The following is a 288,358-nucleotide window of genomic DNA, read 5'->3' as shown; positions in this document are numbered from 1 at the left end:
CCATAATTTTTATATATTTTAGTTAGTTTTGTGAGCACACAATACAGTTTCAGTTAGTTATTGTTGTTTTTTTCTTTTAATTATAGTTTTTATTTATTTCAGTTAACGAAAATGTTTTTTCAATTCTAGCTTTTGTCATTTCATTAGTTTTCGTTAACGATAATAACTTTGGCTCTCCGAGTGCTTTTCTAGTTATATCAATAGCTTCAACTGTTTCCAGTTATAGCACTTTGAAATTTTTCCCATTATAAACCAATGTGGATTTTTAATATTTCAAAAATTCATTAAAAATTCAAAAATCAATATTTCTCAATTCTTTAAACAAGCTTGGTAGACCTTGTCCTGATGATGTTCTACAACATATATCAAGTCATTGTAACAAACAGTTTCAGAAAACAAGATTCTTGACAAAATGGTTGACGGACGGACGACAACTGACACCAACAGTCCATCAGACCTTTTGGGCCATTGGACTAAAAACAATATAAACAGTCTGATATACTACACATTTCGATTTATTAAGACAGGTTTCATTTGTAGCATTAAAAAAAACTGCAATCCATGATTTGAATCAAGGTTTTATTCTATACCCAAAGCCCAAAATGACTTGATAGCTTTTTTTTTTTTTTTTTTTTTTTTTTTTTTACATGATTAGACCGTCGTATGATTCTGTTTAAGTGGAAGGATCCTCTGCCACCCACCTTTGTGTAACGGATGCATGATTTACTTTTCTTTTTAAAGTTGGAAAAGATTAAGTTTTCTGCTCGTGGACAAATTAATCCTTTTTTCTTTACTGTTAACAAGAGTCTCCTGCTGTCTCCTATGTCCTCTTGATGGAGAAATTTGTTATTAGTTTACATTATATTAACTCTTAATCAACCCTGAGCATTGTAAAGAGGAGTTGATAATATTATTTATTTTCTTGTTGTTGTTGTTGTGTTTTGTTGTTATTGTGTTTTGTTTGTTTTTTTTCTCTTTTTTGGTGTTTAATAGGTCTGTATGTTGTATAATTTTTTTTTTTGTATTGTGTCTGTGTGGTTCCTTATGTCTAAGTACATGTTTATGTAAATGTATAATTTTTAAAAAATTAATTAATTAATTTAAAAAAAAAAAAAAAAAAAAGGTTTTATGCTATACAGTCAAATTCCATCCAAACTATCCCCCGTTCCTGGAGGTTTAGTGTGTGTGTTTAGTGTTTGTGTTGCTGTAGTTCTGCATCCTTTTGTGTGTGTATGTGAAGTAAACACTAGTCCACATGTTCCAGACTGTACTCCATCTGTGACGCTGCACTGTTTCATAAATTCCATCGACTGTGACCTCATTCCAACAGAGTTTTAGAGTGAATCCAAATGTTTGAGTTTGTAGCATTAATGTCACTCGTCTAACATGTTTATTCCACTTGGTATAGTGTGATTTGTTATCATCTTTCTGCTCTAAAGTGTTGGTTTTAATATTTTTAACCTGCAGAGTTTGTGTAACATGTTGTTTTTGAGAATGTTCATCCATCCAAAACCTTAGGTTTGTTCTTTCGGTGATCATCCTTGTATATCGCAACATGAGCCTCCTGGATTTACATCTGAAACACTTATTTTTTCCTTCATCAGTCAGTGTACCTTTTGGTCATTGGATTTTCTTTTCAGACACAAAAGAAAAATTAAAGCCGCAAGCGGCATCTAAAGGCCCTCGCACAGGGCACGTCCAATGGAAGTATGCTCATCGTTCAGCAGGTGGCGCTGTAGCCCCAAATTTTGTGTCTTCTAATGAATGGGTTTAGGCCTGGGACATTGACAATTGATTTGAGACAAATCAGTGTTCGTATGTCCGAACTGAAAAAAATTTTGTATATATAAATCTGTAGGGGGCGCTATGAGCAAAAATTCAATTTGTTCCATTGAATGGGTATAGGCCTGTGAGATGTACCACTGAGTCAAATTTGAGCCAAATCGGTGTTCATATGTCTGAACTGATGCAATTTTCGTGAAGGTAAATTTGTAGGGGGCGCTACTGAGCGAAGTGGCAATTTCTTTTGATAAATGGGTGTAGGCCTGGGAGATTGACAACTGATTCAAATTTGAGCCAAATTGGTGTTCGCATGTCTAACGTGAAGTAATTTTCGTAAAGGTAACATTGTAGGGGGCGCTATGGCGCCGAATTTAAAATTTTTCTGATAAATGGGTGTAGGCCTGGGATATAGACGTCTGAGTCAAATTTGAGCCAAATTGGTGTTCGTATGTCCGAACTGAAGCAATTTTAATAAAAAATATTAAAAATTTTTGTAGGGGGCGCTGTAGTGCAAAATTTCAGTTTCTTTTGATAAATAGGTGTAGGCCTTTGAGACAGATGTCTGAGTCAAATTTGAGCCAAATCGGTGTTCGTATGTCCGAACTGATGTCATTTTTGTAAATGTACATTTGTAGGGGGCGCTATAGTGCGAAATTTCAATTTCTTTTAATAAATGGGTGTAGGCCTGGGAGATGGACGTCTGAGTCAAATTTCAGCGAAATCGCTGTTCGTATGTCTGAGCTGAAGCAATTTTTATGATGGTAAATTTTCGAAAAAACTTTGCACAATTTGCAACCTCGTCACACAAAAACGGTGATGCCGATTCAAAAAATTCGGCTAACTTTTGATGCCCCACTTCTCTAGATACTGTACTTCGATTTTGAGCTCATTCGGCCAAACGGCTTAGTAGGAGATAGTTAAAATACAACTTCAGCGAAAACGCTGACTCAGCATTTTGGAAAATTCAATCCAATATGGCCGACTAAGGGTTGGTTTAGGGGCGTGGCCATAATAATATTTTTTTTTTGTCTCCTCATGATGAATCTGTCTACCGATTTTCATGGCTCTACGACAAACTTTATGTTGGACGCGCTCCCATTGGCGCAATGCATTTGCACTTTTCAAGGGGGCGCTGCCGCAACATTTCTTTACCGACATCTACGAAACCTATATGTAAATTCAATTTCTCACACTTCTGAATTTTAGGCAAAATTTGGTGAGTTTTCGTAAATGTTCAGAGGGTCAAAATTGAGCTCAAAGCGCAGGAGAAAGAAAAATAAGACAAAAAAAATAAATAAAAATAAAAATAATAATAATCTGAGCAAGAACAATATAGCCGTTTCTATGGCAACCACGTATTTTCCCTTTTTTGAAAGTTCTCGAGGTCCCCCACATGTGTGTGGGGTCAGATGTCACCTGTCGTGCACTTACACACATGTGACTGACCCTGAGTGGGCGTGTCCCATTGACTCCCATTCATTCTGAGCAGGTGTAAATATGCGATTTGTGCAAATGTCATATACATCGTCGGAAAGGTCTCAGTGCCGTGAATGTGAATATGTGTGAGAGTGGCGACAGTGGCGAAAGGCGACCGCGTCACTGGCGATTTCGTCCCCATGTGCCCACTGCAGACTCAATAGGCCCTGCGCCGGCTTTACTCGGCTCGGGCCTAACTAGTGGTTAATTGATTTTTGTTTTAAAATAGAGGAATTAAAATTGAATTTCAAGGCATTTTTCTTTTTCAGTGTCAAAACAGATAAAGTAAATTTAAAAAACAGGTTGATTTTCATTTTCTCTTCCCAGTAGCAAAAAAAAGAAAGTTACTATCTGACAGAAATAGAAAAATGGACCAAAAATGCCTGTTTTTTTTATTTCCTGAGACTGGATGTTGTCGTTTTCAGTGCCTAAGTCACAAAGATTCTTACGAACAATGGGATTGTATGAATCTTCCAGTTTGTACGAAACCTGGAGTTCATAGACGTTCATGGAGGAAGGGTTAGTGTATCTTTTGGTAATTGGATTTTCTTTTCAGAAACAAAACAAAAAACTAGTGCTTAATTGATTTTTGCTTTGAAATAGAAGAATTAAAATTGAATTTCAAGGCATTTTTCTTTTTCAGTGTCAGAACAGAGAAACCAAATTTAAAAAATGGATGGATTTTCATTTTCTCTTTCTAATAAAAAAAAAAAAAAAGAAAGTTACTACCTGACAGAAATGGAAAAACGGACCAAAAACAGCTGTTTTTTATCATTATCTGACACTGGATGTTGTCATTTTTAAGGAAAGAGCACTAATGCATACATCACAAAAATTCTTATGAACGATGGGTTTGTACGAATCTTCCAGATCGTACGAAATCCAGAGTTCGTAGACATTCGTGGAGGGAGCATGTCTACGATGTCCAGATTCTCTTTCCTTGAAAATGACAACATCCAGTCTCAGATAATAATAACAAAAAACAAAAACAGGCATTTTTGGTCAGTTTTTCCATTTCTGTTCAGATAGTAACTTTCTTTTTTGTTATTAGAATGAAAAAACAAAAATCAATCAGTTTTTTAAATTTGGTTTATCTATTTTGACACTGAAAAAAAAAAAAAAAAAACGCCTTGAAATTCAATTTTAATTCTTCATTTTAAAACACAAATCAATTAAGCACTAGTTTTTGTTTTGTTTATGAAAAGAAAATCCAATTACCCAAAGATACACTGACCTTCATTGTTCCTTGACCAGAAAATAGGCTGAATGAGTGTGCTGAGTAAAAAAAAAAAGTTATATTTTCCACCAAATCACAGAGATGTGGATTCCACAGGTAATACTAGTCACAGGCTTTAAACATTTATATATAAATAAAAAGGTTTTCTCGTTGATTTATAAGCTCTTTCTGGTTAATGTACAAATTTCCCTCGAAGTCCTTTTGAAAACTATGTTGATGATGTTTCTGGAAAAGGACAAAGCTCAAAAACATTGTGATGACTCATTTTTCTCTTTCCCATGAAAAATCCTTTTTGGAGCTTTTATGTGCCTCGTCTTTGGAGTCATGAGCCATCTACTGGTTATGGGTTGGTACGGGTCACAGTCGGAGCAGAACGGGCTTTTTGGGGGGTGAGTAGTTTTCTGTTACTGCAGGGAACAGATTACTGTGGAAAAGGAAAGACAGTTCCATACTGCCCTTTAGTGAGAGTCATTTTCTGAAAGTTTGAAGCGAAGCTGTTACATCTTTTCGCTTCAAAGCCACCAGACAAAAATGTTTTCCCTCAAAGAACCTCTGCCTCAGTCAGCCGGTTACTTTGGATGATAATACAAGGAGTCCATAAAGTCTCTTTACAATTTAACCCTTAGGGGTCCACAGTAGGGCTGCGTATTGGCAAGAATCTGGCGATACGATACAAATCACAATACTAGGATCACAATACGATATATCGCGATATATCATGATACTGTTAAAAAGGCAGAATTTTGTTTGTTTCTTTTTTAAAAATGATTATTTCCTTGAAAAACTGAATTACACCAGAAATTTGCACAAATATTGAAAACATTTTTATTTGATCCCAACAGGATCTAATGTTATATCACAAAATGTTCCTATGCTCAATTAGGTTTTACAGACATTACAGTTTAAGATCCTGTTCAAATGTTCATATTTTATTACTTCATAACTAACATCATAACATTATTTTTGTGCAATCCCAACAAAGGAATTAACATTATTTAATAAAAGAGTGTTAAATAATAAAGAAAATATTTTTTAAAAAAGCAAAAAAAAAAAGAACCTTCACAAAATCTGCATCTGAATAAATACTTTAAAATATCGATACAATATTGTAAAATTAAATATCGCGATATATTGCAGAACCGATATTTTCTTACACCCCTAGTCCACAATCACGGCCCCCTGACTGAATCACAACATTTTCATCACGTCGTAGCATTCAGAAGTCGGTCACGTAGACCACTTGGGACACTTGCATTCAAAAGTGCAGAAGTGAAACACGCTCCGACTTTTTATTTGATGTTAGAAGGGCAAATACAGCCGCAGATATGACGGTTTGAACTCGGAGCAAACAAGCATGAATAAAAGTATGAAAATGAAGTGGGGGGGCGTTATATTTCTGACCATATCTTCATCATTTTTTGTCCTTTATCAAAACGGAAAAACACTGGCAGAATCTGCAGATTCTAATCCACAGACTGCATTAGTAGGGCTGTGTATTGGCAAGAATCTGACGACACCATACAAATCACAATACTAGGATCACGATACAATATATCGCGATATATCACGATACTGTTAAGAAGGCGATATTTTTTGTTTTATTTCTTTTTTTAAAAGATTGTTTCCTGGAAAAACGTACAGTGCAGCATTTGGATAAATAAAGTTTTAACATGTAGCTTTACTGGTACAAAAAACTCCAAAAATAAATAATGTTTTACAGACATTACAGTTTAAGATCCTGCTTAAATGTTCGTATTCTATTGAGGAATGAATCCACAGTGTTCAGTCCCTGATTCATCCAACATCAGAACATTATTTTTGTGCATTCCCAATAAAAAACTAACATTTGCCTCTTTCAGACAGTAAAAAGTGCTTTTAGGATGATTGAATTATCCATAATTAGTGTTATCAATTTCAAAAAACTACATTTATGACCTGCAGTATCACAATAGTACTCTTGTAGTAAACAAACAACAGAACAAAATACCCATGTGAATACAGAAAAAAAAGTCTGACAAACAAATAAGAAAAATGAACCTGCACCATATCTGCATTTCAATACATACCTAAAAATATCAATACAGTACTTTTAATATCAATGCAGTATCGTGAAGTGAAATATTGCGATATATTGGGATACCGATATTTTTTTACACCCCTATGCATTAGCGTTACAGGTAAGGGTGAAGATGACACCGACCTGAACCAGATGTGGAAACCAGGAGGACCAAAGGGGGTGAGAAAACATTTATGTAAAGATCTGCTTTTATGTCAAATATTTGAGTATAGTTTTACTTTATTACAATTTTAATTTTATATACCTAATATTTGAAACCAATATTCACTTTTTAAGTCTTTGAAAAGGTTTGTTGAGCATCTTTGTGCTATTTATGCAATAAATTATATCATTTTTTCAAATTGAATTTTATATTTTTGGTGTTTTTTGTCCTTTTGTGTCGATATAGTACGTTAAAGTGAAAAACTAATAGGCAGATGAGATAGATGAAGTTGTGCTGAAAAAAAAAAAAAGATACCAAACATGGGCATAGTAAACATTTCTTTATATAGTATATAAAGGCAAAACCAAAAGTATGTACTCAAATAGAATATGAACATTTGAGCAGGATCTTAAACTGTAATGTCTGTAAAACATTATTTAAGTTTTAACAGCGGAAAATGTTATGATATAGAATTAGATCCTGTTGTGATAAAAATAAAAATGTGTTTAGTATTTGTGCAGATTTCTGGTGTCATTAAATTCTTCCACGAAATAATCCTTTAAAAAAAAGAGACGAACAAAACATTGCGTTTTTAACAGTATCGTGATATATTGTGATATATCGTTTTACTATTAAGAGCCTTGGTTGTATTACCCTGGTGTTAACCTGGTGATTAGCCTGACAGGCAAAACCCAGGGCTACAATAAGACGTTAAGACCAACGTTAAATCCTTTTTTTTTTTTTTTTTTTTGTATATCCAGGTTTTATCCAGGTTAATGCATTATGTTTCGGAGGGGAATATTCAGGATGTTTCCACATAGAGTAGGGCGTCTCAAAAATCACTTTTCTCTTCAGATCACGGTGTTATCTATGTGTAAGCTATGTCGGAGCTATCTGTCGTTAACGATGCTGCAGAAAGAGGTGTTAAGGACATCCAAGATGATGCCAATGCAGCCATGGATGGAGACCATAGAGCACAGGTGTCAAACATGCGGCCCGGGGGCCAAAACCGGCTCGCCAAAGGGTCCAATCCGGCCCCGCAGGATGAATTTACTAAGTGCAAAATGCAAAAATTACCCTAAAGATGTTAACAGTCAAGGGCATCAAATCCAAAAATAACAGCATAATAACCTAGAAATAATGACTCCAAATTTTCTTCTTGGTTTAATAATATAAATAAAATAAAAATAATATGACATTATGCCTCTAAATAATGGCAACACCAATTTTTTCTCTTTGATTTACTGCAAAGAACATTAAATTCTGATATCTGTTAACAATAAAATGTCAATAACCTGAACAAATATGAACAACCTGAAATGTCTAAAGAAAAATAAGTGCAATTTTAACCATATTCTGCCTGTTTCGTGTCTTGGTAGATCTGATCTGTAATGCACATGTAGAAATCATAAGTTGAGGCATAATATTGATCAAATTGTACTTGTTTTACTTAAGAAATTTCAGTTTTTTCCAGTTATTCCCATTTTTTTTTGTTTTGGACAGAAATAGTTTCATCATCTAATGTTATTTTTTGCACTAAAAAATTTGGAGTTGTCATTATTTTTCGCCTACTATGCTATTATTTTACTGGTCCGGCCCACAGGAGACTAAATTGGGCTGAATATGGCCCCTGAAAGGAAATGAGTTTGACACCCCTGCCATAGAGGGTACATGGTTCCCACAGAATCAAGCAACCAGAGTTTCTCAAGAATGAAATGGAAGAGAATCTATAGAACGAGTAATATCTGAATAAATTGTGAAATGCACATGTATAAAAGTATGTCCAGATTATCAGAACCATGTCATCATTAAAGTCTTTGATTTATGCAACCTGAAATCTTGTATTTAGCCTTATTATTTACGTGTTCAGCTATATTTGTCTTTAACTAAAACCTGTATTTTGCTGAAAAGGGGGTTAAGAAAATAGACATTGTGTTCAACTAGATTTACCGTTCTGAACTTCTTTCTATTTCAAGTTTTTAGCCTATAATCGAGTTATTTTATCTTAAAATCACCTTATTTTCACTTATATATCACCTGATACAATAACCTATGCAGCTGATATTACAGGGATGCTGTAAAATACCAGAAAAAGCAATTTGTGGACACTTAAGACCTCATTATATGTGATTTTCTGGGTTAAAATGAGCGTTTTTGACGTTTTTTTGACAGGCCCTTCATACTTTATGGTGTGGTGGGGTCAAACATTGACGGATTTTGCTGAAATTTTTTTTGGAGGGGAGGGGGCTATTATCATGTTGGAGATTAACTGGTTTAAATACCATGATCTGAAGAGAAAAGTGATTTTTGAGACGCCCTAACATAGAGCTTTGCAATGTAGCCCAAATAATAAATATAGATTTTTGTCAAATGTTATGAACAATTTACAAGTTTAATCCATTGCTTTCCGGTTCCATAAACTGAAAACAAAACTTGATTAAAAAATACTTCTACTAAAACAAGATGATATAATACGACTTGGAAAAACACATTCACAAAATGTTACATAACCAAACAGGTCGCACTGGAATTATTTTTGCAGAAGGATAAACATGATTTTGCATTTTAGGCATTTTTGGAGTTAATTCCATATATTTCTCAGCCCTATAATCAGATTAGAAATTCTACAGAGTGAAAAAATAAGAACATAGAAGCAGATCCAGTCTATATTTGTAGCTGTGGTTGTGTATTTCTACAGCTGCATCTCACATCAGAAGTGTGTCACTGGCATAACAACATCTAATCCAGAGTGATGGGGGGTGCTGAGTAGAATCATCAGTGCTGCTTCTGTTGGGAACGATGCCAACGACAATTTATAGACCGATCAATTTTGTGCTGTTGGCTTGAGGAACGCAATTATTTGAAGGGTGGGAGGATGGACCTTAATTTTTCCTGTTGGAAAACCACATCACCAGTGTAGCTACTTATCTCTCTGTCGTCACCATGGCAACATCTTGGATAAAAATCAGGCCTAATCACTTCGACTGTGAATTTCCTGTCATTTCAGCTGATGGAGGTTAAATGTAAATGGCTTCATCTGTGACTTTATCAACTTATCACTTGTTTTATGTCTCTAGTAACAATAGGAGGACATGTTTTAGGGTTAGCTGAACACAAAACATGAACTAAATAAGTAAAAATACACCAATATCTGCTTCCAACAACCCCAACTGATCACTTTTATTCAGTATTTGCAACTATTACATGGATGCAATTCATTATTATTTCTCGCGAGAACTGTCTTTAACCCTTTAACCCCTGAGACATTATTTCAATGAAACAAAATGCTTAGAATTGTCGTCTGTTTCTGGTTCATAAAAGCTGCTGTGAGTACATGTTGGTATACATTTTCTTCAGTGGTTTTGTTTTACTGTGTGTTTTAGGCTAAAACAGGGTGGAATATTAGAAAAAGACAAAAAGAGGATTGAAGTTTGACAGGTTTTTACTAAATAAGGCACTCAGAATGTACATCAATAAGAGATTTAGGATGTTGATTGATTCTAGCTGACAGTTTTGGAGAAGAAGTTTCTGAAAATGTGGATACAGATGACCTTGGGTTTGACCTTTCAAGGTCACTCAAGATCACTCAAGGTCAAAGGTCATGGCACCAAATGAAACCCCATACATGACTTCCTATCTATTGCCAATAGTAATTATATTATCTTCAACTGTTTTGAAGTTATAGCACTTTCAAATTTGTCCCATTATGAACCAATGGGGATTTTTAACATTAAAAATTTGTTAAAAAATTCACAAATCAATATTTCTCAATTCTTTGGACAAACTCAGTAGACCTTACCCCAAGGAACCTATGCTATGAATTTCAATTGATTCAGGCTGACAGTTTTGGAGAAGAAGTTTCTGAAAATGTGGATATAGATGACGTTGGGTATGACCTTTCAAGGTCACTCAAGGTCAAAGGTCATGGCACTAAATGAAAACCCAAATATAATTTCCTAGTTATTGCCAGTAGTAATAATATCAATATATTCAACTGTTTTCAAACTTGCTAGACCCTACCCCAAAGATATTCCACAACAAATATCAAGTCATTCTGACAGACAGTTTCAGAGAAGAAGATTCTTGAAAAATTGTTTACAGACGAACGGACGATAACTGATACCAATATTCCATCGGACCCTTTGGGCTGTTGGACTAAAAACAAGGAAAATGGTGTTTTAAAAAAAAGTATATTTTTATAGCTAGTTGGTTTCACGCACTGCTCTGTGTTTTGCCCCCCCATTCCACAAGTGGCGGGGGGTGTACTGAGCATGCTCAGATATCTATAGAAAGACCAAAGTCTATTCTATCAGCACGTTTGGAAAATATCCCTATTGAACTAACGGTTGAATATTTATGAATATTTATCCCTTTCATGCATAATGGTCACTACACTGGAAAGCTATTCTACAGCTATTCTCTTATATATTCATGGATTTTGTTCTTTTAGTTCCATATCAGCCAACACAGTGGCCAGTTACACATCATCCCATACACTGCAAATCATAAACCTGATCTGCACTAACATATTTGAGTGAAAATTAATTAGACTAATGAACAGTTTCTTTTAAAACAAAAAGTAGTTGTTGTTTTTTGCATTTTATCTGAGTGAGTAACAGCTAGTATTACAGTATGTTAAAATGTGAGAAAACATCAGAATAGCGGCATTAAAAAACTATAAATTTATAGTTTTCTCACAGTATGACAGTGAATGCATGTTTCTTTGCTTCAAAAATTAAACGAATGGTGTCCAGCTGAGTGGACGTTTTTGTAACTCCATGAAAAATAGGTTCATAAAAACATTTCAATCACATTGTTTTTTTCATGCCTAAAAAAAAAGGAAAAAAAAAATCTTGATTAAGGTTCTCATAATTCATGCATGAAAGGGTTAAAGTAAATCATACATTCAGAACGCTCAGCACAGACACGTCAGGAGCTAAAGGGTTAAAAGGCTCTGACTCTGAAGGTGCCTGTGCACAATATTCAGGGAGGTTAAGTGTTGAGCTTGAGAGTCTGAAAGTAGGACTATCATGAGATCTGCAGCCCACAGCGAAGGATATATTTTATGTCGGTGTGTGGGTGACCAGCTTGTCCTGCCTCTGAAGCTGCGAGGTGTCCAGCAGTGTCTGCGCAAAAAGGCAAATATATCAAACCCTTTCACTCACCAGTACACTAAATTCCACACATCAGTAAGAGCAACTTTGAAGGCGGATATTTACTGTATGTAATTCTGGAGGGACTTCTGGCTGCTCTGCAAAACAGCAGCCACAGTCTGGCACCTGCGTGGTACAGTGTACTCAGAGGCAAAGAGCGAAAAATGAGATTTTTGAGGCGAAATAAGCATTTTACAGAGACTTTATCTCAAATGACTTTTTTTTTTTTTCCTTGAAAAACAAAGATATTCCACGTTCCACAGTGGATTTCTTTTATTACAGTTACATGACTTAAATTAAACTGAGCAACACAATGGCTTATTAGAACCACATAAGAAAATAAAAACACTTAACTATGAGAATAAAGTCGTAATATTTGGAGAATAAAGCCATAATATTACAAGAAGAAAGTCGTAGTTTTAAAAAAAACCTCATAATTTAACAAAAAATAATGTACTTTTATGTGATTAAAGTTGTCACATTTCGAGAATAAAGCCATAATATTACGAGAAAACAGGTGGGAAGAATATAATCAACAAGGCTTACAATTTATAAATTATGACGTTTTAATCGCACTGTTGGGAATTTATTTTCAAAATATTATGACTTTAATCTCATAAAAGCACAACATTACTTTAGTAAAATTATGAGGTTTTTTTTTAACTACGACTTTATTGTCATAATATTATGGATTTATTCTCAAAATATTACAACTTTATTCTCGTAAAATTATGACTCTTTTTGTATTTGACTTTCTTGTCATAAAATTATGGCTTTATTCTCAAAATATTACGATTTTAATCTCAGAAAAGCACAACATTATTTTTGTTAAATTATAAGTTTATTTTTAAAACTATGACTTTATTCTCATTACATTATGGATTTATTCTCAAAATATACGACTTTATTCTTGTAAATGTATATGATGTATCTCGATATTTTACAACCTGTAATCTACAAGTTGTAAAATATTGGGTTTATTTAGAGAATAAAGCCATAATATTGTAAGACAAAAGTCGTAGTTTTAAAAAAAAACCCTCATAATTTAACAAAAAATAATGTACTTTTATGTGATTAAAGTCATCACATTTTGAGAATAAAGCTATAATATTACGAGAATAACGTCATTAAAAAACAGGTGGGAAACATAATCAACAAGGCTTACAATTTCTATATTCTGATGTTTTAATCGCACTGTTGTGAATTTATTTTCAAAATATTATGACTTTAATCTCATAAAAGCACAACGTTACTTTAATAAAATTATGAGGTTTTTTTTTAACTACGACTTTATTGTCAAAATATTATGGATTTATTCTCAAAATATTACAACTTTATTCTCATAAAATTATGACTCTTTTTGTATTTGACTTTGTCATAAAATTAGGGCTTTTTTCTCAAAATATTACGATTTTAATCTCAGAAAAGCACAACATTATGTGCATTATGTGTTAAATTATAAGTTTATTTTTAAAACTATGAATTTATTCTCATAACATTATGGATTTATTCTCAAAATATTACAACTTTATTCTCATAAATTTATGTTTTAACTTGATATTTTACAACTTTATACTGGTAGTGACACGTGTTTTTATTTTCTTATGTGGCCCTAATGCGCTGTCATAGGTCTAAGTAATTTCAGGACACTTTTTTTTTGTCACAAGAGATTTTATGATTCAGTCTCATCATTTCTACCCCTGCAAGTGTGAGGCTCTATTGCTTTGCTTTTACGCTGTAAAATACTAACCATAATTACTATGAAATGCATATTTTGTGCAGCTGAAAAGTAGCTCAAATAATTTCCACAACAGTGATGTAAGTTCCCGAATATGCACATTTGTTAATGATGTAATCCCCGTTTCTCTCTCCTTGTGTTTTCATTGTTGATGTTTTGTTTCCGTTTTATTTTCACACAACAGGAAGTGTTAACGGTACAATATGGCTCATCTTACTTGAACACATTGCAAACTGAACACATGCTGTGTGAACTCAACACTCGTTCTTTGTTACAAATGTAAAAGAATGCAGCCCACGCTAGTATTGTAATTTCACAGAACATCAACACTTCTTTTTGGCCCGTGGCTCTACATGCATTTTTCCATTTTTGGATGTTCACAGGAAGGAATTCAGACTCTGGGATCTGTTCAGAACATCCATGCATCCTTTAAACATGTGATTAATCTTCAAAGACCCAAACAGGCGCTAGAGACCAAACACATCTACTGATAGAAAATGTAAATAAATTATGATCCACTCACTGTTTCTATCAAGCCATGTAAATTATTCAGGTAAAATGCAGTTTTTCGTCTTTTCATGGTCATCAGTTGTGACTCATTTGGACGTTCAGAGTTCACAGCAAATGTGGAAACAACATCAACAGTGATTCATCAATAAAACCCATGCAGTTTCACAAATAACAATAGTTGCAAATGCTTGTTTTTATGTTTAGATAATAACATATTGTGCTAATAACAGTCACTTTTTCTTCAATTTTCTCTGTTTTTACACAATAACCTTTGGTTTTACACTGATCTTTGACGAACATCTACATGACCAGTACAGTAAATACAGGAAAATACCAGATTTTCACTGAAAAATGCAAAATGCAGAGGATAACATAATAAATGGTGATACATCACTTAAAAAAGATAGAAATCATTGGCAGTTCTACTAAATAGCCTGATATACTTGTAAATAACAGATTTTTTCAGGGGTTTTTTGTGTGTTAATGTCTTGTCTAGGGATTGTAAATACTAGGGCTGAAAGATATATCATTATTGTATTGATATCTAGATATGAACATTCAAGGTATTAATATCGAAAAAGCAACGATATAAACGATATAGATTTCCCCCGCGCTCGCCCTGCATGTACAGCTCTGCAAGTCACAACGAATTTCATTTATTCATACTTTATCTTAATGTTGATGATAGGCAGTGAGTTCTTATAAATAAAGCTGCACTTTCCACATTCTTTTGTATTATGTTTGTATTTTTCTGAAAAATGCTTGATTTTCACCGAACCCGTAGTCATATCGTATTGTATTGACATCGAGATATCTGGCATGAATATCAAGATATGAAATTTTGTCCATATCGTTCAGCCCTAGTAAATACCTCTTGAAATAAATGATTTTAAAAGCATCATGGAGAACGCAGTGAAGGAGGAATGTCACTGTTTTTCTTGATATTATGGTTGAATAGTTGTTATTGTGTTTTATTGGTCATTGTGTATCATGTATGTGTTTTATGTTGTTTAGACTTTGTATGGCTGCTACCTTGGCCAGGTCTCCCTTGCAAAAGAGATTCCTAATTTCAATGGGATTTCCTGCTTAAATAAAGGTTAAAAAAAAAAAATTTAAAAAGTGGCCTCTGTGTGTGTGTGTGTGTGTCCAGGGATTCACACGAAATCCTGAAAGAGCTGACTGCTGCAGTTTGGCATACTTATTTATTTTTTGTCAAGAAACAGACTAGTGAAAACGGCAAGTTAATAGGACCAATATTTTGGGAGATATTAGTAATTTTAGAATACAATAGCCGTACAATCACGTTGCTATGGCCAGAATGCTTTGGCGGTGACTGCTGGACAAATGCGGTACAGCATGCACGAATAGACAACAGCATAAAAACAACCACATCTAGAACCCATGCATCCCTACGGGTCAACGCACTACTAACAATAAAAAAATAATAATAATAATAATAATAATAATAATAATAATAATAATAATAATAATAATAATAATAATAATAATAATAGGGCTGTCAAAATTAACGCAGATTAATCCATCATCATGATTAATCTGATTAAAAATTTTAATGCAGTTAACCCATCTGCAGCACAGGATGACTCTAAATATTTCTGCCAACACAATTGGTTCAGTTCATCCAAGTAGAGTTAGCGTCACGCATGAACAAATGGGCAGTTGATGCGGTAGTGACAGAAAACAGAACCAACCCATAAAGATGGAAGACAATAAACAGCACGTTGGCCCTCTGGATGGAAATATGAGGATAAAAAAAACAAGACGGAACAGGTGTTTCAAGTTATTTTGTTGAAACTGTTGAAGGTGTTTAATAAACACGTTAAGTGCATATATATATTCCCTTCTTTCTTGAGTCTGTTTGCTCATGGAAAATGAATTATATCGATCTGTGATTAATCAAAATTAATCCACAATAACCCTGTGATTAATCTGATTAAATATTTAAATTGTTTGACAGCACTAAATAATAATAACAATAATAATAAAAACTGACCAGCAACGAAGCGAGTAAACGAGAAGTGCTATAAACATAAGTTCTTATTTTGTATGAAAGAAAACATAAATCTCCACCCCAAATAAAAATACTCTTTATGTTGTTTGTGATTCATGGGTTAAAACACAAGCAGACAGATATAGAAGTTAAAAATACTCTTCTAGTGCGACTTATATCCCAGAGGGTGGTCTCCTCATCTGCTCTGGGGGAACCTTATGGATTACTTCGGTAGATTGTTCATTTAAAGGTTCGCGACGGACAAACATCATCTAAAAATGGAACAAGTGCCTCAGGCTACGGATGCTTGAGCTGCAACGTGCAAAGAAATCAAAGTCCAGCCGTCGTTCCAGGAGCTTAACATATAATTTGCGGCAGATTGTTTAGGAACATATAATTTCGGTTCCAGGCGTGCTCTGTTGATGTACAAACAAGGGAGAGGGTAAGGTAATCAACTGTCTTGTGAGTGAGATGAAGGTATGCGCTCTAATTTGGGAGCGGTCACGCAGTTAACGTGAACCTGAATCCGAGGGTCTTCAACAAAACCCGGCTCGTGAGGTCCAAAGATACTGGACCCATCCGGCTGCGTAAAAAAGACGATACAGATAAACCACAATATCAATGACGTAGGAAGCCAATGGCTGCTGAGTGAAGGTTGGAATACTCGAACGGGGCAGATTGTAGAAGCGAGGGATTAATGCTTGATTCCTTTTCGTGAGCTTTCACATCTCACTGGAAAAGGCTACAAAGGTCACACACTTGGTGGTGATCAAGATGTGGATTATAAAGAGAACAGGGCATGGCTAATGAACGCCATTACCTGCAAGGGAGGGGTTCCAAACAGCCCAAAAAAAAAGAGGCAAAACAATCCAACAATCCACTATACAGGGTTATTCAAAAAGAACGAACCGATTTCATGGCGCGTTGCTTCAGTTTTCAAGCATCGTCATGGAATGAGTGACCGTTTGAAAGAGGAGTTTTCTAAGTTTGAGCTTTTTTAAATGGAAAAATGTCCCAGCGATGGATTGGTCGGAAACTCTAAAAGAAACTCTCTGGAATGAGCTTCGGAGATCGTGGAATGACATTGGGGTAGAAACTCTCAGAAAATACATCAACACAATGCTAGAAAGATGCGCTAATGCAATCGTTGACGGGGGGGGGGGGGTACACTAAATATTAGAGTAAAATGTAAAAAAAAACAGGACTGGACTGATAAATTTGTAGGTGAAATATTCTCAGTACCTTTGCCTTTACCTTTCGCAATGGCAAAAAAGTGAAATTCAGGCTCTGGGAACAAATAAATCACCGGTCTCTTAAGATTTGACAAGTGTTCTATTATTTTTGCACACCACTGTAGGTGGAAGAAAACTGTCACAACCTGCCTGTTATTTCAATTGGTTGGTTGCCCCCCCTCCCACCTACCCGCGAGGATCAATCAATCAATCAAATTTTATTTATATAGCACCAAATCAAAACAAAAGTTATCTCATGACACTTTACATATTGACTTGATCGAAATCAGAGTCTAAGCCAGTGTTTTTCAACCTTGAGGTCGCCTGGAATTCAAATGGGGTCGCCTGAAATTTCTAGTTATTGATTTAAAAAAAAACAAAAAAAAACTTACTAATAAAAAATATATGGTGAGTTGAGAGAGACAATCCCAATCCATAAAAGACATGACAAACTGTGAAGCTGAAACTGAAGCACTGTGGTTCTGTTTATCTGTCAAATGTTCATTGTGGTCAGTTTCAGATGCTGCAGCTCTTTCATAATTCATAGTTTGAGTTCTTGTTTGTTCAGTATTAATTGTCAGCCTTGTAAATCCAAGCTGGACTGACTGTACATATCCTGACCAAGGAAAATCAAATTCTCACTTTGTGCAGTAATCTACACCTGCCTCCATCCATAATAATATACATTTTATAACCTAAATGTCATCTAAAATTAATGTTTATTTGCAGCATAGTACAACAAACTATTACATGATCAAAAACAAATTCATTTTAGCAACAAAAAAAAAAAAGTCTCCATTTTGAATTTCTGGGGTCGCCAGATATTTGTGATGTTAAAATGGGGACACGAGCCAAAAAAGGTTGGGAACCACTGCTCTAAGCCAATTTACAGAAGAGGATAAAATTCATTGAGCAAAGAAGTACACTGTAAAAAATGACTGAGAATTAACACCAAAAAGATGTAAAATTGCAACATAAAAAAAAAACTGTAAGTGACAATACCATGCAAAGCTGTTTATTTGAAAAGATTTTTGTGTGAAAGATTGAATCAAATACAGCTGTAGTTTTTACAGGAAGAGTATGTGAACAAAACCAGATTTGGATGTAGAAATGATGGATTTCTATTGTTTTTAGAAAATAAAACTGTAAATTTAAAAACAATGTGGTGCTGTTTAAATTGCAAAGACCATAATGTTGAAATAACGGCATATTTGCTTTTTAAATATATATATATATATATATATATATATATAGTTATAAAAAAAAGTAAACATTTAACAATGTAACATTTTAAATTTGTAAATTAATGGGTTGGTAGAGTTGGTAGAGTGGCTCGTCCGATAACCAAAGGGTTGGTGGTTCAAATCCTGGCTCAGACTGTCCATATGTTAAAGTGTCCATGGAAGACACTGAACCCTAAACTGGCCTGAAGGTGGAGAAAATGTGCTAAATAAGTGCAGTCCATTTACCATTTAAATCCTATGTTAAATCTACAATTTTAAAATGTTAAATCTACATGTTTAAAATGTTAAATCTACATAAATTTACATGTTTAAAATGTTAAATCTACATGTTTAAAATGTTAAATCTACATGTTTAAAATGTTAAATCTACATGTTTAAAATGTTAAATCTACATAAATTTACATGTTTAAAATGTTAAATCTACATGTTTAAAATGTTAAATCTACATGTTTAAAATGTTAAATCTACATGTTTAAAATGTTAAATCTACATAAATCTACATGTTTAAAATGTTAAATCTACATAAATTTACATGTTTAAAATGTTAAATTTACATGTTTAAAATGTTAAATCTACATGCTTAAAATGTTAAATTTACATGTTTAAAATGTTAAATCAACATGTTTAAAATGTTAAATCTACATGTTTAAAATGTTAAATCTACATGTTTAAAATGTTAAACCTACATGTTTAAAATGTTAAATCAACATGTTTAAAATGTTAAATCAACATGTTTAAAATGTTAAACCTACATGTTTAAAATGTTAAATTTACATGTTTAAAATGTTAAATCTACATGTTTAAAATGTTAAATCTACATGTTTAAAATGTTAAATTTACATGTTTAAAATGTTAAATCTACATGTTTAAAATGTTAAATTTACATGTTTAAAATGTTAAATCAACATGTTTAAAATGTTAAATCAACATGTTTAAAATGTTAAATCAACATGTTTAAAATGTTAAATCAACATGTTTAAAATGTTAAACCTACATGTTTAAAATGTTAAACCTACATGTTTAAAATGTTAAATCTACATGTTTAAAATGTTAAATTTACATGTTTAAAATGTTAAATCTACATGTTTAAAATGTTAAACCTACATGTTTAAAATGTTAAACCTACATGTTTAAAATGTTAAATCTACATGTTTAAAATGTTAAATTTACATGTTTAAAATGTTAAATCTACATGTTTAAAATGTTAAACCTACATGTTTAAAATGTTTAATTTACATGTTTAAAATGTTAAATCTACATGTTTAAAATGTTAAAACTACATGTTTAAAATGTTAAATTTACATGTTTAAAATGTTAAATCTACATGTTTAAAATGTTAAATTTACATGTTTAAAATGTTAAATCTACATGTTTAAAATGTTAAATTTACATGTTTAAAATGTTAAATCTACATGTTTAAAATGTTAAATCTACATGTTTAAAATGTTAAATCTACATGTTTAAAATGTTAAATCTACATGTTTAAAATGTTAAATTTACATGTTTAAAATGTTAAATCTACATGTTTAAAATGTTAAATCAACATGTTTAAAATGTTAAATTTACATGTTTAAAATGTTAAATTTACATGTTACTCCGCAAATATGTTTACAGTTGGATGTGTTTTTTTACAGTATTGTTGTGGTAACCGCAGCTGCCAGTTTTTTTCCGAAAAAACAACAGGATTTTTTTTACAGTGTAGGGATGTAAAAACCGGGGGGGGGGGGGGTTGATTGCCCCCATCCCCCTCACAAATCGCACCCTGGGTATTAGGACTTTTTCACTGTGTTTTTATTCTTGCATTTTACCTCCTCAACGATTAATGATCAAAATAACCATCATAGAATGTAATGACTAGTCGCTGCTCTTATGGGGATATCTGATTCCGTAAGATGAATAAGTGAATTAACAAAGGTAGCAGCGGTAATAAAATAAGTAGTATCGGTGGCAGAATGAAGCAGAAGTATCAGTATGAGAGCAGATGTGATTCTTCATGTTAATCCAGTTTTGTGTGTGTAGTATCTGCGTCTGTGTGTGTTTAAGCAGACACACCGTAGCTGCAGCGAGGATTAATTTGAGAGGAAATAAATCTAATTGTTGGCCGAGATGCCGTGCTTCCACTGATGGAGCTCTTCATTTAGTGGCTTTACCTCCCTGCCAGCTGGGTCCTGGAACACCAGAGGATACTGGAATACTGGACCGGGACCAGCTCTGTACAGTATCCCCACAAACATTTATGAATAGAACAATTTATGCATGTGTTTTCCAGCTCCAAAGGATGGAAAAAGCGCCCCCCCCCCCCCCCCCAAAAAAAAAAAAAAAACAAAAAAAAAAACACAAACTCAATGGAGGGCCAGACCAAGCGATGACACGGGGACACAATTCATGTTCAATAAGCTCTGCGTTGAAAACTAAATAATTTCTCTTTATGTTTAATACATGTATGAATAGGTCTCATTGAGTACTTTCACATGACACATAACATTTAGGGGTAAAAATACTGAAATAACTGAATGAATAGGGGTGTGTATCGGCAAGAATCTGGCGATATGATACAAATCACAATACGATACATCACAATACTGTTAAAAAGGCAATTTTTTGTTTGTTTCTTTTTTTTTTTTTCAATGATTATTTCCTTGAAGAATTGAATTACACCAGAAATCTGCACAAATGCTAAACACATTTTTATTTGCTCACAACAGGATCTAATGCTATATCATAACATTTTCCTGTGTTTAAACTGAAACTTAACATCATAACATTATTTATGTGCAATCCCAACAAAGGAACTAACATCATTTAATAAAAGAGTGTTAAATAATAATAAATAAAATATAAACAAAAAAGGAAAACAAAAATGAACCTCCACAATATCTGCATTTGAATAAATACCTGAAAATATCGATACAGTACTTTTTAATATCAATACAGTATTGTGAAATGAAATATTGAGATATACTGCAGAACCGATATTTTCTTACGCCCCTATGAATGAACTTTTTTTTTTCCACTTTACGCAAATGTACAAAGCATGCTGTTCTCATAAGAAATTGATCCTAAATGAAACATAGAGTTTTAGTTATGATGTTAAACTACAATGTGAACTTAGGTGATTTTGGATATTGTTAAAAAAAAAACATTTTTGTTGTCATCATTATGTTTGTCCAGATAAGTGAGCCTTTGTTTGTGCCAGGCATTGAAATGGACAAGAAACTGAGGAAAACAAGGGTGGTCTGATAATTATTTTCCATGACTGTAGATTGTTTCATATCCGTGTATCCTTTTTTTTCCCTCTTGTTTCTTTTTTTTTTTCTTTAATTTTTATTATTATTATTATTATTATTATTATTATTATTATTATTATTATTATTATTATTATTTGCGTGTATCCCCTTTTTTCCCCTTGTTTCTTTGTTGTTGTTTTTCTAATTTTGATTACTACTACTACTACTATTATTACTATTACTACTACTATTATTATTATTATTATTATTATTATTATTGTTATTATTATTACTACTATTATTGTTATTATTATTACTATTATTATTATTATTATTATTATTATTATTATTATTATTATTTGCGTGTATCCCCTTTTTTCCCCTTGTTTCTTTGTTGTTGTTTTTCTAATTTTGATTACTACTACTACTACTACTATTATTACTATTACTACTATTATTATTATTATTATTATTATTATTATTATTATTATTATTATTATTATTATTGTTATTATTATTACTACTATTATTGTTATTATTATTATTATTATTATTATTATTATTATTATTATTATTATTATTATTATTATTATTATTATATGTGTGTATCCCCCTTTTTCCCATGTTTCTTTGGGTTTTTTTTTCTTTTATTATTATTATTAGTAGTAGTGGTAGTGGTAGTAGTAGTATTAGTATCATCATCATCATCATCATTATTATCATTATTATTATTATTATTATTATTATTATTATTATTATTATTTGCGTGTATCCCCTTTTTTCCCCTTGTTTCTTTGTTGTTGTTTTTCTAATTTTGATTACTACTACTACTACTACTATTATTACTATTACTACTATTATTATTATTATTATTATTATTATTATTATTATTATTATTATTATTGTTATTATTATTACTACTATTATTGTTGTTATTATTATTATTATTATTATTATTATTATATGTGTGTATCCCCCTTTTTCCCATGTTTCTTTGGGGGTTTTTTTCTTTTATTATTATTAGTAGTAGTAGTGGTAGTGGTAGTAGTAGTATTAGTATCATCATCATCATCATCATCATCATTATTATCATCATTATTATTATTATTATTATTATTATTATTATTATTATTATTATTATTATTATATGTGTATATCCCCCTTTTTACCCTTGTTTCTTTTGTTTCTTTAATTTTGATTACTACTGCTATCATTATTATTATTATTATTATTATTATTATTATTATTAGTAGTAGTAGTAGTAGTAGTAGTAGTAGTAGTAGTAGTAGTAGTAGTAGTAGTAGTAGTAGTAGTAGTAGTAGTAGTATCACTTTTATTTATTGGATGTGTTTTGTATTTATGTGGGTACAACCTGGAAAAGGAGGGGGTGGGATTGGGGGATGACAGCCTGTGTAATTAATACATTTCTGTCCATTATAAAATATGCTTATAAAACAATAAAGTTGTTAAAAAAACAAACTACAACTGTGCTCAATATTGGATAAAATGTTTAAATGATAAGTTTTTATGAACACATGGGACAGCAGTTTGTCACTTTGTTCAGTATCAGAATAACAGACTTTGCTAGAACTAAAACACTCCAAATATGCTCATAAACTTTTATTTCACATACATATCACAACGGAAGTGATAAATACAGCTAATAACAGAGCATATTTGATCAATAATTGGATTGGACATAACATTTCTATATTTTTGAAATGCTGCATAATTAGTTCCTTAAAATATCACTTACACAAGCAAGAAAAAATATTATTATTACAGTTAATGGTGCATTTACATACTTTAAGCCTTTTTGGGTTTCATTTAATATTGATGTTATCTTTATTTTCTACAAGTGATACTGAAATTTTGTAAAAAGTTTCGTAAAATAGAGTTAAAAAATGAGAAACGGAAGGTGAAACTTGAATTTTTGACACCGATGTTCACTTTGACTTGATCCGACCCTGCAGCTAAAGGAGTCTGATCTCGCTCTTGTTGCCGACTGTTGCTAGGTAGCCTTCTCTCCTTTTAACCGACGGAAACTAAAATAGCGCTCTTCCGACTGCGGTTATCTGGCACTCGAGTTTCCATCACACATGTAACTCAATCACCCCGTCATCTGCGCTAATTCCCAACACATGAGCAACAGCGGTATAATCATAGCCATCACTCATCGCTCCACAACAATAGTTCATCCAGTGCACAGCTGTTCCCATCCAGCCGGAGTTACAGTCCAGAGCAGAGACGCTGAGGTTTGGCTCACTTGGATGTGAACAAAAAATTTTTAAAAAAGGAAAAAAAAAAATCTAAGTAAAAGTGCAGGATTTGTGTTGCATTCAAGTGCTGTCGGGACAATAATCCTTTCCACTTGTGAATTCGAAATTACCAGTGCATTGTGTTCAAGTGCTTTTGTCATACTAACGCAATGAAAAATGGTTGACACATAATTCCTCATGATCTGCTACTCGGATAAAACAGTTTTGGATGTGTTAATTCATCTACTGCACTGTAAAAATCCAAATCTTACCAAGTGTATTTTTCTTATTTCTAGTCAAAATATCTCATCACACTTAAAATAAGACACAATCACCTAAAGAGGAACTTTTCAGTGAGATTTAAAGAACGTATTTTTAGACAATAGATCTTGAAAGTCTTATTTCGAGAAATCTTGCCAAGATAATTTTCACGTGTTCCATTGGCAGATTTTTTTGCTTAATTCCGGATTTTTTTGCTTAATTCAAGATTTTTTTTTGCTTAATTCAAGATTTTTTTTTTTCTCAATTCCAGATTCTTTTTTTGCTTAATTCAAGATTTTTTTTGCTTAATTCAAGATTTTTTTCTTTGCTTTGCTTAATTCCAGATTCTTTTTTTTTTTTTTTGCTTAATTCAAGATTTTTTGCTTAATTCAAGATTTTTTTTCTTTGCTTTATTCAAGATTTTTTTTTTTGCTTAATTCCAGATTTTTTTGCTTAATTCAAGATTTTTTTTATTTTTTTTATTTATTTTTTGCTTAATTCAAGATTTTTTTTTTTTTTTTGCTTAATTCCAGATTCTTTTTTTGCTTAGGTCAAGGTTTTTTTTTTTGCTTTACTCAATTTGTTTTTTGCTTAATTCCAGATTTTTTATTTTTTATTTTTTTTTTTGCTTAATTTAAGATTTTTTTTTTTTTGCTTAATTCAATTTTTTTTTTTTTTTGGTTAATTCAAGATTTTTTTTGCTTAATTCAAGCAAAAAAAAAATCTGCCAATGGAACAAGTGGAAATTATCTTGGCAAGATTTCTCGAAATAAGATTTTCAAGATCTATTATCTAAAAATAAGTTTTTATATCTCATGTACAAGTTCTTCTTTAGGTGACTGTGTCTTATTTTAAGTGTGATGAGATATTTTGACTAGAAATGAGAAAAATACACTTGGTAAGATTTGGATTTTTGCAGTGTCGACACCACTGTGCTACAGCATACTTTTTGGTACCTTGTTTTTGCACATTGTGCATTTTATAAATGTGTAAAATCATCGCCTAACATCAGCAGATCATTAATAAATACATCGCTTATCATTTGCGATCAATCTCTTTTTGTTCTCTGCCATATTGAAAATTTTAAAGGTTATTGTCATCTCGGCAGCTCATGGATAAAAAATTTTTCCTCGGAAAATACAACGTGAGGGGGCGTTCATGTGCAATTTTCGAGTTTGTAACTAGTATCTATATTATAAAAGCCAAGTGGCCTCTGTGTGCTTGCATTCGTGTGTGTATATGTGTGCGTGTCCGGGGATTCACACAAAATCCAGTAAGAGCTGACTGCTGCAGTTTGGCACACTTGTGTATTTTTGGTCAAGGAACAGACTAGCAAAAACGGCAAGTTGATAGGACCAATATTCTGGGAGATATTAGTAATTTTGGAATACAATAGCCTTACAATCATGTTGCTATGGCCAGAATGCTTTGGTGGTGACTGCTGGACAAATGCGGTACAGCATGCATGAATACACAATAGCATAAAAACTACCTCATCTAGAACCCGGTACCATAATTCCCTTAGCACCTGAAGACATCGTTATTCCAGAGAAACATAAGTCACTTGCATTTGTTTTCTGTGTGTGTCCGGGGATTCACACAAAATCTGGAATGAGCTGACTGCTGCAGTTTGGCATACTTATGTATTTTTTGTCAAGGAACAGACTAGCAAAAACGGCAAGTTGATAGGACCAATATTTTGGGAGATATTAGTAATTTTGGAATACAATAGACTTACAATCACGTTGCTATGGCCAGAATGCTTTGGCGGTGACTGCTGGACAAATGCAGTACAGCATGCACGAATATACAATAGCATAAATATTACCACACCTAGAACCAATGGATCAAGACAACGCGCTACTTTACCATAATTCCCATAGCACCTGAAGGCATCATTATTCCAGAGAACCTGAAGTAACTTGCATTCGTTTTCCGTGTGTGTCCGAGGATTCACACAAAATCCAGAAAGAGCCAACTGCTGCAGTTTGGCACACTTATGTATTTTTTGTCAAGGAAGAGACTAGCGAAAATGGCAAGTTGATAGGACCAATATTTTGGAAGATATTATGGCTAAAATTTACTTAGGGGGTCAAATGAGTGGCCATTTTTGTAAAAAAAAAAAGTTGTAAGAAATGCATAGAACTGTGTTGAGATAATGCTAATACATTTGTGCACAGACTACTGATATTATTTGACAGTGGAAGCTCTATTTTCAGAAATATTGGATTTTGAATAGCACGTGTATGTGAAAACTTTTGCTGGTGGACGGACGTGACATTACCCATGATGCTCTGGTCAGTACCAGTACTTTATTAGTAATAAACTTATATACTTACTATTGCTAATTCTCCTCTTATTCATAAATGTTAGTATTGTGGATCTAAAACAATAACAGCTGACACAAAAACACAAAATGTGGCAGTGGACAAATGTGACATGGTTGTTACAGATCCCATCATACTGATGCTCAGCAGCCATGTCACCGTTTACACTAATGATCCCTGTGCAAAAACTAGGATCAGAATTATTTATTGTATAGTTTATCATCATACTAAAGAGGAAATAACAATATAGAATTGTTATTTCTTGATAAAAATGCTAATTATTAGAAAACTGTTGATTTAAAAAGTGACGTGTGACATTCTTAATGTATGTATTGGTGTAACATCAGCAGGATGGATCAGCACCATACTCCATATTACAACCTGTAAAAATAAAACGTGATATGTAGGATAGGATCTTGTAAGAAAAATTGGGGAATCTAAAAGAATAGAATATTTGTTTTTCAGGTAAATTCAGTTCAAATACTAGAAGCACTCGGAGAGCGCAGACCTCCGCCAAGGCTGATCAGTGGCGCCCCCCGTGGGCCCCCCCACCCCCGATCACCACCAAAATTTAATCATTTCTTCCTTATCCCATTTCCAACAAACCCTGAAAATTTCATCCAAATCTGTCCATAACTTTTTGAGTTATGTTGCACACTAACGGACAGACAAACAAACAAACCCTGGCAAAAACATAACCTCCTTGGCGGAGGTAATAACTTGGCCATTTGTGACATGAAAATATAGCATTAATTGTGATGAAATTGGACATTTTTGACCTGAAAACATAGTTCATATGACCATCAACATGTTGCAACAGAACTGAAATCCTGTCAATTTGCAGAACTTGCATTTACCAACACAAAGTTCCTTTGAGGATTCACTTATATTGATTTCTTATGCACAAAGACAGAAATAAGACCTCTAAGCAAATTGTAGCCAATTAGTAATTTTGGAATACAATAGCCTTTCAGTCATGTTGCTATGGCCAGAACACTTTGGCGATGACTGCTGGACAAATGTGGTACAGTATGCACAAATACACAACAGCATAAAAACTACCACATCTAGAACCCGGTACCATAATTCCCATAGCACCTGAAGGCATCATTATACCACAGAACTCTAAGTCGCTTGCATTTGTTTTCTGCGGAGCCTCATCAGAAAGTCTAGCGTTACCATGAGTCCGGATCCATCCAAAACACATCCGATTAATTTGAAACTTTCCTGTCTTATCTGTCATGTGCTTGGAATGCTATAAAATCTCATCCCTCCAGGCACATGGCATTGGCGTAGCACCAAACCAAACCAACATAATCTGTTAACTGGAGGTGATGTCATGCTTCACCTTCTGGGAATCATGTCTGCAGGTAAAGGCCTCGCTGTAGACGACAAACCTGCTGCAGAGCTTATCAGAAAAAAGAAAAAAAAAAAAAAGTATGGCACTGTTGGAACAGTGCAAGCAGGGGGTAGATTGTCCTGCATGTGCAACTATGATAAACTGACTTATGGGAACTGGTGATTTGGCTCAACTCAGCGATAAGAGCATGCTTTATCAGCTCCCAAATGGCTTTTCATTTAGTACCCCCCCACCCCCTGAGTTTTATCATTCAGACAATTTAAGCAGTGATTTGTCCTATGATAAATGAGTCATCTTTTACCAGAATATTAACCTTTACATTATGTTTGGAACAGGGACGCAATGATATGAAAATTTCATATCACGGTTATTGTGACCAAAATTATCACGGTTATTATTAATATTATTATCACGGTATTATTGAAATTGTGCTCAAAATGTTCAAAAAGTACTAATACACACGCATGGAAATAATTTAACCAAGTTGTATTTACAAAAAAAAAAACAAATAAAATAATTGCCACAATGTACCTTCTGTTGCAGAAACATTCATATATTAACCCTTAGTGGTCTGAGCCTATTTTGTCCGTTTTTCAGTCCTTTTGATTTTGCCTTTATATACTATATAAACAAATGTTTACTATACCCATGTTTGGGATCTGTTTTTCAGCACAACTTCATCTATATCATCTGTCTATTATTTTTTCACTTTAACCTACTATATCATCATAAAAGGCCAAAAACCACAAAAAATATATAAAATCTGATTTGAAAAATGTATATAATTTATTGCATAAATAACACAAAGATGCTTAACGAAACTTTTCAAAGACTTTAAAAGTGAATATTACTTCCAAATATTAGGTGTAGAAAATTAAAACTGTAATAAATTAAAACTATACTCAAGTATTTGACATAAAAGCAGATCTTTACACTGGGTTTTCTTCCCCTAAAAGTGCGGTAATCAAACACGGTTATCATGATAATTAGAATTTAAATGGTAATACTAACCGTTGGCAATTTTACCACGGTTTATCGTTATACCGGTAATCGTTACATCCCTAGTTTGGAATGACATCAAATGCACCATTAATACCGCTATTTCTGTATATGTATATATATATATATATATATATATATATGTATATATATATATATATATATATATATATATATATCTGTTGGAGTGCAGCGGGGGGGGGGGGCACGATCTACACATAACGTCACTTACGCTAGCATGAAAATTGAAACTGAAACTTAACATGCTTTGAAATTAAAAAAAATACAAATTTTAAAAAATTATAAATGATAAAAAAAATTCATTGAAAAATAATAAATACATAAATACATACATACATACATTAAAAAAAAGAAAAAAACATGCTTTGAACGTCCGATTCCCAACTTCTCCTGGATCTTACAGGACATTTTCACAACTTCAAGCCTGTATCTACTGGACCCCCTCCTCTGCTCTATGACCCCCCCACAAATGCTGGGGGGAAGGGGGGGGGGGGGGGTGATCCACACATAACGTCACTTGCGCTAGCGTGAAAACAAAACTGAAACTAAACATGCTTTGAAATAAAAAAAAATTTCAAAAAATTAGCAATAATAAAAAAATTATTAAAAAAATAATAAATACATAAATAAATAAATACAAAATAAATAAAGAAAAAAAAAAAAAAAAAGAAAAAAAAACATACTTTGAACGTCCGATTCCTGACTTCTCCCAGGACATTTTCACAACTTCTAGCCTGTATCCACTGGACCCCCTCTTCTGCTCTATGACCCCTCCACAAATGCTAGGCTCCATGAATTTGTCATGTTAGCCCCCCCCCCCCCTTATCGGTGCCCCAGCATATGAGCAAAAAAATTCAGATCAGTCCTTCTTTTGTCGTCAGTTTGATCGTCACTCCAGTGTCTTTCATTCTATTCTCTTCTTCAAACATACTTTTGAAGATAGAACCCTGGTGGTACTATAGACGTCAAGACATGCGGTCTCGTGCGTCCCGTGGGATCGTACCCGCATTTACGTCTCGAGCGCACTGCATTCCCGTCCTTATTCCTTTCAAACTCCGGCTTTTCATCAGACATGATCTCCTCTTTGTTTGTACACATCAAGCAGACACTTCAGACTAAATAATTTGCCTGCGAGCTGTCTGTCTGCGCACCTTCATATATATGCCCCCCCCACCGAAAACCGAAAACCCCTGCAAGCACAGACAGGTCTATGTTTATGTTGGCTTTGATGCGAGGAAATGTGTGGACTTTACTAGGAGATGTCTGACAGCAACATTTAAAGGGTCACTTTGCCCAGATTAAGCAAAACACATCGACTCATACGGAGCTTTTTTGAGGTTTTTTTGGGGCTTTGATATGTCACCTGCAGACTCTTCTGATGTCACATGAAAGAAACTTACACTCACGGCACTTAAACCGTAAAAGTAACATCAATAAAAAGCCAAAAGAACAAGACTTTTGATGTCAAATGTGAACAAATAATCAAAGAACCCTACTGATTCTGTATTTTACTGTGATGTTCTAAAACCTGACCCTAATATTTGGAATATTAATATTACATACAACACCATTAACCCTTTGAGTCCTGACGTATCAGTTCTGACACGTTCTGAATTATGATTTATTTTAGATATTCATAGAAATTCAACCGTTTGCTTAATAGGTAAAATTTCAAAACGTGTCAATAAAATACACTTTACGCCAATGGTTCCCAACCTTTTTTGGCTCGTGACCCCATTTTAACGTCACAAATTTCTGGTGACCCCTGACATTCAAACCGAAAACTTTTTTTTTTTTTTTTGCTAAAATCATTTGTTTTTGATCATGCTATACAACGTTGCAAATGAACATTAATTTTAGACGACATTTAGTCTATATAATGTATATTATTATGGATGGAGGCAGTAAATCCAGGTGTAGATTACTGCACAAAGTGAGAATTTGATTTTCCATGGTCAGGATATGTACAGTCAGTTCAGCTTGGATTTACAAGGCTGACAATTAATACTGAACAAACAAGAACTCAAACTATGAATTATGAAAGAGCTGCAGCATCTGAAACCGACCACAATGAACATTTGACAGATAAACAGAACCACAGTGCTGCAGTTTCAGATTCAGAGTTTGTCATGTCTTTTATATATTGGGATTGTCTCCCTCAACTCACCATATATTTTTTATTAGTAAGTTTTTTGTTTTGTTTTGTTTTGTTTTAAATCAATTACTAGAAATTTCAGGTGACCCCATTTGAATTCCAGGTGACTTCACGTGGGGTCCTGACCCCAAGGTTATTATCGTTAACAAAAACTAACGAAATGACAAAAACTAGAATTGAAAAAACATTTCCGTTAACTGAAATAAATAAAAACTATAATTAAAAGAAAAAAAACATAACTAACTGAAACTGTATTGTGTGCTTACAAAACTAACTAAAACAGATAAAAATGATGGTCCGTCCCTTGTCGTTTACAGTCGTCTTCTGGTCCCCACTCTACCTGGAAACATGGACTCTAAAGTTGATAGAAAGTAGCAGAGTCCTGTATGGGATTTATGTGAACACGACGGCGAGGAAGAGAAAAGTTATGAAAAAACTAACGCTAATAGTAGAACTAAACTAAAACTAATAAAGACTAGCAAATCTGCTCTAAAAACTAATTAAAAGTAACTGAATTAGAGAAAAACAAGTCAAAACTAAATAAAACTGAACTATAATGAAAAATCCAAAACTATTATAACCTTGGTCCCGACCCCAAGGTTGAAAAACACTTCCTTACGCTTTCCAGACATCTGAGCATGCTCAGTGTACCCCCCGTCACCTGTGTAATGAGGGGCAAAATACACAGCAAGGAATCATATTTTTGGACTGTGCAATATATTTAGATATTTATTCTTATTTATCTTTTTATTCAAAATTTGTTCCGTTTTTATTTTTAATGCGTATATTTTTCCTTCTGTATATAATACTGTCATTGTTCATGTTGTGCACTGAGCCACTGCATCAAAATTTCATTTTGAAGCAAATCTTAAAGACAAATAAAGTCTGTCTAAGTCTAAAGCTGAAACCGACTAAATCAGTGTTTTTCAACCTTGGGGTTGGGACCCCACATGGGGTCGCCTGAAATTTCTAGTAATTGATAAAAAGCAAAACTTACTAATGAAAATATATGGTGAGTTGACAGAGACAATCACAATCCATAAAAGACATGACAAACTGTGAAGCTGAAACTGCAGCACTGTGGTTCTGTTTATCTGTCAAATGTTCATTATGGTCGGTTTCAGATGCTGCAGCTCTTTCATAATTTATAGTTTGAGTTCTTGTTTGTTCAGTATTAATTGTCAGCCTTGTAAATCCCAGCTGGACTGACTGTACATATCCTGACCATGGAAAATAAAATTCTCACTTTGTGCAGTAATCTACACCTGGCTTTTCTGCCTCCATCCATAATAATATACATTATGGAGACTAAATGTTGTCTAAAATTTATGTTTATTTGCAACATAGTATAGCAAAAACAAATTAATTTTAGCAAAAAAAAAATTCTCTATTTTGAATGTCTGGGTTGCCAGAAATTTTTTATGTTAAAATGGGGTCATGAGCCAAAAAAGGTTGGAAACCACTGGAGTAAATATAAAGATAAATGAGCCTGATGCCACATGTCCAAGCTTCCATATCGAGCAACGGACCAGTGATCGGTAAGTACAGTATAACCATCAGCCATGTATTTAACCCCCCCATCTGTATCTGTGTGAAAACACTGCAACAAGGAGTCGATTTTGTACAACCCAAAAAACGGAATCCATAGGAGTTGGATGAATTCTGGCTTCCTCTCAGACCACTTGATTAATAAGTTCGGAATTTTTGCAGTTTTAACTCTAGTCGGAAATAAGTCATATTGAACTGTTGCTGAACTCTTCTTCTTTTCAAACGAACACACCGTAACACCTTAAAGTTAACGTTTAAAGTTGTCATATTTTGCTAAACCCACTTTAATTAGTCTTTGGTTCATTTATTTGTGTATTTGGACCCTAATAGTTCATAATGTTTGAATTTGAACCCTCCAGGTGCTGCAAAACTATCTTTATATTTTTTTGGCAAAAATCAAGTGGATTTCTACAACTCGTTTTAAGTCCTTCTTAATTTGTTACGTCTATAATTAGTTACGTCACGACATTTGCACATATAAGGTCAAGACTTGCAACGAATATTTCTCCGAGTACGACATAATTGTTTGTCAGCAGCAGTGGTTGTAGTAAAAACTGAAAATATGTCCAAACTTCAAGCCGATTACCTAAAATGTTCAGTTGTTGGTTGAACGGGACAGAAAGCACAGTCAACAACCTGGAGGGGGCGGGGTCATGTGCATTTAAAGGGCCAGCGCTCCAAACGACCTTTCTGGTGTCATTAATCATAAATAGGGTTGAAGATGGACCTGTGGAGTTGAATTAAAGATGAATTCAGACCCAAGCAGAGCATTAATAGTTTATGTAAACCACAGGGAAATGTTTGAAAATGCATAATTCCATTTAAAAAAGCAAAATATTCCTCCTTTAAATCTGCCCTCAGGTTCAAATGAAAGGAAAAGCCTGATGGGAGTGGTCTCTTCCAGCACAATGACCCCGACCGCAGGATACGAGGCCTCATTTAATGGTTTGATAGGAATGAAAATTATATGAATCACACCCTATTGTCTTTAGAGGCACCAGACCTTAACCTAAATGAACACTTAGGACAGAGTTTGAACCCATGTGTTACACAGACTCATCATTAAACCAAACAACTGAAGATTTTAGAGAAGAATGAAACACCTCATACAGACTGTAGAACCAAGGCTTGTCCCTCAGCTCAGAACATTATCTTTGCTTAAAATACAAAGAAAAATAAAGCAAATACAACAAATAACCTTTGAAAAGGAACTAAAAATATGTGTGATTCACTTGTTGTATTGTTGTGAATTTACCTGATGTAGAAGTAAATTTAAAAAAAACTTTAAAGCCTTTTTTTTTACTGAATATTCAGGCTTAAATTGTAGTTGCATTATGTACACTGCAAAAAAGGCATGTCCAAAAATAAGAAAATTAAACTTATTGTTGGATTAAAATGTCTAATTTCAAGTAAAATGATCTGCAAGTACAGTAAAAAAAAATGCACTTATCAAGTTTTCTTAAAATAAGAAAATATTTTTTAAGGATTATGGAATGCTAAAATTCTTATTTTAGGCAGAAAATACTTGTTTCTAGTCCTCATAGTAAGATTTTTTTTATCTATGGTAATATTTATATGTACGGTCTTATGAAGATGTATTGACTCAATAGATATATATTAGGGGTGGGAATCTTTCACTATCTCACGATTCAATTCTGATTTTTGGGCCTACGATTTGATTCAAGATCGATTTTCAATTCAAAACAATTTTCAATTCAAAACGACTTGATTCATTATGATTTCTGCTTCAATCTATAGGTGTGCAAAGGATCCTCATGATCTACTCCAGTCTGCTTTGCAAGACAGAATGACAAATGCAGACATTCAAATGTCTTTGTCACATTTATTAAGTTTTAAACATTTATCCATGCTTGGCAGGAAGTTTGGTAAGGCACAGCAGTGTGTGTTGGTTTGCTGCTGGTGGCTGACTGTGTCACCGTGTCCTTAAGCTCTGGGTGATGCAGCTGACAGACTGATCTCATGAGATCGCGTTGTATGTGACACCAGTTTATTGCATTTGGTGTGCCATATGAATGCATTTTCATCCTTTTGCTTATTACTTAACACCATTTGATGGCGTGTCAATGTGCTCGCTGCTCATCGCGCTAACCCTAACCGCTAATCACGCTAGCCGCTAATCGCTAACCCAACCTCCTCCATTAGTTTCCTTTGTTTTGGTGCTTCCCACGCATGCGTATGTTCCAGAACCGGCTGCATGATGACGTCAGGACGTCCCGTGTACAAAATGGAGGCTGACTGCCGGCGGATTTGTTTTATTTACTAAAATCGATTTTGGGACATTTTAAATCAATTCTGAATCATAGTAAATGAGAATCATGATTTTTATATGAATCGTTTTTTTGGCACACCCCTAATATATATATATATATATATATATATATATATATATATATATATATATACACATATATATATATATATATGGAAAACTGCATAAAACAAGTAACAATTTCTTGAGGGTAAACCGTTCCTGTGTCTGTCGTACTCATCCCCCCAACAACGTAGCTCCTTTTGTTATAAATGTTTACATTTAGGTGTAATATCTAAGTGGGGCAGCTCAAGATGAAAATTCTTGGAAAAAATCAAAAAATCTTATCTAAGTAAAATAAATGAGTAAATAAATCCAAAAAATGATCTTTCTAAATAAATATTCCAAATACAAGTCAGTTTATCTACATCAGATATTCCTTTTTTTTTACAGTGTATGTACATCATATCAATTTTATGGTCTGTATTTGAAGGAAATATCCTCAAATGGGATTCAACCCTTAAAACTAACCTACAATAATTTTTTGACAGCTTCACAAATTCTTATTTCTCAACATTTAACCTTTCCTGAGTCATTTATGTTCTTTCACTGCAATATCTTGTGTTTTTCAGTTTATTTTACTGATCCTGTAGAAGTAAATTCAATGGATATTATATCAGAACAGAGAAAACTGAGGAAAAGGTGACATTTTTTCAATGCAATATCTGATTAAATAAATATATGATGGTTGCTGTTAACTCTCTGAGGGTTAAACCTAGAGTATGACATCAATATGTAATTGCTAAGACACTTTCTTCTGGTTTTTCCTTGAGTTTGTCCCCCGTCTGTACGTGCTTTCAATGCTGCATTGTACTTTAAAGGCCTTCGCTCACACAAAGTGGCCTTTCAACAAACAATAGCATTGCACTGTCCTCACACCACTCACTATTATCACATGTGATGACCTTAAGTGATTCTGTGTCGTCTGCTAAAATGAGAGAAATACCAGCTCCTATTCACCTTCAACATGAATTCTTGTACTATTCTTGGAAAAAATGATGCTGGAACACAAGCCATAGACGGATAGACCGTAAAACGATGTACTGATTTTTTTCAATATCGGCCATCTGCCTTGATTTTTTTTTTTTTTGAAAGCTGATATTTGATCAGTAGTAAAAATGTTACGAGATATTTGATCAGGCACCTGTGTGGGCAGCACCTGAAGTTCAATAAATGTTAAAAGAAGTATTATGTCTATTAATAATTTCATTTACATTGCTGCATAAAAATCTTAATTACCTGAGTGTTTCAATTGTATTGTTAAAAAAAAAAAAAAAAAAAAAAAAAAATCGGCCTTAAAAATCAGCTGTAGATCTCCAGGGTTTCTGCAGGTATCAGCAAATCTAATTAAACGCTTTTTAATGCCACTTTAAACAAATTTAATGCCCATGTCCAACTGCATATACAGTTTTATACACTACAAACAAAAAGTTCAGGATGTTTCTTTTTTTCTTTTTTACTTTTTTTTTTTTGTCATTTTTGCCATTTGTAAATAAAACTGTCTGGTCATTAAAAAAATGTGTTTTAATTCAATTCACACAAAAAAAAGTAAAAAGCGCTGTGCAAGAATCCCAACTGAAAAAAACAGCCCAAAAATTAAAAATATCTTTAACTTTTTGTTTGTAGCGTATATAGTTTTATGACCGTTTACCGTTGACAGGCTTTAACCAGGTTCTGAATAGTTCCTTCCTCCAATCACTTCTGCTGATACTTGCATTTTCCCATTTTTCCGATATTTGCTAATATTTCCTATGCTTTTTCGCCACCCGCATGAGCCCGCTTACTAGGGGTGTGTATTGGCAAGAATCTGGCGATACGATACAAATCACAATACTAAGATCACGATACAATATATCACAATAGATCAAGACAATGTTAAAAGGCAATTTTTTTGTTTCTTTTTTTTAAATGATTATTTCCTGGAAGAATTGAATTACACCAGAAATATTCACAAATATGAAAGCCATTTTTATTTAATCCCAACAGTAATGCTAGATCACAAAATGTTCCTGTGTTAAAACTTCAGTTTTGTTTTACAGACATTACAGTTTAAGATCCTGTTTAAATGTTCATATTCTATTAGTTCAGAACTAACATCAGAACATTATTTTGTGCAATCCCAACAAAGGAACTAGCATTATTTAATAAAACAGTGTTAAATAATAATAAAAACAATAAAGAAACAACGAAAATGATCCTCCGCCATATCTGCATTTGAATAAATACCTAAAAATATTGATACAGTACTTTTTAATATCGATACAGTATTGTGAATTGAAATGTCGCGATATATTGCAGAACCAATATTCTCTAACACCACGTTGTATTCTAAGCATCCGGTGTTGTGACATCATGCATCGTCCATAAACAATAGCCAATTAAAGGGTTCCATCTGTCAATCATCACACGTCGGTCCAACATCACTCCAGTACTCGCATCCCTACATTGGCTACCAATAAAATTCCGCATCCACTTCAAAATACTCCTAATTACTTTTAAAGCCCTGCACAACCTCACCCCCAGTTCCATTTCTGACCTCCTAGTTCCCTACTCACCGCCACGACCACTCCATTCATCAAACATTAACCTCCTATCCATCCCCCGCTCCAACTTCTCAACAAAAGGCAACTGTGCTTTTGCAATTCTGGCCACAACCCTCTGGAATAGTCTTCCCCATTACATCAGATCATCAGATTCTATAGACACCTTCAAGCGACTCTTAAAAATTCACTTTTATAAACAAGCATTTCATTAAATCTCTTCTGTTTACGCCCCAGTGAATTCACGTTACTGACTTGACGTCTTCCCTGGAGTCTCTGTGCTTTATCACCTCACAGGTTTTCCCAGGATCTTCACAGGTTTTCCTAAGATCATCTCTGGACCTGCTGCTGTGGTCCTGCCTCTCTCCACCTTTATCGTCATCACTCACTTATCCATATAGTTACGATAGTATTTATTATACTGTTCTATACATGTTCTAGTTCAGTTATCTGTGCATGCGTCTCCCCCTACCTCCCCCCTCTCCCCCAGTATCTCTCTGTCTCTATCGCTCTCTCTTTTCTCCTCCTTTACTTTCTCGCTCTAACCCCAACTGGCCTAAGTGTTTGTTCCTGGAGGATTCTGTTGGGTTTCTGTAAATTGGCTTAAAATTTGATTTGATTTGATCTATCTCCCCTTTATGTGAAGCACTTTGTAACATGTTGTTTAAAAAAGTGCTATATAAATAAAGCTTTACCTACTTACTTACTTATTATACTTCCGATCAAAATTATTAAATATTTCTATAACTAAAATAAATCGTGAATAACAATGCCTTTTTTCCATCAAGTGTAGTTAATTTTTTAATTCCTCTGGACATCGAATTTAATGCTTTTTAATGCCATTTAAGGCCTTAATTTTCACAAAATCTATTTAATGACTTTTTTTTTTTAATTTAATGACTTTTAATGCTTTTTAATGACGTGCAGAAACCCTGATATCGGCCATCAGCTGAAAAATCAGTATCGGCCTTAGGAAAACCCACATCAGTCAATCTCTAATACCACTGGTCTACAGTTTTTTAGAAATGATTTGCTTCAGACATTAAATGTGCTAAATGTTACGTATTTTAATAAGATTCATTGGAAAATAAATGACAAAAGTGCCGGTTTGCTAATGTTTTCAAGGTATATGATTAAGTGTTATTACACATTTTCTAAATTTTTCTAAATTCTTATGTGATGAAATTTTATGATCTCTTTTATTATAAAATAATGCAAATTATGTTCAGAGCAAAATCAAAAATGCTCCCTGACCCAATACAGAGGTTCTTTTCAATTCAGGACATTCCATATAATCTCAGAGGTGTTTGCAAATTTACTGTACAAAAAGCTAAAAAAGGTATGAAAAGGAGATGTGTGTCCATTATTGGAGTTAGATTTTGGAATGATGCCAACATAAATTTAAAAGCATGTAATTCTTTTTTGGTTTTTAAGAAAATGGTTTGTAAAGCTATTTTTGAAGCTTATAAATGCGATTAATTATCTGTTGTTGTTATTGTTGTTTCTTTGGAGGTTGGTAGCCTAAAAAGTTGTAATATAGGATAGGCCTTGATAAGCAGTCTGCTTCTGCATATACCTTTTCAGTCACTATTCAACACATTATTCAACACATGTTTCTTGATTTTGTGATTCTGTGATTCTTTTTCTTTCTTTTGCGTGAAATGTTAATACTGTGTACAATATTTGGTGTTGTCATGACTGAATAAACTACTACTACTACTACTACCACATACAGGGTGGGGAAGCAAAATTTACAATGAACATTTAATTGTTTTTTCTCAACAGGCACTACGTCAATTGTTTTGAAACCAAACATACAGTATATTGATGTCATAATCATACCTAACACTATTATCCATACCTTTTCAGAAACTTTTGCCCATATGAGTAATCAGGAAAGCAAACGTCAAAGAGTGTGTGATTTGCTGAATGCACTCGTCACACCAAAGGAGATTTCAAAAATAGTTGGAGTGTCCATAAAGACTGTTTATAATGGAAAGAAGAGAATGACTATGAGCAAAACTATTACGAGAAAGTCTGGAAGTGGAGGAAGCAACAAAAAACGTACCAAAGCTTTTATTAAAGCTCTCAAATCCAAAATCCTAAAGGATCCAACCAAATCCATGAGAAAAATGGCAATTGAACTTGAGGTAGACAACAAGACCGTTAGAAATGCAGTAAAATATGATTTGAAGTTAAAATCTTACACAAGAACCAAAACACTTGTTGACAACAGCAACAAATCCAACTTTAGCAATTTTTGGGAATCATGTTTACGGCCGCCTTCTAGCCCAGATCTAAACCCTCTGGATTCTGTTATTTGGGGCGTTTAGAACATGCTACCAATAGAACATCACACAGCAATGTCGACTTTCTTAAAGATACTATTAAAGAAGAATGGGAGAAGTTGTCACCCGAATATTTGAGGAACACTTGCGCAAGTTTCAGGAAGCGTGTGAAGGCAGTTATTGAGAAAGAAGGAGGACACATAGAATAAAAACATTTTCTATTATGTACATTTTCTTGTGGCAAATAAATTCTCATGACTTTCAATAAACTAATTGATCATACACTGTCTTTCAATCCCTGCCTCAAAATATTGTAAATTTTGCTTCCCCACCCTGTATATATTGGTTTATGTACATTTATATAATAGTTTTATAAATCTTCCACTAAATAGAACCTATAAAGTGAATGTATTCTAATGTGCAGACAGTGTTTTGAAGTAGATCTTGTAGCTCTGAGACAAATATTCCTTTGGAGTCAAACCCATTCTCTCGTTAATTCTTGAGTTTCACATTTTGACCCAAGGCTGCATCTTGGAAAGTTCAGCCAACCAGCATTTTTGACTTGATTTTTCTTTGTCAGTGACTCTCATGTGGTAAAATTTCATTACTTTTATTCTGGAAGCGTTTTCCTTGTAGACCAGTGTACTCCATGACAGGTCTCCCTCCTTCAACATGTATAAAAAGCTGATCATTTTAACATACAGACAACGAAGAAATGCAGAGGTGCGCAAATGTTAATTCCAAACCAACATTTAGAGACGAATGTCAGCGTTATCACATGTAAACTTGTCAGAATATGTGACGACATTGAAGCAGCATTTGAGAAGTGCCGGGTCAGAAGGTTATCGCCTCCCCCACTCCACACGTGTTATTTCTGTTCCCACACTGAACTCGGAGAAGCCTTGGCTCGGTCAACGTGCCAATTCTAATGTCAACCGCGCATTTGAAAATTCACCCTCATTTGCTCGACTGCAAACACTCATTAGTGGCTCAGCTGGGCTCCCGGCGTATTATCACGTACGGCGAGGATGATAGCGTGTGGCGGCATTCAGGAGCTGATAACATTAATGATAACATTGCGGAGCTCTTCTCAGAATAGGGCTTTCATTACAGATTGATTTACTCTGACGGTCTTTACATCGAATGAGTAAAGAGACAATGTGAATACCAATCCTTCATGCAGACCTTTGAGAGGTTTAGAGTGCCTATATATGGACACTATTTGAGAAATGCCAGCCATGAATACCCTGTAACAGCTCCACAATGGTTGAATACTGATGGTACTTCAACACTACTACATTGTCTGATTAACCCTTTATTGGGCAAGTGACTATTTTTGGTAATTTCTGCAAAAATTACACCACCATCCTACTCTCTACTTTCTATTTATTGTTTGTTTAGATGTTTTTTTTTCTTAATTAAATAAGTCTACTTATTATTTTCGCTTTTGATACTGTTATGCAATGTTTAATATTTTAAGGTAGGTCTACTTATTTTTTCATACCCTTTATTGGGCAAGTGACTATTTTTGGTAATTTCTGCAAAATTACACCATCATCCTGCTCTCTACTTTTTGTTTTTTTGTTTGTTTAGGTGTTGTTTTTTATCTTAATTCATTCAGTCTACCTATTATTTTCGCTTTTGATACTGTTATGTAATGTTTAATATTTTAAAGGTAGGCACAGATTGGTCTACTTATTTTTTTATACACATATTATATTTTTATTTTTTTATTTATTCATTTGTTTATTGCCTCTTTCCAATTGTCTGTCGGCTCAGTTATTATTTCTGTATATCACATATTTGTTACCTTTTCTACTTATTTCATTGATTTTCTACTGCACAGAGACTTTGTTATAATGTTCTTTTTCCTGCTGTTGCCCCCTCTTGGAGGACCTTGAGGTTGGTTTGGGCATGGGGAAAAATAATACACAGTAAAAGGCAATGTATAATGTATGCGCTGTGATTCCACTGTTATGTATGTACTGTAGCATTACTCAAAAAATAATTAATAAAAAAAAATAACATGTTTTTTTTAAACACCATACGGTGATTCAGAGAGATTTTATAGACATTTTGAATCTGTAAATAGTGAATATGAGTGATTTTTTATCAGTTTATGACTGTATATCATTTGTTTTATTGCATGTGTTTACTTTTTAGCAAGTGCTGCTCAGGTATTTTATGGCAAGAGGATGGAGACTGTTGTCACGGCAACCAACAAGGAGGCAGATGACGATGTCCAATAACAGACTAAGGTTGAAAATTTGAATTTCAGAGTATTTCAATGAGTACTCTATAAAAAGGTTAACATCAAACCTGAACACATAACTCTTTATAGCGTACTCATAGAAAAAGTCTCAAATTTTCTACATTTTTTATTGTCATATAGAAAATCAAGTTCACTGAGTTACCATATTTGGTTCCTTGCCCATAAGTGGCAAAAAAAAAGTGATTCAGAGAGATTTTATAGACATTTTGAATCTGTAAATAGTGAATATGAGTGATTTTTATCAGTTTATGACCTTATAACAGTTGTTTTATTGCATGCGTTTACTTTTTAGCAAGTGCTGCTCAGGTATTTTATGGCAAGAGGATGGAGACTGTTGTCACGGCAACCAACAAGGAGGCAGATGACGATGTCCAATAACAGACTAAGGTTGAAAATTTGAATTTCAGAGTATTTCAATGAGTACTCTATAAAAAGGTTAACATCAAACCTGAACACATAACTCTTTAAAGCGTACTCATAGAAAAAGTCTCAAATTTTCTACATTTTTTATTGTCATATAGAAAATGAAGTTCATTTAAGTTACCATATTTGGTTCCTCGCCCATAAGTGGCAAAAAAAGTGATTCAGAGAGATTTCATAGACATTTTGAATCTGTAAATAGTGAATATGAGTGATTTTTTTATCAGTTTATGACCTTATAACAGCTGTTTTATTGCATGTGTTTACTTTTTAGCAAGTGCTGCTTGGGTATTTTATGGCAAGAGGACGGAGACTGTTGTCGCGGCAACCAACAAGGAGGTATACGACGATGTCCAATAACAGACTAAGGTTGAAATTTTGAATTTCAGAGTATTTCAATGAGTACCCTATAGAAAGGTTAACATCAAACCTTAACAATTAACCCTTTATAGTGCGCTCATAGAAAAAGTCTGAAGTTTTCTACATTTTTTATTGTCATATAGAAAATCAAGTCAGTCAGCACACATTGCAACAATAACGGCCAAACTTTCTTAGGCCATTCTAAAGTTTCTGCCGCATTCTCAAACAGGGTAAAGTAACTATCTACATCCTTATCATTAAATGGAGGGACCACACAGCTACATTTGCATAACACCATCAAAAAAATCATTCCTGATTGTATTCCTCAAAAATATCTTTCCAAACCAATGTTTTGAAAACCATTTATGAATCTTTAAATTTATATGTATGTAATATGTATGCTTAATTCAAGAGGTTTTTTTTGCTTAATTTAAGATTTTTTTTTTTGCTTAATTCAAACAAAAAAATTCTGCCAATGGAAAAAGTGAAAATTATCTTGGTAAGATTTCTTGAAAGTTCTTATATCTCACTGAAAAGTCAATCAAAATTGTAGTTTCGCAGAAGAAGACGATTGAAAGTTTTGTAATGGACGACAGATGACGACGACGGACGACGACGGACGACAACGATGACGCCGGACGCTGCATGACAACCATAGCTTACGGCCTGTCGGATGGTGAGCTAAAAAGAAAAAAAAAAAAGGAAAGTGTGAAGAGAAAAAAGTAATAAATAATAGAAATAGAATATAATTAATAATGCAAAAAAATTACAAAAAAAAAATACATTGATCCAGGTCTGAAAATCTTACTTCAAGAAATCTTACAAAGAAAATTTTCACTTGTTCCACTGGCAGATTTTGTTTTGCTTCATTCAAGATTCTTTTGCTTCATTCAAGCAAAAAAAAATCTGCCAATGGAACAAGTGAAAATTATCTTGGTAAGATTTCTTGAAATAAGATTTTCAAGATCTATTGTCTAAAAAATAAGTTCTTATATCTCACTGAAAAGTTACTCTTTAGGTGATTATGTCTTATTTTAAGTGTGATGAGATATTTTGACTAGAAATGAGAAAAAATACACTTGTTAAGATTTAGATTTTTGCAGTGCATATGTGTGTTGCCTAAAACAACAAACCTAATGGTGGATGATGACTTTTCAGTACTGTATACGTACAATGTGCACTAAATAATTTGGCTAAACATGCTAGCAGGTGTGGTTAGCCCTCCAAAACACTCAGGATGATAAAACTAAGAGCAAATCCTTCTGTGGTTGAGGGTGAACATGTTAGAGGTTTCACCCAAACAAAAGAAATGACATTCACAACTGAGAGTTATTTTAGGTCGCGGTGATGCTAACGTTGAATTCACACAAACGGTAAATGGAGTTGTCAGAACACCAAACAACAGACACTTTTATCCGTCCAATGAATAGACCTTCAGACGGCTGTAAAAAGTGGAAACATGTCACCGGTGTTGACAGCGACATTTAGCCTTTTGGAAACGTGTTGACAACCCAGCACTTGATTTATGCGGCTTTGAAATGTTGGAGGTGAAATATCATCACAATAGATTTTTGTCATGTTTTCTCACAACCAAACAAGAGGTTTTTTTGTTTTTGTTTTGCTTTCTGTTAATTGCTTCTCATCGCAACTCAGAGGCCATGTCGAAGTCTCAAAACAATTAGCAGTACTCGTGTTCTTCCATGTGTTGCATTGTTTTGTTTTGTTTTTTCAGTAAAACAGAGGCCGCTTTGACAAAAAGGGATGTTCACAGTAGTTTTTCTTTATCAGTAAAGACCCGGCGCTACTTTTGTGTTAGTTCACAAACTATTTTTTCTCTATATTTAACCTTGCTTGAGTACTTTTGATTTTGCATTTATATACGATAGAAAGAAATGTTTACTATATCCAAGTTTGGTATCTTTTTTTTTCAGCTCAACTTCATCTATCCCATCTGTCTATGATTTTTTCACTTGAACTTATTATATCAACACAAAAGGCCAAAAAAGACACAAAAAAAGATGAAAAAAATTTTATAATTTAATACATAAATAACTAAAAGATGCTTAACGAACCTTTTTCAAAGACTTTAAAAGTGAATATTGGTTCCAAATATTAGGTATATAGAATTAAAATAGTCATATATTAAAACTATATTCAAATATTTGACATAAAAGCATATCTTTAGATAGGTGTTTTCTCTGGTTTAGTAACAAGTGGTTTATTACAATATTATCCTCTCCATTTTGTATTTTTTTTCAGTGAAAATCAAATATTTTCCATTATTTATTTTTACTGATCATGTACTTTAACCAATAAGGACCCAGTGTGACTTTTATGGCAGTTCGCAAAACAATCTTTCTCTTTATTTAACCTCTCCTACATGATTTATAACAATTTATTATAATATTATCATTAGGGGTGTGAGAAAATATTGGTTCTGCAATATATCACAATATTTTATTTCACAATACTATATCAATATTAAAAAAGTACTGTATTGATATTTTTTGATATTTATTCAAATGCAGATATTGTGGAGGCTCATTTTTGTTTTTCTTTTTTTATATTTTATTTATTATTATTTAACACTCTGTTATTAAATAATGTTAGTTCCTTTGTTGGGATTGAACTAAAATAATGTTCTGATGTTAGTTCTGAACTAATAGAATATGAACATTTGAACAGGATCTTAAACTGTAATGTCTGTAAAACATAATTTAAGTTTGAACACAGGAAAATTTTGTGATATAGCATTAGATCCTGTTGTGATCAAATAAAAATGTGTTTAGTATTTCTGGATATTTCTGGTGTAATTCAATTTTTCAAGTAAATAATCATTAAAAAAAAAAACAAACAAACAAAAAATGCCTTTTTAACAGTATCATGATATATTGTGATATATCGTATCACGATCCTAGTATTGTGATTCGTATCATATCACCAGATTCTTGCCAATACACACCCCTAATTATCATCAGAATTTTGCATTTTTTTCAGAGAAAATCATGTATTTTCCTATGTTTAATTGACTGACCATGTAAATGTTCAAAAAAGCCCAGAGCAAAGTCAAAGGTTATTGTGTCAAAACAGAAAAAACTGAAGAAAAAGTGACTTTTTCAACAAAACGTATCATTAACTGAATATAAACCCAGTGTCTCCATTCACTGTCGTTGATCCAACTCCATGGGTTTTACTGATGAATCAATGTTGTAGAAGATGACGGTGTTTCCATGGTAACTACGGAGCCTCTGAACGTCCAAATGGGTCATATCTGATGACCATGAAAAGATGACAAACTGTATTTTACACCAATTATTTGCATGTATTGACAGGATTAATGGATCAACAATTTAGATCAGTAGATGCTTTTTGGGTCTTTATGGGTTAATCATCATGCCGAGATTATATTTGAAGGTTATCATTTTCTCTATATCTAACGTTTCTTAAGTGATTAATCACCATTTCTTTATAATAGTATTGTCTGTATTTTGTATTTTATCTGTAAAAATCGGGTATTTCCGTATATTTAATTCACTGATCATGAAGATGTTCATAAAAGCTCAGATTAAAGTTGATGGTTATTATATCAAAAACAGAGAAAACTGAAGAAAAAGTGACTTTTTCAGTCAAATATATCATTAACTGAATATAAACCCAGTGTCTCCGTCTACTGTTGCAGATCCAAATCCATGGGTTTTACTGGTGAATCAATGTTGTAGAAGATGACGGTGTTTCCATGTTCACATCGGAGCCTCTGAACGTCCAAATGGGTCACATCTGATGACCATGAAAACATGACAAACTGCATTTTACACCAATTATTTGCATGGATTGATAGAATTATTGGATCAACAGTTTAGCTCAGTTGATGCTTTTTGGGTCTTTATGGGTTAATCATCATGCCGAGATTATATTTGAAAGTTATCATTTTATCTATATTAGGGCTGCACAATTTTGGCCAAAAAAAATCCTAAAAAGAAGCCCTACTTTACATCTAACCTTTCTTAAGTGATTTATCGCCATTTATTTATAATAGTCTTTTTTGTCATTGCACAATCATACACATATAAAATGCAACGAAATTAGGGCTCAATACTTTTCGGTGCAGAGGAGAATAAAAAGACAAACAGAATCAAATATACACGGGGCAATTAAAAAGTGCAAAAATGTAAAAATATATTAAAATATGTTAAAAAGGTAATACAAAGAGCAAGAGCAATTCAGACTGTGCAAAATAATGCAAGTTATTGCACATTGTATTATCTGTATTTAGTATTTTATCAGTATAAATCTGGTATTTTGCTATATTTAATGTACTGATCATGTAGATGTTCATAAAAGCTCGGATTAAAGTTGAGATTTACTATATTAAAAACAGAGAAAACAGAAGAAAAAGTGACTTTTTCAGTCAAATCTATCATTAATTGAACATAAACCCAGTGTCTCCATCCACTGTCCTTGATCCAACTCTATGGGTTTTACTGGTGAATCAATGTTGTAGAAGATGACGGTGTTTCCACGGTAACTACGGAGCCTATAAACATCCAAATGGGTCATATCTGATGACCATGAAAAGATGACAAACTGCATTTTACACCAATTATTTACATGGATTGATAGAATTAGTAGATCTAAAGTTATTGAACATTTCAGATCAGTAGATGCTGTTTGTCACTGGTGTATGTTTGGGTCTTTATTGGTTAATAATCAATACGTAAAGAGCATATTTAGTGCATTTCAGGCTCATGAGTAGATTTAAAATGTAATTTTTATGATTCTTTTGCTGCTGAAGGCTGAAATCTGGGGTAACTCAAAGGACAACAACCTCTGCTCTGCACAAAAACAAATAAAAAACAGACAACAAACCTCTGACAACCACCTATTTACCTACACTGGAATGACTGTTTGAGTCAAAGCTAGCGTTTCACTGGAGAACTGCGTTATTATAGGCCTTATGAGACGCAATGAGTGGGAGTTTAGAGCACAAAGTATGTTAAGTGGCTATTTCTGAAGATAAAAGCATGGAGAACACAACACACTGATGCTGCACCAAAGACCAAAGAGGGAAAGGCATGTGTGTTCACATGTGTGTATCAACACTCTCGAAGCAAAACTAATGGTTGAATTCATACCAAATTTGGTTTATAGATTACCAGTGACCCAGAATAGATCTCATTACATTTTGGGAACAGTAGGTCAAAGTTCCAATTTTTAATGAATTTTTTTAAATCTTTTTTTTCCCATTTACTTATAATGGGAGAAATTTCAAATATCTGTAGCAGCAAAACTCTTGGTTGAATTCATACCAAATTGGGTTTATAGATTACCAGTGACCCAGAAAAGATGTGATTATATTTTGAGAAAAGTAAGTCAAAGTTCACATTTTTTAAAAAATTTTTAAATATTTTTTTTTCTCCCATTTACTTATAATGGGTGAAATTTCAAAAGTCTGTAGCAGCAAAATTATTGGTTGAATTCATACCATATTTGGTTTATAGATTACCAGTGACCCAGAAAAGATGTGATTATATTTTGAGAAAAGTAAGTCAAAGTTCACATTTTTAAAAAAATTTTTAAATATTTTTTTTTCTCCCATTTACTTATAATGGGTGAAATTTCAGATGTCTGTAGCAGCAAAATTATTGGTTGAATTCATACCAAATTGGGTTTATAAATTACCAGTGACCCAGAATAGATGTGATTACATTTTGAGAAATGTAGGTCAAAGTTACAAGTTTTTATGATTTTTTTTTATATCTTTTTTTCACCATTTACTTATAATGGGCAAAATTTGAAATGTCTATAAAAACGTCAATTTTATTCCAATTTACTTCAAACTTGGCACATATATAGAGGCAACAGATATAATGACATCAGCACACACATCGATGGATCAATGCCAAAATAAGATACAATACATGCAATACAAGGGGCGGGGTTTGTTGTGCCTGGCACCACTTGTTATAGAATATTTTTGACTAGAGATGTTTTAAAAACTATCATGCGGCTCGAACTGGAAATGAAATAGGTTTTTCTTTTCTGCGGTTAATAAACATCTTGACTTTCTTAAATGCACATATATAGAGGCTTTTCTAGCTTAACAATATTATGCTTGTTACCAAATGTTTGTTAAGCACATGTACAAATGATAAGTTGAGGCTTAATATTGTTGAAATTGTACCTATTTTTCGTACAAAATGTCAGGGTGTTTTTTAGGTTTTTCATGTGTTTTTTGTGGAAAGATAGTTTGTAAATGTAAATCAGCTAAAATTTATTTAGGGTGAGTGGCCATTTTTGTCAAAGAAAAAGTTGTAAGAAATGCATAGAAGTGTGTTGAAATAATGCTCATACATTTGTGCACAGACTACTGATATTATTTGACAGTGGAAGCTATATTTTCAGAAATATTGGATTTTGAATAGCACGTGTATGTGAAAATTTTTGCTGGTGGACGGACGTGACATTACCCATGATGCTCTGGTCAGTGCCAGTACTTTATTAGTAATAAACTTATATACTTACTATTGCTAATCATCCTCTTATCCATAAATGTTAGTATTGTGGATCTAAAACAATAACAGCTGACACAAAAGCACAAAATGTGGCAGTGGACGGATGTGACATGGTTGTTACAGATCCCATCATACTGATGCTCAGCAGCCATGTCACCGTTTACACTAATGATCCCTGTGCAAAAACTAGGATCAGAATTATTTATTGTATAGTTTATCATCATACTAAAGAGGAAATAACAATATAGAATTGTAAAAATAAAAATGCTTATTATTAGAAAACTGTTGATTTAAAAAGTGACGTGTGACATTCTTAATGTATGTATTGGCGTAACATAAGCAGGATGGATCAGCACCATACTCCATATTGCAACCTGTAAAAATAAAACATGTGATATGTAGGATAGAATCTTGGAAGAAAAACTGGGGAATCTGAAAGAATAGAATATTTGTTTTTCAGGTAAATTCAGTTCAAATATAACTTGGCCATTTGTGACATGAAAATACAGCATTAATTGTGATGAAATTGGACATTTTTGAGCTGAAAACATAGTTCATATGACCATCAACATGTTGAACAGAACTGAAGTCCTGTAAATTTGCATAACTTGCATTTACCAACACAAAGTTCCTTTGGGGATTCACTTCTATTGATTTCTTATGCACAAAGACAGAAATAAGACCTCTAAGCAAATGTTAGCCGCTCTACAATTGACCCAAATATCATCAACATCAGATTTTCCAAAACCTACTTAAATGATTTCTTTTAATATGTATTAAAATGTTGGAAGATCCTGTTCTGACACCATCATCTTCATCACATTTGTCTGCATTCACTGATCTACAGTGATGGAAAAGTCCCATTACTGAAAGAATGAACTCTGATATAAACCTGATTTAACCCATAAAGACCCAGTGCTACTTCTGTGTTAGTTCCCAAATAAAATTTTCTGTGTATTTAACTTTTCTTAAGCGATTTATCACCATTTGTCACAACATTATCCTCTCCATTTTGTGAAAATCAGGTATTTTCTATTATTTATTTTACTGATCATGTACTTTAATCATCAAGATGAAATTACATTTAACCCTTTCATGCATGAACTGTGAGAACCTTAGTCAAGATTTTTTTCTTCAGTGTTTTTATTCCTCCTTAGACATGAAAAAAACAATGTGATCGAGTTTTGGTTTTTTTTTTCTATGGAGTTACAAAAATATCCATGCATTTAATTTTTGAAGCAAAGAAACATGTTTAAAACCCAATATCAGAAAGTGATATGAAAACAATGAAATAAAAACATTTTTAATGCTGCTAATCTGATGTTTTCTCACATTTTAACATATTCTAATGCTAGTAATTGCTCACTTCATGGAGATAATATGCAAAAAAAAAACTTTTTGTCTAACAAATAACAATTGATTTACACTTAAACATGTTAATGCAGATCAGGTTTATCAAGAACAGCAAAGTTACAGTAATGGTCTGAATGTCAGTGTATAATGGGATGGTGCTTAAGTGTCCACTGTGTTGGTTGATATGGAACTAAAATAACAAAACCCACAAATATAGAAGAGAACAGCTGGAGAAGAACTGTCCACTGCAGTGGCCTATGCATGAAAGGGTTAAGGGTTACCATACCAAAAACTGAAAAAAACTTGGAAAAAAGTGACTTTTTCAGTAAAATATATCATTAATTGAACATAAACCAAGTGTCTCAAACCACTGTCATAAGTCGCTTTTCCTTTGGAAATTTGCGCAAAACTTCACCAATATTCCCTATATTTATTATTTTCACAATTTACTGGGGGTTGTTTTGTATTGCACTAAAACAAAGTGGAAAAGTTGACATCATTTACAGGTTATTGTGTTGTTATTTTGCTGGTTTGGCAGTTGAGATCAAATTGGGGTGAATGTGGAAGAAAATTAGTTGTCTTATGGGATGTACAGGGTGGGGAAGCAAAATTTACAATATTTTGAGGCAGGGATTGAAAGACAGTGTATGACCTGTTAGTTTATTGAAAGTCATGAGAATTTAATTTGCCACAAGAAAATGTACATAATAGAAAATGTTTTTATTCTATGTGTCCTCCTTCTTTCTCAATAACTGCCTTCACACGCTTCCTGAAACTTGCGCAAGTGTTCCTCAAATATTCGGGTGACAACTTCTCCCATTCTTCTTTAATAGTATCTTCCAGACTTTCTCGTAATAGTTTTGCTCATAGTCATTCTCTTCTTTCCATTATAAACAGTCTTTATGGACACTCCAACTATTTTTGAAATCTCCTTTGGTGTGACGAGTGCATTCAGCAAATCACACACTCTTTGACGTTTGCTTTCCTGATTACTCATATGGGCAAAAGTTTCTGAAAAGGTATGGATAATAGTGTTAGGTATGATGATGACATCAATATATGTTTGGTTTCAAAACAATTGACGTAGTGCCTGCTGAGAAAAAACAACTAAATGTTCATTGTAAATTTTGCTTCCCCACCCTGTGTGTGTTTATATGTGTATGTATGTGTGTATATGTGTGTGTGTCTTACCAGTCCATCACAGTTGCTGATGGCCACAGAAGCTTCGGGCATGTCGGTCACATCTCCAGTGAAAACACAGTCCCCGTGTATCCTCTCCTTTCTTTTTTCCTGGAAGTCTTCTTGCCATTCCACTTGAGCCCCCGGGGCCACCAGCCTCCTGTTGGCCCTGAGGCGGAGGTGCAGCTCTTTCCCAAACACAGTGACATTAAAAAACAAGTGCTGAGCAGAGGCAGAGGTGACCGAGGGCATCTGGGGGGCACCGCGGGCCACCCGTCTTCTGCTGCCAAAGGCTGAGGCAGTGGCATCAGCAGCAGCACCACCACCGCCGCCACCACCACCACCACCTTTACTTCCACTTCCAGTTCCAGCTGAGACCACGTGAGAAATGTACCGGCCCTGGGAGTCTGTGCTGAATGGCACGATAAGACCATATTCACTTAACTTTCCAGAGAGTTTTTCTGATGAGACAGATAGTGTCAAGTGAGAATCACATTCACAGATCTATGGAAAGACACTATAAAGCAAAAAATAAAGTGAAATAACTCAAATGATGGTGAGATTTAGGAGTAAAAATGGATTAAAAAAAAAAAAAAAGTGCAAATATGAGGAGAAACTTTATGTTATAGTTGAAATAAAGCATGTAAATATATAATATAATGTGGATTCTCTTAATAGAAAAATAGGTTTGTATATGCAATAGATAGATAGATAGATAGATAGATAGATAGATAGATAGATAGATAGATAGATAGATAGATAGATAGATAGATAGATAGATAGATAGATAGAAGCAGTTCAACACTATTGATTTGCAGTCACTCATTGAAAATAGGCCATCACTTTGATCAATATTCTCTGTTAAAGTCACATTTTCTCCGACATATAAATCAGTTAAATCCCTAAAGCAGCAGAAAGAGAAAAAAAAGTTTTTTTTGTTTTCATACTTACCATGCGTTTCTGCTGCGTAAATATGATCCAAAAACACTTGACAGAGTGAAAAGAACATGAATAAATACATACAATCCATAGCGAAAGACTTGGAAGTGTGAGAGCTGCCACTTCAGCGGTGAGTTTTCCTTTCTGTTGTAAACTTTGCAGAGTCCTTCCTCCTGGACAAAAAAAAAAAAAAAAAAAAAAAAAAAAAAAAAAAAGCGCAAATGCAAGAGAAAAAAGTCCTCAGAGTTGAACTCCAGCGAAACAGCCGGGCATTTCTACGCGTTTCTCCTCCTAAACGCACAAAAAACTGACGGATATTCACAAGTTGTTTCCAATCTTTTGGCCTGTGCTGAACTGCATAGACTAAGACTGGCCCATCCATTTAGGGAGCTGTGGGGGGGAGGAGGGGAGGAGGGGGGAGTGGGATGGGGTAGGGGTGGGGGGGGGGGGGGGGGATCTGGGGTGCTGATGACGACAACTCCCCGGTAAAAATCCGGGACGGTTTTAGAGAGGTAGCGCAACTTTTCTCTTCTCTTCTCTTCTCTTCTGCCCCCTCTCTCCTCCTCCTCCTTCCTCTTCTTCTTCTTCTCTTCCTCAGATAAGTTTGTAAAAAAAAAAAAAAAAAAAAAAAGTTAAAGAGGGGGAGAGGGAGGGGAGGTGGGGGGGCTTTTACGCACGCCTACGTTGGGAGAAAAGCCGCAGAAGTCGGAAGAGTTCAGATAAAGTGTGCAGAGACACAGTGTCCCCGTGGTGGAACATCTGCCGTCCAGTCCTGCACCATTACGCACCGATGGTTCGGACTGTGGACTGGGTTCCAGAGGAAGAGAACCCACTGCAGCCTGCACTGGGACACTTCTGCACCAGAACACCGCACATTCAGCTGTGGCACAAGTTTTAGGGTTTGTTTTTTCTCGACTCAAAAAAAAAAGAACTGTGAGACATTATATCATCACACCCCACCAAAAAAAAAAAAAAAAAAAAATCACTGGAACCTTTAATACATATTTTTTAACCCTTTCATGCATGACGTCCACATTTGTGGACACATAGTTTAACTCACTTTCCAAAGAGTTCTGAAGGTAATATTGTCCAAACCACATGGGGGCAGTCTGTGTAGACCCTAAACCAGGGCTGTCAAACTCATGTTAGTTCAGTTAAGCCCATTTTTTTTGTTTTGTTTTTTTAATTACAGATTTATTTTTGGCTTAATTCAAGATTTTTTTTACTTAATTGAAGAATTTTTTTTTTGGCTTAATTCACGATTTTTTGCTAAATTTGAGATTTTTTTTTTGCTTACCTGAAGATTCTTTTACTTAACTGAAGACTTTTTTTATTTTATTTTATTTTTTGGCTTAAATCAAGATTTTTTTGCTAAATTTGAGATTTTTATTTATTTATTTATTTTTTTGCTTAACTGAAGATTCTTTTACTTAACTGAAGATTTTTTTGTTTTGTTTTGGTTTTTTTTGGCTTAATTCAAGATTTTTTCCTTAATTCAAGCTGTATTTTTTTTTTACACAAATGTGTGCTCCAGTAGAATAGAATCCACTCCAGCCTGCACTGGGACACTTCTGCACCAGAACACCGCACATTCAGCTGTGGCACAAGTTTTAGGGTTTGTTTTTTCTCGACTCAAAAAAAAAAAAAAGAACTGTGAGACGTTATATCATCACACCCCACAAAAAAAAAAAAAAAAAAAAAAATCACTGGAACCTTTAATACATATTTTTTAACCCTTTCATGCATGGCGTCCACATTTGTGGACACACAGTTTAACTCACTTTCCAAAGAGTTCTGAAGGTAATATTGTCCAAACCACATGGGGGCAGTCTGTGTAGACCCTAAACCAGGGCTGTCAAACTCATGTTAGTTCAGTTAAGCCCATTTTTTTTGTTTTGTTTTTTTAATTACAGATTTATTTTTGGCTTAATTCAAGATTTTTTTTACTTAATTGAAGATTTTTTTTTTTGTCTTAATTCAAGATTTTTTGCTAAATTTGAGATTTTTTTTTTGCTTACCTGAAGATTCTTTTACTTAACTGAAGATTTTTTTTAATTTTATTTTATTTTTTGGCTTAAATCAAGATTTTTTTGCTAAATTTGAGATTTTTATTATTATTTTTTGCTTAACTGAAGATTCTTTTACTTAACTGAAGATTTATTTTATTTTTTATTTTTTTTTTGGCTTAATTCAAGATTTTTTCCTTAATTCAAGCTGTATTTTTTTTTACACAAATGTGTGCTCCAGTAGAATAGAATCCACTCCAGCCTGCACTGGGACACTTCTGCACCAGAACACCGCACATTCAGCTGTGGCACAAGTTTTAGGGTTTGTTTTTTCTCGACTCAAAAAAAAAAAAAAAGAACTGTGAGACGTTATATCATCACACCCCACAAAAAAAAAAAAAAAAAAAAAAAAAAAAAAAAAAAATCACTGGAACCTTTAATACATATTTTTTAACCCTTTCATGCATGACGTCCACATTTGTGGACACACAGTTTAACTCACTTTCCAAGAGTTCTGAAGGTAATATTGTCCAAACCACATGGGGGCAGTCTGTGTAGACCCTAAACCAGGGCTGTCAAACTCATGTTAGTTCAGTTAAGCCCATTTTTTTTGTTTTGTTTTTTTAATTACAGATTTATTTTTGGCTTAATTCAAGATTTTTTTTACTTAATTGAAGAATTTTTTTTTTGGCTTAATTCACGATTTTTTGCTAAATTTGAGATTTTTTTTTTTGCTTACCTGAAGATTCTTTTACTTAACTGAAGACTTTTTTTATTTTATTTTATTTTTTGGCTTAAATCAAGATTTTTTTGCTAAATTTGAGATTTTTATTTATTTATTTATTTTTTTGCTTAACTGAAGATTCTTTTACTTAACTGAAGATTTTTTTGTTTTGTTTTGGTTTTTTTTGGCTTAATTCAAGATTTTTTCCTTAATTCAAGCTGTATTTTTTTTTACACAAATGTGTGCTCCAGTAGAATAGAATCCACTCCAGCCTGCACTGGGACACTTCTGCACCAGAACACCGCACATTCAGCTGTGGCACAAGTTTTAGGGTTTGTTTTTTCTCGACTCAAAAAAAAAAAAAAGAACTGTGAGACGTTATATCATCACACCCCACAAAAAAAAAAAAAAAAAAAAAATCACTGGAACCTTTAATACATATTTTTTAACCCTTTCATGCATGGCGTCCACATTTGTGGACACACAGTTTAACTCACTTTCCAAAGAGTTCTGAAGGTAATATTGTCCAAACCACATGGGGGCAGTCTGTGTAGACCCTAAACCAGGGCTGTCAAACTCATGTTAGTTCAGTTAAGCCCATTTTTTTTGTTTTTTTTTTTTTTTAAATTACAGATTTATTTTTGGCTTAATTCAAGATTTTTGTTACTTAATTGAAGATTTTTTTTTTTCTTTTTTGGCTTAATTCAAGATTTTTTTTTAACTTAATTGAAGATTTTTTTTTTTTTTTGGCTTAATTCAAGATTTTTTGCTAAATTTGAGATTTTTTTGTTTTTTTTGCTTAACTGAAGATTCTTTTACTTAACTGAAGATTTTTTTATTTTATTTATTTATTTATTTTTTTGGCTTAATTCAAGATTTTTTCCTTAATTCAAGCTGTATTTTTTTTTTACACAAATGTGTGCTCCAGTAGAATAGAATCCACTCCAGCCTGCACTGGGACACTTCTGCACCAGAACACCGCACATTCAGCTGTGGGACAAGTTTTAGGGTTTGTTTTTTCTCGACTCAAAAAAAAAGAACTGTGAGACATTATATCATCACACCCCACAAAAAAAAAAAAAAAAAAAAAAATTCACTGGAACCTTTAATACATATTTTTTAACCCTTTCATGCATGGCGTCCACATTTGTGGACACATAGTTTAACTCACTTTCCAAAGAGTTCTGAAGGTAATATTGTCCAAACCACATGGGGGCAGTCTGTGTAGACCCTAAACCAGGGCTGTCAAACTCATGTTAGTTCAGTTAAGCCCATTTTTTTTGTTTGTTTGTTTGTTTTTTTTAAATTACAGATTTATTTTTGGCTTAATTCAAGATTTTTTTTTTACTTAATTGAAGATTTTTTTTTGGCTTAATTCAAGATTTTTTGCTAAATTTGACATTTTTTTTGCTTAACTGAAGAGTCTTTTACTTAATTGAAGATTTTTTTTATTTTTTAATTTTATTTTTTTTGGCTTAATTCAAGATTTTTTCCTTAATTCAAGCTGCATTTCTTTTTTTTTTCTTTTTTTTTACAAATGTGTGCTCCAGTAGAATAGAATCCACTCCAGCCAGCAGTGGGAGAGACTTCTGCACCAGAACACCGCACATTCAGCTGTGGGACAAGTTTGAGGGTTTGTTTTTTCTCTACTCAAAAAAAAAAAACAAAAAAAAAACTGTGAGACATTATATCATCACACATCACACCCCACAAAAAAAAAAAAAAAAAAAAAATCACTGGAACCTTTAATACATAGTTTAACCCTTTCATGCATGACGTCCACATTTGTGGACACACAGTTTAACTCACTTTCCAAAGAGTTCTGAAGGTAATATTGTCCAAACCACATGGGGGCAGTCTGTGTAGACCCTAAACCAGGGCTGTCAAACTCATGTTAGTTCAGGGGCCATATTAAGCCCAAATTGATCTTAAGTCGGCCGGACCAGTGAAACAATAGCATAATAACCTGTAAATAATGACATCTCCAAATTGTTCCTCTTTGTTTTAGTGCAATCAAAATTAAATTATAAAAATATGTACATTTGCAAACTATCCAAACAAAAATTATGTGAATAACCTGGGGAAAAAAATGAAATTTCTTGAGAAAAATAAGTGCAGTTTTAACAATATTACACCTCAACTTACCATTTATACATATGCATATTATGGATTGGATCTACAAAGGCACAAAATATTTAATAACAGGAAGTATAATGTTAAAATTTCACTTTCAAAATTTCAGGTTTTTCACATTTTATTGTTAAAAGATAGTTTGAAAAACTTAATATTTCCATCATTTAATGTAAGTTTTTAAACTAAAACAAAGGGAAAAATTTGGAGTTGTCATTACTTATTTATAGATATATTGTAATATTATGTTTTTCACATTAAACTAAGAAAATTTGGAGTCATTATTTATAGGTTATTATGCTATTATTTTAGTTGAGATCACATTGGTCTGTATGTGGAACCTGAACAAAAACGACTTTGACAACTTTCATTGTTAATATCTTCAGTGTAATTTTTGCACTTTGCAGATTGATCCCGCGGGCCGGATTGGACCCTCTGGTGGGCCGCATTTGGCCCCCGGGCCGCATGTTTGACACCCCTGGTATAGAGGTGTCAAACTCATGTTAGTTCAGGGGCCACATTCAGCCCAGTATGACCTGCAGTGGGCCGGTGATGATTAAAATAATAACACAATAATAAATAAATGATATTAATTCCAAAATTTGGATGTCTAATTTCTATGTTTTAGAGTGAAAAAAGTAAAATTACTGTATACTTTCAAAATTTTTACACCTACAACCTATCCTTTAAAAAAATGTGGAAAAACATGAACAAACCATGACCAAAATTAAATTTATTAAGGAAAAAAAGTGCAATTTTTAACAATTTATGCCATTATTTGGCCTCAGCTTCTCATTTTCACATGTTCATTACAGATCCCAGTGGATCTACAAATACACAAAACATTTAATAACAGACAGAATATTGGTACAATTACACTTAATTCTCTTAAGACATTTCAGATTGTTCATATTTGTTCAGGTTTTTCACATTTTTTGTAAAAGGCTGGTCTGTAAATGTTAACATTTATGTAATTTAACTTTTTTTTTTTTTTTTTTTTTTTTTTTTTTACATTAAAACAGAGAAAAATTTGTAGTTTTCATTATTTATAGTTTATTATGATAGTATTTTACTGGTCTGATCCACTTCAGATTGAATTGACCTAAAATGATTTTCACATCTTTGACTGGTAATATCTTCATTATAATTTCTGCATTTCACAAATTCATCCCAGGGGCCAGACTGGACCCTTTGGTGGGCCGGTTTTGGCCCCCGGGCCGCATGTTTGACACCTGTGGTATAGACCCTAAACAATACAATGAATAAAGGATCATCTTAGTTTTAAAGTTAACCTCCTCAGACCCAGCTATGTTTGTGGACAAGAGTTTCACAGATTAATAAAAAAACTGTCCATAAATTCCATAAAAACGTTTAAAATCTGCATCTGAAAAAACTGTTGCATTAAGATGTTTCCAATACAGGCAATTATTAAATTGAAAAAAGCCCTAACTTGTACTTTTCTGGGTCTCAGGAGATTAAATATCTGCTTAATAAAACTTTTTTTTTCACTTAAGTTTTTATTTATTTTTTTTTTATTTTATAAACACATAGTCGCCAAAAACAACAAAAAACAAACAAACAAACCTTGCTTGGGTTCACTACACCACACCACACTACATTCACATTATTCAGTCTTTCCATCATTCCGACTTCTGTAATCAGTCCATTTATTCCATTTTTTTGTCCATTTGTGCTTCTTGTAGTCGCAATTCAAATATTTTTTAAACTCTTTTTTATTGAAATTAGAACAATGACAATAAAAAGAAAGTGATTTATAGTATCCAATATATATGTGTCAGAACAAGAACACTACACCTGCACTCACATGTACAAACACACACACACACACACAAAAAAAAGGGGGGGGGGGTCTGTCTACTTACTTAATATTAATCGTTTCATGCATGAATTATCAGAACCTTAGTCAATATTTTTTTCTTGAGTGTATTTATTCCTCTATAGGCAAGAAAAAAACAATGCAATTGAATTTTTTTTTTTTTTCTATGAACCTATTTTTCGTGGGATTACAAAAATGTCCACTCAGCTGGACACCATGCATTTAAGTTTTGAAGCAAAGAAACATGTATTTAAAACTCATCATCAGAAAGTGATATACTGTGTGAAAACTATGAAATAAAAAAAATTTAATGCCACTAATTGCTAAATCACTACTGTTTTCTCACATTTTATCATACTCTAATATTAGTTATTACTCATTTCATGGAGATAATATCCTCCTGAGACCCAGGAAATTGACAGTTTTAGCTTTTTTACATTAAAAAATTGTCTTGATTGGAAACTGCATAATGCAACAGTTTTTTCAAGATACATTTTTAAAATATTTTTTATTTATTGATTGATTTTTTTAATGGAATGTCCTTTGTAATGCATAGTATTTTTAAGTAAAACTGTCAAACTTTTGTCCCGTATAGAGGACAAAATGCATTACTGGGTCTCAGGAGGATATGCAAAAGAAAAAAAAAAAAAACTTTTTGTTTCAGAAAACTGTTAATTACAGTCTAATAACAATTAGCAACTGATTTACACTAAAACTTGTTAGTGCAGATCAGGTTTATCAAGAGTAGCAACGTTACAGTAATTGTATGAATTGCATTGTTTGTGATGATGCATAAGCGTCTATTGTGTCGGCTGATATGGAACTAAAACAACAAACAATCTATGAATATACAAGAGAACAGCTGTGGAATAACTGTCCACTGTAGTGACCACTGTGCATGAAAGGGTTAAAGTAAACTATAAAGGGCTGCCAAATTGAATAAAATAACTTTACGTTATCTTTGAGAGAAAATTAGATTTTCTTAATTAAAACATATTAAAAAAAAAAAAAAAAAAAAAAAAAGAAAAAAAATGCTTTACAACTTTTACCTAATTTCGAGTAAAAAAAAATCTAGATACTTTTTTCCTAATTCATGCATGAAAGGGTTAAAACTAATTTAGATTATTACGCACACAGGCTCCGACCAATAAGGAGAAGCCATAAATAACTCCACCGCGTTTGCATTAGTCCACAAACACATGTCAGGGATTTCATGGTGATACATCAGGAAAAGGCTGGAGCGAAAGGTTACAGCCAGGAAGGAAAGTTCAACTTTAACCCTTTAATGCATGAATTATGAGAACCTTAATCAAGATTTTTTTACTGAGTGTTTTTTTTTTTTTTTCTTCTTAAATTTGACATTAATTGTACAGCTTTTTTATGTTTTTAATCTATTCTTGTATTTTATTCTTTTACTTAGGTTTTATCTATTCTTCTGTATTTTTATCTAACTATTTTTTTTTTAAATTTTTTTTACAGTTGTTCAATGTGTTTTAATCTATTCTTGTATTTTACTCTGTTATTTTGGTTTTTATTTATTTTTCTGTACAGTACTTTAATCCACTGTGCTTTACAAATAAAGTTGGATTGGATTGGATTAAAAAAAAAAAACAATGTGTTTGATTTTTTTTTTTTTTATGAATCTATTTTTCATGGAGTTGAAAAAAAGTCCACTCAGCTGGACACCATACGGTTAATTATTGAAGCAAAGAAACATGTATTTACCAATATGCTGAAAACTGAAATAAAAACATTTTCCATGCTGCTAATCTGATGTTTTGTCACATTTTAGCATACTCTAATACTAGTCATTACTCACTTCATGGAGATAATATGGGGAAAAAAAAAAAAAAAAAGCCTTTTTGGTGTTAATGACAGTCTAATAAAAAATAATGAGCAATTACTTTACGCTCAAACATGTTACTGCAGATCAGTTTTATCAAGAACAGCCAAGTTACAGGAATGGTATCAATTGCAGTGTATGGCATGATGCATGAGCGCCCAATGTGTTGGCTGATATGGAACTAAAACAACAAAATCCATGAATATACAAGAGAACAGCTGGAAAATAACTGTCCACTGTAGTGACCACTATGCATGAAAGGGTTGAAGCTGAACTTTTTCTTTTTTTGCAGTTACTTTTGCAGTCCTGGTCTGCAGACAAATAAATAAATAATTAAATTGAATTAAATTAAATTAAAAAAATCACAAATTCTGTATTGGCATATTGGGAAAAAAAAATACAAAAATATAAGATACAGCCTGACAGAGACTTATTGAATCTGGAATATGAGTAATAAAAACAACAGGATAAATTTTTTAAAAGTTGTTGTCGATAATAATAATAATAAAGTTTATTTATATAGCACTTACTACAGAAAGATCACAAAGTGCTTTACTGTAAACAGTCATAGAAAAAAAATTATTAGACCATCAAAAGTCATCAAAAACAACAGTTCTGCACTCAAGTATTAACGCCTGTGTGTATCATGTGACTAAAACAGACAGAAGAGAAAACATGGAATGTCTAAAAGCACTGTTTTTGTCAATACAATGCCATAGATATTGATGTAAAAACTGAAGTGATTTTGGTTATTATCAAAAAAAAACATGGAAAATGGATAGATATCAGCTCTGAAATTAAACTACTATGAGCTATTTTTGTTGTTATCATTATATTTGTCCACACAAATGTATCTTTAGTTGTACCAGGCATTAAAATGAACAAGAAACTGAAGAAAACAAGGGTGGTCTAATCATTTTTTTCCACAACTGTAAACTGGCAAAAAAAAAAAAAAAAAAAAAAATTGATGTAATAAGTGCACTTCTGTGTTTTATATTAGAAGATAATATGCAACTACAACAGTTATTAAAAATGCATTAATATTGAATCGACAGATCATTAGATTCCAGCTGATACTGGATTTTTAGACCGATGCTAATGCCGATATCATGGAAAGAATCAAATCTGATACAGATATAATGGCCGATATCTAAATATAGAGTTATTTTTGCGAATATCCCATCATGTGGCAAAAATATGTAATGAAAGCAAGATATTTTACAGTTTAATAATTAGTGATGTGACGTTCACGAACGAATCGAATCTTTTGAACAGCTCTTTGAAATGAACGATGGGAACCGAGTCTTTGTAAAAAGCCGTTCCTTTTTTTTTTTCTTTTTTTTTAAAAAGGAGGGAGTGTCCGATTGCCTGTCAATTTATGTTTATGTTTACGCATTTGGCAGACGCTTTTTTCCAAAGCGACTTACAGGGGAAAACCAATCAAATCACTCAATCAGTCAAATTTTATTTATATAGCACCAGATCACAACAAAAAAGTTATCTCATGACACTTTATATATAGAGTTGGTCAAAACCAGACTCCAAGCCAATTTACAGAAACCCATTAGAAATTTAGCGTCACTGGGGAGGCACTGTGCAGGAGGAGAATGTTCGAGCAGAAAAAAAAGAGTGCTTGAGTACTGCACATGTCTCATGGCAAGAAGTTAGCAAAAAAACTACGGTTTGAAGCGTGAGGTGAGCATACTCAAGGAGGCGGAGCTGGAAGACTGGTCAAAACCGGAGAAAAGTTTGAGAGTGAGTGAGTGACCACCAATAATGAGCCAAAGAAAAAGGAGGAGTATTTGGATGCACTTTTCAGAAAGAAAAGATGGGCATGCCACTTGAGAATTGCACTATAGTTCAGGTATTTCAGTAACTGCAGTGATTAATCATCACTGTTGTGTTTTGTGCAATTTTTCCCGTATGTTTACACACATTTATTGTTCTTGTTTTGAGGAGAATAAAATGTTATTTCATAAGAAAATATCATTTCTTCTTCATTTTTAGGCTACAGACTAGTCCACATAATGTACCATGATGTTTTTGGACAAATTCCAGCATTTGCCTAATGTCACCTCTCATGTCATGTATTTAGCCCACACATTTGAACTAAATACAGGGTGGGGAAGCAAAATTTACAATGAACATTTAGTTGTTTTTTCTCAGCAGGCACTACATCAATTGTTTTGAAACCAAACATATATTGATGTCATAATCATACCTAACACTATTATCCATACCTTTTCAGAAACTTTTGCCCATATGAGTAATCAGGAAAGTAAACGTCAAAGAGTGTGTGATTTGCTGAATGCACTCGTCACACCAAAGGAGATTTCAAAAATAGTTGGAGTGTCCATAAAGACTGTTTATAATGGAAAGGAGAGAATGACTATGAGCAAAACTATTACGAGAAAGTCTGGAAGATACTATTAAAGAAGAATGGGAGAAGTTGTCACCCGAATATTTGAGGAACACTTGCACAAGTTTCAGGAAGCGTGTGAAGACAGTTATTGAGAAAGAAGGAGGACACATAGAATAAAAACATTTTCTGTTATGTACATTTTCTTGTGGCAAATAAATTCTCATGGCTTTCAATAAACTAATTGGTCATACACTGTCTTTCAATCCCTGCCTCAAAATATTGTAAATTTTGCTTCCCCACCCTGTATTCTTTTTTTACAGTAAGATAATATTTACTGCCGCACCAATTAAACACCTTTAAAATGTAGTGTCAATCATCACATGTAGCCTATCTAGTCATTAAAACATTGGTGTTTCAAAATAATGCAAAAAACATTAAAGAGCCAGTGTTTTGAACGACTCTTTTCAGTGAACGGCTCCTGATTGAACGACTCCCTTCAAAGAGCCGAAAGTCCCGTCACTATTAATAATACAATACAATAATCTTTTGCCTCCTTCTGTCCTTTCTCAAACTGTGTTTTATGAGTTGATACAAATGTACATTTATGTTACATGTATTTTGTTACTTTTCTGTGATTAATGACCGTTGATGGGTGCATGTGTAATTGATTTCTTGCTTTTATTATTTTGTTGTTTTTTTACTTCAAAGTTTGAGACGAAGAAACTAAATGTATCATAAAAATGACTCATGTATTAATGCACTTCCCGTATCATAAATTAACTACAGAAAATGAAAGATGTAGCATCTTTTTTCTGCATTATATTCTATAAAAACAAAGGTTTTCATATCAATCGCAACAGGAAAACATATTATTACTGATATGTGTGAAATGTTCAAATAAAACTGCTTACAGAAGACGATATTTGTACATTTAACTGTAGAGCAAGTTGGAGGAAAAAAATGAAAATAAATGCGTATTAGCTGCATCACCGTTACGATGGATAGTGTCATCAGAAGGTGGTGCTGTTGGTTACATTATGTACGACTGGAACTAAAACAATAGAAGAGGTTGTGACTCGTGGCGTTTTTTTCATGACACTAAAGGATAAGTTCATCTACATCCGCCCACACGTACCTGTGACGACCAGCCATGTTTTCACACTTTATGGGAATTTCCTGGAAACAGATTCTTCTTCTTCTGCTTGTTCTTCCTCTCTAGAAGCAGAAACAGCTGATCAGTTATATATATTTGAAGCTGCGAATGACTTTCATCACCAATTTTTCATCAAATCTGTAAAACCTGAGTCATAGCCTAAGTATCGTGAATCCGTTAGTCTTTCCATAATTACGCACCTGAATCTCTTCCCTCACTGTGAATAATTTCGAAGTGTGCTCCACTATAAACATTATAATCATACAGTAAAAATAAACGTTTTTTCCCAAACAGAGCCAGTAGGCCACTCGGCCATTTTCGGAAATTCATCGCAACATGCATTGTGGTACGTGGAGCTCCACGCAACCACATTTTTGCCACAGCAGCAACCAGCCAATTGTTACTACAGCTGCGTGGAGCTCCACTTTCCACAATGCACGTTACGATGAATTTACAAAAATGCCCGCGAACAGTTCTCTTTATAGATTCATTACTCCCAGTTCCATACTAGTAGACCACATAGAATTTGGTATACCTTATTATTATTTTTTTTTAGTATTTTATTTTTCTTTTTATTTTCAGATTTTTATGTTTTTTGCCTGTTACTTTTGAGTGTGTTTAGTTAGTTTATTCCTTTGGGGGTGGGGGGTGGGAAGACTGCACAAAGGAGAAATGCAAAAAGTAAGACCCAGTATCACTATGTTTGTACTAAATCTGGATGATTTCCTTTTGTGAAATAAAAAGATATTAAAAAAAAAAAAAAAAGAAAAAAGAAAGAAATTGGTATACAGGCTGTTATTGATGAAGTAGATTAGGCAGACGGTGGTTATCTTATAAACAGACTTGGCTAAAGTCAACAAAACACAAACATGCTAATGCTCAAGCATATGTGAGTCTGTCATATCGATCCTTATGCGTGAGTCTTTTTCCAATAGAGGATAAAAACACACGACCATGAAACTGAAGAAGGTTTTAAACTTTTATCATTTCCCATAATCCTTTTCTGTTGTGATACTTAAAAATGCATATAAAAATATGTTGATAGAAACGTGGCTGAGCGCATAAACACACAGTTTGATTCCATGACCTCTTGCAGTTTGCATGTACTCAAAATTTTTAACTAGAAAAGCACTCGGAGAGCGCAGACTTCCGCCAAGGCAGATCAGTGCCCCCCCCCCTTCCCCCCCCCGGATCACCACCAAAATTTTATCATTTGTTCCTTGTGCCAGTATCAACATTTCCTGAAATTTTCATCCAAATCCTTCCATAACTTTTTTTAGTTATCTTGCACACAGACAGACAGAAAAAACAATGCCGGCAAAAACATAACCTCCTTGATGGAGGTAATAATCTGCGTTAATCCTGCAGATGTCTCTGAGCACATGTTCCCTTTGCAGAAATCAGCAGTTTTATGTCCCTTTAATTAATGAGATCAAGTGGGAACGTGTTGGTGATTTTTTTTCTGCAATACAGTGAGTGGCCACTAGGGGGAATTTTCCCCGGTTCTGTATTTACAGTTCTCTTTTTACATGTATTATTCGTTATTGTTGACGTAGATTATGGAGACAGTGGTTAGCTTAAAAATGGACTTGGCTAAAGTCAACAAAACACAAACATGCTAACGCTCAAGCATTTGTGAATCTTTCATATCGATCCTTATGCGTGAATCTTTTTCCAACAGGGGATAAAAACATGCAATCATGAAACTGAAGATTTTAAACTTTTATCATTTCCCATAATCCTTTTCTGATGCGATACTTCAATATGCACACATAAAAATATGTTATAGAAACATGACTGAGCACATAAACACACGGTTTGATTCCATGACCTCTTGCAGTTTGCGTGTATGCAAAGTTTTGTAATAATCTGCGTTAATCCTGCAGATGTCACTGTGAGCACATGTTCCCTTTGCAGAAATCAGCAGTTTTATGTCCCTTTAATTAATGAGATCAAGTGGGAACGTGTTGGTGATTTTTTTCTGCAATACAGTGAGTGGCCACTAGGGGGAATTTTCCCCGGTTCTGTATTTACAGTTCTCTTTTTACATGTATTATTCGTTATTGTTGACGTAGATTATGGAGACAGTGGTTAGCTTAAAAATGGACTTGGCTAAAGTCAAGAAAAAAAAAAAACATGCTAACGCTCAAGCATTTGTGAATCTTTCATATCGATCCTTATGCGTGAATCTTTTTCCAACAGGGGATAAAAACATGCAATCATGAAACTGAAGATTTTAAACTTTTATCATTTCCCATAATCCTTTTCTGATGCGATACTTCAATATGCACACATAAAAATATGTTATAGAAACATGACTGAGCACATAAACACACGGTTTGATTCCATGACCTCTTGCAGTTTGCGTGTATGCAAAGTTTTGTAATAATCTGCGTTAATCCTGCAGATGTCACTGTGAGCATATGTTCCCTTTGCAGAAATCAGCAGTTTTATGTCCCTATAATTAATGAGATCAAGTGGGAACGTGTTGCTGTTTTTTTTTTTCTGAAATACAGTGAGTGGCCACTCGGGGGAATTTTCCCCGGTTCTGTATTTACAGATCTCTTTTTACATTTATTATTCGTTATTGTTGACGTAGATTATGGAGACAGTGGTTACCTTATAAACAGATTTGGCTAAAGTCAACAAAACACAAACATGCTAACGCTCAAGGATTTGTGAATCCTTCATCCTTAAGCGTGAGTCTTTTTCCAATAGGAGATAAAAACACACAACCATGAAAGACGGTTTTAAACCTTTACCATTTCCCATAATCCTTTTCTGATGCGATACTTCAAAATGCACATAAAAATGGCTGAGCACATAAACACACAGTTTGATTCCATGACCTCTTGCAGTTTGCACGTACGCAAAGTTTTGTAATAATCTGCGTTAATCCTGCAGATGTCACTGTGAGCATATGTTCCCTTTGCAGAAATCAGCGCAGATCTTTAAAGGCTTAGAAGGTGTGAAAGCTGTACAGTAGATTTCATCAGTGGAATGACAGCCTGTTAAAACTTTGGATGACTGCTCAAGCAACCAGGGCTTTTGGCCCCGGCTCACCCCGCTGGAGTCCAGACCAAACTTAGTCAGACATGACCACGCAGAGACTGAACCAACAACTCTGGAATCTGTCTTGAGAGGAGGAGGAGGAAGAAGAGGAGGAGGAGGAGGAGGAGGAGGAAGGGGGGGGGGCGTGTTGCACATGGGGCTGAAAATGAGTTTTTACTTCAGGTAATTTTGCAGAAAAAGGTGTCTGGACCAAGGTTCTAATAGTTTTGGATTTTTCATTATACTTTAGTTTTGTTGAGTTTTGACTTTTTTTTCTCTAATTCAGTTTGTTTTCATTCGTTTTTAGAGCAGGTTTGCTAGTTTTTATAAGTTTTCATTGTTTTTCTAAATGCTTAGTTTTAGTTTCTTTATATCTTTTATCTTCATATTATTTTCTTTTCTTTATACTCTGACTCAACTACTTCTACTTGTATAGTATCTGTTCTAATGGACTTTACTTAACCTTGAGTTTAGTTTTTGACTTCAGATCAATGACTAAATGCATAGTTTGATTTCAGTTTTTCTCACATTCAGTATCAGTACAAAAGAAGTAAACATACTTCACCACTTGAGGTACTTGTACTTTACCTTAGTATCTTCTGTTTTATGCTACTTTCTACTTTTATATCCTAAGACATCCATATTTCTTAAATTAAATACATAGTTTGATTACAATTTCAGTTTCATGCATAGTTTGTTTTCAGTTTTTTTCACAATCTCTATTGCAAGGTTCTAATAGTTTTGGATATTTCATTATAGTTTAGTTTTATTTAGTTTTGACTGTTTTTCTCTAATTCAGTTCGTTTTAATTCGTTTTTAGAGCAGGTTTGCTAGTTTTTATTAGTTTTCGTTTTTTTTCGAAATGCTTAGTTTTAGTTTAGTTTTAGTTTCTTTAGATCTGTTATCTTCATATTCTTTTCTTTTCTTTATACTCTAACTCAACTACTTCTACTTGTATAGTATCTGTTCTAATGAACTTTACTTAACCTTGAGTTTAGTTTTTGACTTCAGATCAATGACTAAATGCATAGTTTGATTTCAGTTTTTCTCACATTCAGTATCAGTACAAAAGTAGTAAACATACTTCACTACTTGAGGTACTTGTACTTTACCTTAGTATCTTCTGTTTAATGCTACTTTCTACTTCTATATCCTAAGACATCTATATTTCTTAAATTAAATACATAGTTTGATTTCAGTTTTTTTCACAATCTCTATCGCAAGGTTCTAATAGTTTTGGATTTTTCATTATAGTTTAGTTTTATTTAGTTTTGACTTTTTTTTCTCTAATTCAGTTCGTTTTAATTCGTTTTTAGAGCAGGTTTGCTAGTTTTTTTTTTAGCTTTTTTTCTAAATGCTTAGTTTTTGTTTAGTTGTAATTTCTTTAGATCTTTTATCTTCGTATTCAAATAAATCCCAGACAGGACTCTGCTGCTTTCTCCCAGCTTTAGTCTCCATGTTTCCAGGTAGAGTGGGGACCAGAAGACGACTGGAAACCACAAGTGAACACAAGTGACGGACCCTTAAATATCATACGGTGCCAGCAGAGAAAATTGCTTGAGGGAAATAAATCGATTTCGTATTAATCCGACATCGACAAAGACGAAAACGAAGGGAATTTTATTCAGAATTTTTATCCGTTTTAGTTAGTTTTATAAGCACACAATACAATTTCAGTTAGTTATCCTTTTTTTTCTTTTAACTATAGTTTTTATTTCAGTTTACGAAAATGTTTTCACAATTCTAGTTTTCGTCATTTCATTAGTTTTTGTTAACGATAATAAAATTGATCTGGACGGGACATTCTTTTCTTGGCGTGTTCTCTCCAAACAGATCTGGGTTCTGGTGATCTGCTGGACCTCCCCCAGCGCTCAGTTTAATTACCTCTGTATTCCCAGGATGGTCCATGTGGAGCAGGTGTGGCTTTTATACATATACTGTTATACTGTATCCCCCCAGGGCGGCAATGAGAGGATTTGCTAGTGATCCAGAGTTCTGCATTAATAAGCGATGGAAACTAACCACAGCATTAAGAGATGGAAACCATTAACTGCCTTGTAAGAAGTTTTATGCTCTTTTTCCATCCATACTGTTTGGAGTTCTCCCTCTCTCTCTCTTTCTCGCTCGCTCTCTCTCTAGTGTATCCAAAAAAGCCAGGATGACATTCCACAATATAGCATAGTATTCAATTAGAAGCCTTATTTTTTCCTTCTGAAATGAATAGCTCCACTCACCGTCTGTGGTTTAAGTCCACACACCAGAACAATTTTCTACTACAGTGCTCCCATTAGAACACTCTGTCCTGCTCAACAGGAGTAAAACTTTAATGTACTCCCACAGCACACTGAGGAGAACTCTTTAGTACAGGCTGGTACACTGCATGAAGTATTCCAAAAATGTAAGCTGTAAGTACCAATACAGCACGTAAAAAAAAATAGCATAACAGCCAAATGTAGTAAAAACATTGATGTAGAAGTACGAATTAGTACTATCTTTAGTTCTTTATATCCGGTTTTATAAACAGGATCGTAAATCTGACGGTTCATCACATAAATAATGGAAACAAAAGAAGGAAAAGACAAAGTTTAGTTGCACAACATGTGTTGGACTTTGGCTTTTGGTGATATATTGGTTAGTTTAATGAAATGAAAATATGTGAGAGGTTTTAAAAGGAGAAAAATATAAATATCTGATGGAGCTAATAACTCATTACGCTGTTTTGTGTCAAGACTTCATAGGAAAACTAACAAATACAGAGTAAAAAAAAAAAAAACATGTTTCTCTTTAGGATATAGAAGCCTAAAGTAGCAAAAAATGGAAAATACTAGGGTAAAGTACAAGTACTTCAAGTTGTCAGGTGTGTTTACTTCTTTTGTATTGATACTGATTGTGAGAAAAACTGTCTATGACATGATTTTTATTCTGGGTATGTTTGGAACTGAAATCAAACTATGCATTTATTCACTTATTTGAATAATTTCTTTATATCCAGTTTTATAAACAGGATCGTAAATCTGACGGTTCATCACATAAATAATGGAAACAAAAGAAGGAAAAGACAAAGTTTAGTTGCACAACATGTGTTGGACTTTGGCTTTTGGTGATATATTGGTTAGTTTAATGAAATTAAAATATGTGAGATGTTTTAAAGGGAGAAAAAAATATCTATATGATGGAGCTAATAACTCATTACGCTGTTTTTTATATCATCCATTGTGTCAAGACTTTATAGGAAAACTAACAAATATAGAGTAAAAAAAAAAACATGTTTCTCTTTAGGATATAGAAGTCTAAAGTAGCAAAAAATGGAAAATATTAGGGTAAAGTACAAGTACTTCAAGTTGTCAGGTATGTCTACTTTTGTATTGATACTGATTGTGAGAAAAACTATGACATGATTTTTATTCTGTGAACGTTTGGAACTGAAATCAAACTATGCATTTATTCACTCATTTGAATAACTTCTTTATATCCAGTTTTATAAATAGGATCATAAATCTGACGGTTCATCACATGAATAATGGAAACAAAAGAAGGAAAAGACAAAGTTTAGTTGAACAACATGTGTTGGACTTTGGCTTTTGGTGATATATTGGTGAGTTTAACCCTTTCATGCATAGTGGTCACTCCAGTGGACATCTATTCTCCAGCTGTTCTCTTGTACATTCATGGATTTTGTTGTTTTAGTTCTATATCAGCCAACACAGTGGACACTTATGCACCATCCCATACACTGACATTCATACTGTTACTGTAACTTTGCTGTTTTTGATAAACCTGATCTGCACTAACATGTTTGAGTGTAAATCAGTTTCTTGTTATTGTTATTAGACTGTAATTAACAGTTTTGTTTTGTTTTTAAAGAAAAAGTTTTTTTAAAATTTTTTTTATATATTATCTCCATAAAGTGAGTAATGACTAGTATTAGAATATGTTAAAATGTGAGAAAACATCAGATTTGCTGCATTAAAATGTTTTATTTCATAGTTTTCATTCAATATATCAGTAAATACGTTTCTTTGCTTCAGAATTAAATACACAGTGTCCAGCTGAGTAGACATTTTTGCAACTCCATGAATAATAGGCACATAATAAAAAGTTCAGTCGCTTTGTGTTTTTAATGCCAAGAGGAATAAAAACACTCAGGAAAAATCAATCTTGATTAAGGCACTTATAATTCATGCATGAAAGGGTTAATGAAATGAAAATATGCGAGAGGTTTTAAAGGGAGAAAAATATAAATATATGATGGAGCTAATAACTCATGACGCTGTTTTTTGTTAGACGTCAGAAACCAAAAAGTTTGGAAATTTATTGTATTCTATTCATGGTTTATATCATCCATTGTGTCAAGACTTTATAGAAAAACTACTGAATATAGAAGAGTAAAAAAAACACATGTTCCTCTTCAGGATATAGAAGGCCAAAATAGCAAAAAAAATGGAAAATACTAGGGTAAAGTACAAGTACTTCAAGTTGTCAGGTATGTTTACGTCTTTTGTATTGATACTGATTGTGAGAAAAACTGACTATGACATGATTTTTATTCTGTGTATGTTTGGAACTGAAATCAAACTATGCATTTATTCACTTATTTAAATAACTTCTTTATATCCAGTTTTATAAATAGGGTCTAAAATCTGACGGTTCATCACATAAATAATGGAAACAAAAGAAGGAAAAGACAAAGTTTCGTTGCACAACATGTGTTGGACTGTGGCTTTTGGTGATATATTGGTTAGTTTAATGAAATGAAAATATGTGAGATGTTTTAAAGGGAGAAAAATATAAAGATATGATGGAGCTAATAACTCATTACAGTTTTTTGTTAGATGTCAGAAAGCAAAAAGTTGGGAAATACATTGTTTTCTACACATGGTTTAAATCATCCATTGTGTCGAGACTTTATAGGAAAACTAGCAAATATAGAGGAGTAAAAAAAACTGTTTCTCTTTAGGATATAGAAGTCTAAAGTAGCATCAAATGGAAAATACTGAGGTAAAGTACAAGTACTTCAAGTTGTCAGGTATGTTTACTTCTTTTATATTGATACTGATTGTGAGAAAAACTGTCTATGACATGATTTTTATTCTGTATATGATTGAAACTGAAATCAAACTATGCATTTCTTCACTGATTTGAAGTCAAAAACTATGCTCAAGTTTAAGTAAAGTCCATTGGAACAGATACTACACAAGTAAAAGTAGTTAAGTTAGAGTATAAAAGTACTTATAGAATAAAATACTTGAGTAACTTAGAAAAGAAAAGAAAACAAAAGAAACTACTACCTTTTCCTGTCACATCTTTTAACATGGATCGGTAAAATTAAAGTATAAAAGTACGCATTTATTAGGAATAAAATGCGAAAAACTAAACATTATTTGATAAATGTAGGTGAAATACTGTATTACAACAATTTACTCAAAAAAAGTGCAAAAAAAGTACATATTTAAGTACAGTAAATACTCTCATTACTACATCTACTTCAACTTTTTCCAGCACTGTTTACAAAAAAAGCCTCAGACAGATCAATCCCTCCATGAAAATAGGTTTGACTGAACTATAAACACATGTGGAACTATGGATGTGTGGGATATAAAAGTAGAAAGTAGCAGAAGATACTAAGGTGGAGTACAAGTACCTCAAGTGGTGAAGTATGTTTGCTTCTTTTGTACTGATACTGAATGTGAGAAAAACTGAAATCAAACTATGTATTTATTCATTGATTCTGAAGTCAAAAACTGAACTCAAATTCAAGTAAAGTCCATTGGAATGGATACTACACAAGTAAAAGTAGTTAAGTTACAGAATAAAGAAAAGAAAAGAAAAACTGGTAAAATTAACATTTAAACAGTACAGACGTGTAAACAGTATACGCAACGTACACACTGATTTGGAATAAAATGAGAATAAAATGAAAAAAGTGGTAAAAGTACATATTTGAGTACAGTAAATACTCTCATTACTACATTTACTTCAACTTTTTCCACTACTGTTTTAAAAAAGCCTCAGACAGATCAATCCCTCCATGAAAATAGGTTTGACTGAACTATAAACACATGTGGAACTATGGATGTGTGGGATATAAAAGTATAAAGTAGCAGAAAATGAAAAATACTGAGGTAAAGTACAAGTACCTTAAGTAATGAAGTATGTTTACTTCTTTTGTACTGATACGGTTTGTGAGAAAAACTGTCTATGACATGAATTCTGAAACTGAAATCAAACTATGCATTTAGTCATTGATTTGAGGTTGAAAACTATACTCAAGGTTAAGTAAAGTCCATTGGAATGGATACTAAAGAAGTAAAAGTAATTAAGTTTGAGTATGAAGAAAAGAAAAGAAAAGAAAAGATTGGTTAAATTAAGGTGGAATCGTACACATATATTTGGAATAAAATGAAAAAAGTGGGTAAAAGTACATATTTGAGTACAGTAAATACTCTCATTACTACAGCTACTTCAACTTTTTCCACTACTGTTTTAAAAAAAGCCTCAGACAGATCAATCCCTGCATGGAAATAGGTTTGACTGAACTATAAACACATGTGGAACTATGGATGTGTGGGATATAAAAGTATAAAGTAGCAGAAAATACTAAGGTAAAGTACAAATACCTTAAGTGGTGAAGTATGTTTACCTCTTTTGTACTGATACGGTTTGTGAGAAAAACTGAAATCAAACTGTGCATTTAGTCATTGATTTGAAGTCGAAAACTATACTCAAGGTTAAGTAAAGTCCATTGGAATGGATACTAAAGAAGTAAAAGTAATTAAGTTAGAGTACGAAGAAAAGAAAAGAAAAAAACAAAAGAAAAGAAAAAAACAAAAGAAAAGACTGGTAAAATTAAAAGTGTAATTGTAGATATATATTTGGAATAAAATGAAAAAAGTGGGTAAAAGTACATATTTGAGTACAGTAAATACTCTCATTAGTTCATCTACTTTTTCCACTACTGTTTGAAAAAAAGCCTCAGACAGATCAGTCCCTCAGACAGATCCATCCCTCAGACAGATCCATCCCTCAGACAGATCCATCCCTCAGACAGATCCATCCCTCAGACAGATCAGTCCCTCAGACAGATCCATCCCTCAGACAGATCCATCCCTCAGACAGATCCGTCCCTCAGACAGATCCGTCCCTCAGACAGATCCATCCCTCAGACAGATCCGTCCCTCAGACAGAACAATCCCTCAGACAGATCCATCCCTCAGACAGATCCGTCCCTCAGACAGATCCATCCCTCAGACAGATCAGTCCCTCAGACAGAACAATCCCTCAGACAGATCAGTCCCTCAGACAGAACAATCCCTCAGACAGATCCATCCCTCAGACAGATCCGTCCCTCAGACAGAACAATCCCTCAGACAGATCCATCCCTCAGACAGATCCGTCCCTCAGACAGAACAATCCCTCAGACAGATCCATCCCTCAGACAGATCCGTCCCTCAGACAGAACAATCCCTCAGACAGATCCATCCCTCAGACAGATCCATCCCTCAGACAGATCCATCCCTCAGACAGAACAATCCCTCAGACAGATCAGTCCCTCAGACAGATCAGTCCCTCAGACAGATCCATCCCTCAGACAGATCAGTCCCTCAGACAGAACAATCCCTCAGACAGATCAGTCCCTCAGACAGATCAGTCCCTCAGACAGATCCATCCCTCAGACAGATCAGTCCCTCAGACAGATCCATCCCTCAGACAGATCAGTCCCTCAGACAGATCCATCCCTCAGACAGATCCATCCCTCAGACAGATCCGTCCCTCAGACAGAACAATCCCTCAGACAGATCAATCCCTCAGACAGATCCATCCCTCAGACAGATCCATCCCTGCATGGAACCAGGTTAGAGTCTGAACACAGTTGAACTCTAGCTGTTGGTGCTCAGTGTTGCAGACTGTGCCTTGTGCTCAGCAGTAGTTGGATGTGTCTGTGCGGGTGGAGCTGCAGCAGAGGCCTCAGTCCGCCGGTGGAGTCCCAGCGCTGCAGAGGAGCTGCAGTGCGCTGGATGCCTCCATGTGGGCTGTAATGTGGTCTAGCCATGCCAGCCTGCTGAGAAAATATGTGACTTTTCATCTTGGAAATGCGAGGAGATGCAAAGCAGCTGCTCGTCTGCCCGGCAGCTTGAGGGAAAAAGAGGGGCTCCTTCTGCCAAGTTACAACCGAGGGAGTGGGAGACGCTGTTATTATGGTCTATCTGCCTCATGTCCACGGAAGGATTTGGGACAGAAAGGTTGAGAATGGGCTCAGAGTTACGACCCTGGTTAGACATGATGAGTTTCACTTGACCTTCCTTAAGAAAATGCGATTAGAGCCTAACGAAGCTGGGACTGGACTGTCTCTGTTCGACCACATACTGTAAATGTCTGGTTTTCTGCTGGAGAGTCGTCAATAAATGTAGTGAAACGTCATGGGGTCAAGGAGCACCATCACATGTTTCACCTTTAACCCTTTATTTTTAGTTATTTAACCTTTATTTAACCAGGCAAGCAATTAAGAACAGATTCTAATTTACAAATGTAGCCTGACCAAAGAGCAATGGCTCCATGAGGGGAATGGGGGGGGGGGGGGGGGGGGTAGAGGTAAAAACAAAGTTATACAATATACAGAAGCAAACAGCTAATAAATAAGTACATTACAACAATAACAGTAATAACAGTAGTCGCTTTTCCATTGGACATCTGCGCAAAAGTTTACCTCTGAACGCCTCTGAACGTCCAAATGGGTCATATCTGATGACCATGAAAAGAGGATAAACTGTATTTTACAACAATTATTTACATGTATGAATAGAATTAGAGGATGAAAAGTGAATGATCATTTTAAATCAGTTGATGCTTTTGGTCGTAAGTGGGTTTTTAAATGTTGAAAGTGATTTAACCCATAAAGACCTAAACCATCTACTGATCTAAACTGTTTAATACCTGCTGGTCCACTAATCCTATTAATACATGTAAATAATTGGTGTAAAATGAAGTTTGTCGTCTTTTCGTGGTCACCATTTGGATGTTCAGAGGCTCCGTAGTTACCATGGAAACACCATCATCTTCTACAACATTGATTCACCAGTAAAACCCATGGAGTTGGATCAATGACAGTGGATGGACACACTGGGTTTATGTTCAGTTAATCATATATTTTACTAAAAAAAGTCACTTTGTCTTCAGTTTTCTTTGTTTTTGTTATAACTGTCAACTTTAATTTGAGCTTTAATGAACATCTACACGATCAGTGAATATGGGAAAATACATGATTTACACTTACAAATGCAAAATACAGGGCATAAGCATAACCTTTCAGAAGTGATAAATGATAAAAATCTCTTAGTAAAGGTTAAAAATACAGAAAAAATTCATTTGGGAACTGCCACAAAAGTAACACAGGGTCTTTATGGGTTCATTTTTCTCTACATTCATTCTTTCCTAACTGATTCATTATATTATTCTCTGCATTTTTTTCTGCAAAATTATGCATTTAATATACCGATCATACAGATGTTGATAAAAAGCTGGGTGAATTTAATGGTTATTTGATAAAAAACAAAGCAAAAGAGGCTTTTTCAACAAAATATATCATGAACTGAACAGAAACACAAGCGTTTACATCCACTGTCACTGATCCAACTCCATGGGTTTTACTGGTGAATCAATGTTGTAGAAGATGACAGTGTTTCCATGGTAACTACAGAGCCTCTGAACGTCCAAATGGGTCATATCTGATGACCATGAAAAGAGGATAAACTGTATTTTACAACAATTATTTACATGTATGAATAGAATTAGAGGATGAAAAGTGAATGATCATTTTAAATCAGTTGATGCTTTTGGTCGTAAGTGGGTTTTTAAATGTTGAAAGTGATTTAACCCATAAAGACCTAAACCATCTACTGATCTAAACTGTTTAATACCTGCTGGTCCACTAATCCTATTAATACATGTAAATAATTGGTGTAAAATGAAGTTTGTCGTCTTTTCGTGGTCACCATTTGGACGTTCAGAGGCTCCGTAGTTACCATGGAAACACCATCATCTTCTACAACATTGATTCACCAGTAAAACCCATGGAGTTGGATCAATGACAGTGGATGGAGACACTGGGTTTATGTTCAGTTAATCATATATTTTACTGAAAAAGTCACTTTTTCTTCAATTTTCTTTTTGTTATAACTGTCAACTTTAATTTGAGCTTTAATGAACATCTACACGATCAGTGAATTAAATATTGGAAAATACGTGATTTTCACTGAAAAAACACAATATACAGAGGATAATGTTAGAGTAAATGGTGATGAATCACTTATGACAGGTTAAATAGAGAGGAAAAATCATTTGGGGTGTGCTATAAAAGCAGCACAGGGTCTTTATGGGTTAATGTGAAAACTGTAGTTGTAATAAAGAAAATAAATGCATTTGAACTTTTTAAAGGAGATGAAAAAAAAATTAAAAGCTTGTTATTTGTGTTTTATTTATTTATTTATTTTTTTGCTCAGATCATGACAATAACTAAAGTAGAATATTCTGAACTATTATAATAAAACAACAGCCTTTATTTTTCTATCTGACAATATAAACAGCATGAACCCTAAAGACATGAAAATACACAGCGGTAACAATAATTACCCAGCCATAGAATTATATCATCATAATCACAGCAGTTGAATGGGAAATTATTACAATTATACCACTTGACTCTAGTTTCATCAGCTCAATACGGCTTTAAAATAATAAGTTGTTTTGTGCAGTACGCCTGGAAATAGAGTTTACAGAAGGGTTTATGGAAAGCAAAGCCAAACCTGGTGATAGAACAAGAGAAAAGCAAACACTGAGGTTAAAGAAAAGTACGACAGGCCAAAGATACAACGAAGACAAAAAGGTATAAAAACGCAGAATGTTAAGAAGAGAACAGAAATGTAAAATAGAAGTTAATCCTCAAAGACCTTAAGCTTTTGAATATTTTTGTCTAAATCAGAAGTAGCCACTGTGCACGAGTGTTCTATGTCAGTTTTTGATGATTTTTGATTAATTTTACAGCTATATTTAACCCCAAAAAACCTAAACACCACCCCCAAAACCAAAAGCATCTACTGATAGAAAATGTTTAAGAACTGTTGAACCACAAATCAAAAAAAAAAATAAATCAACAAAAAAAAAGTCTTTTCATGACCCGTTTGGATGTTCAGAGGTTCTGTAGTTACCATGGAAACACCGTCATCTTCTACAACATTGATTCACCAGTAAAACCCATGGAATTTAATAAATGACAGTGGATGTAGATGGTTGTTTTTAAGTTCAGTTACTGATATATTTTGCTTAAAAAGTTTTTTTTTTTCCTATAATACCTTTGAATTCAATCTGAAGAGTAAATTAAATATAGGAAAATACAAGATGGTCACTGAAAATTGCAAAATGCAGAGCATAGTATTTCAACAAATTACTTAGAAAAGGTTAAATGTAGAGAAAATTCATCACACACATGGTTAATATACAGTTAAACATTACATTTTTCATCATTAGCCTTTCATTATCATCAGATATGACCCACTTAGATGTATTTCAAATTAAGTGTAGAATGATTTTCACAACTTTAAATCACCTTTAACATCTAAAAAGTCACCCACGATCAAAAGCATCTACTGATTAAGAATGATTAATAACTTTTCAACCACTAATCCTATTAATGCATATAAATAAATAAAGATATGACCCATTTGGACGTTCAGGGGCTCCGTAGTTACCGTGGTAACACCATCATCTTCTACAACATTGATTCATCAGTAAAACCCATAGAGTTGGATTAATGACAGTGGATGGAGACACTTGTTTTATGTTCAGTTATTGATATATTTCACTGAAAAAGTCAGTTTCCACTGTTTCTGATATAATAACCCTCAAATTTAATCTGAGCTTTTATGAACATCTACATGATCAGTGAATTAAATATAGAAAAATACCTGATTTTTACTGAAAAAATGCAAAATACTGAGAATAATATTCTAATAAATGGTGATTAATCATTATATATAGAGAAAAATTAATTAAAAAAAATAATGTTCCTAATAATGTTAAATTATGTTAACCCTCTTTAAAGGTTAATTGTATTGCTCCACAAGAAAAATTGTTTGGTGACAACAGCTGAGTTGCATACGGCAAAAATGGAAAAAAAAAAATGTGGAGAATGTGAAAGTGAGTGTGGAGAGATAAAAGCAATAAATAATATAAACAGAACACACTAATAACGCAGAAAAAAATTACAAAAAAAAAAAAAACATTGATCCAGGTCTGAAAATCTTATTTCAAGAAATCTTACCAAGATAATTTTCACTTGTTCCATTGGCAGATTTTTTTTTGCTTAATTAAAGAATTATTCAATTATTAATCAATTCAGAGGCTCTGTTGTTCCCACGGAAACACCGTCATCTTCTACAACATTGATTCACCAATAAAACCCACGGAGTTGGATCAATGACAGTGGATGGAGACACTGGGTTTATGTTCAGTTAATGATAAATTTTACTGAAAAAGTCACTTTTTCTCCAGTTTCCTCTGTTTTTAATATAATAACCCTCAGCTTTAATCTGAGCTTTGATGAACATCTACATGATCAGTGAATTAAATATAGAAAAATACCTGAATTTCACTGCAAAAATGCAAAATACTAAGAATAAAATTCTTATAAATGGTGATAAATCACTTAAGAAAGGTTAAATAGAGAGAAAAATTTGTAAAAAATAAATAAATAAATAAATAATAGTAAATTATGTTAACTCTCTTTAACCCTTTCATGCATACTGGTCACTACAGTGGACAGCTATTCTGCAGCTGTTCTCTTGTATATTCATGGATTTTGCTGTTCTTTTCGGGGGTTTTTTTTTTGGTTTATTTTTTTTTATACACATATCTATATAAAAGTTTTAAGACACTACATATCTTTTCTGACATGAATTGGTAACATTATGTAGATCTCTTCTGAGCATAAACCCCCAGAATCACAAGCCCTCCCCATAGTTTTCACACAATTTATCAGTAAATACATGTTTCTGTGCGTCAAAAATTAAACACATGGTGTCCAGTTGAGCGGACATTTTTGCAACTTCATGAAAAATAGGTTCATAAGATTTTTTTTTTTTTTTTTTTCCATTATTTTTTTTATGCACTTTTTTTATTATTATTATTTATTTATTTATTTATTTTTTCAGAAGAAAATTTTCAATCGCATTGTTTTTTTCATGCCTGAAGAGGAATAAAAACACTCAGGAAAAAATTTGGTTTAAGGTTCTCATAATTCGTGCATGAAAGGGTTAAATACATGTGTCTTTGCTTCAAACATTTAATGCATGGTGTCCAGTTGAGTGGACATTTTTGCAACTTCATGAAAAATAGGTTCATAAGAATTTTTTTTTTTTTCCATTATTGTTTTTTATGTTTTTTTTTTGTTGTTGTTTTTTTTAATTTACATTTTTTAAATTTATTTTTATTTATTTTTCAGAAGAAAATTTTCAATCGCATTGTTTTTTTCATGCCTAAAGAAGAATAAAAACACTCAGGAAAAAAAATGTGATTAAAGTTCTCATAATTCATGCATGAAAGGGTTAAAGGTTTACTTTATTGCTCCACAAGGGAAATTGTTTGGTCACAACAGCTCAGTTGTATATAGCAAAAAAGGAAAAAAAAAAAAAAAAAAGTAAGTGTGAAGAGATAAAAGCAATAAATAATATAAATAGAATACATTAATAACGCAGAAAATAAATTAAAAAACAAAATACACTGATCCAGGTCTGAAAATCTTATTTCAAGTAATCTTACCAAGATAACTGTCACTTGTTCCACAGGCAGATTTTTTTTTGTTTAATTCAAGATTTTTTTTGCTTCATTCAAGCAAAAAAAATCTGCCGATGGAACAAGTGACAATTATCTTGGTAAGATTTCTTATATAGTATAATAACTCTCAACTTTCATCTGAGCTTTTATGAACATCTACATGATCAGTGAATTAAATATGGAAAAATACCTGATTTTGACTGAAAAAATGCAAAATACTGAGAATAATATTCTAATAAATGGTGATTAATCACTATATAGAGAGAAAAATTAACAGAAAAAATAATAATAATGTTCCCAATAATAGTAAATTATGTTAACCCTCTTTAAAGGTTAACTTCATTGCTCCACAAGGGAAATTGTTTGGTGACAACAGCTCAGTTGCATACAGCAACTAGAAAAGCACTCTGAGAGCGCAGACCTCCGCCAAGGCAGATCAGTGCCCCCCCCCCCCCCCCCCCCCCGATCACCACCAAAATTTAATCATTTGTTCCTTGTGCCAGTATCAATATTTCCTGAAATTTTCATCCAAATCTGTCCATAACTTTTTGAAAGATCCGGATCAGTCTTTGCCATTTGATAGAACACCCCATTGTAAATCCCTGAGTCAAATTGCATGAGATTTGCACAATTCCCCCATATTGTGATTTCCACCATAAATATTAGTCCCATATTTATTTTACCTATATTTTAAGATTCCTTGACCATGAAAACATACCATTAGCAACTGGATTCATAATTATATCCTTATTAGTTCAGTAGTTATTCACAAAAATCACATTTCTCGTAATGGCGGTTTTCTTCTGGATTAGCTCCTTAAGTATTAAAGCTACATGAAATCCGGTGGCATACTCCCGATGCGGAACTGACTGAGCTACACGATGGCGCTTGTCAGAAATTTCTACCTTTAATATTAAAGGTACAGTAGGCCAAAAAGTAAGGGCACCCCCATTTTTATATAAATTGAGATAAAATCCGCCTTCTGGATCAGATCCTGATCAGCCTTTGAAATGTGATAGAGGACCCCATTGTCAATTCCTGAGTTAAATTTCAAGAGTTTTGGTCAATAATTAAGCGAGATATTGGGAAACGAAAATTTTGGCCCCATTTACCACAATGTTAACGAAAATTTCAAAGTGATCCAGAATCCAGGATTTCTTCCGGATCACCCCCAAAAGTTAATCATTTCTTCCTTATCCCATTTCCAACAAACCCTGAAAATTTCATCAAAATCTGTCCATAACTTTTTGAGTTATGTTGCACACTAACGGACAGACAAACAGACAAACAAACAAACCCTGGCAAAAACATAACCTCCTTGGCGGAGGTAAAAAAGGAAAAAAATAAAATAAAAAGGAAAGTAATATAATAATAATATAATATAATATAAATAAAATACACCAATAAAGCAGAAAAAATTACAAAAAAATACATTGATCCAGGTCTGAACTGTCTGGATGGCATATTTATGGTGAACTTTAGATGTGAACATCCCGTATAGAACAGACAGAAGTCCACCTGAGGATGGAAGGACACAAAGGAAAACTCTGAATCAAATCTGACTTTTCTCTCCATAGACTCAAAACAGACAGAACCACAGACAGACCATACAACAACCTCACAGCCATTACTCGCCTGGCATTCAGTTCACTTCAGTTCAGTCTTTATTCATACAGAATCCTTCAGACATCCACCTCCAAGGGCTTTAGAGACAGTTCAATACACTGTAGAAGACCCTCTGGCCTTAGACCCTCAGACAGAATGAAGAAAAACACAACAACAACAACAACAAAAACCTTTACAAAGATGATTCCATGGCTGTTGTGAGTGCATATATTGTGTATACAACCTCTGGAGGCTTCAGAAATGCACCAAACACAATAAAACAGCACACTGGGATAAAGATGGAAGTCCTACTTTGAGGTTCGGTCCTCAGAATGAAGTGGAAATCAATGGAAATGTTGAAAAAGTGGTCGTAATTTACACATTCTGTACATTCTGTTGTGGATTATGCAGTTTTTACAGCATCAAAACAGTTGTAGTCAGGTTCATGTGCGTCCACTTCACATGTTATCTCTGCAGAAGAGCACTGCATCTGAAAGAAAAACTACCCTCAAGTGTTCTTCGTGCACCACTACTCACCAAAACACACTGCATCCAGCCTTCAGGTGGAGGAATGCAAACCATTCTGAGGAAACGTTTGCAAAGTCACTTCTAGTTTTCCTGTGAAGTGTTTTTTTTTTTTTTTTTTTTTTTCATCCATGCTTCCTGGTTTCTTCTTCTCTGTCTTCATAGAAGCTGCTGTTGTGAGTGTTGTCGCCACCTGTAGATCTGTGGAAAAGTGTCACCTCCTGAACTGGACTGAACACTGACACTGACAGGCCCAGTGGGATGAACCCTGAAAGAGCCAAACACACACCGACCACCACAAGCAGCGACTGAGCTGAAATGTTTAACAACTACTGAGTCACCAGTTCAAACAGAGACAGACAGCAGCAAAGTGAACAGTGTTTGTAACAGACAAACTATCATTTACATAAAAATAAAGACTCATAAATGTGAATGAAAATGCATGCAGATGGTCAGTAAGAGTTAATGGGTTGGATGCAGGTGTTTTAAATCCAAACTGACTCAGGGCTGCGACTGCTGATTCCATTTAATGTATGAATTGTATTGTATGTGTTGTATTGTATTTTAATTGTATTCTGTACTGTGAAGCACTTTGTGACTCCCTGTGTGTGAAAAGCGCTCTATAAATAAAATATACTTACTTAACAAAAATTCACATTAAATTCCCTTAGTGAGAGCAGCTCAGCCAAAGTACATATATTTATTAGGCCTGTCAAAATTAACATATTAACACAAATTATTCCATCATCATGATTAATCTGCATCACTAATTTTAACGCAATTAACCCATCTGTAGTGCAGAATGACTGAATGTCTCTGCCAGCACATTTGGGTCAGTTTGTCCAAGTACAGTTAGTGTCACACATGAACAAATGTTCAGTTGATCCAGTGGTGACAGGCAGAAGAACCAACCCATAAAGATGGAAGACACTAAACAGTACGCTGGCCCTCTGGATGGAAATATGAGGAGAAAAAAAACAAGACGGAACAGTCGACCAATAAAGTATTGTACTGTATTGTACATATCATTATTATTACATAAGTATTGTACATACTCTACAGGAAGGAGTTTTCTTTTCACTGAAGCACTTCCAGTTTAAAATACCACATTTATATCAAACATACATTAGTCTGGGATTCTGCTAACACTTCAGCTAACTCATCACCCAGCTTGTGACAAACACGTTAAGTGCATATATATTCTCTTCTTTCTTGAGTCTGTTTGCTCATGCAAAATGAACCCTGATTAATGTAGATTAAAAATGAATGATATTTTATTGTGATTAATTGAAATTAATCCACAGCAACCCTGTGATTAATCTGATACAAATTTTTTATTGTTTGACAGCAATATATATATATATATATATAAATATATACACACACACACACACACATATATATGTATATATATATATATATATATATATATATATATATATATATATATATATATATCTCAGAAGCGATTTCTCATAGACTGCAAGGGAAGCTTGACTTCCCCTAAAATTACAAACATTTAATGGTTAAATATGTTCGGTTGTGTTGACATTTCATTGACTACAAATGCGTTAGAACATGTTCATCTCACAGACGAGTTTGTTCAGAATCGGTTTTATCACAAACCAACAGACTCCATGTTGTTCACTTCTCATCCATTCCCGTTGCGCTGTTTTCTCATTCGATCTCTGCTCAGTGCATTTGTCCGTAGACGCTCAGCGTCCATGCACTTCAGTGGGACTGAGTGGAACAGTTTTTTTCATTGCCTCAGAACTGGACGGTAATTGGATAAATGCCACGATGTTGTCCCGCCCCCGGACGCTTGGCGTCTCTGGAGGTGAATGGAGCTGTGGGCGGAGCTCGGCTGGGCTGGACGCCAGGGTTCCACATGCCGATTGGAGGATCAGTCGAAAGGCTGAATCCCGTTTGATTGACAGCTGTTTTCAGATCTACTCCTTCACTGACACAGTTCAGTTTAATACTGTCGCACATTCTGCTGTGAAATCAAGAGAGAAACCACTACGAAATTATTCGTTCATTTACTGCACTGTAAATAAAACACACTCATTGTACTTCCTTGTTCCTTGTTTAACATAATTTCAATGTTTTCTTGTTTACTTGGTACGATAAGGTCACTGACCATTTTCTTAAAAAGGAACGGAGGGACGAATTTATATTTAAATAAACTGACTTTTTTTTTTTAATGTAAGCCGACAATGAGCTCCCCCTCTCTGAAAGATTATCACTGATATATATATATATATGTTTTTTTATTTTTTTTATTTTTTTTTATAAGGATGCAGACTTTTCTTGACCAAAACTGTGATAATGTATATATAAAGTTTCATATTTTTCAAAGCAAATATCAAATGAATGTAATCTTAAGTGTGTTTTGGACTCATCATTAATATGTGACACAAAAAGCTCCATCACTATAGTCTTTCATTATAAACATTATCTGAGACACAAAAAAAGTCTGAATGGAATCAGGAGGTCTCCATCTCCATCTCCATCTTCCTTTGTCAGCTGAGCCTTTTCATTAGGCTGCTCAGTGGGCTGTGTAATACCACCAGGGCCTTGATTGTGTGATCTTCCATCAGGTAAATGAAGGAGAAGCAGAGCAGCATCAGCCCACGCACACTGGAGAACATCCACTGAAACATGGGTTTGGTGTTGATCAGATCCTCTCAGAAACTCCTCAGAGGGTGTGAGGTGTTTGGAACACCGCCTTCATCCACACAAGGACGATCAGGCCTTCGCTCTGACACCAGCCCTCCACCTCCTCCTCCTCCTCCTCCTCCTCTCATCTGCAGAGGGAAGCTTTTCACATGAAGTTCATTACATCCCCTCTCGCTGCTTACCTCTCAAAGCCGCTCTTTGTCCGTCCCTAATCTGGGGATCCTTCAGAACCGCTAGCTTGAGTTTCACATTGGGGAGTATCTCAATGAGTCTGGAAAGGATTTCAAAGGCGAGGGGCCGCTATATCATCCAAGCATGGTCCTCATGTCCTGGGCTTATCTTGACCCGGAGTCAAGTTGGCCACATGCTGCAACTGAAGAGGCCTTCTCCATAACTGTGTGTTGGTTTCACAGATTTGTCTGTGTTGGCCAAAGAAACGCTGTTCATATTTACATTAGTGTGACATAATACACAATACAGACCAAAAACAGCTTTACAACAGGAGTCTGAAATACAAAATAATACTGACACATGTCATAGTATAGGTTTAGACTGGGATAAATATAACTGAATTGCACTGGTTACTTTTTTTATTTTTTTATTTTAATCATTATCGTTGCTCCCAAAAGCCTCAGAGATGGTTTTACCAAATTGTTTTCAACATTGATTTTGTTTTTTGTTTTTTACATTAAACTTTTGGGAAATATTAATGTTTAGAGATGGTTTGTACTTAATTTTTCTCAACATTGATTTTGTTTTTTGTTTTTCTCATTAATCTCCCATTAAACTTTTGGGAAATATTAATGTTTAGAGATGGTTTGTACTTAATTTCTCTCAACGTTGATTTTGTTTTTTTGTTTTTCCCATTATACTTTTGGGAAATATTAATGTTTAGAAATGGTTTTTACTTCATTTTTTTCAACATTGATTTTGTTTTTTGTTTTTCCATTAATCTCCCATTAAACCTTTGGGAAATATTGATGTTTAGAGATGGTTTTTATATTGTGTATGTGTGTGTGTGTGTGTGTGTGTGTATATATATATATATATATATATATATATATATATATATATATATATATATATACGTACTTTGACATAACACCAGAAACCAAAACCATCTACTGATCTAAACTGTTCAATAACTTTTCAACCATTAATCCGATCAGTATGTGTAAATAATTCAGGTAAAACACATTTTATCATCTTTTCACGGTCATCAGATATGACCCATTTGGTTCAGAGGCTCCGTAGTGAACGTGCACATAAATGTTTAAAGCAAAATCTAAGTTCTCCAAGAAGTCAACTCTGTATGAACTCAGAAAAACAGGCATTTTCCAACGAATCCAAAGGGGGTTTTGAAGAGTTTATTTATTGTAAAAAGAAGAAAACTTTGAAACTCAACCCATAAAAGAACCACCTCATTTTTATGTTCTTCAGAAACCTTCAAACCAAGTATGTTTGGAACTAGAGTATGTGGTGTTCACTGGGGCAGAAGGACATGAAAAACTATAAATATGAACCATAAATAAAACTGTCAGACAAATAAAGTGGAAAAAACAGTCTGTTCGATGCAGCAGTAGAAGTAACAGTGGTAAAAGTACCTTAAATGTGCACATACCTGGTGTCATATCCAGGCTGCAGCTCCTCATGTGTTCAAATGTGACACTTTAATCGTATTAGCTAATATCTTTATATTAATACTTAAAGACTTACAACTATTTTAGTGGTGAATTTTCTCCACATTTAACCTTTTCTAAGTGATTTATTGCCATTTATTAGAAAATTATCCTCTGTATTTCGCAATTTCATACAAAATTTCATGAAAATCATACATTTTCCTATATTTAATTTACTGTTGAGAATGGATTCAAAGGTTGTTATAGAAAAAGTTACCATTTTTGCAAAAGATATGATTAAATGAACATAAAAATAAGCATCTATAACCACTGTCATTTGTCAAACTACACGGATACAAAAAAAAAAAGCTCTCGTGTTAAAATGTGACACTTTAGTCATATATAATGTGTACATATTTAATGTTTAGTTGTATATTAAATATGTGTGTGGTGAATTTTCTCTACATTTAATCTTTTCTAAGTGATTTATTGTCATTTATTCTAATATTATCATCTGTATTTTGCAATTCTTGGTGAAAATCATATATTTTTCTATATTAATTTACTGTTCAGAATGAATTCAAATGTTATTATAGGAAAAAAATTACTTTTTAAGCAAAATATATGATTAACTGAACATAAAAACAAGCATCTACAACCACTGTCATTTGTCAAACTACACGGATACAAAACAAACAAACAAAAAAAAAGTCTTGTGTTAAAATGTGACACTTTAATCATGTAAGAAAATGTGTTTATATTTAATATTTAGTTGTATGTTAAATGTATGTGGTGAATTTTCTCCACATTTAACCTTTTCTAAGTGATTTATTGCCATTTACAAAATATTATCCTCTGCATTTTGCAATTTTCAGTGAAAATCATGTATTTCCCTGTATTTATTTTACTGTTGAGAATGAATTCAAATGTTATTATAGGAAGAAAAAAAAAAGAATTTTTAAGCAAAATATTTCATTAACTGAACATAAAAACAAACATCTACAACCACTGTCATTTGTCAAACTACATGGATACAAAAAAAATAAATAAATAAAGTAAGATAATGTGTACATATTTAATGTTTAGCTGTATATTAAATATGTGTGTGGTGAATTTTCTCTACATTTAACCTTTTCTAAGTGATTTATTGCCATTTATTCTAATATTATCCTCTGTATTTTGCAATTTTTGGTGAAAATCATATATTTTCCTATATTTAATTTACTGTTCAGAATGAATTCAAATGTTATTATAGGAAAAAAAAAAAAAGACTTTTTAAGCAAAATACATGATTAACTGAACATAAAAACATGCATCTACAACCACTGTGATTTGTCAAACTACACGGATACATAAAAATAAATAAATAAAGTAAGATAATGTGTACATATTTAATGTTTAGCTGTATATTAAATATGTGTGTGGTGAATTTTCTCTACATTTAACCTTTTCTAAGTGATTTATTGCCATTTATTAAAATATTACCCTCTGTGTTTTACAATTTTCAGTGATAATCATATATTTTCCCATATTTGATTTACTGTTCAGAATGAATTTAAAGGTTATTATAGGAAAAAAAAAAGACTTTTTAACCAAAATATATCAGTAACTGGACTTAAAAACAACCATCTACAACCAAACTCCATGGGTTTTAATGGTGAATCAATGTTTCAGAAGATAACAGTGTTACCATGGTAACTACAGAGCCTCTGAACGTCCAAATGGGTCATATCTGATGACCATGAAAGGTTGAGAAACTGTATTTTACCTGAATTATTTACATGTATTGATAGGGCTAGTGGTTGAAAAGTTATTGAACACTTTAGATCAGTTAGTCGACTTTGATCACCGTCGGCTGTTGAAGGTTAAATCAGAATTTTGGAGCTTGAAATGAAACATACTTAAAATACGTCCCACTGAGCTGATGGAAATTGGGGATTTTAACCATTTTCTGGAAATTTATTGACAAAATAACCTGCAGATTTATAAATAATGCAACTATTCACCCTGTTTGAGGAAACCTGGTGTCTTTAGTCTTTTAACATTAACCCATAAAAACCCAAACAACCACCAAAGACCAAAACCATCTACTGATCTAAACTGTTTAATAACTTTGGATCCACTAATCCAACCAATCCATGTAAATAATTGGTGTAAAATACAGTTTGTCATCTTTTCGTGGTCATCAGATATGACCCATTTGGACGTTCAGAGGCTTCGTAGTTACCGTGGAAACACCGTCATCTTCTACAACACTGATTCACCAGTAAAACCCATGGAGTTGGATCAATGACAGTGGATGGAAACACTTGTTTTATGCTCAGTTAATGATAGATTTTGATGAAAATGTCCCATTTTCTCCAGTTTTCTCTGTTTCTGATATAATGACCCACAGCTTTAATCTGAGCTTTAATGAACATCTACATGAGCAGTGAATTAAATACAAGAAAATACCTGATTTTTACTGAAAAAAAAATGCAAAATACAGAGGATAATATTACAATATTACAATGGGCGACATGGTGGTGCAGTGGTTAGCACTCGTGCCTCACAGCAAGAAGGTCCTGGGTTCGATTCCAACACCAGTCGACGGGGGGTGGGACCTTTCTGTGTGGAGTTTGCATGTTCTCCCCGTGTCTGCGTGGGTTCTCTCCGGGTACTCCGGCTTCCTCCCACCATCCAAAGACATGCACTAATAGGTTAATTGGTTAATCTAAATTGCCCATAGGTGTGAATGTGTGAGTGATTGTTTGTCTCTATATGTTCAGCCCTGCGATGAACTGGTGACTTGTCCAGGGTGTACCCCGCCTTCGCCCCTATGTAGCTGGGATAGGCTCCAAGCGACCCCCGTGACCCTAGTGAGGATAAAGCGGGTTCAGAAAATGAATGAATGAGACACTGGGTTTATGTTCAGTTAATGATAGATTTGACTGAAGAAGTAACTTTTTCTTTGTTTTGATCTAATAACCTATGAATTTACTCTGAGTTTTCATGAACATCTACATTAACCCATAAAGACCCAGTGCTACTTCTGTGTGTAAATTTTCCTCTTTATTTAATCTTTCTTATCACCTTTTATTATAATATTATCCTCTGTATTTTGCATTTTTCAGTATAAATCATGTATTTTCCTGTATTTAATTCATTGATCATGTAGATGTTCATTAAAGCACAGAGTAAATTCAAAGCTTGTTAGATCAGAAACAGAAAAAAAAAAGAAAAAGTGACTTTTTCTACAAAATCATCAACAATTGAATATACAGAGGTTGGACAAAATAATAGAAACACCTTCTATGATGCCACAATGTTAGGTGTTTCCATTATTTTGTCCAATCCCTGTACAAAACAAGTATCTACCACTGCTGTCATTGATCCAACTCCATGGGTTTTACTGGTGAATCAATGCTGTAGAAGATGATGGTGTTTCCATGGTAACTACAGAGCCTCTGAACGTCCAAATAGGTCATATCTGATGACCGTGAAAAGATGACAAACTGTATTTTACACCAATTATCTGCATGTATTGATAGGATTATTGGAACAACAGGTATTAAACAGTTTAGATCAGTAGACGGTTTGGGTCTGAAGTGGATGTTTGGGTTTTTATGGGTTAAGTATAAGAAATACAAGCGGATGCAAGCGGTCTAAATGAGTTTCCTCCGTCAGGTGTCTGGGCACACCCTTAGGGATAGGGTGAGGAGCTCAGTCACCAGGGAGGAGCTCGGAGTAGAGCCGCTGCTCCTCCACATCCAGAGGGGCCAGCTGAGGTGGATCGAGCATCTGTTTCAGATGCCTCCTGGACGCCTCCCTGGGGAGGTGTTCTGGGCATGTCCCACCGGGACGAGACCTCGGGGAAGACCTAGGACAAGTTGAAGAGACTATGTCTCTCGGCTGGCCTGGGAACGCCTCGGGGTCCCCCCGGAAGAGCTGGAGGAGGAGTCTGGGGAGAGGGAAGTCTGGGCATCCCTACTTAGACTGTTGCCCCCGCGACCCAGCCCTGGAAAAAGCGGAAGATAATGGATGGATGGAAGTATAAGAAATTAAATATAGGAAAATACATGATTTATAGTGAAAAGTGAAAAATATATTGGATAATATTATAATAAATGGTGAAAATGGAGAAAAATTCGTTTGGGAACTGACACAAAACTATCACTGCACTGTAAAAAAAAAAAAAAAAAAACATAAACAAAACAGTGTTACTCCGGCAGCTGGGGTGCCAAAACAAAAATACTGTAAAATAACGGAAAATAACCATCTCATAAAAATATGATAATTTTCCATAATTAAAATACAGTTTTTTGCCCTAACTTTACATGAGATTTTGCATATTTTTTAACTTTTTAATAATAACAAAAAATATTTACATGTATTAAAACAATCAAATTGCCTATATATATATATATATATATATATATATATATATATATATATATATATATATATATATATATATATATATACATATATATATATATATATATATATATATATATATATATATATATATATATATAATTTTCAATGAGATTAAGTTGTACAATCCACTGATAAAAACTGTATTTGGACAGTTTATCAGTGCTTATACATGTTATACATTCACAAAAATACATTTATTCAACATTTTTGTTGTGAAATCTCCCATAATTACAAAAGATATTTGTCAATTAACAAAAAAGTGACTTTTTCTATAAAAATATCAACAATTAAATATACAAAACAAGTATCTACCACTGCTGTCATTGATCCAACTCCATGGGTTTTACTGGTGAATCAATGTTGTAGAAGATGATGGTGTTTCCATGGTAACTACGGAGCCTCTGAACGTCCAAATGGGTCATATCTGATGACCATGAAAAGATGAAAAACTGCATTTTAAATCAGTTATTTACATGTTTTAATAGGATTAATGGATCAACACGTATTAAACACTTTCAGTAGATGGTTTTGGTCACCAGTGGATGTTTGGTTTTTATGGGTTAAATATAGAAAATTAAATATAGGAAAATACATGATTCAGGGCAAAAAGTGAAAAATATATTGGATAATATTATAATAAATGGTGAAAATAGAGAAGAATTCATTTGAGAACTGACACAAAACTAACACTGGGTCTTTATAGGTTAAGCATAAAAGTCCACTTTCACTTCTAATTTTATTCACTTTTATTCTATTTTTGTGTGTGTGTGTGTTTTCTGTCCTTGCCAGGTCTAGTCATTTGTTTTTGATAGGGGTTATATAAATAAAGACGCGTCTATTATTACGTTATTCATTACTTTTGGCTCCGGGGGCCTGGTGATGGCATCCAAAAAAGGGATAAAGGACCTCATAAAATCCAATGATTTGCAGAGGAAACAGGACTAAACAAACTATAAAGGACCACTTGGTTTCCATTTACTATGATCCAGGATCGGCTGTGGTGTGATAAAATCCTAACAACTTCCGTACTCCTACAGATAAGCCTGCTATGCACTAACAAGACGGGAAGTGATCTGGGATATCAGCCTTTCAAAGCGGGCCAGCCAAGCCAAGTGAGCTTCACTGATGTGCCGGCCGCTGGCTTTTAATCCCCACACAGCCCTTCTTTCTTGAAACTTCTGACCAGATTTTTTTTTTTTTTTTTTTTTTTTAATTAAGACCTTACCTGTCCACATCAAAAAAGCAAACCCAGATTAGTCTTTTGATCTGCCTAAGCTCTTTATTACTGTATATGGAATATGTTAAGATTTCACTCTCAACAATGAATCATCTGTTTTGTGTAAATGTACGCCGCTCCATGTTCATAACCTGCTCCGCACCCCCAGGTTGGCATAGACACAAGATAAAGAGGCCGCCCGGATATACGAGTGGGCTCTTAGCGGTGCGTATCTGGAGCAAAAGATGATGCCGAGATAAGGAGGAAAAATAGAAAGGAAGCCGAAGAGGGAAGAGGCCATTTTTTGGCTCCGGGTTCGAACTGGAAACTGAAATGAGACGAAGCACAGCGGAGAGTTGTGTCACAGAAAATCCTGTCCTCCTACACTTTAAAGCGCACATCCATGTCGGGATTAGTTTTGGTTTACTACTCGGAAGATCTGACGCTACAAAAAAAAATTAAAAAATAAATCCAAATAAAAAAGCAGGCCAAGATAAGAGATTTTTTTTAGTCCTGTCTCTGCTGTATTTTTAATATGTCTATGTACAAAGTGTATTTTTATTATTATTATTATTATTACTTTTATTTATTTATTCATTTATTTTTATAAATGTGTTTATTGGGTTTTTTCTTTTTTAACCCTCCAGTATCCCATCCACTGAGGCCCTTACTAAACACCAAGTGTGCCTTTTTCGCACACTTGTGGAATAATGTCAAAAATGTTTTCATACAGTTTGTTTCTAATTCTTTTACACTTTTTTTCTATTTCATCAACTTGAGCTGTAAATAAAAATACCAAATACTCAATAATTCTCAAATTTTTTAACCTTTAAATGCTGTGTTTGTAATGTAAACAAACTATTTTTTTGGATGCAAAAAACACAAAAAATATATTTTTTTCAATATACTACATAAAAAGTGGATCACATATTATCTGATTTTTGCAGCCTGGCATATGTCAATGATTAACAGCGACCATTAATTTGCATTATTATTTTTGGCGCTAGGTCAAATGTTCAAAAATACTAGCATCTGTCACCAAGTGTGCATAAAATGCACACCTATAAATCAAACTATTAACCCTTTCATGCACAAATTATGAGAACCTTAATCAAAAATTTTTCCTGAGAGTTTTTATTCCTCTTTAGGCATGAAAAAAACAATGCAATTGAAAAATTTTGTGTGAAAAATAAATGAAATAATAATAATAAAAATAACTTAAAAAAAAATAAAAAATACATAAAAAGTAATTAGTAATGAAAAAAAAAATTCTTATGAACCTATTTTTCATTAAGTTGCAAAAATGTTCGCTCAGCTGGACACCACGTTTAATTTTTGACGAACAGAAACATGAATTTAGTGATAAATTGTGTGAAAACTATGGGGAGGGCTTGTGATTCTGGGGGTTTATGCTCAGGGAAGATCTACATGTTACCAATTCATGTCAGAAAAGATATGCAGAGTTTTAAAACTTTAATAAAGATATGTGTAAAAAAATAAATAAATAAAAAAACAACAACAACAAAAAGAACAACAAAATCCATGAATATACAAGAGAACAGCTGTAGAATAGCTGTCCACTGGAGTGACCAGTATGCATGAAAGGGTTAAATATTATATATTGATTTATTTTTCTGCTCTAATTTGATTTTATTTTGGTAAATCCAGGTCAGCCCTAATCATACAGATCAAAGGGAAGAAATAGTGCATTTTAGGCACTTGGAAGACAGATGCTAGTCTTGTAATTTTCTATCTATCTATCTATCTATCTATCTATCTATCTATCTATCTATCTATCTATCTATCTATCTATCTATCTATCTATCTATCTATCTATCTATCTATCTATCTATCTATCTATCTATCTATCTATCTATCTATCTATCATGTTCCTTGTAAATAAACAAAACAAATGAAAGACATTTGCTGTTAAATCAACTTGATTTCTTTATTTTAGCTCAAAAAAAGTGGAACAGAAATGACAGTGACCAACAGACGAACAGTGGCTTTTAAAAATGTTAAATTAACAGGATCCGAATGGTGTCAGTGTTAAAACGTATAGAAATAAGCCATAAAAAAACAAAAAGGATTTGTCATTTATTCCTTGAGTCTGTTTGCTCATGTGAAATGAAACACAGTCACTGTAGATCAAAAATGAGTGACATTTTATCGTGATTAATCGAAATTAATGCACAGCAACAATATGATTAGAAATTTTAATCATTTGACAGCACTAATTTTTTAACATATTTTTTACATTTTTACATTGCCTATCTGACTTATATTACATTCTATCTATCTATCTATCTATCTATCTATCTATCTATCTATCTATCTATCTATCTATCTATCTATCTATCTATCTATCTATCTATCTATCTATCTATCATGTTCCTTGTAAATAAACAAAACAAATGAAAGACATTTGCTGTTAAATCAACTTGATTTCTTTATTTTAGCTCAAAAAAAGTGGAACAGAAATGACAGTGACCGACAGACGAACGGTGGCTTTTAAAAATGTTAAATTAACAGGATCCGAATGGTGTCAGTGTGTTAAAACGTATAGAAATAAGCCATAAAAAAACAAAAAGGTCATTTATTCCTTGAGTCTGTTTGCTCATGTGAAATGAAACAGTCACTGTAGATCAAAAATGAGTGACATTTAATCGTGATTAATCGAAATTAATGCACAGCAACAATATGATTAGAAATTTTAATCATTTCACAGCACTAATTTTTTAACATATTTTTTACATCTTTATATTGCCTATCCATCCATCCATCCATCCATCCATCCATCCATCCATCCATGTTCCTTGTAAATAAACAAATAAAATAAAAATAAAAGGCATTTGCTGTTAAATCAACTTGATTTCTTTATTTTAGCTCAAAAAAAAAGTGGAACAGAAATGACAGACAACGAATACACTTGCATCTATCGAACAGTGGCTTTTAAAAATATTAAATTAACAGGATCCGAATGGTGTTAGGGTGTTAAAACGTCTAGAAATAAGCCATAAAACAAAGGATTTGTCATTTATTTCTTCGACACTAAATACTATTTCCATCTCCATCTTTTAAAACACAATCTGCTTGAAGGATTGAGTCGGAACTCATTATCATACACAGTGCAATGAACAAAATATTCTTGTTTTAAGGCAGGATTCAAGAGGAATTAAATCACAACAAAGAAAGGGTTAAGAGATACTGTAGTTTACACAGACACACTGAACAAGATGTGACTTGTGCTGCAGAAACACAATCATGCATCTGTTGTTGACAATCATAACTCATTGTGAATCACACACAGCTCCGTCTGCTTTCTCAGATGCCGCCGACCAGAGCCGCGCGTCGCAATAAAGGCTGTATTTATCCTTCATCAGCTGATACCGCGTGTATTTTATCTCAAGTATTTGCAGGCCTGGCTGTTTCCAACCATAAATTTTACAGTCAGACGTATAATTTGATTCTAGCTGAAGGCCCGGTGACGTCACGGTAACGGTAACCGTTTCCTGGCACCGAAGTCGGAGCTGATTGAAAGGTATTGTCCCGATTCCGCAGCTGAGCCCACTCCTGCCAAATCCACACTGCGAACAAAACCTTGAGCACAAAGCCGGTGATTTTCTGTTCTCGTCTCGATGGCGAAACGACCCTAAAGTGAGCCGCGTCTGACCTTGTTTCCAAAAAGCCATTCTAGATCGATTTGTGCGCTGTTTTGTGCTTTGTTAGATTCAGACGACAAAAAAACGTACTCTTTTTGTCATTATTATTGCTTTGAAAGGATAGAAAAACCTAAAAAGCTGCGACCTGTGGTTACATGGATAATATTTCTTCAACTTGACTGAAATCTATTTACACAGAGTGGGTTTTATTGACACTTCTTTCATCTCATCTGAAAGAAAGAGGCTTTTAATCTTGTAAAAAATGACCCTTAAACTTTTTCCAAGATTCCACGATGAGGCAATTTCAATTAATATGAACTTCTTCATCTCCTTCAGCCTCTGAATGGATGGGTTAATGGATTAAATATTAAAATTACAGCATTTTAACTTCTTCTAGTGACTGTTTTTAGGATGGAAACATCGAATATGCATCGTTTTGATACTTCTGTCCATCCTGAAAACCCATCATATCACCTACCGTTAGGCTAATGTAAAGCATGTAATGCCACAAAAACACTGGTATGACCCTTTAAACCAGTGTTTCTCACTGTGGGGGGGGGGGGGCGTTTGGAACGAAAAAGCTGAGGGGGGTGGGGGGGCACTCAGACAGAAATGGAGGGCGTTAGTCACTGTTATTCATCACAATGTCCAAGTATCAATATCAGAACAAGTCGTTCTTGTACTAGCAGCATGTAATTTCAATGCTTAATTTGCGCCCCCCCCCCCCCCTCCGTATTCAGGTCTGTCATGTTACTTATTGAGCCCCCGAGCCCGCCCCCCCCCCAAAAAAAAAAAAAAAAATTTTCGGGGGGCAGAAGGCTTATGATGATGTGAGCGGACGTTTGGTCAAAAAAGGTTGAGAAACAATGCTTTAAATGGTCATCGAAGGGGCGAAATTTGAAAAATTCTAGGTGACGTAACTCTAGCAACGCACAAACACAAAAAAAGACTTTAAAACACAAAAAGAAAAATCAAACTAAAATTTCTGACCTTATTTCCAAAAAGCCATTCCAGATCAATGCGTGCGCTGTTTTGTGCTTTTTTGTTAAGATTCAGACGACAAAAAAAAGGACTCTTTTTGTCATTATTATTGCTTTGAAAGGATAGAAAAACCTAAAAAGCTGCGATCTGTGGTTACATGGATAATATTTCTTCAACTTGACTGAAATCTATTTACACAGAGTGAGTTTTATTGACACTTCTTCCATCTCATCTGAAAGAAAGAGGCTTTTAATCTTGTAAAAAAAAAGACCCTTAAACTTTTTCCAGGATTCCACGATGAGGCAATTTCAATTAATATGAACTTCTTCATCTCCTTCAGCCTCTGAATGGATGGGTTAATGGATTAAATATTAAAATTACAGCATTTTAACTTCCTCTAGTGACTGTTTTTAGGATGGAAACATCGAATATGCATCGTTTTGATACTTCTGTCCATCCTGACAACACATCATATCACCTACTGTTAAGCTAATGTAAAGCATGTAATGACACAAAAACACTGGTATGACCCTTTAAACCAGTGTTTCTCAATGGGAGGAAGGGGGGGCGTTTGGAACAAGAAAGCTGAGGGGGGGGGCTCAGACAGAAATGGGGGGTGTTAGTCACTGTTATTCATCACAACGTCTAAGTATCAATATAAGAACAAGCCGTTCTTATACTAGCAGCATGTAATGTCAATGCTGAATTTGCCCCCCACCCCCACCCCCCGGATTAAGGTCTGTCGCGTTACTTATTGAGCCCCCCCTAAAAAAACTTTTTTTTTCAGGGTGCAGAAGGCTTATGATGATGTAAGTGGATGTTCGGTCAAAAAAGGTTGAGAAACAATGCTTTAAACCAGGGGTGTCAAACTCATTTTAGTTCAGGGGCCACATTTACCACAATATGATCTGAAGTGGGCCGAAACCAGTAAAATAATAACTTAATATATATTTAAAAACATTAATATAACAACTCCAAACTTTTCACTATGTTTTAGAGTGAAAAAAGTAAAATTTCATCAAGAAAATGTTTGCATTTACAAACTATCCTTTAAAGAAAATGTGAAAAACATGAACAACCCTGAACAAACTAAAATTTATTAAGAAAAATAAGTGCAATTTTAACAATATTATGCCTCCACGATCTACAAATGCACAAAATGTTTAATAAGACATAATATTATTTAAAAAAAAAAAAAAAAAAAATTGCTCTTACTTGTCTTAAAACATTTCATATTGTTCATATTTGTTCAGGCAAGGACTGTTTGTAAATGTAAATTTTTTCATGTAATTAAACACTTTTTTACCTAAAACAAAGAGAAAAATTTAGAGTTGTCATTATTTATAGGTTATTATGATATTATTTTACTGTTTTTGACCCGTTTAAGATTGAATTGGGCTGCATCTGGCTCTTAAACTAAAAATGATTGTTAATATCTTCAGTGTAATTTTTGCATTTCACAAATTCATCCCATGGGCCAGATTGGACCCTTTGGTGGGCCGGTTTTGGCCACCGGGCCGCATGTTTGACACCTGTGCTTTAAACGGCCATCAAAGGGGTGAAATTTGCACATTCTAGGTGACGTCACTCTAGCAACGTACAAACGCAAAAAAAGACTTTAAAATAGAAAAAGAAAACTCAAACTAAAATTTTTGACTCGTTTTGCTGTTAGTACCTGTATTGTTACATCTGTCAATAAATGATCAAAAAAAGAATGCCTTTATCTTAGTGACAGTAACAGGGATAATGTGTAAAGACACTGATCAGCTTCGCAAAACCAGCAGTTACATTAGCATTTACAACTTTTACATGTACACATGAAATTGTAAAAAAAAAAAAAAAAAAAAAAGGAAAAAAACTAAATTTCTCTGCTCATGCCTTGTCCACACTAATATATATATTTTACAAATCAGATATTTTTCTCTACGTTTTGGCCTTTTGTACACATGCAAAAGGTATTTCAGGTCAAACAAAAATGGAACCTTTTCCAAAAGTATGATTTTTTGTAACAATGATGGCACGACATCCTTTTTTGCTCATGTCTATATTTACTTTGTACACCTAAAACATTAAATCCAGGTGTATAATTTAGTGTACGACCTGCAGTTCATCAAGGTCGTTTAAAGAACACACTTCCACAAACATAACTAACATTTAACCCTTTCATGCACAGTGGTCACTCCAGTGGACAGTTATTCTCCAGCTGTTCTCTTGTATATTCATGGATTTTGTTGTTTTATTTCCATATCAGCCGACACAGTGGACACTTAAATGCATCATCCCATACACTGACATTCATACCATTACTGTAACTTTGCTGTTCTTGATAAATCTGATCTGCACTAACATGTTTGAGTGTAAATCAATTACTTGTTATTGTTAACAGACTGTAATTAACCATTTTTCTTAAACAAAAAGGTTTGTTTTTTTTTTTTGCATATTATCTCCATAAAATGAGTAATAACTAATATTACAGTATGTTAAAATGTGACAAAACATCAGATTAGCATTAAAAAAAATGATTTCATACTTTTCACACAGTGTATCAGTAAATACATGTTTCTTTGCTTTAAAAATTAAATGCATGATGTCCAGCTGAGTGGATATTTTTTGCAACTCCATGAAAAATAGGTTCATGTAAAAATTTTCGATGGCATTGTTTTTTTCAGGCCTCAAGATGAATAAAAACACTCTGGAAAAATAACTTGATTAGGGTCAAAAAACGGTATTCAAAATGTCTCTGAAGGGACATTTTAGAGACAATTTGACCCACATTTTTATTTTTAAATTAATTTTTGCTTTAGTTGGACCATAAGGGATTATCCAAAACAAGGAGCCACTTTATATTGAAATAAATGTTGGAATGGCGATCAATTAAAATTCGCTCTCTGACAGGACATTACTGTGTTTTGACCCATTAAGGTTCTCATAATTCATGCATGAAAGGGTTAAGGTAAGATTTGGAACGATTTGGAGTCGTCATGTGGACCGAATTTTACAAATAATAGAGAAAAGAAGAAAATATCTGTTTGGAAACATATCTGTGTTAGTGTGAACAGGTCATTATACAAAGACAGAGTTAAAGAAAACACCAGATCAGTAACTGTTCACTGACATTCTCCAATTCTGACGTTCTGACAGTTCATTTTTAATGGCATATATGACTAAAGATGTTTTTTTTTAGCAAACTTAAATTAACTTTTTCTTACCTCGATTGCTAAATGAAGCATAAATATCAGTAAATTAAACCCCCAAATCTATCATAGATCAAAAAGGCACACATGTTAACGTCTAACTTTAAGAGAATTACATTAAAAACCTATAAAATGCTAATGTTGCCAGTGAGTTAAAAAAAATACAAAAAAAAAAAAGCTGAATCAAGAACGATACATGAGGTGAAGGAATGCATAATACGGGGTTAAATATAGAAGGCATGGCGTTGTTAAAGGTCTGTTTTTAATTGAAGAGCACAGTACTGTTTTGGTGCGTTCACAGTGATCCCCTCTCAGACGAACTCCCCTCGGAAAGGAAGTGACTGAATGTCCTGCTGTTGCCAGCGGCGACGCAGCCTGGCCAGCGGAGAGTCCCTGGGGTTCTCGAACTCGGAGAAGCCCAGCTGGTTGAGGATGTCGTAAACTCCGGCCCTGGCAGCGACCTACCGCCACAGAAACACACGACATGTTAATGAACAGGCGACTCGGCCAAAGGGGAGCATTTTTTTTTTTTTTTTCTTATTTCTCCGTCATGAAGGCTCTGAACGCCACTTTCCACTCTGATGCCAAATGTAACAGTTTCTAAGACTAAACATGTTTATTCACACATAACGTTGACTGATGCATCACATTTCTCATATTTATCACCACATAATCTGTCACTGACAGTTGACAATACAGCATAAAAAAGCGACTAATGATCTATTATATTGTGACATATACTGTTAACGCCACCACTTTAATAGAAATGTAATTATAGTTTCTGTACATACACCACGCAACAAAAAGGTAATCACTAACATGGAACTTTGCAACATAAAGTACATTTAATGTTACTGCTTGTTAATGAAAATTCAACCTGTAAATCACAGTAAATTGGGCAGATATGATGTAAATTCAACATATAAAGTCGTTACCAAAAGGTCCAAAAACTGCTGCAGTGCTACAATGTGGAAATGATGATAAAATATGATTTCTGTTACTTAACATAACCACGATTAATCCAAAAAACTGCAAAATAGTGATTATGTAATGATGATGTGTGACGGACCTACGTATAAATTAGAGAACATCCACATTATGGCAGAATCCTAAAGACAAAAGTGGTAAAAGAATAAAAGCATGGGTCTGTTTTCATATTCTCTTGGTGAATTTTAATGTTTTTTGGAAAAACAGGCATCATTAGAGACAACGTACGACCTAAAAAGACCACCTGAAGGAGAAACACACATACTGTAAAACATAATGAAAGCTTAATTTACTGAATATGTGCAAATACTGAAGAGCCAAACTTTTCAATAAGAAGTTTGAAAGACTGAAAGAGGCTGTGTTTACTCAGTGGAACAATTGCCACCAGTGGAAAACTCTGAAAAAAAAACTTATTTTTTAAAACCGGGTATGCATATAAACAGGAATTATAGTGGAAGATTACATTTCATTAGCCATATAAACAACTTATTAGGAATTCTGGGCAAAAAACGTGAATATTTTGTGGATATAAACATAGTTATTGATAGTAGAGGAGCTGTTTAGTTTCAGAAAATGGCACCTTGAAGCGGTCAATAACCTATGTTTAAAACAGGCGGCAGCAAGTTTGGTGGAAAAATGGGTTTTCAGTTACGAAACAAAATGACTACGGACAGACGGACAGACTGAATGACAGACGGACAGATATGCTGAATGCTATACACCCAACATTATGTGCCAGGGAGATAAAAACTGCAATTAAAAGAAAAAAAAAGTTTCATTTTACACAACTTTTGTAGTAGCAGATTTCTGTAGGTGCACCTGAACGCACCATGAAGTTCCAGTGCATGCCACATGTTGTGTCAGTGGTACCTTCACACAAAACTCACAAAAAGGACAGAGTTTACTTTAATGTGAAATGCTGCTGCAAAATGGACTATCTATCCTTGATACATATAGCAATTTTGTGTTTTATGTAGAAATTTAGGGTAGGTTAAAGAAATTATAAGTTAAACGTCATCCCGCTCCTTTTTGAATGTTGGACTTTCTTTTACATAATTCTTTTGTTGTTTGGTTTTAATGCAAATTCAAAATAAACAAACAAACATTGGCTGATTTTCTGAATGTTCACACCATTAATACCTATCGGTGGATTTATGTTATTTTATTTTGAAGGAGGAAGGAGCTACAAGTATCAACTATTTTCATTTCCGATTATATTGCTGTTAATCTGTATAATGTTAGATCTGATAAAGTGTTTCCAAGCCCAAGATGATGCCCATAAATGTTTTATTTTTTCAAGTACCCAAAGATATTCAGTTTAATGGATGCAAAAATGGAAAATATTATTAATTGTTAAAATACTTGCCAGTTTAATATTCAGCAACTAATAACGTGAACGTTGTTGCTCTGGTGGAATTCATTTCTTTCCATAGAATACCCTGGTGGAAATCTGTTCACATCCTTAAGTGAACAAGCATTGTAGCAGTCACGGACTTGCACTGCTGCCTGTATTTTTATTTATTTATTTTACTGTTTTTTTTTATAAATATCTGTTTTATGCCTTTAGTGCATAGTTGAATTGAAGAATGAAAGGAAATATGAGCAGAGACATTATGGAAGTGACCTGCAGCAAATGGCCTCAAGCAAGGATTTCTTGTGGCTTATTCATCAAGTCCTCTGTGTATAAAGGCGTTAATCAATATTTTTTGTTTGCATACAAGAATGAGGTTGTTTTCGCTGGGGAATCACCTTATGTGCAGTGATACTAATGGTAATATCTGTAGTGGGAGCAGTGGAGTATTGATTCAGATATGGACTACTTCTGCACTAACACCTGCCTTCATCAACCACTAACAACACGTTTTAGGGATTTATCTAATTACTGTATAATGGTTTACATTAGGGCACAGGTGTCAAACATGCGGCCCGGGGGCCAAATTCAGCCCACCAAAGGGTCCAGTCCGGCTTTTGGGATGAATTTGTGAAATGCAAAAATTACACTAAGATATTAACAATCCCTTCATTTCAGGTTCCACATTCAGACCAATTCATTCTCCAGTGGGCAGGATTCAGTTAAATACTATCATAATAACCTGTAAATAATGACAACTCCAAATTTTTCTCTTTGTAAATGTAAATATTTTTCATGTATTTACACTAAAACAAAATATAATTTCGCAAAAACTGTGAATAACCTGAACAAATATGAACAACCTGAAATGTCTTAAGAGAAGTAAGTACAATATTAACAAGATTCTGCGTGTTACTGAATGTTTTGTGTATTTGTAGATCCACTGTGATCTGTAAGTCATAATGTACGTGTGTAAATGATAAACTGAGGCAGAATATTGTTAAATTACACTTATTTTTTCAGTTTGTTCAAGTTATTCACATCTTTTGAAAGGATACTTTGTAGATGTAAACCTTTTCATAATGTAAATTTATTTTTTTTGCTCTAAAAGAGAAAAGTTTGGAGTTGACATTATTTATATATTATTATGTAATTATTTTACTGGTTCGGCCTGAAACAACATGATTTTTACACTATTGATTAATATCTTCAGTGTTTTTTTGTTTTTTTTTTTGCATTTCACAAATTCATCCTACGGGCCAGATTGGACCCTTTGGTGGGCTGGATTTGGCCCCGGGCCGCATGTTTGACACCTGTGCTGTACATTGTTAATGTTACAGTGAATGTTAGTACAAGTTGCTCATTGTTGAACGTCTGTGTGTCTGTGTTGTTCCTCTGCTGTCAACGTGATGACGTCATCATGCGACAAGTCGACTCGACTTCGACTTTACTGACAAATAAGTTGACCTGAAAAAATCTGAAGTCACTAATGCCCTAGTTTACATATTTGTACTTGAGTCTTCTATGTCACTTAGGTTATACAGAGTGTTTTGTCTGTCTGTGCAACTGTAACACAAACCATTTCCCCCAGGATCAATAATGACTCCGGTTGCACAGATGGAAAAACGTGGCTCAGACCTGTTCGGCACTGGGAGCGCTGGGACCACCGTCATGGGAAATGAACGGGTAGTCGAGTCCTTGTGCGTTCTTGACTCATTATGGAATGAAAGAGGGCAAAGAGAGGTTTCCCCTCACTGCGAGGTTTCCCTTAGCGTTCATGTTAAACTTGGCAGGTCGTGCTGACTCATGGTCTGCTGAGGCCATCATTAAGACTGATGGGAAACACCGCAGATGACCAGAAACATCTGGCCGTAAAATCAAACAATGCAAACACACATAAACACAGCCGGCAGACACGGATGCCTTATAAAAACGTAAAGGTCCGACAGGCCGTTAGCAGTGCCACAGTTTGGGTAGATCACTAAAAACGAATAAACTGTGATGTTTAGCCACAAGACGTACAGCAAAGAATTCATGATCACATCACAGTCACATCTTGTAATGCATTATGCAAAACACTGCATTATGTAATAACTCAACATGTCATAGATTTTCACTCATTATGTAATAACACCCAAGTCAGTAGACATTTATGGTGACAGTCAGTTTGCCTGTTAATATTCCAGCATGAAATGAGACTTAATAAAAAGCGTGAAATGAGAGCAAGTGCAGCCTTTGTGTAGCCCTTTTGTCATGTGACAATGTTTAACGTGACAAACACTGACATGTATATACAGGGTGGGGAAGCAAAATTTACAATACTTTGAGGCAGGGATTGAAAGACAGTGTATGACCAGTTAGTTTATTGAAAGTCATGAGAATTTATTTGCCACAAGAAAATGCACATAATAGAAAATGTTTTTATTCTATGTGTCCTCCTTTCTCAATAACTGCCTTCACACGCTTCCTGAAACTTGCGCGAGTGTTCCTCAAATATTCGGGTGACAACTTCTCCCATTCTTCTTTAATAGTATCTTTAAGAAAGTCGACATTGCTGTGTGATGTTCTATTGGTAGCATGTTCTAAAACGCCCCAAATAACAGAATCCAGAGGGTTTAGATCTGGGCTAGAAGGCGGCCTTAAACATGATTCCCAAAAATTGCTAAAGTTGGATTTGTTGCTGCTGTCAGCAAATGTTTTGGTGTTCTTGTGTAAGATTTTAACTTCAAATCATATTTTACTGCATTTCTAACGGTCTTGTTGTCTACCTCGAGCTCAATTGCCATTTTTCTCATGGATTTGTTTGGATCCTTCAGGATTTTGGATTTGAGAGCTTTAATAAAAGCTTTGGTACATTTTTTGTTGCTTCCTCCACTTCCAGACTTTCTCGTAATAGTTTTGCTCATAGTCATTCTCTTCTTTCCATTATAAACAGTCTTTATGGACACTCCAACTATTTTTGAAATCTCCTTTGGTGTGACGAGTGCATTCAGCAAATCACACACTCTTTGACGTTTACTTTCCTGATTACTCATATGGGCAAAAGTTTCTGAAAAGGTATGGATAATAGTGTTAGGTATGATTATGACATCAATATATGTTTGGTTTCAAAACAATTGATGTAGTGCCTGCTGAGAAAAAACAACTAAATGTTCATTGTAAATTTTGCTTCCCCACCCTGTACAGTCGCGGAAAAAATTATTAGACCACCAAAAGTCATCAAAAACAATAATTATGCAATCAAGTACTAACTCCTGTGTGTGTCATGTGACTAAAACAGACAGAAAAGAAAACATGGAATGCCTAAAAGCACTGTTTTTTCAGTACAATGTCATAGCTGTTGATGTAAGAACTGAAGCGATGTTGGTTATTATCAAGAAAACCATGGAAAATGGATGGATATCAGCTCTGAAATTAAACTCTTACGAGCTATTTTTTTTTTTTTTTGTTAATTTAGTTCAGGGCTCTCAAACTCATTTTCCTTCAGGGGGCATATTCAGCCTGATTTGATCTGCAGTGGGCCGAACCAGTGAAATAATAATGACAACTCCAAATTTTTGTCTTTGTTTAAGTCTAAAGAAAAAAAAACATTAAATTATGAAAATACTTACTTTTATAAACTATCCAAACAAAAAACATGTGAATAACCTGAAAAAAACTGAAATTTCTTAAGAAAAATAAGTGCAAATTTAGCAATATTCTGCCTCAACTTATCATTTCTACATGTGCATTATTGGATCTACAAAGACACTAAACACTTAGTAACAGGCAGATAAATAGTTAAAATTGTGCTTAATTTTCTTCAGATATTTCAGTTTGTTCATATTTGTTCAGGTTATTCACATTTGGTTGTTACAGGATAGTTTTTAAATGTAAATATTTTCGTCATTTAATGTTATTTTTGGCACGAAAACAAAGACAAAAAATTGAAGTTGTTAATTCAAGATTTTTTGCTTAATTCAAGATTTTTTGCTAAATTTAAGATTTTTTTTTGCTTAATTGAAGATTTTTTTTGGCTTAATTGAAGATTTTTGTTTTTCTTAATTGAAGATATTTTTTTTTGCTTAATTCAACATTTTTTCCTTAATTCAAGCTAAATTATTTTTTTTTGCTTAATTCAGTTCAAGACTGTGGAATTTTTGACTTGGCAAAAACATCCCACAGGCCAGATTGGAACCTTTGGCGGGCTGCATTTGGCCCCTGGGCTGCATATTTGAGACCCCTGCTTTAGTTGTACCAGGCATTAAAATGAACAAGAAATTGAAGAAAACAAGGGGTGGTCTAATCATTGTTTTCCGCGACTGTATATCTTAATGAACTTACCAGTGAGACTGATCTCATGAAATCACAGTGTATACGGTGTTACGCCAGTTCTTACGGCATTTAGTGGGCTATATGTACACATTCTCATACTTTCATGTGTTATTCAAAGCCATTTGATCGCGTCTCAATTTATGCCAAGATCTCCACTTCACATAACTCAAACCCATAACCCTAACCCTCAATGCGTGGTATTTGACACGCAGAAAGCTTATAATGAGTACAGATAATGGGCCAATTAACGCCAATTAAAAGTGGCGTGTATATTTACATGAGTCATAATACCACATTGTATCAGTAGAAAACAGCATGACTTTATTTGCAGTCTGAGAGTTTCAACTATATTGACAATAGGGGTGTTATTGTTAGCCTGAATGACAAGGGGATTCATTTAAAGATGAGAAATCAAAGTTTATGAACCTAACATAGCATGTATTATCTATCGGTTGTTTAATGACTTCAGCGCTTACACAATTTACTGTAAACTGTAGATGTTAATCTGAATTTAAAAAAAAAACAAAAAAAAAAACTAAAGACACAACACATTCCCAAAAGGAAAACTCATCATCTTGTTTTGCCTGTGACTCAAACAACCCAACTGCAGAGAAATTCCACAATAACTGCAAGCGACTCGACACGGTGGCTTGAGCACTGAGCGTATGGTTGTACGGAGAGATTATTTCGTCTATTACATTAAAGATGCAGGATTACGACGACATGCACTTTATTTCTGCAGCCGTCAGCTCTCGGTCCAATTCATGAGATTAAATGTATAATATTGACAATATTTGGTGCTGTTATGGAAAAGCAACCACGTTTTAGGTTCAGCATGAAAGAATCCGATCAGTGATTGGTAATAACAGCTGTCAATCATGTATTTAACCCGGTATCCATCTGGGAATGTGTCTTCAGTCAAATTTTTTGGTGTGATATCTGTCTTTTTTTAAATAGAAAACTAGATATTTCTCTAAACTTTAACACTGAAAATATTTTCTTTGGTTTCTTTATTAATGATTTGCCTGTTAAGAAATTGTTTATTCTTAATCTTATTTCATTATTAGCAAAATTTCATGTGCATACAAGCAAATTTGCCAAACAGAAACCCAGCTTTGTAGTCTTTCAGTCTTACTTAAAATCCTACTTGGACACTCTTAACTTCTGCACTAACCCTAAAGCTGTGAAAACTAAAGCCTTAAGTAATGAATTTAAGTTGTTATATATATATATATATATATATATATATATATATATATATATATATATATATATATATATTAATATTGTTTATTCTTTTACTTTTCTGTAATTTACTTACCTATAAATGTATTTATTTATATTTAATTTCTTCCTGCCTTACCTCAAGCATGTATGGTTTTTTTTCTCCATGTTCTGATGTTTTATTTGTATACGACATTGTGTAAATAAAGTTTTGAAAAAAAAACCCAAAAACCGGTATCTATCTGTGTTTAGCCTAAATATGCATCGTGGAACAGATTAGATTAGATTGGATTCCTTTTATTGTCATTGCAAATAAATACAACAAAATTTTAAAGCACAAGGTCAAAACGGGATCCATAAAAAAAGTGTAAAAACAGATTTTCTACAGCCTGAAAACACAAACAATACCGGCAAAAGTATCATATCCTCTCAAAACATTTGAATTATACCACACTTAAAGTTAATTTTGGGTTAATGAAGTATCAAGAACTGCAGATTCTAATGTGTTAAGTTAAAGGAATGTATCTAAATTAGCACAAAAGAATGTTTAGTTACCTGAGTATTGTAGAAGCCAATAATGTAATAACAACCTATAACGTAATAATGGCCGATAATGTAATAAATTTGCTATTTTTAAAATGTAATAGGCCAATAACATAATAAAAGTCCTGAACCGATAATGTAATAGCTTTTGGCCAATAATGTTATAACTTATTACGTTACTGGCTCAATTATTACATTTGCAAAGGATTTTTTTTTACCAGGCCGATAACGTAATAACCAGCCAATAAATTGTAACGTTATTGGCCAAAATTATTATGTTATTGGTTCAGGACTTTTATTACGCTATTGGCCAGATATTACATTATTGGCTTATTACATTTTAAAAATGGCAAATTTATTACGTTATCGACCGTTTTTCTGTTATCGGCTGTCATTACATTATTGGCTTCTACAAGTAGCTACAAAAAACATAACCAAACTTTTGCATAATAGTCATTTTTATCACTTTTGAAAGAAAGTTGTTTCTTAGTTTTTCCTCATATACTCACTTAGAATTAAGTTATCCTGCAACATCTTACAGGTCACACAATCAAGCTGTTAAACACGCTACTAAAGAATTTATATATTTATTTGACAAACTCTTCACTGCAGACATTTTGGCTGTTGTTATTTAAATGCCATCTGCTAAAAAAAAAAAAAAAAAAAAATACACTGAATAACAGCCAAAACCCTGCATATGCCAGTTGATATAAACCCTGGCGTTGCTACAAGGTGGTGAAATAAACATATTTTGTTGATCCACATGAGGACTGGTTCATCATTTTTGTTATACTTTGTCATTTCTGGATGCGGTAAACTCATCTCTGGCCAGTTCTAAACACACCCGGTACCGAACGAGGCTGAAGCAGCTGTGTGCTAGTTTTCAGGATCTGTGAAAAAAGCCACTTGATGAGTCAGTAGTGCTAATGTGGCCCAGAATGCCTTGCCAGTTTAACCTCTCCCTCCTTTGGTCTCCTCCAGCAGGGAGGGGAATGTGCAGATTTGAGATGGAAATGAATGAAAGAGGAGAAATGTGAAAATCCTGATTTAAATAAAGATTGCATGTGGGGATGCATACTTTTCATACCAAGCGTCTTCACATTATCTGGTTTCAGATAGGACTGCGTAATTGGCTCTAAACTGTGAGGTATTCCTGCATGAAGTTCACTGTAAAAATGCACTGTCAAGCTGAGGACGGCATAATTGAACAATGACCAGGAATAATAGCATAGAGACATCCTTTTTTCTAACAAAGATTATAGCTTTGTGAGCCAACATTGTGCAGAAATAAACATGAGGCACCACAGAGTGTGGTCTAGATTACCTATTTGCTGACCATACAAAATCAAATCTTACAACAGATATCATGTAACATTAAAAAAAAAGTTTCATTTTGTGGAGTCAACACTTAACAAAAACCTTCAGTCCCGTGAATGGTCTCAGTCGGAGCGAACGCAGCTTCTATTGCGCTGTTGTCTTAACAAAAACAGATTTTTAGGGCAAATAGATGCATTGCTCTAAGTTTCCATGTGATGGTGTTTGATGTGTTCTGGACCAGATCCAGGCTGAGCTGCTGGAGCTGTTTGGGAACAAATGAGTGGGTGAAGCAGAGCCATTAGTCAGAGGATGGGAGTCCCTGGAGAACCTCTGGATCTGCCGTTAACCAGAACACTTAACCTGACTCATCCACTCCACAGACCAGCTGTTTAAATAGTGGATGTGTGAAACCCCAGAGCGGCTAAAAGTCATGTAGGAGAGTTCACGGTGACATCATGATTTCCCCGAAGACGTTGTTAGAGCCGAGCAGACATGGAGAGATCATGGGCAGTCACTGGGGTCAGAACCGGAGACGCTGACATTGTGTCTAGTGATAAAACTTTGCAATCTGGTTCTTCTTTCTGGTTCTTGACATGTTTTAACAGGGTGCTTTTGCTCTGTCTCCAAATAACAATTCCAGACTTTTTCAAAACTACTATTTTTTTCCCCCATGACCTTAACTTTATGAACTTTTTTCATGCCTACTTTTTTTTTGGGTGAGATTGTACCTGTTGTGTGTAGGGATGCACCGATCCGACTTTTTCAGTTCTGATGCCAATATTGATGTTGAGGCCTTAGGTATTGGTCAATACCCAATATCGATCCAATATTGTTGTTGACTGATAAAGCTACAAGCCTTTCCTACTGCGGTGTTTCCTGTGGAATTTATTCTATTGTTTTTATTTGGTAGTGGTTTATTGTTCTTTTTTTTGTTGTTTTTAACTGTATGGGTTTTTATGTTTTTTAATCTATTCTTGTATTTTATTCTTTTTTTTGGGGTTTATTTATTCTTCTGTACAGCACTCTTTTCTTTGTTGTACCGTTCTATGTCTTTTAATCTATTCTGTGTTTTATTCTTTTATTTTGGCTTTAATTATTCTTCTGTACAGGACTCTTTTCTTTTTTGTACCGTTCTATGTCTTTTAATCTATTCTGTGTTTTATTCTTTTATTTTGGTTTTAATTATTCTTCTGTAAAGCACTTCCACTAGGTTCACTGCGGTTGTTTTAACCCTTTCATGCATGAATTATGAGTACCTTAGTCAAGATTTTTTTCTTGAGTGTTTTTATTCCTCCTTGGGCATGAAAAAACCAATGCAATCAATTTTCTTTTTTTTTCTTTTCATTGAGTTAGAAAAATTTTTGAAGTAAAGAAACGTGTTTAAATCCCAACATCAGAAAGTGAGATGAAAACAATGAAAATAAAACATTTTTAATGCTGCTAATCTGATGTTTTCTCACATTTTAACATATTCTAATGCTAGTTATTACTCACTTCATGGAGATAATATACAAAAAAAAAAAAAAAAAAGTCTAACAATTAACAACTGATTTACACTTAAACATGTTAGTGCAGATCAGGTTTATCAAGACCAGGCGAAGTTACAGTAATGGTATGAATGTCAGTGTATGGGATGATGCATAAGTGTCCACTGGGTGGCTGATATGGAACTAAAACATCAAAACCTATAAATATACAACAGTTTTGAATAACTGTCCACTGTAGTGACCACTATGCATGAAAGGGTTGAAGTGCTTTACAAATAAAGTTGGATTGGATTGGAATTGATCACTTGGTGAATGTGTGGGTTGGCTGGTTTCTGTCCTACTTATTTAATAAGGACCCCCCGCATGCCTCTCAATTTCATCTACTGCTCTGATGTCAGCCATTAAGTGTCTATAAATGTCTGTCCCATTCATCTCGTTCTCTTTCTGTCTCTCAAATTTCACGAGGTACGCACATGGACGTACAGCTGCAGGCGCCAATGGTGGGGTGTACCACAGCAAAACCTTACCAGAGGAAACATTGCTGGTGTGGTGAGCTCCGTCCTGCCCCCTCAAATTAAAGTTTCCAAAGGTAGGGAAAAGGAAAACGAGCAGCACCACAGCAGGAGACTCTTAAGTTTCACTTTCACTTTTGGTCGTATGGTCTGCGTGTACTCATTGTGGGGTATGGCACAGACCGCATCCCCCTGTACACCACCCCCCCACTAAGGATTGGTCTTACGGATCGGTTCCTTTTACCGATCCCCAATCCAGCTAAAATGTTGATATTGGATCCCATATCTGATCCTAAAATTGGATCGGTACAACCCTACTGTGTATAGTAGAAAAGTTCATTTTAATAAATGTATAAATGAATGAATACATAATTTGCAGTAAATTATGTTTTACTGACAGAAACTTTTTCAAAACATATGAAAATCACAATGGTCCATGGATATCACACAAGCAAGTTTCCCTAGAATCATTCCAGTAGCAACCGGTTAGTGAAATCCTTTCAAGTTTTTTATATACTTTCCCCACATATTTCTTATCATACAAGATTATGTGACATGAGAGCAACTTTTTCCATACTTTATCAAGACTTTCACACAAAGTTCCAGACTTTTTGAGGTCTGGAAAACAGCATTTCAAAATTCCAGTCGTTTTAAGACTTTCAAGACCTGCACAAGCACCCTGTTTAACCTTTTTCTTGCAGATGATGAAACCAACTATTGCTAGGATTTTAGAAATGCTGAGGTCATGAGTCCAGTCTTCCCCAACACCACTCCACCTAGTTTTTCCACAAACCAACAACCAAACACTGCATCACTTTGGTTTACTCAGTAATCATTTTACACACATTTTCTGTAAACTCCATCTCCTTGTGTTGTGCTCAAAATATTTTAATCTCTTTTGACACTCACACAGATGTCATCATGGAAGAGGCTGCACAAACTTGGCTGTGCTTTTGCAGTTTTTTAAGTTTAATTGTAAATTAGTCTGGAAGTCAAAACAAAAAAGAGATATAATTACCATGTGTTCTAACAAAACAGGGTATTGTTTTCACTCAAGTCTGCCAGTGTGTGATGAGCATAACTCAAAACCTTAACCACTGATTTCCATGAGTGAATATCTGTAGAAGAGACTAGATTTTGGTGCATCTGGCTGCAAAATAAAGAACATTTTGCGAATATTAATGGAGGCTTTTTTTTCCCTACTTAGAGTTCACATCCCCTTTGAGGAGCATCGATTTTCTTTGCACTTACTTATATTCCCCAAAATGTTGGTTCATAAACAGGGCAGTAGTCATGGATTTATTTTTAGTATATTTATTTTCCTTGGTATAATTGAAGACAGACTTGCAAGGACATAAAAATGCAGCCACTGTCTTGATATTCCTTTTTGGGGAGTCTTGCCTCACAAAGTTTTACAGGATTGGACTTTGCAAACTTTACAGAAAAAGTAAGAGTGTGTGGATGGGAAACTTCTAAAAGAGAAAAGATTAATGAGGTGTTTCTGTACTTTTGGACCAACAACTACAATTCTGCAGATATACAGATACATTTGGAATTGATTGAAAGGGTGTTGAGGCAAAACAAACAAAAACAAGAGGCTCTTATCTCTGCAGCAGCAGGAGCAGCAGATGTTCAACCAACTGTAGAATAATCCTGGCAAATTTTAAGGCTTTTACAATTACATCTAAATGGAAAAGATAAAATTATTGTGACAAACTCCAACGTAGTTGTCGGAGAAGTTATGACTTCTATCTGAGGACTGGTTATGGGGCTTTAGGGAGACAAATCCTTTCTAGTATATACAGACAAAAACATGTTAGAATATAGTTTTACAACCCGCTATCCAAGGTTTCAATGTTTAAGTTTGTATTACACCTCATTCTTTAAAACAACAATGGTATATTCTCCAACCACTTCTCGCTGAGTTTACTTTTACTCCCACCCGAGTTAATAATGTCTACTTGTAGTGGTGTATTTTTATTTTTTTTTTGTTCCACCACAGCCTTCAGATAACAAGCTGAATTACAAAGTTCTTACTATAGATAAAAATGAAGCTCACAGTTTCACACTACTACTGCAGCCTACAAACAGATATTGGATGTTGCAGAAATTGCTAGTGTAGATCTCATGTTCAATTTCCGTGCTATCAAAAACATATACGCAGGTTCATTCTCCAGTCGGTACCTTGACCAAGGTACTGATGATGATCTGGAGTTGGTTCAATGGCAGCGCACTGCTCCTAATATGCTACTTGCTAATGCTAATTGCTAAGCGCTGTGTGTGTTGGGTTGTGAGGATGGGTAATGCCTCTTACCCAACAGTCCCTGACATTTTAACATGTTTGTAGAGCATTTATTAAATCAAACTCAACAAAATGTAAAGATTTGCTGAGATGCTGGATTAAAGAGTCAACACTGAAAAACAACACAAACCAATATAAACGTGTAATTCTCAAATAACCAACCAAATACATTCTGATCTAATATTGTTTTTACAATTATTACACTATTAAGTATTCTTTTTATCTGGCTTCATTTTGCACATATTTATAGCCTGTACATGCTGTAAATATGCTGTACGTACTTTATTATATACTGTATTGTATATTATTTCATACCCAACGTTGATCCTACCTCTGCATATTTATATCACAGTATCTGTATTGTTGTTATTGTTATTTACTTACGATGCTTTTATCTTTATTCTTCTATTGTAGAACACTTTGGTCAACCTTGGTATTTGTAAAGCACTTCAGAAATAAAAATTGATTGACTGATTGATTGATTGATATCACATTGCTTTGCACTTGTCATTAGATGCAATCTGCATTTCATTGCCTTGTACTTACTGATGTGCAGTGACAAAGTTGAATCAATGAATTAAATCTATTTTCCGCAGTGATCACGATACTGTATTATTTCACCCTGCCTGATCCAGTCAATGAAAGAGATCATTTGGAGTGCTTTATTCCCCTGGAAAATGGAATAAAAGCTCAATCAGTGTAAAAACGCCTCATGTAACCACCTCAATTACTTCTATCTGAAAAAGAGGGGATTGTATATACCTTTAATAATCTGTTCAAGAGGAAATTATTAACCATGTGAATACTTAATCAGTTCTGGGGGTAAATTAGGAAGCATGGTGGGTTTCAAAGAGGGAGAGAAATGGCATCTGGGTCTGATACAACTTTTTTTCCTCGATGGTCAAAAGGCCTGGAACAAACATCAAAGTGCATGTTATATTTTAAGGGACCATCTTTATTTTGGGTTGAAACTGGGGAACTTCTTTGTATTCATCTTCCTTTTCTGTAGTTCTGGTAGAGCAGGGGGAAAAAATGACTTTGTGGATGGGAAGTCATATTCCAATTAAGTGCTTTGAGTATGCAAACACACATCTCATCTGTTCAGCATCCATGTTGGAATCTTTGATCAGAGTGACTTCAATGAGACTGAAGACATACAGTCCATGTATATGTAGCGATGGACACGTTCACTTCAAGTAAATCTATAAAGACAAGGTGTATGTGCAGCGGAAACAGCTGCAGCCTGCATGCTGAGATGGAGAAGTATGGCACCATGCTAAAGACTAATTAAAATAATGTGATCTTTGATTGTTGACGCCTGTTAGTTTGACTCATGACAGTATTTCAGGGTGACAGTGAGCAGAGCTGTCGGCGAGATGTCTTTCATGCTGTACTGAAGAGATCCAAACAGCCAATTCTCATTAGAGCAGCAGGAGGAGCAGAGAAGCGAGGAGGCGCTGGTCTTTCCCACAGTCGGCTATCTCAAAGGCTGCACATACCAGGCCGGTACAGGGGGACAGGGAGGCCTCTGTGCCACACATCAAAACAGCTGGAGTGACTGATAGGGTACCTCTCCTACAGGCATCCCCGGTATGCACTGTACACAAGTCCTGCCATTGTGTCAAGGGCCACGGTTTGGATTAGCAAAACACAGATTTCAATCCCAAAAACTCCTCTGATGTTTCTGCTCAGATCTGGCTAGGCTAATGACGCTAGGGACAATATTTATCCAATGTGCACACAATGTGATAGAGGGCACCATTTACCTTCAGCTATTTGATGTTTCTATACTTTGAATTCTTTGCTAGCGCATCATTATGTGCTCTGGTGCTGCTGAGCATATACACGGAACATATAAAGCTCTGTGTTCAAGCCCGACAGCAGCTAAAAGCCCAAACACATCAGAGGCTCCATATCAGCTGGCACAGGCTGCTGCCCTGCATGACTGGGAACACTGTGCTCCGACTGTTAGCGTCTGCACGGATCAAATGAGTCCATGCACAAATACACACAGGCATGCACACAGATATGAAGCGAGCAGGATGCTAAACAGATTGTAGCTGTAGCTCAGAGCGGGCAGGTTGTGTAACTCTTAGATGCATAAGCAGCAGCGGTGGTGATGACCCCCTGTTTGTCATTAATGATCCTGCCACGGTCACTGATGATAAGCTAATGATTGTGCCCTAAGGGCAGCGTTTGGTCAAATTGGGTCCACTGGTGTCAGACTCGACTGTAACTGGGCCATTCAACACATCACGCTGTTGACGGCTCTATAGGGGAAATGCATCCTTTGATGGGGCTTCAACCAACCTCAATGTCCTAGTACTATGTTGTTTCTTTGGTAATTTTATCAGATGTATCTAACCAATGATTTCACATTTCCTCCAGCTGTTTCTGTCCTAAACAGTAGCAGATGTTGTGGTATCAGCAGAACGGAACGGAACGGAACGGAACAGAACAGAACAGTTGGTAAAGTAAACAGCTAACAATGACCTGCCTGAGATGCAAAGTTTTCTACTCTCACTGGCAAATTATGGTATCGTAGTGTTGTAGACCGACACCAAGACAGTGCTGAGACCGGAGGGTATCAAGACCAAGACACTGCCGAGAATGAAAGGTATCAAGACTAAGACTAGATCAAGACCAAGACACACTAAAGTGAGACAAAGACCAAGCCCTGATGAGACCAAGTCCAAGGACAAAAACAGACTAGAGTTAGAATTGACATGACATGATTACTCATTTCAATAGTAGGGTAAATGGCAGTGCTGTAAAGTGTCATGACAAGTTAAATCAAATTCATGTTATTTTTTTTCTATTATGTTGTCCTTAGCTCTTGAAGAGGGCACGTAATAAATAATGATACTATTCTGGGATGATGCGGTTTTTGTACAAATCCCATCGAGACCGCTATGTCCGAGACCAAAACAAGACCGAGACCAAAGAGAGTCGAGACCAAGACAAGACCGAGACCAAAGAGAGTCGAGACCAAGACCGAGACCAAAGAGAGTCGAGACCAAGATAAGATCGAGACCAAAGAGAGTCGAGACCAAGACAAGACGAGACCAAAGAGAGTCGAGACCAAGACAAGACCGAGACCAAAGAGAGTTGTGTCTGTGACAAGACCAAGACCACAAAAAATTGGTCTTGAGACCGGTCTCAAGACGAAGACCAGTCTCAAGAACTACATCACTATAGTATAGTATGTAGTGACAGACAAGTTATCATGCAAATATGATGCCTGGCAAACTTCAATTGGAGCTGGATTTTTATTGACTTACTTAAAGATTTGGAGAGAAAATGAGGAAAAAAAACAGAATCACTCCACTTTCATTCACACAGGCCCTGTTAAATCAAACCTATTGTTTGTTTGCTTGGAAAGTTCAGTTAGTTTGGGGGAGTTTGAATACACAATCAAACTCTAACGTGAAAGACAATCAGACGCCTAGTAACGCAAGTCTTGTTGAACTAAATACATGAAGTAGATGACAATGCTGCTCCATGTAGCTTAAGTTTCACGTGGTGGAAATGGAAGTAGCCCTGCATTAACCAACAGATGAATGAGGTTTCTTGTTCATTGTATGTTTTGTCTCCTCCTTTATTAATATCTTGACGCAGCGCCACCACAGGCGCGGAGGAGAATGTGTGGTGTGAAAGCAAACTCCCACCATCTGAATGTTCCAACCCCAATCGAACCAAATCCCCAAGTCGTACTGAATCTACCGTACTATTAGGTGTGAAAACGACTTTAGACTGCATCCACAATACCTGTTACATTTAAAACATTTTATGTCAGGAATGCAGACATTTCAGTGGCCAAAGGTGAAAGGTCAAGGTTGCTGTGACCTCATGGCTGTTGATTGTTATGAAAGTGATATCTCAGCAATGCCTTGAGGGATATTTTTCCTACTTTTGCACAAATGTTCTTTTGGATTCAAGTGGGACCTGATTTAAATATTGGGGCCAAAGATCAAAGGTCAAAGGTCAAGTGAAAGTTCTTTTGTCCCCACAAAACAAATCAATCTTTGGCTAAAATTGGTATCCACTGGGACAACTGTATGAGCAGATTATTGCGTAAGAATAGCGGACACAACAGACTGTACTTAAAGTTTTTCGTTAAAGGTTCCTTTGACTAAGTCTGTTGGTTTTGATCAGTATTAAAATATGTTTGTGGATATTTATTTTTTTTGACCCGGCCGTTTAGATCAGCAGTTCTAGGATTTTATTCAAAGTGGGAGGCAGGGGTTGGCGATATTAGCTCAATTCTATCAGCTTTTTGAGGCTCTAAACTTTTATCATTCTATCAACATCTTTAAGTCTGCAGTTACACCCACTGAATAGCGAAAAGACAACGTAATGAGACAGTGTTCAGTAAAAACATTCCAAAAAAACCCCAAAACAAACAAAACAATGAAATGGCAAAGAGGAGTCGTGTGATTGCATGGAAACACACCTGCTTGGTCTGTCATGCAGCCAACGTCACATTACATTACACACATTTTCATGCTAATGTGATAATTTACAGCCAAACACAATCACACTCAGAAACGAATCACCAGTGTTGACACAGTTAAACACCTTGGATAATAGCCTAGGTCAAATTTTGTGCTATTCATGGAGTTGATTAAATGTGAAAAAAATAACTGATGCTTTTGTTTTCCTTCAGTGTTTTGTTTTGTCCATATCAGCGTCCATGGATCACTGATTTTCTGCTAAAAATCAATGCCAGGTCTTTAACTAAAGCAGATAATTATATAATTTTCTTGTGGTTTTATAGTTTCCCCGACAAACTGCAGTTGTGTTACATCATGTTTTGCTGCTATAGATAATTGAAAACACAAACCAGAACACGAGAGATGAGATGTTACACTTATCTGTTGCACTTATCTGCTGCATTTGTGTCTGACATGTGTGACAACCGTCTTTCAAGTCTCAGATTGGTATAGAAATCAATCACAATAAGGACATCTCTGGTGCCTGAGGAGACTGGTTGCCACAGTAACCGACTCATGAAATGAACAGGTACAGACTGATCTGTAGAAGTTCCATAAGTCCACAAGAGTCCATTCTTTTAGACTCATCTAGGCATACCGACAGATGATCTTTTGGCCTCTTGCGTCTCACAACTGTCTGGAATAAAAAGGTCAGTAAATGCGATTCAACGGACAGATAAAATCCTCTTTGTCCTGTAATCAATAGTCCAGTCAGTGCTTCCATTTAGACAGGTTTGATCAAACTAGAGATAGGCGATATGGCCAAGAACTCACATGCACTGACAACTTGATGTAAAAGAAGCAATTTTCTCTAATACTGTAGCTTATACACACTGGATTTCACCACATTAACTCAAAATAAAGAAAAATTACAGCAATCACAGTTCTTTCTCAACAGAATGGAAATGATGGAGAAAAAAAACAGTTATCTGAGGGTGTTAAACTCTTCTTTATGGTCAGATAATGAGAAATATCCAACAAACAGCACAATATTTGACAAATCTACAGGTGTATTTGAAGATCTGTTTGAAGACTGGACCTGCACCAAATGTGTTTAAAAAAAGTGTCTTAAATGAAGTTTGTATGAAACTTGTTCACATGAAGCAAGACTTTTTATACAATGTATTTACCTAGACAACATGGAGGATAGAAATTGGGTCATATATCAGCAGGTGTACTTCCATAAACGTACATAATATACATTTGGACCTTTTGCATTGCATTGGAGAAAGTTTATGGAAATAGCAAAACTAAAAAAATAAACTTCCCAAAGTTAGCAAAAAGTTTTGCTTTATTTTTTGCTACTGTTCAAATGCAAAAAGAGGAAATGGAAACACCTTTTTCGTACAAATTATTGCATAATGAACATTTAACTTGTTTAATGTGACTGATCAGCTGTTTTATTTGGCCAAAATATCGTGATAGTGTCTAAACTATTCCTCTCATTCATGAAAAAAAAAAAAAAAAAAAAAAGTGGTGCCAGGCACAACAAACCCCGCCCCTCCCACATATTTCGTCCATTATAAGTCAATGGGAAGATTTTCAAAATTCATACAAATTTTAGCTTTGACTTACTGTTCCCAAAATGTAAACAGACCCATTCTGGGTCACTGGAAACCTGTAAACCCAATTTGGTGTAAATTCACCCAATAGTTTTGCTGCTACAGACATTTGAATTTTTGCCCATTATAAGTAAATGGGAAAAAAAATAAATAAATAAAAAAAATTAAAAATTAAAAAAAAATTGAACTTTGACCTACTTTTCCCAAAATGTAATGACAATTGTTCTGGGTTCCTAGCAATCTACAAACCCAATTTGGTATTAATTCAACCAATAGTTTTGCTCCTAGAGTGTTAACAAACAAAAAAACAAACCGAACCAAAACTCCGTTGGGGGCGGGGTAAAAACATCCCAGCCACAACATTTTGCGTGTTTATTACCGTCACTGGTAACGTAGCCTACAGTTCCACCTACTGGTCATACAATGCAGCCTAGATTCATTTTCATTTTCATGACTTCTCAAAAGTTGATATCAAATTCACTTGGCGTTTTATGGAAACTGCCAATACCATTATCATCTTACTTCAAACCCATACAAAGAGGTTAAATTTCAAGAAGATAGGCTAATACATTTGTAGATTTTCACTTGAGCTTTTGTTTCTCCAGCACTTTCGCTCTTACTCTGAAAAACACTAAATTCCTAATAGGCTGTTTCCATGAATGATTGAAGAACATGAATATTAGTAGAATATTCATGTTCACATGCAGCTGTACAGCCTTTCTTTTTCCTTCAAACACCTTCTGGAAAAGGTCAGTGTTTTGATATTTGCTCATATCCATGATCCTCTTCATATCCTTTATCCTAATGTTCATAATACCCAAACAGAAATATCAGCTTTTCTTTGGTGCATCAATCTCTACCAGATGACTATAAAGACGGGCCATGTGTTGCATCCTGCAGTAAAACGTACTGATTAGATTAATTTTCCTAACGCGCTGTAAACATGTCCAAAGAATCCTCATAAAACTCAAATATCTGCATATCCCACATGTTTGAATCACAAAATCCAAATATCCAAACTGAACAACATGTTTATAGGACACCTGTCAAATTCAGGACGTTGTTTCAATCTGGATAATAGTATGCACCTATATTTTTGACCAGACTGACTGATCAGTGATGCAGGTTCTGATATGCACTATATTGACAAAAGTATTGGGACACGTTGAATTCAGGTGTTTCTTTTCTGACAGGGGTCTGGGATTCAAAACAATAATGACAAATGTCATAATATTGTTTTATATTGTGATAAATATCATTACATTACATTGGTTAGTTTTGTTTAATTGTTATCTTTCCTTCCAAAATGCCTCAGAGATAGTTTTTACTTAATTTCTCTCAACATTGATTTTGTTTATTTGTTTTTCCCATTAATCTCCGATTAAACTTTAAGGAAATATTGCTGTTTTTATCTCAAATCAGCATGAGCAGGACATCTTACAGCTATAGCCATGATGAGTCCCAATATTTTTATCCATATAATTTATAAACATCAATATTTCCTTAAAGTTTAATGGGAGATTCTTATTTATTTATTTTTTTTATCCATGACTATGATTTTAAATGTTCTACCTCTAAATTTCTCAAATATTTTTCATGCTCCAACTGTAAACAATACTGTTCAACCACAACTAACCATCTGCTTTCTTCACATCTCACTTAGGAAGAAAAATCTCCCCTAAAATATTAAGGAAATATTGATGTTTATAAACTATATGGACAAAAAATATTGGGACAGATCATGGCTACAGCTTGAAGATGTCCTGTTCATGATGATTCGAGACAAAAACATCAATATTTCCTTAAAATTTAATGGGAAATTATTAGGAAAAACCAAAAACTAAATGTTGAGAGAATTAAGTAAAATCCATCTCTGTGGCACTTTGGAAGCAAAGATAACAATTTAAAGCTCTGTATGACTTTCGTTACCAATTTTTCATCAAATCTGTAAAACCAGAGTCATAGCCAAAGTATCACGAATCCATAAGTCTTTCTGTGATTACTCACCTGAATCTCTTCTCTCACAGTGAACAACTTTGAAATGTACTCCACCGTAAACATTCCACTGGTTTACAAACAGAGCCGGTAGGTAACTCGGGCATTTTAGGAAATTTGTCGCACCGTGAGGGAAGAGATTCAGGTGCGTAAATCACGGAAAGACCTATGGATTCAAGATACTTAGGCTATGACTCCGGTTTTACAGATTTGATGAAAAATTAGTAACTAAAGTCATACGCAGTTTTAAATCAAACTAACCAATGCAATGATATTTATCACGATATAAAACTATATTATGACATTTATCATTATTGTTTAGTATCCCAGACGCCTGTTAGAAAAGAAACACCTGAATTCAACGTGTCCCAATACTTTTGTCCATATAACGTATGTGCTGCTTGTCTGCTGAAGCAGGATGATTAGATTAGATATGCAAAATTTCACCGTTACCCTATTTAATTTGCACGTTTGCAGCTAGACACAGTAAAGTGGAAGCAATAACTTTTAAATCCCTTCCACTCCATTCACTCTGTTCCACTTCACAGACACAGGCTTTATCTGATAAATTGTGCTTTTGGCCATACATCCATCACTGAGAATTTGATGGATGCAGGTGTCAAACCGGCCCAGATCCATATGTCCTAAAGGTCTAGGCCGACATGTCCAATGAGACCGGCTATCTCGCTCAATCCTGACCCCATGTGTTCCAGGAGAACCAGGAAAACTGGCACGGTACATCATTTACAGTACAAAAAAACACCAAAGAAACACCTCTGGGCTCGCTCTGCTCAGAGTTTCTGAGCAGTCACCTTCGAGAATATTATTGCCTGCTCATAGCCGAGTGTTTATATTCATTGAGATCAACTTGAATTATTTCCTGAAGGACGAACAGGATAGGGGCAGGCTTTTCAACTGCTGTCATGTAAGCACTTCAGTCTGAATGCTCAAGGGTAAAGGGTAAAGACTGCCATTTAAACTCTGAAATGAAGTGGCTCACAGAATCTAATAATTATGTTTTAAAAGTTTGAGCATTTTCCACTTGAAATTCATAATTAAACATTTAGAGTTTTAGGCTTTTCCAGCAAGAAATATGTCAGTGGATTATACAAATTACAGAGATAAACAAAGAATAATGACACTAGAGCATCCTATGATTGGATTCATGGTGACAGATGGAACACATTTTTTAATGTTTTGTTGGTAAGTATGAAGACGTTGATGAAAACGATTAAACGAAACTTCAGAACAAAACAAACATGAATGCGAACAGGGTGCTTACTCTTTATCCAAATAAAAATTCCAGACTTTTTCAAAACTGCAATTTTTTTTTTTTCCACAAAGACCTTGACTTTATGTACTTTTATACTAGCGTGCCTACTTTTTTGGTTGAGATTGTACCTGACGTGTGTAGTAAAAAAGTTCATTTTAACCCATAAAAATTCTGAGTTACTTTTGTGACAGTTTCCAAATAAATTTTTCTTTAGATTTCACCTTTCTTAAATGATTTATCACCATTTATTATAATATTATCCTTTGTATTTTGCGTTTTTCGATGAAAATCATGTATTTTCCTGTATTTAATTCACTGATCATGGACATGTTCGTAGCAATTTAGATATAAGTTAAGGGTAATTATATCAGAAACAGAGAAAACTGAAGAAAAAGTGACTTTTTCAGTAAAGATATCATTAACTGAACATAAAAACAAGTGTGTCCATCCACTGTCATGATTCAACTCCATGGGCTTTACTGATGAATCAATGTTGTAGACGATGACAGCGTTTCCACGGTAACTACAGAGCCTCTGAACGTCCAAATGGGTCATATTTGATGACCATGAAAAGATGACAAACTGTATTTTACACCAAATATTTACATGTATTGCTAGGATTAGTGGATCAACAGGTATTAAACAGTTTAGATCAGCAGATGGTTTTGTTTGCCAGTTGCTGTTTGGATCTTTATGAGTTAATCAATGTATGAATGAATGTATGAATGAATGCTTAATTCACAGTAAATTATGTTTTCTGACAAACGCTTTCAAAACATATGAAAATCACAAAAGTACATGGAAATCACACAAACACATTTCACTAGAATCATTCCAGTACCGACCCGTTAATGAAATCATATCAAGGTTTCTCCTTATGTATTTCTTATTTTGCAAGATAATGTACTCTTCTACTCTTAAATTTAACTATGAGAGAATATTTTTTCCATACTTTATTAAGACTTTTACACAAAATTCCAGACTTTTCAAGGTCTGGAACACAGTGGTTTAAAATTCCATACTTTTTAAAGGGGTCATATTTTGCTAAACCCACTTTAATTAGTCTTTGGTTCATTTATTTGTGTATTTGGACCCTAATAGTTCATAAAGTTTGAGTTTGAACCCTCCAGGTGCTGCAAAGCTATCTTTATATTCATTTTGGCAAAAACTGAGTGAATTTCTACAACCTGTTTCAATTCCTGCTTAATTTGTTACATCTATAACTAGTTATGTCACAACATTTGCACATATAAGGTCAAGACTTCAGACAAATATTTCTCAGAGTACGACATAATTGTTTATCAGCAGCACCAGTTGTAGTACATACTGAAAATATGTCCAAACTTCGAGCCAATTACTTAAAATGTTCAGTTGTTGATTGAACAGGACAGAGCAGCACAGCCAACAACCTGGAGGGGGTGTGGCATAAAGTGGCTAATTTGCATTTAAAGGGCCAGCGCTCAACACGACCTTGTCAGAAATATTGTTGAAGATGGACCTGTGGTGTTGAATTAATGAAGAATTCAGACCCAAGCAGAGTGTTTACAGTTTATGTAGACCACAGGGAAATGTTTTAAAATGCATAATTCCATTTAAAAAAGCAAAATATGACCCCTTTAAGACTTTGAAGACTTGCACAAGCACCCCGTGTGGGCGTCATCATTTCAATATTTATGTATTAAAGACCAAGAAACTGGTAACTGAGATGCAAAAAATATCATGTTAGTGGAGGGAACTGAGTCTGGACCTGAACTGGGTTTTGTTGAAGTTCATTGTAGAAAATCACAAAATTAGTAAGAATCAAACAAGCTCAACATGTTCGTTGCAAATTTTCGCATTTCTGGGAATATATTTTTATATATTTGACATAAAAATGTAATTTCATTAATCTCCAGAGTTTAAAAAAAAAAAAAAAAGCCATACGGTTGCTTACTCTGTGATATTTCTTTTAATGAGAGACTAGTAAGGCTAGTTTGACAAAAGTACCTTATTTTGTGCAGTTTAAAATAGTATTAAGCTATTCTATTTCCACCTTCCAACTCAGCACAACTTGCTGCTTTACTCTATCATAAAAAATTCTCTCTTCCTGCTATAGAGAGCTGTCCTCTTCTCTCTGCTCTGTATTTCTTTTTTATTTTTTCATGGCATAACTAGGCCATTAGAGTCACTCTGATGCACCACATATATTTGCTATTCCAAACAGGAAGAATATGCCCCGTTTGACCGTGCATATTTCTGTGACAATTGTTTTCACAGCAATTGTTCCCTCTCTATTTTGGAATTCCACTCGGAGTTTATTCCACCTCAGTAAGAGCGAAGAAGCAACAGATTTTCATTCAGAGATTTTCAAATATTTCAGGCTCTTGGCAGTGGTCTGCACACCGCCTACTTGGAAATAAGAACAAAAGAGAAAAAAAAAAAAAAAAAAAAATCTACAAACCATGATGACCATGTGTTTGCTAGTTTTTAACCACAGTCGCTCCAGATTACAGGTCACTTTCACTCAGAATTTAGCATTTATTATTGCTTTTCCTCTATGTGGCATTTAACTTTCACCAGATGTGATAAAAGAGAAATGTTTTTTTTCCATATTTATCTGCGCAAAGAAGAGTTAAACTGCAACTCTGTGATCATCACAAACAGCAAAATAATGCATAAGAGAACAAACGGTCTTTTCAGGGCATCACATTCATTTACGCTTTCAGACACGTGCTCATATTCTTTTTGATTGCTTTTATATGCCAGACTTTTATATGTTCTGTGTTGGAATTATACTACGTCTATAAAGAAACAGATTTATTAGGTTATTTTAGGCTATCGTGTGAAGGCTGGAGAACAAAGCAGCTCACACCTTTTAATTAATACCAAATGCACGGCGATGTAAATAATAACACAATGCAGACACGCACTAATTATTTCTGCGCAGTGGGAGTAAAACACGATGAGTTATTTTGTGTTTTTGCTGATCATGCTAAAGTGCTTTGTCAAACGGCCAAAGTATGTGATTTTAACATACAGCGACATGTATTTTAATTGCGCTGTGTGTTTGTGTGTCGGGTACGGTACAGACTGCTCATTTGTTTGGAATGCACATAAATGCTCCACTTTACTGTAGGGCCGCAGCTGGCCAAACGATTAATGCCCCAACAAAAACACAGAGCCGAGACGTTATGAAGTTCAATGTGTGAGGAAGCTGGCCACAATAGAGAAGAAAAATCTGCTTGTAAATTCCTGGAGGAAAATCCCGATGAAACTCCAGTGACGGCTCGCAAGTGTGAAAAAAACCCCCAAAACAACCAGCTCTTCTTCTCTCTGGGTAGTTTTTCACCTGCCATGCTGAGAACAATTCATCCCTCTCCTACTGGTTTAACCTTTTATCAGGCAAGTGACTATTTTTGGTAATTCCCACATACATACATAAGACCACTTACAGTGAGGACAGTGAGTCAACAATCTCAGGTCCAATGTGGTCTACAGCAGGGTTGTCAAACTCATTTTAGTTCAGGGGCCAGATTCAGCTAAATTTGATCTGAAAAGGGCCGGACCAGTAAAATAATAACATAATAATATATAAATAATGTCAACTCCAAGCTATTCTCTGTTTTAGAGCAAAAAAAGTTAATTTACATTATGAACAGGTTTACATCTATAAATTATCCTTTCAAAAGATGTGAATAACATGAACAAGCTGAAAAAATAAGTGTAATTTTAACAATATTCTGTCTCAGTTTATCATTTATACATGTACATTATAACTTACAGATCACAGTGGCTCTGCAAATACACAAAACATTTAGTAACAGGCAGAATATTGTTAAAATTGCACTTGCTTCTCTTAAGACATTTCAGGTTATTCGCTTTTTTTTTTTTGTGCAAAATTATACTTTGTTTTAGTGTAAATACTTGAAAATATTTACATTTACATAGAGAAACATTTGGAGTTGTCATTATTTATATGTTATTATGATAGTATTTTACTGGTCCTGCCCACTTCAGATTGAATTGGTCTGAATGTGTAACCTGAACTAAAAGGATTGTTCATATCTTCAGTGTAATTTTTCCATTTCACAAATTCATCCCAAGGGCCGAACTGGACCCTTTGGCGGGCTGGATTTGGCCCCCGGGCCACATGTTTGACACCTCTAGTCTACAGGGTCTGTAAGGTCCACCTCTGCATGAACAGTGAGTGTACTTGCTTTGTTAGGTACCATGAAGTAATGGTACTAATGTAAGGAATGATGTTCAAAGGGATGTGGATGTGGACAGGGGTCTTACATGTGTTTTTCTTGTATTTTATATATATATATATATATATATATATATGTGTATGTATGTACGTCTGGGGCTGGGAATCATAACCAATTTCCTTAGTTAATTAGATTTCGACCCATAAAATTCTCAATTAATCAAGATTCGAATCAATCTGATACCAATTCGATTCAATATTTATTGATTGATTCAGATTAATTTAGTGATATCAAAGTACAATTTTGAGCTGTAACCTGATTATTTGACTACCGCAGCCATGCAACACATCAATACTGGTATCAGTATTGACATTAAAAAGGAAATACTTATAAAATTTCAGCAGTAAATAGCTGAATCTGCTCTTAAATAATGAACAGGACAGAAAAATTGCTGTGTTTCTACAGTGGCTCAGAATGGACTTCTTCATCATCTTTATTCTGTTTTATGGCTGGTGCTTCTAGCGTTAAGGCACATTACTATCGCCCTGGGGCACCGCTAACAATTTGGGCCCCCTGAAATATAATCATGTTGGGCCCTTGGTACAAGAAAGTCACTAGAGGGGGGTGGGGGTGATACTATCATACTATCACCTATGGCTGATATTCCTAGAACGACCGGCTTCTGCGACCCGCGTCGGAGAGTCTCCGCCGACCAGTTCCTCCACACTACGGTTTCAAGTTTGACGCCGGGAGGGCCTCCCGCAGAGGGGTTTCCCCCACCCTTCCTCCAAGACCCTCCCGTGCCAGAACTGTCGCAAGTGAGATTGAGACGCCCCATCTACCCCAGGGGCTCATGAGATGGAGCCAGCCACACCTCCACATCGGTGGTATCTGGGTCAGGTACTTGCCGTCCTGCTCTGACAAAATCTATCTCATCCACTATTAATGGATTACGCAAAATAAAAATGAAATCGATCTAAACGTGATTAAATCAATTTTTTTTAACCTAGCCCTATATATATCCTCGATTTCTTTTTTCTTTTTTTTGCCACTTATGAGTAAAAGACCAAATATGGTAACTTCACTGCCCTTGATTTTCTACATGATGATACAATTTTGATTTAAAAAAAAATCACAAAACTAGTAAAGTCTTGTTATGTCCTCCAATAACACATTAAAGTTGACATTTTGAATTTCAGAGTATTTCTATGAGTGCTCTATAAGGGTTTGATGAGCTCTGCACTTGAGAAGTTTAAGACTAAACAAGTGAATGGTTCATCTTTTCATCTGATGGCTACACTTGAGTCAAGGTCAGGTTTATTAAAATATATCACAAGTGACAAAGCGTCATTCAGACAAGGGTATGAATGTCCTACAGAGATATTACTCCAAGTAAAATATTCAGTAACTAAAGCGACGTGAGGGAAGCAAAAACCTACTCACTCTTATGTGAATTTAGACATTTCCAGCAGGGGAAATGTGGTTTTCAAGAGGATATTGACTGGAAACGCAGGGAAGACCAAACAAGTAAACGCGGCACAGCATCCCTCGAAGCCATTTATCGTGATAGTGAAAGATCAATATCACTAATCTGACTCAAAAACATAAAAAAATATGACATGTACAGTTTCAAGAGTCCTTAAAATGAACATTTTCTCTGCCTCTGTGCAAAACAATTTGTAGCATGTATAGAAATTGCTGTCTTTAGGAAATGTCATTCCATTTAGGGTGTTTTTGCTGCTGTCAAATATCTAATTAGATCAAACAGCAAATAAAGCATAAAAACCTTCCTTGCAGAAGCACAATCCAAATCATTAAAATGGCAATCAGTAAATTATCTTTCACCTGTGTCACACACTGAAAACAAACAGATCATCACTTGACATATCACCTCATGAAATGTTTTGTTTTATCAAATAAACTCAATTCGCTTTTAATTATTCCACACATTTCAAAAACGTTGGGCCGGTAAAACCTTTACCTGCTTGTCATGATGAGTGAAATGTCTAATTTTAAAATGTGCAGTACAGTACAATATCCAAATCTCTTCTTAATGATGTCAAAGCAACATTATTGTTAAGCGTTTCAATAATTTTCTCCATTTTGTGGCTCAAATATGACTGAGGATAGTGATAGTTAAGTTTAACCCTTTATCAGGCAAGTGACTATTTTTGGTCATTTCCACACACATTAGAAGACAGTGACAGTTACAATTAGGGGTGTAAGAAAATATTGGTTCCGCAATATATCACGATATTTCATTTCACAATACTGTATCGATATTAAAAAGTACTGTATCGATATTTTTAGGTATTTATTCAAATGCAGATATTGTGGAGGTTCAGTTTATTTTTTTGTTTATACTTTATTTATTATTATTTAACACTCTTTTATTAAAAAATGTTAGTTCCTTTGTTGGGATTGAACTAAAATAATGTTCGGTTATTAGTTATGAACTAATAGAATATGAACATTTGAACAGGATCTTAAACTGTAATGTCTGTAAAACAGAATTTCAGTTTGAACACAGGAAAATTTTGTGATATAACATTAGATCCTGTTGGGATCAAATAAAAATGTGTTTAGTATTTGTGCAGATTTCTGGTGTAATTCAATTCTTCAAGGAAATAATCATGTAAAAAAAAAAAAAAGAAATAAACAAAAAATTGCCTTTTTAACAGTATCATGATATATCGTGATATATCGTATCGTGATCCTAGTATTGTGATTTGTATTGTATCGCCAGATTCTTGCCAATACACAGCCCTAGTTACAGTTACAGTGAGGACAGTGAGTCAAAAATGAACAGAAAGTTCCAGTGACTGCACATAGAGGCTAAAAGTTGGTGGTTTGAAGGTCAGGTTGTGCTCAGATGGATGATTAATGCAAATCTTTGCTCCTATAATCATCATGCCTGTAACACCCCTCCTGACCTCCTGACACTACCTTTCTGCTTTAATCTAGTTTTAACTGGCAGAATGTACTTGAGTTTTCCATTCAATGCAATCCTGCTCCTCAAAGAAAAGCGCATCCAGGATCTGTATAAACCAATCATTTTGCAATTTACCATCAATAGTAGATGACATTTCATCACATTAGTACTCAATGAACTCGAGTATTTGCGCTGAATAAAAATGAGACCGGAACAAAGAATCACTAAATGTGATCAGAACGCTTATAAGATGCCTGTCAGTTTTATAAACATCAGTTTAAAAAGCCATAAGGAGTACGTTAGTAGCACTGTAGGGGAAAAAAAAAAAATCTAACTTCTGTTACTTTATTGGCCTTAAAACAGTGACATTACTTTGGAAAGATGACTGCAGTAAACAGATGTAATGAGCAGCTTCAATCATCTCATCGTGGGCTGTGCAAGTGATTAAAGTCCCCATATAGAAAGTTACAGAAAAGGAGCACGGAGGTATGAAACACAGGAAAATGTAGTCAGATCACTGCTCATCATGTCCTGTGGAGTCGCGTGTCTGAGAAAGTCATCTTCTTACCTATAATTTCTCTCTAAAACTGTGTGGGAAAATTTGACACCTGTTTCTTCTGGATGGTACATTTCAGAAGTTCATTTGTAAAAGTGGTTGAACTGACTGTAAAATACCGGCAGTGTGCCTTGAAACACTTATGTTTTGAGGTCTATTTAATGTTACTTAGCCAGATATATTCAATTTATTCTGAACTTTGCTGTTGGTTCTGCCTTATTTTCTTTATTTTTTTAATAGTATCTAGTAGAATTCTGATAATTCCTTTGCCATTTTTGTTAACTGAACTGTTAAAAACGTCAGTTCTGCTTATGAAGTGTCTGTTTTTTTGTTTCATATATTTTCTTAAAATGTCACATCTTTTTTCCTCCTTTGTTTCTTTTCTTCATTTGCACAGGTGCTAAACCTTGAAGTGAATGTAAATGTCTTTCTTATGGTTCCATTTTCTAAGCCTATTTCTGGCTAAAATACATAGAATATGTGGTTTTTGAGACCTTAAGGCTCCCATACTCATTCCTTTCCTTCCTTTTTTTTAACTGACCTGTTAAAAATTTCAATAGTTTCTGTTTTTTTGTTTCATATCTTTTCTTAAAATAAATGTCCCTTCTTTTTTTCTTCTTCTTTTCAGTTGCTAAACCTTGATGTGAATGTAAATGTCTTTCTTACAGTCACTTTGTTTCTCACTAAAATATGCAGCTTTTGAGATCTTAAGGCTCTCACACTGGCTGTGAATATCATGATGAACAAAGTAGAACGTTAAGGAGCATACCTGTTCCATCCACTGAGTAAAGAAGTGCTGCCAGAACTGACTGTAAAATACCCAGTGTGACTTGAAAGACTAATGTTTTGAGTTCTATTTAATGTTACTTAGCTAGATATATTCAATTTAATCTGAAATTTGCTGTTGGTTTTGCCTTATTTGCTTTGTTTTTATAATCTGAGGTATCATGTCACTTCTTTTTTTCTCCTTTGTTTCTTTTCTTCAGTTGCACAGGTGCTAAACCTTGAAGTGAACGTAAATGTCTTTCTTACGGTTCCATTTTCTAAGCGTATTTCTGGCTGAAACATATAGAATATGTGGCTTTTGAGACCTTAAGGCTCTCATACTCATTCCTTTCCTTCCTTTTTTTGTTAACTGACCTGTTAAAAATGTCAGTAGCGTCTGTTTTTTTTGTTTCATATCTTGTCTTGAAATAAATTTTCTTAATTTTTCCTTCTTTTCAGTTGCACAGGTGCTAAACCTTGACATGAATGTAAATGTCTTCCATTTTCTAAGCCTATTTCTCACTAAAATACGTAGCTTTTGAGATCTTAAGGGTCTCATACTCATTCCTTTCCTTTTTTTGTTAACTGAACTTAAAAATTTCAATAGCACCTGTTTTTTTTGTTTCATACATTGTCCTGCAATACATTTTCTTCGTTTTTCCTTCTTTTGACTTGCACAGGTGCTAAACCTTGACATGAATGTAAATGTCTTTCCATTTTAAAAGCCTATTTCTCACTAAAATATGTAGCTTTTGAGATCTTAAGGCTCTCATACTCATTCCTTTCCTTCCTTTTTTTGTTAACTGAACTGTAAAAAATTTCAATAGCACCTGTTTTTTTTTTTTTTGTTTCATATATTGTCTTGAAATACATTTTCTTCGTTTTTCCTTCTTTTCAGTTGCACAGGTGCTAAACCTTGACATGAATGTAAATGTCTTTCCATTTTCTAAGCTTATTTCTCACTAAAATATGTAGCTTTTGAGATCTCAAGGCTCTCATACTGGCTGTGAATATCATGATGAACAAAGTAGAACATTAAGGAGCAAACCTGTTCCATCCACTGAATAAAGGAGCGCTGCCAGAATTGACTATAAAATACTCACAGTGTGACTTGAAAGACTAATGTTTTGAGGTTGATTTAACATTACTTAGCCAGATATTTTCAATTTATTCTGAACTTTGCTGTTGGTTTTACATTATTTGCTTTGTTTTTGTAATATCTAATAGAATTCTGATCATTTCTTTGCCATTTTTATTAACTGAGCTGTTAAAAACGTCAATAGTGTCAGTTTTTTTGTTTCATATATTTTCTTGAAATAAATGTCACTTCTTTTTTTCTTTGTTTTTTCAGTTGCACAGGTGCTAAACCTCGATGTGAATGTGAATGTCTTTCTTACAGTCACTTTGTTCCATTTTCTAAGACTATGTCTCGCTAAAATATGCAGCTTCTGAGACCTTAAAAGAGAGATATTTTGCTTTATTAAATGGAATTATGCATTTTAAAACATTTCCCCGTGGTTTACATTAACTGTAAATGCTATGCTTGGGTCTGAATTCTTCATTAATTCAAGTCCACAGATCCATCTTCAAACCTACTTCTGAGGTACATTTTAAGTAATCGGCTTGAAGTTTGGACATATTTTCAGTTTTTACTACAACCGCTGCTGCTGATAAACAATTATGGCATACCCAGAGAAATGTTCATGGGAAGTCTTGACCTTATATGTGTAAATGCTGTGACGTAACTTGTTGTAAAATGTAACAAATTAAGCAGGAATTGAAACGGGTTGCAGAAATCCACTTGATTTTTGCCGGAATGAATTTTAAGTTGCAGCACCTGGAGGGTTCAAATTAAAACTTTATGAACTATTACGGTCCCCAAACACACAAATCACTGTACCAAAGATTAATAAAAGCGGGTTGAGCAAAATATGGCCCCTTTAAGGCTCTCACACTGGCGGTGAATATCATGATGAATAAAGTAGAACAGGGGTGTCAAACTCATTTTGGTTCAGGGGCCATATTTAGTCCAATTTGATCTCAAGCGGGCCAGATCAGTAAAATAATGACTTAATAACCTATAATTAATGACAAATCCAAGTTTTTATTTTTGTTTTAGTACAAAAAAACCCCAATTAAATTATGAAAATATTTACATTTTCCAAAAAAGATGTAAATAACCTGAAAAAATAGAAATTTCATTTGAAAACTTAGTGCAATTTTGACAATATTATGCCTCAACTTATTATTTATACATGTACATTTACACACAATGTTACATAAACATTTAGTAACAGGCAGAATATTGTTAAAATGTTGGAGTTTGGAACTAAAATTTGAACAATTTCTACAATATTACATCTCTTATTATTAACACAACTACAGATCACAGTGGATCATAAATGCACAAAACATTTAGTAACAGGCAGAATATTGTTCAAATTACACATTTCAGGTTCTTCATCTTTGTTTTTATTTATGTATTTATTTGCATTTTATTGTGAAAGAATAGTTTTGTAAATGTAAGTATTTTCACAGTGTAATGTTATTTTTTTCACTTACATTTTTTCCACATAATTTTTCCCCAAGAAAATTTGTAGTTGTCATTAATTATGGGTTATTATGTTGTTGTTTTTACTGTCGATCATATTGGTCTGTATGTGGAACCTGAACCAAAACGATTTTGACAACCTTGACTGTTCAGGTTAATTTTTGCACTTTCATCCCGCGGGCTGGAAAGGAACCTTTGGCGGGCCAGATTTGGCCCCTGGGCCGCATGTTTGACACCTGTGAAGTAGAATGTTGAGGAGCATACCTGTTCCAGCAGTTTTTTTTTTGTTTTTTTTTTGTCATTAGTTACAACTTCTTTTTTCTTTTCTTCTCTTGCACAGGTGCTAAACCGTGATGTGACTATAAATGTCTTTCTTATGGTTTCATTTTCTAAGCCAATTTCAGGCTAAAATATGTAGAATTTGTGGCTTTTGAGATCTTAAGACTGTCATACTGGCTGTGAATATCATGACGAATAAAGTAGAACGTTAAAAAAAAGCTTACCTGTTCCATCCACTGAGTAAAAGAGCGCTGCCAGGAGTCTTTCTTCTCCAGATGCAGGTATGTGTTGAACAGGATGAGGTAAATGTAGCGCTCCAGGTACTGCAGGCTCCTCAGAAGCAGCTGCTGGCACTCTTTATCCGTCTTACCGCTTTTGATCTAAAAGAAAACAGCAGCAGCTTTTGTCAATGGTTCAGCAGAAACTCAAAAGCAGCATCTTTGGGCATGTAGTTTATGGCCTGATAATCCTGTCTTGAAGAGTTTAAACGAGTTATTTTTGCCAAACTGACGTTAACTCAGTAGATGAGCATAAAAAATAATGCTGAAGGATCAAAAGACGGATACGGCAGTAAATCTAATTCAAGTCATAAACATTTCACACAGTTCACAGGAGCTAGGAACAGAAAAATCGAGGCTGAGATTTCTCTTTCTTTTTTCAGGAAATTAATCTATTATTTGCTAAACTGGAATCACAAATCAACACTAGAAGAAACGTCTCATCAACACTGTTTAATATTTTACAAAATGTTACACCATCATGGGCTAGAGAGTCTATTTAAGTCTGTTTATAGTAACTCTGATTCAGTGAACAGTTATTCCACATCAAGTTTTGAGAGACAGAGTTTTTTTGGCGGCGAGAAAATAAAGTCACAGCAGCTGATACAAGCTCAGATAATCTCACTAAGTCTTTAAAGAAGAAATAAATAAAGAAGACAGCAGATAGAGAGCCAAAAATGACAGCTGGCATAGAAAAATGAGCTATAAATAATCAAACGAAAACTGCAAAAAGTAAAAAAACATGGCTCTGTGGTCCATCAATTTGCTACAAAAAGCCTGATTTTATGATCCAGCTTTGTAATATGTTAGTAAATATTTCAGGATTTAATTTGTCAATGTGTACATTTGTTTTTAGCTTTACTCTAGCTAGCATGTAAATATTACAATGACACTGATTCATGGTAAAAAGCATCATTTTTAAACAACCACCAACATTTAAATCTTGGTTTCTGGATCCTTTACATCATTTAACATTGGAAAAAAGTAGATATTCTATAAGAGGATGTGCCAATAAGTTTTTCAGTACCTGGCAACCTGTTCTGAATCACATAAAAGAGGTAGGTCCCTCACTTATTCCGGAGTAGTCTTATTAATACGAGTCTGTGACGAATATCTGTGTTCCTTATTTTTCATTTATTCATTATTATTATTATTGTCAATTATCATCTTTTTTATGGTGCAACAGGGTGGGAAAAAGTTCATGGGTTTGGGTATAAAAAAAAAAACAAACAAAACAAAAACATAAACAATGACTATTATACTTTTCTGGATGACTCAATATGTAATAAAAACACTTTGAAAACACAAAAAAAAGCATAATTTTTAGTGAATCAACAGCGAGGGACCAACAACGTGGGCTCCAACAAGTCCTGGGTCTCAGACTAATACTAAACTTCTCCCTTATTGTGTTGATCTGCATGTTTGAAATGAACATTTAATTCATTCAGTCATTCATTCATTCAAAGTTTACTGTTTTATCACGTCAGTAAATTGGCACTTAACATTAGCTCCCCTCTGACCTCTGGTATTCCTATATCAATCGATCAATCAATCAATCAATTTTTATTTTTTAAAGCGCTTTAAAACAACCAAAGTGCTGTACAATAGAAGAATAAACATAAAAGCATCACAAATAAGTAACAATAAGAACAATACAGTGCATTTTCCTATTAAAGCAAACAAAATACCATAGTACTAAATGTCACAGGCCATTCTGAACAGATAGGTTTTGGGTCATTCCATATGATTTCATAAAGTGGTTCCCACCTGACCCTCTCAGATTTTTCTAAATTTTTTACACATTTCTAGTACATTTTATATGATGGGAAAATCCAAAATTTCAAGGCTTAATTGTAAATAGTTCCACAGTTATGACCATTTGAAGTAGGTAGGGGGTACCCTAAAATTGCGACCAAAATTAAGACTTGAAATTTTCGGCTATTTTCAGGCTTCTATAACTTCTGAACAAGAGCTAGAAGTCTGAAATTTTCCGAATCATTTCACAGGAATCTATAGTCCTAAGAAATGGGAAAATATTTACTTAAAATTCATAATTGCATGTTACAGAGAATGACAAAGTTGAGATTTTATCCATCGCAAACTTCTAAAATACTACTTTTGGCCACTCATTACACAAAAACTAATCATCACATTCATTAGAAATTTTATGTGCTATATCTTGGCTACTTAGGGAATGGATCTGTGTAAAATGAAGGTCTTATGTTATGTTATGTATGATATATGAACAGCTGAAAATCAAAAATATCTGTCCGACCTTCAGATTCAAAGGTCAATATCAGCATGTGGGATAGGTAGTATCAAAAAATAAAAGACACCATGTGAAAGTACAAGAATTGCCCTAAATTTTGACACCAAGCACAACTTGCTTCTATAAATCCATTTATGGCTAAGACATGGGGGCGAAAACATCCATATTTAATTTGAACATAGAAGGATTTATAGAAGCAAGTTGTGCTTGGTGTCAAAATTCAGGGCAATTCCTGTACTTTCACATGGTGTCTTTTTACTTTTAAATTTTTGACACCAAGCACAACTTGTCTAAAAATAAGTTCTTATATCTCACTGAAAAGTTACTCTTTAGATGATTATGTCTTATTTTAAGTGTGATGAGATATTTTGACTAGAAATGGGAAAAATACACTTGGTAACATTTTTATTTTTGCAGTGCATAGAACGCAGGACTCTGCTGGGCTGGTGTAGAGACATCCCCTTGTCCAAATATGGTCACTTCCACTCCAAAAAGCCAACATGGTAGTGGCTAAATCGCAAAAACATCAGTTCTGAAACTAATGAGTGACACCACAAATCTTCCATCCACTAATCTTAAACAGTCTATGACTAACAGCCCATTTTCACAGTGAAGTCCTCAAGGGACCCCTGAACATAACTCAAGTGTTAATGCAATAACCTACACTGAACTCCAAATAAATTACTCTGTTCATCCTTGACTAAAATGGATCTATGACGCCAGACGGAAATGCCACGGACACATTTATGACACAGAAAAACACAGTCTGACTTATTAGTAATACTAATCAACACACATAGAGTACATAAAGTACATTTGCAGGATGATAAACCGCAGATGCTGTTTTAATTATTCCATTCTTAATAAAGCAGTACAGTGGGATTGATCCAGCACACGTGTGGTGAACCAGACAGTTGTTTTCAAGTTATATAACATCCTCATTCCTGCACTGTTTCTCTTACACCCCCCCTTTCTGCCTGCACGGACACTATTTCCGCTTTGTTCCAACATAACATTGTTTATCCTTCTGTCCCTCAGGCATTCATCTCCATCACCAAAGTCTCCCACTATACATTCACTGTCCAAAATGCTCTGAGAGTCAGTCACTGATATTATTTAAAGAACAGTGACAAAGACAAGACTCTTGGCAGCCAGCCTATACCCTCAGTCTGACTCTGACACGATAATGAGAAAGAATAGTTAGCTTTGACAGTAATTTTACACATCACGCTTTCAGTGTTAGTGTAGTAAAAAAAAAAAAAAAGATGCAGTGTTTTCAAAGTGCAGGGATGTTCAAGCACATACAAAGAAGGAAAGAGACTGAAAGACGCCAGAGGCAAAACATTTTCCCATAATTAATTTCAAAGAGTGTCGGGTTGTGATACTACGATGCTCACCCACCATCAAAATGAAATGTTAAACCTTCCCTGAAGATATGAACAGCAAAGAGAGGCTCTATTCACAAATCTAATATTGAATAATAAAAGAAGGTCTTTAGAGCGCATAACTAAAGGATGTACAGAAGCTGTAACTAAAAAAAATGTGAACTGTGAATGTAGAGTCTAGTCGGCTTCATTTGTAAAAAATTTTTTTCATAAGTCCATTTTCTAATCATATAACCAACTACTTTCCTTTTTAGTGTCTGCAAAAAGTTACAAGTTATTCAGATATGTGACAACCCTAAATATTATGTGTACATAAAGCCAGAAAGAGAATGACACCATAAAACATAAACCACTGTTGACACACTATTTGGTAAACTAGTTTTTCTTCTTTAGAGGCCGTCCTCAAGTATTATTTCTACTTTAAAATAATTACCTTAAAATAATTTCCTGCTCTTCCACTTTCTGCATTATGCACCTTGAGGAACTTATTGTTGTTTTGCTGGGATTTTGAAAAAATGTCTTTACAGCAAATATCAAAATGATGTACAGAAGCTGTAACTAAAAAAATCTGAACTATGAATGTAGTCTTGTCTGCTTTATTTGTAAAAAAAAGTTTTTCCATAATTTTTTTATCATATCATTTATCATTTTTTTATCATTAACTACTTTCCTTTTAGTGTCTGCAAAAAGTTACGATTTATTCAGATACGTGACAACCCTAAATATTATGTGTACATAAAGCCAGAAAGAGAATGACACCATAAAACATAAACCACTGTTAATTAGGAATGGGAATCGAGAACTGGTTCTTTTTGAGAACCGGTTCCCAGTAGCTCAATTCCTTGGAATCATTTACCTGCGTGCTTAATGATTCTGCTAATCAATTCCGCCTGTGTTGTGTATGAGTGATGATGTCACACGCACGCTGAATTGTTTTGGTCAGAACGTAGCCAACGTGGTCTTGAGGCAGAAACGCTCCAAAAAGATGACACCAGGTCCACTTATAACACTTGCAAAGCTTCCATTTCTTCAAAGGGGGATATCCCTCCAACATGCTCAAACATTTGTCCACACAGCATGTGACTCATTTACAGGAATGTCACGTATTTGATGCACTACTTAGCGACGCTTGTGAATGTAGCGGCAGAGTGAACACTAGGGCATCATCCGGGCTCGGTTCTAGTGCAGGCAACAAACGTCCCGCCCTTTCAAATAAAAGTTTCCGAAGGTTGGGGAAAGGAAAATGAGGTGCACAACAACGGATTGTTCACGTCTCTTGTTTCGTATGTCTTTACTTTTTTATTTCACTGTCTGTTTGTTAAAAAATGTAAAATCTGTTAAAAATAAAGAATAAAAAAAAGCACTATTTGCATTGTCAGGTGCATCCTTGAGATAATGTTATTTAAAGAGATGGTTTCTGTCCTGTTCCAGAGTGATAACAAGTTCACCCAGACCCCTCTCCATCATTATCACATCGCTAAAATGGTGTCTAGAGTCCAGCTATGTTGGGTGTATATCATGGTGGAGAGCAATGAAGCAAAGTCAATTACAGAGGCTACATGGTGAGCAGCATGTCAGCAGCACATATAGAATCTGTCACCAGTGGAGGGAACTCACAAGTGTGGAGTTACAGCTGATCCCCAATACACACTCAGTCTAGCCAGTACAATAAAAGCAGGACTCAATGTAGTCAATGCATCGACAGTGGGGTGATAAATGCCACTGTCACATGACAATATCACCTACTTTCACAGCACTAATTGGTGGAATTTGCAAATGGGGTGTTCACTTCTGATGCATGACACTTATTTCAATCAAGCAGAATGATGTGAAAATGAGAGTGTGGTGCATACATGTTATATGTCATGTTTCCCTTTTGAATGCTTTTGCCTGTCTTTTCCGCATGTTGTTTTTTGTACTTTTGCTGCTGTTGAAACTATAATTTCCCTCGAATTAATCTTTTAAAATGTAACTGAAGACCACCTTGTTCAGACAGGCTTTTAGTTAGGGTTGGGTTTTATGACCATTTAGTTTCATATTTGTATGCCTTTGTCTGTATATGTAGCTGTGTGGGTTTTTTTCCTTATGTATTTTACTTCGGATTTTATTGTAAAGCACTTTGTGAAGTCTTTCTGCAAAAAGTACTATATAAATAAATTTTATTATATTATTATTATTACTATTATTATAATTATCTTATCTGAAAGTGCTTGAGGCAGACTCCAAAACTTGCACTTATTTTTCTTAATCTGCTCATAAATGTTATTTTTACAACTATTTATTGTTAAATGTGCCTGTTATTTGTGTTTTAACTGCATAATCTTGCAACTGTGTATTTTATTTGCTGCTGGCTATATTGTCCTGGACTCCCTTGCAAAAGAGGATCTTAATCTCAATTTCTTGGTTAATAAGGTTAAAAATAAATAAATAAATAATCTTATCTTTTCTTTTCTTATCTGCACAGTATACATTGGGGGGTCTGAAAACTTCATAGCCTAAGGAGTTATTCCACAGCAGTGAAAACTTAAAAATTAAAATTAAATCCAACTTTTTCTGATACTAACTGTGTGGTTTACTTCCAGATAAACCCACATTGGATAAATAATTTAGGAATTTGAAAAGTAGTACTAGAGGCATTTCGTGAAAATGCTTGCTTTTCAGCCCACCCTCGTCCTCCCTAACCCTCTTCAATTCAGCTGCCCACTTTTGCACAGTTGATAAAGCTGGAGCATCATCCCCTGTAGCAACCATGTCAGCATGAATGTCCTTGGGGACTAACCTGTTTATTGATACTTGAAATTTCGCCCATTATAAGTAAATGGGAAAAGAAAAAAGATTTTAAAAATTCATAAAAAATTGAAACTTTGACCTATTTTTCCCAAAATGTAACCACATCTATACTAGATCACTGGCAATCTATAAACCCAATTTGGTATGAATGCAACCAATAGTTTTGCTGCTACAGACATGTGAAATTTCGCCCATTATAAGTAAATACATTACTATTTTTATTTTTTAATTCATAAAAAATTTAAACTTTGACCTACTTTTCCCAAAATGTAATGACATCTATTCTGGATCACTGGCAATTTATAAACCCAATTTGGTATGAATGCAACCAATAGTTTTGCTGCTACAGACATTTGAAATTTCGCTCATTATAAGTAAATGGGAAAAAAGATTTTAAAAATTCATAAAAAAATGTTAACTTTGACCTACCTTTCCCAAAATATTATCAGATCTATTTTGGATCAGTGGCAATCTATAAACCAAATTTGATATGAATACAACCAATAGTTTTGCTGCTACAGACATTCGAAATTTTGCCCTTTATAAGTAAATGGGGGAAAAAAAAAAAGATTTTAAAAAATTCATAAAAACTGTGAACTTTGACCTACTTTTCCCAAAATATAATCAGATCTACGCTCGGTCACTGGCAATCAATAAAACCAATTTGGTATGAATTCAACCAATAGTTTTACTGCTAGAGTGTTAACAACAAACAAACAAAGAAACAACCCGAACCAAAAAAACCCCAAAAACAATACCCCTTGCCTCCCTTTCAGGGAGTGGGGTAATTATTAATCAGTGTGGGTTTATCTGGAATCTGGAAGGAAACCATGCAATTAGTATCAGGAAAGGTTGAATTTACTGTATGTCAAGTTTCATTGTTGTGGAATAACTCCTTCTTAGTCAGCCTATGAACTTTTCAGTCCCCCCTCCCTCATACTGAAATATCACACACCAAAGGAGTAGACTTTAATGCTTAAACTGACAGGAGGATCACCATGTGAATAAGGAGGTAGAATCACGGTGAAAAGACAAAAGAGCCCAGGTGGAGAAGAGGTGGGAGGTCATTTAAGAAGTACGGAACAGAAATGACAGCTGAAGTGTCAAAGGTTGACAGCTCTTGTGTAAGAACTTCTAACGGGGACAGCGTCAGGTCGACATCAGATGAAGACGGAAAAAAATTGAGTTCAGAGATGAAAGTGCCGGTGACAGGGTGACTCATACATGCATTTTTCTTGCAGCTTTGGCAACTAACATACTGTACCTCACAAAGTAGATCTATACAGAAATAGAGGGAGCAATATGGAAAACAGTACCTCTATATGTGCATATTTTGGAACATAGAACATATAGAGGGTTTTCTCTGCCATTAAAATGCTTTAGACACTGCATAAAAGCCATTATTGGCACCATTTTGGACAAATTAAAGTAAAATTAATGTGTATCCAAAGGTACAAAACGACTTCTCTGATATAATGGTATCACTTGGTCCCAGCAGGCGTATCTTTTATGCCAGTTTTGCTTTTAAGCTTTCAAGATATCAAGTACTGCCTGCTCTAGATTTTCCACATTTTTAACACAGATATGCTAACAAAAACTGTTAAAGCGAACTTAGACATTTTGATCCTAAAATGTTAAATTATCTTGCACCCATGGGTCTGCATCCTCTACAAATATTAGGAAAAATCCAACAAAGCCAAAGAAAACGTCCAGTTTCTTTGTTAGGTCAGCATAAAGGGGTCTTCTTAGCAGAAATATAATGGGATCTCTGTTCGAAAAGGGCTCATGTATTTTTGGAGTGTATTCCTGTCATAAAAACTCAACTCATCTCCTACATAGCCTTTTGCAAGATTGTGTCTCAATATGGGTTTGGACGTAGGCTAAAGCCAAAGGTTCAGTGAAAAGTCACGATTCAGCTGTTGAGAAAAGGCTAATGTCATTTTTTCAAAAGGTTCTGAATCTGTGTCCACACATCAGATCTGGCCTTTCACAACAAAGGAGGCAATTGTGACATCAGTCAAAGGTGAAGGCCATCCTTCAGCCATCCTCTGACACCTTATTGTCCTCACAACAGCACAGGCTATAAAGCTTCAACTGTATTATACACATATTGTCATCTGCTTCTTCTTTTATCTGCACAACCCCCCCCCCCCCCCAACATAAAACACAGTGACACGTATCAAATGTGACATTTTGATTCCTGAATCCAGTACCTCCCAAGAATGTCATCCTTTCCTCTGTATGCACACACTGGCCAATATATTAGGTACACCTCGCTTGTGCTAGATGTACCTAATAAAGTGGCCAGTAAGCGTGAGTTATATCCTTGCAGAATTAACTAAATACTTTTGTCTTTTGGGATTTTCCTCAACTATTTCTGGCCACAGGAACAACAGAAAAATAAATTCTATGCCATATGAAGCTCTACATGTACAGAATGTATGAATTACAATAATGGTTTTGTAACCACTAGAAGCTGCACTTGGCCATGAAGCACCTCTTTCACAAGATCGCTGTGAAAATTATTAAACCATTTCTCACAATGTATGGCTGATAATTGGCTTGCTCTTCGTTACAGAGAGTGAGTCATCCTCGTATCAGCAAGCCATCACCGTCACAGCGGGTCAGTGTCAAAACGCCTCTTACCCCCCTTTCCTTCTCCCTTTTTTTCCCCCTCTTTCTTGTCTCTTTTTCTGATTGCACACAGCCTCGAGCACTTCCAGGCATCGAGTGACAAGGTCTGCCATCCAGCTGTGTATCTGTGCCGTGGGTGTGAGGTGTGTGCTGGACTCAATAACATGTCAATTGGGGTTAAGAGAAAGCAACAAGTGGTGGAGTGTAGTGCAGTTCAGTGAACCATGAGCAGTGACAGGCGCAGAACAGGGTTATTATCGTTAGCTAAAACTAACAAAATTATTCAATCCAGGTGGAGGAAATACAGAATTAAAAATAAAAAACTAGACTTAACAAAAAATCTAAACAAAATTAACTAAATAAATCAAAATTCATACTTCATACATTAGCCTTATATTAGCCTTGTAGCATCGTGACAGCCAAAATCAGGAGAAAAGTCTCATTTTACTGTGAATACAAATATAACTATTAGGGGTGGAAAGGGATGAAATATGTGGGAGGTAGTTGACGATAGATAGTTCACATTATAGCTCTGTTTTTAAACAGGAAACGACCACAGTAAAACCACAAATCACCTGGCCATTTGCCAGAACCTGTGATGTGACTATTGCGCATGCGTACACTGCGAGGACAATGCTCAAACGATATATTGTGCAGCTCTAATCCACAGTATAGTATAAGTGGGGTGCAGATATGCCAGTGCTTTCTTTAGATAATTGCGATTATGTCGTTGAAAAGACATGTCGCAATTTGACCTTGAAAAAGTAGGTCAAGGTCACTGATTTTTAATAGGTTTCTGCTATGTCTTTATGTCGATGTGTTCTTCAGATAATGCAATTATGTCAATGGATGGATGGATGGATGGATGACACACATTCAATAACAATATAAAACCACAGCAAACATGACTAAAGAGAAATATAACGTAAGAGCAAACACTATACACCAGGGGTCTCAAACTCATTTTCTTTCAGGGGCTATATTCAGCCCGATTTGATCTACAGTGGGCCACACCAGTAAAATAATAGCATAATAACCTTTAAATAGTGACAACTCCAAATTTTTGGCTATGTTTTAGTGTAAAAACCCCCATTAAATTATGAAAATACTCACTTTTATAAACTATTCATACAAAAAGATGTGAATAACCTGAAAAAAAATGAAATTTCTGAAGAAAAATAAGTGCAATTTTAACAATATCATGCCTCAACTTATCATTTCTACATGCGCATTATGGATCGGATCTACAAAGACACTAAACACTTAGTAACAGGCAGAAAATTGTTAAAATTGTGCTTAATTTTATTTAGACATTTCAGGTTGTTCATATTTGTTCAGGTTATTCACATTTTATTGTGACAGGATAGTTTGTAAATGTCAATATTTTCATAATTTAATGTTTTTTTTGGCACTAAAACAAAGACAAAAATTTGAAGTTGTCATTATTTATAGGCATAATGTAATATTTTTTTCACATCAAACTGAGAAGAAAATATGGGGTTATTATTTCTTGTAGGTTATTCTGCTGTTATTATTTTACTGTAGATCATATTGGTCTGAATGTAGAACCTGAACTAAAATGAGCTCAACAGCCTTGACTGTGGAATTTTTGCAATTTGCAAATTCATCCCACAGGCTGGGTTGGAACCTTTGGCGGGGCGCAATTGGCCCCCGGGCCGCATGTTTGAGACTCCTGCTTTACACTGTACACTATAAATTATAAGTATAAAAAGATCTGGGTAGAATCTGGATAATAACTGTAATGTGCAGAAATAGAACTGTAAGGTGCAAAACAAGTTAAAAAACAGATGTCAAAACGATTGGGGTAAAAATTATAAGTTCATATGTACAGGTATATGACACTTGTATTTTTGTGCATTATTGGAATCAGTTCACAGCCTCAACAGTCAGAAGCGAGGATTAAATGCAGCAAATGGCCTCAAGCTACAATTAAATCCATCAGTCATCAGCCTGTGATAAGGCTGAAGTGAGCGATAAGTGGCTGTGATTAGACTGACGAGTGCAATATGGTGCCCTACACATGCTATTTTCTATATTTCTGCATTAGTTGACATGCTTTACAGGTGCTTTGACCATATTAAACTAAGAAAAATAAAACTAAGCATTTTCCAAACACAACACTAACTCAGCAAACCCACATTGGGAATAAGTGAAATAGTCTAAACTTTCTTTTTTCAAGTTGTTCTAACTGTATAAATAAAGACATTTTGGGGCAGCTGCGAGTCTATTGAATGTTAACTTCATCATTCTAAGTAGGTGGGCTAGCAGAGTGTAGCAATGAGGGTAATTTGGAAAGTGCGCAGCGCACCATAATACGTTCATTCCAAAGCCGAATGACGCATCAGAGGGCGAGTGAGTAAGTGGCGTTTCCTGTGTGTTCTCAAACAGCCGTGGTTGGATCCCAGGTCTCCACACGGAGCAGAAAACACACCTAAGCAAAAAAAAAAAAAAAAAAAAAAAAAGACAAGTCTGATCTTTCGGCTCTCAGCTCCCCCGGGACCGAGCGGAACAAAGCGAGCACACACACGTCTCACTTTGTTCCTAATCTCAGCTTTTCAAGATCATTTTAACAACAGCGAAGGAGCAGGTGAGCGCCGGTGAACCCGATCACCCTGTGCGCCCTGCACCCCCAGGAGGCTTCAGCCTGAAAATCCACAGTGCCATATCCTGGCAGATATGTGTGCACGAGCCACGGCCAAATTCCCCACTCGTAACACACACAGACTGACACACACAGAGAGATCGGTTTGCAGAATTACATAATTCACACCTCTACAGTCTGCAGAACCCCAATTCAGTGGCTGCCATCTGTCTTTCTACATCGCCGGGGCCATATGTGTGGTTGAGCGGCCTCTCGTGCACTCCCAGAAATCCCTTCAAAAAACAATGTTGGGGAAGATGTGGTGAAGAAGCAGAGCACATTTCTTCCATTCCATTTCATGTCAAGGAGAGGGCTTTTAAAACTTTGGAGGTTTTTGAGTATCACTTTCTCTGCATTTGATTTTGACAAGCTGGATTCAAGTCCAGAACATGTTCAGTTAAAAAGAGCTAGAATTAATGATTATTTTCACTGCAATCAATCATTCAGTCCTTTAAATGTAAGTAAACGGTTCCCTGTGCCCAAGGTGATGCCGTCCATTAGCTTGTTTTATTCAACTTGCAGCGTGAAAGTAAAGGTAAACAAACTATTTAACAAAAGAAAACTATAAAAAAAAGTATTACCTTGAGAAGAAACTGAACTTTTCTCTTAACATAAACTGAAATGTCTGTATTTGATCTGTCTATTCATTTCACTTGGAACCATCAGGCAACACAGACAAAAAACATCAATGCTAAGGCTCACACAATCAAATAATATGAGATATTTGCAAAAAATTTTATTGTCAACGCAGAACAGTTGTTATCTTGGCATATTTTACCTCATTCTTCAACAGGGTTTCTGCAGATGTCAGCGAATCGAATTTAATGCTTTTTAATGTCCTTTTTAATGCCACTTTAAACAAATTTAATGTCCATGTCCAACTGCAGATACAGTTTTATATATCGATGGCCAAAATACAAAACCTCCTATCTGAAAAAATCACTTTTTTCAGGAAACAAAAAAAACGTGGATCCTGGAGGATTCTGTTGGGTTTCTGTAAATTGGCTTAGAGTCTGGTTTTGACCAGCTCTCTATGTAAAGTGTCATGAGATAACTTTTGTTATGATTTGGCGCTATATAAATAAAATTTGATTGATGGTTTATTTTTATTATAGTATGGTCTTTGTTGTTGTTGTCAGGTGACCTTCATGTCATAAGAAAGGGTGGGATTATTTTGCAGATAGACTGAAAATGTGGAGTCATCCTTGTTCTCACCATTTAATGTGAAAACTCAAAATCTAAAAATTTGCAGATAGGAGGTTTTGTTTTTTGGCCATCGATTACAGTTCATTAGATCATAGTTTACTGTTGAAAGGCTTTAACCAGGTTCTGAATAGTTACTCCTCCTATCACTTCTGCTGAAACTTGCATTTTCCCATTTTTCTGACATTTGCTAATATTCCCTCCGCTCTTTCGTCACAGCACATTTCATTCCAAGAATCCGGTGTCAATGACTTTGTCCATCGGCCATAAACAATAGCCAATTAAAGGGTTTCACCTGTCAATCATCACACTATACTTCCGATCTAAATTTTGAAATGTTTTTAAAATCAAAATAAATCCTAAATAACAATGGTTTTTTTTTCCATCAAGTGTTTTTAATTTTTTAATTCCTCTGGACATTGAATTTAATGTGTTTTAATGCCATTTAAGGCCTTAATTTTCACAAAATCTATTTAATGAGTTTTAATGCTTTTTAATGATCAGCAGAAACCCTGTTCAAGAGCAGGTAAAAAAATCACTACAAGTCTGGTCATGTTGAAACTGCAGAGACATCTTCAGATTCTGAACAGATCGCAAGGTCACTTACAAGACTTCCGGGTTTGTAGTCCTTACATTTATGTATTTTCACAGCCCTATAGTACAACAGTTTTACACACTGACTTTTTTGGCTGTAAAATGTACTTTTCAATTCACAATCATTATAGGTGTAGATGATGCGTAATTAAAGCAAGATAAAAAAAAAGATTTGTCTCTCACCATTGACTCTAGTACAGTTTTTTTCCCGAAATAAAGCCCCATTGGGTACAACCTGAAGGCGCAGGACTTCGGTTCTCTATTGTAATACAGACTTACAGATAGTTATTGGCTTTACACACAGGAACATACATTTCTGTTTACCTACGATTGTGCCTAAATCTATTACATACATATTAATATATACACACAGTTAATGGTGCTTATTCTACATTCAGATGCTGTTATAACAACACCACAAGAAGCCAGTGCAACAGGATGATGTATTTAAAAATGTCAGTGTGTGATATTCAGTGGTATTTTGGATTATTATTTATCGGTAATTATGCCTATTATCGTATTGGTCCGGCCCACAATGGACTGAATGTGGGCCCTAAACTAACATGAGTTTGACACCCCTGTCTTAAAGGAGTGATATTTTGCTTTTTTTAAATGGAATTATGCATTTAAAACATTTCCCTGTGGTCTACATTAACTGTAAATGCTCTGCTTGGGTCTGAATTCTTCATTAATTAAACTCCAAAGGTCCATCTTCAACCCTATTTGTGAGTAATGATGCCAGAAAGGTTGTTTTGAGTGCTGGTCCTTTAAATGCACATGACCCCACCCTCTCCAGGTTGTTGGCTGTGTCGCTCTGTCCCGTTCAACCAACAATAGAGCTGTGTATCGGCAAGAATCTGGTGATACAATACAAATCACTATACTAGGATCACAGTACGATATATCGCGATATATCACAATATTGTTCACAAGGTGATATTTGTTGTTTTGTTTTTAAAAGATTATTTCCTGGAAAAAAATTATAGTGCAGCATTTGGATAAATAGAGTTTTAACATGCAGCTTTACCAGTACAAAAAACCACACAAATAAATAAATAAAGTTTTACATACATTACAGTTTCAGATCCTGCTTAAATGTTTGTATTCTATTGCGAAAAGAATACATAGTGTTCAGTCCCTGAATCATCCAACATCTTAACATTATTTTTGTGCATTCCCAATAAAAAAAACAAACATTTGCCTCTTTCAGACTGTAAAAAGTGCTTTTAGGATGCTTGAATTATCCATTATTTAACAAAACAGCGTTATCAATTTCAAAAAAATTACATTTATGACCTGCAATATCACAATAGTACTTTTGTAGTATGAAAACAACAGAACACAATACCCATGTGAATATAAAAATAGCTTGAAAAACAACAAACAAAACTGAACCTCTGCCATGTCTGCATTTGAATAAATACCTAAAAATACTGACACAGTACTTTTTAATATCGATACAGTATCTTGAAGTGAAATATCGCAATATATTGTGATACCGATATTTTCTTACACCCCTGACCAACAACTGAACATTTTGGGTAATCGGCTTGAAGTTTGGACATATTTTCAGTTTTTACTACAGCTGCTGCTTATGGCATACTCTGAGAAATGTTCGCCGGAAGTCTTGACCTTATATGTGCAAATGTTGTGATGTAACTAGTTATAGATGTAACAAATTAAATAGGAATTAATACGGGTTGTAGAAATCTACTCGATTTTTGCCAAATTGAATATAAAGATAGCTTCACAGCACCTGGAGGGTTCAAATTCAGACTTCATGAACTATTAGGGTCCAAATACACAAATAAATGAACCAAAGACTAAAAGTCAGGGTCCTAATGTGGCCTACATTGCCAAAGTTCAGAGGGAAAAAAAATCCTGGCTTGAACTAGTGAACCCTGAAAAAAAAAAAAAAAGTGCATCCTTTCATCTGACCCGGGCCTTTCACAACAAAGCTGATGACCGGTCAGTCCGTGTCAACTATCAAAGGTGAAAGTCATCCTTCAGCCATCCGCTGAGGTGTGATAATGAATGTCCACAGCTCTGAGCGCTACTGCTGCTGCTGGCTAAACACAGACCGCATACCATTGTCGAGGTAGTCCAGGAATGCTGGTTTGGCCGAGCAGAGCCCTGAATGAGGACAATGTGGAAGTGAGACGAAGGGAGGCTGAGTGTTAGTGTGTTATCACTGCACAAAGAAGACACCTCTCTGTTAGTATGAACACCTTATCTGCTGCTGCCTTTCAACAGAAGCGAAGCTGATTAGACGCTGCTAGGTGTGATTATACTTATTAAGATGATTAGACACCCCACATGTACACAAACAAAGCATACGTGACACCTCTTTCAGGCAATTACTCATATAAAAACTCAGTAATTTGCAACTTTAATCTAAAATTACATATAATTAATGAACTCAAATAGCACAGCATGTTTATTCTTAACTGGTAGAAGTAATATTAAATGTTTTAAATTTACTAGATGTTCTTATATCTGTTTTTTCCGTGCCATGTGGACATCTTGTGCTAATTACAAAACTGAAAAATGGTATAAAAAAACCCAAAAAACAATAATTTAAAATCTGTTGTTTCTGCAACACCTGTCCAAGGTCAAACATCACCTTAACAACACATTGTACTAACTAAAAAGTTTGGTAAAACTAAAAGAAGCAGTGTATAGTTACTTCACTAACTTCCAAAGAACAAAAACAGCTTTGACCCTAATGTTTATGGTGGCAGGAAAACCACTGCATAACACGTGACCTTAAGAATGTATGAATATTGAATAGTTCCATCCTTGGCTTTCCTTAAAAACTAAGCTAAACTAAAATGCAAGAACTGCTAAAAAGTAAACTAAAACAACTTGGGGCCGTGACACTCACTGGTAAAAATAACTAAACATTAACAGTGGTGTTAACTGTCTATTACACTGGGTTACAAAAAAATGTTTTTTGCAAGTTATCTAGGTTTTTTCAACTGAATTAGGACCATTTTGCACCGCTAAATCCAAAAATGACATCTGTTTTTCTCAATCAGGTCAGGTTTTTTTGCTAATTTGATTTTGAAAAATTTGATCTTCTCACAAAATATAATAATTAATACCAAAATAAGATTGGTAAGCACACTTTATGAAACTTGTGACTTGATTCCTGTTAGGTACAATGGTGTATTCACCGCAGATGTAGCAGAATATGTCAGGCTTATTTTTGCAAGATCTTCAAGTCGAAGCCATTTCATTCACGTGTAATATTAAAAAAAACCATTAATCATAAATTGGCAAAAGTAAAATCTTCAGAAGTCGTTTATTGCAAGAAATATGAAAGAATTTTGTATCATATGACGTGAAAATGCCCATAAATCTAAGCAAAAATGTTAAAAAGCTATTATGTAGCATAGTTCAGAAAGTTGACCTGATTGAGCAAAATCAATGTGATTTTTGGATTCAGCACACCAAAATGATCCTAAATCAGCTCAAAAAATGTAAACAATAAATTTGTTGTTGACCAGTGTTATGTACCATTTCCTGTAGCCTCCAATCAGTCATATTTCAACTACTTCTTACACACTCTTCCAGGTATTCTAAATAACCCTCTGGATCGGCTTCAACTCACTAAAATCATTGCATTACTCGCTGACATAATCAAGTGTACATTATATTTATAGTTCTTTCTTTATATTTTTTGTCATATTACATTATATTTACTTATATTTTCAGACAAAGGACTGAATATGAACTATGTCATCTTTATCTGCTTCAGGCATACACAACCTCAGTTCTGTCTGTGGAATTACTTATGAAAACATTAATTATGTATACAAATAAAAAATAAAACAGCTGGCCTTGAAAGTTGTATTGGGAATGCATTCATATATTGACCCAACACTGCACTGGCATTGTGTATTATTTAGCAGGTTCTATTTGGCACTGATATTCCAAACTTTCACACCTCAAGGTGGGGTAGGAGATGTCTTCCTGGAGCATTTTTTTACAATATTGGTAAAAATCCCATTCACACTCCAATTGGAACCAATTAATTAAATGCTCTAACACAAAAATAAAAAATTTTAGTCACCTGTGGAACGGACAGGACTGAAAAAACACCATCCAATCATTTTAACCGGCCCATTGAAATGATTGAACGGTGATATGTCTATCAAACTCAAGTGCCATTTGCCCAGGAGATGAAGCCAGAGCTTAGCTAGCTATATTTATTTATAGCAGGGACAGTACACATTAATGAACATTTCTGTAAATGTGCCAGTATTAGCAAAAAAGCTATTTTTCAACTGTTCTCCCTACGTAAGATGTAAAGTACCAGCATTCATAAAATTAGAAACATTTTAAAAATTAAGGCTACACCCACACATTACATAGCATTAGCTATATTTGGATGTAAAGTTCACCGGCAAACTGTTAAACTAACATACATCACTCGGGAATGTAACATTAGCCAGCTAGGTATGAATTGGGGCTGTTCTGCCGACAAACATAATGGCGAAATGCACAGATTACAGCGTTCAAAGCAAACTTTCATGGGCTGTTAGCCTGACATCAGTCTTACTGCCATCAGCTGTTCTTACTAGCCCGAGATTACTTAGAACATGTATCAAAATAACAAGTGAAAAGTCCAACTTCTAATCTAATATACTGATGAACAGACCTGAATTCAGAGGTATGCAGGGATCTGTGGAGGGGGGTGGTGAATCATAAGAGTGGGGGGTTGTTGGAGGAGAATGAATGAGGTACGGCTAATGACATTCCTTTTGTCTTCTGTTAATGTAATTATGTTTTTCTTTTTTTCTTTTGTTCAGATAAGGTATCGTTTTTAGCTGTTACCAGTTTGACAGTTTTGACTGTGACTCCAGTCGTCCTCTGAAGCGTCATCCAACGTGCTGCTGATGTGTCATGTATCAGCTGGTCGGCTCGACGGACCAATCAGAGCCTGTTGAGCCAACCACGCCTCCCCCTCCTTGGGTGGTCTCTGGAGGAGGGAATCCCACCCAGGTGTGAGGAAGACTGGAGTCACAGTTGAAACTGTCAAGCAGGTAACAGCTAAAAATTATACCTTGACTAAACAAAAAAAAAGGAAAAGTATAATGAATGAGGTACACATGGATCTGCAAACGGGGAGGGGGGGGTGTTATGCTGCACAGTGCTTGGAATTGGAAAAAAATTTTGGTGAAAAAGTCACATTTTCTTAGTTTTTCTCTGTTTCTTATATTACGACAATTAACTTTAATCTGAGCTTTTATGAAAATCTACATGATCAGTGAATTAAATATGGGAAAATACCTGATTTTTATTGAAGAAACGCAAACTACAGAGGATAACATTATAATAAATGCTGATAAATTGCTTATGAAAGGTTAAATAGAGAGAAAAATTCATTTGGGAATGGCCGGAAAAGTAATACTGGGATTTTATGGGTTAATGAAGATTTCCTGGGTGCAAAGGTGGTGAAATAGTGATGAAAACAAAAAGAAAATACCAGTGGTAAAGCTTATCTGCTGTTTCCATTTTATCAGTATCTGCCATGAATTCTGCATTCGGTGCATCCCTTACCTGTAACTGGATTTCTAGATAATAAAGATACTAATCACTGACAGAGTAGCTGTGCAATGCCCTTATCTTTGAAACTGGCTCCAGCTGGAATGATAACAAGCAAAACAAGGACTAAAATAAATACAATCATATGAGCAATGTTTACCATTCCAGCTCCTGCAGAAGTGCTACAAACTCTAATCTACTGTCTATCTTTTAGCATTAACATGGCTGTCATACACTAGTGCACTAATCCTGTTGATCTATCACACTACTGACACTTTGCTCGTGAGAGTTATTAAGGATATGATGTGGTTTGTCATTTGCAGCGAGCTTGGTGGTGAAATATCATCGCTTACTTAGAGCTTTCTTCGCGAGTGTCTCATAAGTAATTATCAGGAGGGAGATGAAGGACCGGACTAATCGACAATCTTGAACACACAACTCAAGGGTCTGTTATTATCCTCTTAAGAGGTATTTCATCTCGCTGAGCATATGTGCTTATTCCCTGCTCACTCTAGATATCACAAACAGGCATCATCAGTAGCTCACCTGGGGGAAACATAACAACATAGGCTGTGTTTTTATAGCTGCGTTTAAAAAGCTTCAAAAATATGGAGAAAATTTGGCCCAAAATGATGCAATTAATGTACGTATTGTAAAAACATGAGGTGTTTGTAATTTGCAGAATAACATCCAGTGTATAAGATTAAGGAGATTCATAATATGTTCTCATTAGTTCGTAAACACTTGAAATTAAGAATCCTTGTGTTCACTTGAAAATGAGCTGTTTATAAGCTGAGGACAAACTTTTAAAAGTCTTAGAGCAGGAGGCAAAATATGGAATTACTTTTTGGAGTTCTTCAAGTTTTAAAAAGCAATTTGCAACCAAACCAGATTACACTGAACTGAAAGAACATACAGTGTAAAGTTGTGCTACTTTTTTGATTAACATTATCGGCTCAAGTTGCCTTCACTTTACTCAACTTGGTTCAATTATAAAATCAACTTGTTGTATTTTCACTGCAAGTATAGAGAGGTAACACCAAAACCCATTCTACTCATCACTATGGGACCTAATTTCAGAAAGACAAGACAAATAATTCTTCTAAAATATCTGAGTTGCACAATCAACTACACATATGATGTTTGTCTACATATATGTCTGTTATATAGTACCAAGAAAGTAAAAAAAGTCAACAAAGTCACAGTTTCAGGTAAATACAGTAAAGTAATGTCTAGTTTAGTGTGAAATGACTCAGTGGACTGCATTTGTCACGTCCTGTGAAACACGTCATCAGAATTGTTTTGACATATTTTACATCGTTCATTGAAAGTGAGGTAAAAAAGTGTTTAAAGAGATGAAATACCTTATAGTCTGATCAACTCATTTTTAGTGACTGAGCAGCATGTGTATAGATAAAATCATGATGACGCCACTTACTCACGTATGAGTGTCAAGTCTGATACGTCAACGGTTTTAGAAACTGCAACTTTCTTGACTTTCAAGATTATCCTTTAAACTGACATACAGGGGTTGGACAAAATAATGGAAACACCTTCACCTCAAGATGATAATGCCCCAATCCATACAGCTAGAATTGTTAAAGAATGGCATGAGGAACATTCTAATGAAGTTGAGCATCTCGTATGGCCGGCACAGTCCCCAGACCTCAACATTATTGAGCATTTATGGTCAGTTTTAGAGATTCAAGTAAGATGTCGATTTCCACCGCCATCGTCTCTAAAAGAGTTGGAGGGTATTCTAACTGAAGAATGGCTTAAAATTCTTTTGGAAACAATTCACAAGTTGTATGAATCAATACCTCAGAGAATTGAGGCTGTAATTGCCGCAAAAGGCGGACCTACACCATATTAAATTATATTTTGTTGATTTTTTAAGGTGTTTCCATTATTTTGTCCAACCCCTGTACATGTAAATGATGGCATAATTCTAACAGGATCCAAAAGACATTAATTTCTCCCCATTCAAGGTTATACAATTTTTTTCCAAAGTAAGGGGCGGGACTTCAGCTGTCGGTGTCGCCATAGCAACCAATGTAAACTGTAGTGGTGGGCGGATCGATCCAAATATCGATAGTATTGATACCAAGTCGGTATTAGTATCAGATCGTTACTAGCGTGGTGAGATCGATACTTTAGTTTCAGTTTTTCTCTTGTACACATTGCTGCGGTTTTGTCACAGAGTAGACAGCCAGATCACCAGACTCGCTGCTTCTGTTTTAGTAGGCACACTTTGCTTCTCCTCCTCCTCCTTGTGTTTTTCGATGTTGTGCCATCATGTGACTCAGCAGCACAAAGTAAACAAGCAAACCACCGGCTCAGGTGTGCCCGCCCACTGGCGCACGCATAACGCATGCACAGACTGAGACACGAAGCAGAAGAATGGCATGGAAGAACAGCGCCATATGGTTATATTTTCAGGCCGAAAATGAGACAAGAGCAAGCTGAATAATTTGTAAAAAAGCTGTAAGGTACAGATAATTTTGATCAAATTTTTGTATTGCAGTTTCTGAACACTACCTGAAAAAAATAATGTTTTAATTTGCTTTGCGGTGATCAATTTGCGCACTTTGTTAATTTAAGAAAACACTTCCAGACATGACAATGTATGGGGAAAAATTGTTTTGTTACTGTTCTATTTTTATATTTTTTTAACTTATATTTTATTGTTTCATTTTTGAAATTTTACAACACAAACATTTAGAATAATAGTGTCATTTGTCGTCTTGTATATTGTCCATTTTTTCCATCAATCTTCACAAGTTGCTTGCTGTAGTCTTATGATACAAGTAAGTCTCTCCATGTTATGAATTTCTTCCACAATGTCTCTCCAATTATTTAGGGTACGGGGGGTCCTCTTTGCACCATTTTCATGTGATGGCTTTTTTAGATGATGCCAAGAGTATTTTAATCAAATATTCATCCTTACTTGGCATGTCTTTTCCTGTTAAATGACCAAAATGTAACACAGAACATGGTTACTGTTCTATTTTTTGTGAAAAAAAAAAATTTTGATAATAAAGTATTTTCTCTTTACTTATAAACTTTGCCCTAATTCTGTCCTGGGTTTTATCTATTTAATAATAAAAAAGGAGACATCACAAAACATTTAAAAGTCATGAAAATTAATTGAGATTTAGCAATTCGATGATGCATCCACCTTAATTATTGAAACGTATCAGTATCAATATCGGTGATAATTGGCCCTGTATTTACTTGGTATTGGATTGATACCAAATATGCAGTATCGCACACCACTAGTAAACTGAAAATGAGGTCATCTTTAGCATGACTGCAAACATAAGAAACGTCATCTGTATAAATTCTAAAATCTAACTTTTTTCCCAGACGAGAGCACCAATGTTTTCCACTAGTTTTGGTGTCCCGTGTCGCAACAAGATGAGCAACGATTCAGGATTAATGGACCAATGTGTGATTTGCAGGGTTTTAGTTCACATTTTATCGTATTGGTTCAGCCCACTTCAGACGTCAATGAAGGCGATGCTAGAAATAGTATCTGATAGCGCTGCGTTGTCCTGTCTCTCATATAAATGACATGAAATGGAAAAAAAAAAAAAAAAAAAATGAACGTACCAAGTCGAGATGAGTTGAGCTGATACGGTCGATGAAAAAGCGGAATCAAACACCCAATTTACAAGTGTGTCAGTTGTACGTGTCAAAAGAGCGCTGTATCACCTGGTGATTCTCTCTGCATGAATATAAAAAGAAATCCAGGAGAAATGTGTCACGGCTTTCATCCTCCTGAACAAATGAAACTGGCGGGATAGATCTAAATTATGTGTCGGGAATTGGAATGATAAAACTGTTTCGTGTCAGTGCGTTTACTCGACAATGCTTGTATTGTTTCTGAATACAAAAATAAATGCGATGCAGAGCTAGCGGAGGGAGCAGCAGACAAACGATGAGGTTTGACCTCTCGGTGGGCTCGTGTGGGTGAGGACTGAACTGAGAAGTGCACAGTTTTGGAGAGGTCTGTCTGCTTGACATATGGTGCCAATTACCAGCTGATGGGGTTGCCGAGGTAAAAAGGCCAATCCCTTTTGGCCCTTCCCACCCAGGTTTGCACAAGCAGCCATTCATCCAACCCTGCGAGAACACCCCCCCCCAAATCCTAAACCAAACCCCGACCTGTCTAGCGTGGACAGTCGGCCTACACATGGCTCCTCGACTCGACGTACAGAGAGACAACTCAAAGTCAAGGATGCGTGTCATGTTTTAAGTTTATTTAGTGAAACCGGGGCGCGTAATACAAAGTTTTCAGGCCGTCAGCTGACATTTGCTTTATTTTACGGGTCTCACATTTTCCCAGAAACTTGACTTTGAATTTTCTAAACAAGTAGCTGTAAACTTAAGGGATATTTCCAAGAAAGGCCGAAACATTTTGCAACTGGACATTAGTAAAATACCCGGTTGTAACATTCAGGTTTTATAGAAATATACAATTAGATAACATCATTGCAGGTGATAACAGGGTATGTACACATTTTTCAAGATCAAATTCAAGCACTTTTTTGTTTTAAATTTGCAGAGCTTTATTGGTTTATTGTTTTGAATGTCAATTTCTATCAAAGTTTTCTACCCAAACACCTCTGTTTCCAGCAGGGTATATTTTCAAGTTTTTATAAATTTATCAAAGCAGGTCCATCAACTTTGATATCATTTGAGTCTGTTCTTGGACTGTTGGACATTTATGTACACTTTTGCTATGGTAGTATTGAGCTTTCAGTGATTTTCTTTGAACTGTTGGGGTTCCTTACCAGGAAACAAATACATCTAATAGATCCCTGCTAGTTCTTCTGAAATTCAAGCACTTTTAAGGATCATTTTCAATTTCTTACAGCACCTTATCGCTGGGGTAAAATACATATATACAGGAATACACATACTCGTGATTAGGGATGTAACAATATGAAAATTTCACATCACGGTTACTGTGAAATTATCACAGTTATCATTATTATTGTGGTATTGTTGAAATTGTGCTCAAAATCTTCAAAAAGTACTTATACACAACCAAGTTGTATTTTGAAAAAAAACCAAAACCAAAACAAACAAAATAATTGGCACAATGTACCTTCTGTTGGCAAAAACATTCAATTAACCCTTAGTGGTCTGAGCCTATTTTGGCCATTTTTCAGTACTTTTGATTTTGCCTTTATATACTATATAAACAAATGTTTACTATATCTATGTTGTTTTTTTTTCAGCACCACTTCATTTATATCATCTACCAATTATTTTTTCACTTTAACCTACTATATCAACAAAAATGGACAAACAACACACAAAAAATATAAAATCCGATTTGAAAAATGTATATAATTTATTGCATAAATAACACATAGATGCTCAACGAACCTTTTCAAAGACTTTAAAAGTGAATATTGGTTCCAAATATTAGGTATATAAAATTAAAATGGTAATAAATTAAAACTATACTCAAATATTTGACATAAAAGCAAAGCTTTAGATGGGTTTCTTTCCCCTAAAAGTGCGGTAGTCAAACATGGTTATCATGATTAGAATTGAAATAGTAATACTAACCGTCTGCAATTTTACTGCGGTTTATCGTTATACCGGTAATCGTTACATCCCTACTCGTGATTTTTTTTTTTCACAATTTATCACAGTGATGTACATTGTTTTATGTGATAAACATCTGAAATTACGTTTCATAATAGCAAAAAGTTTAGAAATTAAAGGAGAACACAAAATATTATCAAAAAAAAAAAAAGGGAAGCCACTTGGTGTTCTTCGGACATACTCGCACCGAACCAAAGCTTAAGACAAAAATGTACCTGGAGTCAACCTGAGAACACCCGCTAATTTTCTTTTTTGACATAAAGTTTTATTTTTTAAAAACTATCACCTCTCTATGAGTAGCTTTGGCTTGGCATCTAACCTGGTCGAGCTAATATTAAAAATAAATAAATAAATCACATCACAGAGTTATAATTACAAGCACTTTCCAGACCTTGAAAACACAAAAAAATTGAAATTCAAGTATTTTCAATAATTTCAAGCACCCGTACGCACCCTGTGATAAACAATTTAATATCAGTAACTTTCTTAGGAGGTAACCAGTTTGACCTGCCACATGTTAGAAATTCACATTTTTATCTTATAACAATAAAGAAATCAATGCAAATCTATTACTCCAGTCCATCCACGTAGAGCTGAGAGAATCTTCTCCAGGAATTATGGGAACATTACATAAAAAAAGACCTCTTAACCCCTATATTTCCCATATTTTCAAATATTGATTACATGGTACAGCATCTCATTTTTCAACCGTGACCACGATAATTAGAGGCTGATTTAACTATAAATAAAACACAAATGTAATAATTTTTTTAAATCTGTGTCAAACCATGTGCATATATATACTGTACATTTTTATCCTTTTTTTTTACATTATCCTCATCAAATTATTGATCATAATATATTATTTACTATTGTATTTTCACTCATTTCAGTACTGAAGTTGCACATACTTGCATGATTTGTATCTGTGAATTATTAATTCAATGTGGTGAACATGCTCTTTCAGTGTCATCTGAAGGAAAGTGGGCTTATTTCCCATTTCCAAACAAGAAAAGAATAATTAAACGTACTATATAATCGTGTAAGCATGTTAAATATTTTACATCTGGGGATTAATATGCACTTCCGCAGATCTAGTCTTATTGTCTTTATGCTTTCAGTATATTGAAGATGCTGCATGAGATGCTGTTTGATGACATAAAAAATATGTATGTATGCACATTGTCTGACTCACGAACAAATATTTCCTCTCAAATGCTCATGCAGTAATTTGAGTTTCATTATCTAGCAGTGTGCAGAGTCAGATGATTGTTTACCCCTCGTATATAAATAATGGACCTGTTCTATTCCGAAAGTCAACATGGATTTGCATGAATTATTTCCTCTACTAAATAAACCTCAGTTTTCTTTCCACAAAATCATTCTAATTTTCTATGCATCTATGGCCCCTTTTACACAGCACTTCTGTTCTGGGAATTTTTCAGCTTTAATCCAAAAAAATGAGCACGGGCCATGTACAGTCAACAAACACATCAATGAGACCTGAAAGACGTTGAACTGGGGAGACGCCGAGATCTGTGAGCTTTTGTCACTTCGGAGGAGGACTCTATCCATGCTAACATTTGTGGAGCGGTTAGCAACATCGCTATGCTTGGGGGATTTCCGACGCATAAGTTATAGGTCACACTATATGCTGAATCACCATCCCCTTGATTCCGAAATGCAGGTTTGCTGTGTAAAAGTCCAGCCTGTCTCACCTCTGTTACTCCTTTGGCTTGGCTGTGGAAAAAGGAGGGATCACCATCTCACCTTTTTTCCGGGATCTCTGTGTAAAAGTGGTTTAAGCTTCTTTAAAATATGTACTATTGGTCCACTTGTACTCTCAAGAGCCTTCAAGTTCCAGTGCAGAACTTTTCCACCTCTAAGCAAATATTCCAGAATTTCATTATATTATAATTCTAGTGGTCTGAGGGAAAATGAGACTCCTGCTCCTCTTTCTGGCTTTGGTTTCAGGCTGTAGAAATCCTACCAATTGGGGTTAAATACAATTTATTTGTTTATGTCTCAAACTTTGAAATAAAAAAGAAAAAAGAGCTAAAAAAAAAAACAAAAAAACAAAAAATCAACGGTCATTAATCAGAAAAAGTAACAAAATACAATAAATTTAACATAAGTGCCACATGAATCAACTCATAAACACAGTTTAAGAAGGGACAGAAAGAAACAAAGGCTTATCTAGTCCTGCCCCTTCCATACTTTCAGTGTCAAATTCATAACCAAATATATTTCCTTTAATGGCTATCGATCTCATTACATTAGAGAACAAGGAATAACTAGTCATAGCATCTTTATATCAGTTGTATCACTATTGTGCAACCATTCTGCCAGAAATAAACATAAACAAATAGAGACTAAACTATACAGGGTATAATATGTAAGCCCCAAACTACATATAAACCCATCAACAATATCTCCCATTTCACATAGCAAAACATAAAACCGGACTGACTACTCAATGCCTTTGTAAATGCTGACTGTAGTTACCATTATTAAGATTCAGTCAAATGCTACCCTACTGCTCTACTGCTTTTGTGACTCAACACAGCAACAAGAAGAAAAATATCAGGTTCATCTGTCTTTGTATTCAGTCTTTTGAGTTCAAGAAGGAAGAGGGAAGTGGAAATCGGTCAATGGTAGCAAAAAGGGGGGATCACCATCTCAACTTTTTTCTGGAATCTCTATGTAAAAGCGGCTTATGCTTTCTAAAGGCACTACATGCGATTAATGTCATACTTTTATACCAGCATTAGAATGATTAAAAGTCTTTGCGAGTGTTGTGTGCTTTATTCTCCCCCCGCATGAAGAAATGTGTAATTACAGACTATATGTGCTGTATGTTTTTTCACGTGCATCGCTGTTTCTCTGAGAACCCCACAGTTCACCCAGTCTGCTGCCTGCCAGGTTGGCCGGTAGCAAAGCAATCGAAGTTATATGTCATCTGGCGTCAAGCTGCAGAGCTGATCTTTATGGATCAAGACGGTGCCCAAAACTCCTTTTTAAAGGGAACAGAGAAGCCATGTAGCAACCAGCGAGAGGAGGGGACGGAGATGCCTTTATGTTAATGGTTTCTACAGATTCCAGTCCTCTGTCTGCCTTTTTTCCAGTTGCTCAGCCGCTACGCTGATTAAATCATGAAGTTGAGGTAGAGGTGGGTTTTGGGAGCAAGCTGTGTTAATCCACGTACTGTATATATGCACATCTGCCATCAACTAATCTGTGCATCGAGCCAGGGTTTAAAAATGAACGTGAAAATGCAACATGTGGTTGAAACGTTGATATTTTGTAATGACATCATCTTAAACAGCCTTAAAGTTCTGCAAAATGATCGTTGGAACCTATATAAAGTTGTATAAAAAAAAGACAAAAATAAGACTTAAAGGTAAACAAGCTTGAGAAAGTGATGAAGGAATGTACCTCGTATGACTGGTCAACGGGCTTTTAACAAGAAGAGGCAAATTTCTCAGACAAAACGACATCACGTGTCTGGTGAGCAGAGATTACAAAAGCCACAGGAGGAGACAGGGCTCATCAACTTAGCCTACACAGAGACTGGAATATCTGCCCACACTAACCACACACATTATGGTACATTCTGTATGTGCACGAGCCTGGCAACGGAGCGCATAGAGACTCCCACTGCGAATCAATCATTTACCGAGCTATCAAAATATGTTGTGCATGCAAACCCAGTGCTGCTGCTCCGACGTGGTGTGTCTGCGAGCTCCAACTAATCAGACATTCAATATTTCTGATTCCACCGGAGTCCTGTTAATCAATGCTGTACTGTTGGCCACGAATGGCATTTGACTTTGATGCTGCTGGTTAATAGAAAGCAAATGCATTGACGGTTAACGCTGTGACAGTGAGGCAGCCACAAAACTGTAGCTCACAGTGACGATGATGCTGCTCGCGAGCCACAAAAAGTAGTGGATACATTTTGTAAATATTGAAATATTTAGACAATTATTACTGCGGTAAGATGGTTTCATGACTTCTCATCCAGTGCCAGAGACTTCAGTGTCTCTCTAATGAACCAATTCCCATCAGCCCCGGCTGTATTCTGCTGAGAAAAACGCTAATACAGCATTTCAACATGCTACATATGCACTGCATTAAAACTGTGAGCTTAGGACATACATTGAGGAAAAATTAACTTTGATCACGCCTCTCAAAAATTACCCTCACATGAAGGTTTAACCAGACAATAAATACAGTTACAGATAAACAGAGAAGTAATATTTTACTACAGTAATTAGCAGCATCAACTTATTAGTGATTATATGTGTATTTGTATGCATGTATCTATGCTTGTATGTTGTGGGTATATGTGTAAATGTATGTACGTATGTATGAGTATATGGATAGATGAATGAGTGTGTGTGTGTGTGTGTGTGTGAATAGATATAAATATAAAAGAGTAATATAGAAGGATGAGGGACATATATATTATTAATATTTTACGAAGAGGGGGTGGGATTAAATAAGTTGCACTTCTTTCCACCCCTTTTCGGGCATGTAAATGGAACTATTGTGCTGTTCTTCTGTCTAAGATTGTTATGATTGTTAATATTTGTATTATTATGCATGTTTTGCTTGTTTGCATATATGTTAAATTTCATTGCATATTTGGAATAAATCACTAAATTAATCAAATCAATGTCCCGATCTGGATTTTTTTGCTCCCAATTCAATCTTTTTTTTCTTTTAGGATTAGTTTTGCCCATATCAATCTGATGCCAATTTTTTCCAGTGAAATTTTGATTTAAATTTGGAGTCATTATTTATAGGTTATTATACTATTATTTTACTTGACATCACAGTTGGGCTGAATGTGGAACCTGAACTAAAACAAGTAGGACACCTTTGACTCTTAATAACTTTAGTATAATTTTTCTACTTTCCAAATTCATATTGTGGGACAAATTACAACCTTTGTCGGGCCGGTTTTGGCCTGCGGGCCCGTCTATGGACAGGTCCATTTAGGTATTATATGGGGGTACGTTCTGTGCCGAATGTTAGTGATGCGCAGATCAGGTTGGGGTGGGTCAAAAAAATGTTGGTTTGCGGGGCAAGTTGGGTCAAATAATTCCACAAAAGCCCCGTGGGTTGAAAAAAAACCCGACTCACGCATCACTACCATACCATAAAGTGAAAGTGAAACTTATAGACATATTACTAATTCCTCTAAGCCGACCGCTGTTGTGCAGCTAATTTTCCTTTACCCTACCTTCGGAAACTTTAATTTTAGGGGCAGGACATTTGTTTACCAGCCCGACTGGATTGAGACATCCCTACAACCTATAGCTAACTTATCATTAATTATGTCATTTACTAATGCTGCTCATTAGTAAATAGTTACTAGATAACTGATGATCTATAATATTAGATTAAAGGTGCTAATGTTACTTACACACACATTACTTCACTGTTGTTATAAATGTTACCAATTATGTTAAAAGGTACTGATTGCAAGTGGCAACATAAGAGAAATTTGTGGCACTAATTCACGCAAGTGCTAAATCCTATTAAACCATAAAAGAAGAAAAAAGAAAAACGAAGACTTGACTTCTTTAAATAGCATCAGATGCTTCTCGAACAGTACAGAAAAAGGAGATGAAATATGACATTTCTTTAAGTTTCATCCAGGTCTTTCAGGAAACAATAATGACGCTTACGGTTAGCTGAAATAACTGCGACACAGCGATTACATAATGATTTTGACAGGTTGGTCATGCTCCTGTGTCTCTTCCCTTGGTATCAGCAGAATCTATTATTGAAAGGAAGACGAAGAATGTAACGGGAAATTCTTGGGATGAATCTTTTGTTATTCACTGGGTGGATCTGACAGCAGGACATTCAGAGAACGAGACTCAACTGGTTTGAGAGGAAGCAAAAAAAATTTAGTGGGATGGCCCGGTCAGTAGGAGTGGAAGGATTCACGAGAGGATCCTGCACAATCAACATCTTTTTAGAATAATGAAGTGAAATCCCACCTGAACAATGAAATGTCAAGCAAACAAAGGCTGCACAGGGTTTTTCTGGATCGAAACGAGGTGGAGGTGGATCATGTGTACTGCACGGGATTGAGGAAACATAATAATAATCGAGCTACAACACACCAGTAAAGTTTATCGAAAAATACCTCTTGAACTGAGTAAAATGAGGAGCATCTATCAAAGTTAATACAATGGCAGATAAAATATTAATTAATCTCCATGCCTTGTCCAGGAAGATATGGAAGCAAATATCAGTTATATCAGTTAAATATCAGAATTCTAACACATTCAACCAAAAAAAAATTTAATATAGTGTTTCTGACTAATTAGAAAATGTAGTATCTCTTGTGTCACAGCCTTAATTTTTTCAGAGAAGGACCAGTTGAGTTGTTATTACAGACCAAAATCATACAGTATAGTCATATTTCTTTATATCACACAATATAATTAGTCTGACAATCCATTGATGACCCTGATTTGTCATTTATTAATCTGTTATTCTAGGAGATGCATTGCAAATACATATCCGGGCAATATAATATATAAGCATCTGTAATAGATCAGATCTTAATGTATTCTCTGTGACAGATCGATAACCTTGTATATTTTTGGATCTTTCTAGATATTGGTCCTTTTTGTCCAGTCGAGAACATTTGCTCGAGGTCTTGGAAAAAAAAAAAAAAAAAAAAAGGATTAGTGTGGTAAAGCCTCTGGCACTTTACAACAAAGCTTAAAACCCAACACCAAAACCCAAAACCAAAATCATTACAGTATGTCCACATCTGCAATTACAATCAACAAAGCAGTACTTGTTAGAAAATAGTATTTTCAAAAACTGGAGGTGGCAACACATTTAATGGAGGTAGCTGCTTAAAAAAACACCACTTCTTCCTCATTTATTCAGGTTAAAGGGTCCAAAATGTCAATTTACTGGCCATTACTTATCTACTGCAATGCGAACTGGGTGCTTCTATGAAACTGGTTCCTAAAAACAGGATATGGGGGCTAAAAATTCAAACTAGATGTAGACTAATGTTATGAAGCAAGTTTGGAAGCACTTTAGGTCTATTTTAAAAATAAATACGTATTGAAATAAAAGAGAAACTATTTTTCAGATAAAACACTTTTTATATTATTTTACATTATATTTAATACAAAAATCTGCATGTAACACAGTAAAAAGGACACAAAAATTATGCACTACTATTTTTTTTTTTAATATCTCTTTATTCTCTCACAGGCACATTTTGGGAATTTAACTAATTATGCAAGGCAGACTATTTCACAAAAATGACTGCTGTTGCAAAATCATGCACGATTTATGTGTGTTTAACTGGGCAGGTTCTGCATGTAACGTAAGTGGGCACGATAGGTTACACACAAATCTCGGAATGAGACTGAGATTCATGAAAAACCTGCATGTCAGGGTTAGAAAAAACCACTAGGATCATCAAATTTAACACAGTGTTTTTATTTATAGCAGTATATAAGACCATTTCAAGCCATGTTTTCCAGATAAAATGCACTGACACCTAGGTAGCTTTTCCTGTCCCAGTTTTGGTCGTATTTTTGAACACAATATTTTATTAAAAATTCATTAATTTTGGGATGGCTCAGAGCAGGAGAATAATTTTTTTTGCATTTATCTGAGGTCATCATCAGGTACATCCTGGGGGGATATGTCTAAATTTCTCTTTTATTATTGGGTCTAAAAAGCTGGAAAAGTGTCAGGTATCAAAAATGTACCCAGTTTCATAGAAGCACCCAACTTCTTTATCTGTATGAATTTTAGAGTTAATGTCCTGTAAAAATTGTATGTGATTTACTGTAATAAATTTTAAAATGTTCATATGTTGAATACTAGCTTTCCCTTTAAGGTTTTGAGTATATTTCCATAGAAAAGAAAAAAAAAAGAACAGTGTATGGATTTTTCTGTTTGAGCTGCTGGTTATTCCATGAGCCCAGTAGAAATATCAATGCTGTATTATCACAATAACGTCCAAAATACACACTCAGAAACACTGCACAGAGACTTCTTGTAAGTCGTCTCTGTAGGAAAGAAAGCTCCTATTTGTCGAGGCAGGGCTGAACGTTCTTTCGCTGACTGCATGAGTTGTTGGCACTTTGGGAGCCGTTATGGCGTCGTTAACACCGGGTTCATCTGTTGCTCCACTGTCCTCATGTATGAAACACGGCTTCCTCACAGGGGAACGGTGAAAGTGCCATTCCTGAGCAACTCAAGCTAGTCACGGCTCCTGCATATCCCACATGGTTGGCATTTAAGCCACGTCACCACTGGGACCGCCTTCCCATGGGTGCTTATTTAGTACTACAGTGAAAGGTAAGACAAAAAAAAAGAGGGGGGAGCAGGTACCAGAGTGCTTTAACACTTCAGTATGTTTTGGAAAGTAGTTATTTCTAGTCTCTCAGCATGAAGCACGACTGTTTTAGTGCGAGGGGGACGGAAATCTCTGTGCAGTGTCCATTGGGGTCTAAAGCAGCGGGGCTGATGTTTAAAAGAGGGGGTTGTGGAGTCGGTGGAGGTCAGGGCAAAGGGCAGGCCAGGGCATCTGAGTTATTCAGGGTAAAAGGGGATAGACTAGGAGGCAAACATAACGATCTTTAAAGTGATCAGCCTGTATAGGGGAAGGCAGAACACGTGAGTTTGCATGCAGAGCGCACAATGTGTTCAAAACATAGGCCATGGAATAGGCAGCAGGATCACAAACACAAAAGACTTATATAACTCTAGTAAAGTGAAGGATATTAAGACATAAAGGTCATTCCAGTTCATGTCATTTTGTTCTGTGCCTGGGGGTGGCTTAGAGAAGAGAGAAGAATCATTATTTTGTCAGTAAGTTCACACATGTAAACATCACACTAAAATTTGTCCTCTGCCTTTAATCCATCACTAGATCATGCATGCATGCATCACACACTACATACTAGAAGCAGTGGGTTCACCATATCAGGCGCCCGAGGAGCAAATGGGGGTTAAATGCCTTACTCAAGGGTACATCAGCCAACAACTCTCCGCCAGTCCAGGGAATTGAACCGGTCACAAGCCGACTCTCCAGCTAGGCTGCTGTTATCTAAAACTATCTGTTGATGTTCAGAAATGTTGCTGAACTATTAATGTGCAGGAAGTTAAAGTGATTATATGTAGCATTGATCCTCCCAACCCTCAACAGCAGGGGGAAGTCTCATACCAGAACACACTTAGGACGAGCAAAACCACCAACAGATCAATGATATGTATCCACAGACTGTATCACTCACTGAATAAAGTATGGCGCTCATTGTTTATTCACATCTGTATTATGGTATCATTAAGTCTTCATCAAACTAAAACTCATATCAAGTTATTTGGTCAAAACAACGTTGTGTCTTATAATCTACATGCTGATAGTTTACATTATAGCTCTGTTAGCTTAGCTCTGTTTTAAGACATAAAACAGCCACAGAGAAACCACAAATCACCTCCATTTTCTGTACAGTTTGTGTTGTGTGGATCTATACTTTTATTATGTCATTATTTAGCCATATTATACTACATATGACCTTTGGACACACTCATACTCTGAATAAAGTTCATATAAGCTGTGGGCTCTGCATACAATCTAATCTACATAACACCATGTAGCGAGCAAACTGGGTCAAGGCCCTTTTGGAATAGGGCTACGTCAACCAAGCCACGGACTTATCTGCAACTTACGTAGCATATACGTGTAACAGCTCTGAAGAAACCATAAAAACACCTGTCGCCATATGCAACTTGTATTCAGATGCCGATACTCTGTCAGTGTGCTTATTTACCCTGTGTATGCCAAATAAATCCTTCCTCTTTGAGACGACCCGATGTCTCTCGCTGTTTCTGTGAACGAACGACGACAATTGTCAATAGCTGCACTAAAGATCTGTTTGGAATCATCCAAAGAAGGTCAGAACTGTCACAGTTTAGTCTGAACCATAGATCAAAAAACAGCAACTTAGCAAAGATAATAACATCCCAGAACAAGTGTTCAGAGAACGCAAACCTCCACCAAGCACCCCAAACGGTGTGCATGTGTGGATCGACAATTTCTTTTTAAATTAAACAGTTTCAAGGTTGTTCCATACAGCAGAAAAAGTTGAAGCTTGGTACCAGCCATGTGTATATCAAATTATATTAAATTCCAATCAATATTTGTTGAGTTATATGAAAAATGTGTCATAAATGGGGTTTTCAGTGTTAAATTGAAATGTCCACAGAGTCCACATTCCACAGTGGATGTGGACAATTTTGTGCCAGATACAAGATGTTGTTATAAGCTATGGGTGGATCAAATTGGAGGCTAATCAGAGTGGTTTTAATTTTTTATGAATTTTCGAAAATTGCTCAATGATGAGAGATAGGAAAATTTGAGATTTTGTGACCTTGCTGTGACCTCGAACTTTGGCCTACTTGGCCCAAAATTTAATGGGTTGGTCCCAGGGCCTAGGCCTATCTGTGGGTACAATTTGGTAAAGATGGTTGGAATAGTTTTCCCGTAAAGTTGCTAACAAACAAACAAACAAACAAACACACAAAGTAAAGTGATCACAATACCTTCTGGCGGTGGTAATAACTTTATGCCTTCATAAACCTCATAATCAAACTGACCTGTGTAAAAGAAACGCTACCATTTCAGCATCAAACTCCATTTTTTTCATTTATATCTGTGTCCAGTGGTGGAAACAACATTAGCGCTTCTTGATTTTATCACTTTGTCACTTTCTTTGACTCTAAAAGTTGTTTCTTGGTGGTTCTCATCCCATCTGGTCACTGTCTGATGCTTTGATCAAAGGTAGTGTTGGCTCTCCTCACCATGAGCGCCTGGCAGAGTGACTCACTACTCCCTCTAATGGTCACATAAATCCCCTAGACCACTAGGGGAATATCTCTAATGTTCAGTGTATGATGATCGTATTTGTCCAGATAACAACTACAGACTGAAAATGGGAAGGGTTGGAGCTTTTGATCGTGAAGTAAAACAGGCCTGCTTGTTTCTATGTGGTGTTTTCTTTTGTGGGGATTTAGCCATTTTAATGCCAGGGTTTGCCTCCCTGTGTGCAAGTTTCCCCCAGCGCCGCCGCTGAATTCTGGGCTTTGTGCCACCCAAGACGATTGTGATTGCTTTAAAGAAATACAAGGAAGCCAGAGAGTTTTGTAGCCTTTTCAAGAATGATGCTGGGTTCAAGGAAACTCAAATAATCCTTCTTCAGAAAATATGCAGACAGACTGTGTGTTTTTTAGCTCAGACACTATTTGTAGCAAGATGTGGCTGGTTATACAGAACCACAGAACTGATAAAACGGCATTAATATAACACAGACAACATAATTTGGACTCAAGGGTTGAATTTCAGACCAGTCCGGTGCAAAATATTAAACAGGGGAGGGTTACTAGACACATACTAATGGAGAAATGTAGTTCTGGAAGCTACACTTAAAAAATTACCCACCAAAAAAAGTCAATATTCCAAGCTGAAATTTGGGATTTTGTAAAGTCCAATTAATTTTTAACAAAAATGCCTGACATTGACAGACAGTTGGTATGAAGACACCTATATATGAAGCTGTCCAAATAATACAAAGACAGGTTGTTAGGGTCGCCTTCCTAAGCTACATCGTAAAAACTTGTCAGAAAAGATTCAATCCTTGTTGATAACCTCATTGAAAGCTGTCTGAGTCTCCCATAATCCACACCAGAGCCTACAATTTGCTAGTGTGTAATTGCTTTTGGAGTACTCCTCTTTTCAGATGACACAGACTTTGACTTCTGAAGCACTCGTACTCCAAACTGATGATTTCTCTAATCAGAATCAGGCTTGCACAAGGCATTTTGTCTGTTGCAAGCAATACATTTATATTTCAGTCGATACAGTTGTTGCACAGGCATCTTAACTGTGGAGCCACAAGATGGAGATTCAATGAAAAGTCATATTGTGATTATCGTACGCAATGTTCATGCAACGAACAACTGCCATTGTGAGTCTAATTTAATGGATGACAAGGAAAATACACAAATCACTCATGAGTGTCTGTTACTGTTCTCAATATAAGTTCATATGATATCTTACAAATTAAATTCATTTGATAAGGTCTTCACAATAAAACAAAAAAAGAATGTTTAAACTAACAAAAGCACTGAAGTAGAGTACATGACAAAAAGAGATAGACAGACAGACAGACAGAGACAGATATAGATAGATAGATAGATAGATAGATAGATAGATAGATAGATAGATAGATAGATAGATAGATAGATAGATAGATAGATAGATAGATAGATAGATAGATAGATGTAAATAAATAAATTAACATTTATTTGCAACATAGTATAGCAAACTATTACATGATCAAAAACAAATTAATTTTAGCAAAAAAAAGGTCTCCGTTTTGGATGTCTGGAGTCGCCTAAAATGTGTGATGTTAAAATGGGGTCACGAGCCAAAAAAGGTTGAGAAAAACTGCCTTACGTCATCAACTGAGCAACTGGTCTGTTCATTTGTTTACAATGGTGGCAATACTTTTCTATCTGTTAGCCTGTTTGAGGCAAAGTGAAGAAAAGCGACCTTCGTCGTCCCTGATATATCACAGATGCCTCGTTTCCACTATGTGGAACCAGCTCGACTCGACTCGGCTCGGCTCTGCTCAACTCGGTATTCCTGGAGACTGTTTCCATTACAGGATACTACTGACTTCACAGTAGCTGGACGTCATAGCGATGCGGCATGTTATTTGTGTGTCGTCTGCTCAGAGAGTTGCTGAAAACTCGCTCGTTGCATGTTGTCTGGTCTGAATTTTTACATCGGCCACCAAAGACTGAATCTCCTCGACTGATCATGGTATAGTTTTGGGCTGTTATCATGTGGATTAATGTACCGCTATATTTACTGTCCACTTCTGCATCTGTTTTTTGTAAAATGGCAGGTCACAGAGAAAACTGTCTGACCAATCAGTGGTCTGCAGTGTTATACATCACGGTTTAGTATAGCTTGGAACCTCGGCGGAAGTGATACCAAAAAACTAGTACCGGGTACCAGATTCCAGGTCCTTTTTTGTAAAGGAAACGCAAAAAAGCCGAGCCCAGTTGAGTCGATACCACGCAGTGGAAACGCGGCAAGAGTGGTTCCGTCAGTAAGGCGGGCCTGTGCCACATGGATCCAAGGCTTTTTCAGGAGACAACAGGAGCACCGTCTATGGTCTCATGGTGATTAGGTCATTTCCATAGTCAGGCATGGATCGCTTTCACACTGCAGCGTACCGTACTGGAGTCCACACAGTCTGTACCCAGGACTACCTTTTCAGCTGGATTCGGGTACGGTATTTACGCACGGAACGTTTGCATTAACACTGATAAAAGTAAGCAAACTTTGGGGTCCAACGGACTTGGGTACGCAGTGTGAAAACGCCCTAAAGCAGAAACGTGATCAGCTTTAACATAATTTCTTTACTGCAGCTTTTCCATGTTGCGTCACCATTGTTTTTCAGCTCATTTATTTCACCTGCTTCAACTCAATCACATCGCCTTATTGGTGCTGTTTTAGTCTCTCACGTCGACCCCTAAAAAAAAAAAAAAATCAAACCAACTTTCTACTAAACAAACACAGTATGTACCTATTTTCTCTGCTGAAATACAATCATCCCTCGTGGTGCCGGCTTAAGACTCAGCAGTTAATCACTTTCAGTTTACCAGACTTTACCAACTCCATTAGTCTGTTTATAACACTGTAATAGATAACATTATAAAAATATTATGTACACATCACCTCATTCTAAGGTGACCAAACCACAAAGGCTCTCCTTTTTATGCAATTCTATTATACTGAAAAGAAAATTATGAATATGACATTTCTAATTCCTCCTGCATTTTCATATGTTTTCATGTTTTCGACTACATCGCTGCACCTGAATGCATTCCATGTAGACTGAATCAGTGTAGGCTTCTACAACATAACAGAAGATGAAACCTTAGCCTTGAAACCTTTTTTTTTCCTTTTGCATTTATTCCATTTAGTCCATATCCAACACCCTCAGTGGAATCAGAAAGCTCCTAGTTCAGCTCAGGTTTTTAATTAATCCTCATGGATGCAGTTTCTAAGTTTACATCATTTCTCCGACAGAGGATTTGTGGAATATGGACAGCTGCGTGGGGAGATAAGACTTCAGTGGGCTCACCGAAGGAAAAACTAACCACATAATGTTCTATACGCATTCTTACAACCTATGTTCTTTGAGACAAACAACTGACTGACATATGATTTAAACAAAAAAAAAACAACAAAAAAAACAACTGTCAGTATGGAATGCAAGAATTAGCATAAAAATAACTTCACTGTAGCCGTTGCGTGAGGATTTACAAAAAACACAACTGGGAAGTTTTTCTGCATCGAAGCTCAAAAGGGTCTTTACAATTTTCATGCATACTGAACAAATGCTTTTGATACTGAACGAATCAAATCAATCTGTTTCCTGCAGTTACCTAATCTTTCGGTTAGACAAGCAAACGTAACACAGACTCCAATCAGAAAACCATGGGCAGCTACTATTGACATGCTTGCACAACAAGATACAAGCTGCCCTGTGTGAAAATTGCAGATTGTAGGTGTGAACTAAGGGAAATGAAACACCTAACCTTAAAAGATCATGTTATATCAAACCAGGACCATGGATCAGTAGGTGTACGATAGATGTCATTGTTAGCCTTTAAAATTTATAACTATTTATAAAGTGCATTTATATTTTTGTGCATGTGCCATATTTGGAAAAGCTTTACACTTATAACTACACAGTAAAAAACAGAGTGTCAATTTAATTTAACTGTTAGAGAGTTGAATTTAACTCTGTTTCAGTCAAAATTTGGTCCTACTCATAATTAGAGTAAAATTTTACTCTATGGCCAGTTGTCAGAGTTAATTCTACTCAATTCAGTGTCAAAATTAACAATGAAATGTGTAAAAATAATTAACACTGGAGTTTTCATACTGTTAGAGTAATATGATTACACTTTATAGAGCTATTTTTACTCCAAATTTAGTTTAAAAATGACTCTATAATGTCTTAATATGTATTTCTCTGCAGTGTTATTTTCTTCATCAGTTTGCACCCTGCGCTAATACTGAAACAATGTAGAATTGTAGGGGTTCCCACGGTGGGGGTCGTGAAATGACTTTCAGAAATTTCTTTAAGCAGTTCTTGATGTGGTGATGATAGATTTAATGTATTATTAATACACTTAAAATTTTAAGGAGATGGTAGATGTGTTTTTGTTGTTATTGATCGTTTTGTTATAATGACAATGCTCGATGATGCACACATTTAATTTAATGTAAGCGGTGTGTCAGGTGAGAAGGATAGGCAAAAAATAAGCTTCGCTTCTGGCCTATTCCTTTTTTTTGGTTTTTGTGTTTATTGTGGTTGTTGTACTGTGTGCGGTGAGTAATGTACAAACCAAAAATAAACCACACATTCATTCATTCAAGTGAGAAAACTTGCTCTATGGGTTTCAGTCAGCCCACTAATATTACATTACATTATATTACATACCGTACTTTTCGGACTATAAGTCGCTCCGGAGTATAAGTCGCACCAGCCAAAAGATGCATAATAAAGAAGAAAAAAAAAACATATATAAGTCGCACTGGACTATAAGTCGCATTTTTTTGGGAAATTTATTTGATAAAATCTGAGACCAAGAACAGACATTTCATCTTGAAAGGCAATTTAAAATAATAATGGATTAGAGAACAACAGGCCGAATAGGGTTACAGTATGCTAACGTAACACATTCGGCTACATGACGCATAGACAACGAACTGAGTCCATGTTAATAATATGATCCGGTGTCACGTTGGGCTCAGTTCCATGCTTTTCAACGAACTCACGGAAACTGTTGACCTTGGCTTAAAAGTCTGTTAGCAGTTTTTGGGACATTGTTGTCCTTGCTCTGATAGAGAGGCGACTGCGTTGCACGAAGCGGTAACACCAAGAAGGTCCTCCCGCAAAGTCATTTATATTCATCTCCTTGGCAACTACCTGGGCATGGAGACGCAACTGCACTGTTGACAAGCCTCCCTCGGCAGCACGTTGTTCAAGCACCCATGTGCGAACTCGTTCCTCTAGCTGTGGCCACCTAGCTTTTAGCCCACGATTAGCTTTTTTTGTTTTCTTCATTGCAGTAAGAGTAACCTCCGCTTTTCGCCAGTCCCTCACAAGTTTCTCGCTCACTCCAAACTTTCTTTCTGCTGCTCGATTACTGTTTTTGGCTTCATATTTCACTACTTGCAGCTTGTAATCTGCAGAATATGATTTTCTTTTTGATGGCATTTTTTCAGCCCTTCTCAGTTGTCTTTATAAGTTACCGGTAATGTTGAAATTTTACATTTTCAGTGGTACAGAACTAGCAGGTACAGGTACACAAGCCTAGAGCGCCCTCTTGCGGTTGTCAGTGTGAAAATAACAAACGTGAAATTATATAATAATGTATTAATAATTTCACATATGAGTCGCTCCGGAGTATAAATCGCACCCCCGGCCAAACTATGAAAAAAAGTGCAACTTATAGTCCAGAAAATATGGTAATAACACTAACAAAAAAAAAACATAAAAAGGCCAATAAACATTGTAAAACAGACATATTAACCTAAATAAACATTAACACAAAACCCCTGTCGAACCCCTGCACATAAAATAGAACACAATGAGTTAAATGTCAAGTACCTACAATGCAATGCAGCAGACTGGCACTAATCATCACTCTGTAGAGTTGAATTTTACACTGCATCTGTGCAGAACTTTACACTGACTTTTAACTCTACTGTTAGAGCTGGTTTACTCGCCATGATGCTTTAAATACTCTATGGGTCAAAACATGGTATTCGAAATCTCTCTGATGGGACATTTTTAGAGACAATTTGACAGATTAGTGTTGCTAAATTACCTACATTTTTACTTTTAAATTCATTTTTGCTTTAGTTGGGCCATAAGGGATTATCCAAAATAAGGAGCTGCTTTATATTAAATAAATGTTGGAATGGCAACCAATTAAAGGGACATTACTGTGTTTTGACTCCTATCTAGGTTAAAATAGCTTGACTCTAAAACATTGACACTGCATTTTTTTACTGTGTATAGCTGCGCAATCTGGGTAAAATATCATACAACCACGTTTTAAGGTAGAATCACAATTTTTCACCAATTCTCTCACCTCTTATCGAATTGGTGAGTTACAACAAGACTAACCTTTCCTCTAGATTTATCTGGTTTCTGGATGCTTAGTCTTAGCATTGTTGCATCATTGTACACTGATGTTATTACGATATTGTCAATATCTAGATGAAATAAATATTAACCTATATTTTTCTGTCCATACAGTAGCAGTGATGGCCTGTTTTTCCACACTGGAGTTTTATGATGAATCAATGGCTTTACAGTCACGTAACTTGATTGCATCTGTGTAAATTAGCCTCAATGCACTGCATGACCTGCAGCTGACACACTTCAGTTAATTTATGTCATTAGTTCTTCAGCAGCAGCAAAACATGTTAGCCCAATTCTCTGACTTGACACTTTAGTGCAGACAGATGCCGTATCACTATAAAAACCCTTGGATAAACTCAATAGCCTGGAAACCTGTGCTAGAGACATTAACGTTACAAACCCATTAGTTAATGATATACTCGCTGCAAATACTGTATAAACAGGCCATTTAAAACAAATGCTGAGTAGGAAGGTCAGCACTGTTGCTTTTTTTTTAATGATAATGTGTACAATTCCTCTGAGAAGTACATTATATCCCAAATTAAGATTGATCAAGGTCTAAGATTATGAGATTACCCTTCAATAACATTCATCTATAATGGGTTCTATGATTGTTGATGCTTTATTTTGGAGGTCAACTGATGGATTTTCTTTATTTTCTGACATATTTTTGGCAGAGTGATTGGAGAGACACAGGAAATGAGGCAGAAGAGAGAGTAGGGGAGTGACATGATGCAAATGGCCTCAGGTCGGAATCGAACCAGAGCTGCTGTGATATAGGTTTAGCCTATGTGGGATGTCAACAGGGAGCCCCAGCTGATGAATTTTAAAGTGGATATTCTGAGGTTGATTTACAGTCAAAGAATTTAAAGACACAGGATGTGCATTCTGTAGGTAAAACAGGGCTCCTACAGGTTTGTACAAGTTAAATTTAAGACGTTTTTAAGACTACTTAGAACAGACTTTAATGCTCATTTCACAGCCATAGTGTCATATTTGGTTCCTTCCCCATAAGTGGAAAAAAAAAAAAAAATCCGAGAAGTATATATTAAAAACAGGGTTCCTACAGGTTTCTACAAGTTAAATTTAAGACCTTTTTAAGACTACTTAGAACAGAATTTAATGTACATTTCACTGCTATAGTGTCATATTTGGTTCCTTGCCCATAAGTGGCAAAAAAATTTTTTTAAATCCGAGAAGTATATATTAAAAACAGGGTTCCTACAGGTTTCTACAAGTTAAATTTAAGACTTTTTCAGACTACTTAGAACAGAACTTAATGTCCATTTCACAGTCATATTGGCAAAAAAAAAATTGTGACTCCTAGAATTTCGGAAAATGTATTTATTTACTTCCAACTCATTCTCTAAACTTGTCTTCTCCTTTTGTTTAAAGATATCACAAAATAATCTCCATATCACAGTCGGTCTGCTTTAGTTCAGTTCAGATCCAGAAGACTAAATGTGACTCACATGCACACTAAAACTCAGATCATTATCTGATTTCTGGAGTTATCCGATTATTCAAGCGATCATGTAAACAACATAATGTGACATGATAGATTAGATAACAGCAGTAATCTGATTATGAGAAATTAGGTTTCTTCCCAATACACCAATGTCTTTGTGCATGTATACCTGTTAATATGAATGATTTCGTTCTTTTGCATCTGCACGTGTAAAAAAAAAAATGCAAAAATTTACCCATATCATAATTTATGTTATTGTGTGCCCATCCTCCCACCCCTTTCCTTTGCGTGTTTTTGTTCGTTTTATTTTGTTTCATGTTTAGTGGTAGTTTGTATGTATGTGGGAAGGGTGGGAGGGAGGAGATTTGGTTGGTTAAACTAAGAAAAACAATTCAAGACACTGTATCTAAAATGCATTATATATTATTTTTCCTTTCTTGAATAATATAATAATAATAATGATAATAAATAATAATAAATATGAAAAAAAAAAAAATCATAAAAAAAGTGATGCAGATAAATGTGAGCGTACTCTGAAAGAAATCCAATAATGGACCAGGATTTTTCTATTCTTGCATTTCCTGCATTACTTTTTTTTGTTTGTGTAAACAGGTCTACCAAACCAGACACTACTCTGTTCATGAGGAAAAGAATTCTGGCAATTGACGCTAACAAGGGCTGCTGTCATTATTAAGTCAGCTGAGACGTTTTCCTTAGACAAGTGTTTTGTGATTAGTGGAATTAAAAGTGTTTATTAGAATCTTTTGACACTATTCCAGCAACAAAATGCATACTTTTTAAAAAATATTTATCATTTTTTTGCTGCAGATTTAAGTTTCATTGGACATTTGAATATTCGGTTTCAGAGGCATTAATTATGTCCCATTCTTCCCACCCCCTCACCCTCCCACCCGTGGTCCTACATGACATACTTGATGACAGTAATAAAAATGGCAAAGTACTCATAGAACAAAAAAGGTAAAATAAAAAAAGAGAATAAAATAAAAAAAATAGAAAATAATAAAGGCAAAGAAAAGAAAAAAAATTAAAATAAATAAATAAATAAATAAAAGGAAAGCAAAGCAAAGCAAAGACAGGAAAAGAAAAGAAAAAAAAAATGCACTCATTTACAGATTCTAAAACTTTTGTCACCCAAACATCTAAAAAGTTAGGTAATTAGTATAAAATTGATAGTTCATAAAAGTACACAGCTGATAAATGATTAATTACCTAATCAAACACTGAATAGAAACTGACTCTGAATTATATGAATGCATTAACCCTGGACAACTGGATAATAAATCAGTCAGTCAGTTACTAAAAAGAGGAACACTGGACATCCGCTTTTTAATTAACAAAAACAATGAATGTACCTACTTTGAATGATTAATGTGCAGTTGATAATTTAAATTTTGCATCTTTAGCAAAAGACATTAAATTAATTCACAGAGCTTAAGAACTGTAAATAACTACCAGAAGGAATATCGTAAAACAAAAGGACAGAAACACTGCAGTGTAGAAAAGTATTCTTAAGGAAAAGAGAAACTGATGCATCTTGGAGTTTTTTGTTTTGTTTTGTTTTTGAGTGATGAAACAGAATAGCTAAATTATAGAACACTGGACTCACAGCAGTTATTTACTTTTTTCTTTTTTACTGTTGAGGGATTACGGTCTACATTCCCATAAAGTTTTAATTAAAAAAAATCCGAAGTAGTTTTTTGATGAAATAGAAAAGGCTTATTTGTGTCATACCAGAAGATCTTTTCTGTCAGCTCTTGGTGGATTCAAGCTCTGTCTTCTCATATATATTAAAACTAACAATTCTAAGTCTTTTGACCTTTGAGACAACGAAGCCATACAGCGCTTTTGCAGTTCTACCTTCATGTTTCTGTCTAGAAAGTTGTCACTTCACCTTATGTGCATCAAACATGTACACAAAGAGCATATTTATTCCAACCTGAGAGAAATAAGTGTTTACATGGTTATTAGGCCTGAAAACTCCTTCTGATGGGGCCAGTCTCTTCTGATTCAGGTGGTTGCACGAGACGTTTTCATTCCGATTATTAGTGGAATGATTGTGTCAGTGGAAACGCAGCTTATGCTAAATGTCATGGGCGCATCTTTTTAATGCATCATTCCATGTTAGACTTCACTGGCCACTTGAGACACTCACTAAATGCACTCCATGCGGATCATTTGAAGTCATTTACAGCTGTGGAAACTTCCTTAAAATAAATGAGCTCCTGAATAGCAACTGGCTCGGAGCAGCTGCGTATAACCCACCACCGACTCACCAAACCCCTCTGGAAAGTCCCCCAGAGATACTTTATTTACTCCTATGTGCTTCGCCACACACATGCATACAACTGCACCCCCACCCCCCATCCCAGCCTCAGACTAACACTGGACGGCGTTCTCCATGTCCAAATACTTCAGCTGGTTGCACCTGCTCAGTTGGGATTTGGTCAAAATAAGTCATTCTGTAGACAGCCGCTACAAATATTACCATTGGCAGTAGCATGTGAGAGGCTGGAAATTATGAATAAAAACAACAAGCGCTCCCCTCTGGATCTTAATAAGAGTCTCTTTTGAGAAGCTGCAAGGCCGACTCACACCTCAGCAAGAAGAAGAACCTGTCTCTGCTTCAGGTGGGCTCACTTTCAGGCCAATATTTCCTTTGGCTAGACAGACACCGCCTTGTAATTGGCCCACTTATGTCAAGTGGTCATCCTAATTGAGAAGAAACCTTTAACACAAAGACTGTTGAGTAAACAGAGTGTTAAGGATTGCTGGGATTAAAGAGTAAAGCTGCAAAGAGCTCCTCTTTTCAAAGCATGAGATGTAGTTCATTAACCTCACAGTACAAGGGCCTCTCCCGTTCCCACTCCATTCTTTACTTTAATCCCTTGTCCTTCTCTCTTGATTAAATTAATCTGGATTTCAGCGTCCTCAACTTCAGAAGTTCCAGCGTTCGATTCAGTCCCCCACCCCCACCCCTCCGCTTCTTTCCCAAAGCCGCTCGCTACCTTTCCCCAGAAAACCTGCTCACAGCATTCTCCCCTTTCTGAAAATATTTTTCCACTGCCCCGTCCAAACCATGAGGGCCTTTCTTTGGACACACATGCACACACAGAGCATGATTTGCACTCATTCATTCCCTGAGATCTTTTAGCTTTCGCACCACCTGGGTTGAAAAGCTGTGCAATTTTTGACGATAAAGGAAAAACGCTTCAACTCTCACCCAGCAAAAAGGATTAGGGGTTTGGTTTCTGAGATTATCAGATATGAAAATATCCATTTCTGCACCCCCAATGCCTTTATTACAGACTTCAATATGTTCTTGATGGATACGATAAAACCAGTGGTTTAGTGTTTACAACTGTAGGACTCCCTGGGATAAGCTGTCAGATCAGAAGTGGCTATGCAATCCCCTGCCTGGGGTTTTCAAAGCTGACAGTCAGTGTGTTCAAACACGGACACGTCTGCAAGCCTGAGACATCCAATTGAGTAAGGAAAATGACAATTGTATGAGGATTGAGGCGGGTGATAGAATTAATTTTCCTTTGAAGGTGGAAAAGGTTTCATACAGGCACTGTAATCCTGCACTTCACAATAACAGGAGGAGCTCCAAGTGAGAAAAGATGGTGAGGACAATAAATAGATGCTACATTGACAGAGTGGAAAGTCCTATCTGCACGAGTACTCATGTGAATGGAAGGTCACTGTCCAGAGTATTCACACTGAGTGGACATGTTGATGACATTTCTGTCATGCGACTGGTGTGAAATTGCGAGAATATTATACGGTGAAGGTGAGTAATTTACACAAACCCTACGGTAAAATCGATTCACATCCATTTGCTGACAATGTGGATCCAGTCAAATACATGTAATATTTGTATCAATACAAGTCCTCCTACCTCCTACATGCTTTACCCAAGCACCATGGTTGAAGGATGTGTGATTATTATCCTTGTGAGAGCAATGACGTCAGGTCTGTACATATGTTTCTGTTTGTATGAATGTCCTTGCCTATAACTCAGAATCTATGGCACATTCTGACCTGTAAATTTTACACAAAGATCTCCACCATATCTGGGTCCAAATCCAGATTTTATATATTTTTTTAAAGCCTTTTCATAATTTGGACATACAGAGAGGTGAACTCGTTTCCACTGTGGACCATGGAATCTCATTTTAGAAAAAAATCTGAATGGTAATCAGTGGGGAGAGACAAATAATCTTTATCATAATACTGTAAGGTCTCAGAGCGTCTGTGTGTGTGTGTGTGTGTGTGTGTGTGTGTGTCTGTGGAGTTCTGTGGAATTGAAATGTTTTTAACTGGCTAATTTGGTACCTGCATTTAAGGAATACTCCCATCTCCACATTAAATATCTCAGTAAGTTGATAGGACCAATATTTTAGGAGACATTAGTCATTTTGGAATACATTAGCCTTACAATTACGTTACTATGCCCATGACGGTTGACGGGAAGCACAGTACCACGCTGCATGGAGGAAAATGAAGTTAAAAACAGAAACAATGCATTTACTAACTTCAGCCCCTAGAAATCACTATTAGAATAACTAGTGGTTCCCCAAGGGTCAACGCACTAGTAATGATAATAATACTACTACAAGTCAAGAAAGCCAGAGTTTGGACTGAAGACGGTGAAGTAACATCTAGTTTTATGTGAAACACATCACCAACACCAGAATAGTTGCTACCTTGACATATTTCACCTCGTTCTTCGAAAGCAAGGTGAAAAAGTGTTAGAAGAGGTGAAAATCACCACAGTCTGTTCATGTTGAAGATGCAAAGACATTCTATGTGACTGAGCGGCCTGTGTTCAGATAAATGAATGATAACTCCACTTATACAGTTGTGTAAAAAATTATTACACCATCAAAACTCATCAAAAACAATGGTTATGCAATCAAGTACTAACTCCTGTGTGTATCATGTGACTAAAACAGACAGAAAAGAAAACATAGAATGATTAAAAGCACTGTTTTGTCAGTACAATGCTATAGATACTGATGTAAGAACTGAAGTGATTTTGGTTATTATAAAGAAAACATGGAAAATGGATAGATATCAGCTCTGAAATTAAACTACTATGAGCTATTTTTGTTGTTATCATTATATTTGTCCAAACAAATGTACCTTTAGTTGTACCAGGCATTAAAATGAACAAGAAATTGAAGAAAAAAAGAGGTGGTCTACTAATTTTTTCCACAACTGTATGACTTTCAGGTGAGTATTTATAGATTTTCAGTCTGATACTTTCACATTGACTGTCACGTGTGTAAATGATGACAAAACTCAGTAATTAAAACTATTATTTGGGTAGTTAATTGCAATTGTAATACAGTTGCATGATTTAACAGCTGAGGAAGAAAATGCCTTTGTATGTAATCTACAGAAGGTTGCAACTAGAATTAGACAAGATTTTTCAATAGACAGGTCTATAACAAACACCTAATGTTGCATTTAACAGAACAGGATCTTTGTGTTACTATAATTCATTTAAGAAATAAACCAAAAATGTTATCGCGGTTACTCACCTTCCAGTGAATCAACTTTTCAGTGTTCAGATGTCAACACGTCTGGGCAAATACAGTATCGATTCAATACATTTTGGGATCAGTTTTACTCTGTTGTCATCTTATTATAAAAAAAAACAAAATTACTGAACATAATAATAGATATTTTTTTCTGAATTTAGGTCCTATAGGCTCAGCTACAGGGGGCGCTATTTCACTTCTCTATTGACATTATTGGCATTTTCTTGGACGTGAAGAGGCTAAATAATCTAGAAAAAACACTAATGCTCTACAACAATATATAATGTAATCAACATCTTGCCAATCTGGAAAATAATCCACAATTTAGAGTATATTTTCATCTCTGACTGTCTGTGATATGAGTTGTGATTTTAACGATAATGTTCTTTTCCAGTGAGAGCAGATCTGACAAACGTACTAGCTGGGTTTTCATCACCCTCAGAAATGTGCAAAATGTAAATTGCGCAATCGAAAACTGGTAGCGGAAACACAGAAATGTCGCAAAAACTGTCGAAGATTGCAAAAAACTTTTTAGGCTCTCATGAGGCGGTTTTTGAGATGTTTCGATATAGAAGTATAGCGCCAAAGTGTAATGGAAACACATTTTCAGTAGTCACGGGCATCACAAGTGCGGTGCCACGAGAGGTTCAATAGCGTAACAGTTCATTAAATGTTGCCCGGGTCATTTGAAAATTCTGGATCCACAACACAGTGAAACTGTGAGGTACGCACTGCCCCCCCCTCCGCCCCAGGACTTCAAAATCATGCATCAGAAGCCAAACACTCTTCAATGGAAACATCTTCAAGTAATTATACTTTGTCGAAATAGTAGAAATATTGCTTTTATTTTATGGAAAACTGTAATGGAAACCCAGCTACAGATGAAAAGCATGGTGATTGGGGAAAACAAAAATGTCAAAAACAAGAAAAGAGCAAAAAGATAACCGTTCTACATAAACTGAAACGAAATTATGAAAAGCAAATAAAACTCTTTAGCTTGAGGCATCGTTTTTTGTAAATATTTTGTCACGCGTTCCTTCATCCAACCTTTTCAGCTTCTATAAATCAAAACTTTCCTTGTAATACTTCAAAAACTAACACTAAAACTTGTGAAAGTTCAACTTAGTTCACCTGAAAATATGTCTTCTGAGTGGAATGAAAGGACTTGTTAAAAATATATTTTGACATTCAGCATCGTCACATTCTCAGCTCACCTCAGGGTCAATTCTAATTATATTCTGATAAATACAGCCTGAAGCTTGGACTAAATAAAACCCGAGCGCACCTGTTAACACCGCACGACTCCACACAGCGAAAACAATAATATAAACACCAGCGCAGGTTTGCCCGAGGTGGTTTTCTGCCTCACACTGGCTCGACAACGAACAGAAAAACCACCGCAGTTGATTCCTGCGCAGGAGTCCAACAGGAAGTGCTGGGTTAGCCCGAGATGCATCTGCAACACGAGGTCACGCCTGGTCAGGGGCAAGGATTCGCAGACCCTTCTAAGAACAGACCCCCACTTCAAAAAGAAAAAAAAAAAAAAAAAAAAAACCCACCCACTCACCCCCTTTTCCCGACTCCCAGGGCCCTGTGGGAGCTCGTGGACGGTTCGGGTCCCAGTGTAAATATATTTTTTCTCTATCAAAGACACATTTTCCAACCACTGTCAAAGGGGAGGGGGGCGCTTTAGTGGGGTGAGGAGGGTTAGAAGGAGAAGTGAGGGGGTGAAATTTTCCCCATATTCACCCCCATCTTCTCTCCGACTCCCCGCTCCTCCCGTCTCCTCTCGCAACATCTGGCACTGTTTATCACCTGGCCTGCTCCGCCGTGAGGGGGAGGGGCTTGAAGGCAGCACAGTGCCAACCTGAGCTCTGATCGCTGCTTTACTGCCACTCTTCACTCGCTCTGTTTTTTTTGTTTTTTTTTGTTACTTCAACCATCACTTAAGGCCACGGCGTCCTCACCGCATTATTTATTCACTGAGATCTAGGAACACAGTGGCTTTAAATCCTCACAAATCCACAGGGTTGAAAACACTGGCTGTCAGACAATCAGACATGTTGTAAACAAATACCTTTGCCAGAAACAATCAGAGGTTTCTAACATTCCTTTCAACCAGGTTCAATGTGCTTTAAGCTAATTGGATGTGAAGGTTTTAATCAGATGTGTAGCACTTAATTGCTAGAGAGAAATCATTGCTAAAGTTCTGTGGGTTTGTCTACTTATATACCCTTTACACTCCTTATTTCTGCAAAACAAACATCTCTTACATGTTTTTCAGAAGAGTCGTCTTTAAGAAACAACTTTATTTTCGTAAGATATTCACAGTGCTACAGCGCTAAACTCATTTGCATTATTTCCAGGCAGACAAACAAGATAGTTTTCCTTCCTTACTCAACTCCTCAGTCTGCTATTATAAATACCTGTGTTTTCATTACCTCTATGGAGCTCAGCTTAAAGTTCAATATTCTTCTACTTGGTTTAATGCTCAGTGGGTGTTTAATTGATCGATATTTTGGGTAAGCCAGGCAAAAAAAAGGGAGATAAATTCAGAAAAGATGAAGCATCTCAAGTAGAAAAATTAGACTTAAGGTAAACTGAATGTCTTAAGAGGGATTAGGGGACACGGTTAAAAAAGTCATGAACTCTGTGCTGGCATTTCATAAAAGAGGCGATTCATCGATTAACTGCCACAACACTTTGCAGACTAATCAATAATGACACATATTTCTTTGTTTGATTCGTTTTTTTCCTACTTAAGTAAACTTTATATACGATATCGCTGTCATACACGTTGCAAAGGTCAGAGATTTCAGAATACCCGGCTGTTTTATCGATTTGACGCTCTTGTATGTAAAGATTAGATGATAATGTAGTGACGTAAAAAGGACAATGATAGGGACTGAAATATTTAACAGAGGTCCGAACTGGAGCTGGTGACTTCACGTGCATTAACCTTTGGATCAGCTATTGATACATTTTAGCTACAAAAGTAGGCTGCAAAGTTTATAGGTTGACTATAATGTACAAATGCCAGATAGATGGAACACGGCTTGCATTTAGATCAACTTTTTGGATATCTGATTTTATCCTCTGTTTGCATGTTGGGTTGTGTTTGATGGGTAATATATGACTTAACGTTAGTAACGTAGTATTAAGTCAGTGTTTCTCAACTGGGGCAGTAGGACAATGTCGGGCATTTGGGACGAGAAAGCTGAGAGGGGGGCGCTCAGACAGAAATGGGGGGGTGTTAGTCACTGTTACTCATCACAGTGTCTAAGTAGAAATATCAGAACAAGCCATTCTTGTACTACCATCATGTAATCTCAATGGTGAATTTCCCCACCCCACCCCCTATATTAATGTCTGCTGCGTTACTCACTGAGCGCCCCCCCCACACACACACAAAAAAAAGGGGTAGGGGGGCAGAAGGCTCATGATGATGTCAAGAAAGGTTGAGAAACAATGTATTAAGTCCAATGCAGACTCTACATCAATGGATCATCTTGTCGCTGTCAGGTGGAAACCTCTTAACGTTCAAAACGGTTATTTTTCAGGAAACTGGAAAAATGACGTATATTCTTGATAAATGAATGGAGTTAAGAGATGTAGTCACAAGCCGTTTTCAACACTTTTCATTGGTTAAATATTTCTACCAACGTGAAGACTGACAAATAGAATCATTTAATGACAAAAAAAGGAGACCTCAAATGGACTTACGAGGTTCCCACCTGACAGCGATAATATGATATATGATGTATGGTCCTGCTGCTTTAATTTTTTGTATTATTTACTTGCTGTTCTCTATGGTATGTTATAATTTGTGCTCTTTTTCAGTAATTTAGTGGCTGACCTGCTCTTTTTTACGGACTGTACACATTAGACAACTCAGCTTCTTCCTTCTCCATTTCAGATATAAAGTGTTGTTAGGAGCCATAATGAGATAGAATTACATCGAGTGACTTTTTTTTCTACCTCTTTTTTTGGTTGGCTTGTTGCCTTTGATATCCTGGAGTGTTCTGTTTGAATTTGTGGTTTCCATTTGCCTTTTGTTCAGCTATATATTTTGTTCCTGCTTATGTTCCAAATAAAGTTATCATTATCATTACTTTTATTTAACCAGGAAGTCCCGTTGAAATCAAAAATGTCTTTTGCAAGGAAGACCTGACCAAGGTAACAGCCATACAAAAACATAAAACAGCATAATAGCTTTTCAAGCACATTCTTTATGATACTCAAGATCATTAATGAATATGAGTGTTTTTAATTAAAGAGCAACCACTTGTAGACATGTAGATAGTAACTGCTAGAGCTGACAGAGAGAAGGGTATTGAGGTATTCTGGGAGTTCACCCACCAAAGCTTTATTAATAAACATCTGCCAGTGTTGTTGTCTACGAATATTTAATGATGTCCAGCTGACTACATCATAGAGAATGGAGCGGCGAGTGAGAGGTTTTGTGTTTGAAATGAAACCAACAGAGACATGATACATTGAGTGGAGGCTCCTTAAAGTGGAGGAGGGATTTCAAACAATTCACTGGAAAGAAATATCAAAGTGATGCAGAGTTTTTACTTTTCTTCTATATGACAGGGATTCAGGCACTGCAGCACTATCAAAAGAAGTGAGATCAAGGAGGACCCATATGTTCCTTATGTCACCATAGTGAACACTGCAGCCGACTGTCTAAGCTTATGTTTGGTGTTCTGCTCGCTGCTGTAGCTCCACCCCCAGCTCTGAACCTGAACTCCACCCCCTGTCAGACTCACAAAAATCATTGTAAAAGTCCTAAAAGTGTGTGGGCAGCAGGAGTGGGATGCATGTGACATCCCCAGGTCAGGTGGTACTGTGTGGGTTAGTTAAGTTTTTCAGTACTGTTGTGGAAAGAGTTATATTTTTTGGAATGTATAAACAGACTCATACAAGCTAAAAAAAAAACCCAGCTTGCACCACTTTATCTCCACAATTTAACCTTTGAGTCAAACACCTCTGTCTGATTGGGAATTAAAGCCCTGAAGCGCTGCTCAAAAACCACCAGACTCCCTTAAAGAAGTGATATTTAGCCTTTTTTAAAATGGAATTATACATTTTAAAACATTTCCCTGTGGTCTACATAAACTGCAAATGCTATGCTTGGGTCTGAATTCTTCATTAATTCAACTCCACAAGTCCATCTTCATAAATATTTCTGAGTAATGACACCAGAAAGGGTTATGTCATACTTGGAGACATGTTTGTTGGAAGACTTGACCTTATATGTGCAAATGTCGTGACAAAACTAGTTATAAAACGTAACAAATTAAACATGAATTAAAACGGGTTGTAGAAATCCATTTGATTTTTGCCAGAATGAATATAAAGATAGCTTTGCAGCACTTGGAGGGTTCAAATTCAAACTTTTTGAACTATTAGGGTCCAAATACACAAATAAATGAACCAAAGACTAATAAAAGTGGGTTTAGCAACATATGACCCCTTTAACAAAAACACCAGTTTTACTACTTTTGTGGTAACTTCCAAATCAATTTTTCTCAACTTCTACTCTTTCCTAAGTGACTTATCGCCATTTATGTTCAATATTTTAATGCTTTTCAAAACAGCCAAGCAGCTTACAGAAATACAAAGGAGAAAAGAAATTAAATACAAAAGAAAAAAAGAAAAAGAAGAAGAAGAAAAAAAAACTTAGCGTGATTTATAACAATATTACTCTCTGCATTTTGGATTTTTTAAGTGAAAGTCAGTTACTTTCCAATATTTAATTTACTGATCTCATAGATGTTTATACACGCTCTGAGTAAATTCAAAGGTTATTATATCAAAACAGAGAAACCTGAAGAAACCACATTGGATTTATTGGAGAGTCAATGTTACAGAAGATGAACACGAAAGTTGCCATGTTCAGTATGGAGCCTCTGAACATCCAAATGTGTCATATCTGATGATGATGAAAACCAGAGAAACTGCATTTTACCTAAATGATTCAACGGAGACATAATTTTTTTTTTCTCTTTAGGGCTTCTCTTGTTTTCTCTGCTGAATGTGTTACTTAATTATGAATATTCTGATGTAATCATGTCCACAAATCACTATCTTTTGCATCATTTTTATCTTGCTGATAGCAGATTGAACTCCTGTTCATTCTTTTACTGTTACTTCTATCATTTTTGTCTTGTTTAAGCCCTGGTATCGTCCTTTTATAGACATTTCAAACATCTGATTTATTCACCATAAACTCAGGCATAAAAATCAACTTTCAAACTGGAAAGAAATTCTGATTTAACATTAATCATGACATGTATGTTAATATTTTTGTGTATATCACTCAATGACATGTTAAGCCATTTTCAATCTGTAAAATTACTGATTTGAACAAATTTGCGAAGTCCTCCCTCTATGTATATGTATATATAACATGAATATGAAGTTGGAGATTACTGCTTAAACACAAGCTGTAATTAAAAATAAAGTTGTCCTTCGAAGAGGGGTGGTGGTGGTGGGTTTAAGGAAAAAAAAACAAACAAATTTGCGAAGAAATATCCTTAATAAATAGGGATGCGGACCGATACCTGATACTGGTATCGGTCCGATACTGAGTGTGTGTAGTAATACTCGTAATACTGCTCCGATAAAAACACACTGATACCATTTGACGGCAGCATGACATTCATCTCATAGTGCAACAGATATGCGGCAGAGGAGTAATGTCAGAAGTGTGGAGATTTTAAAAAATAAACGTTGGTGACAAAAGTAATGGTGACTGCAAGTTACGTTAAAGACACAGATACGAATACGTATTGTCCCTCCTCTGCATACATTCCACACATAATTCTGTCCGATCAGCAGATTTTCTTATAAGGTTCTGTGCGTACCCAGACGGAGAAGCAGGACCACCAGGATCTGTGGAGGTAGCGGATATTTTCAAAGAGTGACTGTGTGAGTTAGTGAAAAACTACTGATATTTATGACAACTACCCTCATCAATATCAGCATTAGTATTACCTACTCTGTCAACACCATGTTTGTTATTACTGACTTTCTTCTTCTTCTCAAAGAACTTTACTCTTCTTCATGGTATTTGTCCAGTATGGTTAATTAAGAGTGGTGCCCTCTGGGAGGCTGATTGAGAAACGCTCATTCCAGCGCATTAAATGTCAGTAGCAGCACTTTGTTACAGTCAGACTAATGACAACAACAACAAACCACATTTTCAAAAGTAACTAAGTACTCATATCGGTACTCGGTATCGGCAAGAAATCCAGTGAAAGTACTTGTACTCAGTCTGGAAAAAAGTGGTATCAGTGCATTAATAGTATTAACACTCATGCTCAGATCATCATAGTACACAAATAACACATCATTGACTTTGTGTAAGAGTTCAATACCTGATGCAACTCATAAAAGACAGAGGTTAACAATCTTACACGTCTAATCCAATATCTAATTTTTATTTTATATGAGTACAAAACTGACAAATATGAATTTTGTACTTAACTTTTTCGAGCTTTTAACTAAGCATCAATTATTAGCAGAACTACTCCACAGCCTCTCCAGGTACTTGTGAATCATACATCTAAAGTTGTAAACAGAGTAGCCTGATCATGTCTTTGCTCATGTTTCTTGCCAGTGAGATGTTGTTTTCATGATGTTTCTGCAGATCCCTAAAGCCTCCTACATTCTTCTTCTTCTTGTTATTACTGTGAAGTAGCGTGGGTTCAATATGTCTCGGTTCACAATATTAAAAATACAAATATCTTTTTGTTTCAGGTGAAAAAAGCATTTTCCGCACTCGTTACCTAATTGATCTGTAAAGTAAACTGATAGCAGGCCTTTCCTGGAGCCTGGCATCAGAAAATGAGAGACAGGGGGAGAATATAGGAGGAGAAAGACAGAGTTCATAGGACAATGAGGCCCATTGATAAAGTGGAGACAGGACCGGGTGCCTCCACTGCTCTGAGAACGGCTGACGGTGCACAGAGGCACAATGATTACAGTCTGTATTACAAATGGCTAAAACAGAGCCATGGTCCTGCAGAGGCCACGGCATTAACACAGACCTGGTCTGAGGAGGGTTTCAAACCCAACCGCTCAACATTTTATCTACTATTTACTTTACTCTCTGTGAAATGAGAAAGAGTGAAACTGCAATCTCCTTCTTTTGACTTCATTTTTACATCAAATCTCCACTTTATCCACCTCCCTGGGTTCCACTACTCCGTATTCTGCACCTTTAGTGCATGTAGTGACACCTGAAACTGGAATAATATGCTATTTCAATACCATTTCAACCTCTGATAGCACAAATTAATAAAACTTCAACAGGTCAAGCCTCAAAATCCCAAAAGTAATTATTTTTGCTCTCTCTTCCTCTCACTGTTTCCATAAAACCACAACAGGAATTCCACTGAGTTTAAACTGACAGATAACATGTTGCACAGCAATCAGTTTTCCACGCTCTGCAGCTTGTGGATCATTTTCATTCATGTCTCCAGGATCCAAGAAGGTTGTTCGAAGCTCTATAATAAGTTCTTAACGCCATCTATGGAGCGCACGTGGAACAGCAGCTGGATTTATCTTTACTCATTTAAGCTTATGCAGATCAGAGCAGACAATGTGGTTCTGTTTCTACCAGATGGACACTGGTGATTGCAAGTTTATACAGATGGCCACGCCATAAGGTAAACCTGTGTACCTGAATGTACATGCTGGGGGAATGTGTAAATTAAGTGGGAATAAGTTGAGGTTTTCAGCCACTAAAATCCTAATGTGATTTTAAAATGGTGTGATGATAGATATATTGAAATGCACAAGACTTCATCTGACATAAAACACAGTAAATGTACATTCATGCTGTGGATATTTCTGGCCTTTTAATGTCTAAATCAGATGTGTCAAACGTACGGTCCGTAGGCCAAAACCAGCCTGGCAAAGGGTCCAATCCGGCCCGTAAAATGCAAATATTACACTAAAGACATCAACAATCAAAGGTGTTCAGGGATTACATACCTCCAAGTTTAATCTCAAGTGGATCAGATTGGTAAAATACAATCATAACAACCTAAATGAGGATTCCAAATGTTTCTCTGTTTCAGAGTAAGTAAAGTCAAATTACATTATGAAAAAGTTTACATTTACAAACTATCCTTTAACATAAACAACCACGAAAAATCTGAAATTCCTTCTGGAAAATAAGTTGTTTTTTTTTTTCAATATTATGCCTAAGCTTATCATTTACAGCTTACATATCACAGTGGATCTACAAAGGCACAGAACATTTAATACAATTTCAGGGGTTGGATCAGTAAAATGCTAACATAATAACCTATAAATAATGACATCTCCTAATTTTTCTCTTTGTTTTAGTCTAAAAAAAAATGTAAATTAGATGTAAATGTTTCTATTTATAAACTATCCTTTCACAAAAAATGTGAATAACCTAAACAAATATAAACAACCTGAAATATCGTGAGAGAAGTCAGTGGATTTTTAACAATATTCTGCCTGTTACTAAATGTTTTGTGTCTTTGCAGATCCACTGTCCGTGTAAATGATAAACAGAGGCATAATATTGTTAAAACTTCACTTATTTTTCATAAGAAATTTCAGGTTGTTCATGTTATTCACATCTGTAGATGTAAACATTTTTATAATGTGAATGTGATTTGACTTTTTTCCACTAATATTACTTTACTGTTCTGACCCACCTGAGATCACATTGATTCATTTGTATGGGGCCCCTGAACTAAACTGACTTTGACACCCCAGGTCTAAATGATTCCAGTTTTTCCTGAAGCCATTTTTTATGTTCGACTTATGTGACTGTGATATTCACATGTCATTTTAGTTGAATATCACATTCAGTTTTTGCTGTAACTGGGAAGTGTTAGATATAATCTCTAAATGTATGGATTATTCATTCATTTTTCCACAATCTCTTAAATTTATGTAGAATCACAGGTGGACTCTCACTGGTAATTTTAGTTTCACATGTACCTCTTGTTGGTGCATGTGTTTGGGCTGTGGGAGGAAAGTAAGTGCTCAAAGTCAATCTGGAGAAAACAGTTGTAGTAGGAGTCCATAACAGTTTTACCCACCATGCCAACTGTTCATGTGGATAATTTCTATCTTGTCACAGTCATTAACAATAGTTTTAGACAAACTGAGACGAACTGTTTTAACCTCTAAAGACCTAAAAAAAAAAATACCGACAACCAAAGCCTGTACTGATCTAATACATTCATTCAATCATATCAATTCATGTTACAAATTCAGGTAAAATGCAATTTTGTACTTTTTATGGTCATCAAGAGTGACCCTAACAGACATACTGTTGGAATGACTTCAATAATTACAGTCTCCAGTCCCAGGATCTGTTATCTCTACGAGTTCCAAAAGTCACAACAGAAGTGGGAAAGAAAGTTTTTAAATGTACTGCTCCCACTACCTGGAACAGCCAACAGAAGGAGATAAAACTGAAGGAACTGGTCTGTTTAAATACATTCAAAGTCTATTCTAAATGAATGAGAAAAGGACAAATCTGGATGTACATGTTTTTTCTAATTAATTGAATCGGGTTCTGCTTTGCTTTGTTATACTTTAAGTACCCTTTAAAATAATAGTGGTGCTTTATGTATATGTTCTTATTTTAGTATTTTATATATGGATTTGGAACTGACTTTTATTGTGTTTTATGTTTATTTTTTAGCATGGATGTATGGCTGTGATTTCTATTTTGTGTAACTTCTGCTGCTGCTGCTGTCTTGGTCAGGACACTCTTGAAAAAGAGATTTTTAGACTCAATGAGCTTTTCTCCTGGTTAAATAAAGGTCATAATAAAAATAAAAATCAGGCATGACCCATATGGATACTCAGAATGAATGTGGACACAGTCATCTTCTGCAACACTGATTCACCTATAAAACCCATGAAATTTGATGGTTAAATGGTTGTTTTAATGTTTTATGATAATGATATATTTTGCTGAAAATATCCCTTTTGCTTCAGTTGAATCTGTGTTGATATAATAACCTTTGAATTTCTTCTGTGCTTTTATGAATGTCTACATAATCACTAAATTAAGTCTGAAAAATAAAACGGTGTGTAACATAACATTCGTCCACTTTCCTCTGACCTCGGCCTTTGTTTACAACTTCTGACACAAAAACAGAGAAAATTCTTTTGATTGCTTTGCGCCAAGCCATTCATCATACTTAATACCCCTCAAATGTAAATACACTGTACAGAGAATTGTAATTTACGTACGTGGATGATGATTATTCTCCGTTTCATATGTGTCTCCTGTTCACCTGTAATTATGTGCGTGAGATGTGCCCCCCATACTTTTCTATCTTCATAAACTCACTGAATCAAAATGACTGACCCAAATATATGACTTTAACAGTGTTTTCATGTCTATTATAAGTGTTTCCTTTTATTATATAGCCTGTAGGGGTCCACAGTCCCATAATGACATGAAAATATTACAGCATGAGGACTTGCTTTTAACAAAGACAATGTGAAAAACAGCTGAATATGATTCATACGCTTTACTATGCACGGCCAATTAACTGCTACTTTGCTGAATTCAGGTGCCTGTTGCTCTGGTATCACTATGTCTACAGGGGATTCTGACTAAGAGATGTCCAGCTCCATGGAGGTGTCTACGACGAGTTACCTCACCTTAGGACACCTGGGTTTAACATTTACAGCAGCAGAGCTTCAAACGCTAACACCAGAAAAAAAAAAAAACACCTTCACATATCAGAGTGAAAGAAGTCACTCAGCTCTAAGGAGTGCTGTCATAACTATTACATAATCGCCATATCACAGCTATAGGAATTAACCCTGATTATTTTACATAATATACACATAATAATGTCCATTCAGCTGTCACTAAAACAACATATTTTATAATTACTTCAGCATTGTTTTATACGTTTTGACCATCTCTTCAATAGACAACTAGCATCACAGGGGTTTATTTTAATTTTAACCTCAGCTGAATACCGCAGGATTAGGCGTTTTGTGAATTTTGCTCGTCATATCTGATTAGTTAAATTTTTTAATTTCTAAAAACAGTGTAGCTTTTGTGTTTTTGTCTCTCATCTGTACTGAGTGACATATTGCAGTTCTAATCTTATGTAAATATGTACATAGCCAATAGAGTTTTATTGCTTACTACTATTAGAATACAACAGATCTTTATTGTCACTGTCACAGGAACAATGAAAATCAGTTTAGCAGCTCAGATCAATTTAGCAGCAAAACACTTCGTGCAAAAGGGACTGTATAAGAAAAATAAAATAAAATACAAATATCACATATGTGACCAAGATGGCGGCACGTATAGACGCAGCGACCTGGCACTCTTCATGCTTTAGCAGCTATTTTTACTATAATAATAATAATAATAATAATAATAATAATTATTATTATTATTATTAGCTCCAGGGTGTACCCCGCCTTCGCCCATAAGTAGCTGGGATAGGCTCTAATGACCCCCTTGACCCTAGTGAGGATAAAGCGGGTTCAGATGATGAATGAATAAATTATCATTACTACTGCTGGTGGTGTATTGTTTGTCTTTTGCGCTACCTTTATGCATGCCCATTTTTCTTGCACTTTATTCTGTTGCTGCTTTAACCAGTGAATTTCCCTATTGTGGGATCAATAAAGTCACTCAAAAACAGACTTAACCCATAAAGATCCAGTGCTGCTTTCATGTCACTTCCCATTTGAATTTTTCTCTCTATTTAACCTTTCTTAAGTCATTCATCACCATTTATAATAATATTATCCACTGTATTTTGCATTTTTTCAGTGAAAATCAGGTATTTTCCTGTATTTAATTTGCTGATAATGTTGACGTTCATAAAAGCTGAGATTAAAGTTGAGGGTTATTGTATCAAAAACAGAGAAAACTGAAGAAAAAATGACTTTTCAGCAAAGATATCAACAACTGATTGTAAAAACAAGCGTCTTCATCCACTTTCATTTATCAGACTCCATGGGTTTTACTGGTGAATCAGTGTTGTAGAAGATGACGGTTTATCCACATTCACTACAGAGCCTTTGAATGTCCAAATGGGTCATATGTGATGACCATGAAAAGATGACAAACTGCATTTTACACCAATTATTTCAAAGTATTGATATGTTTAGTGGTTCAGAAGTTATTAAACATTTTACATCAGTGGATGGTTTTGGTTGCCAGTGGCTGTTTGGGTCTTAATGGGTTAAATAAGACTCAAAAGCCTAGCAATCAACACTAATGGCCACAAATGATGCAAGACTCTGTGGTGCCATTACTGGAGTGCACTTTGCCGCAGATACTTCAGCAGAAAAAAACTGTAATTGCAATAATTAGTCAAAGTACTTTCTAGTTTGTGTAGGTTACATGTGTACTCCTGGACTAGAACAATCTGTTCTTGCCAACAGATCTTCAGCGCTGTTATTTATTTGCTTTACAGATCAACATCTGACCTTGGACATGTATCTCAGAGGCTTGTTAGTGAATAAAAGAGCTGTACCTGTCTGTATGTGCAGATGATGATCTCTCTCAGATGGTAATGCATGGGGGTCATGGTCTCGCTGACTGAGTCCAGGGCCATGTCCACCTCCCTCTTCATCTTGTGGCCGTCGGGAAGCAGGCGCACCAGCTGCATCACCACCTGGACGCAAGAACGACAGTGTGATGTTTCGCCCACGGTCCATAAACATCTCGCATCAGTACATTTCACTCAGTTCACACTATGGGAAATAACAAGAAAGTGCTCTGATGATATGAGGACAACTTTTATTGAAAGAAACATCAATTTGATAAAAACTCTTCCTTTTTCTTTAATAATTTGTTGTGACAATTAAAAACAACTTAAATTTTCACTCGAATGAAACAACTAAACTCAACCAGACTGCTCTGAGATGATACTTTTCCAAATAAAAATAGGAAATGTGCACTTTTGATATAACTGTAACAATAAAATTATATTTTTGTTCAAACAACAAACAGATATTTGGTAACAAAGATGAATATTTTAACAGTATCAGTGGCTGCTATGCGTCTGTTTTACATTGCATATATTCTCGGAGCAATAAAGTGCAAACTATATAAAATGGAAACATTGTACATGATATTCTCACACTGCTGCTGATTATCTACTGCACTTTATTACAAACATTGCACTATTGTTATATGTGCTGCTGTTTTGATCCATTATGCACCCACTCACCTGACAACTATTACTGATTGCACTACTGCTGTGATTGTAAATACATTTATATAAACACATTACATTCTATTATAGTTGTTTCTACCACTATTCATTCTATTTTTACCTTTTTATATTACATGGCTTTCTATAACAAGGTAAGACAGAATCAGTACCTCCATTCTGTGTATGTCCTGTGCATCTAGTGAGTAAACAAAAAAAAAAAAAAATCTTTAAATCTTTTTCTTTTTGCCCCTGTACAATACTTGCTGCTAATACTAATATCACTGCTGAAAAGTGAAAACGATCTCATTATGTTTACATCTCATGAGTAAGTAATTATAATTTAAGTGGAACTGTAATCTTCAAGAAAATTAAGTGCAGAACAAACATAAAAAGCCAGTGTATCTCTGTTAGAGGGGTACATCTGTGGAATAATCTGGAGCAAAACTTAAAAATGTCTTCTTCAATTTGTGCATATAAAAGGATGTATAAATCCAGTATAACAAAGTATTGAAGATTATCTGAATAAGTGAATATCAAGTTATAATATAGAAGAATGCTTTAAATAAGATATTACTGTGCATTGCCTGTTTGTAATTAATTAACAAACACAGACTATCATAATTAAGGGATAGTAACACATTTATTAATAATTGTACTTGTAGTAAATAATTAAAGTGCATATAATTATTATAGTTTATATTAAAAAAAGGTTGATTATACAAATGTGATTGTGAGGTGACTAAAAAAGTGTACGGTGAATGGTTTGCATGGATGTTTTATGCTGTAAAAATGTAAAAAAAAAAAAAAAAAAACCACAAAAGAAAAAGTGTGTTCAAGCAAAGGAAGCAGAATCAATTTAATTATTAGTTTGTAAAAAGGGGGTGGGAGTCTAAAAATTATACTTCTTCCTACTCCTTTTCAAGCACTGAAAATTTTGTTTGTCCGTGGCGTATTGTTCTTTGTTATCTAATGATTTTATGTGCTCGAAATAAAACTAAACTAACTAACTAAAGTGTGAGAATCATGGTCATACTGTCATATAACCCGTATCTGAATAAGGAAAATAAGTGGCCAGTCACAGAGTTCCATTCTGACAGCAGGAAGACACAGAAACTCTGGGTTTGTTGAAGAAAATCTGGCAGTGAGCAGATTTAGTTCACAGATTACATAGTTTTCATATCTAATGGTCTATTAAGACTCTGAATGACTGGGGACTTGGTTCGATTGAGGTTGTGATTACCCATAATGCGCTGCATTGTAGTCCACTTCCTGGATTGGCTTCATTTAAAGTGGGCTGAGACCTACATTTTAAGGTGGACCAAAAATTGATTGTCCATTCACACTTCCCTAAATGAGCTGGACTCTGTGAACAAATGAACTACAGTTGTGTGGCGTGAATGTACTCTAGTTCCACCAGAGTAACTCACTCAAGAGTTAAACTGAACTCGCTTTGTTGAACTGAAACCCTGAGACATTATAACAACTGGAATTAAATCTCAAACCCCCAGAGTAGTGTTTCAGACCTCTGCTTCTCCTGTATTTACCATTTTTCTACATTTTTCTATCAATTGACAGAAGGACTCCAAGTTTTATCTAGTATTTAACTCCAGATTTGACATTTTCTTTACCTGAGAATGCATTATTTCACTGAAATTAAAATGAAAACTGATGATTTTACTCTGAAAACTTTTTTTTTCTCTACATCAAGTCTTTACAATGTTAAGGCCATTCATTTCAATACAGCTGGGGGGGTGTTAATTTATATGTAACTAACTGACCATGTGGCCAAAAACAAGTATATTATCATCTAAACTAAATTGAATAGTCAAATATATCTGTTTACATAAATTATGGAGCCTCTTAATGTTCAAATGAGACAAAAAACAGAGAAATTCCACATTGACAAAGTTGATTGTTAGCTTTTGAAGGTTAATGAGCAGTTCGATTGTAGGAGAGAGAGGATAAATACTAGACATTCTGATAGCAAAAGAAAAAGTTTTTCCTTTTTTTAATATAAATTATTGCATTCATAGGAAACAGCATGATGAAACACTTTTTCAGATACATTTTTAAATATTTTTTTCATGGAGTGTCCTTCACCATTGTTTTTTTTTTTTTAATAAGTAAAGCTGTAAAAGAAGAGAATACATATACATACTGAGGGTAGTGCCAGCCAGCTAAGACTAACCCTAAGTAAAGATAAAATGCTGAATAACCCTGCAGGTCTGCATGAGTATGTGTGCTGGTGAGGAAGTGCTCTGTAGGTGTGCTCCAAACCAATTTCCTACCAGGGACAAATAAAGAATCTATTGTCCTATAGCAACACCCCCTCTGGCAGATAAGGCTGGCAACATCACACATCCTTCAGAAAGCTGAATTGGAGTTGGAGGTGAACAGGGTTGCCGTAGTGACCGCTCTTCGTATCCTAGAGACTCCCCGAGGCGCGGCGCTGTGATTGGCATGTGGTATTGTGCAGCTTTAGAACGCGGCCTCTCTCTGTGAGTCTGTGTTTACAGTTCTGAGGACACGGACGACAGGTTCCAACCACTGACTCATTGTCACAAAACAGAGTCGAGAAAACACACAGCGACAGCATTCAGGACACAGCAAAAAGGCTTCGGCTTCTGGCTTTGTTTGGCGATGGCTTTCAATCACAGGTGGACCTCAGAAAACTTCAGACGGAGCTAAATTACACGTCTGTAACTTAAGAGTTCGATGGCCTCTGCTGTGCATTTGAAGAACTTACAAATAATGGGCGCTGTGCATTTCTACACTGTTGAAGAAGCTCAAAGCCGTTGCACTAAAAGTTGTTTTGGATTGTTCTATGTTGGAAAAAGTTCCCCAAAGCCAAGCAAGACATCTTAAAGGAGCGACAATTTGCTTTTTTTAAATGAAATTATGCATTTTCAAACATTTCCCTGTGGTCTACATAAACTGTAAATGCTATGCTTGGATCAGAATTCTTCATTAATTCAACTCCACAGGTCCATCTTCAACCCTATTTCTCTGTAATGACACGAGACAGGTTGTTTTGAGCGCTGGCCCTTTAAATGCAAATGACCCCACCCCCTCCAGGCTGTTGACTGTGTGCTCTGTCCCGTTCAGCCATTTGCGTTCATTAAGACAACCGACAACTGAACATTTCAGGTAATCGACTCAAAGTTTGGACATATTTCAGTATGAACTACAACTGCTGCTGCTGACAAACAATTATGTCGAACTCGGAGAAATGTTCGTTGGAAATCTTGACCTTATATGTGCAAATGTCGTGACGTAACTAGTTATAAAATGTAAGACATTAAGCAGGAATTAAAACAGGTTGTAGAAATCCACTCGATTTTTGTTGGAATGAATATAAAGATAGCTTTGCAGCACCTGGAGGTTCAAATTCAAACTTTATGAACTGTTAGGGTCCAAATACACAAATAAATGAACCAAAGACTAATAAAAGTGGGTTTAGCAAAATATGACCCCTTTAAAATCATTGTTTTGTCAGTTGAACAATATAAAAATGGCAGTATTACATTAAGAAACAGAGAATAGCAGCAAAACAGCCTTGATAATTAACCTGGTCACATCATTTTTTTGGTCAATTATTTCCAAACTGATTTATCTATTTATATTATTTAACCTTTATTTAACCAGGTAAGCTAGTTAAGAACTGATTGTCATTTTCAATAATGACCTGGACATATAGAGATGAACAACCAATCACTCTCACATTCACACCTATGAACAATTTAGATTAACAAATTAGCCTACTAGTGTAGACTTTTACTAGTGGTTGCTTGTCTCATTAATAAAATTGAGCTGATGACCTGCTAAGCTTCCTCCGAAACAGCCAAAAAAGCTTATTATTTTAATGTTTTAAGTAGATTTTTTTTTTGTCCTAAAGAGATCTGAAAAGATAAGCATGATCAAAAACAAATAAAGGCTGAACTGAAGTTATGTCTGAAGTGTAGGGATTTTTTAATGCACATTTCATAAAGTTTTTCTTTTTTTCTTCCTCTAACAAACATATAGCATACCACACTGGGCAGAGATCTCAATTATTTTGTAGATTTATGGGGGTTTTTTCATCAAAAAATAATAGAAAAGTAGTAAATAATACTACTAGTACTAATAGTACTGTCAAAAAAAAAGGAAGCAAGTCATTGACTTTTGTTTTAATCCCAAACATCGATTTCTTTGAATGTCGGTATCTTTTTTTAGTTATACTCTACTGTATTTTGTTTTAGTGTTTTTTATTTTTAATGTTCCTTTTTTATTTTACTTAAAATTGCATGCATTTTTGGATGGCATTTTACAGCAGCAATCTAAGTAAAGTTGGGCCAATATGATATGACATGACATGACATGATATGATACATGCCATTTTCAGTAATCTACTTAAGTCAAAGTTTCATGTTATTATTTTATTTCACTCCTATTAAAATAAAAATACAATAATCATAATGAAGAGCAGAATCTGCTCCTATCTCTACCCTGTGTACACATTATGTGTCAACATCAGAAGGATATTAACACCAAAACCTAAACAGAAGACAAAACTGTATCATTGTCCATGTGACTGAATCATTTTTAACCTTTTCTACATCGGACCAAGACAGTAATCAACTGTGTGACCTTAATAAACAAAGAAATGTAAGGTTGTTGTATTAAATGCTGAAAGGTTCAAACCTCAAATTCTCCTTTCGTGTACTTGGCATCAGGAACACTCACAATCTCATCGTCTGCAAACTCTGGGAAACCCTGCAAGAAACATAGGATCAAGACATTTACAGTCAGGTACAGTGAGGTTTAAATATTGTCAGTTCCTATAACTATTACAGCTCGGCTCTTACGTTAAAGTGCCAGAGAGTGAGAACAGCGACCACCATGGCCATTGTGGTCCGGCCTTTGCCGTTGGAGCAGTTGAAAGCGAAAGCCGAGTGGGAATCCTCCGCCAAGGTGCTCTTCATGGCCTCTAACAACTTGTCAAAATCCTGACGGTAACACATGTAGTTCACATATAAATACATGTACAATACAAAAAAATAATAAATAAATAACACAATATCTCTTACTTTGAACTTTTTTACTATATTTAATGAATTTGAGTATTTCCATTTTATGTCATTTTATATTTCTGCAAGGACCTTTTAAGAAAATATGGTGCTACTACTACTGTATAATCACAACAGTAAATATCTACAGCAGCAAAATGCAACATACATGCTAATATGGTGGTAAAATGAATAAAAAACATCATATATTAAAGCAAAATACCAACAGGGAACATTTTACTGCACAATGGCTGTATTTCTTTTTTTATACTTTATGTAAATTTAGATGATAATACTTACTTTTATGCTGTTACTTAACCTATAAATAACTAAACAGCTGCTACAAGGTAAAAACAATAGTGATCTAAAATATTCAATAATTTTAGAACTACTGATCATTTCAAAACAGTGAAATAATTCTGGTAAAATCCAGTTTTTCATCTTTTCATGATCATAAGATATGACCCATTTGGACGTTCAGAGGCTCCACAGTGAACATGGAAATACCATTACTTTCTGTGACAGTAATTTCCCAGTAAAACTTGTGTAGTTTAGTAGATGACAGTGGTTGTAAACACTGGTTTTTACGTTCAGTTAACGTTAAATGTTTCTTTGTTTTGAAATAACATTTGAATTTACTCTACATGAACATCTACATGATCAGTGAATTAAATGTAGGAAAATATCCGATTTCCGATAAAAAATGCAAAAAGCAGAGGATAACAGCATAAGAAATGGTGAAAAACATGCAGCCCTGGGGCCAAATCTGACCTGCCCAAAGGTCCAGTCTGGCCCCTGGGATGAATATGTGAAATGCAAGAATTACACCAAAGATATTAATTATTTTAGTTCAGGTTCCACATACAGACCAATTTAATCTCAAGTGGATTAGATCAGCAGAATACTATCATAATAACCTATAAATATTCACAACTCCAATTTTTTCTCTTTGTAAATGTAAATATTTCACGTCATTTTACTGTATTTACACAAAAACAAACTATCATTTTCGAAAAACGCAAATAAGCTGAACAAATATGAACATTTCGAAATGTCTGGAGTACAAGTTTACCAATAATCTGCCTGTTTTTAAATGTTTTGTGTATTTGTTGATCCACTGTGATCTGTAAGTTGTAATTTGCATGTGTAAATGATAAACTGAGACATAATATTGTTAAAATTGCACTCAGGTTTTTCTTAAGAAATTTGAGTTTGTTCATGTTATTCACATTGTTTTAAAGGATAGTTAGTAGATGTAAAAATTTTCATCGCATAATTTTACTTTTTTCGCTCTAAAACATCGAGGAAAGTTTGGAGTTGACATTATTTATATATTATTATGTTATTATTTTACTGGTCCGGCCCACTTCAGATCAAACTTGGCTTAATGTGGCTCCTGAACTAAAATGAGTTTAACATCCCTGCACTAAAGAAAGCCACAAAGATAATTCTTGGTCTTTAAGGATATTTCAAAGAACACATTTTCACTCCATTTACTTAAGGACCTGCATCTGAATAAACAAACAGGCAAAAAAAGCTCACATTTATTCACATAAGTCTCCACTCTTTTCCACATCCTCTTATTTAATATGTGTAATATGAGGAATTATCCTAAAACAAAGGGGCTTTACATCATGCTTAGTCACATAAAATCATTCCACATTAAGAAAAAACACAATAAATAAACCAAAATAACAACTGCATGTAAAATTCTGCAACATAATGTACATAAAGAGGCTTGTTATGGATGGAAAGTACCGCTCATGGCCACTAGAAGGAGCACAGTGATAGACAATAGTACACACTTGCACACTGGCACTAAAGAGCCTATTATTTTGATTTCATTACCTCCTCTCTGGGTGCGCTGCAGTCGGGCAGAGGGATGCGTTTGTAGACGAGGCCCTGATGGGAGCTTTTGTGCTGATTGAAAATCTCCTGAACCGTCAGACAACTTTTAAACATCTTCATCTGTTTCTCCTGCTCCAACGTCACCTCCAGCCACTTCTGGGCCCGGAGGACCTCCCCTTTCAGGGATGTCTCTAGTTTCTGCAAGAAAAAAAAAAGAGAAATAATAGATAGAAAAGTAAGATTCTTAATGTGTGGTTTGTCTCATAGTCCTGGGAGTGTTGTGTGACCTGCTGCTCTAAAAATCTGACTGTGTAACTTAATTGCGGTTTCATAACTGTAGCCATTATTATCTTTGCTATTGGATTATAACTATTGTCTATTGCCGATTGTTGTTTGTTATGTTTTGTTTAACAAAACGATAAATTAATAAAAACTAAGTGTCAAATAAAAAAAGAAAAGTAAGATTCTGATCCCTAAGAAAATGATAACTGTCAACCAAGGCTATCGTTAACGAAAACTAATGAAATGACGAAAACTAGAATTGTAAAAACATTTTTGTTAATTGAAATAAAAAAAAACTATAATTAAAAGAAAAAAAGGATAACTCACTGAAACTGTATTGTGTGCTTACAAAACTAACTAAAACGTATGAAAATTCTGGATAAAATTCCCTTCGTTTTTGTCTTTGTCAATGTCAGATTGATATAAAATCGATTTATTTCCCTCAAGCAATTTTAGCTTGCGGCACCATACGATATTTAACGGTCCGTCACTTCTCATCACTTGTGGTTTAGAGTTGTCTTCTCGTCCCCACTCTACCTGGAAAAATGGAGACTAAAGTTGGGAGAAAGCAGCACACTCCTGTCTGGGATTTCTTTAAATTCGACGGTGAAGAAGATAAAAGATATAAAGAAACTAAAACTAAACTAAAACTAAGTATTTAGAAAATAACGAAAACTAATAAAAAACTAGCAAATCTGCTCTAAAAACTAATTAAAACTAACTGAATTAGAGAAAAAAAAGTCAAAACTAAACTAAACTAAACTATAATGAAAAATCCAAAACTATTATAACCTTGCTGTCAACTGGAAGGATCCAAAACCACTGACTGTAACTGAGGGGGTACAGAGACTGAAAAGGGTCGACACTATGGAATGAATGAATGTGAGTCTACAACTAAAGATGGACACTTTTGAACAAAGATGGAACTGTATTGCTCGGTATTTGGGTGACTGATGAAGGAATGGGAGCTATTATAAGACTGTTATGTCTCTCTATGACTCATGTTGTACTGCGGTAATTTTCTTTGGCAAAAACAAATATCTATTTTTCATATGATTTCCCTTTATGGTATTCCATTTACTTGTGCTTTAATTCTTAGGGTCCTATGTCAGAGAATGTTTTGTTTGTGGAAAAATGAAAATATCTAAATAAAAAGAACAAAAAAAAAAACAAAAAAAAAAGAAAAGTAAAATTCTGTTCATTTTATTGACTTGTTTATATTGCAATCACATGGAAAATACTGATTCTTTCACATAAAAAGCATAAGTCATACCCAATATCAGCCTCACCTCTAGCAGCTGTGGGTCCGACGTAGGGACAGAGATGTTCTGGTCCAGACACGAGGGCTCCCTCACTGTAAAAATCTGGCCGTTACCTTCCATCACCAGCTCCTCTTGCAGGTTGACCCACAACACGTGGCTGTGCTTCCTCTTCTCATCTGTCAAGTGGGCCAGAACCGCCGCTGTGGCCTGCAAAAACATCCCATTATGGTTAGAGGTTAAGGAGAGTCTCGAGGTGGGCAAAGTGAGCTCCCATGAGTCATTTGAACCCCTATGAAGAACTACAACTGCTGAGACGGATAATTATAGCTATTATTAGTCTGTCATGGTTATACTTTGGTGATCATACAGACAAGTGACAAATTAAAGGAAAAAAATACAGTATAGTGTTTTAAGAAGGGGTTGCTCCATCGTGTGCTTCCAGGACAGTCTGTGAAAAACATTTTAACAAAACTTATCCCCATTTGATACTTTGGTGATGGAAGTAAAAGCTCTGCCTGACAGTTCAGCCCAAAATAACCCATAGTTTAGGAGTCAGGGTTACTACAGGTGTCTACAATTTAAATTTAAGACTTTTTAAGACCTTTTTAAGACTACTTAGAACAGAATTTAACACCCATTTCACAGCCGTTCCCCTCCACTCGTCTAAATCAGGTGGAGAATGATCTTTTCTCTGACTAGGCATCATCACATTTGCACTTCCTCATGCTTACTTTTCACTTAAAGTTCCCACAGTTAGCTTTCTGACTGCGATGTGTTGGGGTCAATGTTCTGTGATTGGTAATTGGTTCCTAATTTCAGTATGAGTTGTCGGGTTGAAAGGAGTGGCACTGAGTCGACTAATGTTACTTTGTTTGCAGCTTGGACATTTAAGAGACACATTTAAACATAATACAGTGAAGAAGTTTATGGAAATATAACTTAAGGCTTACCATATCAAATAATACCTTTTGAAGACTTATTTAATGGGGTCATATTTTGCTAAACCCACTTTTATTAGTCTTTGGTTCATTTATTGGTGTATTTGGATCCTAATAGTTCATAAAGTTTGAATTTGAACCCTCCAGGTGCTGCAAAGCTATCTTATATTCATTTTGCCTAAATCGAGTGGATTTCTACAACCTGTTTTAATTCCTGCTTAATGTCTTACATTTTATAACTAGTTACATCGCGACATTTACACATATAAGGTCAAGACTACTGACAAACATTTCTCCGAGTCCGACATAATTGTTTGTCAGCAGCAGTGGTTGTATTAACAACTGAGAATATGTCCAAACTTCAAGTCGATTACCTAAAATGTTCAGTTGTTGGTTGAACGAGACAGAGCAGCCAATCAACAACCTGGAGGGGGTGGGGCATGAAGTGGCTCATGTGCATTTAAAGGGCCAGTGCTCAAAACAACCTTTCTGGTGTCATTACTCAGAAATAGGGTTGAAGATGGACATGTGGAGTTGAATTAATGAAGAATTCAGACCCAAGCATAGTATTTACAGTTTATGTAGACCACAGGGAAATGTTTTAAAATGCATCATTCCATTTAAAAAAGCAAAATATCACTCCTTTAATATGTGTATGAATAGGTCTCAGTAAGTACCTTCACATGACACGTTACAATTTACAGATTTACAACTTTGGAAAAAATACTTAAATTACTGCTGTGACACGGGGACTCAAAATGAACATAATTTTTTTTCACTTCACACAAATGTAAAAAACATGCTGTTCTCATAAGAAACTGATACTAATAATAACCCCATAATTCAATTTTAAAAAAAGCAAAATATCCCTCCTTTAAAGTTTTTTGCTACCCAACATGTTCATAGTCCCCATATATAGATATATAATTTAGTCCAGGGGCCACATACAGACAGGTGGGTCAGACCAGTAAAATACTATCCTAATAACATATTAAAAAAATGACAACTCCAAACTTTTCTCTTCGTTTTAGTGTAATAAAGTACAATTACATGGAAATGTTTACATTAACAACCTATCTTTTCACAAAAAATGTGAATAACCAATAACTATTCTGTTGGTCTGCACTTGATTTATAAGTTATCCTCCTGTTTCACCTACTGACTGAAGAGAGTTCAATTCAATAGTCGCTTCTTTTTTTTTGTTACGATGACACATTATATGTTGTTGCCCTTGTTGATAAAATCATTTCAGGACCCCTGGTGTAGCACTGCATGAAAAATTACACATGGATCTGTGGTATCAACACTACAAGAACCACTTTTCTCCAAAATAACAATAACTGAATGAACGTTCTTCCCTGCTGTGCAACCACCAAAATACCACAAAGGCACACAGCGGGATTCCACTAAAAAAAAAAAAAAGCCAAACTGTGCTGTTTGTGTTTGTCAGAGTCATAATTCTTAAGTCAAGAAGTGTTATTTTTGCTTTTCTGGAGCAAGGAAACTTTTATCGGTACAAGTATGAGAAAATAACCCAATGCCACAAATTCTCTCAAAATTGCCAGAGGTCCAAAGCAAAGTCAAGTTTACTTTTATTGTCCCTGTGGGGAAACTCAACCCCTCTATAACCCATACAAGTACAAGGAGCAGTGATCTGCCACTGAAGGCCCCCAGGGACCAACTTCAGATCTAAACCAGTCCACAGTCAAGGACACTGACAGGGTAATTAACATAGCATACATGTTTTTGATGTACAGGAGCCAGAGAAAACCTGAACAACATCAGGAGAGCACGCAAACTCACAAAGTGGACTTCATTCAAGGTTATGAGGAAGACTACAGCACCTCTGCTTAAGGATGGGAATGAATAAAAAAAATTGTGATTCTAATTCTATTATCAGTATCACTTATGGGTTCTCATCAGGGTTCGTACACATTTTTCAAGGTCAAATTCAAGCACTTTTAAGGGTCATTTTCAAATTTTTCCAGCACAGCACCTTATCGCTGGGGTAAAATACATATCTACAGGAATATATATACTCATGATTATTTTTTTCACTTTTTATCTCAATGATGTGCATTGTATTATGTGATAAACATCTAAAATCCATTTCACACTAGCAAAAAGTTTAAAAATTAAAGAACACAAAGTTTTATCCAAAAAAAGGGAAGCCACTTGGCGTTCTTCAGACACACTCACACAGAGACAAAGATTAAGATAAAAAGATTCCAATGTGCTGTGATGTACCATATTTGTGTAACTTGTCTGATGGAAATATAGTGGGAAATGACATATATTTGGTTATGGTACTTTTAGTGGCTTGCAAAAAAGCTATTACAAGGAACTGGGGAAAGACAGAACCACCAACAAAGGACCAATGGACCACAGTTATTGAAGGAATATATACAATCTAAAAACTAACTCACAAACTGCGACTACAAGAAGCCAAAATGGACAAAAAATGGAATAAATGAACTGATTTCATGTGAATGTAATTTCGTGTAGTGTACCCAAGCAAGGTTTGTTTGCTCGCTTTTTGTTGTTTTTGCTGATTATGTGTTCATAAAATTTCAATAAAAACTTAAGTGAAAAAAAAAAAGATTAAGATAAAAACATATCTGGAGTCAACCTTAGAACACCTGGTAATATTTTTTTTTTTTTTTACGTAAAGTTTTATTTTTCGAAATGTATCTCCTCTCTGTAAGTAGCTATAGTTTGCCATCTAACCTAGCAGAGTTAATATGAGAAATACATAAATGACTCACACCATAGAGTTATAATTGCAAGTACTTTCAAGCACTGAAACTAGAATTCAAGCACTTTTCAGACCTTGAGAAGACAACACTGAAATTCAAGCATTTTCAAGGATTTCAAGCACCTGTTCGAACCCTGTCTCATTAGATTAGGGCAGTGGTTCCCAACCTTTTTTGGATCGCGACCCTTTTTTAACATCACAAATTTCTGGCGACCCCAGACATTCAAAACAGAGACTTTTTTTGCTAAAATTAATTTGTTTTTGATCATGTCATAGTTTGCAATATTATGTTGCAAATAAATGTTAATTTTAGATAACATTTAGTCTATATAATGTATATTATTATGGACGGAGGCAGAAAAGCCAGGTTGAGATTACTGCTCAAAGTGAGAATTTTATTTTCCTTGGTCAGTCTTGTATTTACAAGGCTGCAAATTAATACTGAACAAACAATAACTCAAACTATGAATTATGAAAGAGCTGCAGCATCTGAAACTGGCTACAAATGACATTTGAAAGATAAACAGTACCACAGTGCTTCAGTTTCAGTTTTAGAGTTTGTCATGTCTTTTATGAATTGTGATTGTCTCTGTCAATTAACCATATATTTTTTATTAGTATGTTTTTTTTGTTTTGTTTTTTTAATCAAATACTAGAAATTTCAGGCAATCCCATTTGAATTCCAGGCGACCCCACATGGTGTCCCGACCCCAAGGTTGAAAAAACACTGGATTAGGGAATAAAGTACAGTGCAGATGGCTTTGTTTGCATTAACTCTTTAAAGTCAAATATGCACTAACAGTTTGCATTTGATTAGAACAAACCTCATAAAGGGTTATAAAGGTGCAGCTTCTGAACCTCGTTGTCATCTAAATGTAATTCTAGGACTTGGAAATTATTCATAAATAACAGTAAGGCAGGTTGGCACAAATGAAATGGTGCTAATATTAACAGCATCGATAGAACCCAGAGGAGTTTAATCTAATTTTAGTAGCTGCCTCAGAGGACGCCTTCAAGAGTCACTGCACCCTTCACTAAGCAGCCAATCACAGATGTTCCATTGGTGCAGTTTAATTGGCTGCTGTGCTTAAATGTTTGTACATGTTGGAGGTGTTTCCACTTTTGTCGTGATAGAAGCTCTGCAACAGTTATAAATGGCCTTAGTGTCATCTCTACTGGTCAAATAGAACCATATGAACCAAAATATGGAAGTGATATGTGACGCATTTGATGAGATGTCACAGAACTGATGAGTGGAATCATTAAGCAAACAGACTACTTGATTCCCATCCCTACCTCTGATGTTGGCTGAGACATCCCATAAACAGGCATCTTGGGCACTCGTCTGAAGTTGGCGGCCTTCATCTCCTTCACTGTGCTGAGTACATCTGGAGCCAAGTACTCGTCGGCAACCTGCATGCAAATAAACATTACACATACATTTTATTAAGTGTTGAATCATCATATGACCAGATTAAAATATACTCTCAGACTTTGTGGACTGTGTGATTTGGGGGAAGTGGAAAATGAATCAAATTTTCTTTTGTATTGTTCTCTATATGATGAACTGAGAGCGTCTTTGTTTAATGAGATGTTTATCTGAAACCCGGATCTGTTCTGGAGCACTGATGATGACAAGATGAAATGGCTGTTTAGTTCAAATGTATATAAATTAGCAGTATTTGTTTGTAAAGCCTGGAAAAAGCAGCAGATGTGTTTGTTTAAATAGGTCAGTACATTGTCTTATTTACATCTCTTGTGCCTATTGTCTGGTATTTGGTCTGTGGTTTATATTTTTGGTGACTTATAAGCCCGTGTAAAGGCTGGGCATATTCTTATACAGGACACAATAATAAAAATTCATTCATTCATTCATTTATTCATTCCCTCTGACTGCGCTGATGATACATCAATAAAGACACTGTGGTTTAATCCATAAAGACCCAGTCACCAGCGACCAAAAGCATCAACTGATCTAAAATGTTTAACTCTTTAAGTGCCAGACAGTTAAGGGGCTAATAAGCCTTAAAAGTGCCACAGAATTTGGACGTTTTTCAGTATTTCGCGTCGTTTTTATAATATTTGAAGAATCCTGCAGGAAACCGCTCGGTAACATCCGACCGATTGCTAATTAGATCCAAAACGCACCGGACGCAGCCGATTCATTATTGATCGTAATTTGCATAATTTATAATAATAATAATAATAATAATAATCTTTATTTATATAGCACTTTTCATACATTAAAAACTGTAGCACAAAGTGCTTTACATATCAGTTTAAAAATCAGTACCGCCCCCCACCCACACCCACCCACTCACCCGCACACGCACACACACATATACATGCAAACCCACAAGCTCACACATACTTAAGAAGACTGACTGAGCACGGGTAGACCAGAACAAAAATGTACAAGTAAAAGTAAAACATCAACTTAGGAGGCGCTGTCTCAGGGAGCCATCCGCACCAGGAGGCAGCCGCCGACCCCGGCGACCAGGCACCAGCAACACAGCCCCGCATCCCAACTAGTGGGAGAGGGCCAACTGGGACCCCCACCCACCAGAAAGGAGCGGACCCCAGTGAGAGAAGGCGCCACAGCCCCCGGAGTCCACAGCCGCCCCCCGGCATGGAGGGCTCCCTCTGATGAAACACCGGAGAATAAGAAACATTAAAAAGATATAACAATATTATTCGGTCGCGTGACCTCAAATTCCCATCTGATTGGTCTCAAAAGGGGGACACAGAAAGAACGTCATCAAAATGTGAGAAAGAAATGGGGGTGGATGGTTTGTTTGTACACAAATATGGCGTGTTCTCCAAAGCCGATCTGATCGGCCCGTGGCACTTTACAGGTTGTTTTCGTAAAGCCGATTTAATCGGCCCATGGCACTGAAAGTGTTAATAACTTCCCAACCACTAATCCTATCAATACATGTAAATAATTGGTGCAAAATACAGTTTGTCATCTTTCATGGTTATCAGATATGATCCATTTGGATGTTCAGAGGCTCCGTAGTGAACATGGAAACACTGTCATCTTCTACAACATTGATTTACCAGTAAAACCCATGGAGTTTGACAAGTGACAGTGAATGAACACACTTGTTTCATGTTCAGTTATTGTAAGAGCCAAAAGATGGTGACGAATAAGACTTAATGTTTCTAAGTTTATTTGTGTGAAGTTGCAAATTTCTGATTTTCTTAGTTGCTATTGAATGCACCTTCACTGTGTATGTGTGTCGTACGACCTCTCAGTAGTAAGGAAAACGTGAGCTTACGGAGCTTATGAGTATATAGTTTTTTCTACCGTCTGACAAGATGTAAATTAACCTTTTTTGTTTTAATAAAGTTTTTGGAACAGATTACAGTTTTGTCATTCGCGTCAGAATACAACTCATACGTGGTTTTTTGAAACGAAAGGAAGATCACAACAGTTATTGACATCTTTGCTGAAAAAGTCACTTTTTGTTGAGTTTTCTCTGTTTTTGATATCTCAACTTTACTCTGAGATTTTATGAACATCCACTTGATCAGTGAATTAAATATAAGAAAATACCCTATTTTCACGGGAAAAACTGCAAAATACAGAGGGTAATATTATCATAAATGGTGATCAATCATTTAAGAAAGGTTAAATATAGAGAAAAAATATTTTGGAACTGCCACAAAAGTAGCACTGGGTCTTTATGGTTTAAAGTTGCAGAGTCACATTTGATAAACATACAAACAAACACAAAATTATTTCTCTCATCTGCTCACCAGGACTCGAGCTGCTTTGGTGACGAGTTCAGGCGAGGCCGACAGCTCCGATAGGTTCATGCAGGCCAGTAGTCTGTACAGCCACGCATGGGAACACATCCACTGGCTGAAGTTGGACACAAAGGCCAGAGGATACTGCAAAACAAAACACACACACACAGTTACTACCCTGGATGCTGTCATGGTTTTCCAAAAAAATATCATTTTTGTGTGAGCTAAGACTTCTACCTGTTCATGAAGGTATGCGTTGAAAACAATTAAGTAGAAGTAACGCTCCAGGCTCTGCATCGTTCTGTTGAGAAAGTAGTCTTTGGTGCTGCTTCCCTGAGAGACAAATGTGAAAGATGGACTTAATTTCTACAGTTTTAAGCATTTCAACTACACCTGCATCCAAACAGGCCTGTGTGATACAACCATAGAGACCGAGCAAAATGAGGAAAACACCATCAGTTCATTTTAATATTTATTTTGTTGCGTTGCAGTGATTCACACTATTTATGCCAATATTTTGGTCATCTAGACGACACTTGGTGTTCTCCCACACAGCGCAGATTCAGGCAGTGCTACTTTAACACTTGTTTTTCATTAATATGTAGAAAAAAGTAGGCAGAATACACTTCTTAACTATAGCTGCAAAGAAAATTAAGCAGTAGTTCCCAGACATTTTCAGCTTGAGACCCAAAAGGATAAATGCTGATGTTGTAGATAAATGTGCAACCCAAATTTATATGAGTATGACATTAATTAAGTCTTTTATAGGGTTCCTTTTTTCATTTTATTGTGTTTTATTTCATTTTCATCTTGTTAACATGACTTTAAAGGGGTCATATTTTGCTAAACCCACTTTTATTAGTCTATGGTACATTTATTTGTGTATTTGGACCTTAATAGTTGAAAAAGTTTGAATTTGAACCTTCCAGGTGCTGCAAAACTATCTTTACATTCATTTTGGCAAAAATCGCGTGGATTTCTACAACCCGTTTCAATTCCTTCTTAATTTGTTACATTTTATAACTAGTTACATCACAACATTTGCACATATAAGGTCAAGACTTCAGACGAACATTTCTCCAAGTACGACATAATTATCTATCAGCAGTAGCGGTTGTAGTAAAAACTGAAAATATGTCCAAACTTTGAGCCGATTACCTAAAATGTTCAGTTGTTGGTTGTATTAACAAACACAAGTAGCTGAACAGGACAGAGCAGCACAGTCAACAACCTGGGGGAGTGGAGTGTGAAGTGGTTCATTTGCATTTAAAGGGCCAGCGCTCAAAACAACCTTTCTCATGCCATTACTCAAAAACAGGGTTGAAGATGGGCCTGTGGAGTTTAATTCCTGAAGAAGGCAGTCCCAAGCACAGCATTTACAGTTTATGCGGACCACAGGGAAATGTTTTAAAATGCATAATTCCATTTAAAAAAGCAAAATATCACTCCTTTAATGAGCTCAACACTTAAAAACACTCATTTATCTTAATCTTTACATCACATTATTCTTAGAGCATTTTACTCAGACAATTGGTCCCTGAATGAAATCAGCTCCATGATCAATTTTGTGTCCCGACACTACTTTTGGGAAAGGCACAAACATTGGCCTAAAGTGAGAATATGATCAAAATATCAAAACCAAACTTGAATACTGTTGAATGGTAAAATTGCTTGTATGCGTTCACATCACAGCCGCTGTATATGATCTTTTACATACTTTGTTAGAGTCAGAAATATGATTAAATGCATTATTTAATGGGCATATAATTTATTTTACAGGAGATATTTACATGTTGAACTGAAAAAATGCTCTATATTGTGATATATTCAATTCTCATTAGAGGATATAAGATTGATTGATGCATGATGTCACCTAATATTCTATTATCATGCAATTATTATTATGTTAATTGCAAAACAGTTATAGTTCTGGTACTGTTAGAGTTCAGATTATTTGTTGGAAATGGTCATGATCAGCTGTTAAGTGTTAACAGACTGTGATTGTTTTAGTGTTCTTTACATTATCAGTCACAGCAATGATGGTCATCTCTGATACATCAATTCTCAAAACATAGAATAAAAAAAACTAACCTGAATCTGGTAATCCTCTCCAATCCCTTCCAGCTTACTCTTGTTCTCATATATTGCTTCTTTTATGTTGTGCATTTCTGAACAGAGGGTTATAGCTTGGTCAACCTGGCAGATGGACAAATAAAATGAAACAGAATTATAGAGTATAAACTTGGACATGCTTTTGGTTTTCTATAACATCGCTATATGTTTAGGTGGTGAGGTTAACGTACCTCCTCCATGACCTGCTGTCCGTTTGGCAGCTTGTTGATCAGAGTCTGGATGATCTCAAACAGTGGTTTTGGCTCAGAGGCTGCAGATCTGAAATAAACAGGGTCTGTTATCTCGTCTGATATTAGACTACACAGTGAAGAAGAGCCTGAGGTAATAAAGATTTCCTCGTTCTTACTCGGGTGCCTGTTGCGAGTCTCCTCTGAGGCGATTCATGACCAAGGTGCCGAGGATCATGGCCAGGTTGGTGCGGCCGACGCCGACCTGGCAACTGAAGAGCAGAGCGGGAAGTGGTCGTGAAGCATCGTGACCCAAAGACAAACTGGGGCTCTCCTGAAAAAAATAAAAACAAAACATTACATACAGGAGGGGTTCAGTGAAGAGTTTAAACACTAAAAACATCAAAGTCAGCTTTATTGTCAGTTTTGTCATATGTGCATCACATTCAGATAACTGACATGACTAAACTCTAAGGCCCCATAGTGCAAAATGAACATAGTAGAGAAAAATACTTAAAAATAGAAAAAAAAAAATCGAATACAACTATAAACAGTAGGGGGTTAAGGAGACAATAAATAGACAATAAACAGATGAGTTATTGAGTTAAAATGACATGCAATATGTGTAATATGCAATTATATTAACTAGTGCTGTCAAATGATTAAAATTGTTTTCCCATTCTTTGTTTATTTGGAAAAGCAGGTCATACAAAACTTCCCTTTTGTATGACCCTTGTGTAGCCACACATCAAATTGAACGAAGATGCTAATCCAAGTTTTTTAGTAGAATATTGAACAAACAAACAAACAAATAAATAAATAAAAAATGAGCGGGAGGAGAGGGCTTGCTCTGCTTCTTCTTCAACAGGTTAAGACACAGTAAGGTGTGTATGTTTGTATTGACATACACATTTGCATTATTAAATATCATTCACTTTTAATCTATATTAATCACGTTTCATTTTGCATGAGCAAACAGACTCAAGAAAGAAGGGACTATATATGCACTTGAGTGTTTATTAAACACCTTCGACAGTTTCAACAAAATAACTTTAAACAACTGTTCGGTCTTGGGGTGTTTTTGTCCTCATATTTCCATCCAGAGGTCCAATGTGCTGTTTAGTGTCTTCCATCTTTATGGGTCGGTTCTGCTGCCTGTCACTACTGGATCAACTGCTCATTTGCACATGTGCGACGCTAACTCTACTTGGACAAAGCATCCGTAATGCGTTGCCAGAGACATTCAGAGTCATTCTGTGCAGCAGATGGGTTAATTGCATTAAAACTTTTAATCATATTAATCATGATGATGGATTAATCCGCATTAACACATTAATTTTGACAGCCCTAATAGTAACATGTGAGGGCTATTGATAGAAAGTGTGGAAAAAGTACAGCTGTGAACATCTGAGGGTGAAAAAAGCATTAGGCTACAGATGCTTTAATACTGATGAGATTAGCTTCAGACTATATATGTTGTATTATATGAACAGGAAATGGGGGAGGAATATAAAAGTGATGTGTGATCACAATATATTTTTTTGAATAAAATGCTTGGAAATTTTCATAACTAGCAAACTATTCACAAACTGTTTGCAGAAATACTTTTCTTTTCAGGGTTGCTTCAACCTAAACAGCTGCTTGCATTAATGAGCTGTAGTTTCAGCCTTCATCTTTAGAGTCAATACTGTCTGGTTTTTCCATGTAATTCAGTGACTTGTTGACTAACGGAACCTGAAACTGAACAAAACATGGCAACTGCAAAGGTGAGTTGGGATCAGAAAATATCCACCCCAGGAATAAGAAAAAAAAGGGAACCTGAAAAGAGCTCTAATTACACTAATATGAGTTAAACTAGGAGGGAGGCAGAGGTCAATACTGTAATTGAGAAAAGCAAAAGACAGGCAGAAAGAGTATGGCAAGTCTCTGTAAAACTCTGATCCAACGTTCTTTAAAAATGGAGTGACTTTCCAACCACAGGGAGTTGGAGCGGTGGCTGCTCGTGAGTCCAAAAAAGGGCAAAACAAGGAGAAAAGAACATCCTGTGTGAGTGAGGAGTGAGACGGAAACCAGGCCGAGCGGACATAAAAGTGACTCTAGGTTTACTGTCACAGTCGTGGATTGATAGCTCACACTGGAGAGTTTCATATGTAGATTAAAAAAAAAAAAAAAAAAAGACACTTTGACCTTCTTACAACCTCAGTGAGAATCTCCAGATGTGCTGCAATATTCCACCCATTAATAACTTTAACGACACATCAAAACAGTATCAGGATGAATGTCACACTTGCATAAATACGACCCCAACTAGGTGAAGAATCTGACACGAAAAAGGACACTGGTGATGGTGGATTCAGTGATTGACATTTTTACATGATCTTACCCTGAGTATGTTAACGAAAGCGTCGAAGTCTTCTTCTAACGGCGCTCCCTCGGTCGGCAGTGGTAATCTGTAGTACCTGCAACACAACAGAGACAAACCTAAGCCTGTGTTGTGTCAATACAGGCTTTTATGTAGGTCAGCACATAAACTGGAATGCTCAGTCTCCTTTTGTTGAGTCTCATGATACAAACTTTACACAAGAGATGAATGGAAAGACTCCTGATATGGCAAGTTATTAAAACTAAACTGGATTTATACAATGGTGCATTAAGAATCACTCTTAAATCATTAAACTCTGACAAGTATTGTTCCATTCTCCACAAGCTCATTTCTGCACATGCTCTGTTGCATCGAGGTCAAAACTGGATGTTTCAGTAACATAATGAAACAAACCCAGGAAGTGACATGTTGAAACTGTCAAGAATTTAGTTTTATTTTTTTCCTTGTTAACAATACACAAAAAATAGAACTAACAACCCTGTATGTCACCAACATGTTCTATCAAGAATCAATAACAAGATGAATTTGCGAGGTTGTCAGGTTCTGCTGCTATGTTAGAGTCCTGTGGTCTTGATGCAGGAGATACATCTCTCAATAGAAGTGGGTGGTACTTTCACTGGAGGAGAACTCAACTAATTAAATGAAAGTCCATATATGACTTCCTATCAGTGCTCAAAAGTAACTATATTGATATCCCCAATCATTTCCATGTTATAAGCCATCAAAATATGGCTCATTATAAGCAAAGGCTAATTTTTAATACTTAAAAAAAAAACTTAAAAAAATCAAAATTTCTCAAAAATGTGAATAAACGTTGTAGACATTACCCCAAAGCAGTTACATAAAAATTTGAAATGAATCCAACAAGTCGTTTCAGACAAAAAAGATTGTTGAAATGTAGACATTAAGTTTGACCCTTCAAGGTCACTCAAGGTCAAAGGTCATGGACCCAAATGAAAGTCCATATACGACCTCCAATCAGTAATCAATAGTAACTATATTAATATCTGTAACCATTTCAATGTTATAACCCATCAAAATATGGCCCATTAAAAGTAAAGGCAAAATTTGAATATTTCACAAATTCATCCAAAATCTACATTTCTCAAAAATGTGACCAAACTTTGTAGACATTGTCCAAAGGAAGCTACATAAAGAAATATGTAACGAATCTAACCAGTAGCTACAGAGAAGATTGTTGAAATGTAGACATTGGTGACCTTGAGTTTGACTCTTCAAGGTCGCTCAAGGTCAAAAGTCATGGACTCAAATGAAAGTCCATATATGACCTCCTGTCACTGCTCAATAGTAACTACATTAATATCTCAAAGCATTTCAGTGTTATAAACCATCAAAATATGGCCCATTATAAGTAAAGTAAAATTCATCAAAAATTCAGAAATCAAAATTTCTCAAAAATGTGAAAAAACTTTGTCGACATTGTCCAAAGGAAGCTACATATAAAATTTGAAATGAATTTGACACGTAGATTCAAAGAAGACTGGTGAAAGGTAGGCATTGGCATTACAAGTAAAGACAAAATTGTAACGCTTCAAGAATTTGGCTGAGATCTAAATTTCTTGAAAATCTGAACATACTTTGTAAACATTGTCCAAAGGAAGCTACATAAAAAATCTGTAACGAATCCAACCAGTGGTTTTGTCAGAGATGAAGACATTTCTAATGAAGACGAACAAGACGAACAAGAATCAAACATTTGTTTTGTGTCTGATGAAGCCACACCTTCTGAAATACAAGACAGATTTTCATGAATATCTGAAATTGTGTAAAATTTTAAGGGTATCTGAAAACTTTTTTCCACTACTGTGTCATTTTTACATTAGTTGTACATTAATTGATGTTTCTTTTATGTTCAAAGTTAAAAATAACCTCATGTCAAAAGCAATCCAAGAAATGTTCATAATTAGAGACAGCCATTATGGTCTTAGAGGGACTGAAATACAGTCTACTCTCGTTATACCGCCAACTTCCGTTCACGGCCAAATTGGCGGTATAGCGAAAATGGCGTTACAACGGGTTGCGTCCATAATGTGCATGTCTTTACTATATGATGTCTATGCTGCCTCCGTTAACCCGTTCTAATTGCGTTTCTAAATAAATCTTGATTCTGTTATGTTGTAAGGGATCATTTAAAGTGGGGAAACATTTTAAGCATTATTATACCGTGTCGGGAAATGACACCCCATCATCTTGAGGCTTTGGCTTAATCCCACGTCCTCTTCCCGACATCCTGACCTACTGAGTGTTCTGCGATAAATGAACGGTAGCCGTTCCGTAGACCTACTCGTAGCTTGTCGCGATCAGCGTCTGGCGCATTTGTTTCAGTGCATTGTTAAAATTTATGTGTACTCGATGGCAATCACGCTGGCGGTATAACGGTCGGGAAATCAATGGTATAAGTGTTGTTTGTGCATGGAACTGGGCTGGCGGATGGCGATAGGCGGAAATGGCGGTAGCTAATGGAATAATGCATTGGGGATTTTTGTGCAATGGTTTTGGTCGGCGGTGAGCGAAAATGGCAGTATATCGGCGGGCGGTTTAACAAGAGTAGACTGTATTCACAAAGAAAACATTTAGGAGAAACATTATGAAATCCTGTATGTGTGTCAGAGGAGTAGATCTGTGGAACAGCTGCACAGATGAGTTGAAACTATGTACCTCTCTCACCTTAAAAAAAAATGTATAAATATGACTCTTAATAGATATATGAACTTTAAGTTTTAAGTTTGTATGCAACATTTAATATTTATTTCAGCATTCATATTGTTTCCATTGTCATGTGAATATGTTGTGTTTGTTGAAGTTGAGGACGTGCTGTAAGATAAAGTATAAAGGGTCTGCAAAATAAGCAGCTTTTCAGTCTGACTGTATAAATTAATCATTTAATTAGTGAAGTTTTTATTACAAATTTCCGTTTCATGGAGTGATTGTTGGATCTATGGATTGGGTGGATCTGTGGACTGTGTTTATTTGTCAGACTGAAATAAAACAATAAAACAAAAACAAAACAAGTCCAAAAGTACCAGAACAATCGAGGTTTAACTTCCATTCCACTTGTAAGAATACACGTTTGACTCAGGGGAATGCTATGGTGGGTGTAACTCAATTATAATTACAGATGTGATTCCATTCAATGTTAAAAAAAAACCCGCCTTAAGCTGCTGTTTGATAATTACTGTTACTTTAAAAAGCCACCACCTGCCAATTTTAACCATCTACAACAAAACATCCTGCTGCTTTTTTCTTTTTTTCTTACTATAGAAAGACGAGACTACGGATCTGTCCTCGGGGGAATAATATATTCTCTTGCCCTGGAAATGTCGCGAGCAGCTCATGACATCTCGGTAAAGCTGACTCTGCTGATCTGACTGCAAACAGGATGCTGCAATCTTTGTTTTTTTTTTTTTAATGTCCCCCTTTCTTTTGAGAAAGCAGGGCAAGCAGTCTTTGCACAAACAGGCGGCACTATTTATAACCTGCAGTGCATATTCTGTAGCAGTAATAAAGGAACAGTGTAAACAACCTGTAGGACGGCATGGTGAACATGGGCCTCTTATAGACTTCTTCCGTCACGTGGATGTCCTCCTCGCATGTGATGGAGATCTTCTGCGGCTCGTCTTTGAAGAACTCGATGTCGTTATAGACGTAGAATACGTTTTCGTTGAGTTTGGCGAAGTCGTGAAGCTTCAGAGGAAACAAGAAGAGAGAACGTCAAGTTTATTTGTTTTCATTGGGGTTTGTCTGTTTGCAAGATAACTCAAAAAGTTATGGATGGATTTTGATAAAATTTTCAGGAAATGTTGATACTGGCACAAGGAACTGAAAAAAGATTCAATTTTGATGGTGATGGGCGGGGGGGGGATTTTTTGTTTGTTTGTTTGTTTGTTAGCAAGATAACTCAAAACGTTATGGATGGATTTTGATGAAATATTCAGGAAATGTTGATACTGGCACAAGGAACAAATGATTACATTTTGGTGGTGATTTGGGGGAGGGGCTGATCTGCTTTGGCGGAGGTCTGTGCTCTCCGAGTGCTTTTCTAGTTTTTGTTTGTGTGACACTTAGTTTTTATTAGTTATTTACTATTTTGTCATACAGAACATAACAATAAACAACTTTCGGCAATAGATAATAGTCACAATCTAATAAAGATAATTTAGGTTACAGTTATGAAATAGCAATCAAGTTACACAATTACATTTTTAGAGCATCACTTTATATAACATTTCACAGGACTATGAGACAAACAGTGGTGCAGTCCAGGGTATACGGCGGTATACCTACTTATTTTTCAGTCATCATTGCGCATACACACTTCTAAATCCCCCTAATGCGCACCATTGAATTTCCCTCGGGATTAATTAAGTATCTATCTATCTATCTATCTATCTATCTATCTATCTATCTATCTATCTATCTATCTATCTATCTATCTATCTATCTATCTATCTATCTATCTATCTATCTATCTATCTATCTATCTATCACCACCAGTTGATTGACAGGTCACTGAACATCTCGTTGAAAGATGCATGATTATTGGAAATGCAAACAAGAAAGGCAGAATAGTTGTCTTTCAAATGAGTGACACATATTGAGAGAACCTACTTTCATGGAATACATAATTCTGAGGTAAGTTTTAAGGTGGTTTCAGAATGAGTCACTGTTTTAAACTAATGGTCATATGACTGCACATTTAGAGAACAGATTTTGTTGCCAATAGTTCAACTATGTGAGTAGGCTAATGTTATGAAAGGCTAATATTATCCTATGTTTGCCTCATGTTGAATACATTTCCATTCATGCAGCTGCTTGTGTGACCAGTAATACCTACAAACTGCTCCTGACCAAGTCATGATAGTTTTATAGCAGTGAGCAAATACTACTGATGGATTTTTGGGTAAACTAAATAGAGTAGTCTGACATGCCGCTGTTTCTAAAACAGCGTTTTTCTGGACTACTTAAAAAAACAAAGGGCAAAAATTGAGAGTATAGTCACTTCTCCAGGGACCACTATGCCACTGGAGACAAACCACATACATTTTTTTTAAGGAAACTAATCCATTTGCCCAACTTTATAATGTAAAGTTCAGCTTGCAGCCACAGCATAAATGTTAATCTCTCCATTTTGTGAATTTCATCAAAAATTTTCAACCAGTCCTCCAGCACCAGTGGATCGAGTTGAAGCCATTTACAAGTGTTTGTTTTTTTTGCTGCGACACCAAAGATTTTTAGAAGGTATTTGTCGATTATTGTCAAATCATCAGCAAGATCTCCTAACAGAAGTGGTAAAGTAGGATGCTGTAATTCAAAACTCAAAATCTGTTCTATTTTTATTCCAACATCTTTCCAAACAGTTGTAATTTTCATACAGGATCAAAAATGTGGGTGTGGTTTGCCTTTGTGTCCCCTCAACATCTCCGGCAGGTAGCATTTAAGTTTCTACAAAACTGTTGTATTCTTTGTTTTGTTCTAATATTTTCATTTCAGACAGCAGATGCAGAGTATGTTTCACACCTCCTTCCTAACGGTGAGCTCTAGGCTCTCCATCGCCTCCTCCTTTGCGAGTCCGTGAAGGTTTTCGTGTAGGTTTTCCTTCCTTCTGGGGGTGTACGGCACAAAGTCATCGTCTTTGTGCAGGAAAACCACCGGCTCCTCTCTGACGCAGAAGAATATCACCTCCTGTTCGACACAAAACACACAGAGCTTCTTACAGTTTCATCAAACATCAGCACAAATAGGCCCGTGGAGGCTCAATGAAATCCTGACGTTTTGCAATTCATGTATCGTTCTTATTTTATCAGTGGTGTTTGATTTATAGTTTTCAATTTTCCAATGTGTGAGGGTTAATTGTTCTTTAATTTTCTATGCCTTTTCACACATAACTTGTATTTTACTATTGAAAATCTGATTTTTGCACTTAAGTATTGCCACGTTTGATAAAATTTAATCCTGAATACTTTTTTATTATTCACCTAACAATCTAAATCATGTAATGCAGTTATTCAAAGTCCCTTAAAAGTCATTGATCATAAACCTTCCCTCTATTTCTAAGTGATTTATAAAAAGTTGTATATTTTAGCCTATGTTTTACTTATTTAATCTAAAATTAATGGTATTTTACACATAATTATCTCAGTTTTTGATGCATCTACTGTATGTTTTATTGTGACGATATTGTAACAAATGAGGGTTTCTCTTCAATGGTTTCTCAGGTGTAAATAAAGGTTCATGATGATAATGATGACGACTTAATAGAGGTGTAACAGTTAATGTTTGTGGTGCAGTGGTTAGTGGATCATGACTGCTTAATATTTTCTTCAGGCTAATTATTGCATTGATTTTTATTTGTAACCCATAAGAATTAAAAATCTTTATGTGTCAGTAGGGTTCACACAGACCTAGAACTAGTTTTACGGTGACTTACAACTGAATTCTTTGCTATATTTAACCTTATCAGAGTGATTTCTTGAAATGTATTATATCATTCTCTGTATTTTGTATTTTTCAGATTTTATTGTATTTTTCAAATGAAGTTACATTCAGACTGCAGACAAATGTGGCCCAAATCCAATTTTTTTGCCGATATGTGACCTGTATCCGATCAGTTAAAGACAGTTTGAACAGCACCAATCCGATTTTTTCAAATCCGACCCAGGCCACTTTCATATATGGTCCTAAATCCAATACGTATCAGATATTTTGCAATGTGACTTCAGTCTGAACGGCCAGGTTGCATTTATCTGACCTTTACGTCATTGAGACGTGACAAACGTCACAATTCTACATCCCAGGAGGAGGAGCGGTGGGAAAAACGTATTTACTTCTGTAAACATGTGGTCACACATTACATCAGGATGTCTTTTGCGCATGCTGGTCACTTCAGGGTCGCTTTCAGTTCATACTAAAAACTGATACAAGTCGCACTTAATGTGTAATATGAATGAGCACACACAAAAAATCCGATTTCACCAAAAAATCTGAATTGTGCATTAAGACCTGCTGTCTGAAAGTAGCCTTATATTGCTATATTTAAATTGATTGATGGTGTAGATGCTCATAAAAACACAGAAAACTCGAGAAAAAGTGACAAAACATAGTGCAAAATATATCATTAACTGAACATAAAAACAAGCATCTACAATCACTGTCATTTGTCAAACTCCATGGGCTTTACTGATGAATCAATGTTGCAGAAGATGAAGGTGTTTCTACGTTCACTACGGAGCCTCTGAACATCCAAATGGGTCATATCTGATGACCATGAAAAACTGACAAACTGCACTTTACACCAATTATTTATATGTATTGATAAGATAAGTGGTTGTTATTATAAAGTTATTCATCATTTTAGATCACGAGATGCTTTTGGTCACCAGTAACTGTTTCAGACATGAAGGGTTAACTTGCAGTTTGACTGATTTGATTCATCTGATTAGTTTCTAACATGCAATGATTATATTTTAATTGCTCTATTGCTGATTTAGTCATTGTTTCATTTTTGAGGGCTACCCTTCTATTAACATTGTACATTACTTTTGGACTCAATTGCTTGTTTATATTCTGACAATCACTGCTAAATTGCCTCATCTATTTTACCCATCAACCCCTGCGTGTAACAATACTCAATGGTGAAAGGCATTTACTGTTGGTTTTTTAGGGTAACTTCATGTTTTCCTGAAAAATCTATACATGTATTTACACTACACTAGACACAATATTTAACTCGATATAATAGATGTTTACACTGAAGGGCACTGTTCTCAAGACAGATCTCACTAAACTGCAGTTAAATGAGCATGCTCTGATAAATGCTGACGAGGCAGCGCAAGTTTCAGACCAGTCAAAACAGTTTTTTGAGATATTTTAAAGACTACGAATCAGATGATTGGACTTGAGAGTTTTTAAGGACCTGCGGAAACACTGAACACAGTGAGACAGAAATTAATAGCTGCTTTTTACAGTAAATTGTTGCTCGTTCTTCCAGATTCACCACTTCCAAGAGCAACTGGAAACAATGTGTTGTCATATGATGAGCAGCATATGAGTAAGGAATGCAGAGGGGGCCGCTATATAATTTAATCATTTTCATTTCAATTACGGTTTAGTTTCTAGCTGTTCTAAGCACAGATTCATTTTCCACTGGTACACGTGACCACAACTTTCTGTTTGCTCAGTTCTACAATTCAGCCCCAGCACTTGACTCCTCAAATATTTACAGACAACACAGAGAGAAAGAGGAAAGGCCGACCCACACAGGAACACCAAGGTATAAAATCTGGCAGCAAAAATGTGAGGAGTGTATCTGATCTTTGTTTTTACAGGACACTGTATCTTAAATGAGGTTATACAGACAGACAGGCAGACAGACAGGACACTGACCTCATGTCCTTGTGCCTGCAGCCTCTGCAGGACGTGTTTGAAGCCGTTCAGACTTGGCTGACCCATCCCGTACAGAGGGTAGGATCCCTTCACTTGGCGGAAGTTGGGCGCCCCGTAGCTGCCCGTGGTGTTGAGGACGTCTGCTTTACTGTACACGTCCTGGACCATGAAGTACTGACCCTGGAAAGAACGAAAACATTCAGTTGTATCTGTGCATCAGCTGAATAGAACAATAGAATAGAATAGAATAGAATAGAATAGAATAGAATAGAATAGAATAGAACAGAATAGAATATACCACAATAGAATAGAACAGATGAGAGATGTCAATGTAAATCATGAACATGTCTTTTGGTTACGTCCTAACCTTGCATCATTTTGGGATAACATATATTCAACAGTTCTTATGATATTGGGTTATGCAATCCCTAAAACATGTTTGGTGATGTATTTTGGAGGTATTATTGGTAATAATGTAAGAAAAAATGATAGATATTTGTTTAAAATACTATTAGCAGTCTGTAAAAAGGCTCTTACCAAAAAATGGTGCACATTAGAACCTCCTACAACTAACGACTGGCTACAAATTGTGAATGGGATATTTAAGATGGAGATTCTGACCCAAAGATTGAGGATTCAAGAAGAGCAGTGTCATGATAAATGGAAGAAATGGACAATTTTCATTTCAACGTCGCATTACTAAAACCAGTTGTTAGTCACAAAGGTTTTTTATGGTCATTGGATCCCAAATGTCCCTTATGTTTGTTCTTATTGTACAGAAATCAAACAATAAAAATAAAGCGTAAAAAAAAAAAAAAAAAGAACAGAACAGAACGGACCAGAATAGACCAGAATAGAATAGAATGCTGTATTGTCATTACACATATTGTGCAATGAAACTGCAGGTGGTCTCGGCCAGTGACAGTGCACTTACAACTAATAACAACACAGTAAAATCCAGACATTAAATTATTAAACGTTTCTGCTTTTTTTGCATTAAATAATTTACAGTGATTTTTCATACACGTTTTTGATTTAGTGATGAGAAAAGATCCTTTGCATGTTTTTTTGTTTTGTTTTGTTTTTTTGTTAGTTCACAGGAGGACATACGACCAGACAAACACATCCACAAAAAATTGATAAGAAAAAGCAAACAGATTACACTTTCAATTTTTGTTGAGGAAAAAGGTCTCCCGACTAATAATCTGCAATTTGGGCAATTTTCACACTTTTCAAAGAGCAAAACCTTGAAAAATTTAATTAATTCTATATATTGATCAGGGTTTGTTTGGTCTTGGTCCATGCACTACCTTTTCATCACAGTTTCATTCTAACAGATAAGGAAAAATAGGGGTGATCCTATAACTTAATCTTAGATTTGTTATTAAAATACTCACAGCTGCAGGATACACTATAATAGTACATATCGTATTTCTGAAAAACATATAGTTGGGAACAAAGTGAGGAGAAGATGTGATTTGGAAAGCATGTGTCTTTGTGGACATGTCCTCAGCTGACCTATCTGTATGTTTAGGCAGAAGCTGTGGGTTAACGCTCACAAACACCGCAAACCTGAGCAGCCACAGCGAAGGTGACAGAGCAGATCAAAGCCCTGATAGGAAGGTGACAACATTCTTCCCTCAATGACTGCCGCAGATAATAAAAAAGCGCATGACAATGTTCCTACACCACTCTGCAATTTGGACGTGTGACTGTGAAAAGAGCAGGCATGGAGGCGGGCACAGAGCTCGGTGCCTTTTTTGCCGCGTTTCGACTGCGTGGTACCGGCTCGACTCGACTTGACTCGGCTCAGCCTTTTTGCATTTCCATTACGAAAAAGGAGCTGGAATCTGGTACCCAGTACTAGTTTTTTGATATCACTTCCGCCGAGGTTCCAAACGATACTAAACTGTGACGTATGCAGACCACTGATTGGTCAGACAGTTTTCTCTGTGACCCCCCGTTTTACAAAAAACAGATGCAGAAGTGGACAGTAAATATAGCGGTACATTAATCCACATGATAACAGCCCAAAACTACACCATGGTCGGTCGAGGAGGTTCAGTCTTCGGTGGCCGACGTAAAAATTCTGACGAGACAACACGCAACGAGTGAGTTTTCAGCAACTCGCTGAGCAGACGACACGGAAATAATGCGCTGCATCGTTATGACGTCCAGGTACCGTAAAGTCAGTAGTATCCTGTAATGGAAACAGTCTCCAGGAATACCGAGTCGAGCCGAGCCGAGCTGGTTCCATGTAGTGGAAATGCAGCATTTGTCCCTACCTGCACCAGGTAGTGCTCGGGCATGGTGTCCGATATCCGTCCGACTTTGTAGTTGGTCTTGAGGATGTCATCGTGAATCTGGAACTCCTGTCTGCAATTATACCTGCAAAACAAAACAAAAGCCGACGGTGAGGTCTGGATGCTAAGGAGCACAATTCAATTATCAGATACTATTTGCCAGGCCGGGACTGACAAATGAGATGATAACAGGGGTAAACAGTGAGGCTGGGGTGGGGGGTGGGGTGGGATGGGTTGGGGGGGTGGGGGAAGTACCCACAGTGATCAAAGAGGATTAACACCCAATTGTGAGAACGTGGATTCGGGGAGGGACTTACGTGATGACGACAGGTGCGACTTTGTTGGTGATAATGGACTTGGCCTTGTTGCTGTGGATGTTGACTGTCTGAAAGGGGCTCATGCTAAGAGACTGCCTGCTGTCGGCCATCCCGTTGCCGTGGACACTCTCAAGTGGGGACGCTACGGAAACAGACTGCGGCGCTGCACTGGCAGTTGTACCCATGCTCCACAAGCAGCTGTGAATGACATCGCAGCGGACTCAGAAACAGGAAGCAAACACAATCGCACTCCTCCAATAAAGCCTGCATGCACCCCGTGGTAACAGAGACAGTATATCTGGGGAGGTACATATTTGAGGTGTGAAAAGCCGCTCAGCGTCTCACACTTCTGCTGCAAAGGGATTGAAATGTATGTGTTCGTGTATTTGATAAGGACAGGATGAATTTTACAGTTTGATTTTCCCACAATAACAACATTTGTGACATTTCTTTAAAAATGCACCTTTCTCTTTACAGGGTTCCCACTCTTTCCCTGAAATTCTTTTCCAGGACATTTTCAGCCGCTACAGAGACAAATTACCACGTCATACACTAATCCATGCCCCTGTCCCCCTCAATCTTTGGAAGTGTTCTTTCCTACAGTTTGGACAAATATAATGATAACAAAAATAGCTCATAAGAGTTTAATTTCAGAATTAATATCAATGCATTTTCCATGGTTTTCTTGATAATAACCAAAATCCCTTCAGTTTTTACTTAAATATCTATGGCATTGTACTGCCAAAAACAGTGCTTTTAGGCATTCCATGTTTTCTCTTCTGTATGTTTTAGCCACATGATACACACAGGAACTTGATTGCATAACCATTGTTTTTTATTACTTTTGATGGTCTAATAATTTTTTCCACGACTGTATGGCTATAATTTATCTATGAAAAATAATTATAACAAATGTATCCTAGAATAATGCAAACACACCCACAGATTACAGCGTAGTACTTCATTACCCTGACAAACTGGAGTTACAATGTTCAATTGGGCAATTCCACACTCAACTTTCTCTTCTCTCTTACTTTCTCTCCTGCACTTCCTCTAAAATATTTGTATATTTTCAATAAATCACTGAAAAACAATTTCCTTTGTTTTATCTCAGTTTAGGCACACAAGGTCACAAGGGAGGGGGAAGATAAATCATTTTCCAGGATAACTTAACCATTTCCAGGACATTTGACCTTTTTTCTCATTTTCCATATGTTTTCCATGACTGGAACATTTTCCAGGTTTTCCAGGACGCGTGGGAACCCTGCTTTACCCTTAAAGATCTACAACTATTTTTGTGGCAACTTCCAAATTAATTTTTCAAATTAATGTAACCTTTATCACTATTTGTTTTAATATTATCCTCTGGATTTTGCATTTTTAAGAGAAAAATCTGGTATTTCCCTGTATTTAATTGAATGATGATTCTGTAAAAGCTCAGAGTAAATTCAAAGGTTATTATGACAAAATAAAATAAAAATTGAAGAAAAAGTCAATTTTTTGGTTAATATATTAACTAAAAATAAAAACAAGTATCGACAACAACTGTTATTTGTCAAACTACATGGGTTTTGCTGGATTTATTAATGTTACAGTAAATGACAGTGTTTCCACATTCACTACAAAGCCTTTTGAACCTTCAAATGGGTCACATCTGATGAGAATGAAAAGCTGAAAAACTGAATTTTACCTGAACTATTTCACTATGTGGGTAGGATTAGTGACTCTAAAGTTCTTAAACATTTTAGATCAGTAGATGCTTTTGGTTGCTGGCAGCTGTTAAAGTGTTTGAGGGTTAAAACTTTACACATGATCTAATTTTGTAGAATACATTGCCAACACAAAGACGTAAAAATGCTGTATACCAAGCGAAAGTCCTACATTAAAAATCCTACTGAAGTAAAAGTATTGGCAACAAAATGTGGTTAAAGTATTTCCATTAAAAGTATTGGTTTAGTTCCTTAGACTTAAATGTTATTACAGTTATTATTACAGTTGTTTCTGTCGGAGGTGGAGCTACTTTATATCTAATTTTTCAGTTTTTTATCACTATATCTCTTATTTCTGAATGGTATGAACATTTATTGCTCTATTTGTTGTAGCTGTAGCTGAATAATAAATCACTAAACATATTTCAGAAGACAAAACCATTGGAAACCACTGCTTTAGTCTTTAACAGCGTATTATATAATCCATGGCATAAACATGTAGTGGTGTAAAAGGTAAGACATTTATTAAGTATGAAGTAGCATAGTGTAGGAGCATCAATAAGTGCATTTATCTCACATCTGTAGTCAAGTAGTTACTTTCTGCCACTGATTTGATGAGGGATAAATGAGACAGTACAATAAATACTGTAGAAACATGATTATATTATTACATAGTTATTTTCATGTGCAAATGCCCATAATGCACTGGTCTCTACTGTGATCCAGGACCTATAAGACAGGCTTTAAACCAGGATTTCCTCCATTAGCCTCTTAAACGGTCTTTAAAATTTTATTTCCCCTCAAGCCGAGGCAACATTTACATGTTTTTCTTGAACAGACATTTAATATCTATAAATGAGAGAAATGGGAAAATACTCCATCAACTCTAGAAAATGACAAGTTGAGGAAAACTCAGTTGAAAAAATATCAGGCGTCAAATCAGACAGATGGGCATCCTTTAGGAGCAAAGAAACGGAACATTTTCATATATCCTGCCCAGATGGGATCCCATTTTGGACGCAAATTCATAACATCAATGTGTTCTTTTCATCAGAAATTACTTGAGTGGAGGAAGACTATAAATATGTGTAACTAAGAAATAAGAAAAAACAAATATCCACCGTAAATGAGTAGATTGATCATCTTGGATGGCGAGAACTACTTTTAATCAATTCAAGAATACAGAAAGATGCATTTGAGCAAAATTGATCATATTTATCACATTTCTATGAATACAGAAACACACTTAACCCATACCCCTTCTTTATGTGAATGATTCTTATAAGTTCACATTAAGTATTACTACCATTTTTTATGTTAATATTTACAAGCAGAGATGGGAAATAATGTACATTTTTTCCAGATATTTGTACTTTTTCTAATGATGTTTTAACTTTACTCCCAACATTTCAACATAAATATCTGCAATTTCTACTCCTAACTCTATTATTATTTTAATTATTTTGAATCACAACATCAGATGGGACAATAACACATAGAAAATATCCCTTTGGTGTACAGACCAGTGCATATAACACATTACAGTTGTACATAAAAGACGAAAAAGAAAATAGAATGAAGGTCTGAGATCAGGAGAATGAATATCGACTTAGATTTTGTGTTAAGTGTTTTACAGTAGCTTCAACATGGAAATATACGCCAAAAATGTGCAAAGATTTTACTTTTACTCAAGTAAGTTCAAGTTTACCAGAGTATATTTACAATCCTACTTTTATAAAGAATGTGAACTTCCGCCAGCTGTTTATTAGCCAATAAAAACTACATATAAAAACACTTAATGAGTAAAACCCTGTGACGTTCTCAGATGTAACAAATAAAGGGAAACGGCACATGTGTATAATAGGTTTGACTGGTATTGGTGCTCAACGTGTTGCCAAATTCCATAACCTTACACCATTTTAAATCTCATTGAAAAATTCAAATAATTATATCCATTTTTCTATCTGATAAACAGCTGAGTTTGTCGATGTATGACATATTAGGCTGTACCAAGGGTGTCAAATATACAGCCCGTGGGCTAAAACCAGCTGGCTATAGGTTCTAATCCACCCTATGTAATGAATTTTTCTACATAAGATATTAAGTCAAGGGTGTCTTAGTTCCAAACTCCAAAATTTATCAATATTCTGCCTGTTACTAAATGTTTTGTGTATTTGTAGATCCACTATGACCTGTAAACTGTAATGCACGTGTAAACGAGAAAATGAGACAAAATACTGTTGAAATTGCACTTTTTTTAAAAAAGAAATTTCAGGTTGTTTATGGTTATTCACATTTTTTGACACAGGATAGCATATAACATGTAACATGTAACATGTAAACATATAACTATTTTTCGCAATAAAACACAGAGAAAAATTTGGAGTTGTCATTATTTAGGCCTATAAGTTTTTGTGTTCTAATTTTACTAGTCCTTCCCACTTGAGATCAAATTTTGCTGTATGTAAAATAAGTTTGACACCCCTGTACTATACATTTATCCAATAAAAAGAGCAACAGAAGTAGTTTTACAATATTAACCATCCATTATTAACGGCCAAAGACCTATAAAACGAGGCTTATGGGTATATCCCGGAAATCCCCCCGATCTTCTGCTATATATAAATCCATTCACGATAATTGTTAGACAATCGGTATGAACTCAATTTGAACTACATCGACCTGATAGTGGCAGAATAATGGTCAGAGAACACACAAAACTCCATCTAGTGAATGAAAATGACACCATATGAACCCTGGATGGTAGTGAGAAAATGGACATTTGTAAGACGATCAATATGAACCAAATTTTATCTCCATCAACCTATTATTACTTGAGTTTAGGGATGTAACGATATGAAAATTTCATATCATGGTTATTGGGACCAAAATTATCACAGTTATCATTATTGTCGCGGTATTATTGAAATGGTGATCAAAATGTTCAAAAAGTACTTATACACACACTGAAATAATTTAACCAAGTTGTATTTAAAAAAAACAAAAAACAAATTAAATAATTGGTACAGTGTACCTTCTGTTGGCAGAAACATTCAAACATTCAAGTACTAACCTTTAGTGGTCTGAGCCTATTTAGGCCGTTTTTCAGTCCTTTTGATTTTGCCTTTATATACTATATAAACAAATGTTTACTATACCCATGTTTGGTAACTTTTTTTCAGCACAACTTCATTTATATCAACTGCCTATTATTTTTTTCACTTTAACCTACTACATCAACACAAAAGGACAAAAAACACAAAAAAAAATATATAAAATCCAATTTGATAAATATATGTAATTTATTGCATAAATAACACAAAGATGCTTAATGAACCTTTTCAAGGACTTTAACAAGTGAATATTGGTTTCAAATATTAGGTATAGAAAATTAAAATAGTAATAAATTAAAACTACTCGCAAATATTTGACATAAAAACTTATCTTTACATAGGCGTTTTCATACAGCAAAAGTGCGGTAATCAAACACGGTTATCATGATGATTAGAATTTAAACAGTAATGCTAACCATCTGCAATTTTACCGTGGTTTATCATTATACCGGTAATCGTTACATCCCTACTTGAGTTATGTCCAAAAAAAATGATTTTCAACTAAAACATTTGGGTGACTTTTAATAGCTACTCATAGTGAAGCTGAAATTGATAGGGTTCTTCCACTAGGGGTCCCCTATGTTGATTATCAAGGGAGAGGAACTCCAACCAAATCTGTCCTAGTTATTGCATTTACACAAAGGATATTCAACAGCGGTGGATCCAGCGGCAGCGTTAGGAGTAAAACCATTATTTCTCCGAAACTCGATTTCAGGGATATAATAATCACTTAATGATAATTCAGTCCATTAGTTGCACATCCCTAAGGTCTGATAACGCCATCACTGGATTAGGTTGAGCTCGACTTTATTTATAGTTCAATCATACTTGATACAGAGCTCAAATCCCCAACACAAGCCGGCAACAGGCCTCAGCGGACCTCCTCCCCCCCTGAATAAACACTGAGCTTTGCATGGAGAGCTGCAGATAAACAAACGAGTCTTCCGACAAGCTGGCCGTGGGTGTGAGGAGCGACACTGCTCCTCGGAGTCGCAAATAACAGGAACCTACAGCCACGGCGCCCTGAAACACTGAACTTCACCTCCTAAAACCTTTAACTAAATGAGGAACTGTACCACCAATGAAAACGAGACACATTTAGCTTCAAGTCAAGCAGAAAAACTGGATTCAACAACAACTGTACTGACTTCCAGGGGTCACGTGTGCAGTAATACTGTAAGAAAACATCAAAACTAGAGAATATTGTGATATGGCATCTTCTGATACTATATATTTATATAATGGCTAAGACACAAAGAGTCATTTTGTGACTCTAAAACAGAATAATACAAGAAAGAAAAATAACTGTCAGAAGGGGCAACTAATGTGACATTACATGATTTGTTGATTTGAATGATTCATGGTAATGTTAATAGTGAGACTGGGACTGGGACTCTAACGTCATAGAAAGGAAAATGTTTGTGGTGGTGATGATGATGGCATCTTCATTATGTAAAAATATATTTCAGGTTTGTTTGTTTTATTGCTTATACAGTCCAGTATCCCACATCAGAGACTCACCTATAACTTTGATATAACTGGTTAAAGTGAGGAAAAAACCTTAACCAGGGTTAAAAAAAAAACTAAACTAATATTATTACCCAAAAATTTGATTATAAAGCTCATACAATAATGGCCACCTTCACTTCATATTGAACTGTGCCTTGGTATCACTTACAGCATCATATAAACTGAGAAAAAGAGATAACAACTAAAGGTAACTCTATCATTTGAAGTAAAACTAAAATTGTCCATTTTCTAGATAGATTACACACATATATTTAGCATGTAATTGGCAAAAGGTGGCGTATATATTGGCCATTCACTAACACCAGACCTCCCAACTGGAAATCGTGACTTTGAGGGAAAATAATCGCCAAAAAGAACAGAAAAAAAAAACAATTCCCATGTGGATGTTTTAGACTTAGTTTGATGTTCAGTTCCACATACTTTGAGTGGAGGTTCACTGGTTTTTACAATTATTCATATAAGTTTTTATTACTTGGACTTCACTGTTCATTTCAGCAGTTATCCAGTTTCTAATAAAGTGAATTATAATTAATTTCAGATGCGAATAATATGTGTCGAGATGTTCGGGGGTGATATCATCCGATTAACTGGCTCTGCTGCAACTTTTTCCCTATGTAAACTATTATTACATAACGCAAAGAAAATCCACTGTAAGTCCAAGTCTAATGAACAAAGCAACCCACATTTACATGAACCATAACTGCTGGTAAAATCAGATTTGTTTTTCATTTTCGCCATTAAATGTTAATCTCAGCTGTGGGTTAAGCATTTACTTTTTAAATAATATTTTATTTTGCAGTTTTCAGTTATGTAAAGACACAAAAACAAAGGCTCAGATGTGTGCAGTAACTAATTAAGTAATTAACTAGCCAGTCCTTACTTAAAGGAGGAGGGGCAGAGGAAAGTCACTGGTATACAGATATAATCCTTAGTCCAATCTAACATCCTCCAAGTATGTGAGAAACAGAATCCAAGCACTTGAAAAAGTGTTCACAGAACATGTCCTCAAAGACCTGAGTCAGTTGAGCATTTTTAAGTGTTCATAGAATGATGAAAAAAAATCTCTTTGCAAAATTTGAGACCACTTCTCATAATATTCCATTAAAAAAAGTTAAATAATGCACTGAAACGAAAATAAAATCAAACAAATCCTCAAACAGATAAGATGTCATCTTCAGTTCTGAAGCACAACACTGCAGACCTTCTGAATACCACAATCACCACATGAATGAATGAATTAAAGACTGAACATAAACACAGCGCTTGCCCAGTGGCATAAGACCTGGAGGAATAACGTTACTGCACATAACTCCAGTTCTACTGGTGTATGTACAGCCCATCAACACCCTTCATAAAACAAAAGCCTGTAAAGGGTACGTGTGGGGATTATAATTAAAGCATGATACGCCTGATCTATTACTGTTGTGGTGAAATCCGACACATTACTATAAATCACAAGCTGTCGAGTCACTCCGCAGAGCATAAACCAGGCTTTAGTCTGTTATCGGCGGAGCTCAAAGCAGCTCTGTCTGATCTCCTTTGAACAGAGTTGACTCTCATGCTGTCGAGGAGACAGAAGTGACGGGTGAGTCACTGCCACTCGCCGCTTTGTTGTGTCTGGAACTGAGTGGGCAGGTCAACCTTGTACTGAGAGAGCTCTGGTAGAGAGATTCTCCTCACAAGTACAAGAGCTCAGACAGGAACACATATTGATTTCCTGCTGTGACTTTGTCCTCTAGTGTCGACTGCAGAAAGAACTCGTCTTAAAGTGACGAAAACCAACTGTGCAATTTAAGAATCAAGGGAGTTAAATGAATGAATAAATGAGTTAAATGTTAAAAATAAAAGCAAACTTGAGTGTAAGAGGAGTATCAGTGGTAAAAGGAGCAGAGTTTCTATCCAAGCTCCTTAAAAGGAAGTAAGGTTTTCAAGAAAACTGTGCTCCAGCTGCCCCAATTTCTATTTGAGTCCTCGCCACATACCAAAAGCATCTCAGCTGCCATCATATGTGACGACCACAAACTAAAAACAAATTCCTCCACACAGCGTTTGTCCTGACTAGGGGTGAGATCTGGCATCTTACGTGTGAGATGAAGAGCGACCTGAGCCTCCAGAGCCTTTTCTTTGCTGCTTGTTGTCCGCCATGGTCCAAAAAGGAGTGTGAGAACTTGGCAACACATCCAAAAAAAGAAATCTTTCCCTTCTGAATGCCCTCTCCCTCCCACCAGTCAGTGGGAAACACCCCTAGTAGAGAATACAGTGTGCCCCGCCACTTGGCAGGAGCAAAATCAGGAGGACAAGCTCTGAGAACACTTCCTTCTCCACGTCCTACGATATCCTATCTGATGTTGGGGACTAGATTCATTCACGTCTCCACAGAAGGGGGGGTGGTGGTACATCTGGCAGCCAGATGACTAAAGTTCAGCTCCCCTCCACTGGGACAGGCTGAGTACAAAGACGACACAGTGGGCTGCTACCCTGTACAGTGAGCGAATGAGCGCGAACTGCTCAATCTGACATGGAATGATGCTAAAGTCAACTTATCAGCTATCGGTGAGGAGAAAAATAAGCAACTAATTGAACCTGGCATTTATCCATCAAAGCAGAACAAAACATCTGGGTTCTAGCTTTGGGAATGTGACAGTCCGGTACTGAATTTACATGGTTTTGTACTCAGTTGCTGTCATTACATGGACAATATTTAACCCGACTGAAAATATTTGCATTAGACATGACACCTTAAACCTCAAATACCTCAACGGCCAATGACAACCAAAAGCATCTACTGACCTAGAATGTTTAATAACTTCTGAAGTACTAATCCAATCAATACTTTGAAATAATCAGGTAAAATGCAGTTTCTCAGCTTTTCATGGTCCTGAGATATGGTCTATTTGGACATTCACATATGCCGTAGTCATTAACTTAAACAAAACTCACATAGTTAATACATCCATAGATTTGACGGAAAAACATGTGGTTGCTCTAAAAAAACAGCAAATAAATATCGTCATTGAGCATTGTTGCACAAAGGGGTTGATGGGTAAAATGCCCACAGAAACTTAGCAATGATTTCATTTATTGTCAGAATATAAGCGAGCAACTGAGCCAAAAAGCAATGATGACTAATTGTCGCAAGTTAGAAACTAGAGTCAAATTGCAAGTCAACCCTTCCTGTCCTTACCGATCCTGTTTAATGATGTTTAATAACTTCTGAACCACTAATTCTGTCAATACATGAAAATAATTCGGGTAAAATGCAGTTTCTCAGCTTTTCATCGTCCTCTGATATTACCCATTTGGATGTTCAGAGGCTCCATAGTTACCGCGGAAACAACGTCATCTTCTGCAACATCAATTCACCAGTAAAACCCTTGGAGTTTGATAAATGATGGTGGATGTGGACACTTGTTTTTAAGCTCTGATGATATAGTATGGTAAAAAAAAACACTTTGTCTTTAGTTTTCTCTGTTCTAATGTAACACCCTTTGAGTTTACTCTGAGATTTTTTTATTGTATTTATTAAATTTTTACCTTTATTTAACCAAATAAGTCAATTGAGAACCGATTATCATTTCAACAGGCTCAGAGAGGAAACATTCACTACAAACAATATAATATTACTTGTACGAACATCTACTCGATCAGTAAATGAAATATAAGAAAATACCAGATTTTCACTGAAAAATGCTAAATGTAGAGGATGATATTATAATGGTGCTAAATCACTTAGAAAAGGTAAAACATAGGGAAAAAAAATCATTTGGAAGGTGCCACAAAAATAGTTCCAGGTCTTCATTGGGTTACATGTTGACACTGGCGCTAAAAAAAGTGACTTAAAAAGGTGTACATTTACAGTACATGCCCCAAAGCATTTAATCAGAAAAGAGTAGAACCACCCACTGTGAATAATCGAAACGGCTGAAAACACAAACAAATCTGTTTTGGTTTGTTCTAGACGTCCTTCAAACTTTTCCAGTGGTTTTTAATTTTCTTCATGGTTCAGTGGATTCTGACTTGGTTCAGCTTTTCATACACAACGCATTGTTTGCAACCTTTCGACCATCAAGGCCTTCAGCAATCTCAATCAGACAATAAACAGCAGCCGCAGACCAGTTCTGTTCTGCTGCCTCCATATTTCTGTCCATCATATCACCTAATGTTAACCTCACATGGGACAAACATAAACAGAGAGTAAAGATATATTCCAGATCAAATACCTTCCTATTGAATGGATTATTGAATAAACAGCATCCTGCTCAATCATTTTTATCAGGCATTTTTTATTTTGACTGGGCTGTTATTCCCATTATTACTGAATATTAGGAGCCATGTAAACACAGCTGTTGATCAAACTAAAGAGGATGCATGAAGAAGGCATGCTGAGCTCTAGGGAGTCATGATTAATAAGATTTTTAACAATTTATCAAATAGAGAGTGAAGACGTATCTGTGTAGAATGTGATCCAACGTAGCTGGAAGCAGATACACAAATATTTCAAACATGTGTAAATGTTTTCAACAGTTATAATATATAATGAAGACAAATTTTATGTTATTACAGCTTTGTTTATCTTTGCCGTCATCATCTGTTTATTCACCAGCTCCACTTATGGGTGTCCTCAGGGGATGTTACGGTTGTTGATGAATAATTTTATCATTTACAGCAGCTTATGATCACATTACAGTGTTATAAACCATGTAATAAACCATTTATAAGCCTTTACTACTCATTTATACAGACAGTGATACCAAACAATCACTGATAACATGAAAATAACTGATACTTTAACTTATTAATGTTCTTATTTCAGCACTGGAAGCATTAAAACTGCAGGAGCTGAAATAATGTAGGAAAATTTTGGAAAAAATCTAACAAGATGCCTCATTTCTTGCAGCTTTCTCCTCTTGGTCCAAAGACCTCATAGACATAATGATAACCTGATGCCATATTATGATGCTGTAGGAGAAAGATAAACAAGTTTTCCAAAGTTCCATGTGAAGCCATACATACTACATACTAGAATAACAATCACCATAATCAATCACATATTTAACACCCATACCTAAGGGTGTGTGATATGACGATATTAGATTGTGAAGGATTAGTACGTATTGACGATCCGACAAAGCGGAGAGATCGTGGAAACGGGGGGGTTATACAGGGATGCGTTCCATGCCGCACATACCCCACAATGAGTACGCGCATTAGAACTTATTATGGCAGGCCAAGTCTTGGCCCCCACAGAGCGTACTTGACTCCATGGACATCCGCACACATCAACCTGTTTTTGAATATGAAATTAGTACACTGGACTATGAAACCTCAAACGTCCACGGACAGTGTGTGCTGAGTTTTGGAATTTTGTTTTTTTTTTCTACTTTTCATGCTTATTGAAAGCTACCTCAAAAACCAAGTGCAGTTAAATTTTTATGTTCAAGAATGCACTTAATCAGAGTGTTGTTTACATTTTAGTATGTTTATGTTCTTGGCACATGTTGGCAAAATTTTCACAAACTAAATTAAAAATGTTCTGGAAGGTTCTTTGGGCTAAATAATTTTTTTCTTTTAAGGGATATGTTTTACATAGGGCAGGGGTGTCAAACTCATTTTAGTTCAGGGGCCAGATTCAGCCAAATTTGATCTGAAGTGGGCCAAACCAGGAAAATAATAACACAATAATATAAAAATAATGTCAACTCCAAACTTTTGTCAATGTTTTAGAGCGAAAAAAGTTAATTTACATTATGAAAAGGTTTACATCTATAAACTAACCTTTCAAAAGATGTTAATAACATGAACAAACTGAAAAAATAAGTGTAATTTTAACAATATTCTGCCTCATTTTATCATTTACACATCATTTACATTATAACTTAAAGATCACAGTGGATCTACAAACACACAAAACATTTAGTAACAGGCAGAATATTGTCAAAATTGTACTTACTTCTCTTAAGACATTTCAGGTTCTTCATATTTTTTTGCAAAATTATCCTTTGTATGAAATATAAAATATTATCCTTCATTTACAAAGAGAAACATTTGAAGTTGTCATTATTTCTATGTTATTATGATAGTATTTTACTGAATCCTGCCCACTTGAGATTGAATTGTTCTGAATGTGGAACCTGTACTAAAAGGATTATTAATATTTTAGTGTAATTTTTGCATTTCACAAATTCATCCCAAGGGCCGGACTGGACCCTTTGGCAGACCGGATTTGGCCCCCTGGCCGCATGTTTGACACCTGTGACATAGGGAAACTGTTTGGCTGCACTGCGCAGAAACTTGCAAATCAGTCTCAAAGATCAGTGTAAAGAATCGTGATAAAATCGAGATGATGATTTTATTGCCATATCTCCCACCCCTTCCCATACCTGTCTGGAAACACCTGATTAGCCAAAGTCATCACAGGCTAATTTTTCAACAGTCGACCGAAATGAGGACGATTCTTACTTCCTGTCAGATGACCTCAATTACAAAATGCTGACAACTACCAAGATTGTCTGATCTGCAATCCTGACTCGCTCACTGTGATTTAGCAATCCCTGTTCACATTCTATCATTTCAAGGATGTTTTGTCAAGATTTCAACCATCACACTGATTCATGGAAGCATACATGGTCCTATTCAGCTCACTGCAAAGACTACCAACCTATTTTTTTCCACTGCATTTACACATCCTCAAGAGGTTTTGGTGTAACGCTACTTTGCAGCTGTCAGCAGCCCTCCTCCGTCTTACCTCTCCGCCTCTCACCTCTTCTGCAAGACCATGGTACAGACACAGTTTCATAAGGAAGTCGCTGTTGCATAGTTAGCCTGTCAGCTACACCAATTTCGGCGCTGACTGGTGAAGCAGGCGAACGGGCGGGCAGCCGGGGCGGAGGCCTGAGTAGAAATAGCCCTCAGTCATAAACATCCTCCTGGAGAGCCAATCAAGGCAACTCATCAGAGAGACTGTTTATCCCACACACATGTCGGCTGGAGTAGAGTCACTCTGCTCATGAGGTCAATAAAACAGTAACAGAAGCTTGGATTTCTCCTCATAAAGTTCCAAAACAAGGCTGAGACCTAAACAGGGTTCCTACAGGTTTCTACAAGATATTTTTAGACCTTTTCAAGACTACTTAGAACAAAATTAAATGCCCATTTCACAGCCATTCCCCTCCATTTGTGTCAACCAGGTTGGGAATGATCTTTTCTCCAACCATGCATTAATAAATTTGCACTTCCTTGCTTATGAGCCGTCCCTTAATTTTCCCAAAGTCAGCTTTCTTGGGCTAACAGCTGCAGGTGTGTTGGGCTGAATGTTCTGTGATCATTTCTCACTGGGGCTGCAAAGTTTGCGATAACTGGTTCCTAATTTCAATATAAATTGTCAGGTCGGAGCAGGTGGAACTGAGTCGACTAACGTTGCTTTCTTTGCAGCTTGGACATGACCCAAACACATTTAAACACAATATGTCGAACAAGTTTATGGCAACATAACTTACGACCTACCATATCAAATTTAATACATTTTACAGACTTTTTTAAGGTATTAAATGCAGATTTGTAAATTCAAGACTTTTAAGACTTTTTAAGACCCCGCTGCTAAAAGATCGCTGTGACATTAGTAGATGCAGTAATGATACTACAAGCTGACCTAAATTAGTAGTGGCACTAATATTTAAATACACTCGATACACAAGAATAAGACCATGGAAACTGGAACCTCCTCCCAGCCTGCCAGCCATGCTCCATTCAGGACTGGCCCATTTAAATTCAGCCCATGTCCCAACTTTGCTGTAGCACCGTCTCCAGACAAAAGACTGTGAGAGCAGACAGGAAGGAGTGCGCAGCTGCAGGATGCATCTGTTGGTGGCCCGAGGAAGGATGCAGAGCTCTCTTCATTCACAGGAGATGCAGGGGTTCAAGAGAGATGGGTATCACCTCGGAACGTTGGGGAGATCTTTCAACTTGACTTCCCATATCGAGGAGGAGACGACAGCGTTAAGATGTGCCAGCGACGACAACCGCAGAAAGTCCCAAGTCTGCACAGTGTGCTCATTTTGGCAGCACTCCTGGTTTTATTCAAGGATCCTGGGCATTTCTGGTCTCCATGGAGGCCACTCGTCCAGTCTGACAGTGTTAAGCCTGAAATCATGAGGCTGCATAAAACCACATAAAAGTAATTCAAGGCCATGACATGCTGTGAGCTCTTGGATTTAACGTGATGCATTCAAGTTTTCATTATTATGCAGCACAAGAACTAAAGTTTGGGCTTAATGTGGAATTTGTAGTTTTTGGACATTTGTTGTATTGTGCAACACAACTTATGTTGTGTCACAAAATCACATAGTTTAGTGGAAATTTAATGCTTAATTTATTATATTTGGATTGATGCTAAGGTAGTCTGTAAATGTTGTATTTCTTATGTTTTAATTCAGAAGGACACCTTGGTTTATGGCCAGTTCAATGAACATTTCCCAATTCATTTGCCTGATAATCTATTAACGAGAGGTCAAACTAAAAATAGTAACAAGTAGGACTGTATATTGTAATGATATACACTACTATGTAAAACTCTTAGTCCGACATTAGGTTTGTTGATTTAGTAAAGTTCTAACGACCACACATATGGATTTGTCTCTGTATTTAGATCCAATCTGATATATGTGAAGTACGTACAGCAGGAAAAACAAAAGTTTCAGGTTAAAAACCGCTTCTATCAACTATAGTGGTCGTATTTTGGGTGACCTCCCTTTGAATTAACATGTCTTTAACCCTTTTGTTCAGACTATAGGAGATTTATCGTATACATTTTCTGATGTTTCATACCAGGTTTCATTCAAAACATGTCAGATGTTTCTGTTTGTGCTGCTTCTTGTCATGGGGTCAGAGGTCACACTAAATAGTGACTTAACCTTTAGAACACATTTAGTTGAGGTTTTTGTGTGTCTTTTAAGGCTGTACAAATATTTCCTCTAATATAAATATTTCCAAGCCTGCAAAACCAACAAACCTAAATGTGGCCTAAGACTTTTGCACAGTACTGTAGATCATGTGAAGATGAAAGCCACCGCTTGCATTTCATTTTATGCTTTATCATTAAATTCTTCATGACACAGACTGTGCTCTTTTGTGCAGTATTTTTTAAGTTTTGATGGTTTTTTGTGTTCTTCCACATAATAGGAATGTACTAATACAGGGTGACACAAAAAAACGGGAACTTTTTAACAATCCAATAAAACCAAGAGTGATGGAAGAAAAATATTTTATTCATAGTAATTGAAACCTTAAAACATGTCACTTAAGAAACAATGATGGAATTTTCATTTTTTTTAAATTACAGGGTGACCCAAAAAAACGGGAATTTTTGAAGTGCGTGTTGGCAGACATGAGCAAGTGGCAGCACTGCGAGACAGTGACCTTGAGCAAGTAAACACTCCCCCATTTTAGTAACCATTGGCGGCTGTGCGAGAATTGTTCGGTAACCGTGTGATCTCAAGATTCGTTAACGTTCCCTGGCCCCCTAGATCGCTAGATTTGTCCGTTTGTGATTTTTTCTTGTGGGGCTATCTCAAGAATAAAGTGTACACGACTCGACCAAGAACTCTGGATGAGTTAAAACAGAGAATTCAGGATGAAATTCACAGTATCCCAGCTGAGATGTTGCAGCGGTCAATGAGGAATCTCAACAGCAGATTTCAAGAATGCATTCATACAGGAGGACGCCATCTACAGGAAGTAATTTTTAAAAAATGAAAATTCCATCATTGTTTCTTAAATGGCATGTTTTAAGGTTTCAATTACTATGAATAAAATATTTTTCTTCCATCACTCTTGGTTTTATTGGATTGTTAAAAAGTTCCCGTTTTTTTTGTGTCACCCTGTATATGCATCAAAATTCCATTGCTATTATTTTGACAGTTAATACAAAAGAGTATGAGATTTGCTGTGGTCTGTATCAAACAAGCATGTTCCCTTACATCTGGAGAATATAGCCCCTTTTACGCAGCACTTCTGTTGCAGGAATTTTTCGCCTTTATTCCGAAACAATGTCCGTGCAAACAAAATGGTGGGATAATTTGGTTCCACCTTTATCGCAACTCTGTAATGCCTCTGGACGTAGTAACAGAGCTGTGATAAAGGTGGAATCATGATTCCGGAACACTATGTAAAAGGAACGTCTCTCATTCCGCAACCAAGGTGTTGTTTTGATGACGTATGTGTGTGTGTGACCCCCGCATCGAGGGGATTTAAACATGAGCGCAGGCTGTGTACAGTAAACAAACACGTCAACACAACCAGAAAGATGTCAAACTGGGGAGATGCCGAGAACCATGAGCTGTTGTCACTTTGGATGGAGGACTCTACCTATGTTAACATTTGTGGAACTCTGGAGAGGTTAGCAACACTGCTATGCTCTGGGAATCTCCGACACACAAATTATATGTCACACTATACTTATGATTTTTACGCTGTGGTATCTCCAGGGCAGTGAGTCCTCACCTTTTTTGAACAAAGTCCCACTAACAGCATCATGAACCTCCTGCCCCCCCCCCCCCCGTCCCTGAAAAACTCAAAAACAAATTTGCGATGGGGGGCCTTATACAGGGTCTTTACGCGGAGTACCTCCCTGGTTGAGAACCGCCTGCATTTTGATATCTGCTGCATCTCCTCTGTACTAATAGCCAGTTAGTCCATGATTTCATCATTTTTTTCCCCTCCTGTCCTATGCTTACAGCCCCCTCGATGCAGATAAAGCCTCATGCCTTACCTGGGATCTCTGGAGCCACTTCTCTAGGGAACTACAATGCTTTATTTTAATGATATGTTATTTTCTAGACATTACAGCCCTTTATTATACTGCATTACTTCTATTAAATGTTTGGGCCTAGTTTTATTATGACAAGTCAGACACGAACAAGAAAATTATGCTCTGCAATCTGCGCCATCAGCTGATCCCTCCTTTACTTCTTTTATCACTTACACATGAGTAATGTCAAACAGTGCAGAGATAATGCAAGTGTTATAACCACAAAAGTACTGTAACGCTCTCCAAATAAACCTCAAACTCTGATGTTAGCGTATTCTGTCTATGTTCAATTGAAATGAGGCAAATTTCATTTCATTTGCACAAAAGGTTCTGAGTAAGAAGATGACATATGGTAAAATATACACGTTTTTCTATATTGTGATATTCCAGTGAGAGTTCCTGTATCCGCATATGAGATTCTGTTCATGTCACACAGCCGCACAGTTTAGATATCATAAGGGTTTGACACTCCAGGTTTAACACAATGACACAATATCCTGCACAGTCTCACTCATCACAGGATACTAGACCACCAAACCATTCAATAAGACCCAGTCACTGCACCGCAGGCAGAGGAAGCTGGAGCGCACCTTGACAGGAAATGCTTAGTTGTACTCTCTGCAACTTCCTCCCTGCAGCTGTACACATACTTCACCAATGGGGTGAAGGGTTACATAGAGGCGTGATTCCACAGGACATTGTCAGTTCCTGCGCTAAACATCAGCGCTGGTGCACGGAAATGAGCTCAGTACTTCCTCTGCAGAAATCTTTTTTTGTTTCACAAGACCCCATTGTGAATTTGTGTCAACATGGATATCTGATGTTTGTCCCGTATAAAACAGCCTGTTCAGAAACGGCAACTGTGGCGAAAGGAAGTAATGCTATGCAATTTAGAAATCTGATCAAACTACCCGAAATAGCTGTTTCACTGATAGTAGAGATTAGCAAAGTACACAAGCTGGTTGCAAAACAACTTGCAGAGAGAAAAGGCATTAAATCTACTGGGACTCCGTGGAGAAGGGAAACAAACTATGCTGCTGCAGTGAATATGACATAAATCACATGAACAACCTTTAGCCTTCTGCATTCTTGCTTTCATCACCGGTCGACACTGAGCTGCTAAAAAGGGTGTGCAAGTCTATTTTAAAAAGCCTGTCTGTAATTTATTTCATTTCAAGATGGCAATTTTATTCCCCTGTGATTTCAAGGCTGCAGTAATGTGGCTTTCGTTTTTTTTTTCCGCCAAACCCCTGCGCCTGACCGCAACATTCTGTCAGCATCCTGAAGCAAACTGACAGCGCCTGCACTCGTCACACCCTTACAGAACCCCTCGGTGGACAGATTTAACGCTCATTTGTGAACACGCCGAAGTGGTAAAAAAAACTTGTGTACACTACGTGCAAACAAATCCCGAGTTGGAAGCTGCTAAAGTTGGCGTGGGATTCCAGAACCTGTCACATTAGTGCTGGTGCTTTGCGAAAGGAATGAGAGCGTGTAAACACTTCAGAGGAAGCATCACATGTGATAAAGAATGTAATCCGTGTAGCTATGTGCATATTAGTGTCACACTTAAACATCAGAGGTGCAGGGGTTTGCAGATTTTAGTCGTCAATGTCACCTTAGATGTCTGACCTGATATTTAGACAACAGGATACCTCCGGAGACACGTCTAGCAGCCAAAAGGAGTCAAGAATCATAACACACAGAAGGTAAACTGTACCTGACATTCAGCTGTTCTGAACACCATCCGAGAGCTGCTCGAGGCTCTGAGGATCACAGTGAAAAACAACAAACAGTGAACAGCGACTCAAATAAGAGCTCTTCAAACGGGAGCACCTCTCTCAGTCAGACATCTCTCTCTGATGCGTCCGTGCCCACGCCGATTTCTCCGCAACAAGCAGGTGGTCTCGCATCATTAAGGCGTCATAAGCAAAAGTCAGGGAACGTGTCCTTCAGTGAGGACACGGCACAGGGGACGGGGACTGAGGAAAGATAGGAGGAAGAAGAGGAAAAGGAGGAGGAGGAGGTGGTGGTGGTACAGCTGTCGGTCTCAGGTTCAGCGGGATGACGGCATGCTTCCTAGTCCGTTACTTTTTTGTACGTGTCCACTGTGCGGGAGGTGCAGCTCGGGATTTGTGCATGTGTGCGACTGTGCGTGGGGATGTGTAAAAAGGATGTGGAGGCGGACCCAGAGAGGCTTACTCATCATTCAGTTCGACATCCAATCACTCACAGGGGCTCCCTGGCAGCACAGAGCCTCCCACATATGGCAGATCTTTTAACAACCCAGGAATTAACACAAGAATTAAACCTCCACTTGTTTAGTGACATGCAGATGAGGGTGAGCGATCGGGCAAAAAGATCATATGACAATGTTTTAATTAAATCAAGCTGTAATCTGTACCTCCAGTGTATAGACTAGAGTAGAAACTGCTCATTATTTCTTTACTTGGGCAATTAAAAGACAACTTATTTCTATTATAGCTCATTATTTTAGTTTATTCCAGTTGTACATTCAACAAAAACTATGAATATTACTACAAAACTTTAGCAGCATTTCAGCTAAGTGTTGAGTTGAGATCTGTGATATTTTAAATATTAATATTGGTTCCAGTTTTCTTGATCACTTTTAACCCATGACGACCAAGTGTTACTTTTGTGGCAGTTCCCAAAATGATTTTTTTCTCTAAATTTAACCTTCCTTAAATGCTTTATCACCATTTATTGTAATATTATCTCCTATATTTTGTTTTTTCAGTGAAAATAAGGTATTTTCCTATATTTACTTTACTAATCATGTAGATGTTCATAAAAGCTCAGAGTGAAGTTGAGGGTTATCATATGAAAAGCAGAGTAAACTGAAGAAAAAGTTACTTTTTTCGGCAAATATATCAATAATTGAACATAAATCAAGCGTCTACGTCCACTGTCATTGATCAAACTCCATGGGTTTTACTGATGAATCAATGTCGTAGAGGATGACGGTGTTTCCATGTTCACTACGGAGTCTCTGAACGTCCAAATGGGTCATATCTGATGACCATGAAAAGACAACAAACTCCATTTTACACCAATTATTTACATCTATTGATAGGATTAGTGGATCAGCAGGTAATAAACAGTTTAGATCAGTAGATGCTTTTGGTCGATGGTGGATGTTTGGGTCTTTATGGGTTAATTCAGACATTGCTTTATATATTTATTAGATATTAGGCATGAAGGCTGAGAATAAGGGGAGCTGGTCTTGTCTCATCATGTCACATTGTGGATCTACAGGCTGCATTAGCATTCCCCATCCCACGTATCCTGCTTTGTGGTTCACAAGCAGGTCTTCATCCACCAACCTGATGATACTTGTGATGCTGCTACTCAAGATGCATCATTTACATGCAAGTCATGTTAGATAAGAAAGGGACTCATCAGGTCCAAACAGCAGTTATGTATAAGACGAAACAGCTCCATTGGATTGTTGATGTGGTTAAATACTTTTTATAGTTAGTATATGATGTTTGGAAATATGAAAACTGAGATACAGTCTATGATTTACTAAAATAGCAGACTGTGATATCTATAAGATCCATCTCTATATACGATCCCCAGGTTGACAACACCTACATGCACCAGTGTAGATTTGCATATGGACAGTAAATGTATCCCTTAACCCACAGGTGTCCAACATATGGCCAAAACCAGCCAGCTATAGGGTCCAATCCAGCCCCTGGGATGAATTTATTAAATGTAAAAAATATGGATATAGATATATACAATCAAGGGTGTCAAAATCATTTTCGTTCAGGTTCCACATACAGACCAATTTGATCTCAAGTGGATCAGACCAGTAAAATACTATCATAATAACCTACAAATAAAGAAAACGCTACATTTTTGTCTATGTTTTAGTGCAAAAAAGTAAAATTACATAAAAAATTTTACATTTGCAAACTGTTCTTTCACAAAAATGTGAAAAATCGGAACAAATATAAACAATATGAAATGTCTTTAGAGAAGTAAGTGCAATTTTAACAATATTCTGCCTGTTACTAAATGTTTTGTGTATTTGTAGATCCACTGCGATCTGTTAGTTGTAATATACACATGTAAATGACTGAGGAATAATATTGTTAAAAATCACTTACTTGCCTTAAGACATTTCAGTTATTCAGATTTTTAAGGAAACTTTGTAGAAGTAAACATTCTCAGAATGCAATTCTGCTTTTTTTCACGGTTATTATGTTACTGGTCCAGCCCACTTCAGATCATGTTGGGCTGAATGTGGTCCCTGAACTAAAATGAGTTAGACACCAGAACAGAACTGTCTTTAGCAATATTTGTGCTTTATGTACGTTTTTATTGTGGATGTATGGCTGAAATTTCTATTTTCTGTAACTTCTGCTGCTGCTGTCTTGGCCAAGACCCTCTTACAAAGGAGATTTTTAATCTCAATGAGTCTAATAAATAAAGGTTAATAATAAATTGAGTAAACTGGCTCATTTAATTCACCTTTGAGATAGTGAAACCTATTAAAGGGCTAAACACATTGTTGTAGAACTAAAGTTACATCCAGTAAGTATATTTTTCCTCTATTAATGTGACTTCCTCCATGTCAACACATTTCATACTTCATACCACCGCAAGCTTTTTCACCTCCCAGAGCATGAGTTACAAGTAATAAACAACTAAGACACATTCTTAACAGGTTTCCTTCCTCTGTGGGCTAACTGTCGGGGTTTCAGGAGGAGTAAATATTTATGAGATGAACATGTCACTATTAATGAAGTATTTTGTGTGAAACTCATGTTAAAGAATTAGAACAGGATGATGAGGAACTAAGGACATATATTAAAAACTAGAGGTCAAAATTCTGAATTATGCATCAGTAATGTGTTATGTTTGGCAAATTTAACCTTTAAAAGTTAAACTATTTGCTTAGGAGTTTACTGGAAAAAACAGAAAAAGTAAATTTCATAGTATCTCACTGACTCAACATTTAATTCTAAAAAAAAAAAATGGGGTCATTGAGGTCAACCAATGTAATAACAACACATTCTGACGTAAAAGCCAAAGTAATAAACCTGCATGAATTGGAATAGGAATGACTGAACATCAAGCTCAAAGTATTTAACCCTTTGATGCATGAATTACGAGAACCTTAGGTAAGATTTTTTTCCTGGGTGTTTTTATTCCTCTTTAGGCATGAAAAAAAACAAAGACATTGAATTTTTTTTAATTAACCTCTTTTTCATGATGTTACAGAAATGTCCACTCATTTGGACACCATGTGTTTAATTTTTGAAGCAAAGAAACATGTAATTTAAAATACAATATCAGAAAGTGACAGACTGTGTGAAAACTATGAAACAAAAGCATTTTTGATGCTGCTAATCTGGTGTTTCTCATATTTTTCATACTCTAATACTAGTTCTTACTCACTTCATGGAGATAATATAAAAAAAAAACTTTCTGTTTAAGAAAATTGTTAATTACAGTCTAATAACAATTAGCAAATGAGTTAGAGCTGCAACCGATTAATCAATTAGGTGCTTGAAGTGAATGCAAAAATTCACGATTCGATTAATCAACTCGAATTGATTGAAGGGAAATATAATATTGCAGTTTTCCTGAATTAAAGCTTCTTTGTGCATCACAATAAGCGTCCGTGTGAAACACAACAGTGGAACCAATGTTGAACAGCTGAGAAATGAAGGAAACAAAGCTTTGATTCAGGAGGATTGTGGTTGAATGACTTTTCTGGATCACTTTTAGTCGATTAATCGGTTGCAGCTCCAAATTGATTCACACTCAAAACATGTTACTGCAGATCAGGTTTATCAAGAACAGCAAAGTTACAGTAATGGTATGAATGTCAGTGTATGGGATACTGCATAAGCGTCCACTGTGTTGAATGATATGGAACTAAAACAACAAAACCCTTGAATACACAAAAGAACAGCTGTAGAATAGCTGTCCACTGTCGCGACCACTATGCATGAAAGGGTTGATCAATAAATCTGGAAACAACCCTTAAATACTTACGCATTTTTAGGTGCAATGTTTACTTTTTGATCTATTATTCTCTCTCAAAGTCAGTAAATCCACTTGGAAAGCTTGGCCTTATTTTCCTGCTGATACCATTAGCTTATAAACTTCCCCGTCAATGTTATTCACCAAATATGCATCTACGTATATCACAGTTGGGTTTGTGGTCGTGTTCCTGCCGAGACCAGACATGGTTCTCGGCTAAATGCAGATGTGTCAGGAGGCTGACGAGGGAAACAGATGACATCATGTAAGCCTAATTCACTATGATGTTCTAATTACTCCATTCATTAGCGGTTAACACATGCCATGTCACACGGCAAACAGGCTTACAGCTGGGCAAATACTGAGATTTAAGCTGGAGGTTCAGCTGTGTGCTCTGGCTTCATACAGTCGAGGTCAGACCGAACCACCGAGCACAGAGAAACTAGCTATGTCATCCTGAAAATGTGAAAACCCAGTCAAGTTACTGGAAAATCTACTGCTAATATATCCACTCTGATTATAAATGAATGATCCAACACTTCCTTCAAGATAAAACTGGTTAGCTTAGTCATACCTGCTGCTGTTTTTATTTTGTTCCATGATGCACCTCCTCACCCCATAACCATTAATGTATTGCGCTACCACTGCTATTGCTATACATTAGATTCATATATTTTATATACTTATCTATTATTATTCTACTGCCCTTTTTTATGGCATTTCAAAGCAAGGTGAGAGAGAAACTGTATCAATTTCCTGAACTTGTGCGTCTAGTGAATTGGCAATAAAAAAAAACAACAACTAATCTTTACATTTTCTACCTTTTCAAAATGTGCAAGTTTTCAAAGGTTTAATGAACTAAATATATTTGGAATCTGTCACATTAGACGAAAGTTGCAAGCAATCTTATCAGCTTGGGTTTTAAGAAACTGTCATTAGTTACTTTTCCATTGGCGCAAAATTTTACCAATATTTACTAAATGGCAAAAAAACAGAAGTGCATGTCGGTTTTTCCATTAGGCCAAAATCAGAAATGTGATGATTTGTTTATTTATTATTGCGAGATGACACTAGAAGTCATGCCATAAACATGTTGACTAACGTAAATATTGTGTTGATTTACAGATGTATTCATTATTAATACATATTATCCCTCTATCCCGAACTAAATTTTAAAAAATGATTCAGTTTCTTGGTGTGTCCACACATATCGCACCATGTTTCTTTCAAAATTCTTCTTCTTCGCTTGTCATAACGTCCGTCAACATTCGTTTTTTTTAATTCACGTGACTCTAGTTGCAGAAAAAGGTCTTTCCATTGCAATTTTGCATGCTATACCACTTGCGCTACGCCTGAAAAACCACCTCTTGCCAGCGCAAAAACTTTTAATCGAAAAATGAGAGTTTTAGCGAAATTGTCGTTTTTCTATTAGGTAAATTTTCACGCACAAGTTATATTTGCGCAATCTGAGGGTCAATGGAAAAGGGACTATTGACTGGGCTGTCATCACTTTACAACATGAGATGAAATGTTATACAAATATCTACAATTAACTATTCTGTTGTTTGCCACCTCTAGAGTATAAGCCTAATAAGTACATACTAATATCCTTAGGTACTGCGTGTATTAGAATGGGATGCAGTAAAGTGAGTTAGCCTTTAACAGTGTAGGCTAATTATACTTGTTATACTAGTAAATAACCAACAGGATGTTTTACAAACTCTCAGTATTGGTGCGAGTTGGTGCTGATGGTGATTATTACGCTTCATAACTGGAAATAGTAACTTTGAAGGTAAATAGTGGCTAAATACTTCACTTTTACCTACGTTTTTAGTGTTGGTTTGACGTTACCTTCCACATTTATTGATCAGTTAGTTTGAATTTGACCTCCTGCAACTGAGATTTACTTATTTTGGGTGTTTTTACTTTGACTTTTGACAGTTGGGTTCCAATCAGGTGAAAGAAGGTCAGTTTTCAACACTGGTAATGGATTTTCAGGGTCAAAACTTTTGAGGCAAAGGGTGATGATATTGGCTGATTAATTGGCTTTTGGTGTCTTCCTGTTCAAAACACTCATAATGTTGTCAGCTTTTAGAAATTCACTATTGGGCAACCTCTACAAATTAAATATTTATGCTAGTTCTGCAAAAGTAGAGTAATAAGACAAAGAGAACATGTTATTAAAAGAGCAGCAACAGTGGAAAATTGTAGAGAAATAATGCTGAAATTTGTTATTTCTTATGTTTGACTTAATAGTTTTTATATTGGGGAAACAATCATTACGACTATGCAAAATACGGTTAATTGAAATAAGTGCAATGAGGCAAGTATGGAATAATTGTGACAACCCTAGTCGTCTGCATTTTTCACTATTTTTGACATTTGTGACCCAAAACAAGCAGAACAATTCATCTGATTCTCCAAAAATATGAAGTGATGAGATATTAGACTAACTAGGCATAGGTAATGGATATAAACCAAATACAAATACCCCTTAAAATGTTCTGAAACTACAGTGGAAAAATACTTAATCGCTAAAGTTAACACTAAATTACTGACACAGTCTCAGCAAAGACTCTAAATGAAAAAAACAAAACACAAACATCAATACGAAGCTTATCTTCTGACTGACTTTCCTTTTTTCTTCTTGCAAACCTCTGCATAATCAACAGCATTTCACCAGATAATATCCAAATTAAGGTTATTTGCAAAAGTGGCGAGCGGTTTCGAGATAGGAGCGTAAAATCTAGAGCTGCCACACCTGTTCCTTCCTTCCTGCAGCAGCAAAGGCGAACACTTGTAGGTTGTTTTTTTGTTTTTTTTTGCAACGAATGTGTGAGTGTGAAACAAAGTCTTCCTGTGACTTGAAAGCATCAGAATGAATGAATCAATGCAGAGAGGAAGCAATCATAAAACTTCTCAGATGGTATTCATTTGAATAAACCAGATTTTATGATTTATGTGAAACAAAGAGACCCAAAAAAAGGAAAATATGACAGATTTTGCCCCTCTGACAAGCTCTTATCCTTTGTTTTTTTTCCATCTCTCATTGGTGGATGAAAAGGATATGTTTTACAAGACTAAAGGAAACATCCTCTTTATCATATAAATGTGAAACAGAGCAGATGGATAATATCACCTGTCTTGTCCAAATCCGGTCTCAGCCCTGGGGTCTTTCTTTGTTCCTAAAAAGACTTTCCAGGGCAGGAATGATAGTAACAGTGCCTGTAAAATCCATCCATTTGGGAATAATATGATATTTTTGTATGCTGTGTGTATGTGCGGAATATCTCCAAGGTCAAAAACATCTAATATGACCCCTTGTGGTTAAAATTACACACTGCAGTCAGGAGTGTGTACAGCAGTGGTGTCCTATGTAACGTCCGTGAGGCAAAACCAGCTGGTGGGATGATTTTTTGAAATACATAAATTACACTGAAGATATTAACAATCAAGGATGTTGAAATCATTTTAGTTTAGAGGCCACATGCAGCCCAATTCAATCTCAAATGGGTCACACCAGTAAAACACTATCATAATAACCTATATATAATGACAACTCCAAAATTTTCTCTGTGGTTCAGTGTAAAAAAGTACAATTATAAGAAAATGTTTATATTTACAAACTATCCTTTCACAAAAAAATGACTAAGCTGAAAAAATATGAACAGACTGATATGTCTTAAGAGAAGTTCAGTGTAATTTTAACCATATTCTGCCTGCTACTAAATGTTTTGTAGATCTACTGTGATCTGTAAGTTGAAATGCACATGTGTAAATGAGAAGCTGAAGCATAATACTGTTAAAATTGCGCTTAATTTTCTCAAGAAATTTGAAGTTGATCATAGTTGTTGGGGTTATTCATTTTTTTAAATTAAAGATTTTATTTGATTTTGTAATGGAGAATTTATATGTTTTACATCTGCATGCACATATAACATTTTACAATGTTGTTTTTCTGTTTCTTTTCTTTTCAGAAAAGAACAAAACAATCAATCTGTACAATTGTTTTTCTGTGTATATCTCCAGTGTTTTCACTTCTTGATTTCTTTTCCCTTTAATTTTTAAAAAACAAAACATAAAAAAAACCAAAAACAATAATAATACAAACAACAGTGATACAGTAGCTCAACAACAGTGGGTGTCACGATTTGTTCCTTTCATTTTCATAATATAATTTTACTTTTTTCACTCTAAAACATAGAGAAAAGTTTGGAGTTAACAATATTTATAGGTTATTATGTTATTTTACTGGTTGAGATCATATTGGACTGTATGTGGCCCTTGGTTTACAGCAAATCTTCAAATCTAGACGTGTTTATCATGTTTCAGGAAAGTTTCAGAATAAACTTCTAACTTTATTTAAGCAGCTCCTGAATCTTTGAGAGAATCCCCCAAACCTCACAGAATGCTTCAAAAGTACAACTGCCCCTTAAATAACATCAAATCCCCAATGCGTTTTTTTTTTTTTAGAGTCAATTATAAAATGATCTTTTCAACTTCAACCTGGGAGGGGTACGTTTTTCCTTTCTTGTATGTTATCTAGATAAACGGTGCATAAACAGCTCAATCATTTATAATCCAGGTGTCCATTCATTGAGGAGTTTTGTGCTCTCTCTGTTGATTAATTGCCACGTCTGCGGTTTGATCTACACCCGTTTCAGTCAACCCCCCCAGGACATGAGGAAAAGTGATATGAGTAGAGGAGGCCGGACATCAAACAAAAGACTTCAGTGCATCAAAGAGAAACATGCTTTTGCTCTTCTGCTCTATAGACTTCACCTAGATTCCATACGACTTAGGCTACAACTAAAGGCAAGAAAGAAAATGGGATAGTCGCATTTTACACGTACTGAAAAAGGATACACCGGTCGACAAAAAATGGGTCACGAATAAAGAAAAAATAGGTCAGTGGCTCTAGTTGGGTGTAGTTTTCAATGCACAGTAGTAGGTCAAAAGGCAAAAACTGAAAAGAAATGTTTGTCTCCAAGCTAAAAAAAAATCTTGTCTACACATTAGAATACATCCACTTCCCACATTCTGTCTAATGTATGATGTATAAATTTACTATATAAATACAAAAATACGTATGTACAGAGTTGAAATGAGCATACTTATCATTCTCATTCTCAAAAAACTGAACTAAATGTGTTGCAAAGGTTAAAGTCACTATTTAGTGTTGACCTCTGACCCCAACAAGAAGCAACACAAAAAGAAACATCTGACGTTTTGAATGAAGCCTGGTGTAAAACATCCGAAAATCAATACAATAAATCTCCTATTGTCTGAACCAAAGGGTTAAAGACATGTTAAGTGCAAAGGGAGGTCACGCTAAATACGACCACTATGGTTTATAGAAGCTGTTTTTCCCTCAATCTTTTGTATTTCCTGCTGTACAATCTTCACATATATCAGATTGGATCTAAATAGTGAGACTGAGAAATGCATATGTGGTCATTAGAGCTTTACTAAACCAACAAACTTAATGTTGGAGGACTACTTTTGCACAGTACTTTTTATATTAGAGGTCGACCAATATAGGCTGATGCCGATTTTTTAAAATTCGGTTAGCCGATGGCCGATATCTACAGCTGATTTTTGAGGTTGAATTTTTTTTTTTTAAAAGCACACTGACCGTAAAATACAATTGAAACACTCAGATAATTAAGATTTTTATGCAGCAATATAAATTAAATCATTACAACATATACACATAGTACTCTTTTAACATTTATTGAACTTCAAGTGCTGCCCACACAGGTGCCTGATTAAATATCTTGTAACATTTTAACAACTGATCGAATATCGGCCAATTGCAAAAAAAATATCAAAAATCGGCCTGATATATTGGTGGGCCAATATATTGGTCTACCTCTAGATTATATATAATAACAGCTTGTCGTATATATAATAAAAACATAAGCACCTTTGTCATTTGCCTTCCACTTCATTTCATTTAGCATATTTTATCTCTTATGTAGTTACATGACCTCCATGAACTCATAGACCAGTAGTAATGGTATTACAAGGAAAAATAATTGCTTTGAAACTGGTTTTGAAGAATCAAAATGTAGCCAAAATGTATTTGAGAACTCATACATTCTGCATATTTGTGAGTCACAGTGTTACCAAGACTTTACTGTGTAAAAAAACTACTGTTTTACCTAAAATTTTGAGCTTGCTTTCAATTCGGCTCCAACAAGATCGATACCTCATTGTCATTTGCTTTCAGTTTTAGCAAAATGTCAGTTTCCTTCAATCTCATTTCAACCGTAATCTGGATACATTCTGAATACTGGACAGGTGGTTATTTGGATGTAATATATAACTGTGATGGCAGATTGTCTATTTATTATTTTACAGTTTATTATTCTACAGTTAATACAAATAACACTGGTCTACATTTTTTTAGAAATGATTTGCCTCAGAGATTAAATGTGCTAAATGTTACATATTTTAATAAGATTAATTGGAAAATAAATGACAAAAGTGCCGGTTTGCTGATGTTTTCAAGGTATATGATTAAGTGTTATTACACATATATATTGGTTTATGTACATTTATATAATAGTTTTATAAATCTTCCACTAAATAGAACCTGTAAAGTGAATGTATTCTAATGTGCAGACAGTGTTTTGAAGTAGATCTTGTAGCTCTGAGACAAATATTCCTTTTGAGCCAAACCCATTCTCTCGTTAATTCTTGAATTTCACATTTTGACCCAAGGCTGTATCTTGGAAAGTTTAGCCAACCAGCATTTTTTACTTGATTTTTCTTTATCAGTGACTCTCATGTGGTAAAATTTCATTACTTTTATTCTGGAAGTATTTTCCTTGTAGACCAGTGTAATCTGGAGATTAATGTGTGATGACAGTAAAATAATGTGATTTTTTTTTATCTTATAGTGGGTATAAGTGAATGGTCCATGTGTTATGGTTATGTATACCACTCTTGTTATGATTTTCTGAGAGCTACTACTGTTTCTCTATGAGGATACTAACGTTAGCAGCTGAAGTAATGTTTGCAGTAATAGTGCATATACTGGAGTATGACTAAGCACTTTTACTGAAGTACTTATACTTGACTTACACCTGATTTCAACACCATGCAGCTTTATGCACCTCAGAGGTAGATATTTCACTTTTTACTCCATTGCATTTATTAGAAATAACTTTTGAGATTATTAGGTATATCCTCATGAGACTCAGGAAAGTAAAAGTTTCTGCTTCTTTGTATTAAATAGATAATCTTGAATGACAACATGACCCTTCAGATAAATTTTTTAATCCACATATCTATCCATTTTCTGAATCGATTAGTCCTTGTGAGGGTCACGGGGATGCCAGAACACATATTTTTACTTATTTTAATGGAAGATCCACTGCAGCTGGCAGTGTTTTTTTAATGTATTATTATCATTATTATCCTATCATATCCACTAATCCTATCAATACATGTAAATAACTGGTGTAAAATACAGTTTATCATCTTTTCGTGGTCATCAGATATGACCCATTTGGACATTCAGAGGCTCTATAGTTACCATGGAAACACCGTCATCTTCTACAACATTGATTCACCAGTGAAAATCCATACAGTTTGATAAATAACAGTGGGTGGAGACACTTAGTTTATGTTAAATTAATGATATATTCCACTGAAAGTCACTTTTTCTTCCGTTTTCTCTGTTTTTGACATAAAAAACGTCAACTTCAATTTGAGCTTTTATAGACATCTACATGATCAGTGAATTAAAAATAGGAAAATACCTGATTTTCACTGAAGAATGCAAAATACAGAGCACAATATTAGAATAAATGGTAATAAAAATCACTGAAGAAAAGTTAAAAACAGAGAAAAAATCATTTAGGAACTGCCACAAAAGTAGCACTGGGTTTTTAGGGGTTAAAGATAAAGACATTAATGCTTAAAATACATTTCATTTCATTTCATTTATTTCATTCATGGTTGTGTATTTCATCAGCAGACATTCAATAATCATCAGGTGAACAAACATGTACACACCCATGCTCGAAAAGGGGCAAGATGAAGTAAATCTTATATTTCCTAACCCCTTCTAAATAAAAATAGCCTTAATGGTTAGCTATACACAAGTAGCTATAAAGTCATCCTGTATAAAGTCAGACAAACCAAACAAAATACATCCAAAGATAATATCAAATGAACACAAACCAAGTGCAAAACTACATATCTAGGAAGTACAAAACAAACAAAACATAGGCAAATATATAGCCTACCTGACGAAATGATGCAAAACAGTTACGATACCAGACCAAAATATGTAAATAAATGTCACAAGATGCAAAACAAATTCGAATCAAAATGTAAAAACTTATAACTGTTCATATAATCTCACTGTTCTGTCTTCATATACTTTTTTAAGTTGAAATGTTTTTACCCACCATCCCCTAGTTGGATTTGATTACCTATTTTAATCTTATTTATTTTATTGTAAACCCAGCAGTGGTCTTTTTTTCTGTTACTTCTCCTTCTGTGTTTGTGTTTTGTTCTGTCTTTTCTTTCAGGGTGGGTGGCAAGGGATGATGCTTACCATGGTTCATTCATAGAAGCCATTTAGGTTAGACTGAAATTGTTGCTCTCAGGATACATTGTATGGAGACAACTCTCTATTACCTTTAATTACAACACATGGAAATATTGTACTTGTTAGATATTGCCATTTGTATGAAAATCCAATAAAAAGATTTATATAACGGCTAAAATTTACTTAGGGGGTCAAATGAGTGGCCATTTTTGTCAAAAAAGAAAGTTGTAAGAAATGCACAGAACTGTGTTGAAATAATGCTAATACATTTGTGCACAGACTACTGATATTATTTGATAGTGGAAGCTATATTTTCAGAAATATTGGATTTTGAATAGCACATGTATGTGAAAACTTTTGCTGGTGGACGGACGTGACAGTGGATGGAAGTGACATTACCCATGATGATCTGGTCAGTACCCGTGCTTTATTAGTAATAAACTTATGTACTTATTATTGCTAATCATCCTCTTATCCATAAATGTTAGTATTGTGGATCTAAAACAATAACAGCTGACACAAAAACACAAAATGTGGCAGTGGACGGATGTGACATGGTTGTTATAGATCCCATCATACTGATGCTCAGCAGCCATGTCACCGTTTCCACAAATGATCCCTGTGCAAAAACTAGGATCAGAATTATTTATTGTATAGTTTATCATCATACTAAAGAGGAAATAACAATACAGAATTGTTATTTCTTTATAAAATGCTTATTATTAGAAAACTGTTGATTTAAAAAGTGACGTGTGACATTCTTAATGTATGTATTGGCATAACATAAGCAGGATGGATCAGCACCATACTCCATATTGCAACCTGAAAAAATAAAACATGTGATATGTAGGACATAATCTTGTGAGAAAAATTGGGGAATCTAAAAGAATAGAATATTTGTTTTTCAGGTAAATTCAGTTCAAACATAACTTGGCCATTTGTGACATGAAAATACAGCATTAATTGTGATGAAATTGGACATTTTTGAGCTGAAAACATAGTTCATATGACCATCAACATGTTGCAACAGAACTGAAATCCTGTCAATTTGCAGAACTTGCATTTACCAACACAAAGTTCCTTTGGGGATTCACTTATATTGATTTCTTATGCACAAAGACATAAATAAGACCTCTAAGCAAATTTTAGCTGTAATACAGTAGTTTATTCCGTAATCCAATGACAATCCTAAATGATATCAATAATGGAACCTGAATTGTTAAGTTCTCATAAATTCCTATCTCTAATAAAGACCAATACTTGGATTTAGTTTGTTTATCTTGGAATAAAACATATATTTGTCGATGCCAAAAAATGAACAGAAGTGAAGCTTAAATTAAGACCTAAAAACAGATGGCCGTGATGGTGGAAAAGGTAGAAACACACAAATAAGGAGATGTTTCACGCGGTGCACCCTGCCATTTGTGACATGAAAATATAGCATTAATTGTGATGATATTGGACATTTTTGACCTGAAAACATAGTTCATATGACCATCAACATGTTGCAACAGAACTGAAATCCTGTCAATTTGCATAACTTGCATTTACCAACATAAAGTTCCTTTGGGGATTCACTTATATTGATTTCTTATGCACAAAGACAGAAATAAGACCTCTAAGCAAATATTTTAGCCGATAAAAAAAGAAGAGAATAAATAAAATAAAGAGAATTCCAGACTTTAACACTAACCACTGATATACACACCTGCTTCAAACATAAAACAGGCTGTTTTATTCTTTTATATATTTGATACGAACACATTTATTTGTCACTTAACTTGTTTTTTTAGTAACTTTAACTTGTATATGTGAACTTCCTACATCTGAATACTTATTTTACTAGTAAATATACAGAGTTTTTCATCTTTTTTTAAACATTTTTACATTGAATGCACCCATGAATAGAGGTTTTGTTGGTGTTTCTCCAATAGTGAGTGAAAACATTGTTATTGTTCATTGGAGCCATTGGAGAGAGTGGGGGTGCCAACCACATGGACACCCCCCTCCCCTCAAAAACACACGCAAACACAACCACACACACGCAGCATCACAAAAAAACACCCCACTGTTAAACTCCTGTCAAACCCGCATAGATAAAACTACATAAAACACACATTTAAAGCGTTTTTAAACATCAAAATTAGCATCACAGCCAACTTTTTTTTTTTGCTGCCGCTCGTGCACCAACTGCCGTAAACTTTAACGTTACTCACCATTTCAGCGAAAAACGTCCCTCCCCAGGAAAACACCCCCTTACTATTCGGTTTCTCCGTCGTGGAAGGTGTAGCAGAGGTGTAGAGCTTTGTGTTTAAGCCGTTGGAGGAAAGCATCCATTGATTTTTTTTTTTGCTCCTTTCTCGGGAAATTTACGAGGAAAGGATTCGGCTGAGTGAGTGAAGACAGGCGGCGCATGCGCAGAAGGGGAGTTCTCCAGAGCACGTCTCAGTACCACATTATCAGCATCCGAAGCCTGGTTATCGATTAATTTCAGCAAAAAAAATACAGATAAAATCACTGCAAATGGACGCGTATGCATCGTAAAAGCTGATATTAGCACTGCAGGAAAATTAGAAGGATGTGTGATGAGATAGTGCATCAGGAAGTTAAAAGAAATGATAAAATAACTAAACTAGTTCCTGCATCCACTACTGACCACTGTTATATCTATGTGTTTTTGCTGTTGACACTTATTTTTCATCTTTTTTTTCCCCCCAACTTTTGTTTATTTGGAGTTTTGTAGAGATTGGGCAACACAAACACTGTATCTTATGTGACAAATCAATTTATTTTATTTTTTTTTTTTTTTTACATGTATACAAAAACAAAACAAACCCAAGAACAATAACTACACCAACCTTCTTCACTAACAAAAAAAAAAGGCTTGAAAGGTTCACATTTAGAATATTGATGCATTATGTGGTACACAAGGTACATTACCTAATAGAAAAATAGGACTAATGGCCCTGTAGTTTACCGGCCAAATTAAAAGCTTTAGGAAATGTATCCAGATGCCATTTATTACACTGGTCAACAACAAATTTATTGTTTATGTTTTTTGAGCTGATTTAGGATAATTTTGGTGTGCTGAATCCAAACATCACATTAATTTTGCTCAATCAGGTCAACTTTCTGAACTATGCTACATATTGGTTTTTTAACATTTTTGCTTACATTTATGGGCATTTTCACATCATATGATACAAAATTCTTTCCTATTTCTTGCAATAAACGAGTTCTGAAGATTTTACTTTTGCCAATTTATGATTAATGTTTTTTTTTAATATTACAGGTGAATGAAATGGCTTTGACTAGAAGATCTTGCAAAAATAAGCCTGACGTATTCTGCTACATCTGCGGTGAATACACCATTGTACCCAACAGGAATCAAGTAATCAAAAATTTTTTTTTTCTCTTAAAACCTATTCTGGGTGAGAACGATCCAAAAAAAATCAACTGATAAAGTTACAAAAATGTAATCAATTTTGTGAGAAGAACAAATTTTTCAAAATCAAATTAGCAAAAAAACCTGACCTGATTGGAAAAAACAGATGTCATTTTTGGATTTAACAGTGCAAAACGGTCCTAATTCAGTTGAAAAAACCTAGACAACTTGCAAAAAACATTTTTTTGTAACCCAGTGTTATCCCCCAGTTCTGTGTATTTATTATATTACAGAAATAGCCTATGTTTTGGTCATATTCCAATCAGATCTGTAAAAAAAATTCAAATTCCAACTTGATATCATTGATACTGATTTATTGGATCAATCCACTTCCTATCTGTTATAATGGGAAAATTTTTCAAAGTTGCACCAAATCCAGAATCAGATCCGGACCCAAATAATTTCAATACCTTGTGTTGCCATCATCATAAAGAAGCTGTATACCAAGTTTGAAGTCAATCAGAACTGTAGTTTCGGAGAAGAAGACGATTGAAATTTTTTCCCCATAAGAGCCCATGTTAAATTTTCCGTAAGTTCCCAGGTCCAGAAGAAGATCCTGATCAGCATGTGGACATTATGTTTTGGTCATCTCCCCATCAGGGCTGGACTGTAGAAATTTACACTGGATATCATTTATATTTACTGAGTTATTGCATCGATCCACTTCCTATCTCTTATAATGGGGACATTTTTCAAAGTGGCACCAAATCCAGAATCAGATCCGGATCCAAATAATTTCACTAACTTTTGTTGACATCATCATAAAGAAGCTGTATAACAAGTTTGAAGTCAATCGGAATTGTAGTGTTGGAGAAGAAGATGACTGAAAGTTTTGAAATGGACGACAGACGACGACAATAGCTTACAGCCTGTCGGCCAGTAAGCTAAAAAGAGGACCAGGTGGAAAAATTACCATAAAGGTCAATCTGGAACAAAGTGGAAATTAGTTTTTCTGACTAGTTGAAACAGAGGATTCCGGATTTGTGAGAATTTATCAGCAGAGGCATAAAGTGTCATTCTATTTTTTTTTTTTTTTTTCAATTTTTCATCTTTTTAATGTTAAATAAGACAGTGTTGCTTGGAAAAAAGTATGCTGACCCTTGTAAATGTTCCTCAGCAGTTATAATTTATGCATTAACCTTCTTTTTTTATTTTTATTTTTATTGTTTTTCTCTTTTATGGGCTCAGCTGGCTGACAGGCAGCTGTCTGTACCGATAAGGCAGCAGCCGACACCAACTGTACTCCCAGTCATCATTGCCCATTTTTCTAACGCCTTTGCTTGTGTATCCTCTTTCATTTGGACATTTTACCAGGGAGTATCTCACACTACATTTTTTTTTCTTTTTTTTCCCTACTTGTCTTGTCCAGCATTCTAACAGCAGAATGGTAGTCTGGTTCCTTTTGGTGCTGAACAAATTTGCTTTGCCAAGGGTAACTTCATAAAGTATATGAAGCGCCCTTTGATATTCTACTGTGTTTATTATGAGTTTTGTTGAACCATATTTGGATGCCGGACCTGACATGGGGGGTGGGGGTGGGGGGGTAGAAGAAGGAGAGAGAGAGAGAGAGAGAGAACAAATGCATTAACCTTCTAAAACATATATGCATAAAATGTTCAATAACTTTTTCAGCACTAATCCTACTTAACCCTTTCTGTCATGCGTCGACGTTTATGTTGATTTAGTTTTGGGTTTTTGTCTTTTCCTGTTTTATTTTGGTGATGGTGGTTTCCTTCCTGTTCTGTCTGCACTCTGTCAGTCTTGTCTTTGTCTTCCCTGTCCCATCATTGTCTGCACCTGCTGTCTCCTCATAATTGTCCACACCTGTTTGTGATCCCTGCCTCCCTTATATATTCTCCCCGCTCCCTTTGTCTCTTGTCAGTGCGCCGTTATCTGTGGTCTTGTGAAGAGCGTTCTGTTAAGTATCTAGTCTTGAGAATCTTGAACTCCATGTTTTTTACTTATGGCTTTTTGTTTGTTTAAAGTACGTTGTACTTCTCCTTTTGTGATTAGAAATTTTTAGAGCACGTTGTGCTTTCTCTTTTTGTTAATCTTTTTGTACTTTGAGAACTTTTGTTAAAATAAATCTTTTTTTGACCACTGACAATTGCGTCTCGTGCATTTGGGTCCACACCAAGAGTCGAGTCTTAACACTTTCATGCATGAATTATGAGAATCTTAATCAAGATTTTTTTTCCTGAGTGTTTTTATTCCTCTTTAGGCATGAAAAAAAAAACAATGTGATTTTTTTTTTTTTAGATCAACCTGTTTTTCATGAAGTTACAAAAATGTCCACTCAGCTACACCATGAATTTTATTCTTGAAGCAAAGAAACATGTATTTAAAACCCAATATCATAAAGTGATATAAAAACAGTGAAATGAAACCATGTTTAATGCAGCTAATCTGATGTTTTCTCACATTTTAACATGTTCTAATACTAGTTATTACTCACTTCATGGAGATAATATGCAAAAAAAAAAATAATAATAACAATTGATTTCCACTCAAGAACCAATCAAGAACAGCAAAGTTACAATAATGGTATGAATTGGAGTTTATGAGATGATGCATAAGTGTCCACTGTGTTGGTTGATATGGAACTAAAACAACAAAACCCATGAATATACAAGAGTAAAGCTGTAGAGTAACTGTCCACTGTAGTGACCACTATGCATGAAAGGCTTAAATCTACCAAAAAATCCTGCAGTTTTTCAGTGGTACGTAGATCTTATCTGGACATTTAGATTCTCCATAGGAAATGTGTTTATGCCCTGACATTGTGCAGATTTAGTTCATCGTAATTTCTTCATTTGAGTTAATAAATGGCTGTATTTTATTTATTTATTTAACTTTTATTTAACTATGTAAGTCACAATAGTAACCTGGCCTGTAACTTGCTTAAAAAAGGTTAGTTGTAGACATCAGTTAATTTGGAAGTCCAAAACATCTACTTTCATGTTCAAATAAACTAGCTATGAAGGCATTAAGAAACTTTTTTTTTTCTCATGAATACATTAATTCCCAGACAAAGCAAATATATAAATGTGACTTAAGATGAAACTGAGGTTCTCCTGAATCAGACTGATATGACATAAACATGTTATAAAAGCTAAATAACGTAATTAAAGTCGGGTAATGCTGTATTATCAATGAAAGCACTTAAAATAAGAAAAGTTGAAGTAACAATGGTCCCTGCCTATGCATTGCGCTTTTATATGTTTAATGTGCGTTGTATTTTCTTGTTAAGGTGAGGCTCATTTTAACTATTTATAACCTGTTCCTGCTTCATAAAATAATCATATTTTTTGTTTGTTGCAAAAGTGAACTGTTTATGAGTTCAGAAAACAGGCCTATTTTTTGACATTGTGTCAAAGCATTTTCTAAGTGATCCAAGAGGGATATTAAACAGTTTATTCCGCTTACAAAGGAAAACAATTGTAAAATTCAATCCATATATGAACAATTTATCCTTCATATCCATTTCTGTTAATCTTTCTGTCATTATTCTCAGTTTTGTTAACAGAAATGACAACACACCTAAATGCATTTCAACCCTGGTCACTATAAATCAAGATATTTTAACTTACTCAATAGTTTAATGTAGTAGATTTGATGATGATATACTAATATTAAGAATCTGCTGTGTGTGAGTGAGTATAGTGAGTAAAATTGAATGTTTGATATTGTTTGTATCAGAATCACAATACTTCATTAATCCAAGAGGGAAATTATTAAAGCAACTGCAACAGTCTGCATAATACTCACTGTCAAATTTGATGCGGATCTGTGTATTGCATACCTTTTATGTTCACAATCCTTTAACCCTTTCATGCATAGTGGTCACTACAGTGGACAGCTATTCTACTACTCTTCTCTTGTATATTCATGGGTTTTGCTGTTTTAGTTCCATATCAGCCAACACAGTGGACACTTATGCATCATGTAACTTTGCTGTTCTTCATAAACCTGATCTGCAGTAAGACGTTTGAGTGTAAATCAATTGTTATTAGACTGTAATTATCATTTTTTTCTTTGACAAAATGGGTATTTTTGCATATTATCCCCACGAAGTGAGTAATAACTAGTATTAGAGTATGTTTAAATATGAAAAAACATCAGATTAGCAGCATTAAAAGTGTTTTTATTTCATAGTTTTCACAGTATACTAGTAAATACACATTTCTTGGCTTCAAAAATTAAACGCATCACATCCAATTGAGTGGACATTTTTGCAACTCCATGAAGAATAGGTTCATAAAAAGCTGTCAGTTGCGTTGCATTGTTTTGTTTTGGTTCTTTTTTCGTGCCTAAAGAGGAATTAAAATGGGGGAAAAAAATCATGATTAAGGTTCTCATAATTCATGCATGAAAGGGTTAAAATAGCTGAATAAAATGGAAATGCGACACTAAAGGAACCAAGGTTTACATTAGGAACATATTTAGTTCAATTCCACCAGTAATTCTCCAAAATTCAGGATAAAAGTCAACGGAGATTCAGCAAAGACCAAATGACTACATAGCCATGTTACCGATGATGCCAAGTTATACTGAGAGATGCACCACCCAGATGATATTCAATAAGTGATGGAAGTATATTCTTTAAAATATGCAGTCATAAATTTTAAGACCCTACAGAAATGCCATGAACCAAATATATGAATTAACAAAAAATGGCTTTTTACATATAAATGCTTGGAAGTAATCTATTATTACTTATGTCACTATACTGGACCTTCATTATTGACCCATAAAGACCCAAACAAAACCATCTGCTGACCTAAACTGTTTACTACCTGTTGATACATTAAACCTATCAATACATGTAAATAATTGGTGTAAAATACAGTTTGTCATCTTTTCATGGTCATCAGATATGACTCATTTGGACGTTCAGAGGCTCTGTAGTTACCATGGAAACACCATCATCTTCTACAACATTGATTCACCAGTAAAACCCATGGAGTCTGGCAAATGACTGTTGATGTAGATGCTGGTTCAAGAGGGCACTAAATAAAGGATATTCCCATTTTTTACATCACCATCAGACAGCCCATTCCTTCGCCATAACATTTTCTCAACTGTATTACTTAAAAAAATCCAAATTATCACCTCAAATAGCAGTTCTTTATTTTTACTCACCATGCAAAAGATAGAAAAGCAAGAATGGCTTTTATTGGTTCCATGAGAAATGTAAATCTAAAATGTATGTGCTTATCACATACAAAAAGTTGAGTGCTTGTTTTGTTTTGGAGTATTCAATAAAATACCCCAAATTCCCATTTCACAGTAGTCCACTATTTCCTGTGATACAAAATACATCACCATATTACAGTACTGTAAAAGCAATCACAGTACTGTAATAGCAATTACAGTACTGTGATTGGTACTGTAATGACAATTACAGTATTTTACAGGTAACGTAATTTAATATACATTAAGTATGCTGTAGAATGTAATACAGCAACTTACTTGCTAATTGCTGCCAGCAAGTCACTGTACATTTCACAGTGTCCTTGTTACAGTGTACCTGTTATGTCCTCCATAGTAGAACTTTATGTCCCCCTACATATTCAGGAACAGATATGTGGTTCTGCCCAAAGTCCAGCAACATTAAAAGTAACAAGTAAAGTAAAAAGTAGCTCTCCATAGAGGGCAACTAAGTAAAGTAATTGATTACTTTTTAAACAAGTAATGATTAATGAGCAAAAATTAACAACAGTGGTTTTGATATAATAACCTTTACTCTGAGCTTTCACTGTAAAGAAAATCCTGTTGTTTTTACTGAAAAAAACTGTCAGCTGTGGTTTCCAGAAGAATACTGTAAAAAAAACATCCAACTGTAAATATATTTACGGAGTAACATGTAGATTTAACATTTTAAACATATAGGTTTAACCTTTTAAACATATAGGTTTAACATTTTAAACATGTGTATTTAAATGGTAAATAGACTGCACTTATTTAGCGCATTTTCTCTACCTTCATGGTGTCCAAATCCACCAGGTCCAACTGGAAACAATTTAGGGTTCAGTCTCTTCTATGGATACTTGGACAGTCGGAGCCAGGATTCGAACCACCAACCCTTTGGTTATCGGATGAGCCGCTCTACCAACTCTACCAACCCATTAATTTACAAATTTAAAATGTTACATTGTAAATGTTTACTTTTTTTTTTTTTATAACTTTTATTTAAAAAAAAAAAAAAGCAAATATGCCATTATTTCAACATTATAGTCTTTGCAATTTAAACGGCACCACATTGTTTTTCAATTTACAGTTTTATTTTCTAAAAATAATAGAAATACATAATTTCTACATACAAATCTGGTTTTGTTCACATACTCTTCCTGTAAAAACTACAGCTATATTTGATTTAGTCGTTGTAACAAAAATCTTTTCAAATAAACAACTTTACATTGTATTGTCACTTACAGTTTTTTCATGTTGCAATTTTACAACTTTTTGGTGTTAATTCTACAGTAATTTTTTACAGTGTTTATGAACATCAATCTAATCAGTGAATTAAATCCAGGAAAATACCTGATTTCCATTGAAAATTCAAAAATTCAAATGACAATGTTATAACAAATGGAGCTAAATTACTTCAGAAAGGTTAAATGGAGAGAAAAAATTATTTAGGAACTGCCACAAAAGCAGAACTGGGTTAAAACTTAATCTAATGCGTGAAAATACAATATTTCACCTAGAAATTGATGCGTAAATGTAAAACTGATGCTGCGTAAATTGATGCGTAAATGGTACAATGCGTATTTGGAGTGCACTTAAAGTGTCTGTCTGCTGGGATGTTTAATAGACTGCATTACACTATGGAAAAGCCTAACAATTAGTGTAGCTAAATAGCAGAAACAATTAGTCCAAGGATGAGGACTGTGGAGTGCAGAATCCCAAAGAACATGGCGCAAACAAAAATGTGCGCTCCTTGTAAACACGCACCCAGGCGCCTCATTACCAAGTGAATGGATGATGAGCTGTCAGGTAACAAGTCTTGAGGACGCATGTCAATTTCCTTTAATGTTCTCAGCTACTTGTTAAACATGAAAAGGGGGGTGGGTGAGGGTATATATAAGACACCCCTAATCTCCCAGCAGAGGAATTTGTCATTAGTTCGGCCTCAAACATGCGCTCATTGGGAGCACTGCGTGTTGCGCTGCACGCATCTCTGCTGGTCCTGCTGGCACAAGGGATCCACAAATCCAAAGATGGAGTTTATACCAGGGCTCTGCATCGTTTTTCTCTCATGGATCGATCGACTGGGTATCACCTGCCGACATACATGGTTCACCTCTATAGGAATTTGAAGTCAAACTTTTCCAGACCTTTGGATACTTTGGAACAGTTTGGCGCAAAACGGGCGGACACTATAAAGAGCGTGATGGCTAAAAGTAAGTATTTTTATCTTTTCTTTTAACTTTTTATTTATTATTATTATTTTTAGGTTTTTTGCACCTCAGATGAGAAGATGGGAAATGTGTGGGCTAAAAACCCAAAAAGGATGCGTTTTTGCGCAAATCCAAGCACTATTTAGTCAAACGTCTCTCAAAAGCGCACAAAAAAATGTTAGTTTTTCTTTATTTTTTGGGGATGTTGGAGAGTTGTGCTGTCAAAGCTGCATGCCAGACGACCTCAGAGGGTTTCAATCCACATCCACATCAAGGGGGGGGCGGACCAGGCAGGGATCAGCGTGTGAAAAGGCTGGTTTTCTCTCTAATTCTCAAAGCAAACCTCTTTTTTCTTAAATAGCTGATGTTGATTAGGTATCTGCCAGACATCCCCCTATACAAATCTCTTGTTAGGTCAAATCAACAACTTCCCTTAGTTCTTTTTCACACTTGGTCTGATTAGATTAGAAGTCGGGGATTTAATGGTGGCACAAGTGGAGCGCACACAGGACCCCCCCCCCCCCCCTCTTCCCTGCAGCTGAATCCAATTCCACTCTGCTTCTAGGTGTCAGAGTTATTACCTGTTTGTTTGACTGAGGATATGCAGAAGCCAAGACAGGCAGGCATGGGTGAAATGATTAGTTTCGACCCGTGTTTGGTTTGAGTGGATTAATAGCAGAAGGCAGGGTCAACACCTGAAGGACGGTTTGGGTTTTTGATCAACAGTCAATGGGGCTGATGCAGCAGACAATCCACAAATTAAATATTTAAGGAGTTTTAATCCACTGGATGAATCTGTACCACACCTGTTCTTTGAATCACAATAACATTCATCTTACAACCTGTTTGTCCTGAACTAGAGCCATGTGATTTTTTCTGAAGACCTATGTGGAGCCAGTGATGAATGCATTTACAAATTTACTGCAGAGAAGATTTTACATGATTAACCCTTTCATGCATGATGTATGAGAACCTTAATCAAATTTTTTTTTAAAAAAATCCAGAAAATGCGATTTAACCCTTTAATGCATGATTTATGAGAACCTTAATCAAAAAAAAAAAAAAATCCAGAAAATGCGATTTAACTATTTCTTGCATGATTTATTAGAACCTTAATCAAAACAAAAATAATAATAAATTTTAAAAATCCAGAAAATGTGATTTAACCATTTCTTGCATGATTTATGATAACCTTAATCAAAAAAAAAAAAAAAAAAAAAAATTAAATCCAGAAAATGCGATTTAACCCTTTCATGCATGATTAATGAGAACCTTAATCAAAAAAAAAAAAAAAAAAAATTAAAAAATCCAGGAAATGCAATTTAACCCTTTCATGCATGATTTATTAGAACCTTAATTTAAAAAAAAAATTAAAAAATCCAGAAAATGCAATTTAACCCTTTCATGCATGATTTATTAGAACCTTAATTTAAAAAAAAATTTAAAAAATCCAGAAAATGCGATTTAACCCTTTCTTGCATGATTTATGAGAACCTTAATTAAAAAAAAAAAAAAAAAAGCGATTTAACCCTTTCATGCATGATTTATGAGAACTTTAATCAAAAATAAATAAAGAAATAAAATTTTTAAAAAATCCAAAAAATACGGTTTAACCCTTTCATGCATGATTTATCAGAACCTTAATTAAAAAAAAAAAAAAAAAAAAAAAAAAAGCGATTTAACCCTTTCATGCATAATTTATGAGAACCTTAATAAAAAAATTTTAAAAAAATCCAAAAAATGCGATTTAACCCTTTCATGCTTAATAATAATAATAATAATAAAAATGTGATTTAACCCTTTCATGCATGACTTATGAGAACCTTAATAAAAAAAATTTTTAAAAATGTGATTTAATTTTTTTTTCCATCAACCTATTTTTCATGGAGTTACAAATACAAAAATGTCCACTCAGCTGGACACCATGTGTTTAATTTTAAAGGCAAAGAAATATGGATTTACTGATATACTGTGTGAAAACTATTAAATAAAAACATTTTAATGCTGCTAATTTGATGTTTTCTCACATTTTAACATACTCTAATACTAGTCATTACTTACTTCATTGAAATAATATGCAAAAAAAAAAAAAAAAAAAAAATCCTGTTAATTACAATCTAATAACAATTTGCATTTTTTTTGCACTCAAACATGTTACTGCAGATCAGATTTATGAAGAACAGCAAAGTTACAGTAATGGTATGAATGTCAGTGTATGGGATGATCCATAAATGTTCATTGTGTTGGCTGATATGGAACTAAAACAACAAAAACAATGACTATATAAGAGAACAGCTGTAGAATAACTGTCCACTGTAGTGACCAGTATGCATGAAAGGGTTAAAGTGATTAAAGTGTAAGAAAGGTCATTTCAAGCACCAGTGTGCACGGACAACTTTGAAGCAGATGTGTGTGTCAGTGGTGGGTGTTAAACTCTGGAATTGTCTTTATAATGAGCTGAAGGACTGTAAAAACATATTCCAACTGAAAAAAGTGTATAAAGAACAATGAGATTATATGAACAGTTATAAGTTTTACATTTTGCATCGTATTTGTTTTGCATCTTGTGACATATTTATTTACACTGTAAAAGAAATCCTGTTGTTTTTACAGAAAAAAACTGGCAGCTGTGGTTTCCAGAACAGTACTGTAAAAAACACATCCAACTGTAAACATATTTACAGAGTAACGTGTAGATTTAACATTTTAAACATGTAGATTTAACATTTTAAACATGTAGATTTAAACGGTAAATGGACAGCACTTATTTAGCACATTTTCTCCACCTTCATGGTGTCCAAAGCACTTTCCAAAACCACCAGGTCCAACTGGGAGCAATTTAGGGTTCAGTGTCTTCCATGGACACTTTAACATATGGACAGTCTGAGCCAGGATTTAAACCACCAACCTTTTGGTTATTGGACGACCCGCTCTACCAACTCTACCAACCCAATAATTTACAAATTTAAAATGTTACATTGTTAAATGTTTACTTTTTTATGACTTTTTTATATATACATATATTAAAAAAAGCAAATACGTTGATATATACAAATATTAAAAAAAAGCAAATACGCTGTTATTTCAACATTATGGTCTTTGCAATTTAAACAGTACCACATTGTTTTTCAATTTACAGTTTTATTTTCTAAAAACAATAGAAATCCATCATTTCTACATACACATCTGGTTTTGTTCACATACTCTTCCTGTAAAAACTACAGCTATATTTGATTTAATCGTTAACACAAAAATCTTTTCAAATAAACAACTTTGCATTGTTTTGTCACTTACAGTTTTTTTATGTAGCAATTTTACAACTCTTTGGTGTTAATTCTACAGTCATTTTTTACAGTGTACTTATTTTGGTCTGGTATAATGTTTTTGCATCATTTCATCAGGTATATATTTACCTGTTTTGTACTTTCTGGACATGTAGTTTTGCACTTGGTTTTGTATTCATTTTGTATTATCTTTGGATGTATTTAGTTTGGTTTGTCTGACTTTATACAACATGATTTTATAGCTAGTTGTGTACGGCTAACCATTAAGGTTATTATTTAGAAGGGGGCAGGAAATATAAGATTTTCTTCATCCTGCTCCTTTTCAAGCATGGGTGTGTACATGTTTGTTTACCTGATGATTCTTGAATGTCTGCTGATGAAATGCACAACCATGAATGAAATAAATGAAATTAAATGAACAATGCCCTTTTAGATAAAGAAGTGAAAGCTGATGCAGTTTTGAGGAGGGGGGGAGTATTTTACCTATAACTCATCATTTGTGTTGTCATTTGGAAGCAAAAATTTAAGAAATTGTTTGGGTGGTGGATGTTATTTATGTGGATTTCTTTGTTGAGTCCTTGGGCACTGGGAAATATAATGAATTTTTTTTGCCAGGGTTTAAAAATTTAACCCATAAGGACCCAATGTTACTTTGGTGGCATTTCCCAACTGAATTTTTCTCTATATTTAACTGTCTGTAAGTGATTTGTCACCGTTTATTGTAATATTATCTTCTGTTTTTTTTTTTTTTTTTTTTTTCAGTGAAAATCAGGTATTTTTCTACATTTAATTCACTGATAATGTAAATGTCCAAAAAAAGCTCAGAAAAAGGGTAAGGATGATTATATCAGAAATAGAGAAAACTGAAGAAAATGTGACTTTTTCAATAACTGAACCGTCCACTGTCATTGATCCAACTCCATGGGTTTTACTGGTGAACCAATGTTGTAGAAGATGACAGTGTTTCCAAATTCACTACGGGGCCTCTGAACGTCCAAATGGGTCATATCTGATGACCATGAAAAGATGACAAACTGCATTTTACACCAGTTATTGATATGTATTGCTAGGAATAGTGGAACAGCAGTTATTTAAATTTTTATATCAGTAAATGATTTTGGCCTGATTGGATTTTGGGTGTTTGGGTCTTTATGGGTTAAAGACTAAATGATCAACTGATATGTCAAAAATATACAATAAAATACAAGTAACCTTATTAATTCCACTAGTATTGGTGGTTATACACAGAAAACAATGTGCAAACAAACAAAACTGCATTCATTCTGCGAAATACCTAAAATCAAAAATAAAAAAGCGATAGTTCTGAGATTATGAATGTGAAAAATATTGAGATCACAAAACACATTCAATTTTAAAATAATTTAATATAAAAGGCAAGTCTACAGGATGTGAACCATTCTGTGCTTGAAAATTTGATCTTTTAATTTGGACAACAGTTCAATTGAGTTTTATTTTCATAAAATACATGCCCATTTTATGTTGCGCATAGGTAACATCTCTGCTATTCTGTGTAGGATGGTTTATATAATAGAGACATGAAAGAAACCTGTAAATATATAATATATCTGAGCTGAAATGTTCTGTCTTTTTCCATCTTTTTGTTTGTTGCGTTTCAAAAAAAGGAAAACCATAAACACAAACTGGGGGGGTGAAAATAATTTAACTTGCAGACATATTTGTGTTTATATTCTTTAGCTATTTTAAACCATAAAAACCCAGTGCTACTTTTATGGTATTTCCTAAATGATTTTCTTAAGTGATTTGTCGCCAATTATTCTAAAATAATCCTCTGTATTTTGCATGTTTCCAGTGAAAAATCAGGTATTTTCCAAAATTTAATGTACTGATCATAAAGATGTTCATAAAAGTTTAGATTAAAGTTGAGGGTTATTATATATAAAAAAAAAAAAAAAGAAATCAAGAAAAAGTGACTTTTTCAGTAAAATCTATCATTAACTGAACATAAAACAAGTGTGTCCATCCACTGTCATTGATCCAACTGCATGGGTTTTACTGGTGAATCAATGGTGTAGAAGATGACGGTGTTTCCACATGCAATACAGAGCTTCTGAACGTCCAAATGGGTCATATCTGGTGACCATGAAAAGACGACAAACTGCATTTTACATCAATTATTTACACGTATTGATAGAATTAGTGAATCAGAAGTTATTAAACAGTTTACATCCGTAGATGGTTTTGGTTGCCAGTATCTGTTTGGGTCTAATTTGGGTCTTAACAGCAGCAGTCACATACCTAATGAAAACAGAATTAAATACAGACACATTTAATAAATTCACTTGAATAATTAATGCAGTACAATTAATGTGTAATCTAGTTGGTCTGTGTTGTCCATTACTTTCTGGTATTGTTCTTACCATTGCTGGAATGTGCTGCTCTTTACTCTTAGCGGTATTGTAGTTTTTTTCTTTTCTTTTTTTCTTACCATAGTTGGTATGTAATTATTGCTGTTCTTTGCCACTTGTGGTATTGTAGTTTTTTGTTTTTACCATTGTTGGTATGTAATTATTATCATGTAAGTTGACGGTTAACTGTTACCCGTGGTAACACCACCAGGAATGTACTTTGTTTCTTTTTTTTTTTTTTTTTACACACATTTTGGTTCTATAATGTAAATACTGTCAAATGAGTTTATTCTAATTTGGTATGTGCCTGTTTTATCCATTGTTCTGGCTTGAAGTCAAAGGACAGGAAGGAGTATTTAAAATGTTACTATGATAAGTTATTTGATGAGAATGGGGGTGGGATTAAATAAGTTTTTCGTCTTCCCACTCCTTTTCGAGTGTAGATGAATGATTTTTTTTTTTGGAATTTTGAATTTGCATGTATTCTGTAAACGCTCAAATAAACAACAAATGAATGAATGAATGTGTAGAGGGGTTGGACAAAATAATGGAAACACCTTCACCTCAAGGTGATAATGCCCAAATCCATACAGCTAGAATTGTTAAAGAATGGCATGAGGAACATTCTAATGAAGTTGAGCATCTCGTATGGCCGGCACAGTCCCCAGACCTCAACATTATTGAGCATTTATGGTCAGTTTTAGAGATTCAAGTAAGACGTCGATTTCCACTGCCATCATCGCTAAAAGAGTTGGAGGGTATTCTAACTGAAGAATGGTTTAAAATTCCTTTAGAAACAATTCACAAGTTGTATGAATCAATACCTTGGAGAACTGAGGCTGTAATTGCCGCAAAAGGCGGACCTACACCATATTAAATTATATTTTGTTGATCTTTTAAGGTGTTTCCATTATTTTGTCCAACCCCTGTAATCATGTGACATAAATTGTTTCACTATCCGTTCATGTCTAAAACTCTCTCTCTCCTATTCTCTACATCAGGTTTGACGTACAGGCAGATGCGCTGGATTGCGACCTTTGACCTCCACACCTTGCTGCTAGACAAACAGGTTCAGGCAGCAGAGCTCAGACTCAGGCTTCCTCGGACACTGAGTGTTTCCAACGTTTCTGTGGAGGTTTATCACCAGCACGGCCAGTCGTGCCTTTCACACAGGCCCTGCCAACAGCAGCAGCTGGTGGGTCTGCTCACTGAACCATCACTGGTCACTTCATCCCAGAGCTGGAGAGTGTTTAACATGACAAGCCCTCTGCTGACCTGGCTCAGGGACAAGTCCCCAGCGAGACAGCCACGAAAACAAATGTCAAGAAGAAGGAGAGAGGAAAAAATGAGGAGAGACCTGTCATTTCCTGATCAGCCTGTGGGGAGTTCAAGACGAGAACAGGACGTGAGCGACCGGGCCTTGTTGGTCGTTTTCTCACACACCGACTCAGATGAAAACCCAAAGGCCAAAGCCAGCTTACTCTACACAGCTGAACAATCCAAGTTCTTGTCCCCCGCTGAAATCAAAAAGGCCCGCTGGCCAAAGAGACGCAGGAGCAAACGAGGCCAGCGAGAACAAACAGCCAAAAGCCCACAGGTGTCCAAAAGAGGCGGCGAAAAGTCTTTGTGCCGCAGAGTTGACCTGCACGTGGACTTCAATCAGATCGGATGGGGGTCCTGGATCATCTTTCCCAAAAGATACAACGCATACCGCTGTGAAGGTTCCTGCCCTAGTCCCCTCAGAGAAGATCTGAATCCAACCAACCATGCCTACATGCAGGTGAGAGAGGGAGGGAGGCAGGGAGGGAGGGAGGAAGGAAGGAAGGAAGGAAGGAAGGAAAAACGGAGGGAGGGAGGGAGGAAGGAAGGAAGGAAGGAAGGAGGGAAGAGGAAGGTAAGGAAGGAAAGAAGGAGGGAAGAGGAGGGTGAGGAAGGAAGAAAGGAGGGAGGGAGTGAGGGAGGGCAGGAAGGAAGGAAGGAGGGAAGGAGGGAGGGAGGGAAGAGGAGGGTAAGGAGGGAAGGATGGAAGAGAAGGGTAAGGAAGGAGGGAGGGAGGGAAGGAAGGAAAGAAAAAAGGATGGAAGGAGGGAGGGTAGAGGAGGGTAAGGAAGGAAGGAAGGAGGGAGGAAAGAAGGAAGGATAGAAGGAGGGAGGAAAGAGGAGGGTAAGGAAGGAAGGAAGGAGGGAGGGAGGGAGGAAGGAAAGAAGGATGGAAGGAAGGAGGGAGGAGGAGGGGAAGGAAGGAAAGAAGGAAGGAAAGATGGAGGGAGGGAGAGAATAGGAGGGTAAGGAAGCAAGGAAGATAGGAAAGAAGGAAGGATGGAGGGAGGGGAGAGGAGGGCAAGGAAGGAAGGAGGAAGGAAAGAGGGAGGGAGGGAAGAATGACAGACAGACAGACAGACAGACAGACAGACAGACAGACAGACAGATAGATAGATAGATAGATAGATAGATAGATAGATAGATAGATAGATAGATAGATAGATAGATAGATAGATAGATAGATTCTTTTTCTGCTGGTGTGTTGTATCTGTAGTTCTTTTCCACATTCATTCCCACTGATGCGTTCAGGAGTTGAACAGTGTTTCTTCTTGTGCTGCTCATAAATCCAACAGATGGACAGTAAATAGACAGTGATGGAAGACGTACATAGATCTGTTACTAATACCACAAAAATCCACTGCAGTAAAACTTTTGATACATTATTATATCTGCCATCATTATTAATAGAAAAGCATCAGTATTGTTGCACCATGTTATTGTTGTTTCTGATTAAAATGGAGCTACTTTGAGCTGCAAGTTTTAGGTACAGACATTAGATAAACCTGATCATTTATCACAAGATGAGTTCAAAAGGGGAAGAAAGGAAAAAAAAAAAAGTCTGACTCAATCATCTGTTTCCAGTTTGTGGATTGTTTCTATAATGTGTAATTCTTGGTGAGATGTTGGATGATCGCTGTCAGATTGAGGCGATATCTGAAATGAGAGACATTATATGTATCACACGTTTACATGTATTGTCATTTTAATCTTAAAAATGACTACACTATAAAAAAAAAAAGAAAAAAGAAAAGAAAAAACATTAAAAAACGGTAATATTCCGGCAGCAGGGGTATCGAAAAAATATAGTTAAATAACAGAAAATAACCATCTCATAAAAATACGGTAATTTTCCATAATTAAAATACAGTTTTCTGCCCTAACTTTACATGAGATTTTGCTTTTTTTTTTGACTTTTTAATGTTTAATAAAGAATATTTTCATGTATTAAAACAGTCAAATTACCTATAAATACATATACAAATTATTTTCAGTGAGACTAAGTTGTACAATCCACTGATAAAAACATTATTTTGACAGTTTATCAGTACTTAAACATGTTATACATCCACAAAAACACATTTATTCAACATTTTTGTTGTGAAACCTGTAATTACACAAGATATTTGTCAATTAACAAACAAGTCTTGTTAAACTTACAGAACAAATACTTCTTTTACGGTTAATTGTCAGTAATTTTACCTTGTTTTATTATGTTTTTTTACAATATTAAACTTTAAATTAACAGTTTAATCTCATAAATAGAAAAGAAATATTTGTGAAATTACGATGCATTTGCAAATGTATTTTAACTGTATTTTTCTGTGAAAAAAGACAAAAATTCTCTTAAAAAATTTAAATTTTATGATTATTCACAGTTAGTTTTTTCATGTTATTTTATATTTGACGTGTAAAATCAGTCTATTTTTGTAATTTCATTGATATTTTCCTCTATCTTGAAAATGCAGGAAAAATCTGTAAAATAAACAGTGAAAATTCTGTTAAATTACACTTTTTTTTTTACAGTGTGCTTAACTCTACTTATCGCTACAAGACAAATGTATTTAAGTAGTACATTAAGAGTTTGAAATGAGGTGAAAAATCTGTGCTCAAAATGTGGCAAATAGAACTGAATAACCTTCATATCTCCCAGCCAGCATGTCCATGTGGGCCCCAGAAGGGTTACAATTGGGCTGCATATAAGGGTCCCATGTGGGTTTGTCCGCAGTTTCCATGGTGACCCCACATGTGATCAGAATCCGAATCAAAGTCAGAATCCGAATCAGAATCTCTTTATTGTCATTGTACTAAGTGTAACGAAATTAAGGCAAAGCTCTCAGGTTCAGTGCAAGAATTTACAGAAAAATATCAGTAAAACAACAACAAATATCAGTAAAAGGCACAGATATTTACATTAAAAAATAAAAAGTATTTTAAACTTAATTTAAGTATCGCAAATAACATGAGAAGTAGTGCAAATGACATGAAAGATAAATATCATGGGATAAAACAGTGTGAAGAATAAATAATATGAGATATTCAGGTCTCGGATTCTGATTCTGATATGGGCAAACACATGTGGGGTCACCATGGAAACTGCAGACAAACCCACATGGGACCCTTATATGCAGTCCAAATGTAACCCCTCTGGGGCCCACATGGACATGCTGGCTGGGCTGGCATCATCATGAGTGTGGACTGGGCTGTTGTTATTTCTAATGTTATCACCTTTTCTATGAAGCTACATCTGCCTGTTTGTCTCCTTTTCACAGAGTTTATTGAAGTACTACCACCCGGACAGAGTGGCGTCTCCCTGCTGCGCCCCCACCAGAATGAGCCCGTTGAGCATGTTGTACTACGAGAGCGGGGAGATGCTCCTGCGACACCACGAGGACATGATAGTGGACGAGTGCGGCTGCCAGTGACAGCTGGACCCACCAGCAGACGACCGAACAGAAACACTTAACAGGAAGGACGAAGCGCTTTGATACGCGTCACTGTGCACTGAAGGGTTCTATGTGCAGAGATGGGATGTGGAACTCTGGTTTGTAGGGAGAACATTGTTATTTCAAGTTGTGCTGAAATGCAAACTCAAATCAATGATGTACACCTTTACTAATCCGTGTGTGTTAAGAAATTGTCATGTTTTTGAAGAATTCAGCACTGTTTTTACTGTAATGCATACGTCATATCTGTAACTGTAAATTAATGTGTATTTATTGTAAATAGTAAAAGAAAAAAGTATATATTTATATACATTTGCCTATTGACTGTGCAGTTTATGTCTTAAGTGATGTCATTTTCTTCCAGATGTGATCTTTGAAAGTTGCACAGTTGTTGCGTGATTGTCTATATTGGTATTTGTCCACATTTGATTCTGTTGATCACAGGTGTCAAACATGCGGCCCGGGGACCAAATCTGGCCCGCCAAAGGGTCCAGTCCGGCCCTTGGGATGAAGTTGTGAAATGAAGTTGTGGAATGATCCGGATCGCTGTCTGGATCCAGGAATTTTTAAAAGGATTCTTTATCATTGGGAGATAGGGATATTTTCAACATATGTATGTGTAACTCTACAATGAGTGCTTGGTAAAAAAAAAAAAAAAAAAGTTCCTAACAGGTTCTACAACACAGGTGTCAAACATGCGGCCCAGGGGCCAAATCCGGCCCGCCAAAGGGTCCAGTCCGGCCCTTGGGATGAAGTTGTGAAATGCAAAAATTACACTAAGATATTAACAATCCTTTTAGTTCAGGTTCAGACCAATTCAATCTCAAGTGGGCGGGATTCAGTGAAATACTATCATAATAACATATAAATAATAACAACTCCCAAATTTTCTCTTTGTAAACATAAATATTTTCATGTATTTACACTAAAGCAAAGTATAATTTCACAAAAAATATGAATAACCTGAATAAATATGAACAACCTGAAATGTCTTAGGAGAAGTAAGTACAATTTTAACAATATTCTGCTTGTTATTAAATGTTTGGTGTATTTGTAGATCCACTGTGATCTGTAAGTTATAATGTACGTGTAAATGATAAACTGAGGCAGAATATTGTTAAAATGACATTTATTTTTTCAGTTTGTTCATGTTATTCACATCTTTTGAAAGGATAGCTTGTCGATGTAAATCTTATCATAATGTAAATTTACTTGTTTCGCTCTAAAACATAGAGAAAAGTTTGGAGTTGACATTATTTACATATTATTATGTTATTCTTTTACTGGTTTGGCCCACTTCAGATCAAATTTAGCTGAATCTGGCCCCTGAACTAAAATGAGTTTGACACCCCTGCTGTTGATGTTGCAGACTTTTGTTTGATGACTTAAAAAAAAATGAGATACGGGCAGAAAACATTAGAAAAAAACGACAAAAGAAAACCAGATTCTAAAATCTTTTTGATTCACATGAACATATGGCAGCAGCTACTGCCATGATATATCAGTTTGTCTATTACCACAGGGCCAATCAAATGATCTGAATTCTGTACTCTGAACCTTGTCCCAGTGGATGATTTATTCATTCATTCATTTTCTGAACCTGCTTTATCCTCACTAGGGTCACGGGGCACGCTTGGAGCCCATCCCAGCTACTTATGGGCAAAGGCGGGGTACACCCTGGACATTTGGCCAGTTCATCGCAGGGCTGAACATATAGAGACAAACAATCACTCTCACATTCACACCTATGGGCAATTTAGAATAACCAATTAACCTATCAGTGCATGTCTTTGGATGGTGGGACGAAGCCGGAGTACCCAGAGAGAACCCACGCAGACACGGGGAGAACATGCAAACTCCACACAGAAAGGTCCCATCCCCACCGACTGGTGTTGGAATCGAACCCAGGACCTCAGGACCTTCTTGCTGTGAGGCAAGAGTGCTATCCACTCCACCACCATGTCGCCTGGATGCTTTATATTCATCAAAAACCAGTACAAATTCCTCATATGATGCAAAACAGACACCATGTTTCATGTTGTTTGGCTGCATGCTGAAACTGAAAGTGTGAGTAGGTGCACAAACCAGCTTCCACTAACTGGTCCCCTGGTCTTTTCCTGTAACAGGATAGGCACATGTGTGATGCTTATTACCACAGTACTGTGTCAGCAGGGTCAAAGGTTACAGGATACCAGTCTATACATGATATAACAAGAAAAGCACTTGGAGAGCGAAGACCTCCGCCAAGACAGATCACCCCCCCACCCACTGATCACCACCAAAATGTAATCATTTCTTCCTTTTGCCAGTATCAACATTTCCTGAAAATTTCATGAAAATCTGTCCATAACTTTTTGAGTTATCTTGCTAACAAACAAACACGCAAACAAACAAACATGCAAACACACAAAGCAAAGCGATCACAATACCTCCTGGAGGAGGTAACAAGGGCGCTGATAGGCTCTGTGGTAATAGACGAATGATAAAGTAGTCCTACAGTACTGTGGATATAGCCACTTCATTAAAATATTCAATAGTTCAAAGAAAAACACAGATCCAATGATTTAATTAAGTCAGTTTTCCATTAAAATAGGACAATCAGAGGTTGCTGCAGAATAATTACACTATGATGAGATTACACTAAAAAACATACCTGCTGTGAACTGATTGATTCATTTCCAGCATGAGAAAGCAGAAAAAAGACAAAAAGTAAAAGAAAGAAATAAAAAAAAACAAAGAATGTACAAAATTTACAAGTGAAAAGAGAGAGAACTAGAAAAGCACTCCGAGAGCGCAGACCTCCACCAAGGCAGATCACCCCCCCCCCCACCGATCACCACCAAAATGTAATCATTTGTTCCTTGTGCCAGTATCAACATTTCCTGAAAATTTCATCAAAACCCTTTCATTACTTTTTGAGTTATCTCGCTAACAGACAGACAGACAGACAGACAGACAAACACACAAACAAACAAACAAACAAACAAACAAACAAACAAACCCCAATGAAAACATGACCTCCTTGGAAGAGGTAAAAATGGTATAAGTAGTACACATACACATCTATCTATCTGTCTATCTATATATATATATATATATACATATATATATATATGTATATGTATATATACATACACAAGCACCTACATGCATAGATCTACATTCATACATGTATATAATCTATGACATACACACTTACACTTATGCATTCATAATCCTATGTATATATCCATCTGATTTGTTCTGTATATTATGTGAAAACATTGTCTGTTTTGGTTCTAAATGACAGTTCAAGTTTGATATTTCAGTTCTGACATATCGAACACTGTTGGTTTTTTTTTGTGTGTTTTTTTTACATTAGGGCCCTGAAGTTGAGAAAATTCACTATACATTATACGCTCTAAAGTATTTTTTTATCCACTCTCTTACACCATGTTAAAAAACATAAATGGTACATTATTTCCTCTGATATGGAAATTTAAAAAAAAACAAAACCAGTAATAATGCTAATTTCCATCAAAAATCTACTCTGATGTTACTGTATATAATTCCACTTTTACAGTATTTTTTGGCAAAATCTGCCATTTATTGACTATACACATCTATAATCAAAATTATCAATACACACATATTCTGGTATATTGAGATCTACTATGCATGATACATGATACAACATACAGTAGCTAACAACAGAAAGACTATTCCAGAGGAAAAGTCTTTTTTCAGGTATGTGTGTCGTGGCCAAATTCCTGTGATGTTCGCTCACATTCACACACAGAGGAGGAATATCTGGCAC

The 288,358-nt window shown here is 35.4% G+C and overlaps 3 protein-coding genes and 2 long non-coding RNA genes across 7 annotated transcripts in view; 1 reads left to right on the top strand and 4 right to left on the bottom strand.

Moving 5' to 3' along the window:
• Window positions 1-53,532, bottom strand: part of adamts14 (ADAM metallopeptidase with thrombospondin type 1 motif, 14) — a 205,587-nt gene extending 152,055 nt beyond the window's left edge. The window contains exons 1-3 of the mRNA XM_030122123.1: window positions 53,166-53,532; window positions 52,963-53,134; window positions 52,024-52,472 (exon numbers count right to left, since the gene is read on the bottom strand). Of these exons, the coding sequence (XP_029977983.1) occupies window positions 52,024-52,472; window positions 52,963-53,041 (528 nt within the window). The 5' untranslated portion in view covers window positions 53,042-53,134; window positions 53,166-53,532. The remainder of the gene's footprint in view (window positions 1-52,023; window positions 52,473-52,962; window positions 53,135-53,165) is intronic.
• LOC115439666 (uncharacterized) lies at window positions 4,348-18,121 on the bottom strand. The gene is made up of 3 exons (XR_003938281.1): window positions 18,109-18,121; window positions 8,316-8,321; window positions 4,348-4,492 (listed from the first exon to the last, which is right to left on the bottom strand). It is a non-coding gene; the product is annotated as an uncharacterized LOC115439666 (long non-coding RNA).
• Window positions 53,533-101,705: 48,173 nt separating the features above from the next.
• On the bottom strand, window positions 101,706-265,665 carry pald1a (phosphatase domain containing paladin 1a). Of its 3 annotated transcripts, none has more exons than XM_030163533.1 (20): window positions 239,970-240,031; window positions 231,535-231,732; window positions 231,200-231,302; window positions 228,915-229,094; window positions 226,050-226,214; window positions 224,056-224,216; window positions 220,512-220,587; window positions 218,308-218,462; window positions 218,132-218,219; window positions 217,920-218,024; window positions 216,066-216,161; window positions 215,838-215,972; window positions 213,372-213,488; window positions 208,410-208,589; window positions 206,839-207,036; window positions 204,790-204,930; window positions 204,626-204,697; window positions 199,262-199,402; window positions 136,635-136,790; window positions 101,706-102,241 (listed from the first exon to the last, which is right to left on the bottom strand). In XM_030163533.1, the coding sequence occupies exons 1-20, from the start codon at window positions 240,029-240,031 to the stop codon at window positions 102,092-102,094; spliced, it is 2,679 nt and encodes an 892-aa protein (XP_030019393.1). In that variant the 3' UTR covers window positions 101,706-102,091. The 3 variants fall into 3 exon arrangements, with proteins under 3 accessions (XP_030019393.1, XP_030019395.1, XP_030019394.1); XM_030163535.1 differs by lacking the exon at window positions 239,970-240,031 and adding an exon at window positions 265,494-265,665 and having other exon boundaries at window positions 102,092-102,241; XM_030163534.1 differs by lacking the exon at window positions 239,970-240,031 and adding an exon at window positions 250,411-250,809 and having other exon boundaries at window positions 102,092-102,241.
• Window positions 162,889-180,314, bottom strand: LOC115439667 (uncharacterized). Its single transcript, XR_003938282.1, has 3 exons — window positions 180,166-180,314; window positions 164,073-164,075; window positions 162,889-162,900 (listed from the first exon to the last, which is right to left on the bottom strand). It is a non-coding gene; the product is annotated as an uncharacterized LOC115439667 (long non-coding RNA).
• Window positions 265,666-273,863: 8,198 nt separating the features above from the next.
• On the top strand, window positions 273,864-284,801 carry ndr2 (nodal-related 2). Its single transcript, XM_030122008.1, has 3 exons — window positions 273,864-274,128; window positions 280,798-281,576; window positions 284,389-284,801. The coding sequence occupies exons 1-3, from the start codon at window positions 273,864-273,866 to the stop codon at window positions 284,539-284,541; spliced, it is 1,197 nt and encodes a 398-aa protein (XP_029977868.1). The 3' UTR covers window positions 284,542-284,801.
• The last annotated feature ends 3,557 nt before the right edge of the window (window positions 284,802-288,358 follow it).

This window comes from Sphaeramia orbicularis, chromosome 19 (assembly GCF_902148855.1).
Source record: "Sphaeramia orbicularis chromosome 19, fSphaOr1.1, whole genome shotgun sequence".
Classification (NCBI taxonomy): domain Eukaryota; kingdom Metazoa; phylum Chordata; class Actinopteri; order Kurtiformes; family Apogonidae; genus Sphaeramia; species Sphaeramia orbicularis.
The sequence above is the reverse complement of the archived record's forward strand: the minus strand, read 5'-3'. Positions and strand labels throughout refer to the sequence as shown.

Coding starts and splice junctions, on each gene's coding strand:
- ndr2 (XM_030122008.1), top strand. CDS start 273,864: ATGCGCTCATTGGGAGCACTGCGTGTTGCGCTGCACGCATCTCTGCTG. Junction 274,129..280,797: donor AAAGAGCGTGATGGCTAAAA/GTAAGTATTTTT, acceptor TCTCTACATCAG/GTTTGACGTACAGGCAGATG. Junction 281,577..284,388: donor CCAACCATGCCTACATGCAG/GTGAGAGAGGGA, acceptor TCCTTTTCACAG/AGTTTATTGAAGTACTACCA.
- pald1a (XM_030163533.1), bottom strand. CDS start 240,031: ATGGCGGACAACAAGCAGCAAAGAAAAGGCTCTGGAGGCTCAGGTCGC. Junction 218,463..220,511: donor CTTTCGTTAACATACTCAGG/GTAAGATCATGT, acceptor TATTTTTTTCAG/GAGAGCCCCAGTTTGTCTTT. Junction 215,973..216,065: donor ACGCATACCTTCATGAACAG/GTAGAAGTCTTA, acceptor TTTGTTTTGCAG/TATCCTCTGGCCTTTGTGTC.